The sequence below is a fragment of the Lygodium microphyllum genome, chromosome 5 (genome assembly GCF_053477565.2).
Source record: "Lygodium microphyllum isolate KBCC chromosome 5, Lygodium_microphyllum_v1.1.10, whole genome shotgun sequence".
Taxonomy (NCBI): domain Eukaryota; kingdom Viridiplantae; phylum Streptophyta; class Polypodiopsida; order Schizaeales; family Lygodiaceae; genus Lygodium; species Lygodium microphyllum.
The window spans coordinates 48513332-48801689 of record NC_141139.1 but is presented as its reverse complement, the minus strand read 5'-3'; the positions used below and the strand labels follow the sequence as shown (position 1 = coordinate 48801689).

Genomic DNA, 288358 nt, shown 5'->3' with positions numbered 1-288358 from the left:
CTTAAGATCCAACCCTATCAGTTGATAGCAGGTCGATTGTATAGGCTCAGGCAAGACTGCTTGTTGCGGAGATGTGTATGCGAATACAAGATGCAAGAAGTGCTCTCAGAAGCACACGGTGGAATCGCAGGAGGACACTTTAGCGAAGAAACAACCACCCACAAGATGTTGCAGTCTTAACTTTGGTGGCCACACTATTCTGCGATGCGGTGTGGTTTGTTAAGCACTATGACGAGTGTCAACGGAAAAAGGTCCCAATTTGTAAGGATCAAATGGAGCTAACCCCGATAATTGCACAACAACCCTTAAAATGGAGAATTGACTTCATAGGACCTATTAGTCCTACGGCACGATACTCTCAAGCCAAGTACATCATTGTAGCCACTAGCTATCTAACAAAATTGATAGAAGCATGGGCTACGCGAAAGAATGACACGAGAAAGACTGCCAAGTTCCTATGGGAGCAAGTAATCTCACGATTCGGCTGCCCCATCGAATTGGTTAGCGACCAAGGCACACACTTCGTTAATGAAGTGATCGTGCATCTTCTAGCCACCTTTCTAATTATCCATTAGAAATCCTCGCCATACTACCCTCATGCAAATGGCTAGGTGGAATCCACCAATAAAATTCTAGTAAACGTCCTGACCAAGGTGGTCTCTGCTTCACACAGCGGAGTGGGATAACAAGCTGATGGCAGCCTTGTGGGCTTACCGAACAGCCTACAAAACGGCTATAGGCCAGACACCTTTTAGGTTAACCTATGGAACTCAAGCAATTCTACTTGTAGAGTTCTTCGTTCCTAGCCTGAGGATCACATTTCATGAAAGATGACAAGGGAAGGAAGCATGGATGCAACCTCTAATTGAACTCGAACACCTCTTGGAAACTTGCCTCCTAACTACCCATGTGCTCATATGCGAGAAAGCACGAGGCAAAGGCTAGTTTGACAAGCATGTCAAGCAACGTGACTTAAAACAAGGTGACTTAGTGCTCTTGTACTCCGTTAAGGGGCATAAACAGAAAATGAAGTTTAAAGGTCTAGGTTTGTGTCATCAGTCGAACCGGTAATGTTGAACTCGAGACTTTGGAAGGCGAGGGTGTAGGCTTCTTCAATGGCAGTCGCATTAAGTATTATCCCCACACACACCTCTTGCATGAACCACCTATTTTAGAACCACCGGTCAGAGTATGGGTGGCCACAATCATGGAGATTGACAAGGAAAATGAGGAAATCATAGAACCTGCCTACCTCCGCATCACAATCACTACCAAGTAAACCTGCACTATCAACGCTTTAGTTGATGAGGGAGCACACTTCAATGTCTTAACCCATGATCATTGGACCCATATTGGCAAACCACAACACAGCCCACTACTGCCAAACTAAGCCCATATGGGGGACCCTCATACGCACTCCTAGGGAAATGAATGGTCGTAATTTCTATCGAGTCTGTGAGTGTACCAATGACATTTTATGTATTGCCAAACACTGAAAATGCAGGCACCGAATCTCTATTGGGTCGAACATTTAAAAAGCAAGCTCACTGCAATGTCGATTATGAGTCACAACGTATCCACTTAGCCATTAGCAATGTCCACATAGTGGCAGCTTTCAGCAAGGGTTACGTGACTCCCACCAAACTCGCAATGCCACTGGTAAACACGCATTCAGCCAAGTCCAAGGAGAAGGGTTGTGATTTGTTATACCCTCCCAAGCCTCTATGCCAGCAACTGACTGAAACCAAGGTCAATGCCCATGAACATCACTTAAGGTGGGTGCCTAAACATCAAAATCTACCACCCAAAAGCAATTTCCCATGCCCTTTGCAAGGCTAACAACACAACCTCCAAAGCTAGCAGGCCAAAACAAAGCTACAAACGATGATGGGTGGTCAAGCTACGCTAGGTTCCTAAGACCCTATTGCAAGCACAAAGTTTTTATGAGGGTAATTCCTGGATATGGATCCCTAAGTCTAAAGCAGCCACCAAGAGAACCAATCAAGCGCCACCCCCACAAGTCACTGTACCCCACCATGTAACAAGTCAAGGCCTAACACTGCAAAAGACTTGAGTCACCAAACACGTTGACTCACAACTGATTATGCACATGCAGACCGACCAGGTCTACTGGCCCAAACTTCAGCCTACTCTTCCCAAACTAGTCTCATGCAACTTAATCAAGACTCAGGAGGCCACACCCCCGAGTAGGGACGTCCCAATCGCAGTCTAGTCATCTAAGCCCATCGAGCAAGTGACCCAATCGCAATCTTAGGAACAACCGAGCTTGCAACTATCTGCTACCCAACTCTCTAGTTTTGTCATATCTCATCCACCCATAGGCCTTAGACCCTCCTATGAGTAGAAATCATTCTTGTCATTGGATGCAGATCTAGCCAAAGACATAGGGGATGACCTCATTGCTTGCCTCAGACACTTAGATACCACATTCATGTCACTGGCTCTAATTATGACCGCTTGGACTTGGACCACTTGCAAGAGCCCTTTGTGACAAAAATTCGTACAATGCCTTGTTCATGGGACACACTAGAAGTTGCATTCGTCAAAGCACCCCACTCAGCTACAGAGTTACTCCGCACTGAGATATCTATAGAGCAAGCCATCAAATAGCGGCTCATCATGTCATATGATAAGCAATCCTCTTCTGCTATCACTGCTCGAGAATTAGAGGAGTTAAAAAGGCTTTTTGAGACCGAATCCCCATTCTTACGAAGCTCGTATGCCCTTCAATTGAAATGGGAACTCAAGGGATGCCAAATAATGACCAATGTTGAGCAGTGACGAGCCATCAAGACATCGGATACGACCCAACTTATGTCACTCCAACCTCGTATAGGGTGTTAACCACTATTTGTGACTGACCCCTAAAAGAGCACATCAAAGGACACCCTTACCTTGACCGCCTCTTGACAAAGGAAGAGTTACATATTGCTAGTCGCATTGATTCCAGTGACGTCCTAATAGATGTCCTTACTTACATTACACACGTAGGTACCCAACCCTTCGATCTGGACTGTGATGCTCAGGTAGAGTACAATCCAGACTTCTATACTTAGCTCATGCGAAGGTAAACACTCGACTGTAAGCTAACAGCCCTGGGCCTACTAGCTTTCAACCCTAGGAAGGATTCTCCCCAAATCCGAAAGGGGAGGGGATAAGGTAAGGTGGGTGAGTGTAAGGTGGGTGTGTCAAATTGGAACCAATCAAAATCAAGCAGACGAATAAACACATGAGGAAAAGCCACACCGTTGTGAAAACCTCAATTGACATTTAAATACATGAAGAAAAGAAACATATTAGTTTGCTAGTGAGGAAAAATGTCACAAAAAAGTTGAATTAAAGGGTGGAAAAGTTTGAACGAAAAGTTTATGTTGGAGCTTAAATGTTTTCAATCAACAAACATGAATCCTTTCTTATCAGCAAATAACTCTTTCACAAGCACTAATGGGAATGATGGTTCATGACAAGAACGAAAGATGTCGCAGCAAGATCACGCTCACCGACTCCCTTTCACGGAGGAGGAGAGAACGCAGTATGGCATCAGCCAGGAAAATCGGGCTTATAGTCAAACAGCTGAAAATCTGCAAATTCACAACCTTGAGAAGGTGGTAGCCAAGGAGCGGGCCGCAAGGAGAATAGTGGAACAGTGTAACCTCTACAAGTACCTAAAGAAGTTTGCACAGGCACCTGACCACATGAAGTGTATAGAATTTTTGAGAACATACAAACCCGACCAAGAATGCAGAATGGTGACTATGGGAAGAGGGGAACATGCTTGACAAGTGCAGGTGCCACTAAACCAGGCCTTGGTGAAGAAGGAACTAGGGCTAGAACCTAGGGTAGAGAAAAAATGTAAGAGAGACATGTATGCTATGCTAAAGATGAAGAGGGAAGATGTTTTGACAAACGACGGCATCAGCATACAGGATATCCCCGATGGTGAGATCCGCATGCAGGCAAAGTTGGTGCACTCGCTTTTTTCCAGCCAACGCTATAATTCCCTCATGCACCGAATCAGTGTACATGTGCTCGATAATGTCGCAGCTTGCACCCTAGATGAGGTGGGCTGGAGTGGCTACGTGTGCAAGACAATGGACCAAGCAGCCAAAGCAGTAGCCCTGGGCAACAGACAAGTAGGCGGAGAATCCCCAGCCTCTAAAAATATGGAGAGGAAGAAACCCTCCTCGAAAGCCTCCTTCATCAAGTATGGAAGTGTATTGACGACCATCATCCAGGAGGCTGTAAAAGAAGCCCAACAAGGAAACGAAGGAGCGGATGAGACCCCAGATAGGTCGCTAACCCATCAAGAGGACAAGTAATCGAGCGACAAGACACAAATCAAGACAGAGAAGGAGGAGCAGGAGGCTCAACCCGGAAGAAGAAAAAAAACAAAGAAGTCCACTAGGAAGGCAACTCAGGAGAAGAAACTGAAGGGGGGCAAGAAAAGGGAAAAAGAAGATCTGGAGAGTGCCAAAAGGAAATCCCTAAGAGAGGCGGTGGAGAGGAAAAAGAAGGAGAAGGAAGAAGCCAAAAAGCTGGCATAGGAATCAAGGAAAATAGAAGAAGAGAGAGAAAGAAGAGCTATGGAAGAGGAGGCGGAGTTGAGGAGATAGGAGGAGGAAGACATGGCCGAAGCAACTCACCGGTCCATAGAACAACAGAGTCGACTCGATGGCCTAGGGGCTTTAAGTCCGCCTAGGGAAGATAGACCCGGCTCAAGAGCTCAAGTACTTGAACCAAGCCACCCATGGTCATCGAAGGCAAGGGTAAGTCTCCCCTCCATCCCATCTTGCCCCTCTTGGTGCCCGCCAGCGAAGCAACCACTATCACCCAAAGCATTCCGGCCAGCACTGATGTGAACAGTTTTGTGGCATGGATGCACTACTTTATCAATAAGGAACTAGCACAAGGAAAGAGTGGGGAGACCACAGCCACTAGGTAGAAAAGGCCAACTACAGATGCCGAGTATAGGCAAGATCCAAAATGCCAAAAGATGAAAGCTTCAACCACCCCAATTCCTACCACTATGATGCCACCCACAAACCATGATGAATATGTTGATGAATTGCTCTCTCAGTTAGAGAGGGCAAGGGAGGAAAGAAGGATAGCGGTGGCCAAGTTGGAAGCGAAAAAGGAGGCGGTAGCAGCCTTCCAGCTCAAAAAGACGAGGCAAATGGTTACGCAACAAAAGGAAGACCTCAACCTAAAACGGGAACTAAAAACCAAAGAAGAAAAGGAGCAAAGCTGGCGGCGACAGCTCATAGATGAAAATCAAGAGCTTGAGAAAATGCATGGAGAGTATAAGCTCCTAATCATGAAATACGAGGATCTAGCAACAAAAATAGGTCACATCAAATAGGGCATGAAAGAGTTTACTGCAAGGGAAGAAGGAAGAAAGCGAGAAGAGGAGCAACACATCGAGAAATGGAAACCATGACTGAAAAGCTAAGCCTTGAAAGAGAGGAGCAGGAGAGGATGAGCAGGGAATTGAAAGACCAGGAGTGGAAGCTCATGGCCCTGGTGGAAAGATAGGGAGAAGGTATGGAGGAAATGAAAAAGAGAGCCGAAGAGTGGACAGGCCAAAATGAACGAAGAATGAAGACCTTGGTGCGTCGCCTGGCTCTTATGGAAAAAGAGAAAGTTCTAACAGAAGGCAGAGCAGAGGCAGCCCAAGTGGCTTTCAATACTCAACAATGAATCTTCTTGAATACCCTGATGGATGCCACTCATGCGGAGGAAGGGGAGTCCTTGGAGGCAGTGAAGAAGCTGAGCATAGTGCACAGAGTTCTACGAGCAGGGCTACACATGCCCTCCCAACCCATTGTAGTTGGGCTAAGCCCGAATGAACAACGTAAGTACCTGCTATCGGCTAGTCTAACCCCCCAGGAGATTGATGCTCTGGGGTTTGTAGAAGAGGTACAATAGCAAGAGCGCCCAGGGAGTGAGGCTGAACTGCAAATCAACCTAGGAAAATTTTAAGAAGAAGTGGTCCCACAATCCCCTTCACCCCATTTTGAAGGGCAGGGCAGCCAGCAAACGCATCCTCGAAAAGAAAAGCCACCCTGAGGGAGAAGAGGAGGAAATTGGTGGAAGAAGACAGACAAAGATTGAGGGTTAACCCTATGGCACAGCCGTCTGTACCCCTCCCACCATGCCCAAATGACCTGCCGGTCAATTTCCATGTGGAGCTCATAATCTAGGAGAGACAAGAAAAAGAGAAGCAGCCCTTCAATTTCAGCTTCCTCATCCCCAATGCCCTGCACAGAGTCCTTTCCCCTAAAATAGTGGATGAGGTGATCAACGTCAAAAGCCAGCTAAGCCAACAATGGGGCTGAAAGAAAGAGAGAAGAATCCCACCCTCTGGGGAACCGAGGATGCGGAATACTGGCAAAATAAAGTTTTTGAAGTGCCTCAATCTGTGCCCGGATACAAGTGCCAACCACTATGGCGGAGATACATCTGCAACGACGACAATGTGTTCGCATGGATGGCCTTTTGTAACACACTCCCTTTTCGGAGAAGAACAACCCTACCTACATGAAGTACCCTCGTAGAGTAGGAGTAGACTTTGATGCAAACACCCATGGCTATTACAACTTCCCTGTCATATATAACCCGTGTACTACCACCTTAGCCTATGCTCTCAACTTCACCTCCAACAAGTTAGATGCCACCATGACATGCTTTATTGTTGATTTCTCCTCCTACCACCCGAATTCCGCCTTCATTACCACTTGCAACTATCTTAGGCTATTAAAAATCCTACTTAGGCAAGACTCCACCCCAGCAGAATGTGGCCTCCCCCCACTCTTTTTTTATCCTAATGCCATTGATAGCTGCACGATGACCCACCTAATGATGCAAGCCAACCTCCTCCCTTCCTTCTACCTCATTGTTCTTACAAATATGAGTGGCAACTAGTTCACCCGCTGCAGCCATCCATTCCTCTCCACCACTCCCTCCAAGTCCGCTTGAACCTTAAGGATTTCATGTAGAGCTGGAAATTTTTGAGTCACTCCATTAAGTCTCCTTCACTGTCAGACATAATAACCTTCGGCCAGGCAAGTAGCCCAAGACGGCCATTAATTAGTGTGTCCCGAACAAGGGCAAGAAGTGCCAAGGTCTGAAGCTCGGAGGATACCCTTAGATTTCTTACTAAATTGGGCAAAACTTGTCTATTTGGAAACACCAATCGGGTGCACCATGAAAACAAGCCCTAGAGACCCGATTAGAAGGTGGGAAGAGGGTATATTTGGTTGGGAGGTGAGTAAGACATATAGGAAATCTTCTTCTCTTTCTCACATTCACCACCACCTTCTAAGGACGAGGACTAACAATTACCTACTACCGAACCCTGTAACAAAAAAAAACCGCACATAAGTCGCGGCACATAGCTCACAGCCACTACACCTAGGGGTCCTCAAGTTAAGCAAGTCCGGTGACCTCGATCAGCCAATCCCGTTCCTAGCCCCTTAGACCTTTTTGCCTCCCCACTTCACGCTTAGGGCACCCCAAGGGCAGGACACACCTAAGGAAATAACACTCGCCTATGGTTAGACTTGTTGCCCTAAGCTACACACACCGCACCTCCCCTTACATGAACAAGGTTTTCAAGTGTGGGACATTACCTCAGGTTACCTAGGGTTAGACCCAACTCCCGGTTCCACCAGCATAAGCACCAAGCACTGCACGGCGAGGTAGACACTCCCCTTAGGTCGAGCACTTTCTCTTTCCAGGTACAACAAGATGCTACAAACCACCAACTTCGGAGGCCCCTCATCATCCACTTGACACACCTTAATTCTCCACCCAAATCATTCTCAAAGCCTCCCAATCGCATGAGTCCCCCAGCCATAACCTAGAATCCACCCTTCCACAAGTGAGACCTCGAAGTGTCATGGGACTGTGGCACCCATCTCGAAGGGGGGTAATATTAACCTCAGTTCAAGATGACAGAAAAATGAAGAATAATAGAAAAAGAGCAAAGGCGCAAAGACGGCCCTTAAAAGAATAAGTTAAGGCAAAAGCATAATTTTAAATAGAAGGCACCTCAAAAAACTCTAAAAACTCTTGTAAAAGAGCATCAAGCTCCCTCTTGTGCCATTTGTAAAAGTATAGACGGGTGTAGGCTTAAGGCATAAGGCAAAAAAAGGGAAATAGAAAAAAGGACCTTGCCACAAAGGCCGGTCATGTAAAAAGGGATGGGTGCCTATGGGATTTTAGGGCTTGTATATAAAGTTTAAAAAGTGAATGGAAGCTCATTCTTTGGTGTGGGCTAACAAGAGACCTCTCTTCTTCCCTTCTTCCCTTCTCTTTGGTTGTGTGTGTGCTCTTGAGAGAGGGATTGTGGGAGTGTGTGGGAGTGAGGGATCAAGAGGGTGAAGCTCTTCACCATCTCCACTTCTCTTATTCTCCTCTCTTCTCTTTGCTCGCACGTGCACGGCTATGGTAGATGGAGCTTGATGGAGAAGGTTTGAGGGTGCTTGAGCTAGCATCAAGGATCGTGGAGCTACAGGTGTGTGCAAAGGAGGAGGCAACTCATTTCGGCATTGAGGTAAGCTCATCACATTCGTAGGTTTGAAGGTGCATCAGCTATGTGAGAGGTAGCCATTAGAGCTCGCTTGGAACACTTGAAGCAATAAGCAATCCATGGGTCTTGGCAGTTGAGTGAGAGCTCCCACAGTTTCGCATATATCTTTAATAATCCTAGTAAATGGCATCTTCACAATTACAAGCTCATGGTGGTGGTTCATGATCCTCCTTAGCTCTTTAAGGATTGAGGCATGTTGTTGGTACCACTTACAACAAGCTTTGGTCTGCAAGGGATCATCCTCGTCTCGGAATTGGATCCCTGCTGTGAGCTTGGACCAGGGGTGGGCTAATGCATCATCATGTACATTCTAACTAGAGAATACTCTCTAATGTGCAATGTGCAGGTCTCTGGATGGTACTACCCTTGCGGTTTGCTTTGTTCTAGCCATGCCTATGAAAGAGTACAAACATAGTATTAAAACTCCTAATGAGAAAACGATAAAAAACTAGGGAAATGGGATAAAAGAGACTAAATCCACATAATGTGAAGGAGGGGGTCCCAAAATTAGGAGCCCCCTCCCTCGCATTGTGTAGGGTGAGGGAAAATATAGAACGTAAGGGACATCAGTGACGTCAGGGGAGGAGGGGGCGCCTTGCATTGTGCAGTCCCAAGGACTGCAAAATGCAAGGGGTAGTCCCAAAATCAAGACCCCCCCTCTCATTGTATAGGGCTAGAGGGGAGACCACACAATGCGAGGGCAAGGGGCCACTCCATTAGGAGGCTCCTTCCCTCATTGTGCAACTCTCGACCACCACCAATGGGAACTGCACAACACAAGGGCAGGGTCACAACATAGGAAGCCTCCCCTTGCATTGTTGTGCAACTCCCAACACAGTAGGGGATGACCGCACAATGCAAGGGTGAGGGGCTGCAAGATTGGGAGGGCCCCTCCTTGCATTGTGCAGCTCCCACCAGGGGAGGATGGCACAATGCAAGGGGGCAGGTTGAGTTTTTTTCACACCCTCCCCTCATGTTGTCCAAGACCTGGGCCAACACAACGTGAGGGGAGAGTGCTCTTTCATCTCATTACAGCATATCACATTGTGTGGGCTTCACAAGGGGAGAGACTCACCACCGTAGATGATGTTCAGATGGCAAGCTCAACACGTGCGGACATTGATGATGGACCGCCTGGCTAGATGAGACCGCACGTCTACACTTAGCACGTTGGTGGTCATTATGATACTCACATGGCCACTGACTTATCACTTATTATATTTAGTTTGTTACACCTACCTATAGCTGGCAAAGATATAACGCCAGTTGATTAGTCTAGTCGGTTATGCACTGTTTGACTAAGAAGGCCACTTTCCTTTATGATGTATCTTATCTATACTTTGTGTATATTGTATAGTGTGTGGAAAAAGAAGAAGAAATCATCAAGAAAATGTTTTGGCCTCCATCTCTCTTGTGTTCTTGAGTGAGCTTCCTCTTATGTATATAGTGTGTGTTTGGTGCAGTAGCTCAAGCAAGTCCCCCTACCACACAATTCTTGACAAATGAGGGTCGAGAGCTATGGAGGTTCGAGAGGCTTGCAACGTGCAAAGTGAAAAATCAATCAACTATCAAATTTTGTGCTATATATGACGGTTACATGTGCTGATGTTACTCGATGCCACACTAGAAGAACATGCACCCACACATGTGAGAATTAAAAGTGCACACCAAAAATCCACCATCATAGTCCCTTTGCATGTGAAGAAACGAGTTAGGTACCATGTGTCCACTGGCGAGGCTCCTCGCACGTGCCATAGTAAATGTGCATGTAGTCACCATGTGTGCAATACCCGAGGCTATAAAGAGCCAAACCAAGAGCAGATTTTCCCCCTATTATTTTGCTCACTCGCTTCCTCTCTATTTCTCTAATCTCTCTCTCTCTCTCTCCCACCCCCAGCTCGTGTTGCTTGATCGAAGGTCCGTTCTTGCTCTCTATCCTAAGGTGTGGCCCTCGTTGCACTCTCCTTTGGACTTCTATTGTTTTGGTATAGTAGCTTGTGCCCTCTCCCTTGGGCATTGGAATCACACAATGCGAGGAGGGGGGTTTCCAAATTTTGAGGACCCCCCCTAGCATTGTGCAGTCCCCCCTCCCAAAACAACCACCAAGGACCAACACAACGTGAGAGGAAAGCCTCAAGATTTTGAACCCCCTCTTGCATTATGTTGTCCCCCCATCCCAAAACAAGGACCAGCACAACAACAAAGGAGAGCCTCGAGATTTGGACCCCCCTTTGTTGTGCAGTCCCCCTATCCCATCCCAAAACAACCACGAAGGACCATCACAATGCTAGGGGAGGCCTTGAGATTTAAACCTCGCCTTGCATTTTGATGTTTTTCCCCATCCCTACCCCAAACTAGCAAGGACCCACACAATGCGAGGGGGAGCCTCAAGATTTTGAAAACCCCCCCTCCTTGCCTTGTGCTGGTTCACCCCACCCCAAACCTCCAAGGACCTGTACAATGCAAGGGGGGGCCTCAAGATTTTGGACCCCACCCCCCTCATGTTGTGTGGATCCACCCTACCCCAAACCACTAAGGACCCCCCCAACACGAGGGGGGGGCTCAAGGTTTTGACTCCCCCCCTTGTGTTTCCTAAGTCCCCCTTTGCCAATTGGTATTTCTCATATAGTTGTATTTGCAGATATGGATGCTACACAAGTGCAACATATGGAGAGGACTCTTGAGCCTGTGACGAGGAGAGAAGCCAATCCTAATACTCCATCACAAGAGCCTACTAGTATTGAAGGCACTCCTAGCACTCCAGCACAAGAACCTAGGAGGAATGGATGCAATCTGGAGGGGATACTTGTAGATTTCCTTGGTTGAGTGGGACAAGAGCATCTACCACCACAAGTATCCCATGTTTTTGCTATCATTGTCTCTACGGAGGAATGGATCAAGGCCTTGCGAGTCTACTTCAAGGAACATGAGGCCTCTTTTTTGGAGTAGACGTCTACTGAAGAGGTTCCATCAAGGGTATGTAATATGTTCACATGAATGATACCTTTGTTGATAAGCCCCAAAGGAAAAGGTTCTATAGGGCAGTGCTAAGGGTTCCTAAGGACATGAAGAAGGCAAATCTATAGTGCCCTACACATAATTAAAAAGTGTCATCTCATTGAGTACTTTCATAGGTGTGTATGCTTTTTTACATGTGTTGCTAGATGATGAAGGGAAAGATCATGTTTAAGACCTAGAAACTACACAATAACCCTGTGAAGTGGAGATGTAGGGAGTGCAAAAGGTTTCATAGCCAGTAGATGTGGCCAATGAGAGGGAGCAAAGTGCTCAACTAGATATTGAAGCTTTGAGAAGGGAGAACATAGAGGTGGTGGGTTCTATGGTTGAGTAAGAGGTTGAGAAGGATGTTGATGAGGTTCCCACAACTCTCCTCCCCTCCTCCCCTATTGGTGAAAGGTTGTATGTTCTCATGTCCGATATCCAAGCCCTTTTTAACATCAAGGAGGACTATTGCCTAGCCACTACATTATTGCATAGAATCTAAAAATAGCTTCTAATCTTATTGTATCATATTAGAATAAGTATCTGTTTGTGGATTCAAATATCAAGGAAATGGAATACCTATCCATAGCAAAGACTTTGATTCTGATATACAAGGATGCACTCCAATATGAGTCATCCATTCCTTTAGAGAAAGAGTTCGAGACAACACTAAAAAAAATTTGAATGTTTCTCACTTGGGCAGATCAAACAAGAACTTGGCTCCCAAGTCTTTGCAATTCATCCAATCATCCATTCAAATATGGAGTGAGAAGTTACTCGTTTCAGATGTAAATCAGAAGGTTTATTTCACAAACTATGTTCATTTGGATACCATGTTGATTTCTATAAAAACTTTCCTAAGACTCACTAGGTATATTTGCTATTTTTCAGCTTATAATGTACGAAGATCCTTTCATTGGCCGTGTAGGTGGCAAACTGAAGGAAGGTTTAGGTAAGGACTTTGCCTTGGGCTACTACATCAAAGGCCCCATCTTTCCAAAGTTCATTGTGTTCCACCACAAGTTCTCAAGGGACAATGCAGAGTTCCCTCTTTTTGCAATGAAGGCTGAGTCAAGATATCTTGGAGGGTACCCTATTAGATGGAAAGCAAACAAGATGTTGTTTTTAGAGAAATAAGAATCTATGAGAATTTTTTATCAAGGCCCTAGTTTCCAAAAACTACATGCCAAATACCACTTAGTATATGCATCATTTGAGCTTATGAGTGGGATCAAGGATCCCAATATGCTTGCAGAATATGGAAAAAGGTTCTTGCTTTAGAGCAACAATTACAAGAAGAAGCTGGGCCATCTTCAAAGAGGCCAAGAGTAGAGGAGTGAGCTTCATTATTGTATACTCAAGAATAGTGGTTTTTTGAAAAAAGTGAGGTATATATTTGTTATGTAAAATGTTTCTTCCAAATATAGATACTTGATAAGTGCTCCTCCTGTGTCAAAATTTCTAAAACATCTCAAGTATTTACAAGGAATTGTTAGTTATGGGTATCCAAGTTTTTCCTTGCCTTTGTCTACTTTGTTGCCACACAGTATGCTTGATTAATGCATCAAAATTCTCCCACAATTCTTTTCTTCTTTGTCTCACCAAATGTTGCATTGCCTTATTGATTTTAGATGTTCCTAGTGATTTTTTTCTATTAGCTCTATGGATAATCTTTCTATATTTGTGTAATTCTTCTAAATCGTTGGCTTTCCTTCTCCACCATGTCTTGTATGGCTGAAAAAGCCAGTATATGCTTGATAATGGGTCTTCTCCATACCTTGAGTTGACCACATTGATAAACTGCCATATTCCTTGGCAAACCAAGGGGTATGGCTATATATAATGTGCTATCAAATCATAAGAAAGGATGCCACATTAGTACTTCATGCAACTGCGATTAAGCAATTATACGTTATCACATATTATGAAGATAACATACAATGTAGTGGGTAATGTATCGATCTGTCCGTGCACTAACCATTAACTTTTTAAATTCATCCAATACTGTTTCAAAGGCCTAATAGTCATCTAAGTTTCATGTATACATGTCACAAAACTTAAAGATTGTATATAAAGACTTCCAAATGTTGGCCTTGCGTGATCATGCTTCACCACTGTCAGCATGGTTCACAGTTGCATTATGGATGCACTTCCACCTATTGAATTGAATTCTTTAAGTGGAATGTTTTACTTGGCTAGGATTATCGATGGGTGGTGGAGATAAAAATCAATGTGCTTTCACCCGCCCCAACAGAGAGTTTCTTTGGCATCTCTCAACCATCCTTTGACCTTTTCTCGTCCCTTTTAATCTTCATATTTCCCCCATGCAAACCAATGTCTGATAATGCCTTCTCAAGTGTTGCCATTGCCTTGACATGTGTAGAACTAGGTCACATTGTCCAAGCAAAACATATATATAAGAAAATCAATTTCCCAATGATCCTACACAAACTATGCATTGTGTAGATATGGACTTGAGACAAGGGAATATCTAAAACGGCTCTCAAACTTGGATCTTTGAAGTGCCTATTGGGTGCCTTTTTCCAATTCCTTTTGTCAAGTTTCTTTGCAATATGCATGCAATATATGCATGGACTCTTTGATTTGGCCCCTTTTGAGACATCATACATGCACTTTAGGGTCTTCAAATCACCTGCTAGATGCCACTCTACTTTGAATCTTCCAAATCCTTCCACGTTCAAGATTCTCTCGTTCCTTTGCTCACTAATGATTTGGGGTATATTTGTCTTGTGGAAAATCTAATGCAAGATTTCAAAATTCTTGGACATAACTTGGAATACACCTATTATAAGCATGCAACACAACAACAATATTAGCGTAAGTAAACTTCCAATTTAAAATATATTGCTTACCTCAAAGGAACCCAGAGAGAATATATTATTCTTAGACTAGATAGTAAACCATTTTGGATTATGCTTTGAAATTGTTGGATCGAGTGCCCTATTCATCGGGGTGATGGTGACCCGTTCTAGCTTTTTATCCTTCACAACCTACCACTCGTGTAGCTTGAGTACAAATTTAAAGAAACCATCACATTCATCAAGACTCGCCTCAAATAATTGAACAAAAATGATTGTAGGACCTCCAAGTTATAAAATATTTTTTTGTATTTGTTGTAAACCATCACCTCCCCTAGTGCCAAATGATACGTATCTTTGATATAAAATGGAGCTTCCTGGAGTTTTAGAACTTTATCATTCACTTGTTTTTGCATTCTATTAAGTGATGTTGGGTTTTGCAATATCGATCCTTACAACTTAGCTTCCTTCATATTCCTATAAAGAGATTTCTAAATAGCTATGTATTCCATGCTAGATATACCTGTCTCATCCAACAAAGCTTGCATATCACTTGAGCTAAGTTGGCTCCCTCTCAAGAAAATATCAATCTCATGTTTTGCAAGACTTCAACTACAGGGTGAATTCAATGAAGGAGGAAACACAAGACGAAATCATGGAATATAGGGTAGAAACACATAGTGGAGCCAAGAGAGTGCGGAGTGCGGAGTGTAAGACAGGTGAGAAAGCCGAAGAAAGCTTCAAAGGAGACAAAAACTTGGAGATGAATGCTCTCTGAATATGTTTGTTATTACTTGCATTGGTTGTATCCATTGTTGAAGAATGATACAATGGGGAGTATTTATAGGCTTGAATTAAGGTTACAAGGCTTTCCGCGTAAGGAGATAAGAAGGTATCTCAATAGTGTGGGCTGATGTTAGCAAGTTGATGCCTTTCGGCAGGAATACTCAAAAGATATTATACAATCAAAAAGGGATATTGTACAAAGCTTCATCTTTTGAGGTGTCAAGGTGGCTTTCAAGATAAGAGGTTTGCAATACTATTCTGGATGTCAAGCACATGTTCAAAAGTGATATCTAAGGCATCAAAGAAAAGTGACTGTCTTAAAAGTCTTTTATTCCCAATTTCATTCGGAGCTTTCTTAGTCAAGTATCTCAGAACATGCTTCAAAGCTGTATGGATTGTGAAGGGAACAAATTCTATGAAGAATCTAAAGGCTTTGATTGCTTTAATCATAGCCAAGATCTCCTGCCAGTAGGAGGGATAGTTATGTTGTGTGCTGGAGAATATGCCTGAGGCATATCTGCAAGGATGTAATATTGAAGATTCTTCTTCACATAAGCATGCTCCCCACCCTGAGTCGGAGGCATCACTATACACAATCAGTGGAAGGCCAGTTGGCAAGCATAAAGGAGGAAAGATGCTTATTTATATTTTTAATATTTTCTATTGCTAGTCTATGGATGGATTGACAATGGAAATTGTCTTTGTGGAGGAGAGGATATAAATCCTTGGAGTAATTGGCAATATTAGGAGTTGAAGAATTAATCCAATTTAAGCAACCTAGAAACTGTTGAAGTTGCTTTACACTAGTCAAAATGTCTGGCATATCAAGGATTTTTGTAAGCACATGATCCTACAATTTAATTTGTCCTTGATTAATTTCTATTCCTAAAGACTCCACTCTAGTTTGGAACATGATAGATTTTGTGGGGGACAAAACCATTACTGCATCTTCAATGGCCTTCGCAAATTGGAAGAGATGTTCCAAATGATCCTAAACTGTTTCAAAAAACACTAGAATATCATCAATATATGTCAAGTAGAAAGGAAACTTGCCAAATATGCAATGTGTCCATTCCTAAAACTTAGTGAGGGCTATTTTGATCCCAAAGGATAAGATAGTCCATTGGTAGTGCCCTTGTGGCACGCAGAAGGTTGTTTTGTATTAGTCTTCGACTTTAATGGGGAGTTGCCAAAAACCAAGCTTCAAGTCAAACTAACTAAAAACATTTGTCTTCTTCAATCTTTTCAATAGCAAGTCCTTGAGAGGGATTGGGTGGCCATGCCCAATCAGAAACTTGTTTAATGGTTTATATTTAATAACCATTCTATTTTTACCTCTCTTCTGCTCTGAGTGCTTGTTGACCAAACGCTTGACAAGCCTATGGAGAGGTTGTCGGCTCAATCAAACCTTTCTCTAAAAGAGTTTTTATCTCTTCTCTACACAGTTCCAAATCTTCATCTTTCATTCGGGGGTGTACAACCTTGGTAGCATTTGGCTGAATTGGAAGGGAAATAGCATATATGTCCCTCTTTTCCCTATATACTAGGGGATCCTCATGCATGAATGTCTTGAATTTCTTGTTCAATCCATTGAGTTCTAGTAGCTTCCTTTGATGGAGTGGTTCTTTCATAGATGGAGAAGATAGTCCTACCAATCTTAGGCAGCAGGGGCATATCCGCCTTCTTCCCTTTATAGGCTGAAGTGATCGAACGAACATGTATATGGCACTAGGTGCTGTAGGATGTCTATATCGATGAGAAGATCATGTTAGCTATTGACTTGACACTACATTTACCCTTAGAATGGTGTATTACCTTAGTTATTACTATTTCCTATGTGAAGCAGCCTTTATATGTCTTATGAAGTTCACCGCCTCATGAAGTGCAGTTTTGGGGCAGTTGCAAAAACGTGACCTGATGAGGCATTTTGTGTGTTCTTCTTGTCTGTCTGATCACTTATGATGATTACGCCTGATGTATGATGTTTCTACCTAATTATGAAGAGGATCTGGCAGTTGGCGCCATCATGGTTGGAGTCTTGATCTTGTTTGTAGCATATCTTGTGTGATCTGTTCTCTGTTTTCTGACTAGTAGTGTTGAATATAATGTATCTATGCCTCCATCTGGTTAGTTCTGAGTTTCTATGGTTTCTGGGTATGAGATTAGGTATTTACTTCATGAAGTATTTCTCTGTTCTTTTATGTATTCTGCATAGAAAGGGCAGCAACACTTTGGCAATCCTGCCATTGCCTTCTTGGAACCTCTGTGTCAAAACATTATTCAAAATGATGAAGGTTAAGCCCAGATGTTCGAAGTTGCTACATGAAGCAACAGTTTTCTGTGTGAAGCAGAAGTTTTCTGCATGAAGAAGAAGAACCAGAATCAAGACAATTCAACTCTTTTTATGTGGTTTTCTATTTCTGGATACTGAACCATAGTCGAAATAGTTTTCTTTGATGATATATATATGAAAATCTAGTTGCTTCTTGGGGCAGTGGTATATTGCTTCAAGCAGCATGATGCAAATTAAAGGTTTAACTCTACATTTCTGCATATATGTCAGCAAATTACCCATACCGATCAAATTTTATTCTAACCCGAAGCAAATCCAAAGAATTACAGGAGTTATTGGCAGGACAACAGCGGGAGTTATTACAGAATGACAGCCGAGAAGCAGGAGGAATTGACACCCTGGATGAGGAGGAGTTTCCATCTTTTGGAGAGGAGTTCCAGGATGTTGCTACCTCTGCTAGTACCGCTACTGTGTATCATTCCCCTGCGTCGTCCACCGAATCTCCCTCAAGCTCTCCTGGTGAAGCAAAGGAGTACCTAACTTGCAAGATCTTTCAACTCCTCCGAATCATGCAGCACAGCGATTACAGCATTTGGTGTTAGGAAGTGTAGTCCTGTTGAGGAGACCAGTGGGTACTGCTAGGAAGTCTTTAACTTTTGATCCCTTGCCCCCATTAAAGAAGAAGAAGTTTCAAACTATGAATCCCAACCCACCACTTAACCCTAAGGTTAGGGCATCTAAATTCTCAGGGAAGAAGAAAGAAGACTCGGATTGTCATGTCGCTCAGTTTGAGACAAGGTGGGTGGCCAGTGGCTTCAACAATATGTTTGGGGATCAAGTCAAATTATAGCAGTTTGCGGCAACTTTCAAGGGTAAGGCTATGGATTGGTATAGTACTTATGATGCTGGATACTTTACCACATATGGTGACCTTAAAACCGCTTTCTTAAGTAGGTTTAGAAAGCATAAGACAGCTACTGATGTGTTGAAAAGGTTGAAGCCAATCAAGCAGAAGACAATGTTAGTGCAGATGCACAGAAATTTAAAAATCTATTAAACAAGTTGAATTAAGAAGATAGACCTTCTATGGAGTTACAATACTCTTATTTTGTTAAGGGTTTGGACAAAGCTATTGCAGCAGCAATTGCTAATGCAGAAATTGGAAACAATAATAGTATAGATCGGCTGGTTGAAGCAACCCAACAGGTGGAAAAGAGACTTGGTAAGAGTAGATCCAAGAAGAAGAATAAACATGACTCTTCAAACTCTGATTCTGATGGTTCTGATTCAAAGGATAGTAGTGAGGAGGAAGATACTTCATCAGGCTCTGAGTCGGAAACCGAATCAAGTGACTCAGATGATGATCGAAGTAAGCGTAGATAGAAGAGATACAAAAAGAAATCCAGGAAAGATAAAACCTCTTCTAAGGATAGCAAGAAGGGGAAAGAGAGAGAGGAAAAAACAGTCTTGGAAAAAAGGTTGGAAAAGAAAATTAAGAAGCAACTGTTAGAGATGGGAGTATTGACAACTTCCAGAAGTGTAAAGTCATGTACTATTTGTCAAAAAGTGGGCCATGAGGCTAGAGAATGCTGGTATAATCCAGTTGTACGGAATGCAAGGCAGCAAACAACATCTCCAGCGGCACCAGTTAACCAAATTGCACCTAAATTGTCACAGCAAAGAGGATTTCGAGGCTTTGGTAGGAAGGGTCAGCCACCTAAGCAATGGGGTAAGGACCAGCCACCAAGGAAGTGGAATAATGTTCAACAGAGGCAGCGAGGACCTTGCTACTACTGCGGCAGGTAGGGACACATGTATGGACCTAACTGTGAGTTATGGGTACGCCATAGGACTGAAAGGGGAATGCAGACCGGGGAGTAGCAAGAAATGCAACCGGCAGGACTACCCCATGGATAGCAACCACCGGCACCCGCAGCAGTAGTCCTAGTAGAGTTACCTGCAGAAGTCATGGAGAGCGAGACAGTAAGTCATCAAAAGAACCAGCAAGTTCATGAAGCTTTACAGAAAGAAGTGCTATGTAAGGGTGTGTTAAATGTTACTAAGCATGGTTTAGAGCCGCAGGTGGGCTGTGATTGTTCAAATTGCATAGTTGTGGAAGATTTTCCGGATGAGACAGCAGTTTTGGCCATTACCAGAGCAAAATCTAAGCAAAAGATTAATTGGGAAGATCAAGAAAAGGCTAGGGAAGTGGCTTCCAATGAAGTTATGAAGTTGCAGAAAAAACAGTCTTCAAAACAGCTTAAAGTTGCAGAATTGCCTTATGAAGTTCAAGACAGTCAGCTGCTTCATGAGAAAAATCAGAAGGATATGCTTGTGTCAGGAATGCAGTTCAATGAACAGTCACAAAGTTTGAAGCCTTATGAGGCATTGCATGGTTCTCATGAGTTGTTTGCTGCACTAACCAAATCTTCATACATTTGACTTTGGAACAAATCCTTGATTTAATTCCAAGGTTTAAAGAAAAGCTTTTAGCTAAGATTATGTCGAATCAGGATGAAGTGTTTAAGCATTATGCTATGGATCGAGAACAGACCTCAAATTGTCAAGCGATGATTCCCACACAAATGGAGGTGGTAGACTATAAGGTTCCAACTATTCAAGTTGACTATTTGGGTAGCAAGTTTGATGATGTTCTTCTAGATGGAGGTTCTGGAGTTAATATTTTTCCTGAAGAGATGTATTTGGCACATAAGTTGCAAGGACTTGTGGCAGCACCATTTCAGGTTAAAATGGCAGATCAAAGAAGAATTCAACCATTGGGAATATTAAAGAATCAGCTTATTCGGATAGCCGGGCTGAAGTTCAAGGTTATTTTTGTTGTTCTTCGTATGGAAGGTTTAGGGGATTCATATAATATGCTATTGGGAAGACTGTGGATTAGACTAGCCAAGTTGAAGCAGGATTGGGGCTCAGATACAGCGACTATTCCTCATGGAAGTAAGGAGGTCAAGTTGTCCACAAGTAATCAGGTAATTTTGGAACCTAAGTACCGTCCGTTAGTTGCTCAGATAATTAATGTTGCACCTGAGATTGAGGATGATGAGGAGGAACTTTTTATGCAAGCTAACCCCACAGTTGTGCCAGTTTTTGAAGTGGATGTTCAGAAAATTTTGGCTCAATATAGGGTATTTCCAGAGGTATTATCATCAGAAGTGGTTTTATCTTCAGAGCAGAACGGTTACCCCATGCATCAGCAGAGTAATTTGATGCAGCAAACTGTTTGCCCCATGAAGCAAGACAGTGACTTCATGGAGCAGAGTAGTGATTTCATGCAGCAGAATAGTAATTTGGTGGTGGAAAGTAATGTTACTTCTGAGGGAAGTAAAAACACTGATTTGGGAACACTTAAAGACCAAAAGAAGCCTTCTTTGGATGCAGAGGAGGATTTAGACAAAGCGAGTCAGCAAGCTATTATAGATGCAGAGCTGAAATATGAGCATACCATGCACAAGTCAGCTAGAGTCTTTGAGGATGATGTCCAAGAAGTGTATTTGGAAGCTGAAATAGGCTCTAAGCCGATAAAGGTGAGTATTTTCGTTGAGGAAGACTTCAAACAGCAATTAATTAAGTTGTGTAAGGACTTTCAGGATATTTTTGCTTGGGAATATACAGATATGAAGGGCTTTGATCCAAAGGTGTGTCAGCATAGAATTAATTTAAAGGCAGATGCAAAGCCGGTTATGCAGAAACGGTATCGTATGAATCCTAATTATGCTAAACATGTGAAGGAAGAGATTGACAAACTTCTTCGAGTGGGTTTTATCCACCCTGTTAATGAAGTGACTTGGTTGTCACCAATTGTGGTGGTGCCTAAAAAGAATGGCAAAATACGGGTTTGTGTAGATTATAGAAAGTTGAATGCAGCAAATATTACTGACCCATTCCCTCTTCCATTCACAGATTCTTTATTGGATGATGTGGCGGGCCATGAGATTTATAGTTTTTTGGATGGTTTCTCTGGCTACAATCAGATTCGCATGCATCCGAAAGATATGGATAAGACAGCTTTCATAACCGAATGGGGTGTCTTTGTGAGCACTGTCATGGATTTTGGTTTGAAGAATGGACCCCCAGAATTTCAGGGTGCAACTCATAAAACCTTTGATCCTTATCTTACATCTTTTATGAGGGTCTTCATAGATGATTTTTGTGTATTTGGTAAGAAAGTGGATCATTTGCAACATCTTCGACTTTGTTTTGAAAGATGCTGTCAATTTGGCATGTCACTTAACCCTTTCAATTCTGTTTTTGCTGCTAAAAGAGTTCTATTGGGGCATATCATTTCAGAAGAGGGTATGGATATTGATTTAAGGAAGATTCAAACAGTTAAGAAGGTTGTAGTACCTACAACAGCTCAAGAAGTGATGCGCTTTGTGGGGCAGGTCAAATGGCACAGCAGGTATTTGAGGTATCTAGCTCATATTTGTGCTCCACTAACATTGCTAACCAAGAAAGGGGTTCAGTTTGTGTGGAGGCATGTCCAGGATAAAGATTTTGCTATATTGAAAAAGATGCTGGTTGTAGTACCAATTTTGCAACCGCCACAATGGGATCCGTTTCATGTATTTGTGGATGCATCTGATATTGCAGTAGGTGCAGTCTTGATGCAGGAAAGGGTTGTCGGTTGGTTCAGACCAGTCTATTATGCAAGCAGATGGCTTACAACAACTGAGAAGAATTATATTGTTACTGAACGGGAAGCTTTGGGGATGATCTTTGCATTGCAAAAATTTAGACATTACTTGTTGGGGAACCAAGTTATTTTTCATGTGGATCATCAGGCTTTGTTGTATCTTATTAACAAGCCGCAGCTTACAGGAAGATTGGCAAGGTGGATGTTATTATTGCAAGAGTTTGATTACAAAATAATACATACACTAGGTAAGGAGCATGCAGGCTGATTTTCTGAGTAGAATTGAGTCAGTGGACCCTGTATTGGGGGTGAATGATCAGTTGCCTGATGGAGAATAATTCAATGTTCAAGCAAGTCAATTCAATTCCTTCTATGATCAAATGTTACAGTTTTTCCTTCATGGAGTGATACTTGCAAATTTGTCTAGAGACCATCGTAGAAGATTGGCATTACAAAGCAGGAGTTATCAAGTTATTTTGGGAGTTCTTTACAGGAGAGGCATTGACAATGTGCTAAGAAGGTGTGTAACTGTTCAAGAGCAGCCTGCAGTTCTCCATGAAGCACATGCAGGAATAACTAGAGGGCATTTCTCTGGTCAGATTACAGCTTGAAAGGTTCTTCAAGCGGGATTGTGATGGCCAACTGTACTCAAAGATGCTCATCAATATGCTAAAGAATGCATTACTTGTATAAAGGAGGGTCAACCTCAATCTCGAGATCGAATGCAAGATCATCCAGTTTTACCTTTGGAACCATTTCAAAAGTGGGGTATTGATTTTGTGGGCCCCATCAAGCCAGCTGTTTGTCAGAGTAAGAATCAGTATATTCTAGTTTGTACCGATTATTGTACTAAGTGGGTTGAAGCCAAAGCATTACGGGATAATAAAGCGGCAAGTATAGCTCAGTTTTTGTACTCTAATATCATGACCCGTTTTGGATGCCCCATAGAGTTGGTAAGTGATCAGGGTAAACATTTTCTGAATGAAGTAATCAAAGAGCTTATTACTAAGCATATGATCCTTCATAAGAAGTCTACACCTTATCACCCTCAGGCAAATGGACAAGCTGAAAGTTCAAATAAGATTTTACTTCGAATCCTTAAGAAAATTGTGGCTAATAACCGTAAGGATTGGGATACAAAGTTAGATTCGATATTATGGTCCTTTCGTACAGCATATAAGGTGTCAACATGCTTGACTCCTTTTAAGTTGGTTTATGGACTTGAGGCAATTGTCCCCATGGAGTTCTTGGTGCCTAGTTTGAGGATAGCGGTTGCTTATAGGTTGTGTCCGGAAGACTCACTTCATGATAGGCTACAGAAGTTGTTCTAGTTAGAGGAAGATCGGATTATAGCTCACTACCTTCAAGGGGTGGTGCAGTCAAGAAGACAGGCATGGGTTAATAGGCATATTAAAAAGAAAATCAAAGAAGGGGATTTGGTTATGGTGTATAATTCGCAGCTTGGGAAGCATCCAGGGAAGTTAAAGTTAAGGTACACCGGTCCCTATGAAGTTTTGAAATATGTTGGTCAAGGCACTTTTGTGTTGACTACTTTACAGGGTGAAATTATTAAGCCTGCAGTGAATGGATTTAGATTAAGAAGGTTAGTTCAACCGGATTATGATAAGGTACTCTATGAAGTTGAACAGGAACCTACAGTTGCACTAAATTTGGTTCAAATTCCAGCACTATTGCCTCATGGAGTAACCTGTGGCATTTTACCTCACGGAGCACTTTATGATTCTATGACTCTCATTATTGTTTTTAGGGTTTCCTGGCTTGATTTTTGGCAAAAAGAACCACTCTTTTATTGTGAGCTATTAGCAGATAATTTTATCTTGTATATCACTTGTGGTGTACATGAAGAAGTTATGCAAACTTCAGTAGTGCTCTATGAAGTGCAAGCTATTTGGCAATTGTTCTATCTCATTTTAAAGGTTCAATGGTGCTACATGAAGTGGTGGCAATATATGACATTCAAAGTTGGCTCTTGGAATTTATTTGTGAGGATTATCTTTTTAAAGTTTTTTGTCCTGCAATCATGATTGGGCAAAGTGGTATCATGGCCATGGAAGATTGTGCTTTGAAAAGATATTTACCTTTCAACTTGGGATGTTTATGTGATGGTTTAGAAGATCAAGTGTCTTTAACTCTAGTTCTGTTGGTATTTTCATTGTGTGAACTTATAAAGTTTCAGTTGCATGAGGTGGGTTTGAAGTGACAAGATTCTCATGTTCAACTTACAGGGAGTACAAGTGGCAATCAGTATGTTACCATATCTCTTTTTTTCAAGGAGTTTAACTCATAGTCAGGTAAGGCAAGTGGAAAAAGGGCAAACTATGGCTAAGAAGAGTCATGTGATGTCGCCTGCGCCAATTCAGCAGCGTCTCCGTACGATTTCACGTCATCAATCTTCATCATTTTCTCCATCTCTCTTCATTCCTAATCCGCAGTAGGTCGTCAATGATGCAGCTATGGTGAAGACAAGGCAAAGGAAGAATTCGAAACTCCCTGTCATGAGGGCACGATAGCAGCCAAGAGCAGTCCAAGAGCATGATGAACACTCTAATGATAGTCCACCTGACGCAACGCCATCGAAAGTCAATGACTCCACACCAAAAACATCTTTTATTATGTCAGGGGAAGATGAGGGTGAGTTGGCTACTCCTATGCTTGATTGCTCTATACCCGTGGATACCAAAGAACCCAATACCAGGGGCTGGTTAAGGCAAATTGGGTTGCTTGATTTTGCGGAGCTACCATGGGATGCTTGGGGAAATAATACACATGCTCAGTAGCAGTTACTTATGATTAGAGAAAGTGGCAAAGTTGGTGGAAAATTGGAGCTTACTCCTGCTCTACTAGTACATGTTTTTTTCTCTTGAGCTTAATGATCGGCCAAAGCATTGGCAGTGCATAGATGAAGCTATGCAGCAAGAGTTTGGGCTTCCTACAAGTGTTAGAAATCAGTATGTGTTAAGGCATGCAGATGCAAAGAGAAGGTTTTTCATCAAATGGTTCATGCAATGGTTCTTATTGTTCATAAAGGCTGATGTAATAACAAAGGACACCTTTGGTATTTTATGGTATGCAGAAAATATTGGGATTCCAAATTGGTCAGGAACTTTATATGATTAAATTGATGCACGAAGTTCATGTGCCAACAATTCGCAAGCAGCAGCAGAAAAGTAGACTTGGACCTATGTTGGGTAGTTTATATGCTCATTTGCAGGTTGTATGTCCAACATTGTATCCGTCTCTTTGGGAATCTCTGAGTACAAGGTAACTGCATTTAAAAGGCAGAAATTAGTGGATGGGATAATGGTTGACTGTTATGATAAAGATTTGTCTCATGATCATGCATTGGGTGATCTTCAGAATGTCAAGTCAAAGGAGTTTGTGGATCCTTTGTTTATGACTTTTTCATCTCATGAAGCTTCACATGCTAGTACTTTAGGATGTACTGTGCCTTTAGATATATCAGCATGGTTAAATGATGATGTTAAGAATGACAATGTTCATGAAGATGTGCTCATTGCAGGGGTTAAGAAGAAGGTTAGATTCTCCAAGTTGAAGATGGAGACTATGCCTATACCAAAGCACAGTAATGCTATGCGGCAGCATGTGGGTTAGGGAACTGGTTCATAATGGATATGTTCCTCAAAGTCTTGGTGAGGCTTGTTCTTTGGTTGCAGGGTTACATCGGTCATGAAGGATATGCATGCTAATGGTGCCGTTAAGTTAAATGTGGTGCAATCTTTGCAGGAGCAGTTAGAGTCCATGAAAACTAAAAGAGATTCTATGCAAGTTGAAATGGAAAAAATAAAGGAATTACAAGAGAATGAGGTTGCTACTTTGAAAAGGCAAATTGATGAGTATGCCGATATGTTGCTTAAATGTAAATTGTCTTCTGTTGCATTTAAGGAATGGACAGCTAATATGCAGGATAAGTTTGGTGGTGAATTGGATTTGTTGGCTAAAGAAAATGCTAAGTTGAAGACTGAAAGAGTATTATTAGATGCCCATTTACAACCTCTTCTTAAAGTGGAATAGCAAATCTTGAGAGATATGGAGGTTGATCTTGATGGCTCTATTTTTATGCAGCAAGATTTGACATCAATGAGAGCTACATTGACTTCCTTTATGCATGATCAGTGGGTTAGTATAGCTACTAGAATGTCTCAGGTTATTTCTCGGCCATATGCAGTTTTGCAGCAGACATTTGTGTCTGAAAACATGGAGACATTGATTCATGAGAAAGATATGTTAAAGGAAAAATTGGATGGTATGCAGGTTGACTATCATAGGATGATGGATATAGTGTCTGGATTGCAGAATGTTAAGCAAATTCAGGGTTCTGAAAATCTGTCTGTGGATGCAGTAGATATGGTCAAAGTTGATATTAATAATGTTTTGCAGGATATAAATCAGCAGGTTAAGATTCAAGATCATATGGCCGATACAGTTCATGATATTGCATCTTTTGGATTTCAGGAGCATCATGTCTAGGAGCAATCTGTTTACGGATTGCAATGATGCTCATGAGCCTCATAGTTCATAAGTTCTTTTGGTGTAGAACTGTCAGATCCGATTCTCTTTTTGTTCATCATACTTACATCATACTTGATATGTATGCCTCTAGGATTATGCCTATATGTTTTGTTTTGACTCTCTCTTGAGGGGCTTATGCAACTGCAATAGAGGGCTATAAGTATCCTACTGGAGAAGCTCTACTTATGGTTACTCTCTGTGGCTTACTTCACGGTGAAAGGCTATGGGTAAGGCATAATCTTTTTCACTAGATGTGTCGGGTTTTGGATAAGGTATTTTGACTTTATGGATCATTCAAGGGTTCAAGTCATGGCTGTGCCAGGTGTTAGCCGTTGGCTTGACACTACATTTACCCTTAGAATGGTGTATTACCTTAGTTATTATTATTTCCTATGTGAAGCAGCCTTTATATGTCTTATGAAGTTCACTGCCTCATGAAGTGCAATTTTGGGGCAGTTGTAAAAACGTGACCTGATGAGGCATTTTGTGTGTTCTTCTTGTCTATCTGATCACTTATGATGATTACGCCTAATGTATGATGTTTCTACCTAATTATGAAGAGGATCTGGCAGTTGGCGCCATCATGGCTGGAGTCTTGATCTCGTTTGTAGCATGTCTTGTGTGATCTATTCTCTGTTTTCTGATTAGTAGTGTTGAATATAGTGTATTTATGCCTCCATCTAGTTAGTTCTTGAGTTTCTATGGTTTCTGGGTATGAGATTAGGTATTTACTTCATGAAGTATTTCTCTGTTCTTTTATGTATTCTACATAGAAAGGGTAGCAACAGATCATATCTCATCTGTCGCATCAACTGTATTTCTATGAGAACCTTTATTGCACCAAGTTGGAGATATGCATGTGTGACATGAATGAGTGTATGCCGATTTTCTTAAAAAATCATTTTTGGAGTTGAAATAAGAAGTAGAAGTAGAAGCAAAAGCCATAAATTTATCTGTTTTTCCTGGGAAGTGTACCTCATGATCATTGACTGGTTGGAAATTGGAGGGATGAATGATATCATCATCTAGATATTCTATAATATCTGATGATGTATCATCATTCGAAGATTCACTGGAAGTTGTCTCTACAGTGTGTAAAATATTACACGGTGCAACGAACAAAATCTGAGAAAGAGATAGAGAGTACACAACATATAAGAGGGGAATCAGTAAATTCTTTAACTCCAAACAACTGATACAAAGATGGCTCTATCCACCCATGCGCTTCCACTGTGTGAAGCTTAGATGGCGATCTAGACAGAAGATAGGTGAAGAGCTTAAGGCTATCTGGAACAATAACTCTGACTGGGTGAAAGATGAGTGATCGATGGCTGTGAAGGGGTTTAGCTTTTATAGCCTGCAAAGGCCGTGAGGTTGGCCTGACCGACCTACCATATAAGGCTCCACTAGTCGGCCAAGGAATATTCCATCCCTTTACCATCGGGCCACAATGGTCGCCTTTTTGCCATCCAGTCACATAGACCTCATCTGATTTAAAGTCAGGACTCAACCAATGTCCGGGCTCACATTTGGCTTCTCCTCATAATGGGGGCCTTACAACTTTGAGCACCATGGATCATTGGTAGCACCTAATGAGGGTGGGGCATTGATCATATCTAACACAGTGTACCATGAAGTGTTACTGGTGGTGGATGAGGTAGATCCTTCTTCATTATTAAAAGCATTTCACTGTCATAGCTATTATATGAATAACAGCTTTCAGTGTCGGAAGAATAATCTTCAGAATAATCGGAGCCATACTGGTGCATGTTTACTTTGGCAGAGTTGGCTTGGTCTTTGCCCTTCTTGGGACACTTGTTAGCCAAGTATGATGAGATACCACAAATAAAGCATTTCAAATCTTTCTTTTTTGAGTTTTTGTCATACTCTTTAATCTTATTAGATTTATGATATGACTTTCCTTTTCTGTATTTATGTGATTTTCTTGAGTGTTGAGAAGACCTGTGTCCATAGTCTTGCCTGTTAAAGAAAGACTTGGAGTTTGAATAGTTTCTGGACGTGAACAGTGCCGATGACGTAAGTAGTGTCACAACTACATTTTTCACAACCAAAATCAGCATCAAACTTAGCAGCAGTCTTGCAAACAGATTGGGGGAACTTTTGGCTGAGTTGTGTCACCTTCTGATGATGACATACCTCTTCAATAGTTTGCTCTATGGTCTGTATTATTTGACCTACACTATCTGTGAAGTCCCTATTCTCATTCTTCATTTTCTACTTATAATAGAATGGAATTGGCTCAGGAAAAGAACATACAAGGTGTTCTTCCATGGAGTTGTCATGCGCACCAAGTCCTTCATATAGCAGGTCTCTCATGTAAATTAAGTACTTTTTATACATCCTTAGATCACACAACTTTGACTTGAAGAAAGCCTCTCTTGCCTCTAGTATATCATCAAGCTTATTACCTACTAATTCTCCTAGTAAATCTCAAATAATATTTGTATAGGGTCAGCATGCTGAACTATTGCCATTTTTACTTGTGGGTGTATTGAGACCCACCACTGCTTCAAGCCACCTACAAAGCCATGGGTCATGGCATTCAGAATGTTGATTCTATTGGTTTGTGCATTTTCTACCATCTTCTAACCGGACGTAGGCATACATTATGTAAATCAGGAGCTTAATCTCCTCATGTGACTTTCCATCAATTGACCATATTGGAAAGGAGCCTACTTTTTATGGAGCTTCTATCTTCTTGTAAAAGTTGTTGTAAGAGGGCTTAGATGTGGAGGCAAAGGATTTAGCATTTACTTGAACAGACATATTAACACGAGCTATTTTAGAAGACTTTTTACTTTTAGAATGTGCATTCATTTGGGAATGAAGCACTAATGTAGGGGAAGTCTGTAGTCTATGTGGATTGATGGGGACAAAATCCTCTTCAATTACAATATCTTCATCCTCATCTGATGAAGAGAGGGTATATGTTGCATTTCTTTGGAAGAAATTTTGGTCATAGTATTACCATGCCGGTAGTTTTGTGCGAGGAACATGTGGAGGATGTTGTTCTATACTTTCTCCATATCTGCACCCTCAAGATAATACTTCTTGGACAGTAGAAATTCAAGCAATGAATTGGACTCATCTTTCTTTGATAGGATTAATAGAAAAGATGGAATCACTTCAGCAAATATCAGATCAATTGCTTGTGTTATGTCAACAAATGTAAAAATCTACAACAACAAGGTCAACTCCAATATTGTCTGCTAAAGCCACTTCTTCGCTTGTGCTTGCATCCAACACTGTAATAGATTGGTTAAGCTTTTCAAACAAGAGATTATAGATGGGATGGACTTCCCATTTCTCTTCCCCTTCTTTAGGTACATTAAATGTACATAAGATTTCTTCCTCTTCAAAGGGTAAAGAAAAGATGATAATACCCATAGGAGCAGGAACCTCGAGATCTATCAATACTCCTCTAGTTACTCCACCAATACCACATAAAGATCTTTACTGCCACGAAGATCTCGACTTAATTGAAGAAGAGTATACAGATGATCTACTTCAAGAAATACAGCACATATATTGTCCTATGATAGTGAATGTACAAGAACAACCTATTGGTTCTTGATTATATCAGAAGACACTCCAACTTGGCCATACCACCACTAAATTAGCTAAATACCTGGAATTCATGTTCCTGGATTGGTCAAACAAAGACTACCAAATTGCCTTTGATGAAATTGATGACCATGATCTTGGTCGCATCCAACACCAAAGGGAAGCAAACAAGGTACTAGATCAAATGCCCCTTTGTGTAGATCCACAGAACAAACATAAAGATGAGTCCACCAGGCATGTAGAAGGAAGATTGGATTGAAGGTTTATATTGATTACTCTCATACTCAAACTCTTGAATTACAGTAAGCACAGAAGATGATGAAGAAGGCTTTTTCAATTAGTTTTCTACAGTGTTGACATACACCATGAACAATCTCATCATGTGAGCATGGGTGAGTATGGAATTTGAGAGTTTTGGACTTCTACAAAGGAGAAATCCTTAGTTGGGGTTGCACTGAGGGTCTTTGAAGAGCATGTTCTAGAGCAGGAGTGTCAGATATCTGTTTTTGGGGAAGTAGCAATGTCTTTCCCTTTATATTCTGCACCTTAATTACTTTTGGAGGTAACGATTCCTTCTTTCTTATAAAGAGGAAATATCTGACTACCATTCATGGGGCAGTTCAATCTCTGACCAATTCACACAATTCGGTAAAAACTTCTGTGTGATTTCATCTGACTTTATGATCATAGTTTGACCTTTGTCTTGGGAGGAGTTTACTCCTTCCACTACCCTTGGTATGGCTAAAGACATACAACGGAACACCATTCTATATTGTATGGCAAGATGGGTGGAGGACGCCTTCAGTTGTAAACCCATAGTCCTAATGTGAAGCATTAGTAACTCTTGCATGTATGGGTCATCCATAGCAACAACATAATTGGGGCGCAATTCGATGAAAATTGGGCCATTAGATAAAGGTGAAACTGTTGCACCTACTATCATATCAGGTAGATTAAGATGTCGAAGAAACATGTGGAGGATGATGTTCTATACTTTCTCCCATAAACCTTCAATCCAATCTTCCTTCTACATGCCTGGTGAACTCATCTTTATGTTTGTTCTCTGGATCTATGCAAAGGGGCATTTGATCTAGTACCTTGTTTGCTTCCCTTTAGTGTTGGATGTGACCAAGATCATGGTCATCAATTTCATCAAAGGCAATTCAGTAGTCTTCGTCTGACCAATTCGGGAACATGAATTGCAAGTATTCAACTAATTTAGTGGCGGTATGGCCAGGTTGGAGTGTCTTCTGATATAACCAAGAACTGGTAGGTTGTTCTTGTACATCCACTATCATAGGACAATATATGTGTTGTATTTCTTGAAACAGATCATCTGTATACTCTTCTTTAATTAAGTCAAGATCTTCGTAGCAGTAAAGATCTTTATGTGGTATTGGGGGAGTAACTAGAGGAGTATTGAAAAATCTCGAGGTTCGTGCTCCTATGGTTATTATCATCTTTTATTTACCCTTTGAAGAGGAAGAAATCTTATGTACATTTAATGTACCTAAAGAAAGGGAAGAGAAATGGGAAGTCCATCCCATCTGTAATCTCTTGTTTGAAAAGCTTAACCAATCTATTATAGTGTTGGATGGAGGCACAAGTGAAGAAGTGGCATTAGCAAACAATATTGGAGTTGACCTTGTTGTTGTAGATTTTTACATTTGTTGACATAACACAAGCAATTGATCTGATATTTGCTGAAGTGATTCCATCTTTTCTATTAATCGTTTCAAAGCAAGATGAGTCCAATTCATTGCTTGAATTTCTACTGTCCAAGAAGTATTATCTTGAGGGCGCAGATATGGAGCAGCCTTGTATTGGTTACTCTCATACTAAAACTCTTGAACTACACTAAGCATAGAAGATGATGAAGAAGATGCTTTTTCAATCATCTTTCTATAGTGTTGACATACACCATGAACAATCTCATCATGTGAGTACGAGTGAGTATGGAATTTGAGAGTGTTGGCCTTCTACGAAGGAGAAATCCTTAGCTGGGGTTGCACTGAGGGTCTTTGAAGAGCCTGTTCTAGAGCAGGAGTGTTAGATATCTGTTTTGGGGAAGTAGCAATGTCTTTCCCTTTATATTCTGCACCTTAATTACTTTTGGAGGTAACGATTCCTTCTTTCTTATAAAGAGGAAATATCTAACTACCATTCATGGGGCAGTTCAATCTCTGACCAATTCACACAATTCGGTAAAAACTTCTGTGTGATTTCATCAGACTTTATGATCATAGTTTGACCTTTGTCTTGGGAGGAGTTTACTCCTTCCACTACCCTTGGTATGGCTAAAGACATACAACGGAACACCATTCTATATTGTATGGCAAGATGGGCGGAGGACGCCTTCAGTTGTAAACCCATAGTCCTAATGTGAAGCATTAGTAACTCTTGCATGTATGGGTCATCCATAGCAACAACATAATTGGGGCGCAATTCGATGAAAATTGGGCCATTAGATAAAGGTGAAACTGTTGCACCTACTATCATATCAGGTAGATTAAGATGTCGGAGAGACATGTGGAGGATGATGTTCTATACTTTCTCCCGTAAACCTTCAATCCAATCTTCCTTCTACATGCCTGGTGAACTCATCTTTATGTTTGTTCTCTGGATCTACGCAAAGGGGCATTTGATCTAGTACCTTGTTTGCTTCCCTTTGGCATTAAATGCGACCAAGATCATGGTCATCAATTTCATCAAAGGCAATTCAGTAGTCTTTGTTTGACCAGTCCAGGAACATGAATTCCAAGTATTGAGCTAATTTAATGGCGGTATGGCCAAGTTGGAGTGTCTTCTGATATAACCAAGAACTAGTAGGTTGTTCTTGTACATCCACTATCATAGGACAATATATGTGATGTATTTCTTGAAGAAAATCATATGTATACTCTTCTTAAATTAAGTCAAGATCTTCATAGCAGTAAAGATCTTTATGTGGTATTTGGGGAGTAACTAGAGGAGTATTGATAGATCTCATAGTCCTAATGTGAAGCATTAGTAACTCTAGCAGGTATGGGTCATCTATAACAACAACATAATTGGGGCACAATTCAAAGTAAATTGGGCCATTAGATAAAGGTGAAAGTGCTAGACCTACTATCATATCATGTAGATTAAGATGACAGGTATCTAATACTGTAGCCATGCATGAAGCATTCAAGCCTCGGCGAAACAAGGGTATAATCCCAATAGCTATGTAGCCTAAGTGAATATAGGGATAATCTTTTTTGTTTTGGTGTTTTTGAAATTTAGGATACACGAGTGATACCAAATTAGCATGCTGATCCTCAGAGAGTGAATCTCCTACTGTCAGAATTCCCTGATCCTCGATATACATAGTTGAAGTTTTTCTGTTCACCATAAATGTGAGATGCACCTATCTCTGGGAAAATCCACTTAGAGCTTGTCCATAATGATTGTCGAATTTCCCAATGACTTGTATCGTTCAGACAATGTCTTGAAGGCGGAGGAGAACACATTTCCAACTTGCTTGGAAGAAGCCATGAGGGATTACTCAACTGTAAAGGATTTAAATGCTTAAAAAGGGCAAACATGGCACACACAAAGTCTCACTGCCTAAACATGAGATAAACCTCTTAGCATCACTGACGACCTTTGCTTCTCTCAAATTGGTAAGTGTATTGGCTATGATACCAAACACAGGTGCACACAGCGGAAAGAGGAAACACAAGACAGGGTAGAAACATAGAGTGGAGCCAAGAGAATGCAGAGTGTGGAGTGTAAGACATGTGAGAAAGCTGAAGAAAGCTTCAAAGAAGACAAGAACTTGGAGATGAATGCTCTCTGAATATGTTTGGTATTACTTGCATTGCTTGTATCCGTTGTTGAAGAATGATACAATGGGGAGTATTTATAGGTCTAAGTTGAGGTTACAAGGCTTTCCACGTAAAGAGGTAAGAAGGTATCTCCGTAGTGTGGGCTGATGTTAGCAAATTTATGCCTTTTGGTGGAAACAATCAAAAGATATTATACAATCAAAAAGGAATATTGTACAAAGCTTTATGTTTTGAGGTGTCAAGGTGGCTTTCGGGACAAGAGGTTTGCAACAATATTCTAGATGCCATGCACATCTTCAAAAGTGACATCTAAGGCATGAAAGAAAAGTGACCATCTTAAAAGTCTTTTATTCCCAATTTCATTCGGAGCTTTCTTAGTCAAGTATCTCGAAACATGCTTCAAATTTGTAAGGATTGTGAAGGGAACAAATTCTTTGAAGAATCTAAAAAGCTTTGATTGCTTTAATCATAGCCAAGATCTCCCAGTGGTAGGAGGGATAGTTATGTTGTGTGCTAGAGAATATGCATGAGGCATATCTACAAGGATGTAATATTGAAGGTTCTTCTTCGCGTGAGCATGCTACCACCCTGAGTCGGAGGCATTAGTCTACAAAATTAGTGGAAGGCCAGTTGGCAAGCATAAAGGAGGAAGATGCTTAGTTATATTTTTAATATTTTGTATTGCCAGTGTATGGATGGATTGCCAATGGAAATTGTCTTTGTAGAGGAGAGGATATAAATCCTTGGAGTAATTGGCAATATTAGGAGTTGAAGAATTAATTCAATTTAAGCAACTTAGAAATTGTTGAAGTTGCTTTACACTACTCAAAATGTCTAGCATATCAAAGATTTTTGTAAGCACATGATCCTACAATTTAATTTGTCCTTGATTAATTTCTATTCCTAAAAACTCCAATGTAGTTTGGAACATGATAGATTTTGTCAGGAACAAAACCATTCCTTCATCTTCAATGGCCTTTGCAAAGTGGGAGACATGTTCCGAATGATCCTGAACTATTTTGGAAAACACTAGGATATCATCAATATATGTCAAGTAGAAAGGAAACTTACCAAATATGGAATGTGTCCATTCCTGAAACTTAGTGGGAGCTATTTTGATCCCAAAGGATAAGATAGTCCATTGGTAGTGCCCTTGTCACACACAAAAGGTTGTTTTGTATCGGTCTTTGGCTTTAATGGAGAGTTGCCAAAAACCAAACTTCAAGTCAAACATACTAAAAACATTTGCCTTCTTCAATCTTTTCAACAACAAGTCCTTGAGAGGGGTTGGGTGACCATGCCCAATTAGAAACTTGTTTAATGGTTTATATTTAATAACCATTCTCTTTTTACCTCTCTTCTGATGTGACTGCTAGTTGACGTAAAATGCCTGACAAGACCATGGAGAGTTTGTCGGCCCAATCAGCCCTTTCTCCAGAAGAGTCTTTATCTCTTCTCTACACAGTTCCAAATCTTCATCTTTCATTCCCGAGTGTACTGCCGTGGTCGGGATAACATTTGGTTGAATCGGAAGGGAAATAGCATATATATCCCTCTTTTCCCTATATATTAGGGGGTCATCATGCATGAATGTCTTGAGATGCTTTTGTATCTTTTGAATCTCCTCATCATATTTTTGCATTTCTTGTTTAATCCATTGAGTTCTAGCAACTTCCTTTGATGGAGTGGTTGTTTCAAAGATGGAGTAGATAGTCCTACCAATCTTAGGCAACAGGGGCATGTCCGCCTTCTTCCCTTTATAGGAAATACTGAAGTGGTTGGACCAAAATGTATAAGGCACCAAGTGCTGTAGGATGTCTTACCGATGAGAAGATCATATCTCATCTATTGCATCAACTATATTTCTATAGGAACCTTTACTGCAGTAGTGGAAGGAGTAAACTCCTCCCAAGACAAAGGTCACACTATCATCATGAAGTCTTATGAAATCACACAGAGCTTTTTACCAGATTGTGTGAATTGGTTAGAGATTGAATTGCCCCATGAATGGCATTTAGATATTTCCTCTATAAAAAAGAAAGAATTGTTATCTCCAAAAGTAATTAAGGTGCAGAATATAAAGGGAAAGACATTGCTACTTCCCCAAAAACATATATTTGTCACTCCTGCTCTAGAGCAGGCTCTTCAAAGACCCTTAGTGCGACCCCAGCTAAGGATTTCTCCTTCGTAAAAGGCCAACACTCTCAAATTCCATACTCACCCGTGCTCACATGATGAGATTGTTCATGGTGCATGTCAACACTGTAGAAAGCTGATTGAAAAAGCATCTTCTTCATTATCTTTTGTGCCTAGTGTAGTTCAAGAGTTTGAGTGTGAGAGTAACCAATACAAGGCTGCTTCATATCTGCGCCCTCACTTCAGCAAATATCAGATCAATTGCTTGTGTTATGTCAACAAATGTAAAAATCTACAACGACAAGGTCAACTCCAATATTGTTTGCTAATGCCACTTCTTCACTTGTGCCTCCATCCAACACTATAATAGATTGGTTAAGCTTTTCAAACAAGAGATTATAGATGGGATGGACTTCCCATTTCGCTTCCCTTTCTTTAGGTACATTAAATGTACATAAGATTTCTTCCTCTTCAAAGGGTAAAGAAAAGATGATAATAACCACAGGAGCATGAACCTCGAGATCTCTCAATACTCCTCTAGTTACTCCCCCAATACCACATAAAGATCTTTACTGCTACGAAGATCTTGACTTAACTGAAGAAGAGTATACAAATGATCTTCTTAAAGAAATAAAGCACATATATTGTCCTATGATAGCGGATGTACAAGAACAACCTACTCGTTCTTGGTTATATCAGAAGACACTCCAACTTGGCCATACCACCACTAAATTAGTTGAATGCCTGGAATTCATGTTCTCGGACTAGTCAAACAAAGACTACCAAATTGCCTTTGATGAAATTGATGACCATGACCTTGGCCGCATCCAATGCTAAAGGGCAGCAAACAAGGTACTAGATCAAATGCCCCTTTGTGTAGATTAAGAGAACAAACATAAAGATGAGTTCACGAAGCATGTAGAAGGAAGATTGGACTCAAGGTTTATGGGAGAAAGTATAGAATAGCATCCTCCACACGTTTCTCCCACAGAACTCCTGGCATGGTACTACCATGACTAAGATTTCTTTCAAAGAAATGTAGCATATACCCTCTCTTCATCAAATGAGGATGGAGATAGTGTGTTGAAGAGGCTTTTGTCCCCATCAATCCACACAGACTACAAACTTCCCCTACATCAATGCTTCATGCCCAAATGAATGCACATTCTGTAAGTAAAAAATCTTCTAAAATAGCTCATGTTAATATGTCTATTCCAATAAATGCTACATCCTCTACCTCCACGTCTAAGCCCTCTTACAACAGCTTTTGCAAGAAGATAGGAGTTCCAAAAAAAGTAGGCTCCTTTCCAATATGGTCAGTGGATGGAAAGTCACCTATGGATATTAAGCTCCTGATTTACATGATGTATGCCTATGTCCGATCAGAAGATGGTAGAAAAGCCACAAACCAGTAGAATTGATATTCTCAATGCCATGACCCATGGCTTTGTAGATGGCTTGAAGCAATGGTGGGTCTCAATACACCCACATGTAAAAATGGCAATAGTTCAACATGCCAACCATGTATAAATATTCTTTGACCTCCTACTAGGAGAATTAGTAGGTAATAAGCTTGATGATGTACTAGAAGCAAGAGAGGCTTTCTTCAAGTCAAAGTTGTGTGATCTAAGGATGTACAAAGAGTACTTAATTTACATGAGAGACCTGTTATATGAAGGATTTGGCACGCATGACAACTCCATGAAAGAACACCTGCTATGTTCTTTTCCTGAGCCAGTTCCATTCTACTGTAAGCAGAAAATGAAGAATGAGAATAGGGACTTCACAGATAGTGTAGGTCAAATAATACAAACCATAAAGCAAATTATCAAAGAGGTATGGCATCATCATATGATGACACAACTCAACCAAAAGTTCCCCCAAGCTATTTGCAAGATTGCTTATAAGTTTGATGTTGATTTCAGCTGTGAAAAATGTAGTTGTGACACTACTTACAGAGGCGGTCATAATAGCCATCGGCATCAGCACTCTTCACGTCATCACATCAAACTCCAGGTCTTACTTTAACAGGAAAAACTATGGACACAGGTCTTACCGACACTCAAGAAACTCACACAGATACAGAAAAGGAAAGTCTTATCATAAATCTAATAAGAATAAAGAGTATGACAAAAACTCAAAAAAGAAAGATTTGAAACGCTTTATTTGTGGTAGCTTATCACACTTGGCTAACAAGTGTCCCAAGAAGGGCAAAGACCAAGCCAACTCTGCCAAAGTAAACATGCACCACTATGGTTCCGATTCTTCTTAATATTATTCTTTTGACACTGAAAGTTGTTATTCATCTAACAGTTTTGATAGTGAAAATGCTTCTAATAGTGAAGAAGGATATACCTCATCCACCACCAGTAACACTTCATGGTACATTGCAGAGACAACTTCCAGTGAATCTTCGAATGGTGATATAGCATCAAATATTACAGAAGATTCAGATGATGATATCATTCATCCCTCCGGTTTCCAACCAGTCAATGCTCATTAGGTACACTTCCTAAGAAAAAGAGATAAATTTATGGCTTCTACTTCTACTTCTTATTTCAACTCCAAAATTTATTTTTCAAGAAAATCGAAAGGAAAACAACTAAAGGAGAGTTCATCAGAATCATCTGATTTTGACACTTCAACAACTTCTTGAAAGACAAAAAATCATAAAAACAAAATTAGGCAAGAATTCTTCTCCAACCCTTATGATTTACCAAAGCTTGGCATTCTTGGACCAAAGACGAAAGGTGAAGTGAATATGTTTGTGCCCCACAAACTAGAAAACCTTCATCTTTCATTCTCGAGTGTATTGCCTTGGTTGGGATAGCATTTGGTTGAATTGGAAGGGAAATAGCATATATGTCCCTCTTTTCCCTATATACTAGAGGATCATCATGCATGAATGTCTTGAGATGCTCTTGTATGTTTTGGATCTACAGTAATTTGTGCTTACATTGCTTTAATGTTTGCCTCAAAGAGGCATTCTCCTTCTCTAACAAACCTCTTTCTAACTTGTGTACATTGCTAATGGCATCCAAATGTTAAGTGTATCCTAAGAGGCCATTTATAACCATTTCCAATGAAGCTTACTAAGGATGTAATATCCATGAACAGAGGCATGGAGTTATGCAAATGAACTTTTGGATACAATTTCCAATCTGTTTATAGATCTATATTTCTCTTTCCTCACAACCTACAAAGTTCTTTGGATGTAGAAGACATGAGACAAGGTTTGTTTTTCTTACTTAATGACTCATACTCGCTATCAACCTTGGAATGGAGATGATATGCTTCTCTCATTTATCTCTTTGATGATGATTCGAACACTGTCGTCTCCCTTTGTGATGTTGATTCCACCCAAGCAATCTCCATCCCTGTTGATTCCACCCTAGCAATCTCTGTTTGTGATGTTGATTCACCTTCATCCATCCTTGTTCGCAATGTTTGTGAAGTTGCTTTCAAAAAAATGAGGGAGAATACATTGAAATCTTCGAAATGTACAAGGCTTCATGTAGTCTTTTGGCTCATCTTTTGATAACAAGAGACTGTGTCATTAATTCCAATCGATTCAGATATGAACTGGCAAGTTTTGAGCACTAGGCACTTAATTCCAAGAAATGACCTCTAAACTCTTAATCAAGGCTAATTGACAACTTAAAGGCTACAAGCTAATTTTTGTATTTTGGAAAAAATAAAGAAATCTTGATATTTTTTACTTTTTAGCCATTTTTATTGATTTTTGAATTACCTCTCTCTATGCTGACCCGAAATTTCTTACAAGGCCCAAACTTGAGTCCAAATCTCCCCTAATATGTAATGGATGCAGCAAAAGGTCATGATTGGGATGACCTTGTATCAGTGGTGGCCCTTAAACAAGATATTTGGCTTTAGCTATGTCCATTGGATTTTGGATATACCTTCAACTTAGCACAACGTAGTGATATAGGAGTCATCTAGATCGTATGCATGATTATGCTTTTTTGCTGGCGAAGTGGGAAATGAAAGTTTCATAGGAATATGTTCTATTGGATCACTTTCCCTTGTAGTCTCAAAAGGCCCATTAGTATCTTTGGCCATTTTGGGGCAAGCTCCCCTTGCACCTTAATTCCTCCTTTTTGAGCCATGAGGTCTTCAATGGTTACATGATATAACAACTTAATCAAATTTTACTTGATTTTCCATGTACAAGGACTGCATCCTTTATTCAATTGATTGGAAACGTGCAATGGGTTGCTAGGCCATATGGAATTCATCATGTCTTGCTTTATAGGCAACTCGTGCATGTTATCTTTGGAGATATCAAAGTTGGTTCATTCCCTATTTCTTAATTCCCCACATCATGCATTTTTGGTATCCTTCTCTTCATGCTTGGTTGATATCATTAAGCACTTTCAACTCTGCTCTTATCAAATCAGGCCAAGCTTAAGGCTTTGACAAAAGGCTTGCAGGGATACCTCATGCCTATCACAAATTTTATCTTCTCACTGCATGCATCCTTTGCATAGGAGAATATGGTGCGGTTGTAGACTATCAATAATTAGATGGTTAGAAATCCTAAGGCTAGTGTGCATTTGTATGGGCAATATTTATGAATCTTCTTGATTCATGAAAGCCACATTTTGATCAAATTACCCATTCTCATTCAGTGTTTTATGGGTTATTTCTCTTGTGGAGTTTGATATTCATGAAGAGGATGAGACCATGGATGTTACATTGCATGTAATCACTGATAAATGACCTGGTTGGGATAGTCTCACAAATGCTACTTACTTGGATAAGCCCTTGATAGCTATGTGACATGAGGTCTGGGCCACTAGAATTATGCCTACATCTTGAAAGGAGGGCATCATTAAGTTGATCACCAAGGTTCCTTCACCATTTATGCTCAAACATTAGAGATTAATCTTATTGATGGGCATCATCTATAATATCTCCTCCAAGGTGTTGGCTAATTGCCTTCATGAGTACTCCCTACCATTGTGCATTCAAATTAGAATATGGCTACATCAAGGGTAGGAATATCTTGCATAACAATTTGGATGCACAAATGGGAATCGACTATGCATAGCACTCAAAATCAAGAGGTTGCTCTTTTATAGTTAAACTTCAAAAATGCCTTTAACTATTTGGAATGGTCCATTCTATATGAGCTCGTGTAGACTATGGGCGTTAGGCCTCGCATATCTCACTCGATAAACATTATCAATAGGGATGCCTCTTCTTGAGTCATGCTTAATGGTGGATTTATTGAGCCCTTTACTTTAGCGTGATTAGTAAAACATGCTTAATGGTGGACCGATTGAGCCCTTTGCTTCAATGCGATTAGCAAAACATGACTCCCTCTAAGTTCCTTGTTTTTTACTCTCATTACCAATCCTATTCTAATAATACTATCACATTTAGGTAATAACCGATAGCTAGTTGGTTTACCACTTTTGTCGAATCATCATTTTGTTGGGTACGCATTAGCTAATGATACCTTTATGATATGGAAAGTTGATCGCGATAATCTTCATAAGGCATTGTATATGTGTGACTTTCTTGAGATTTTTTTGGTTAAGCTTTGGGATTGCACATTAACAATCTTAAGTTATCTCTCATCAAACTACACTAAATCTTATCTACATGCCTTAGGGTGGCAACAAAAAGTGTTTCAAAAAGGACATATTGTAAGACATCAGTGTTATTATTTGAGTGCCAATGTTATGCCTAACTAATCATTGTGACAAGGTAGAATCCAAATTCCTTTATTGGAAATCTCAAGCATGGCCTTACCATGTGTGCCTCAAAGTGGTGCAAACAATCATGCTCCCCATGCTTACTTATTATATACCTCTCTTGACTTGGTCCAAGAGTAGTTTGCATTGGATTACCCAGGCTATTTGCTTTATGCTTTGGAAAAATGATTCATTGCATACTAGTATTTCTTGGGTTTCTTGGAGAGATGTTTACACTCCTAAGAACATGGGTAATGATGTTGTTTTAGATGTGGAGACTCACATCATTGACCTTTATTGATTGTTATTTCAAGCCATGTGTGTTGGTCATCAGCCTTGGGTCTCTCTTGTCCACTTTTCTCAAGGACAAGGACTAGGGTGTTGTGCATGGGAACACTAAAATCTAGGGCTCCTAGTGGCATGTGCTTAATATTGATCAACCAGTTATTGGCATCTTCTCTTCTATTAACTCCTTTGGTGTGCTCATGGAAGGTTGTGCTTTAAAAGGTAGTTTGGCTTCCAATGGAAGATCAATTGCATGCCAACTCTTTGCACATTGAATTGTTGGTTTTTCTAGGTTGGTCTCCTAGAAAGGAAAACAATATGATCACCCCAAATTTCATCAACTAGGATGGTTGGAATTGGTTTCTATTATTGATGGAACACTATTAGCATGTGGTGTCTTGATGTCCTTTCACACCATCTGATGGGATTTTTGGATCCCTCACAGACACCTCGTTTGTGGGACCTGGTTTCCTTGCATTTGTAGGATCGATAGCCTTTCCTTAGACTTGTTCGAGAGCATCTTGATAGGATTGGAGACTTGTGGACTAACTAGGTTTGGGGGGTGCTTTTGTTAATCAAATCTATCACCTACTTCTTAAGGATAGTCTCATCGATTTTTGGCAACTAAATCCAATTCTGTTTGGGGCCTTCGTAAAAGTAGGTAATGGTGGAAATTGACTATTATAGAAGGGGGATTAATAAAGCCCCATTCAAATGCAAGATGTCTCTTTGAAGAATGATGATTGGTGGCTTGCCCCTTGCTTTGGCCCTCTCTAGAAGGCATGTTTCTAATGACACTTATTTATTTTGCACTACTGGTGGAGAGTCTTTCTTTGGCCCTCTCTAGAAGGCATGTTTCTAATGACACTTATTTCTTTTGCACTACTGGTGGAGAGCCTTCCTAGTAGTTGTTTATTTCCTATCCACTAGCCAAGAATATATAGTCTCACTTCTCTGAGATTTGGTGAAAAGTGGTGGGATTTCTTATGTATCCCTCTAGTGAGTGTTCAAAAGACAAATTTTTTTGCTATTGCACAATTAAACATGAAGATAATGTTTCATTTCTTAGATTCTAGGGTTGTTGGCATAATTAGGCCACCCAAAATACCTTTAGCTTTTTATTCAAGTTTTGTTGTTCAAAGTTATGTCACCAAATTGAAAAGTCTTCTCCATTAGTAGTTGGTATAGTCTTTCAGCATATGGCAATTTCCTCAACTATTTTGCTATCTCTTTTATGACTCTTATGCATTTGTACTTTTGCAATAATAAATATGAAAAGAGAGAGAGAGAGCACACTTTACTTTTTTTTGTTAATGTCGAGGCTCAAAATTAAAACAATACTTGTGAGATTTGGGGAAAATCTAAGAGGTTTGGGAGAAGCTATGGTGGTTCAAACATTAACAAAGCTGCAACAAAAACAATATATAGTACACATAACTACTTAGATATTGGTTCTAGAAGTATTTTTTGTTGTGCTATATAAGGATCTATTTCATATTACACTAAAGTATCATTTTCTCATTATTTTTGAATATTTATTTAGTTTTTTCAAATTCTTAATTAGGGTTCTATATCCTTTCTAAAAGTCAAGACTAATAATTGTTTGAGAAGGGGTTTGTAATATGTGGAAAGATTGTAAATTGAATAGCAAAGTATCAAAGATTCCAAATGTCTAGACATCTAGCCATCATTAAAGCATGATATCAAGTCATAAGAGGAGTTTATTTGATGTAGTACAACTACCCTTGTCAATTCTATGATATCTAGTGAAGGCATCTAACAATCTAACATCTAGTAGATTAGAGCTAGTTCCTTCGGTTCTTATGTTCTTAGATTCCTGAATAATTCGAAGCACTAAAATCTTGAGGATATGAAAGATTTTTGCTAACTTACCATAAAGAAGGCTATCTTTTCCAAGGATGAAATCAACAAATATAACTTGGTCAAATCATGCTAGTCTTAGCCTAGTAACACATCATTCTACAAATATGCTTGCTAAACAACCGTTCCCAAACACACTTCCCATCTCCACAATCTTTATTTCAGGGTGTGCTATAAGAAATCATACATATCAGATGTGTTCACACTATATTAGAAAATCCCCTTTACTTGCTTAATATAAGGCAATATAATGAGTCCTTTTCCTCAAGAGACTTATAGGCTTTTTTTTTCCAAATTGTAATAAAAAAGACATCTTTATGATGTCCTTATGAAATTTTCAAAAAATTATGGCAAATAAAAAACCCTCCTATTCATCACACATGGTACATTTACTCTCTTTTTTTAAGTGTGCCCTTGGGAATCTTTATCATTTAAACTCTTTTGTGACAAAAGCAAAAATTAAGGCTCTCCCAAGCAAATAGTTTATGCTCAAAAGGAAATCACAAACTCCAAGATAGTACCATTGATTGAAGATTGAACCATCAATAGCAACCTCCCACTTAAAGGCAAATGTGCATTTAAGGGAGACAAGAGAATGAGAGAATTTATGAGGTATAATATATGTGAGTTACCCTCACCCAATGCCCATCAACTCTCTACAATGTGCAAACTTTTTGGAGGGTAGACTGTAGGGTTATCATTAGTTTGCACTTTAATAAGCCCTCCTTGCTTATCCTCAAGCACCTGACTAATGAAGTGATACCTCACTTCTATGTGTTTGGTTTTCATAGGAAATACACGATTCTTTATCAGCATAATCGCACTCTAACTGTCAGTATGCAACAATGGCCTGTCTTCACCAAAGCCCAAGTCTCCCACTAGATGAGTAAGCCAAATGGCTTCTTTGCATGCTTTTGTGACTACAATATTGTCAACTTCAATAGTAGATAATGTCACACATTTCTACAAGCAAAACATCCATGAGATCGCACCATCATACAAGGTAAAAACACATTGTCAATATTCCCTGCATAGTCTGCATATCTATGTATCCAAGTACACCACTACTACTTCTCCCAAAGCATATGCATATATCTTTTGCACCACTTGGGTACTTCAAGATGCATCTCACTATTTCCCAATGCTTCTTACTAGGATTTGATATGTACCTCCTCACTACTCACTATTCCCATTACAAATGCAATATCTAAGTGAGTGGCAATCACAGTATACATAAGACTATCCACACATGATAAATATAGGACCTTGGCTATTTCACCCTTCTAGTCATCAAATTTGGGACAATCATCAACACTAAGTTTCTCATATGGAGGCAATGGAGTACATATTGTCTTTCCCCACTCCATATTGAAATGTTGCAACACTGTATTAATGTAATATTTTTAGGACAGTCATAGCAATCTCTTTGTTCTATCCCTAATTATGTGCATGCCAAGAATGTGATTTCATTTTCCAAATCCTTCATTTCAAAGGTTTCATTAATATTTTCTTCAGAGTGTCAATCTCATATTTATTTTTCCTAGCTATTAATATGTCATCCACATAAAGGATCAACACTACCAAGCTACCATTTTTATCCTTTCTAGTGTATGTCTCACTTCTCTTATAGCCATGAGATTACATAAAGGCATCAAATTTATTATATCATTCCCATGGTCCCTACTTTGATCCATAGAGACTCTTTTTTAGCTTACAAATAAGCTTTTCTTTGCCATGTTCCAAAAAACCCTCTGGTTTGTTGCATGTACACCAATGCAAGCACAATGTGAATAGTCGTCAATTTCATCACATGCAAAAAGATCTCATGAAAGTCTACATATTTTTCTTTCTTAAGACCTTTGGCTACTAACCTTGCCTTGTACTTTGGTCTAACATCACCTACAACCTTTAACTTATAAATCCACTTATATGGCAAAGTATTTTTACCCTTGGGAAAAGAAACCAACTCCCAAATCTCATTCTTCATAATGGAATCCATTTCGGACTATATAGCTAGCTCCCACTTAAGCTTATTATCACAAGCCATGGCCTCTTTATAACACAATGGCTCCCCACAATTTGTCAACATCATATAGTTGACCATAGGTCGAAATCTCTCAGGGGGATGAGGGATACGAGTAGATCTGCATAGAACAATGGGCTGACTTGGAGTGGAAATTTCAGCCTCTACTCTTTCTTCATAAGGCACTATAGGGCTCTCAATGTGTTGCTCACTAAATCTCCCTACTTCTTACTCACTAGTTGAAACATCACATGACATTGTATCTTGGAAAGTAAACCTTCTTGTTTCCACTTCCTTAAGAAGTTGCTTATGCACTTTCTTCTCATTGAAGATCACATGGTTACTATAGACAACCTTTCTAACTTTTAGATCCCAAAGGTGATAATCCATCTTGCCACTTTTTCCATAGCACAAAAACATACACTTAATGGATTGTGGTTATTATTTACTGTGCTTTTCCTTTGGCACATGCACATAAGCTTCACAGCCAAACAATCTTAAGCGATCATAAGAGGGCTTCTTGCCCAATCATGCCTCTTCAGGAATGCCACCATCCAAAGTAGTATTAGGTGATCTATTTATCAAACGTACAATATTTGTCATAGCCTCAATTCAATATCCTTGAGTAAGACCAACATTAGACAGCATATTCAACTTCCTTTCATTTATCATTCTATGCATATGCTCTACAATAACATTTTGGATGAGATTTTTGGATGTAATGAGTTCTCTTTTCATCCCATGTACTTCACAAAATTTTATGAACTTATGAGACACATATTATCCACCATTATTAGTTTTGAGACACTCAAGTTTCTTGCTAGACTAAAATTCTACAAGTGCTAGAAATCTTTGAAAACAAGACAAAGCCTCATCTTTCCTATCCATTGTGAAAGCCCATCCATGTTTGGTCAAGTGTGAAGCTAGTTTCTCTATATCATGCTTGTGCCCTAGGTAAGACTAGTGTTGATAGATAATCCTATAGTGCTCATGTAGAGAGTGATGTATGGAATTTGCTTAGTTGTAAAAGAGAAATTGAACTAGAACTTGATTGCAAGATAACTCGATTATAAGAAAACTTAATTACAAGAGAATGCTTGCAAGAGCATGGATTGATTACAAGACAAGACTCAATACAAGCTATTGTCAATGAATGTGATAAAATAGGATGCTCCTCTTATAGACTTTGTAGGCATAGGGTCATATATATATTGCTATGCATTAAGTCAAGTAGCTCACTTCTTTTCCTATTTAAGTTTTTCTTATGGGTTGAATATGCATGCTTTTCATATGTACGATGCTCACCGATAGAAAGATTTAAAAAATCAAGAGAAGGAAAGTAACCCAAACGAGATAGCATTTTCATTCCTTTCCTAGATATATGTCCCAATCAACGATGCCATAAAGATACATTTGGCTACTCAATTACAGTCATTACCTGATGTTTTATAAAAGCTGCATGAAGGGGATACAAAGTACCATATTTGGATCCTTTAGCAACCTTATTCTCCTTCTTCTTATCATTCTACACTTGCTTCCATTTGTAATGGTCCTTCTTGAAATGAACTATCTTACCCCAATGGAAGCTTTTTACATCTTTCTTAGACTGAGATTTGCTGCATGAATGCTATCCACAATCCTAGTTCTTACCTTTATACTGTTTTATGCCTCCTTCTTCTTGAGTTGCCAAGGCTAGACCATTTCTACCTTGGTCCATGGATTTCCTATATATCTCCTCAACCAATAAACTATCCTTCACATCATTAAACTTCAACTCACCATTTAGAGTTGAATTATTAATTATTGTTCTAAAAGTATCCCATGATGCAAGCAAGGAGCACAACAAAAATATTTTATTAGCCTTGTCTTTGAACTTCAACTTTTGAGCCTACTTCTAACTAAATATAATGTTGCATTCATTAAACTAGGAAGCAATAGTTGAGCTCTTCTTCATCTACAACTCAAACAACCTTTTCATGAGATACATCTTGCTCGAAGGAGTTTCTTTCTCATAAGTGTCACGTGACTTCTTCCATAGGTCATGCGTAGGAGTCTCATTCACAATTGCAAAAAACACAAACTCTAACAAGTGTAGCCTAATAGTGGATTTAGTCAATGCATCAAGCTCTGACAAGTCATCTTTAGACATATCTACTAGTTTTCTATGTATGCCTCTTATGGGTCTTAATTGCTTATTCTGCATAAGGATGTCTTGGATCTGTTCCTTACACAATTTGAAGTTGGTACCATCAAACTTCTTAATGTTATACACTTTCGTGTCCATTGCAAATGACAAAGCCATTTGTATAAAACAATAGCTAGAAAATTAACAAATTGTATAGTAAAATTAGCAAACTTTCTTCAACATCTACTCAGTATAACCAAAATTGAGTGAAGATAGAAAATTCATCATTACTCAATAATGATGTATATATCATTGTCCAAATGTTGTGAAATCGTTGCATTTAGTTAAGGCATGTTATTGCAATATCAATCCATCCTCACAAATATTGTAGCATAACAACATTCTATTGTTCAGAAGTGCATCAAAAGAATGATCTCCCAAAAACTATTGCGATACATCAAAATAATGGTGCTCTTGCTCATTCATGAGCAAATATGCATGGACAGTACAATAACCTACATAGCTCAAGGATTTCTAAGGCATATACATCGTTGTTTCTACTCCCATAACACTTGATGTATATATCAATAACAATAATTGTCAACAACAATATTCAAAACTATGAAATCTGCAATTTGCAACTTGTGTAAACTATTCACAATCTGGAATTGCTCGTTTCTAGTAGTCTACCTTAGTGGTTATTACCAATGCTTGATAACTTACAACATCTCTACAATTGATATTGCAACCCTTGACTTGCTTTCCAGTTTCTAAACTGGTGCACAGATCGGACGCCGTATGCACGCGTAGTGAGCGTAAGAAAGGTCCCCAAGAACAAAAGAACTCTACTTTTTACACAAAAACCAATGAAGAAAGCTTTCATGACATGAACAAGAGACCAATTGGGTGCAATCTCCCCCCATGCCTTGTGTGAGCACTCCACAAAGCATGTATTTAATATATTATTCATCTTCAAGCTCAAGAAATAGCCCAATTTACAAAATAGCACGCTTTAGCTTTTGTGTTTGCTTTTGTGCCACTAAAGAATTAAAGCTATTGCGCACCCAAGAAGTCAGGCGGTATCCAAATACAATGTCCAATACAAATATTTAAATCGTGCGCCCATGCGCATACAAAAATAATAAATAAATGTCAAGTGCTTTAATAAATAAGCGTGATAAAATATAGGCGCCATGCCTAAGATATGCGCCCATAAAAAATTGATGATAATTTGAATACACGCTATCCTCCAATGCTTCCCAATGCCACCGTTGCTCGCTTTACACATCAACTGAAGCATTCACAATTGTTAGAAAAATAATACAATTAAACCGATAAAAGTGAATACCTAGCAGTCTTCAGCTACACATTCACAATTGTTAGAAAAATAATACAATTAAACCGACAAAAGTGAATACCTAGCAGTCTTCAGCTACAAAAATAAATGGTTAGAAATCAATCCTAACCTTAATTTATTATGAGTGCGCACTCTAAACTCATAAAAATTTATTAATTTAAATATGTATTTTACGAAATCACCCACTTACACATTAAATTAACAAAACCCCCGAAAAGGATAGGCATCCTCATCGACTTTTCGCACAAAGAATCCACTTTGTGTATGAGCCTTGGTAATAATAAAATTTTACGGAATCCACCGTGGAATATGCCTCCTGACATCATACCCCCGGGGTGGGAAAGCAATTGTCCTCAATTGCTATTAGCTCAATGTGGAGCTAACAGAGTGGGGAAAGCATTTAGGTCTCTAGCGTGCATCCATTGGGCCTCTTCAACAGGATGATTTTTAAACTTGACCAAATATCTAGAATATCTACGGCCAGTTCTAGTGGTCATAAAGTCAGTATCTATAATAGTTTCAAGCTCAAGGATTTCAATTTCATCATCTAACAAAGGAGGGTTTTCATAGACAGGGTGTACAGGTAATTGGCCTCTAAAATGTCGTAATAAACTGATATGGAAAGTGTTGTGGATTTTTCAATGTTGTGGTAATTCTAGTTTAAATGCATTATCATTGATTTTGTGTATGATCTTGAATGGTCCATAAAATCTAGGTGCTAATTTGACAACGGGGTGCTTATCTACACTTTGTAATCTGCGTTTTTCAATTCGTAACCAAACATAATCATCAACTTTAAAACTCATAGCCTGTCTTTTCTTGTTTACTTGTTTTGTGTATGATTGCTGGGCCTTGGCAATCATATCTTTAACTTCATCAAAAATAGTAGCATGCATGTTAGTAATATCATCAGCAGTTTGAATTTTGTTTGATAATGATGCAACAGGTATAGGCAATTGATATCCATAAATAACTTCAAATTGTGCTTTCTTTGTAGCTATATGTGGTGTGTTATTATATGCAAACTGAAGTAAATGTAGATATGTATCCCATGTATGTGATTTTGAAATGGTGTAAGCATGCAAAAGATCTAAAATAGTATTGTTGGTAGCTTCTGTTTGACCATTTGTTTCAGGATGAAATGCTGATGAAAAATCAATCTTTATTCCTAAGTTAGCAAACAAAGTAATCTAAAAATTATTGCAGAATCTAGAATCACGATCAGAAATAATGACTTTTGGTAAACCATGATTAGTGAAAACAGTTTTCAACAACAATTGAGCAGCTTGCGATGCAGTTAAAGTTTTCTTACATGAAATAAAATATGCTTATTTGCTAAACCTGTCTACAACTGTCCAAATCATATCATGGTTAGCTTTATTGTTAGGTAGACTAGTGATAAAATCCATTGAAATCTGTTTCCATGGTCGTGATGGAATGGATAATGGCATTAGTAAACCATATTGTTTACCATGGTGTCTTTTAACTCGTTGACAAATTAGGCATTCAGATACAAAGTTAGATACATCAGTGTCCATGTGTGGCCAATAAAAATCTTCAGTCAATATACGCAAAGTAGATATAATTCCTCTATGACCTTGATATGGAGGACAATGAATTTCATGCAAAACAAATGATCGAAATGGAACAGTCACACATAATCTTTTTTCATAAAATATAAATCCATTAGTATAAGACAGTGAATCAATAGGAATCCAATTATTTGCAACTAGTTTATTCCAATCAGCTTAAAAAGTAGGATCTTGGTGATAAGTATCTTTCATAGGAATAAGGGAATGATATCACAGAAATATTTTGAATTGTCGGTCTTCTACTCAAAGCATCAGCAACAATATTTTCTTTTCCATGTTGATATTGTATAAGGGGATAAAAACTTTGAATAAAAGCGGCCCATTTAATGTGTCGGCGGTCAGATATTTGTGGTTGACTAAGAAGATGTCTAATGCTTTGTTGGTCAGTTTTGATCATAAATTCATATCCCATTAAATAATGTTTCCATTGATGTAAGGCTTGTACTACAGCTAACAATTCCTTGTCATAGGTAGAATATTTAAGTTCAGATGGTTTGAGTTTGCAACTAGAGTAGGCTATGGGATGAGAATCTTGCATAAGGACTGCTCCTATTCCAGATCCACTAGCATCAGTAACTACTAAGAAGAATGTTCTATTGAAGTCAGGTAGTTGTGATACAGGAGCATGAGTTAAAGCATGTTTCAACAAATCAAAGGACTTTTGTTGATTGTCAGACCAGTTATACACAATACCCTTCTTTAAGAGTTTTGTCAAAGGTAATGCAAGTAATGAGAAATTCCTCACAAACTTTATGTAAAAGCTAGCAAGACCTAGAAAAGAACGTAATTCATGCACATTTTTTTGTATGGGCCAATTTAAAATTGCTTCTATCTTTTTACGGTCGACTTTAATACCTTCTGATGAAATAATATGTCCTAGATATTCAATTTCTGTTTGGAAGAATTCACTCTTTTCGGGATTAGCATATAATTGATTGTCTTTTAACAACTTAAAAACTAAAGACAAATGTTCATAATGCTCATTCTCATTTTTACTGAAAACTAATATCTCATCAAAGAAAACAATGACACAATGTTGATGTTTCAGAAATATGCGATTCATCATATGACTGAATGTGGCTCGTACATTAGTTAAACCAAAAGGCATAACTAAAATTTCATAATGTCCAAATTGTGTTCTAAATGCAGTTTTGAATATATCAGATTTGTCCAATCTTACTTGATGATATCCAGCTTTAAGATCTATCTTACTGAATATGGCAGATCCTTGTAGCTTATCCATAAGATCATCTACCCTAGGAATCGGGTATCTATTCTTAACAGTAATTTTATTTAGGGCACGATAATCAATGCACATGTGATAAGTATTATTTTTCTTTTTTACTAATAAGACAGGTGCACCAAATGGAGAACTACTAGGTCGAATTAATCCTCTGTTAAGCAATTCTTCTATTTAATTTTGAATTTCTTTCTGTTCAATTTGGTTATGTCTATATGGTGCTTTACATGGTGGTTGTGTTCTAAGAATTAAATCTATCTTATGATCTTCAAGACATGAAGGTGGTAATCTAAGTGGTAAATTAGCAGCAAAACAATCTTGAAATTGGGCAAGAAATTGTGTATGCCTAGGATGCATCTGTTTTTCTTTAGCTTGAAGTTCATTCACCCATATTAAATAAGATTTGCTACTTTTATGTAATGCACGTTTAGCCTGAGTATGAGTAAGCAATGGAAATTTATTGGAAGCAATTTGATTTGTTTTCCTTGAAAATAAAATTTAATTGAATGTGTAGAATAATCTATATCAGGATTGTATTGATGACGTCGAGGCATTCCTAAGATAATGTCACTAGACTGCAAAGGTACAACTAAAAAATTTCTTCGTTCAGTATAATCACCAATTTTAATTTCTAAATTATGCACCTCTTGTGTTCCATTATATCTCATACCTAAGAATGCAGCCTTGATGCGATAATATGTAGAAACAGTTTGTAAATTCAATTCTTTGACTAATTTAGCGAAAATAAAGTCATGTGTGTTCCCATCATCATGTAAAATAGTCTTTTCTTTACCATGCACAAAACATTTCATTGTTAACAAAGAATAGGGAGTTGGCATACCTGACAAAGTATCCGAAGTAGTACCAATGTCGTCATCATCTTCCGTAAAGTCCGGCATTTCCTCACGTTCTTCATCTTCTATTGCTCCCAGATAATTGATATGGACGGATGGCTTTTTGGATTGACAATTGGCTGCTAGATGTTCAGGTTGATGGCATTTGTAACAAACTATGGGTTTTGCTTTAGATACATTATTGGTAATGGCAGGAAGTTTAGGAATGTTGGGATTTGATTGTGGGGATGGCTTAGGGTTTGGATTGGTGTTTGATGGCAAGGTAGGTGGTCATGTCCAAGATTTACGGAATTAAGATGGAAAAAAACGACTTTGATTGAATCTTCGAAAATTTGAATTGAATTGTTTGGAACCAAAGTTACCATTAGTTGGAAATTGTTGTGGTCGCTTGTATCATCTGTGAATTTTGTCTTCAGTGTCATGGCCAAGGAAATTGCATCTTCAAGTGTTGTTGGCTTGAACATATTGACTTTCGCATAGAAATGTCCAAGTAGGCCAGACATAAACTTGCGTTTATGAGTTGCTTCAAGTATATCTTCGAGCATACGTAGTTGCAATAGGGCATTCCAGAAACGTTCAGTATATTGGGAAATAGGCTCGCGATCCCTTTGTTGTAGAAGATCCCATTGCTTGATGGCTTTTTCATGGAATTGAGGAGGAATGACATTTTGCAAAAATTTCTTTTGGAAAGTCTCCCATGTAGTGGGACAATCAACGCTCTTGTGGACCACAGTCCACCATAAAGAAGCTCGGTCAACTAAATGGTTAGTGACACATTTAATTTTGTCTTTCTCAGCATATGTTTCTTCATGGAAGTAATCATCAAATTGACTGATAAAAGCAAGTACAGTCTTTCCATCACGTGATCCATTGAAAGTACAAAATTTGAAGTTTCTTTTACTTATCTTTGTTTCTTTGTGACTGGATTGGGCTTCAAGTGTTGCATCGATGGTACGTTGTATAAGATCTTCGGGTTGCGATCCATCTTGGTCGATGGTAGATCGTTGCAGATTGGCCAATTGAACTTGCAAAGCTTGTCAGGCTCTTCGTTCCTCTTATAGCTGCATCATTTTCAAATCCAACTTTTGCTCCATTGTTGGTTCGGGTAGGTCACCTTCAACCATAAGATCGTCCATGTTTTGTTCAGTCATCCTGCAAAATTCCAAAAGACCTCACACACTCAAAATCTTGTTAACGGGATGAGCGTAGCTCAAAGGCGGGTTTACAAGGCTTGTATATTTTGGTTTGACTTTTATAGTATCTCTCCTTTACGATTGCGAAATTCGATGTCACAACCATCTTCCAAGAAAATAGTGTTGCGTATAGACTGCGTATAAACTGCGTATAGTCTGCGTATGAACTTCTGCTTTTGCTGAAACTGGTTCAGCAAGACTGCAAGTGTGAACAGGGACTTCCAGGGAGTAGTAGACTGATGATGCCAGGAGGCATATTACACGGTGGATTCCGTGCCACGGTGGATTCCATGAGGTTTTTACGATGGATTCCGTAAACTTTTATTATCGGGGCTCATACACAAAGTGGATTCTTTGTGCGAGAAGTTGGTGGGGACGCCTATCCTTTTCGGGCGTTTCGTTAATTTAATGTGTACATGGGTGATTCCATAGCAGGTGATTCCACAAAAACTTCTACAGCAAAGAGAACGTGAACCTATTTCCCAATACACTGAACGTTTTTGGAATGCTCTACTGCAACTACGCATGCTCGAAGACGTACCTGAAACGGCTCACAAACGCAAGTTTATGTCTAGCTTATTTGGACATTACTATGCTGAAGTTAATATGTTCAAGCCAACAACTCTTGAAGATGCAATTTCTTTGGCTCATGACACTGAAGACAAGATTCGAGGAAGAGACAAGCGTCCACAACAATTTCAAACAAATGGTAACTATGGTTCCAAGCAATTCAATTCAAATTTTAGAAGATTCAATCAAAGTCGTTTTCTTGCATCTTCATTTCGTAAGTCTTGGACACAACCACCTGCTTTGTCATCAAATACCAATCCAAACCCTAAGCCATCCGCATAGCCAAATCCCAATATTCCTAGACTTCCTACCATTGCCAACAATGTATCTAAAGCCAAACCTATAGTTTGTTACAAATGCCATCAACCTAGACATCTAGCAGTCAATTGCCAATCGAAGAAACCACCTGTCCATATCAATTATCTTGGAGCAATGGATGAAGAAGAACGTGAGGAAATGCCTGACTTTATGGAAGATGATGATGACATTGGTACTACTTCAGATACTTTGCCAGGTATGCCAACTCCACATTCTTTGTTGACAATGAAATGTTTAGTGCATGGAAAAGAAAAGATTATTTTGCATGATGATGGTAGTACACATGATTTTATTTTTGCAAAGTTAGTGAAAGAATTGAATTTACAAACTGTTTCTACACATTATCGCATTAAAGCAGCATTCCTAGGCACAAGATATAATGGAACACAAGAGGTGCATAACTTAGAAATTAAAATTGGTGAATATACTGAACGAAGGAATTTCCTAATTGTACCTTTACAGTCTAGTGATATTATCCTAGGTATGCCTTGGCGTCATCAGTATGATCCTGTCATAGATTATTCCACGCATTCAATTAAAATTCATTTTCAAAGAAAGCAAATTACATTGCATGGTATGCACACATCTAATAATTTTCCACTGCTTACTCATACTCAAGCTAAACGTGCATTACGTAAAAGTAGTAAATCTTATTTAATTTGGGTGAATGAACTTCAAGCTAAAGAAAAACATATGCATCCTATGCATAAACAATTTCTTGCTCAATTTAAAGATTATTTTGTTGATGATTTACCACATGGACTACCACCTTCACGTCCTGAAGATCACAAAATAGATTTAATTCCTGGTACACAACCACCATGTAAAGCACTGTATAGGCATAATCAAATTGAACAGAAAGAAATTCAAAATCAAGTAGAAGAATTGTTAAAATAGATGTTTAATTAGACCTAGTAGTTCTCCATTTGGCGCACCTATTTTATTGGTAAAGAAGAATAATAATACTTATCGCATGTGCATTGATTATCGTGCCCTGAATAAATTTATTGTTAAGAATAGATATCCAATTCCTAGGGTAGATGATCTTATGGATAAACTACAAGGTTCTGCCATATTCAGTAAGATAGATCTTAAATCTGGTTATCATCAAGTGAGATTAGATAAATATGATATATTCAAAACTGCATTTAGAACACAATTTGGACATTATGAATTTCTAGTGATGCATTTTGGATTGACTAATACACCTGCTACATTTAGTCGAATGATAAATCGCATATTCTTGAAATACCAGCATTGTGTTATAGTATTCTTTGATGATATATTGGTATTTAGTAAAAATGAGAAAGAGCATTATGAGCATTTGTCATTAGTTTTCAAGTTGTTGAAAGATAATCAATTGTATGCTAATCCAGAAAAGAGTGAATTCTTTCAAACAAAAATTGAATATCTAGGTCATATTGTGTCATCAGAAGGTATTAAGGTTGACCCTAAAAAGATAGAAGCAATATTGAATTGGCCCATACCCAAAAATGTACATGAGTTACGTTCTTTTCTAGGTCTTACTAGTTTTTATAGAAAGTTTGTGTGAAATTTTTCATTACTTGCCTTGCCTTTGACTAAACTTTTAAAGAAAGGTATAATTTATAACTGGACTGATAATCAACAAAAATCTTTTGATTTATTGAAACATGCATTAACCCATGCTCCTGAATTACAACTGCCTGATTTCAATAGACCATTTTTTTTAGTAGTTACTGATGCTAGCGGATCTGGAATAGGAGCCGTACTTATGCAAGATGATCATCCCATAGCCTACTCTAGCTGTAAATTGAAACCATCCGAACTTAAATATTCTACTTATGATAAAGAATTGTTAGCTGTAGTACAAGCTTTACGTCAATGGAAACATAACTTAATGGGTTCTGAGTTTATGATTAAGACTGACCAACAAAGCATTAGACATCTTCTTAGTCAACCCCAAATATCTAACCGACATATCAAATGGGCAGCTTTCATTTAAAGTTTTCATCCCCTTATACAATATCAACCAGGAAAAGAGAATGTTGTTACTGATGCTTTGAGTAGAAGACCGACAATTCATAATAATTCTGTGATATCATTTGATTCCCTTATCCCTATGAAAGATACTTATCATCAAGATATTACTTTTCAAGCTGATTGGAATAAATTAGTTGTAAATAACTGAATTCCTATTGATTCACTATCTTACAATAATGGATTCATGTTTTATGAAAAGAGATTATGTGTTACAGTTCCATTTAGATCTTTTGTTTTGAATGAGATTCATTGTCCTCCATATCAAGGTCATAGAGGTATTATATCTACTTTACGTACATTGAGACTAAAGATTTTTATTGGCCACATACGGACACTGATGTATCTAACTTTGTTTCTGAATGTTTAGTTTGTCAAAGAGTTAAAAGACATCATGGTAAACAGTATGGTTTACTTATGCCTTTATCTATTCCATCACGACCATGAGAACAGATTTCTATGGATTTTATTATTGGTTTACCTAACACTAAAGCTAACCATGATATGATTTGGACTATTGTAGACAGGTTTAGCAAACAAGCATATTTCATTCCATGTAAGAAAACTTTAACAGCATCTCAAGCAGCTCAGTTGTTTTTGAAAACTGTTTTTACTAATCATGGTTTACCAAAAGTTATTATTTCTGATCGTGATTCTAGATTTTGTAATAATTTTTGGATTACTTTGTTTGCTAACTTAGGAACAAAGATTAACTTTTCATCTGCATTTCATACTGAAACTAATGGTCAAACAGAAGCTACTAACTGTACTATTTTAGATCTTTTACGTGCTTACACTATTTCAAAACCACATACATGGGATATACATCTACATTTACTTCAGTTTGCATATAACAATACTCCACACAGAGCTACAAAGAAAGCACCATTTGAAGTTTTTTATGGTTATAGATTGTCTACACCTGTTGCATCTTTATCAAATAAAATTCAGAGTGCTAATGATATTGCTAACATGCACGCTACTATTTTTGATGAAGTTAAAGACATGATTGCCAAAGCCCAACAATCATATACAAAACAAGCCAATAAGAAAAGACAGGCCATGAATTTCAAAGTCGATGACTATGTTTGGTTAAGAATAGAAAAACGTCGATTACAAAGTGTAGATAAACACCCAGTTGTGAAATTAGCACCCAGATTCTATGGACCATTCAAGATCATTCACAAAATCAATGACAATGCATTTAAACTAGAACTTACCACCACATTGAAAAATTCACAACACCTTTCATATTAGTTTATTATTACCCTTTAGAGGCCAATTACCTGTACACTCTGTCTATGAAAACCCACCTTTGTTAGATGAAGAGACTGAAATCCTTGAACCTAAAGCTATTATAGATATTGACTTTATGACCACTAGAACTGGCCGTAGATATTCTAGATATTTGGTCAAGTTTAAAAACCATCCTGTTGAAGAGGCCCAATGGGTGCATGCTATCCTGTTGAAGAGGCCCAATGGGTGCATGCTAGAGACTTAAATGCTTTTCCCACTCTCTTAACTCCACATTGAGCTAATAGCAATTGAGGACAATTGCTATCCCACCCAGGGGGTATGATGCCAGAGGCATATTACACGGTGGATTCCGTGCCATGGTGGATTTCGTGAGGTTTTTACGGTGGATTCCGTAAACTTTTATTATCGGGGCTCATACACAAAGTGGATTCTTTGTGCGAGAAGTTGATGGGGACGCCTATCCTTTTCGAGCGTTTCGTTAATTTAGTGTGTACATGGGTGATTCCATAGCGGGTGATTCCACAAAATACATATTAAATTAATAAACGTTTATGAGTTTAGAGTGCGCACTCGTGATAAATTAAGGTTAGGATTGATTTCTAACCAATTTATTTATTTATGTAGCTGAAGACTGCTAGGTATTCACTTTTGTCGGTTTAATTGTATTATTTTCCTAACGATTGTGAATGCTTCAGTTGATGTGTAGAGATAGCAGCAAGTGGCGGTGGAAAGCATTGGAGGATAGCGTGTATTCAATTTATCGTCAATATTTTGATGGGCGCATACCTTAGGCATGGCGCCTATATTTTGTCGCGCCTATTTATCAAGGCGTTTGATATTTGTTTATTATTTTTGTATGCGCATGGGCGCACGATTTAGATATTTGTATTTGGACATTGTATTTGGGTATGCCTGACTTCTTGGGCGCCCATTAGCTTTATTTCTATTTGGCACAAAAGCAAACTCAAAAGCTAAAGCGTGTTGTTTTGTAATTTGGGCTATTATTTGAGCTTGAAGATGATTAATACATAAAAAGACATGCTTTGTGGAGCGCTCACACAAGGCATGGGGGGAGATTGCACCCAATTTGTCTCTTGTTCATGTCATGCAAGTCTTCTACATTGAGTTTTGTGCAAAAAGTAGAGTTCTTTTGTTCTTGGGGACCTTCTGACACTCACTACGTGCGCTTACGGCATCCGATCTGTGCACCAGATTCGTGTGCTTCTAAGTACGAACTGCCGCTATGGTGATCGTTGAAGATGACTTTAATGACCTTTGTGACTTGGATTGCTTAGAGAACTTGGAGAACTTTAGTGTTAAAAAAAACTAATCATGCTTTTGAGGACCTCAAGAGCTTTTCGTCAGATTTGACGACGACGAGTTCATGCTGCAGCCACGGACGCAGAAATTCGATTAATGAAGCTTTTTTTTAATAAGCTTCTTGTCTTGTAAAGCTTAATAAGCTTTTTATGCAAACTTGAAGAACTATGAATGGAACTTCTTATCTGTACTCAATGACTTGATGAAGGAACTATTCGTGTGGTCCTCCACCTGCAGAGGCCGGTCCCTTGCAATTTGAGTGTACAGCAGGGGGTTCTTGACTGCCAGGAACACGCTGGTATTAACCGTTCGCCACAAGACTGACTGTAGAGCTCGATCGTTCCAGGAGCTTCGCCTTCGCGCGAGATGATAAGTGATTGGAAGCTCTCGATCTCAGCTTCACTTGATGCCATTGGTGCACAAATCGGACGTCGTATGCGCGCGTAGTGAGCGTCAGAAGGTCCCCAAGAACAAAAGAACTCTACTTTTTACAAAAAAACCAATGAAGAAAGCTTGCATGACATGAGCAAGAGACCAATTGGGTGCAATCTCCCCCCATGCATTGTGTGGGCGCTCCACAAAGCATGTATTTAATATAATATTCATCTTTAAGCTCAAGAAATAGCCCAATTTACAAAATAGCACGCTTTAGCTTTTGTGTTTGCTTTTATGCCACTAAAGAATTAAAGCTATTGGGTACCCAAGAAGTCAGGCGGTACCCAAATACAATGTCCAATACAAATATTTAAATCGTGTACCCATGCGCATACAAAAATAATAAATAAATGTCAAGTGCTTTAATAAATAAGCGCGACAAAATATAGGCGCCATGCCTAAGATATGCGCCCATAAAAAATTGATGATAATTTGAATACACGCTATCCTCCAATGCTTCCCAATGCCATCGCTGCTCGCTCTACACATCAACTGAAGCATTCACAATTGTTAGAAAAATAATACAATTAAACCGACAAAAGTGAATACCTAGCAGTCTTCAGCTACAAAAATAATCTGGTTAGAAATCAATCCTAACCTTAATTTATTACGAGTGCGCACTCTAAACTCATAAATGTTTATTAATTTAAATATGTATTTTACGAAATCACCCGCTATGGAATCACCCACTTACACATTAAATTAACAAAATGCCCGAAAAGGATAGGCGTCCCCATCGAATTTTTGCACAAAGAATCCAATTTGTGTGTGAGCCCCGGTAATAATAAAATTTTACGGAATCCATCGCAAAACCTCACAGAATCCACCGTGGAATATGCCTCTTGGCATCATAAACAACTTGTGTAGAATTGCACAAAAATATAAAATGGCTCGTGTAGCAATTAATTTCTAAAACCATCTTAGAGATTGTTGTTGGATCTATCTCATGTTAAAAAATGGAGCACACTGAGTCCTTATCCACCATCTTAGAGAATATCAACTGTTCGCACATGTTGAATCTTGCAAAAAACAAAGATTGTGAGGATTTTCATTAGTGGTACTAGTTGGAGACTCCCTCCCACTATGATACTAGTTCTTGGAGTTGCAATGAGAATAGAGATTGTAGGTGCACATGTATGCACACACATACGCACACTCACACATGTGCACATACACAATTTTGTGGTGTCTCCGATAGCTCTATTGTGAGCTACATCTTATTGTCTTCTCACTCTTATAATAAAGAATGAGTGTGTACACATATAGTTTAGGTTAGTGAGTAAGATGGGCGATTGGCCATATTGGCCTTTGTCCCAACATTGGCTTCTCCCTATCTAATGAAGAGGCTAGTTCAATATTTGGGGGTTTATCCCAAAAGAGAAGGGATGTTTAATTTTCCTTGATGTTTTTCAAATGATGAACTCTTTGATAAGTTGATTTGATGTAACTAAATTTCATGCATGCTTGCTACTATTTTTTAGCATCTCTAATTTCTTAAAAGTAAATTTCTTATAATCCTCATCAACCATTGATTACCTTGGATCATGCCTTTTCAAACCAAAGAACACAATTTTGTGATCAATATTTTTATATTGGAGGACTAAACACCTTGTTGAAAGAACATTCCCTTGCAAAGTACCTTTGCACATGGGTGAGTTCCATTTGCAACATTGCATTAGAGTAGCCTATGGATTGCCCAATTCAATAGTTATAGAGTCATCATATACATATCTTCTCCATTTTGTCATGAAATTCTAAAAATGGTGGTTTGCTTGCTCCACATGTGCATGACTTATGGCCTAACTTTGTTAATAAACAATCATTGTCAAGTATCAATATTTGGTCGGTGCTAAAATTGATCATATCAAAACAAGTTCATTACGATCATTTACATGTGCATAATATATTTCCAACAAGTGCTGGAGATTAGCTATGGTCGTGCCACCTCTAGAGAAAGGGAAATGAAGGTTAAGATTGTCATGTGAACAAAAGCTAAGATCTTGTGTGCTTGAAAAAGAAGCTACAATTCTTTAAAAAGGTGGAGGTGAGAGATAATATGTGGAACTCAAGTAAAGAAAAGGGAAATTGGAAAAATGCATTGCACAAAAAAGAGTTTAATAAGAAGGAAAAAGGCAATGTGTAAGAGCACTAATTACAAGCATCCTTTTAATTAAGATAATGTAAGAGCCATGATTGGATTAACTAGCTAGCAAAATAAAAGAAATAAATATCTTATTTAATAAGAAATATCATCTTAGCCTAAAAGGAAAGGTTAGAGAGTCTAAATATTACTAGATTCTATTTTAAATTGATATGCAATGATACATAATTATTGAATTCTTAATAATGGTTTATATTGATTACTTTGTCTCATTTATAGCCTTGTTGCATGACATAAAATGTGCTAAGTTCATGCCTTTAACACATAGTTGCATATGAGTTTAGTGGGGTTATTGGGCTTATCTTCACCTTGAGCTCACCTTGCAAATCCTTGAGAAAAGTGTGCTAAAATATTGAAGTTTTAACAAATGGTTGCTTGATCATTACTAGCGTTTTGTGAGCGCACACGGAACGCTAGGCTACTTCACGACAACTTCATTGCCTCAAAGCATCGAGCAAAGTTGCTGTGTTGCACGGCAACCTCGCTCAACAATCCATTTGTCATCTTTTTCTCTCCTCTTTTCCCTCTCTGTTTCTGATTTTTTAATTTACTCTCTCTCCCCTCAAATTCCCTATGTCTAATTTTCTCTCTCCCTCTCTCTCTTTCTTTGCCTTCTATTTTAGTTTATTTTTTCTCCTCTCTTGGTTCTCTCTCTCTCCTTTTTTTCTCTCCCCGCTTTTGTTCTCTCTCTCTCGCTCTCTCCTCTCTTTTCCTTCTCTTTCTCCTCTATTTTTTATTCTCTCTCTTTTTAATTTTTATCTTTCCTCTCTTTATAATTCTCTCTACATGTTCTCTCTCTCACACAATCTCTCTTTTTCTTCTTCTTCTTTCACTTTCTTCCCCCTCTTCCCAGTCTCTCTTAAAGTATGTAAATTTTAGTTTTTCCCTATATATAATTCTCTCTTTATGTTTATATTTTCTTTCTTCTTCTCCTCTCTCTCTCCTTTTATTCTCTGTCTCTCTCTTCCCCCCTCTCTCCTCTCTCCCTTCCTCTCTCTCTCAACAAATATTTAAATTAAAAAAAGACTTTTCTCTTTTCTCTTTGCCCCTTCTCTCTTTCTCTTTTCCTCTTTTTTCTTCTTATTCTTCTTCTCTCTCTTTCTCTCTCTCTCTCTCTCTCTCTCTCTCTCCTCTTCTCTTTTTTCTTTCTCTCATCTTTTTCCTTTTTTCCTTCTCTCTTTAATTTTTTCATTCTCTTTCTTTTCAATTTTATATTCTCTCTCTCTCTCTCTCTATAATTCTATCTCTGTGCTCAAATTCTCTCTCTTCTTCTTCTTTTTATTTTCTCTCTCTGGCTCTCTCCCCTCTCTCTCCTCTCTTTTCCTTTTTTCTTTTCCCCCTTCTCTCTCACTCAAATTTTATAATATCTCTCTCTATAATTCTCTTTCTCTCTGTTCCCCCTAACCCTCCCTCTCCTCGTCTTTCTTTTTTGCTCTTTGTATATTTCTCTATCTCTATCTCTCTATCTCTCTCTCTCTCTCTCTCTCTCCTTATTTTAATTAAAAAGAAAGTTTAAATTAAAAAGTTTAATCTAACACACACACACACACACACAGAACCTAGGGGGGGGGGGGTTAGGGGGCGCTTTAATGAAAAAAGGGAGGGGGAAGAGAAAAATGGGAGATCAAACGTGAGAAAGAGGGAAAGCGAGTGGGTTGAAAGAGGGGAGGGGAAGGGGTTTTGATTGAAGAATAGAGGTTTGGAAAAGGGGGTAGGTTCGGGAAGCCCTCTGGAGATTAGCTTTCCAAACCTATGGCAAAAATAATATAGTAGTAAGATAAATGCTCATGAGCCATAAATATTGTTTTTCACATTCTACAAAAGTTTCCTACTCTAATGGATGTGATGGGGCTCTTAACTATACCACTTGAAAACCCTTTGTACTAGCAAAGGGCTAATGAGGTTAACAAATGAGTAGCTTAGATGCGTTTTTCTTTTCTATTTATTATCGTGGTGAGTCACGTGTTGAGGGCTATTGATCACTACTTAGAAAGCATTCGTTGCAAAACCTTAATAAGACCACATGATGGACACAACACTAAATCTGTAGGGGGTTTTGGGGAGGGTGTGGTTACATAAAACTCTCTCTCCCTTTGCTATAGTCCTTGAAAACCCTTTGTGCTAGGAAAGGGCTAACAAGGTTCATAAATGAATAGCCTAGATGTGTTTGTTTTTTATCATTATTACTACTTGAGGCATGCCCTGAGGCTTATGATAAGGTGCATTTATTCGCAAACTGTAGTGCATCCACATGATGGACACAATGCAAAATCTATTAAAGCCTTGTACAATGTATACCTTCGCCTTTGAGTGGTCTTAGAAGCACAAGGTGCCTAACCAAAAAGGCATGACCAAAAATACAAAATTTATTAAAGCCTCGTACAATGTATACCTTAGAGATACAAGGTGCCTAACCAAAAAGGCATGACCAAAAATACAAAATTTAGTAAAGCCTCGTACAATGTATACCTTAGAGATACAAGGTGCCTAACCAAAAAGGCATGACCAAAATAATGTAAAAAAAAAAAATTAAAGCCTCGAAACTTAAAAATTTTTCAAGTTAAGCAAATTATACGGACAATTTCTTAAAAGGAAGCTTAAAGGATTTTGTATTTGCTACCAAAAATATTTTTGGTGAACCAAGGTCTTATCCACGATGGATAGAACCGTTTTATTGCAGCTTTTCAATCCTACCATACAAAATGATTATTACTACTCTTTTTCATTTAATCATCACGTAACCAGCATCAGCGCGCGCTGCAGGTAGTAATGGCTACTGCCATGTCCTTGCACTCCTGAGCCGAGCCATTTTCGCCTCCGATTCACAGACCCAAGCGGGGATTGTCGCGGGCTTCACTGCATTTTGCCGGGACCTGCTGACCAGGCCGATGGGACCTTCATAGAGACTCCATGATGCTGCCTCACATCTGTAAGTTGTCTGTATTGGTCGAGGTTGCTGTTTGAGGTCCATCCAGTGGCTCCATTTCTTCAGTCAAACCACATAGTTGCGAATATGGCGATGGCACTCGAAAGATTGGTCCGAATGATCTCTACATTAGTTCCATGCATTATTCTCCAGGAGATAGCAAAATGTTTATATTTCTGGGATCTGGAAGAACCCAAATTAGGGGCTCGTTATGAAAGATTGTTTGACGATGCATTGCTGTGTGTGTCCAAGGCTGGTTAGTGTTTTGAAGCTGCCTTGTATCCGTAAGTTGTGCGGTTTTGTCAATCTGTTTGTGTTTCATTCAATGGCTCCATTCTTTTCTTTTTAGACTTAAGCTGCAAACTACAAAGATGATACATTGCTGTAATTTCCTCTGTCCATGTATTAATATGATACATTACGTACCATATATATAATTATATGTAATTTCATGGCTGTTCATGTATTTACATGATGAACTGTGTACAATAAAGGTAACGCACGAAGCATTTACATTTTTGCCATTCTCCAATAGTTTAGGCGTTCCGATTGCAATACACACACCCTTCAAACAAGTGCTGTCTGATTGCCTTCTGTTTGTAATTGGTGCAGATCTCTCTCAGTTCAAGGAGTTGACAGGAGTTCTGCTCAGTTGATCTTGGGGAAACGTGGGTGGTGCAAATACAGCTTGCATGTTAGTCAAACAAGACGTGATGGCTGTATCACCACAAGCTCCTTCTCGTCCAATTAGTCAATTGGGAATGCTTGCTATAGGAAGCAACTCTATATATGAGATGGTTCGCTTACTACAGTACCCACAGGTACGTCTTGACAGTTGTTTCTCTCTTTGTTGTTTAGATCTCCTTAACAACTTTGTGAGTGTGAGGCGGTGCCAAGTAGAAAAACCTTTAAAATAGGTCCTAGTGATAAGAAGTTTACGTTGTTTGATAGAAATGGGGCTTTGGCTGCAAAAGAAGTACTCAAGGCATTCTCAAAGCAATTTGAATCGCTTTATATGATGGACGTGCTTTATAGTAAAACTTATCTCTGCATTTCTACCTTTTCTTTGGCTAGCCTCCAGCCTGGTAATCTTTAAAACGTAACTATCTAAAGTAAAGAGTCAGGCAAGTGGCATACTTATATTGTCTGCAGGATTCTCATTGAGGCTAAGTGCACATTTCAAAATAAATATTGTCTGTGTCGACTCTGACAGAGGCATCCTTATTTCTGTTAGTGGCCATGCTCATCTTATGTCTGTGATCCCTACATTGAGTCAGTGAGGGACATTTTGAGCTCTATCTGTTTGGTCCAATTTTGCTTATGATCATGGTCACATTCATATTTGGCCCTTGGACAGTAGTCAAGCTCACTAAGTTGTGTGCACCTTTATTTAGGGCAGTCTATCAGTTGGCCAACACACTGTTGCATGTTTGTCTTCCATCCACTAAGTCTTCTTCACACTGCTGCTCCTAGGGATGCATGCAGATGGACAGGCTACTGATGAAGGTGACCAACTAGTGATGATGACAGCTGCTGCAGTTAAGACACCTCCAGATGATGGAGAGCATTGGCAATAGCACCTCCAGATGATGATGATGGCAGTAACAAGATGTCACCTCTTGATGATGGCAATTATCTAATGGAGATCTAGTGAAGAAGAGTGATGAAAGTGGGGATGAATGTGGCAATAACTAAGATGCCCTCTTATGGAACTTTTTGAGCCAATTCTCGTATCCAAAGTTCTAGAACTCGTGTTACTTAATCATTTGAGAAATTTATTTTGAGGCTACAAGAGAGCCAAAGAGATTTAGCTTGAAAAATGAGATTGTGATATAGTCTAAATTTGAGTAGCTTAACACCTCCCTTTAGGTCCAAAATGGGTTCTTAAGGGAGAGGAAAAGTAGACTTTGCACCGTGACCCAAAAGGTCCCACCCCAATGAGAACAAGGCATTGGGCCACAATGTGCTACATGACAGCTTTCCAAGTTCACAACGGTGGTGGACATTTTCCTTTGAGTCACACAAGAGGTACACTACAACAAAACCAAGATGTTGACCAACGGTGCTTCGAAGGATTGTATTGCCCAAGTGCTTTTGATGATCACAAAGGCAAGGGAACATGTAAAGAAATACTCTACCACAAAAAACACAACACAATCGTACATCAAACGCATAGACTGATAAAGAAACACAATTAGAGTTAGGGTAACTTAGTGACAATAAACACAATGAATCAGAATGAATTCTGGGCAGAGATAATGAGTTGGAGAGTGTGTTGTACACTAATAGATCTCGAAATGGAGTAGGTGGTATTCAGATATGTTTGGCTATAACAAACACAATTGTAGACACGGGCAGTAGACTGACTAAAAATTGCAAACGGAGTACTATTGATGGGTAGTAGATTGACAAAAAATTGCAAACGCAGCAATGTGATGATGACACGGAGCTGATGCTGACCCTGAACAGCAAAACACAGGTCTAGGAGGTGGTATCCAGGCTGGGTGGCAGCAGAATGATGAAAACGCATTTGTATAGAAGGTGGCCAGCTGTAGGCGACAGTTGGATAGGGAAAAACGCAATCTTCTAGGTGATGTGCAGCAATGAATGCTTCCTCAGGGTCTGGTAGACAGCAGGCAACAGCAGTTTGGATATAGATAGCAGTCAGCTTGCCGATCAGTAGTGGAAAGATGGTTGGAAATATTTGAAATCTGCAGTAAAAGGCTGGAAAGCAGGCGCTTGATGGTAGACATCAGTGGTGGACAGCTCTAGTTGAGATATCCTCCGCAAATGGGATGGGGTGTGGATGGCAAAGCTCTAGCACTTGCAAACTACAAAAATGAGATCGTGGTTGGATGGAGGGCAACATATCCATTTATAGAAAGTTTGGGTCTTCCCAACATGGTTTGTGCTCATGGGACACAAACACTCTCTAGGAAGGCATTTCTTTTTAATAAGAATGTTTAATGTCAAGCCTAAAACTAAAACTAGAAAAGGATTGGATTAGCCCAAGCCCAAATTTTGTTTTGCTTTTATCCAAGGCATTCCACCCCAAAGCAGCTAGGGCATTGGGCAAAGGGTGCATGTTGGTTGCCCAGTGACCTACTAAGACTACAAAGGTGATGGTAATCTTACCATGGGAGCCAAAGTGATCACCCGCGAGAGGCCAAGGGATCGAACAAAGGGTGCTTGTTGGATACTGAGTGGCCTACCAAGACTTGCAAAGGTGGATGGTGTTAGAGTGTAGCGAATGTGGGCCGGCGCTTTTTGCTTTCCTTGTCAAGTGGACATGCAAATCTGGCTTGTGCGCTGCTTGAGCCCTCTCGTCTGTCTTGCATAGGGTCCGTTTCTGCCTTGCGCGAGCCCTGCCCCAGCACATCTGCAATCAATCGTCGGTGAATAGTCTTGCTCTGCGATGTGATGTTCGCGTGGCACCTTGATCTACACCTGAGAAAGAGACGATAAATAGGAAGAAGAGATAGCTTTGCCTTGCCTCTGCATGGATAGCTCTCACGCACCTAGTCAGAAACAGACATGGTGTGCGGGCAGACTTCAATGCACCCCTTGTGCGCCCTTATGCCGGCAGGTAATGGCAGCGACAGAATCAGATAGAAAGGATAGATTTGTGGCGGGGCTGAAGATTACTGACAAGCAGAGCCTGCGGATTGGATAGACTTGCCCCTGTCTCTCTCTCTCTCTCTCTCTCTCTCTCTCTCTCTCTAATGTTCAGCGGCATATTGCGAAGCTTAAGGGCCTCTTGTAGGCAGTTAGATCTTCTCCAGCATTCTGACTTGCTCTCTAGGGAAGACTTACGTCCCTGGCATATGGCAATTTCCTCCGCGTCTTTGCCATGACTTTGTAACTTGTAGTACTTGGAACCTCTTCACATGATGGTTTAGATTGTCGTCATGTATCTTGTAATCAAGTAATCTTGTATTTTTTTCGTAATTAATACAATTACCTTTTACGAAAAAAAAAAGACATGGGCAGCCCTATAGAGGCCTGGTTATGGAAAAACTGCAGGAGTCAAATGGTATTGATATGGCTTTTCTTGACTAGCATATCGAGAATGGGGATGATAATGATTCGGTCGAATTAGATGGTGACTTGTCAGCAGAAGAATCTGGACAGTTGATGGATGGGGATGAGACGGGGTAAGCGTCGTAAAATGTCGGTTGATGAACCGGACTTGTGTGTTTAAGATTTACCTCAGCCAAATGTTCATGCTTCATGCTCTCAGCTTGAGGGGCCTTTATAGTTTATGCTGGCTATTGCTAATAAACTAATGTCAGATTACGCCCAAGCCAATGAGGGTAAAGCGAGTTCTTTACTGGCAAGGGAACATGTGGTAGCTGCCATGGGCACAGATTTGGTTTTATAGTAGATTGTTGCTTTCCATGAGAGGGCAGCCATCTTCTACTTCACGGGAAAGACTCCTTTGATTACTAGAATTCGTACATGGTTGTAGTCTATGCTTGTTAGTGCTGAGGTGGGTCAAGATGATGCTTTAGCACAAGTGCAGGGCCCACTTGTTGAAGAAATTTATGATGGGCTGAAGGGGTTCTTTGAAGTCCTTTTTCACTCCCCTAAAGTTCGTGCTTTTATTATGCGACGTATCCCTTTGTTTATGGATGGTCAATTAGTACATATGGTCCCTTGGAGACCTATGGCGGAATTTAAGGAAGTATTTAGGCTGGCATGTCCTATTTGGGTTGAGGTGGTTGATTTTCCTGCGCATCTTTGGAGACTTCTACCTTTGGTGTTGAGAACTCTTGGTGAAGTATTGGTGGAGCCTCGATTGGCCTCCCACAATAGGAATAGGGCCTGCATGCCTTGGGATACAGGGAAACCTCACCCGATTAAAGTCCGGTTCAAGGTTTTGGGATTGCAAATGTTGGTTTACAAGCTGAAATGGGGAACATTTGCTGGTCACTGTTTCAGATGTGGCCAATTGGGCCATTTCATTTCTGAATGTGATAGAAGCCTGGATGTTTTGCAAAGTTCAATGGTTCCTGACACGGATATGCATGAGCATCATCCCCAGCAAGTGGTACAGCAGCCAGAAGCAGACCATGAACCGCTTGCCGAACATGGACATGATGATGGAAAGAAGAATGTGTCTCAAACTGGTATAGAGCGTGCATCGCTTTCCGTTGGTCGGAATTTGCCTCTGCAGGATAATTCTCGGGTCATTGTGGTTAGACACAATGCCAGACAGGAGCCGTGTTTGTCTCCCGCCCACCCATCTCTGTTGCCTATCACTCTAAACTTTTCAACGTAGAGGTAGGGGTTTCTACATGAAACCTCAACCCTCGCGTTCTCTTGTAGTGGCTGTGGAGGATAAAAGGGTTTCTAATTTGGCTTTGCGCTTTGATCCGCGAGGGAGGCTTGTGCCTCCTCGTGATGTTTCCTGTTCTTAGCAATAGCAGTTTCCTTTCCGTGATTCAATTGCTAGTTTGCAGAGAGTAGATTTGGTAGATGTGATCTGAAGTGAAATGGAAAAATTTTAGGCAGCTAAAGCTGTCGATGTGAAAGAGAAAGGAAAAGGAGTGGTTCAATAGTTTTCTTTCTTTGTGTTATCATGAAAATTGCTTTATGGAATGTGAAAGGTGTTTCTTCGTCGGTTGTGGAAAAGAGTGTTAACTGGAAATTGGGACGTTTTATGTGCTGTGGAGCATAAACACCATGCTTTGGCAGGATCTACCTATGTATATAAGGATTATTCAGTTTTTTTTAGTGGACGCGTTTCTCTTAAATCTGGAGTTGTGTTGGCAGTCAAATCATCCCTGCAATCATCTTTGGTCTCAGGACCCTTGCGATAGATTTATGATTCTAGAAATCCTATATGAGGGAGAGGTTTTGTGACTAGTGACTGCCTTTTAACGTCGTCACCTCTGGGATGATTTGCATTGCTTGGCCATGGCTCATCCAAGCTTTGTTATGGGTGACTTCAATGCATGTGTATCTATGGATCAGGCAACTTCACAGCACTTGGTCATGGATGGTCCTGAACGACAGGCGTGGGATGCTCTGGCAGTTGTATCCTTGAAATAGGACATGTGGTCTTGGTTGCATCCTTCTCAGGCTGGATATACTTATCGCTCTCTTTAGCATTCAAATACTTGGGCTCGATTGGATCAGATCTATATTTTCCAGAGTGATACTTTTCTTCCTAAAGTTATTGATATGTGGGTGGAGAGAGAGTGAGTTTTGTCAGATCACTATCCTTTGGTCTTGGAGCTGAATCATAGACATGTCCATGCCTTTAAGGCCCTCCTTGCCCACTTGCCTCTTCATCTCAATCAGTCATTTCTGCTACAAAATCAGTTTTTGGAATATATTCAGCAACTGATTACTTCTTTTAGCTCCAGGGTCCTCATTGAAGGGATGCAAGCTTGGGCTGTATTTAGGGATAATGCTTGATCGTTATCCTGACAGTATGGTATTCAGCATGCTTCCTCTTTACACACTGAATTGTAGCATGTGCAAGCATTGTTGACCCACTTGTTGTCTTTGTGTCAGTTGGGGGACTCCAATGATGACTTGCTTACATGCATTGAATGGTTGAAAGGCAGAGTTCAATCTTTATAGGAAGTGGAATATGCTAAATACAAATTGCTGGCCAGAGCAGAAGCTGTACATGACAATAACTCTCAATCCCATGAATTTTTTGCTGAATTGCATTAGAAATATGCTCGTGAAAATATTGTGCGCTTGATGGATGAGCAAGGTGTTATGGTCAGATGTGCGTTGACTTTTATAAATCACTGTTGGGCACATAGGAGACTCTTTTAGATGCGGTTCTTTCTGCTCGTAGATATATTTGCAATTTGGTTGTTAACCAGGTTAAGCCAAAATGGGTTGATTTGATGGAGGCATATATTTCAGAGGAGGAAGTGGAAGAGGTGCTGTCTCATTTGCCTCGAAGGAAAAGCCCTGGCTAGGATGGGCTTCCTAATGAACCGTTTTTGGCCCATGTGGAGCAACTTAAGGATCCATTATCACGTCTATGTCAGCAAGTGTGGAATTTTGGTGAGATGCCTTCAGACTAGAAGATTGCTATCATTCGGTTATTGCCCAAGGTTCCCTCTCCATCCTCCTTGAAACAATGGAGACCCATCTCTGTTATGGGTTCTTTATATGAAATCTTTTCTAAAATCATTGCCAATAGGTTGCAGAAAGTATTTCTGCAGTTGATTCATCCATGCCAATACGGTTTCATTAAGGGCCGGAATATAATGCACAATATTTTGAATGTTCAACTGGGAATCGACTATGCGAAAGGTTCAGCCTAGTAGGTGGTTATGCTTTAGCTTGATATCGAAAAGGCATTTCAGGACTTCATATTAACACTTAGAAATCTACACTGCTTTCTTGCACGGAGAATGATTTGCAGGCCTTGGGCTGGCATGGTATTGTGATTTCTAGGGGAAACATAACCAAACATTTGGGCCATCCTATTGGTGTGGATGTAGCTCCTCGTACATTGCTAGATTGGATGCCATCTCGTATTCATGATTGGTTCATGTACTGGGAGTCTCAAGGCTAGCCTCTTCATTTGCGACTTACGGTTGCTCAATGCATCATGATCAGCATGATCTTGTATTTCCTGCCTCGTCTTCCTTGGACCAAGAAGTCTCTTTTGGATTTGGTTCAACCTATCCGATTCATGTTGTGGAAAAAGAAAGGGAATCTCTTGGGCTAGGTGTGGATTTCGTGGCAACATATTACTACTCCTAAAAGGATGGGGGGAGCAGCTTCGTTGGATGCTAACTTGCATATGGCAGCCTTGAGGCTAGCACTTTTGCAAGCATTATATACAGAGAGTCATCCCTGGTCAGATAACGCAAAATTTTTCATAGAAAAGATTGGAATCTCTCATGGCAGTACAGTTATTCATGCTTCTTGGTGGCATATGCTTAATTCCACAAGTCCTATAAAGGTCTCTCAGTCTTTTCTCCTTTCTCATTTGATTGTGGCACCCTCTTGATTCTCGTAAGGTGGAGAATTCGTTACAAGGGCAAGTGCTGGCTACTTCCAGGTTGTTGGATTGGCCTCATAAAGATTTGCACAAAGATAAGTTTAATCGGATGGCCTGCTTGGGGTTGCAGATAGTCCTTGATGGTGTCATTCTTAGACAGGCTCGTCTTTATTCTTTTCGGCGTATCCGTTAGCACTTCCGCTTACCCCGTGGTTATCATGACATTTGGTCATCTATACAAGACAGGATTTTGAGGTTCTCCCCTTTGCCAGTATTATAACAGTCCTCTTCATGGCGTGATTGAAGTTTGTGATTCCTGATGAATTTGAGAAAAGGTCAGCTAACTAGATTTATCATCAAATGGTGGAGGCCAAGAGATGGGTCACGGAAAAGGCTAATAAAGTATGGCATACTCGGGATAGCAAAAAGAAGTGGTAGAAAAGATTCATCCAGCTTCGGAAGTCTAAGGTTCCGTATTAGGGTAAAGTGTTCATGTGGAGGCTACTAATTGGGGGTCTTTCAACGGGCGATGTGCTGCGAGCCCGCAAGATCTCTGCTGGTCGTTGTGTGTTTTGTACTACATGCGATGAAATAGTGCTTCATCTTTTTGTCTCTTGTCTTGTTGCTAGACAAATTTGGAGTTTTGTTTCGCGTGTGTGATCCTCGGCAACTCAGCACTGGATATCAGTTCTTTTGCGGATTATGGGAAAGATGATTTCCTCGCCTTCTTTGCATTTAGATTATTCCTGCCTGTTCCATTTTCTTAGATGGACAGCCTTGTGGCATATTTGGCATACTCGGAATGCATTCATTTTTGATTCAGTATCGGGTATCCATGGTCATGTAGCCCGTGTTCATGGTTTAGTAGTATGGCATATCTCCTCTATGGTCTCAGCTGATCTGGTTCTTCCTGAAATTGCTACTCCTTGGTTGGATATTGTTCGCTCCACTCCAATTGTCCTTTTTGAGTGACATTTTTGAGTTAGAGTTGTGATAGACTTTTAGTTGTATTTGTGTTTTTTCTTTGCTGACTAGATGGTCTGATGTAAAAAATGTGAGACTTGTATCCTTTCTGTTTGGTTGGCCTGAAGGCCAAATGTAAATATTCCAATATTAATTTACACTCATTCACGAAAAAAAAGAGTAGCGAATGTGGAAGTGTATGGACAAAATTGAAAGACAATGAACATAAGAGAAGAGGGAGAGAGAAAGGAGACAGAAGAAAGGGGAAATTTGTTGTCAATGATAATTGAAATGAAGAAGGCAAATATACAAACGTGCTGCCAAAGTATCTCCTCGAATAGCTCTCTCCACGACTTGAATGACAAGTGAAGTGGGCAGGCAGATTGCCAGCTATAAATAGATGAAAATATGGCAATAAAATAATTAGGGTGGCCAACAATACTAGCCGATTTGTAGCAAAAACTGGTGACTGTACACAAATTGGCCAAGTGCATCAGCAACCTACGTCTGTACTGCCATGTGGCACCGTGCTTGCATAAAACTTGTCCAACCTGCCCAGTAAAAGATGGCTAAACCTAGTAACTGTTAAAAATGCCCAAAACTGATAGGATATGCGTAATTGTGTTGGAGAGAATTGATCATACCAATTGTAGCCTAAGAATGCTAGTCTAGGGGATGACTAAATCTCTATCAGATGGAATCACAGTGGACTTACTTTTTGATTGTTGTGAATAGATCTAGCTTTAAGTGAGAGTTTTTAATCAGTTTTCGTCCTATTGAGTAATCTATGCCCATTAGGGGAGAATAAAGGGATAGTCAAACCCAAGACCTTCATAGAACAAACAAGCTAACCCAACCACCACTAGGTGTTGGTGACGAAGAAAAGCTATGGAGGGTATCAAGAGAAGCAAAAAAGATAGGTGGAAGCAAGCTAGGCAAGCTGAGCAAGCAAGGGAGAGTATTCTAGGAGACTGCCATGTGAGCTGCCATGAATATGGTAGATCTTGAGTTGACCACTTCAAAAGGCTGAAAATGAATATGTGTGCACAAATCATGTTTACAAGAACAAAATACCAATGCATGGGTTATGCAAGGGGCAATGCAAATCATCATACTTATGTTAAATGTTATCCAACGGTACCACTTGGACAATTCTCTCATAGGGGAATTATTCCCTTGCCCAAGCACCCTTTTATAATCATGGTCACCTAGAGGATGTGGCTAATAATACAATGTACAAAATAGTAAGTGTCTCTAAAGCAATAATGAACCAAAATCCTATCACCCTCAAGAGAAGAAGGTTGTACCCCCTCCCCCCCCCAAATGTGGAAGGCAAAGCTAGAGGGAATCATCATCTCTTCGTCAGCCTAAAGTTATAGTAGGGGAGGGTTCACCCATACTAATCCTAGGTAGCAAGTACTGGAGAATTGGTCAGTTGATTGCCTTGGTCAAAATGCGTGCAAAGTTATTCAATGGAGGCACAAACTCCAAGCATATGGTGCCTAGCTCAACCCAAGTCCCACTCTAGTGAAATAAAAGTGGACTCCATCATGCCGCGTCCATGGTGTGATGATTGGGTTACCAGTAAGTGCTATGGCACTTTGGTTGTTATAGTAGATGATAGTTGGAGAGGTGCATGAGAAATGAAGAACCGATAGTCCCCTCAAGTAGATAGCCTTTGTATTGCCATCAAAGAGAGCTCGATACTCTATCATAGTTGTGGAAGCAGCCAACGTCTTTTGCTTATGGCTTGACCATGAAATGGGACCTGTGCCCAAACAAAAGATGTAGCCTTCGTGAGACCACCGAGTTTTGGGATCTCCAGTCTAGTTCGAATTAGTATACCCTTGCAAAAGCAAACCATGACCATATGCCAAACCATTAGAAGAAGTACACTGAACAGATCTCAACATATGCATACAAGCAATCTAGTTTTTGGTGCATTCAAATATTCACTAAGTAAAGAAACAGAACATGCAAGATTTGACCCTAGTATGGATCGACCAAAGAAAATTTCTCACAATAGATCTATAGGTATGCTCATCAAAGGGTTGACCTAGGGAATCCTTAGATAAGTGGATGGTAGGATCAAGTGGCATGGCCACAAGACACTTGTGGTTGATATATTACTAGTCCACTAACTGAAGGGTGTACTTTTGCTCTAAAATAAAAATATTATCCCTAGATCAAACTTCCTTCATCCCCAAGAAATAGGACAACTCATCTCAAAAGTGGTACTTTTGCTCTAATATAAAAATAGATCAAACTTCCTTTATCCCCAAGAAATAGGACAACTCATCTCAAAAGTGGAACAAAGCTGGGCCTTAATATGTGCTATGGTAGTAGAATTCAAGCCAGTGATAAGTAAATCATCAACATACAAGAGATTGTAGTTGATCCCCTTTGAAGTGGTTTTTGATGTATAAGTTCGGGTCATAAGGGGTAGAATGAAATACATGAGTTCTAAGGAACTCATTCATCCTATGGAACCAGAAACGTGGTGCTTGTTTTAGCCCATAAAGAGCTTTCCACAAACGAAAGACCTTATCTTTACAATCCGTAGAAGGAAACCTGGGAGGTTACTCCACATAGACTTTCTTCTCTAAATAACTGTTTAGGAAAGCACTTATGACATCCATCTGATAGTTTGTCGGCCAACTGTGAAAAGTGGCTAGTGCAACTAACAAATAGAATGATGTCAACTGCACAATGGATACAAAGGTCTCTTCATAAGTCAATGCCTTGCTTTTGTCGATACCTTTGCACTATAAGATGAGTCTTATATTTATCCAAAGTTTCACTAGCTTTCAATTTGGTCCTAAAGATCCACCTGGTCTCAATGACTTTCTTGTGGCTCGGATGATCCACCAAGGTTCAAGTCTCATTTTGGTTAATGTGTGCAAGCTCCTTTTTCATGGCCTTTCACCATGGAGGATGCTTTAGAGTCTATTGCCAACTCTAGCTTAGAATGCACTATATAATCCGTTGTAAAGAACGACACAAATGAAACACTAGGTGCAAGCTGGTAGATCTTCTAGAGTCCTCTAGAGTGGAATCCGGTGGAAGGATCCTTGAATCCTGCATGGTTTGCTAGTACGAGTGAGGTAATGGGTCTTGGGAGGAGGTTTGAGTGCTAAAGTCTCTGCTGGTGGATTAGGAGCGGGTAGTAGGCTTGGCTTACATGACACTATCTCTGATGTGGAAGTAGGAGGAATCGGCTCAAAGGCTAGTGCAATGCTATATACAATATTCCCCTCGTAAAAAATGATGTTACTTTAGACAATCATCTCGTTTGTTCGAGGATTGTAGGCTTTTGCCTTGGAAGAGCAGCCTACAAAAATTAGGAGATCAACTCGCGAAGTGAGCTTTCTTATCATTAGGAGTGTGCCAAAAAATGCACGACATTTGAAGACTCTGAAATGGGAAATAATAGGTTGAGTGCCAAAAAATGCCTTGAAGGGAGTTCTCTAAGAAATCGCGGTAGTTGGGCATTGGTTGAGGATGTACACTAAAGCATTAACAACCTTGATTCAAAAGTAGATAGCTAGAAAAAGTCAGAGAGGGACCCATAGGTACCTATGGAGGAGTTGTGGGACTTTGAAACTTTGCGTAGTTGTTGGCCGAGGCACAATAGCATAACTTGAAGGCCCACTAGGAATTGCAATGGAGGCAAATTGTGGTATCAACTGGTCAACACCTAGGTAAGGAGGTAGGGGCCCCATGTTGATAGCAGCCCAAAGGCGCATGAGCCCCACCTGAAACTAAAGGTGTAGAGGTCCTAACGATAGTGTCTATGTTTTGAAGAACCCCTTTGCGTGGTGTGTGCAATGACAGGTGGTGTTTGAAATGAAAAAATGAACGGTGTAAATGGTAAAGGTGATGCAAGGGAAGAAGGGTGGGATGGGCAGGTTTTGAAAATGTGGGGATGATGCATAAAATTGACTTTGATAAAAGACAAAAATTGAAATGATGATGATGATGTAGAGTGCATAGAAGGAGGAACACCATACTCATTCTGACTTTGAGAAGCAAAATTCAAAGAAGGAAAGGAAGAAGAAGAATTACCAATCTTTTTTGTATAATCATGTCTTCTTGTATTAACATACATGAGTGGAGCTTCAATGGGAGTTTTTCCATGCTCAACATATGGCACTCTACTTTTATCTTGATTGTTCCCAAAATGTTGCAAATGCAGTGAAGTAAAAGAAGTAGAAGGAAAAAAGTAGAAACTTGTGTTGTAGTATACCTTGCACCGGAGTAGTAGGAAAAGTTTAAAAGTAAGAGATATACTCTGCATCTCTTTCTCCGAGAGGGAGGCGCATCCCTAGTGGAGGACTTGATGGCCTTGCAACATCATCAACTTTATGGGTAAGATCTCATGAGAAAGAATCAAGTGTACCTTGTTCGAGTCACTTTTGTTGAAATGCTATTCTTTGAAGCCCGTTAGACTTCTTGGCTCTGTGAGCCATGATCAGCTATTTCAACTTCTTGTTTGTGATAGGATAATGGCGTATGCCTCCTACGTACTTAGAAGAATCTTGTGGAGTTGGTAGTGGATGCCACTCTTGCTCAGTTCTTGGCATAGGCTCTTTTGAGGGCCGAGTGGGTGTGGAAGTGTTTGATGTCATCTTCACTTTGTAGTTCTTGTTTTAGAAGTCGGAGTTTTTTGATCAAGGGCCTAGGTTTCTCTAGTGAGTACCTAGCTTTGATACCATGTAAAGAAATGCTCTACAATAAAAAACACAACACAATCGTATGACAAACACACATATTGATAAAGAAACATAGATAGGGTTAGGGTAACATAGAGACAATGAATGTAGTGATTGATAAAGAATGAATACTGAATAGAATACAATGTTCAATGCAGCAAATACACTATGTAGTGAAGAATATTAAACCTCAAACTCCCATGTCTTAAGGACCAAGGTAGAGATAAAGAGCTAGAGCGTGCAGCAGTGGCAAGATGACTGGAAATAGTTGAAATCTGTGGTGGCAGAAGGTTGGAAAGCAAGTGGTTGATGGTAGACAGCAATGGTGGACAGCTCTGGCTGAGATATCCTCTTCAAATGGGGCATTGACAGCAAAGCTCTAGCACTTGAAAGTTGCAAAAGCGAGATTGTTGTTGGATGGAGGGCGGCATATCTATTTATAGAAAGTTTGGGTCCTTCCAACAGGGTTTGTGCTTATGGAACATATACACTCTATAGGAATTCATTTCTTTTTAATAAAAAAACTTTAATTAATTAAATAATCATGTTTTGGGACTGCTTTAATGAACCTAATGTATTTGTAGCTCAACAGAATACTCCTATAGGTGGGCATCCACATGAATTCCTAGGAGTAAAAGGCATGTGTGGAGTAAAAGCCACTAATTGAATTTTAATAATATTAAATTACCACTAAATTGTCATTATGTTCCACCTCCCTTCAATATTGATATTAGATATCCTTGAGTTGCCAAAACATTCAAATGGTAAGCCCAAACATTAATAACTTTGGGCCAAACTTAAAACGAATGGTCATGTTTGATTTCTCCATGATAGTAATGCCACGTCATCAGCACTGTGCCATGTTTATCATCAGTGGTATGCCATCATATTTTTGAAACATGGTCATGTTTACAATTAAATGAAATGCCTCGGAAACTCCTTCAAACCATGCAATTTTTATACTAGTTTCAGTTATGTTATCCATACTATCCATTCTAACCTCTTAAGAAAATCTTCATGGTCCTAGTTATGGTGAGACCATGGAGAATCATTATCATGTGATCATGAATAGGCACATGCCATTCATATTTCCCGATTTTAACCTTTTATATTATTTATGATGACATGATCATTATGTCATCCATAATGTCTACTTCAGCCAATTAGAATTTAAAAGGCTCTATTTAAGACAAGCTTCATGATCATAGTCATCGTCGAATTCATGGACAATCATTATCGTGTGATCATGAAGAGAAACGTGTCTATGTGGATAGAAATGATTAATGTGGACATCCAATGATTAATTAATCTAATCTTCTTGAGATTAGGAATACAACAACACGGGATGGTTTACAGGTGAGCGTGTGACTAGAGGGATATGAGGAGTGTTCTTGGCTGCACAATGTTGTTTCGAGGCTGTTTTTGATTGCTTGAGAGTTTGTACTAGATTGGGCAGCAAGGTTTTCTTTGAGGATTTCAAGCATGTGAAAGAGGGCAAGGTAGCATTTTGGTTGGATCACGACGTGGATTTACTTTTGGAAACTTTTACCCTTGAATGTGTCCATATTACTGCTGTAGTATATGATATGAGTATCATTTCCACCTTTCGGTTTTCTTCACCTACACAGAGGCATCATATGAAGATCTCACCTTGCAGCTAGAGGCAACACATGTGGAGGTGATGGTGCTTTGCTAAGAACACACTTGAACTTGCTCTTTTTGTGTAAAGTGACTTCTTTGGAATTGATGGTCTCGTAGCTTTGAGAGTTTGTTAACTTGGGAAGGCACAAGACAAAAAGTGGACTGTCTTGGGGCACTTAGTGATTCCCAATTTAGTGAACCATAACTTCAATGTTGTAGGCACTCATCTTAACCCCCTTGAGAGTGATGTAGTGAACAAGAGTTTGCACTCATGTATAGAAAAGTGCCAAGTTCAATGGACTAGATCAATCCACAAGGAGGAGTAAGCCCAAAGCTTTGCGGAATGCTTCGAACTTCTCACGAGGCAAAGCCTTATAAGAAGATCTTTAAGGTTGTTATGTATTAGCACATATGCCAAGTTGATCTCTCTTTAGAGAGTTTGTCTCTAATATAATGATAATGCACCCTCAATGTGCTTAGTATGCGTATGGAACATTGGATTCCATGTAATTGCCAATGTGCTTTGGCTGTTAGTGAAGATGGTGGTGGTAGATGATTGCCCAACACTCAAAATTGGCCAAAAGATGTTTGAGCCAAACATACTCTTTTCTTCTCATCCTTATTAGTCTTCTTTGTTTGAACAACATTTGTAGATTTCTGCTGATCAGTAGAAAGACAACTTTGTCTTTACCTTTTTGACTAGCCACAAAATCTTGAATTGCACATGCATAATGGACTTGTTTTGTCGAGATTGTTCTTCTTGGAGCAAAACAAAAACTGACTCATCAAATGACAAAGCATTCCGATTGCCTTTTATCATCAAAGGAAGAGTATATGCAAAACTTTGATGAGAATTAGCAAGATAATTGAGAATAGTTTGCACAAGTGAATTGTCTAGTTAAATCTCATTAGTAGCAATCAATTGCTCCTTAAGGTCTTTGATCTTTACCAAAAAATTGTCTATGGAATCACCTTCATCCATATGTTTAGTCTCTAATTGCTTACATTGATAAGTAACAAGCCCATGGGCCTCATTTATTCCTTGATACAAATATGTAAGTACAACCCAAGCATCCTTACCTGTCTTGCATGAGTGACTATGTGGAATCATGGTACGTTTAATAGACATTGCAATCAAAGCATGGGCCTTTGCATCTCTGCCATCCCAATGAATTTGCTCATGGGTAGATGGTGGTGATACTCTAGCATTAACTAGAGTAGAACTAGAATCTACAACATCCTCAACAACACTCGTTTCTATTGTTTATGCCACACTTGCAACTTCCAAAACACCATTAGGGGTCTTTCAATTCCATGGACAATGTTCCAAAGCCCCTTTGCAACCAATACATGACGCATCATATAAGTCCACAACTGATAGTTGATTCCATTTGACTTGTTCTCAATAGCCAATATACGGAATACATCATTGTTGCCAGCCATGGCCATTGACTGTAGTTGATGCAAGAGTTGCATGTATGGACGAAAATATACACAAAACTAACGTGTGCTATGTAAGGCAATATAAAGGTGACTGTAAGGGCTCTTACTTGTAGAATTGACTGTTGATGAAAATTCTACATAGAAGGATGAAATAGCTATGTAGTATTGACAGTAGTATGTGTTAAGCTAAAATATGCATTACATGCTGAATTAGCCTCTTGAAGAGCCCAAAAAATGCTTAATTAATGAAAACCCTAAAATGGGGAGTGGTTTGAGAGAGTTTAAAACATAGAGAGATTTGAGGTCTTGAAAACTTTCTATAAATAGGTAGGCTGCCCTCCATTCAGTCTAATCTCGTTTTTGTAGGTCTCAGGCCTTCTAGCTTCATGTTCCACACCCTGTTCACGGAGGACATCTTAGTCGAAGTTGCTCGACCTTGTCTACACCCATGTGGGTGTGTTTCCAGCCTTCATTGCGCAGTCCACACCTTCTATAGCTGCTGTCCAGCCCTGATTGTTCCTGCTGTCCATACATTTGCTGTCGCCAGTTGCCACGTGGCACATCTACTGCTATGTTTGTACTTGCTGGCTGCTACCCTGCCCCAAACGATTGTAGGAAGCTTGCAGTTGCTATTGCAGGCTGCGGTACAGGCTGCCACATCATCATCGTGATCTGCATTTTTTTGCAGGCTGCTACATCATCAGTTGACTGCTATGTTGCCTGTTTTTCTCTCTTCTCTATGTGTCTGACACTGATCCACCACATCATCTCCTGCATTTGTTTGATACCTTGGAGGCTGCCTTGCTGCATTTCGGGATCTGTCAGGAGTACGACACACTCTCCAATTTATTACCTTTGCCTTGGTCCTCGAGATATGAAAGTTCAGGGTTCCTTGCACGGTTTGTTTGTTGCATGAGAATTGTATATCTAGTATTCATTCACTCATTTAGATTTTCATTGTGTCCATTGTCTTTGAGTTACCCTAACCCTAACTATGTTCTGTCGAGTTTATGCTTTGTCATATGCTCACATTTATGTTTTTGTGTTAGGGTATTTCTTCACATGGTATCGGAACAAGTTTCTCTTCCACGAAGCCTTGGACTTTGATTTGAAAGCCCTTCGCAAGAAGCAATAACAATAGAAGGGCAATTTGACTCAAACACATCTTCACCACATCATCATGATGCCCTCGAGCCTAGCACATCAAGATACGAGATGGAGTGGACCTCACAGGTTGCTCTTTTCGCTTCCGACATGACCGGAGAGTCTTCGGACTACCATGGAGTCCATTGACCATACAAGATCTCAAGAGCTGAATACTATCTTATCCTCATGTATCGAGATCAATAGTAGATTGAAGGTAACTTTGATTGAGCTAAAATACTCTATTCAGCTGATTAGCATCCTTAAACAGTCCCAAAACACACTTAATGAATGAAAAACCCTAAAAAGAGGAGCGGTCCGAGAGAGTTTCAATGGTCCCCCAAAAACCCTAAATCTTTGGGGCACCTTTGAACATCTATAAATAGACAGGTTGCCCCCATTAAGCCTTATTTTTCCGTCTGTGCAAGTTTCACACCCTTAAGTGCAGATTTTAGCCATTAGTCTACCTCTACGTGGTTGTCCAGCCTTCGAGATTGCTGCCACCTCTCCATCAGCCCTTGCAGTGCCTTGGTGCCTTCCTCCAGGCTGTTGCCCGTTGTTTGGTGCCTTGCTCTAGGCTGCGTTTGGCATATTCCAGCTATCACTAGCATCTTCATAAACTCCAATTGCTTGCGTTTGGTGTCTCTTCCTCTAGGCGATAGGTGCTGGTGCTCCTGCTCATCTAGGCGATATCCACAGTTTGTATTTACACTCATTTGGGGGCCGCCTTTCATCTCCACAGCTTCTCCTACTTGCGTCTGGTGCTCTAGGCTCTTCTGGCATCATTGTTTTGCAAACTCCACACTTAGACTGGTGGTCATAGACTTGGGATCCGTTTTTGGTGGTGGATGCCACTCTTCGACACACTGCTCTGCCCTTGAGTATCTGTACACTCTTACATTCATTCGTAGTATTCATTCACTTTAGAGTTGTATTCTTCTCTCTCTTCTTCTGTTTGTGTTTGAGTTTTGAGTTTTTGCCTTTAGGGTTTGAGTTTTGAGTTTTGTGTTAGGGTTTGAGCTCTGCTTTCTGTGTGTGTGTTTGTCTCTTTGTGTTTGTGTTGTGGTCGTACACTTTGTGAATCCTTAGTGTAAACCCTAGCAGTTTTCTTCACATGGTATCAGAGTCTGTGCTGTTGTAAAGAGTATCTCGCAGATATTGCTGAGAGCTAGACTTTGTGTGTCATGAGGATATGAAAATTTGATGCTTTGCTTATGTTTAATTGACATTTGATTAAAGGATTAATCAAATGTGCAATTAAAAGATGCACATGTGTTGCTCATGTGAGATGCAAGCTACTTTTTCACAGTTGAAGGCCGAAGGACCTTGTGAAAAAGATGGGTGTCAAAGGCAAAAGTTGTAACAAGTTGCACTTGTTAGATTCTAGGTGAATTTTGGTGTCAGTTTGCCCCTAGGACCATTAATTGGCCATTAAGTGTCAGTGGTGACACTAGGGACTAGGCATTAATTAATGGATTAATGCTTGTCCAAGGGTTAATTAATGCATGGGACCACTTTGGGTTGCAAATGGCCTAGCCAATTAATTTTTGGATGAGCAAGGTCAATTTTCTAGGCATGGATTAAGGGCTGAATGAAAATTAATTAAATGGCTGGAAATTGCTGAAAATGGATTAAGAAAGCTGCCACTTGGCAAAACTTTCCCATGCAAGTGGGGAAAATGCTAAATAGGGCTGAAGGGAGAGGGAAATCTCGTTTTTTCATTTTTGAATCTGTTGGAAAGAGGTGTTGGACTGTTGCTGCTAGCTTTTGGGATCAATTCCCAGCCATTGGAGACCATTTTGGTGATGGAGATTGCATATTCTTGACCTTGGGAAGCTAGCAATTGCTGATGATGCACTTTCTCTTGAAGATCACAGTCTTTGATGCTCCTATTGTTGTTGGTGTATCCGTTTGGGGCTAGTACAGTAGAGCAGCAACTAATTTTGATCAGTTCTTCGCGACAAATATTAGAATTCTCTCTCTACAGCATTCTCTCATCTCCTTCAGTCTATGCTCAGCCATTCTCAGCAAGTCTTGGCCATTCGAAGGAGATCTCAGCCATTTTTGGCAGGCTGATCTGTAATTTCTGCAGTAAACCCTAATTTACAGTAGAAATTAGAGTTTAGCAGCCACCTTGGGATCCGTGCCAGAGATTGAAGGCTCAAGGGACTGAAATCAGCAGCTGATAATTGAAGATTATCAAGGGATTTCAGGAGCCAGCCCATCCCGAAGTGATTTGGGGCAGCATTTGGCCAGCCAAGGGTCGAATTGGAGAAGAAGTCCTGGGTGAATCAAGGGGCAAATGACCCAAAAGGCTTGCTGGTCATTTATGACAGCAAGAGCAATTGGTTAGCAGGAGGAGATTGAAAAATCTCAAGTTGTGCTCCTTCTAATTGAATGAAAGCTAAAGAAATACTGCAAGGGGCGCCAGTTTTGGGGCCAACAGGGAGTCTACTGTCCAAGAATGTTATGGTAAAGTGTGTATTTCATTTTATGTGCATTTATTTATTGCTGTAATTAACTCTTAAATCAGGTTATCACCACCCATTCCAAGAAGGAAGGCTGGTTTCATTGTACGAGGCACACAATATGACTTGTAATTGAATCACAATGTCCTAGACACCTTTTTCTCTAGTTTCTATGATGTCCTATCAGGCTTTTCCATCACTGGGGGCCCTGAGCGGCATTATGGACTTGGTCAAGAGGACGACACTCCACTTTCACCTTCACCTTCTTTTGCTACTTCTATTCCAGATTTCACTAACATGACAGAGGAGGACTTTGAGGAGTACTATTGCAACAAGCACGATGATGTTTATACCCCTCCTACCAGTTTTACTACCACCTTTGGATCGGTTGGTGAGGTTGGCCATCTCTTCGATCATGGAGGATATACGGCATTCAGAACGTCTGGCGATCCATCTTCATCATCTCAGTCAAGTCCAATGTCAGGTTTGGACAATCCTTTTGAGTTGCATGAATCAAAACCCTCACCTGTTTTTTCTTTTGAGGTATAGGATCCGGATGGCTTTGCGTATGTGAACTTCAATAGAGGGGGCTCACGAAGCAGACAGAATTCAGGTACACATACAACTTCTGTTTCATTTGAGCATGTAACACACACTTCTCATTTCCCTCTTATCCGACCCTCTTCTATCTCCACCCTTGATTATCTCTCTTCATCCTTTCAAAATCTCGGATTACACTCCACATCTGCTTCACACACTAGGGGTTGGATCTTTCATCTCTGCTCCTAGCACCTTCTTCTTCTCTATCCCATTCTCTACCTCTTTGCATCATGGTACTTCGTTAGGGGGAATGCTATCCTTTAACACAGTGCCTCTCACCTTTCTGCAAATGAGTACACCCATAGCACTTGGGATGGCTGTGATGGGCATCCCCCTCACTACCCCCAGATGTACCTCTAACGTGACAACTCAGATGTAGGGGTTTCCATCCTCAGCTTATGGTGCATCTTCACACTCTCCTTGGGTTACGCCTATGCGTGGATTCCCATCTTCTGCTCCACGTGTTTCCATCCCACCTCCTTGGGTTACTCATATGGCTACCATGCCCATGCATAGTCAGCCCAGTCCTACCTATGGATCCACCTTGTACACTACCCGCATGCTTGGTGGGCACTCTGGGGCCCATTTCCAAGTACACTCCACTCCCCCATCTTACCTTCATTACTTTTTTTCACACTACCCATCTCCGAGCACTACCACTTCTGTTGCAACGGCCAAGAATGCCTTCACGGATAAGACTCATTTTAATGGATCGAATTTCACCACTTAGTCGAAGTTCATGCAACAAGTGCTTGAGTCTTAGGGTCTTTGGGACCTCGTCATTGGTCTAGAGCCTATGTTGGACCCTTGACTAGCTCACCCTAACCCCATCCATCAATGGAGAGCCCGCAATGCCACAACCAATGTTGAGTTGATGTAGGGATTGCTTCCTGAGTTTCACTCTCAGTTACAGCACTTCCCACTCACGTCAGAGCATTGGAGTCACCTTCTTGACCGCTATGTGGCCCAAGATCGTACTCGGCGCATAAATCTTGACTTTGAGCTTCAAGAGTTCTCTATTAAGGAAGGGGATGATCTGAAAGTCAAGCTGGCTGAATATAGGCGGTTACTCGCTGAGTTCGCTACTATTGGCTCTCCAAAGTTAGACGATGATCAGGTTATGTTCTTCTTGAATAAGTTGCTCGAAAAATATTTCCATTTCATTCAGCACATCATCTCATAGCCTCGATTGCCAACCTTCTACGAGTTTGAGTGCTAGATCTTGCGTTGCGTGAGGCTGCATGATCAAGTTCACAAGAAATCCTCATCACATCCTTATTCAGAGCAAAGGGGGTTGGCTGTCTCTTCTTTGGGAGGGAAAACCAATAGTGGCAAAAACTTGCAAGATGTGAAGGCAAGCCAATCAAAGGGTAACTTCTCTTTCTCAGATGGAACCAAAGAACCTAGACCTATCTAGCAACAACTCCCTAACAAAAATCGGTTTTGCACACATTGCCAGAGAGCAGGCCCTGTGGACGAGGAGTGTTGCTCCAAGGCCCAAGGTCTTCCACCTAAAAAGCCTCAGTAGACCGTTGCAATTGCACAGTTTAGTGGGGCTACACCTTCCGCTCTTGCTTCATCTGCTCCTTCAGCACCCGTTATTGCTGCTGGCCATATGGCCCGAGCACAGCCTCAGCAGATAGTCTCTTTCACCACCCGGCTTGTAGGTTTCGATCACGTTGCATTTCATGCATCCATCTCACCTTCCTCTCCACCTCGTTAGGCGTTTCCTTGGTAGAGCCGTGCTACTAGACGTACGTGGTGGTGGACACTCTCTTAGACTAGCATGTCTCTAGGTCCTTTAGGATACCCTAGGTTAGTCTAGCATCCATTTTTCACACTTTTATAGTTGGGCCCATAGGATTCATTGCCCTTAGCTTTTCCATTATTATGTCTTCCGTTGCATTTACTCAGACACATACACATTCATGGCATTGTCTTTTCAGTTAGATTTTCTCTTTGTTATGTTTTGCTTTGGAGCATCTCACCATTGACCTTTGTGTTTGCAGATTCTCATCTCTTTTGTAGGGTTTTGTCTTTCAGTGTAGGGCTAACTTGTAGATTGCTTTAGGCTATAGACCTGGGGATGTGCACTGTTCCTTTCATGGTTTCATTATCCTAGGAGTGCTTATTCTTCTTCTAGCATGGAGGTTTTCCCTCCTGAGGCGGATCGTGTATCATCTCTCTTGATGCTATCATGGCAGTGACTTCTACCTTGCTCTTCCAACGGGGTGCTTCATCCACTTCATCTTCATCATCTTCTTCCATTCCTTATGGTTCTTGGCACCACACAAAGACTGACATCATACTGCCCTTCCTTCTTCGGCATCTACATCTAGGTTGAGAGGGGGTTCCTACCCTTCTTAGTATTCTATATGCTTCAGCACTTTGTCTTCGACATCGGCTTCTTCCCCCGGTTGCACCTTCCCCTTTGCATTGCATAATTTCATCATTTTTGTACTAGGGCCCTTGGACAAGTGAATAGTTTTTCCATGAGGGACACTGTCCAAGTGGCACCTACTACATGAGCATTCTTTAGTATGTCTCATACTTTGCATCTCATTGTGCAGAGCACCACTTGAGCGGATCCTAAGCTGTTTCCATACGGCAGCTGTTGTCACCACACCACCATACTCCATCACATGGATACCTCATTACGTATTTTTTCCTCGTACTTGACACCCTTAAGTGGATGGGTAAGCTTGTACTGTTTTGTGATGTGTTGGGTGTACCCTCCCTACTCTCGTCTTTTGGGTCATTGTTACTCAATTGGCCGCATCCCATAAATTTTAACTCTCCCTTGGAAAAAAAAAACAAGTTCAATGTGGTTCCATCCATCTTTGTAGGGCTTGGTAGGCAGCCGACATGCACCCTTTGTTCGATGCCCTGTCCTCTTTGGGGTGATCACTTGGACTCCCTTGGTAAGATAAACATCGCCTTTGTAGTCGTGGTAGGCCATTGGGTAGCTGATGTGCACCCTTTGTCCGATGCCCTGGCTAATTTGCGGTGGGACGCCTTGAGATAAGTACAAATCAAAGTGGTTGGCCTAATCTTTCGGTTCAGGTTTGGGCCTAGGGGAGGGTGTTGAGGTTAAATATGCTTTACAGTTGATTGGAATTCTTAAATAGCCCCAAAACACACTTAGTTAATGAAAAACCCTAAAAAGAGGAGCGGTTCGAGAGAGTTTGAGTGGTTTTCCAAAAACCCTAATTCTTTGGGACACCTTTAACATCTATAAATAGACAGGCTGCCCCCATTCAACCTTATTTTTTCGTTTGTGCAGGTTTCACACCCTTGAGTGCAAATTTCAGCCATCAGTCTATCTCTACGTGGCTGTCCAACCTTTGAGACTGTTGCCACCTCTTTATCAGCCCTTGCAGTGCCCTGGCGCCTTCCTCCAGACTGTCGCCCACTGTTTGGTGCCTTGCTCTAGGCTGCGTTTGGCATCTTCCAGCCATCACTAGCATCTTCATCAACTCTAGCTGCTTGCGCTTGGTGTCTCTTCCTCCAAGTGACAGGTGCTGATGGTCCTCCTCATCCAGGCAACATCCATAGTTTGTGTTCACACTCATGTGGGGACTGCCTTCCATCTCCATAGCTTCTCCTACTTGTGTTTGGTACTCCAGGCTCTTGTGGCATTATCATTTTGTAGACTACATACTCGGACTGGTGGTCATAGACTTGGGATCTGTCGTCGGTGGACGTCACTCTCCGACACACTGCTCTGCCCTTGAGTATCTATACACTCATACATTCATTTTCAGTATTCATTCACTTTAGAGTTGTGTTCTTCTCTCCCTTCTTATGTTTGTGTTTGAGTTTTGAGTTTTTGTGTTTGAGTTTTGAGTTTTGCGTTTAGGGTTTGAGTTTTGCTTTCTGTGTCTGTGTCTATCTCTTTGTGTTTCTGTCATGGTCGTACACTCTGTGTTTCCTCAGTGAAAACCCTAACAGTTTTCTTCATAACTTTGAGTTTTCCCCTTTTAGATTCGGTGCACTAGTCTAATGATTTTGCTGGAAGGACGGAAGCTCCATGAAGGATTGGCCATCTTGACGTGGATACTAACATGGAGTACAAACCATTTTCCTCTCTACCACCATTATCTCCATCTCTAACCCTTTCATCTTTTTTATATACATCTTGACCTTCATTCACTCTTATGTGAGGTACACAAATCAATACTTCTCAATCTTTTGAATTTATTTTTCCCTCTGCAAGATATTGGTGATGCTTAGAATGAATTCACTCTTCATATCAAGTATTGGTTCATAAGCCCTGAAGAGGATAGACATTTTCATTTGAACTTAAGAAAAGGTAAGCAAAAATTGCAAGTTTCATTAGTGAGTGCTCCTTGTTTCCTTCAACATTTAATGGATAAAAGGAACCTAACTCATTTTTCATTACTACACAAATGACAAATCCATTTAATCTCCCACCCCATCCCCTCGAGTTCGGTTGCACCTTCCTTTTAGCCTCCATTAAGTGCACTTTTTATGTTTTCACATATCACAAAGGAGGGTCCTTCACCCTTAGGCATGCCCTGTAGGACCTCGTCTTTCCTCTGTTGTGCGGTGTCTCCATGATGGAGGTTCATCCTCTTGCACACACACTTTCGGGTTTTTCATGACCTGGGACATTATGTCCAACATTTGGATGCATTCGTTGCTGTCCAAAAGGCATTGGATTGACATTTCCAAGATTTCCATACATCTATTGTCCTTGTCCCAATGCTAACATTTGCGTTTGTTCATTGATAGCATTTGGTGTATTGTGAGGTGGAGCTATTGTCACAAAGATGTGAAATTTTGATGCTTTTCTTAACATTTGATTAAGTACTAATCAAATTTGCAAATGCGATGTGCACATGATGTGCAAGTTAGTTATTTTACAATGACGAGCCAAGGACCTTGAGAAGTCAATGGGTGTCAAAGGCAAAAGTTGTAATAAGTTATACTTGATGGATACTAGGTGGTATTTGGTGATAGATTTTGGCCTAGATCATTTTATTAACCATTAATGTTAGTGGTGACATTAGGAACTAGGCATTTATTAATTAAGATTAGTGGTCAAATTGGCCTAGCTAATTTAATTGTTGGGTGGCACATTTATTTTTTGAAGAAGAATCAATAATTAAATTAATTTTTAGAATTAATGTTTTGCACATTAATTTAATTGGGCTGAAAATTGCTGAAAAATGTATTTAGAAGGCTATTGCTTGGCAAAACTTGCCCATGCAACTGAGGGAAAGGCTATTAGAGGCTGGCAGAGCTTCATTCTAGCATTGTGGAGGTTGGGAGAGGAGGAGAAAAAGCTACTGCTGCAATTTTCCAGCCATTGGAGGCTATCAAAGAGCAACCCCTAGTTGATGAGGAAGCCATTGGAGGTAGGTGACAACCCTTGTAGGTGATAGCAATTTTGGGCCCCACAAGGATAGGTGATTGCATGTGGGGCTTTTGTTGATGGTGGGCTTTTGACAATCAACCATTCCTAAAAATTTAGCCAATTTTGGCGATGAAACTCTGAAATTTCTCTCTCTAGCTTGCTCTTTATTTTGTTAGTCAATTCACAACTTCCCCCAGGAGATCTCAGCCAAATTCACTCCCAAGAGGGTGCGATTGAAGAATTTTTATTGCTAAGCTAAACCCTATATTACAGTAGAAATTAGGGTTTACTAGCCACCTTGGAAAGAGTGCTCAAAATTCAAGGCTTAGTACTTATTTAGCAGCTTAAATTTGAGGATTTCAGAGAATTTCAAGAGGCCAGCCAGCCAACATTAAGTTTGGGGTAGAATTTCTCTTCAAAGGAGAAAATTGAAGGCCAAACCCCAAGCAAACCAAGGTGTAAATTGGTTTGAAGGCTTGCTGTTTGCTATGGACAGCAAGCTAAAAAATGTATTGAAAATTGAAGGAGATTAGGTTGGATCTCAGTGTATTTCAACCTCTAGTAATACAAGTTAAAGAAATACCACGAAGGGGTACTAGTTTTCAGGTCAATCTTATGTCCAATGTCCAAGATTAAGTGGTAACATTTGTATTTATTTAGTTTATGTGAATTTTATTGCTTGCTGTGATTAGTGCTTAATTAGGTTGTTCACCACCCTGTCCAAGAATGAAGGCTGGTTTCAGCTGCATCAATCCTTGGTAACTTATGCTCCTTTGAAGCCTTAGAAGACTACTTCTTTTTGCCCTTGCTGTCTTTTTTGGACGACTGCATAAAACCAGCAAACCAAGGATCCTTAGTAAGCTGAAACAAAATACCAATTGCTGCCATCAATTGTGCATCGGAATCCTCCTCTTCTTGCTGGTTTTCAGCATTAAGGGGCCATGAAGGACCCGCCTCATGATCAAAACCCATATTTTCAGTATGCTGCCCATGATGAGTGCCCATTCCTAGATTGGGTATTGCACTTTCTTCATTGCCTTGTGACTCTTCAAACATCAATGCATCATCGAAGTGTGACTCTCGACTGCTAGATGAAGACATGCTTGCTGATTTTCACATATCTGAGAATGGATTCACTGAACGGCTTGCAATTAGGTGCCTTGGGCCCACCTACTCAAGAGAGCCAATGTAACTTGGCAGTGAAACCATGAAACCAGCAAGGTGGTAAATGACTTGACTAGCGAATAGTTACAACAAGCAATAAATTCAGAGAAAATGAAATAAACACTTTACTAATTAATAGTGGAAAATTGACACACGATTGGCCCCAAAACTAGTGCCCCTTGTAGTATTTCTTTAGATGCTTTAGAGGAACCTCGTAGTATAGTGAGATAGGACTCCGATCCCAAGAAGAGTTAAGCCTTGCCTTGGATTTGAAAGGATACTAGAACAAAGGGCTCTCACAAGTGACTAGCAATACAAATCTCCAAATTTCCCCTTGATTTTATGCACATATTGGTGGTTACTGTCGGGGTTCACCATGTCAAAAGATGGAATGGTATGCTTCGGTGTCGTGTTGGGAAACAATAGGATTTGTAGGGAGAAAGATAGTGTATGACAAACATTGTGACAAAGAAAACTCAAAAACATAGAAGAATGATGAATAATAAATTGAATCATAGTGAATGTTGATACAATGAAGCTGAACCTTAGATTGGCCATGTCTCTAGGACTGGTATTGAGGTGGGCAAGGGTTAGAGGTGACTACATTGTCTTGATTGATCAAGTGGTAGCACTTGTGGATGAAGATGCTTTGCAGAGCGAGTGAAATATAATCCTCTAGCTAGTGGGATGTTGAAGTAGACATAGGAAGGCGATAGTAGTAGAGGAGACAAAGTGTAATCTTTAGGGGTTGTTGATGAAGAAGGATATGCTGAAATCTCTCTGTAATGATGATTGCGATCAAGTTGACTGCTAGGCAGCCGTACTGGAGGAGAAAACACAAAGTATGTTGGTGAAGATCTCTCTATGCAACTGGCTATGGATAGATGACTGTTGGCAGCTCTTCAGGAGAGTAGAAAACACAAAAACATAGGTATCTAATCTTAAAATGAGGAAGAGGGTGTAACCTACTATAGTTGGCCTAAGTCTGCTCTGCAAATATAACCTTTAGAAGGTGACAAATTCTTTGGTATTGTTGCCTAGGTGGTGGGTTGGCAGTAAGAGCTAGAAGCACGGAAAGAAGATGAAGACGATCTACTATACTAGACCAAGGAGGAGTGAAACCAACAAACACAGTAGTGGAGAATAATGAAGAATAGGTTGTTAGGCTATGTGGACTCAAGATGTAGTAAACTGGAGTGTCTAGAGCTGATGGCATTGTGAAGACCTCCAAAATGAAGTTGCCTCTGAGTATGGTGTCAAGATCATCTAGGAAACCTCAGGAACTGAGATATTTGCAAGGGGTAGAGGCTCAAATTGTGAAGAGGGAATGATGAAGAATGAAGGTATATGAGGGTTTGTGTGACAACGCCCATGCCTATTTATAGGCCACAAATGGGCATTTTTCCCACCGTGCACTATAAATGCCAAATGAATACAAATAAGCCTTTTTTGGGGCTATACATGAACACCAAATTTAGGAATTATTGTGGTACAATCATTTGTTAATGCATTTAATGAATTTGGTTGCTCAACACACTAGACTGTTGTTGCCTACTCCAAATTGACCCTCCTCTGTTGTTGCAAACCCTAAACTAGTAGTTGCCTACATACACTACACTCTATTTTGAGTTTTCACTAGTGATGACCAAGGACCCCCACAAGTTTCTTAGTCTTGTATGGCGTGATCTCTCCCCTCCTACCACATGGGAAATGCATAACTCAACCTTTAGAAATGAATTTTTGGGTATAATTTATTGTGGAAATTTGGTAATTGCTTGGCCCTCCCACAAGTTGGCCATTTCCATCCACAATTTAAAATGCGAAGTCCATGAGCTTAAAAGCGTTCAAACTTTCATTAGCCTTAGTCATTGGCATTAAATGGTTCCTTTTTCCCAAGCCCCATGATACCACAAGCCATTTCCAAGGGAAAATTTAATGCCTAGAACCACGACTTGTCACTAGGCACCAGTTGGCACTTGTCCAACATAATGATCACAACTTTTGCCAATTTACTTTGTAGAATATATTGGCTATAGAAGGTAGAGAATGAGATTAGTAGCATGCAAGGATTGGAAGTTGTGTATTGACTTAGACCTAGTTTGTTGCACTTCAAAGAGATAGAGATTTTGGGCATATTAAAGGATACCTTTACAAAGACAAGATTGAATTCATCCTCCAAGAAAGTAGATTTGGAGAGACCCCGGTCTAGGATAGGTCTCTAAGCATTCACTTTTCCTAGTACAAGACTAGCTTTGGGGAGGATGATGTAGAAGTGGACTTAGGACTCATGAGTGAGCGAGTTGACTTGATAGAGTATATTGGCTGTGGAAGGTACAAGATGAGAGTTGTAGCACATAGCAATCAGAAGTCGTACATTGACTTGGACCTAGTTTCTCGCACTTCGGAGAGGTATATATCTTGAGTGTATTAAAGGAGACTTTTACAAAGACTAGGGTGGAATGGAAGAAGGTGGTTTTTGGAGAGACCCCTTCTAGAAAAGGGTCCTAAGCACTTAGTGTTCCCTTTTCTAGTAGAAGACCAAGTTAGCGAGGAGGACCAAACGTAAGATTGGGATGTGGTTTCTATAGAGGAGACTTAGAGGCATTGCTTTGGGATTGCCCCTAGGCTTACATTTGGAGGGATGCCCTTAATTGGGTATTTCACAGCACTCACATTGAGTTATTGTGACTTAGGAAGTGGTTGTGTAGGTCATTGACGAAGGATATGCTTGTGGGTATTAGGATTTCTAGGGGAGCATAGCCTATGAGATAGTTCACCATGAAGTAGAGAGTCATTTCCACTCCAAACTATTCTAAGTTGGAGACTGTCACATAGAAGTGAAAGGGGTATTCTAGGGTATTCTCATGTTAAATCAACATGTAAAACACACTATTCAAAGCAAGTGTGCTTCTATATGTGAACATGCTTTAAGGGGAACCATATAGAGCATAAATGTGGTCGGCTTTAAGGCCCATGCTGATTGATATGGTTAAATAGGCTAGGAGGTTGGATCAATATTGATGTTGAAAGTTCTATTTTTGTATTCATTCCTATAGAATAATGTTCCTTTTCAGCTTAACTAAATATTAGTCCAATTGCAAGAAGGAAACCTCTCTCTCTCTTTCTCTCTCTCCAACACCTTGTTTTAGAAACTTTGGTATACACTTTATAGTTCTCTTTGGTGCTTTGATTTCCAACTTAACACTTTGAGGGTCCAGTATTGTCACTAGGCTCCTTTTTGTGAAGAAATACTCTAAACGCAGAAAACATAGAACCAATCATATGACAAAGCAGGAAGAATTGATAAACATAGAGTACAGTTAGGGTTAGGGTAACTGAGAGCCAATGAATAATGAAGTGAATGACTATTGAATATACAGTGCTCATGCAGCAAACACACTATGCATTGAATACTGAACCCTGAACTCTCGCATCTCTGGGATCGAGGCAGAGATTATGGGGTGAAGTGTGTATCGTACTTCAAAATAGATTCCAAAATGTAGCAAGGCAACCTTTGTGTGTTGAACACCGGTAAATGTAGCCACAGAGGTTGGGTATGATGCAATATGCGCAATGAGGAGAGAGAAAAACCAAAAACGTAGGTACTTGAGGAGCGAGAAAAACTAGTCGACAACTGGAAGTAGTAGACAATTGTGCAGGAAGTATAGGCGATAGTTGGAGGAGAGAGAAACTCAACCAACACAGATTTTGGATGATGGTGATAGATCCAACTAATGGCGTTAGCAACAAACACAAGCATAAGATGATAGGCGCCATCTCCAGGGTACCAGATGATAGCTCCTAGATGCAGGTGACAGCTTTGGGCTACAGTCGACAACTCATAGGTGGAGACAAAGGCTAGAATTAGGCACTAGATGGTGGTAGACAACAATGGAAAGCTCTGATTGCAATGTCCTTTGCGAATGGGGTGTGGGCAGTAGAGATATGACTCTTGAAATATGCAAAAACGAGACTAAGGGAGAGTGGAGGCTTGCATGCCTATTTATAGAAAGTTTGGAACAATCAAATCAAGGTTTTATATATGGGACACAATAACTCTCTAGGATTGCATTTTTTTAAAAATAAAAAGGTTTTTTCATTAATTAAGTATGTTTTGAGGCTGTTTAAGTCAAACTAATGCATTTTTAGCTCAACACCCTCTCTTGGACCCAAAATTGAGCCGTAAGAAATAAGCCCTTTTTGTTTATTTTCTTTTACCCCAAGGCATCTCATCCCAAAGCAGCCAAGGTATCGGGCAAAGGGTGCACGTCGGTTGCCCAGTGACCTACCAAGACTACAAAGGCGATAATTATCTTACCAAGGGAGCCCAAGTGATCACCCCAAAAAGGCCAAGGACTGATCAGTCCCTGCACGCAGCTTGAAGTGTCAGTGAGGGCACCAGATTAGGCTGGAAACAAGGGCAGAACCGATGCCGGAGTGGGAGAGGAGAGAGACTGCGCTGAACCTGAAACACAATGTGTATGGCTGATGAGGGGGGGCTACTATATATAGCCCCCCAGCCATAAATCTGGCCGACTGGCCAAAAAAACTGGCCGACTTGGCCAGAAAACTAGCCGACTTGGCCAAACTGGCCGACTGCACCAACAAGCAGCCTCTAAAGGTTGACTGCCACAAAAAAAACAGCTATACCTAATCTGACAGAGCTCCTTTGTCTCCTGCCAGACTCTGACAGGAGCTCACAACTAGGAGATGACAGACTGACACTGAACTAGAGCAGGCTAACAAAAGAAACCACCTCCTCTCAAACTGGAAGGAGAAGTAAGGGGGAAGCACCCTCTCTTCCTCAATTTGAAGAAGTAGAGGAGAGTGTACCTAAGCTGATCCGTGGTAGAAGATATTGCAGAATCGGCCTGTTAACCGCCTTGGTCGAAATATTTGTAAAATTGTCACTGGAAGGCACAAACTCTAGGTGAATAGTGTCTAGCTCAACCTACTCTCTGGTGGAGTGGAAATGAACCATCACATACCATGTCCAAGGGGTGGTGATCGGATTGCCCACAAGGGCAATGACACTCTTATTGTCACAGTAGACAATTGTAAGTGCCTCACAAGGAAACTGAAGTGTGGTCACCAAGTTCCTTAGATAGATGGCCTTTGTGGTATCATCGAAAAGAGCCCAATAGTTTGTCTTGCTTGTGGAAGCCGCCACTGTCTCTTGCTTATGGCAGTTAGTCCAAGAGATGGGTGCCGTGCCCAAGGTGTAGAGGTAGTTGCTACTATGGGAACACCGGTTATTAGGATCTCCCACCCAGTCAGAATCAGTATAGCCTTGCTAGCATAAACCATGACCATAAGTTAGTCCATAATTATAGTGCACCTTAAATACCTTAACACATGAAGACAAGCAATCCAATTTTGGACATTCTAGGTGTATTAAAATACTCACTAAGCAAACTAATTGAGTATGCAAGATCTAGCCTAGTATGAATCAACCAAAGTAATTTTTCTAGAATAGAACGATAGGTGTGAGTATCAAAAGATTGACCTGAGGTATCCTTATGTAGATGGACAGTGGGATCAAGAGGTGTGGCCAATGGCCATGTCTCATCAGTGCAATACTGTTTCACTAGTGGTAGGGCGCACTTTTGCTATGACAAAAATATACTTTCCTCGGATCACAATCTTCATCCCCAAGAAATAAGACAACAAACCTAAGTTGGTAATCTCGAATGTAGCGCAAAGCTTTGCCTTGATTTCTGCTACGGTCGTAGAATGTGAGCCAGTGAGGAGTATATCATCAATGTACAATAGGATATAGCTAACCCCCACGCTAGTGGTGCACACATATAGATTTGGATCATAGGGGGTAGAATGGTACCCAAGAGTTTGTAAGAACTCGTCTATTCTATGGTACCAAGACCTCGGCACTTGCTCCAGTCCATAAAGTGCTTTCTGCAAGTGAAATACCTTGTCATTTTGATCAGCGGGCGGTAGAAAAGCCAGAAGACTGCTTCACATAGACTTCCTCCTGCAAATAATCGTTCAGAAAGGCACTTTTGACATCTATCTGATAGATTGACCGATTGTGGTGAGCGGCGAGCGCAACCAACAGATGAAATGAAGTCAATTGAGCAGCAGGTGTGAGGGTTTCTTCATAGTCAATGCAGTGCTTTTGTGTGAAACCTTGTACTATTTTTGTTTGCAAGCGCATTGTACACAGTAGTGCAGAAACTATTTTGTATGCCCTGCCACAAAAATGTTTTTATCCCTGGTACCGTCGCTATTAGCGTCACAAATTTTACTGCTCGCGTCGCTATTAGCATCGTTATGCACGTCGCAAACCATCGCTATCAACGTCGGTATTGGCGCCAATACCGACGCGAATAGCGACGCCAATACCGACGCTGATAGCGACGCCAATACCGACTGTTCTATGGCGCCGCCAATAATGACGCTTTTTGTGACGACGGGGGCAAATTTTGTTGTTTGCATTTTCATCGCTTTAAACGTCGGTATAAGGCCTATATCTTGTAGCGAATTTTCGCAGTTAAATATGCTTAGCTTGAGAAGAGAGGAAATTCCACAAACGAGAATTAGTGGCAATTCACACGTCAACATCCTATCTAAATCCTTTTTTTCCCACTCTTCCACTATAGGGCGAGTTTTGTATTTGTCTAAAGTGCCATCATCCTTTAGCTTGGTCCTGTAAATCTACTCAGTCCTGATGATCGGCTTGTGATGAGGATGATCCACCAAAGTTGAAGTCCCATTTCGATTGATACTATCTAGTTCCTTCTTCATGGCCTCATGCCATAGAGAGTCTTGAAGAGCCTTCTGTCAATTGTCTGGCTCAGAATGAGCAATGTAATCAGTTGTAAACAATGATGCAAATGAAGCCTAAGGGGCGAGCCAAGTAGACCTTCTAGGGCGCTTCGGAATGGAATTTGGTGGAAGGATCCTTGAATTCGGCATGGTCTGCTGGTACCAGTGAGGTAATGAGTCTTGCAGAGGGGGTGTGCGAGTTGAAGTATCTGCAGGAAGGTCAGGAGTGGACAGTAGACCTAGCTCAAAAGGCACGATCTCAAATGATGTGAGCGGCAGTGAGGATGCAAGGTCTGGTGCAGAAGACTACACTATGTCCCTCTCATCAAATACAACATCCGTCCTAACGATCACCTTGTTTGTCTGAGGATTGAACAAATGGTAGGCTTTTGCTTTGGAAGAATAGCCCACAAAGATCAAGAGATTTGCTTGAGAGGTGAGCTTTTCTATCTTGTTATTCGGAGTGTGCGTATAAGTGCAACTACTGAAGACTCTAAAGTAGGAAACAATAGGCCGAGAACCGAAAATTGCCTCATATGGAGTCTTTTTAAGGACCGTTGTAGTTGAACATTGGTTAATGATGTACATTGAAGTGTTAACAACCTTGACCCAAACACGCTTAGGGACCGTTGTAGTTGAATATCGGTTAATGATGTATATTGAAGTGTTAACAACCTTCACCCAAACACGCCTAGGGAGCTCTGCTGCGAATTGCATACAACGTGCCATATTCATGACCGTTCAATTTCTACACTCTACGACTCCATATGGTGCAAGGGAGTTGGTAGAGATGAGCTTGCGAGCAATGCCATGCTCCTATAGAAACTCAGAGAACTCTTTGGAGGTAAACTCGTTACCAAAATCACTCTTCATAGTACCCATACAAGGACTAGTTTGGTTATGAACTAGCAACACCCAAGCTTGAGGAAGTACACCCACATGTGCCTAGAGGAATCATCTACCATAAAAAAGTACAACGTGCCATTCAAGGCAGCAACAGCAGATATGTGGTCCCAGCCTAAGGGGTTCCTCAATACATGTGGTAGACTATTGAGGGAAGGGTATACAATGCTACTCACCTAGGTGGTATGCTTTACAAACCTCTCGAGATAGTTCTAGGCATGGAAGGCCCTCAACCATTCCTTGATACGACAGCTCATAAGGAGAGTCATAGCCAAGATGTCCTAAGTGAAAATGCCAAAGATGCTTAGAGTTTGTGGGCTCTCGTCTGGTGGCCAAGGCTTGGAAGCGATTGAACTTCGAATCATTGGTAGTTGGCTAGGTAAGAAAATGGGTCATGTGGTAAAGGCCATTAGGTTGTGTCTTGCCTCGAGCAATGGGTTTCCTAGTGGCAGTGTGGGTCTGGCCTTGCCATTGCCCTTGTTGGGGATTGCCACTACTTTGCTTCCCCTATTGGGGATTGCCTAATTGGGGTGTGAGGGTCCGATTCTTTGATTTTGGATGTGTGCCTCTTGCTCTAGATCGACACTTCTTGTAGTAATGGCCAGCCTTTTGACAATGTTGACTCTTAGGTACATTCTGCCATCTAGGTTTGAGAGTAGATTGTGTGGTTCCTTGGGATTCACTAGCCTTGTTTTGATTTTGATTTTGATTTGAATTTTGTTTGGCCTTGCCTTGCTACGCCTTTTGAGAGGATGCAATGAGAGCCCCCTCTATGGAGGATGTATTATAAAATTGATTGAACAACTATACATAACACAACAATTGACGCTCAAACTCATAAAATGTGGGTCTTTGAGGTTGTGAAATCACTTGTTGCACAAAATGGTAATATTTTCTTGACAGCTTGTTAAGGAATAGAGTAACCTGATCGTCAGAGGACTTAGGAACCCCAATGGTTGAGAACTCAGTGAGAGGAGACATTGATACTTAGCCAACTTGATGTTCAAGTCATCCTTGTCGGTGATTTTAACATTTTGGAGCTCATGATTCAAATTGATGCAATAGGTCCTATCCCGAGCCGCATAGTGGTTAGTCAAGTGTGCCCAACGCTCGAATGCTAAGTCAAAATGCTGGAAACGTTGAAGCTAAGAGTGAAACTCAGACAATAAGCCCTGTATAAGCTTGATAATAGCGGAGGTGTCATAAGCCTTTCATGAGTGGATGACCTCATTTGGAAGAAGTGTGGGATTGGGTTGGGGTTTCAACCCGTGCACTAAATCCTATAGGTTTTGAGATTCTAAGATGTGCCTCATCAAACTTGATTATGTGGTATAGTTTGAGGTGTTGAAATTAGTCTTATCATTAAAAGCATGCTTGGCAGATGAGGAGCTAGAACCATGAGGTGTCTATGAAGGTGGATAGGTGGGATAGGATGGAGGATAAGATGGTGGTGGTGGTGGTGGTGGATAAGAAGGATGAAGGGGTAATGGTGGATAGGCAGAAATAGGTTGTTGATGTCCAATGAGTACCGATTGATGCGGAGGTATTGAAATAGGCATAGGTCCATATGATACTATAGGTGGAGGCATTGGGACACGATAGCCTTGTCCAAATGTCAGTTGGGGCACAACATAATGATCGGATGGTCCACTAGGTAATGCCATAGAAGCAAATTGTGGTACCAGATGATCCACACTCGAGTATGTCTGGGTTGTACTTCCAAAGGGATAACTTCAAAGTGTGTATGTGCGAGGTCGAGTCTTCATCATAGGTACACCATCCATAAATAGGTATGTTCCTAAAGATTGTGCCTAAATGTTTAGAATCCCTCGGTGTGGTGTGTGGTGCAAAATGTACTGCACTTAATGGAAGTGGAAAGGAAGGTGTAGCGGAAGATGAGGGAGGGATGTGTGGGAGCCCCAATGGAATAGTGATAGATGTTGTTGTGGGAAATATGGTTGGTTCCTTTTCTCCATTAAATGCATTAGATGAAGATGCACCTACTCCAAATCGACCATGAGAAATAAAATCATTTGAAGGAAAAGGAAGGAAAGGAATATTTACAAGTTCTTCTTTCAGCTTTTTACCTAGTTTTGAGTTCATAAAGAAATACTTGTCTTCCTCATTACTCAGAAACCAAAGGTTATTTTGAAGAGTCCCTTCTTAATGAGCATCCCCCGATCCAACATAAAATACAGAATCAGTTGGTATATGATGAAGGAAAAGGAAGGGAATGAATGCTTACAAGTTCTTTTGTCAGCTTCTTACCTAGTTTCGAGCTCATAAAGAAATAATTATCTTCCTTATTACTTAGAAACCAAAGGTTATTTTGAAGAGTCCCTTCTTGATGAGCATCCCCCAATCCAATAGAAAATACAAAATTAGTTGGCATAGAATTTGACATAATAATACTTGACATTGGAGAAAAGAAGTGTTGTGGAAGTGGAGTGTAATCTGAGCCAAGTTCCACTTGCAGATGGCCAGCTCGTAGTGGAGATTCCAAAGGTCTTGCAAGATTAGTAGTTTTGTGCACTGAATCTAAAGGAGGGAACTCAGGCTTACCTTGAACCTCTTGCTGAGCCCTATGCATAAGGATGAGATCATACCCAACGGTGGAAATTTGATATGGTCTATGGACTCCATGGTAGTCCGATGGTTCTCTACCCATGTTAGATCAAAGGCCCACTCCTGATCGTTTCTGTCCATGTTTGGCCATGGAGACTAGAGCGATGATGTGAATTCGCTCGAAGTCATATGACCTTTATGTTGCTCCCACTTCTGCGGATGAGCTCTCCAATCAAATGCCAAGGTTTCATAGAGAGTACCTAGCTTTGATACCATGTGAAGAAATTCTCTAAATGTAGGAACACAAAACCAATCGTATGATAAAGCACAAAACTGATAAACATAGAACATAGTTAGGGATGGGGTAACTCAGAGATAGTGAACACAATGAAGAATGAAGTGAATGACTATTGAATATACAATGCTCATGCAGCAAACACACTGTAGTGAGTACTGAACCTCGAACTCTTGTATCTCTACGAGATCAAGGTAGAGGTTATGAGCTGAAGGGTGCGTTGTACTCCGAAATGGATCCCGAAATGCAGCAAAGAAATCTCTGTGTTTCGAACACTAGCAAGCGTAGCCAAAGAGGTTGGATTTGATGCAGACAGGCAATGAGGAGGGAGAAAAACCAAAACATAGATACTTGAGGAGAGAGAAAAAAACGTAGGTACTTGAGGAGAGAGAAACGTTGGGTAACAGTCGGAAACTGTAGACAACTGTGCAGGAAGTGTAGGCCATAGCTGAAGAAGAGAGAAACTCAGTAAACATAGATTCCGGATGATAGTGACAGTGTTTGACTGGTGGCAATAGGTCTCGCTGATGACATCAACAACAAATGCTAGCATCGGACGGTGGGCTACAGCTCCAGGATACTAGGCGACAACTCCTAGATATAGATGACAGCTGTGGGCTGCAAGCAACGGCTCATAGGTTGAGGTGAAGGCTAGAATTAGGGGCTAGATGGTAGCAAACGACAATGGGAAGCTTTGACTGCGATGTCTTCCATGAATGGGGTGTAGGCAACAGAGATATGACTCTTGAAACTTACAAAAACGAGATTAAGGAGAGTGGCGGGATGCATGCCTATTTGTAGAAAGTTTTGAGTACCCAAATTAGGGTTTTGCATGTGGGACATGGTAACTCTCTAGGTTCGTGTTTCTTTTTTAAGCAAGAAGGTTTCTGTAATTAAGTATGTTTTGGGGTTGTTTAGGTAAGACTAATGTATTTTTAGCTCAATACTTACGATCTCCTCTATATTGGTCAATGACATTAAAATGGCCATTTTCATGGTGAAGGAAGAGAGGGCCCTTTTTGGGGTTGGGAGTGGGAGGGGGAGGGAGAGAAGGGATAGGAGGGCCGGACAAGGGAGAGAAAAGGAAAAGGGGGGGGGTGTTGAGAAACCCTTCACCCTTCACCCACAATTTGCGTTTTTGCGTTTTGCGTTTAGGGTTTGCAGCCCCAAAAAGGGGTGCCATCCTAGATTGACTGTGCCTATTTATAGGCCACTCTCTCATTCATTCCTCATGGCTGATTTATTCAGTCCGTCACCTCTTTTCTCCAGTCTCTCCACTACCCTCATACCCCTTAAGGAGGACATTGGGTTTTGTGGTTCATGGCTGTCTTCATCATCTTCCTTGTGCTACGGCGCCCTTGTTCTCTCGTATCACATTCACTCCATGATTGAGAACTTCATCACTCCATTCATTAGAGTTTCTTCTCTCTTCTCTTTTCTTCTCCATGTTTTCCAAGTTCTCTCTGTGTTCCTCCCGTAAAACCCTACTGTCTTGCTGGTACGTCACCTTTTGACATGGTATCAGAGCTGGATCTGCTCAAATAACAGCAAAGATCCTCAACTCCAGTGACGGCAAAGACCGGTGTGGCGGGTTCGGGATCCACTTCTCTTCTTCTTCTGCTGCATCAAAATCTCGTTTTTGCAGGTTTCAGGTGTTTTCAGCTTGCTGCCCACACCCCTTTCGCGGAGGACATCGCAGTCTTAGTTGTCCCTTGCTGTCATCTAGAGTCTGGTGCATGTTTCCAGCCTTCCACCCGCAGTTTACAGCTGTTTACAGTAGAGCGACTGTTGCTGATCACTCTCCATTCAAAAAATAATCTCGTTTTTGTAGATTTTAGTTATTTCAGCTTATGCCCACAACCCGGACGCGGAGGACATTGAGATCCAAGCTGGCCATTGCTGTCTACAACAGTCTGGTGCCTGTTTCCAGCCTACCACACACTGTTTGGAGTTGATTTTAACATACTGATTGCTACTGTTGGTTTTTCCTGTGTTTTTAGTCTTTCTCTCTCCTGACCTGCGTTTTCCTACTGGTTGCAGCCTCTTATTGTTGGTCACATCCTCCTCCCACTGGCAGCTCACTTCTAGCCCTTCCACTGCTCTCCCACCCCTTGCGGCGGACATTGCGGTTCATGCTTCACACTACCCTTCCACACCCCTTGAGACAGACATTGTGGTTCGTGGTTCATAGCTCGTGGCTCGTGGCTCGTGGCTGACCTCTTTCACCTCTTCCTTTTTCAGCAAGGCACATTGGTACCCGTAGCTTCTTTACCAACAGATGACTAGACTATTGGGTGCTCCTACTATGGCATCACCAGACACACTACCGATGCTTGCCGACTTCGACCTTTGCTCTCCACCCCCCCAGAGTATATGCGTCTTCCACCAGGTACTCCTTGTGCTACCTCTCCCTTTTGGGCTAGAGAGTTCCTTTTGCATCGGCTATCAGAGTACTATGCTCAAGGCAATAAGACGCATCCGATGTGCACTAAGTCCTTTCGAGCACATGGAGGATCGATTGATGCTACGACCTCCTGGAGATCGTCGCAATGCCAACGTCAGTCTTCTTTCACTCATTTTTGGGTACAATGGCTACCACGGCCTGTGGTTCTGTAGTCTGCTCCATCGAGAGAGAGCGATTGTTTGATACTGTCTCCTCGTCAGTCCGTTCCTTTGAAAGATAGTGGCAGCTCGATTCCTTCCTCTTCTTCAGCTTCTCGGTCCGCTCCATTAAGAAGCAACGGCTGTTGCCCACTCATTGCTCAGTTTGAGCCCCACCCTTCACCCTTGCCTACTTAGGTTCGAGAGGCCACCTCTGGGAGTTCTTCACCACCCCAGATACCTTCTTCGGCACGATTGATGGCATTTCCTTCATCCTCAGACATTTCGGAGTCTGTGATCCATGAGTTTTTGGATTCCCTATCTACCTCAGAGGGGGATTTAGAGAGGGATGATTTTTATTTGCTCTCCGAGGGGGCATCTACATCTACTGCGACTTCAGAGGGGGCTCCTATTCCTCCAGTTGCACAGGGGGTCCCCACCCACCGCTCAATCCTTCGCACACCTTGGTGGAGGCCTTTTACCTTCTTCTTCTACCCTTGGATGGGATGGCTTCCTTCCAGCAGTCATCTCACCTATTGATACCCAGGATCTCAAGAATCTACCTAGATCAAGGCCTTGGAGGTTCAGCTGCGACTTGGTGACGAGGCTTTCATATTCCTTCTTGCATGGATGCACGGAGCTAGTGGCTTCTCTCCCGAGGTTGAGTTTCAGGTTCTCCTGTTCACTTTGTCTACTGTTTTTTATTGCAGGTTACCTTTTAGGTGGAAATCTTGGATCTTAGGGATCCTCTACATCTTCTTCCTCCTCTTCTTCTTGCCTTGGTCACTTGGTCAGCATGGAGCCAACTCTCGAGATTGAGTATGGGCATATCCTTATGGTTCTCGGCACCACACAAAGCTCGACATTCCTCCTATGCATTGCATGATTTCATTATCTTTGTACTAGGGCGCTTGGGCAAGTGAACAATTTTCCCATGAGCGACACTGTCCAAGTGGCACCTGCTGCATGACCATTCTTCAGCATGTAGCATTCCATTTCCACCTCACTCTTCTCTTCTTCCCCTTTTTGGGCCTGAGAGGGGGTGTTGAGAAACCCTTCACCCTTCACCCGCAATTTGTGTTTAGGGTTTGCAGCCCCAAAAAGGGGTGCCATCCTAGATTGACTGTGCCTATTTATAGGCCACTCTCTCATTCATTCCTCTGGCTGATTCATTCTGTCCGTCACCTCTTCTCTCCAGCCTCTCCACTATCCTCACACCCCTTCAGGAGGACATTGCGGTTCGTTGTTCGTGGCTGTCTTCATCATCTTCCTTGTGCTACGGCATCCTTGTTCCCTTGTATCACATTCACTCCATGATTCAGAACTTTATCATTCCATTCATTAGAGTTTCTTCTCTCTTCTCTTCTCTTCTCCATGTTTGCGAGTTCACTTTGTGTTCCTCCCCGCAAACCCTATTGTCTCGCTGGTATGTCATCTTTTGACTTGGGGGGGGGGGGAGCAAGCTTGGCAAGTCATAATGATGTGGTTACATCAAACTGTCTTTGATAGCTGAAAAGGTAATTTGCAAACACAAAATTACAGCAGAACCAGTAAATGCAACAATTAAATACTTACAAACAGAGCTAAAATGCTCTTGCTCAAGATAGTGGCACCTATTGGCCCCATGCTTAGAGCCCCTTTTGGTATTACTTTAGATCTCAAAGAGATTGTCCAAATTAACAATACAATTTGCAGAAATTCAGAGGTTTCTCACGATTGAAGTAACCTATGAATGCTCAAGAACCTTGGCACCATCATGGTTGGACTCAGACCAACTCTGGATCCACTGTAGGCCCATTTGAGGCCTCAGCCGGCTAAGCCCTAAAAATGACAAACGACAATTTGAACGCAATTTCTAGCAGCAATTGCATCCACAGGCATCCATCTTTGTCCCCTTGAATCTCCACAGTCTTGCTCACAAAAGGGGGGTTCCTTGTGACAAAACTATCCTGATTTCACTTTCTTCATGACAGAACTGTTCAGAATGCTGAGATCTTGAATAAGAGAAAACTAGGATTGGAGGAGATTGTGGGGCACCCAATCCGATTACTTCTTGCAATAGTAGCTAGCTGCGATCTGTTCCTTGGGCATTCAATTCAATGGCTACTAGGATCTCATTGAAGGGCATAGACTCCATGGTGTGTTGGAAAGGATCTGGGAATATTGTTGTTTGTCCAAGGCTCCCAACTCGCACTAAGTTTATCTACTGCACAAGTCAGTTTGGGTGGTCCGAAAGGATCTTGAGTGTAGGTGGTCCGGATTGAGGTAGGACAACAAGTTTGACAGGGAAGAAAAATGACAGGAGATTGTGCTGCAAATGAAGCTCTACAGCTGCCAGGCTGATCCCCTATGCACAGGTGACTGAACCAGCTGCTGCCATGCCTCATAATTGAGCTGCACCTTCAATCTCCATGGCTAAATCTCCAAAAACCAGCAGCAAAACTGAGCTAGAAGCAACTAAAACAGGGCTTGGCTGTTCCCAAGAGTGAGAGTGGCAAATGGCATAAAACTCCTAAAAGCGTTTAAGCCCCATGCCAAGGTTGCCCTTCTACTAAATCATAAGTGGCTGCCCAAACTTTGGCCGAACTTTCAAATTAAGGTTTATAAACCACTCTATTTACAAGTTTCACATTTAACTTTGGAAACTCATCGTTTCAAAGGTTATGAGCCAATTCTTTGGTCTTGTTCTTGTACAACAAGGCCTTGACTCCGCCCATTGCATCTCGAGTGCCCATGTCCTTCACTACTAGTGCAATGGGGACCGATTCCCAGAGCAAGGGAACTGAAAATTATAAATTGAAATCTTTGGTGAAGATTAATGAAAATGTTTAAGAATTCTTTCACATTTCACACTCTAGTGACATTATAACGGGGATTTGGGGCAATTTGTAGCCCATAAGTATGTATAAAAGCCAACTAGGTTGGTATGCTTGCATTTGATTAGGGATTTGCAGAAGCTTGTGTACTATTATGCAATGCAACCACCTCATTTGGCTAAGTTTTTCATGTCATAAATGATCATGCACACAATTGTGAATACAATCTCTATTTTGTACTACTACAAGAGCCCTTGAGGAAATGTCTTTACTTAAAACTTGGCTATTGATCCACAAAAGTGGTGTTTGAAGCTAGGAGTGTGTGCCTATAATAGTTCTTTAAAGTTGAAAACTCTTTTGAAACTTTTCAAGTAAAAGGACTAGGTGGTTTATGAGCATGAGTGTTTTTATTTTGAATAGATTTTATGTTAATAAATTTTTCTCGCTCATCTCATTGTTTGATATGCTTGTAGGATATTATTAAGGATCTTCATTATTCTGTGGATGCTAGAGAGTTTAAACGATACAAAGACAATTGGTCTTTCAAGAAGGGTTCAAGGTACTCTTCTTTATTGATGAGAAGAACCATGGTTGCTATTGTTGTATCACTGCTTTTAGATTCTAAATAAAGAAACAACTTTGTGTATCTAACTTGATTTAAGTAAAACACCAAATTGAAGAATTTGGCGTTATAGACATATTTCAGTCTCATAACCTCTCCTTTGCTAGAGGGCCAAGTTCGTTGTGTAATATGAAACAATAGCAGGATTTGATAAACACAGGTCCTAGATTGCACTCTTTCATTTATGCATGCCTTATGCTCTGATGCCCTTCCTTTTGAAGCAATGGCCGCTAATAAGCTCAAAGGTAGATGGCCTCAGTGATGCCATCAAATAGAGCCCTATACTTAGCCTCAGTTGTGGAAGCCACCACTATCTCTTGCTCACAGCTATCCCAAGAAATGGGAGTTGTGTCCAAGGTAAAGATGTAGGTGCCATGGGAATGCTGGGTATTAGGATCTCTTGCTGAATCAAAACGAATGTACCCGTGCAAACATAAACTAGAACCATAAATCAGCCCATAAAAATAAGTACTCCTTAAATATCTCAAAACACGAAGACATGCAATCCAATGTGACGCCCTAGATTCTTTGAAATACTGACTGAGAAAACTAATTGAGTATGCTCAATCTAGCCTAGTATGAATTAACCATAGGTGTTTCCCTGCTATAGATCTATAGGTGTGCTGATTGAGGGGTTGACCTATGGTATCTTTAGATAGTGGACAGTGGGATTGAGAGGTGTGGCCATAGGCCATGTCTGATCTTAGTAATACTAATCTACCAATTGAAGACCATACTTGTGCTGTGATACAAAAATACATCCCTTAGATCGAACTATCTTAATTCCCAAAAAATAAGACAAACACCAAGGTTTATTATCTTAAATGTAGCACAAAGCTTAGCCTTAATTTCTGCTATGGCAGTAGAATCTTAGCCAGTGATGGATAAATTGTTTATTTATGGTAGGATAGGACATACAAGTTCGGATCATAAGGGGTGGAATGGTATCCCTGAGTTTGAAGAAACTCATCCATCCTCTAGAATCAAGACCATGGTGTTTGCTTGAGCTCATAAAGAGCTTTCTGCAAGCGAAAGATCTTATCTTTCTGGTTAGCAAAAGAAAATCTGGGTGGTTGTTCCACATAGACTTCTTCCTCCAAGCACTTTTGAGATCCATTTGGGAAATTTGCTAACCATGGTGAGCGGCTAGCGCAACCAACAAACAGAATGATGTCAACTGCGCAATAGGGGTAATGGTCTACCTTCTCTTTATAATCAATACCTTGCTTCTGTCAAAACCCTTGTACCACAAGGCGAGCCTTGTTCTCATCTAAAGTCTGATCAGTCTTTAGCTTAGTCCTAAATATCCACTTTGTCTTGATAACTTTCTTGTGTCTCAATGATCCACCAACGTCAAACTCTCATTTTGGTTAATAATCTCAAGCTCCTTCTCCATGGCTTCTTACCATTGAGGGTGTTGCAAAGTCTTATACCAACCATTCGACTCAGAGTATACTATGTAGTCAGTTGTAAACAACAATGCAAATGAGGCTGGAGGCGCAAGATGGGTAGATCATATGAGATGGGGATCATATGATGAGTAGCTACACTATCCACCAAGTACTTGTCTGTGATGAATGGGTCTCTACAGCACATCGGAAGGCAACTCGTAGATATGGACGAGACTTGCATCCTCAAATGTCTCTAAGGAGATGATATGGATCTCTATAGACCAGTCAGACATGCTCTCTGATGTTGAGAATATTGTTGATTGCTATGATTGATCGATGGTAGTGTGGGTTTAGCCTCGCCATTGCCTTTGCTAGGGGTTACCACCACCTTGTCTTCCTTGTTGGGGGTTGCTTGATTGAGGGGTAGGGGTTTGAGTCTTAGCTTTTGGTGTTATGTCTCTTGCGTTTAAACGACACTCGTTGTCAAAGTGGTTAGTCTTCTAACAATGCTGATAATACCTATTTTTCTTAAATACATTTTGCCACTCGGGTTTAAGAAAGGACTGGGAAGCCCCTTGGATCTCACTAACTTGGTTTTAATTTTGATTTGAGTTTTGATTTTACTTGCCCTTCCCTTGTTGCCCCTTTTGAGAAAAAGCAACGAGAGCCCCATCTATGGAGGTCACACTATGAAATAGATCGAATAGTTGAGCATAATGTAGTAGTTGAGGCTCAAATTTATAGAATGTGGCTATAATAGGATGTGGATTACTTGTGTACAAAATATTTTCATAGTAGCTATTTAAGGAACAATGTGACCTGATCATCAGATGACTTCACAGCCCCCGTGATAGAGAACTCGATGAGAAGTCGTCGATACTCAGTCAACTTGACTTTCAAGTCATCTTGGTTAGAGATTTTATTGTTTTGGAGATTATGGTCAAGATTTATGCGATAGGTCCTATCCCAAGTTGCATATTGGTTTGCCAAGTGTACCTAATGCTAAAGCTGAGAATGAAACTCAGGCAATAAACCTTGCATGAGCTCGACAATAGTGGAGGTATTCCTAGCCTTCCATGAGCGGAAAACCTCCTATGGAACAAGTATGAGATTAGGTTGGGGTTCCAACCCTTGCACAATATGCTATAGGTTTTGTGAGCCAATGACATATCTTATCAGATTGAACCAAGTAGTGTAGCTAGATTTGTTAAAATGAGTCTTGTCAGTGAAGGTATGTTTGGTTGATGAGGAAGAAGAACCATGAGGTGTCGGATAGGTAGCATAGGAAGGATAGTGTTGATAAGAAGGAGGTGGTGGAGGGGGATGAGGAGGAGGAGGTGGATAGGTAGAAATGGGTTGTAAGTATCCGATGGGTGTTGATTGATACAGAGACTCTAGAATATGAATGTTTTCATAAGATACAGGTGGAGGTGGAGACAAATTTGCCCTGACTAAGATGGAGGCAAATTGTGGTACCAATTGATCCACACTCAATAATGGATAGGTGGAAATCCCAAGCCTTGATAAGTCTGAAAGTGTATGGATGGGGATGTTAGGTTAGGGTTCAGGAGTATGTGCACACTTAGAGACACTTATAGTGAACAAGTGAGTAGCAAGAGAAGAGACTATTGGAAGGTCATATCCACTATGTGAGAATGGTGTGAAAGTACAATCCCTTAGGTACTAAGTACCACACCCATTGTGATGGATGTTCACACAGAGAAAAAACCCTTCTCCAACTAGAAGGTTAAAAGTGCCTATGGATAAGGGAGTGTTCACACTAGAACTTAGGAGAAACACAATAAGTGTAACAAACCCCTCTTGAGTGAATGATGTGAACATATACAGGGAATAGACAGATCAATCCCTAGATGGTATCAAGCCTAGAGCCTTGTGAAAGGCTTCGAACTCCTCTCTGGAGAGAGCTTTCATAAATACATCTACCAAGTTGTCTTGTGTAGGGATATAAACCAAGTCAATCTCCCTTTCATGGAGCCTTTCTCAGGCATAATGATAATGCATTTCAATGTGCTTAGTGTGAGCATGAAAACCTAGATTCCTCATAACAACCATGGTACTTTGACTGTTAGTATATATAGGAGTGGGTAATTGTTGTCCCACACTAAGATCGACTAAAAGGTGCCCGAGCCATATGTATTTCAATGTAGCTGTAAACACTACCTTGTATTCAGCTTCACAGCTAGATGTGGCCATTGTAGAGTGCTTATCGCTCAGCCAAGAAATGCACGAATCACCAAGCATGAAACAATTACCATTAGTGGATAACCTTGGGTACTCAGATTGTTGCAAAATAATGCCCCACGGGCCACCCCCCCCAAACTAGGAAGTGGAAGGATCATTTGCTGTCTTGTAATGCATCTAACAGCCACCTAGGGACTACTTTAGCTTCCTTAATAGTAGTCCTCTCATCGGCCACTTCATAATCAACAATGCCTTGATCAATGTGTTGAAAAGCAGGCTGCTGTTTAGTATGTGTTTGCTACTAATTTTGTTGCTGTAAACCTCGAATAGGTTGCTAAAATTGACCAAAATCACGTGCACTTTGCTGAAATAAAGGCAATACAAACAGTCAAACATGTCCATAGTCAAATAGTCAAACGTGCATTCCATGAAGGCCTGGCTAGCATGTTTAGCGAATGCATCTCTACTAACAAAAATCTTGTTGGTGAAGGGTTGGCACAAGGAGTACCCTTTACTTTTTGCACTACAAGCAATGAAAATGCATTCGAAAACATTTTCTTGCAGTTTATGTCTTCGTGACTGTGGCACCAAAGCATATGCCAAACAACCAAAGATATGAATATGTGACCCCACTGCTTTTTGGCCATTCCAAGCCTCATAAGGCATACGTTCAGCCAATGCTTTAGTTGGTTCAACGCATACACTGCATAGATGATAGTATCAATGAAACCAACTTTTCTTACGTGGATGGGTAGTAAATCCTTGATTACAACTTAATTACAGCAGCAAACAATAAATGCAAATCTGAAAATACAAATTTACCTACTGATCTTGGACAATGCACACCCCGATTGGCCCCAAAATTGGCGCCCCTTTTGGTATTTCTTTAGCTTTATTAAAGAAGAAGTTGATTTACAATGGGATTTTCCCGATCCCCTTTCGCAATCCAAACTCCCCTTGCTGTCCAAAGTGACAAGCAAGTCTTCAATCTGATTTGCCCCTTGATTCGGGCACTTAATTGGCCTTCACCCTCTTCATAGACGATGGAAATGCCCCAAATTCAACGGTTGGCTAGTCCTCCATCTGAATTTAGCTGAAATTCACATTCAGCCCAGAAAAATCCAAGTTTTGGAGCTTCCAATTTCTGGCATGCTTCTCGAGGCTGCTGCTAAAACCTAATTTCTGCTGTAAATTAGGGTTTACAGCAGAGAAATTTGAAATTTCTCAGCCTTGAAGGGTCCAAATGCTGAGATCTTCTGAGCAAGGCTGTGAAATGGTTGGGAGATGAGAGAGAAAGGTGTAGAGAGAGAAAATTCAGAGTTTTGTCGTAAGAAGAATGATTGAAAATTAGTCAAATGCAGCTGGTGCCCTACCCCAACAGCATTAAATGCTGTCGCCTACAGTTGAGACATCCAAATCAGTTGTCACCTTGTACCTGGATGCAATCGCCTAGTTGTGGAGGGTCCGAATCTACAATCGCCTCCTCAAAACTCACTTGTGACTGGCTATAATGGCTGAAAATAGGTTGGCTATGGCTGCTCACAGCTCTCCCACATTTGCTACAACAAGAATGATCTCTTTTTTCCTCCTCTTCAGGCTTTTACCAGCCTGTATGGGCAAGTTTGCCAAATGGCAGCCTTCCCAAATGGTTTTTTCAACATTATCCATAATTAAATATTAATTTTCAGCCTTTAATTACCGAAAATTAATCTATTATTTATTTTGGTGCTCGGAAAAATAATCTGACTGGACAATAATCTTCCGTTCTCGAGTCTCTCTAAGCCATCTTTGACCATTAGATCGGCGTTAGGCAAGGTGGGTTCAGTACGTACGTACGGATCGTTACCGTACGGTACGTACTGATCGTACGTTTTGTATACGTATGGAACATAAAAAACGTGATCATTTTTTTCATTTAAAATTTGGGGCTCAAAATGTGATGTGCCTAACGATTTCTGTATCGCTTGGTTATTTGTTGATTTTCCTGGGCAAATTGAGACAAAAGCCCCAAATGTGTTCACTATTTCAGTGTTTGCAAGTTACGTGAGCTACAAGAGGCGCCAGTGTGCACAGACTAGGTACGTCTCGTCTCTCTCTCTCTTTGCACTCTCTCTCTCTCTCGCTGTGGGCTCACATTCATGCATGCTGGAGCCTCTCTCTCTCTCGCAATGGACTCTCTTCTCTCTCTCTCTCTCTCTCTCTCTCTCTCTCTCTCTCTCGCACGCGTACGCGCACGCTCGCTCGCGTTGATTCTTGTGTACGCGCGCGCACATATTTATTGATGTTTTTCTCTCTTATCTTGTTCCAAGAGCCATCATGCCGAAACCAGTCAATCCCTATTGGAAGGAGTATACCAATATACTCCATATCATCAACACTCCCAGGCAAGCTGGTTCAGGTAGTCGTAGGTGGTCATGCAAATTCTACAATTTCACATTGACTAGTACAATTACGTGTGTGGTGAAGCATTTGACGGGCATCAATTGCACAAACAACTGTAGTGCGTGCAAGGTGCCAAAAGCTGTCCGAGAGAAGTTGATTGTTGAGATCTTCCCAGCAATGGGGGCAGCAGCAAAAGGCCAAGGATCCCAGAAAACACAAGACGCCTTGCACGATGCTCTTATTGGGGAGTTTGGTGATCCTCCTACACAGGTAGAGGAGAGTTTTGTGTCTTAGAGCAGCGATCTGCTAGTAGGAAGAGGGCTCGTGTCATGCAGGAGGAGGAGGAGGAGGAAGGTTCTAATGATGTGCATGTGCCTAGGCAAACCACCTTGCCTTCACGTGTGCATTCTCAGTCTTGGGTGAGAGAGCGTCAGAAGGTGGCTGAGATGGAGATTGCTCGCACTCTCATTGAGTGCAACACCAGTTTCAATGTCTTAAGGACTGAGCAGTGGAAGAGGATGGTTAGGGGCCATTGCCCAAGTGGGTGCTAGTGCTACAGATTCATGGTGTGGGCTGGATTACAAAAAAATGCACATCATTGCACTTGACGAGCAAAAGGCCTTAATAAATAAGGCATTGGTCCCAGTGAAAGCTGGCTGGGAGTAGTTTGGATGCACCATCATCTCTGATGGATGGAGTGATATATGCAGGCGGCACATCATAAATATACTTGTCTCCTCTTGTCTTGGTACTTCCTTCTTGTGCGCTGTAGATGCAGGGAAGGCAGGAGAGAAGATCACAGGTGAGTTTATCTATGGGCATATTTGTACAGTTATCATGGAGATTGGTAAAGAGAATGTGGTCCAAGTTGTTACAGATAATGCATCCAACTGCAAGGCAATGGGAAAAATGGTGAAGGCGGAGTTCCCACACATTGTGTGGACTCCATGTGCAGCCCATTGTCTAGACTTGCTTATGGAGGACATAGGCAAACTACCTTGGGTGCAGCCCACAGTTTTAGATGCTACTAGGATGACCACATTCTTTCGAAAGAAGCATCAGGCTTTAGCTATCTTTCGTAGCTACAATAATCTAGATATGGTGCGGCTCTCCCAGTCCAGATTTGCATACATGTTTTTGGTGTTGCAAAGGCTCTTCAAGCTTAGGGATCCACTTTTGCAGACAGTTGTGGACCCAAAGTGGAGAGACATGTCTCATGCACAAAAAGAGGCGACCAAAGCCATTCAACTCATCTTCCATAATCCGGTGTCATCATTATCCACTTGGCCTAAGAATCTGGCCTACTCTCCTTATGTTTGACAGCTCCGACACTGTGGGATTTGTGTTTTGCTACCCATGTCACTCCTTGGCATCAAAGGATTGCAGTTTGCTCCCTTAGCAGCTCGTGATCATCTTCCACATCGCTGATACCATCAAAGGACTGCAGTTCACTCCCTCGACAACTGTTCTTCACCTTCCAATGATTACTTCGATAGCCCACTACCCAAAGGACTATGTTTCACTCCCTTCATTGTGCAAATTTTCCACAAGTGTTGCCACCTAATTCACACAAGACATTGCAATTATCTTCTAAGCTTCAACTCCATTGTATTAGCTTTTCTTCTCATAGCATCATTCAATGCATCATCACCATGTTTTTCTTGTGTTTCTAGTTTCTCTTCTCTCTCAGTGTTTGCCATATACACTCTCTCTTACACCCTGCAAACCCTATTGTCTCCTTGTACTGCTGCTTATTTTAACATGGTATTAGAGCATATCTTTTATTTTTGACAGTTACCAATATCCTTTAGTAGGTAGAGAGTTGGTGGAAGTTTATGAGTCGTCCCATTCATGGGATGGTTGCTTTACTCCATCGTTTCTACAAGACCCCAGGCTTGTTCCATGAGCAGTATCTCATGCAACTGAAAGACAAGTTCATCGCACGTATCTTTGACGAGGAGGAGCAGCTTCAAATAGATGCAGAGATGTGCAGCTTCATGAATAACTTGGGACCATCACTTTCACGGGCGATGGCATTGCGTTCGGAGGCTACTAGTCTTCCTTTCACATGGTGGCAGAGTTATGGTCGGCAAGGTCTTCCACGTTTGACTTATTTGGCTCTATGTATCCTGTCACAGGTAACTCACTCTCTGTGCTCTCTCTCTCTCTCTTTCACTCTCTCAAGTGTAGCAATGGCAATTATCAGGCCAATGACACCTACAAATGCAGGATTGCTCAGCGGGTGCTTGTGAGCGCAATTGGAGTGCTTATTCTTTGATTCATACAAAGATCCGGAATCGCCTTAGCACTTCTCAATTGGAGAAGTTAGTGTATTGCAGGGCCCTATGTTGCCATCTTGAACAGGTTGATCCCTCACATATAAAGCTGGTGGCTGATCTGAATCATCCGATCACAGATGAGGACCAACATATTAGGGACGAGCAAGAGGAGATTTTGTGTATGCTTCATAGAGAGATGGAGGAGGTGGATAGGCGTGTGACGAGGTCACGCGCACGTGCTACCCATTCAGACTCCTCGGTGACGTGCGAATAAGGCAGTTTGTCTCATTCACACTGAGGAGGAGGAGGATCTAGGTGATACAGTCCAGGCTACAGGCCCTGTGATGGTAGAGCCAGAGTTTGACGACGATGGCAATGTCGTGGCAGATGGAGATATGCTCTCTTCAGCCTCATCATTGTCCTCTTCTGATCATGAGTTTTGCTAGAGCCTAGGCAGTGGACTGTGGGCACTAGTGACTACAGTCAGATCTAAAAATTTTGAATTTTCATATATTTCAGTTGGGTGTTTTTATTTATGACATATGTATGCTCTATTAGGAGCCATCTTGACTTGACATTTGTCACCTTGGTGGATTGTTCCTAACTTCCTTGTTAGCAATTTTACGTTGTTTGATGCAGTGTACTATGTTATATTTTGGCTCTTTATCATGTAGACTTCCTCAATGTTAGTTTGATAGTCTCAAATTTCAGTTTTCACTATTCAGTGTTATGCACATGTTAAATGTTTAATGCTTAAAGGTTTCAATTGTGATGTGACATGGTCATAAGTATTAAGTAGGGAATGTATATATCTTTATGCTTAATGTATAGTGGAAAACACCCTAAAATATCCTCTTGTTTATTATTTTTTTACAAAGATATGTATTTTTACGTACATAAAAAATTTATCCATACAGAATGACGTATAGTACGTATCTATACGTGCCGTACATTACGTATGGAACCACCTTGGCGTTAGGTAGTACCATTAAACGTCACATCTCTAGTGTCACCAACTGACACTTATGGCCAAATGAATGACATAAGTCAACAATTGACACCAGATACCACAAAGTACCTGTGAAACATAACTTATAGCAACTTTTGCCTTTGACATTCCTTGATTTTCTCAAGTCTTGGGCTCGTAAACTTACTCTAACCCTAGTTGCACCTCACATGTGCAACATTTACTTAATCATGTGATTACAGATTAATCCACATGCTAAGTGAGGTTTCAAAAATACATGTCCTCATGACAATCAAGCCGAAATGTTGGGGGCAGCTTATTGTGTGACAATATACGATGTAGCCATTTCTACCAAAGTGGATTTTTTCTTTCAGCCACACCTTTTTATTAAGGTGTGTAAGGCATAGTACACTGATGGATAATGTGCCTTTTAGTTGAAAAGGAGTTGAACTCTTGTGATATATATTCCCCCCCTCGATTGGTATGTAGTGTAATTAGCTTGCATCCACTGCCATTTTCAACCAAGTCCAAGAAGGTTTTAAAGCATGCAAACACTTCTAATTTGTGCCTCAAAGCATATGCCTAAGAATGGCGAGTTATGTCATCAACGAAGGTAAGAAAATACAAGTATACTTTGATTGATTTGACACACATGGGTCCATAAATATCACTATGCATAAGTTGTAATTTCTAATCAACACTCATAGATCCACCTTTGGAAAATGAAGCACGATGCATTTTGCGAAGTGCACAACTTTCATATACATTGTGAGTAGATATTTTTAACGGAGAGAGATTAAGCATCATATTTTGACTTTTTAGGTGAAGCAAACTGCCATAATTAAGATGACCAAACCAAGCATTCCATAACTCAGTATTATCCACAATGGTGGCATGAACGCGTAATGCATCCTCTAATGCTCTCCTCTTATATAAATCAACTTGATGTTCTCTTTGTTTCGATAACTGGCTATAAATGCTTGATTGTCCGTACTTACATTAGAGCGATTCGGCCTTGATTTCTCTTCTTGCAACAATTGTGATATCAATGCATCAAATGTGTATGCATTAGCATCTCCTTTTGCAAGTAAACAAAGCGTAGTGGCAAAACTCTGATAAGGATTAGATAGACCAACCAAGGCTGTAGATACAAGAGAGGCATTGAAAATTATTTCCTCAATATTAGCAAGTTGCTCTATCTCCAATTGACACATGCAATGTATGCATCCATAGAATCACCCTCTGTCATGTGCTCCATCTCCAATTGCTTATGCAAATAGGCTACATGAGCCTCACTGCACAGCTTATATACGAAGCAAGCTTATCCCAAGCATCCTTGGTCACTGTGCATGACCGAATATGTGGGATAACCGTCTCTTGCACGAAAGTGCAATCAAAGCATGAGCTTGGGGATCACGCCCATCCCATCTTTACTAATCTACTGTGGGAGATGTAGGAGTTGGAGTGGAAGATACATTGTTGATAGTCAATGAGCTAGAAAAACTTGTAGCATTTTGTGTAATCTAGCTTGAAGCCCCTACCTCTGAACCACATATATACTCCCAAAGCTGCTTGGTAGCAAGAGCATGCTTCATCATGTATTCCATATGGATAATTAGTACCATTCAATTTGTTCAAGTCCCCAAACATGTTGAACAAATCATTTTTCCATACCATTTCTTGCTGAAATTTTTGGTTTTTTGTGACCACCTACTGTCCAAAGCATAAATGCAAGTGTAGTGCAAAAAAAACAAAGAAAAGACAAAAAAAATCTCAAATTTTTGGAAAATTGATGGCATTGATGAAGAAACTACAGCTAAAAGGGCTCTTTGGTTTATCTATTCTTCCCAACTAGTGATGTTTAGTTCTAGTTCGTGATCTATGTTAGCCTTCTTTCGCAAGTGTTTCCTGAAGTTTTATTTTGGTCTTCCAATACTCCTACTTGAGGAGTTCTTCATTTGATATCTGGTTTTTTCAAGTTTGATTTTGTTTTCAATTCAAGAATGTTAGATTGTCTCTTTTTAATGTGAGAATCCTTGTTAACTTATTCAAAAAATTCTCCTTAACCCAACTTATGCAATTGGTGTAAGTGTCTTGTGCGCAAACATGCTTTCACTTTTCACAAACAATGTGTTGCAATGCTAACTTTGTGGATTACATGCAAGTCATGCTCAATTAGGCTTTTCACTTTCCAATCAAATGTGGCACAAATAAACTTTTTTCACACAATGCACTATGGCTTTTTCTTTTTGGTTTTAGGCACAATGCTGCCTCAATTTGATTATGATACCTTTGGTCCTTGTGTTACAAATGCAAAATTTCCTTGGTCTAATGCTTAGAATGATGGTCCTAATTGTAGAATTTTATGCTAGTTAATGATGTCCTAGCTAGAGTTTATGTACCAATGAATCCTAAAGTGTGGGGCGCTTGGATTATCCGAACTCCAATTTTGCAACTAGTTTGAGTGATAAACATGATTAAGTACATCATGAGAGTTGTTGGAGTAGACTAGGGTTTCATGGTTTCTAAGAAATTCCTAAGCCACTATATGCAGTGGTTTTGTGGTCCTAGTATGCAACTATATGCAAAGTGGATGGACAACGATCAAATGATCCTAACTACAATTGGCACTATGGTTCCAAGTGTGGCTCTTTTAGCAAAGTTTTAGATAAGTGTGGACATGCGACCAAGGTTTTTGTGCACGAATATTGATGTAGGTGTAATTGGTCTTAATGTCAATGAATTTGCAAAAATTTGATAAAAGCCCAAATTTACTTGGTAAAATTTGAGCTTGAATGTGAGAAGCCTCAAATTTTTGCACAGAATTGAGCAAAATCTGAGCTTGAATTGCAATCCCCAAAATTTTGGTGAGATTTTGATTTTTTTGGCAAAAGTTCCAAAATTCTTGAAGAAAATTGTGGAATTAAGATTTGATATTAAATCCCTAAAATTAGTGCTTAATAGTGGCACTGCACGTGAATAGGAGTAATTTTAAGTAGCTTAATGTAATTAAGGCTTGGGGGGCAATATGGAAATGTTCAAAGGTGAAACCATGGCTTCCTTCTCCTTGGATAGGGTGGTAAATAATGTGATTAAGTACTAACTATAACAAGCGTAAAATTCATATAAATTGAAAATACACACTTTATCACTTAAATTTTGGACATTGGACATCCCATTTGCCACAAAATTGGCACCCCTTATGGTTTTCTTTATCTTATGTTGCAAATGGAAGGAGTAGAATTGAGATTGTTTGATCTCCTTCGCTAACCCAAGTGCCTCGGTATCAAAATTGATCGGTAAGCCTCCAAACCAATTTGCCCCTTGGTTTGCTTGGGGATTGGCTTTCATCTTGCTCCTTGAAAGACAAAATTCAGCCCTAAATCTTATATTGGTTGACCAACCTCTTGAATTTCCTTGAAATTCCTTAAAGCTGTTGGAAATCAAGCCCTAGGCTCTTAATTTTGAACACACATCCCCAGGTGGCTGTCAAATCCCAAATTTTGCCTGTAAATTAGGGTTTACAATAGAGATTGACTGAAATCTCTTTCTTTGATGGCTCAAACGGTTGGAAAATGCCGAGATAACTTCAGAATTGGTTGGGAAATGAGAGAGAATGCTGTAGAGAGAGAAATTTCAGAGTTTTCGTTGTGAGAAACATTGAAAAACTGTTGTTGCCTTGCTCAAACAGCCATGGAAGTTGTCACCTATAGCTTAGGACCACCAAAAAAACTACTGTTACATGCTATAGGGCTGTTCTCTGGTGGTTGCAAATCACATTAACAATCTCTCTTTGCTCTTTAACACCCTCCTTTCTCACAATGGTTGGAATAGACTACCACTAGCCCCTAAAAATGTTTTTTTCACTTGTGTAGGCAAGTTTTGCCAAGTGGCAACCTTTTAATCCCGCTTTTAGGATTATCCAACTTGTTAAAATAATTTTTAAAATATTAATTTTAAAAATTAATTTAATAAATATTATAAAAATTGCTTTGGCACCTACTGCATCCTCAGGGTCCTTGGCCTGGTACCATAAAATAATTGCCATATGTATCACATGTGCTGACAACCTTGCACATTTAATTAATATGTTAATCAAATGTTATTGGCAAGATTAGAGGATCTCAAAATTTTGCGTTCCTGTGATAGACCTTCTCCCTTGAAATCCTGTCCTCGTTTGAATTGCATTGCATTGTGTCAAAAGAAAAGCATACTACATTGAAAGTTCCATAAGGCATCATAGTCATAATATTAACCACTATTGTCCAACTATGCCACATGCCCCAAACCTTTTTGAAAATTTCGAGGCAGCATAAATATAAAATAATATTGAGATACAGTCCAAAACTATTTCTTAATTGTTTTGACTTCAGAACTATAGTAAAGCATATTCTCAGCATAAACCATGGCTGAATTTATCAATGGCATTTACTAACATACTACTGTCTACAGAACTGGCCATAAATCATTGAAAACTAAGCATAATTTGATCACTTTTTGATCTAAGAACTGATTACAAACTGCTGCAAATGTGACCCCAAACTGATCACAAACTCATTGCAAAAATTGACCAACAATCAATGCAAAGATTGATACAAAATAGATCCCAAAAGTGACCATAAGTGGTTCTCAAATTGATAAAAAATTGAGCTGAAACTGATCAGAATTTTTATCTCAAAAGTGAGGCAAAGTTCATGCCAAACTCCTCATAAGTTGATGCAAAAGTATAGTTCCAGTGTGCAGGTGGAACGCATACTCATCTGCATACATCTCACAGTGACTAGTGTACTAAGCATAGAGAGAGAGTCAACACTTGTCTTAGAATCTAGAGAGAGAGATCATATCAAGCATAATTCATGAAATTAGACTCTAGAGACATAATAATCAAGTTTCAACAATAATAAAGATTCAAAACATTGTAACCAGCAATGGATTGTCGCATCCATAATTCAACATTCTAATCAACAATGTTGCATAAGTCCAACTGGCAACAAGTGTTCATTGCAAAAACACAAAATATGCACTAAACTTTAAAGCCTAAATAGTAAAGATCCAAGTTACAAGAGCTCCAATTTCCAAGTCAATACTCTTAAGTTCCAAAAGGCTAGCTACTAAGTGCTCTGATTCATGGAAGATGGCTCCACTGTGCCGGAATGCTCATCCTGCTGAATAACATCCTGCCCATCATTATCACCATCATCATCATCGTCATCTTTTCCCCAATATATAAAAGAATCAGCCTTTGGAACTGATGTACAAGCTAGCAAGCGAAGATTGGAGCTCACATAAACTAGGTCATTCGTCTTCATTGTACCAAGACGATTTCTCTTCTTTGTGTGAATGTGATTGAATGAGCTCCATAGTTGCTCTAAACAAGAAGAGCTAATTGTTTGGCTAAGAATACGAATAGCCAAACTCTGCAACTCGGGAGCTTTTGCCCCATAGTCCTCCCACCATAAAGCAGCCCCAATATTTGTCCTGTCCTCTAGTGCATCCTCTGTATCAAACATCCCTAATGTTTGCCGATATACAGAGAGCTGATTTTTAATTTTGCGTTGCATTTCACGGCTGGGGTAAAGCCTTGCAAGCAATGTGTTCCAAGCCTTGACCACCTCAAGGTCTCTTTCTTGCATCTTTCCTTGAAACTCAGGATCAAGCACATATGCTGCAGCATGCATAGGAGAGTCATACTCATTCCATCTGCTGATGCATAACTCCTTGATCTGCTCATACCTATCTGCATTTGGTTCCAAACTCTCCAACCTCTCAATCATGCGATCCATACCTTCATAGATCTTCCCAATGCATGGATCCATGCCGTCTGCAAGCCTCAACATGTGGATAATAGGATCAACCATTTGGTTGGTGCGATTAACCTCATCCCAAAAATCTCTATCAGAAACATATGCATTACATAACACAGCAGTAGCAGTGGCAGCCCCAGTCCAATTTTCATACTCATCACTAGCAAATAGCTCCCGAATTGCACCTTTGCAATAGTGCAATCGACCAAGCATAAGAAAGTTATATGCAAGTCGTGTATCCGAGTATTTCAGAAGTTCTTTGTCACTTCTCTTGCGAAACTCAGCATGCAAGTACTGATGATTACATATAAATGTGATAATCTTGTTGCCTTTCGCAACAAGAGATGCAATCCATGGCAAGTCCCCAATATCCTTCAACAAGTTATTCAAGCAATGCGCCATGCATGGACTAAAGGTGATATATGGATACATTGCCATTAAAATGTTTCCTGCTGCCCTGTTTGTAGGTTCACCATCTGCCACAAACTGCACTACATTTTTTGCCCCAACAGCCTGCAGTGCCTCGCACCACTCGGATGCCAATACATCTGTACTCTTTCTAGTCTCTGAAGCATCATGACTACCAATGAAGTATACATCTCCACGAGAATATGCAACAACACCATGTATGGACCTATGGCGTGTGTCACTCCATCCATCTACTATCAATGTCACTCCATTTCTTGCCCATTGATTGCGAATATTTGCTATTGCAATCTCTATGGCTACTTTCTCCTTTTGAAGCAATGTAGTCCTGATAGTTTCTGATGAAGGGGGCTTATATGTGGGTCCATACTCTGCAATCTTTGTCACCATATTTAAAAAATAAGGTGACCTGGCTGATTTGAATGCAATATGGTCATGGTAAAATCTTTTTTCTTTGGTCCCCATGAAGTGTGCAATGAACTCTGTTTAACACCACGACCTGTTGCCATTGATGGCCCACGAGAAGGCTGCGTAGCCACTAATCCTGGTGGTCTTCTGCATGAAGCACCATGCCCTGCTGGCCTTGGAGTCCATGTTGTTGGATCCACTGCTATATTTGGTGTCTTCCTGGCATGTGTTCCCCATAGAAGTGGCTATGCGGTCAAGTAACTCCTGCCTTTTCTCAATTGATACATTGGTGCAAAAACGCACCTCTTTCCCCTCCTCATGTAGAAGATGGGCTCTCACTTTATCAGCCCCACTAGTGCGAGCATAAGGGCAAAGTTTGCATTTCCAAGGGCGAGCCCCTCCACCTCTCAATGGCACCCCTGCATCTACCTCATCCCACCATGACCAAGTAGTGCTTCGACTTTGTCCAGTTGTTGACGAAGTACCTGCTGAGGATGATGAAGATCCCATAGATGTCAATGCTGCCATCTATATAGAAGTGACAAATAATCAGTAAACTGTAAACTTCAATGAAATTAGTAATTACAGAAATTTGCAGCCAACATTTCAACATCCATGTGTCAAAGTTCAATGAAATTGCAAAAATTTCAACCAAAGTGTACCGTGTGCCGCACGCGACATAGGCGGGAGACTCAGAGGCAGGTGGGAGAGTCAGATGGGCAGAAGTAGGCACGCCCACGGCCTTGGCGAGGTAGGTGTGGCACGCCGAGCAGCCTGCAGGTGAGTGAAGCAGGAGCAGGCGGAGGAGCAGGAGCAGGCGGGGCAGGTGCAGGAGCGGGAGCGGGAGCGGGAGCAGGAGGGGTAGGAGCAGGCGGGCGCGTGGAACGGCAGGCGACAGGCGGGCGTAGCGGCAGGCCGCAGGCGACAGGAGACAGGCGGGGGTGCGTGGAGCGACAGGCCGCAGGCGACAGGCGGGGGCGCGTGGAGCGACAAGCCGCAGGCGACAGGCGAGCGTGTGGCGGCAGGTGACAGGCGACAGGCGGGCCACTAGGGGGAGCGGGCAATAGGCCAAATGTCGAGACAGGAGACCTTTTTTTTAAAATTAAAAAATTACATGGCTGGAACGGCCGTTCCAAACAGGGAACGGCCAGGGAACGGGATGGAACGGGCCAGGGAATGGGCTGGAACGGGCCAGGGAACGGGCTGGAACGTTTCGCCAGTGTTTCCTGGGCTCGTACCTCCCGGAATGCGTTAATCCGTTCCTATGCGCCGGAACGGGCGTTCCCTGTTTCTATGTTCTGAAGTGTTATGTTGTCGTTTCAAACTACAATTTTTGTAAACAAGTCACCAACTTTATTTGACTTGGCCTCACATCAGCAATCCTCAAAGCAAACCACGAGTATCCCAATGTCCTTCATCCCATGGTTAACAGTGAAGACAAGGAATTACCTGCTTTTTCCATCAACCCTCTACTTGGCATAAATGTCATATCAATTCCAATCTTCTTCTGGAAAGAAATTACCTGAAAGAACATTGACAGAGATCTTTCTTATAACCAAAATTTGAAGAAGTATCCTATCATAAGGTTAACTTACACAAATCCGAATCTCATATGCACAACTTCCCAAACTACCCAAACAATTATTAGTTTCCACAGACACGTAAAAATACTGTGTATGAATTGCCAATCAGACACAACTAGTGTTAACTTAAAACTTCATCTACGATGCATACTTAATAATCAAAACAAGGATGCCTTTGAAATGCAATAAATCACATGAAGGCTTTCCAGAAAACTTCACTTCTGTGAGAGTCTATTCAACATACAACAAATTGCAAAATGATAATGATGAGTTTCAATCAAAATAAAAGCAGGCACCTCATGTCGTAAATTCTGAAATTTGTCCCAGTACCCATCAGGCTTCCGTGATTTATATACTAGTGAAAGTTTCATCCTCGCAGCAACAGTTTGAAATCCACCCATATCTGTTATAGCCTTTTCAAGATCAATACGCCCACATTCCCGCAAAAAACTTCTTGTTGGCATGAATCCTTCCTTCCCATTGGAAGCTATAAAGTTCTTGATCTCACATTCCAACACTCCAAAGTTATCCATTAATCCTTTTATGGGTGGATGTCTGCTCCTCCTTTTCTTCTTTGAGAGCTCAGAGTAGTTCTTCCCAATGATTGGAAATCTTCTTGTTGGCACAACTCGTTCCTTCCCATGGAAACCCACTGAACTCTTTAACACAAGTTCTGGTCCTCCAAACTCTTCTCTTATAGGTGCCTGTCTGCCTCTCCTTTTCTTCTTGAGAAGCTCATGAGTTTCCTCATCAATAATCGAATCTGATTTGTTTTCCCCTGATGATGTATCAACTAAACATTCTAGAGCAATTAGGCTTCCCTCCAGACTTGCTGTGTCCTTAACCTCACCTTTAAGGCCATTTTCTTCTGGATTCATGCCTGATTCTAAGCTCCTTGCAAGGCTCTCAACTCTATCACGAAATGCACACAAATTTGATGGAAGATCCTCGTAAATGACCTGTTTATCAAATACCAAGAAGCACACTGGATTAAACAGCACACAAATACGGTGCAATATCAGGAAACAAGTAATTTGGAACATTATCTTTAATATGACATAATCAGCCAGCCAACAATATGATGCCATACAATAAATTTGTTTATCAAACTATTTTGATGCACTCAAATTGAAAACCAAGTGCAGATTAGACAAGTGTATCTGCACCAAACTGTAAGTCCTTGATGATAGGAGAAAACTTTATTTGGGTAACAGCTCAAAGTAGACTATGTGTATCAAGATCATTGACCTGAAGTATTGGTTGGACGACACCCTACATTCACGTGGTGCATTTGAGGCTGGTTTCTTGGCCACTCAAACACTTGACTGCTACTCCTCTTTGGAAGAGTCACAAAGGATGAAACGCCCAAACAGATTGAGTTGCAAGGTATCCTATTTGCACATCCAAACAATGCCAGCAAATGCTTGCTGCTCTCTTGCACCAATACTTGGAGGTGTTAAGCTACCAAAAATTTAGCCTAAATCAATCTCATAACACTTGGGTAATTTCTTCAGCTCCCATGTAGCCCCAGAACACAAATATAGAAAATTAACTCAAAAAGATGAGATTCTAGAACTTTGCTAAGACAGATGGCTCAAAAACTTCTATAAAATAGGGCACCGAGCACATGTCCGTTCCATCCTTGATCTTTATCATCCAAGAAACCTTATTCTTAATCGAATTCCTACTGCCGAGGATTTTACACAAGGACCAATATGACTTTGTACATAGCAAGCATATATATGAAGTCATCCTTAACCTAGTTCCCTTTGTGGACTTACCCCCTTGAAACATTGGTGATTTATTGCTTATCAACATGGATATGGAAAAGGTTTATTATCGAGTGACATGGAACTTTGTGTTAACCGCCCTAAAGGCTATGGGCTTCAAAGCTTCTTTTTGTAGGTTGCTGGAGGGCTTATTCACTAATGTGATTGTTGATGTATGTATTAATGGTAGTACTTATAGCTTCCAATTAAGGATATCAATGAGACACGATAGCCCATCAGCCTCACTTCTTTTCTCTATCGTCATTGACACACATTACTAAGAATGATTCATCTTAGGATGCAATAAGAAGCCCTCAATGGACTACCTTTCCCTTATGGGTCCTCCTTTTTGCACAAATGTTCAAGGGTGATAACAAAAGAAAATTTTGACCAATTGCTATATATCTATGAGACGTCCCACATGTTTCAAGCTCAATCATTAGCATTAGAAGACAGAAGTGCTACAACTTGCCCTTAACAATGAAAAGTTATGGATCATATAATACATGTTCAAGATGATGAAGCATGGCCAAGATTTTGAATATCTTGTATTCCCTATGGGGTATCTTCCTAACACCAAACAAAGATTACAATGGGTGGTGGAAAAGGTAGAACTCAAGCTAAAGAAGTATAGGGAGCTACTAGCAAGTCCCGTGATCCATTAGAGTAGGAAATACTCTTCTTCTCGTACTCTCTGCCCCAGTCCTAGAGACATGGGAGTTTTTACCTTGCATATTGCGTTTGCTGCATTGAGGAATGTATCTATTCATTCATTATTCAAATTTCATATTGGCTGCTTATTGTCTTTGCATTAACCCTAACCCTAGCTATGTTTCATAATCAATCTGTGTTTGTTGTACGGTTGTGTTTGTATTCTATCGATGAGCATTTCTTTACACCATCATCAAATTCTTGAAATTTCCCTCTTCTCTCACTATTGTCTTACAAAATTTATTACAGCACGTCCTTTTTGAGCTCAAGACCCAAAGGAAACTATATCAATGTGCCGCCAATCAATGGAGACAGGTAAATTTTTTCTCTTTCTACTCTCATCTTGTAAAGAAATCGGTTATTTTGATTGCAAAGTGAGTTCATGCATGTGAAAATGTTCACTCTTTTCATGAGGACTTAGGTTGAGAAGAAATAAATTCGTTTTGTGGTTTTGTCCAAGACGTGGGGGGGGTGGGTGCAGGGGGCGCGCTGTATTGGGTCTTCAACCCTCAAATTGCTTCAAGTATTCTTTCTTTCTATTTTCTCAAATTTGTTAAGTTTAAAAAATAAGTAACTATTATAAATGTGAGCATATGGGGCATTCGCATAGCAATAGCAATGATGGACTCTAGGGCAAAAAAACAGCTGTCTAGTGAGGAAGAAGGTGACCATACAGACTGCTCTCCTATGTTTGACAGGAACATCATAAGTGACAGCCCAAATGCAGTAGTGTGAGGTGTTGTGGAGTGGCAGGGACTGTCATGGATGGCCGGGCAGGTCCAATAGCAAAGGATTGCCAATGTAGCGCACTACAACACCTATCTCTTAATGAGGTTGTGGAGAGATGATGCAGTCATGGGTAGCAATAGGATGGCTGAAGGTTGAGGAATCATGGTCTACTCCTCCAAGAGACAATAGCTGTTTGACTCCTTCAGCTCCGCAATCTGCTCCACTGAGACACAACGACTATTGTCTACCCCCGGCTCCATAGGACTATTTCGTCACCCTCCTTGTCTTGCTCCACCAACACCAACTCCAATGTGGGCATCGAGGAGATTCTGTGTGATACCCCTCCCTCCACTCCCTCTACTACTTAGGTTCAAGAGGCCACCTCTAGGAGCTACCTAGCCTCTGTTCTATTCGAGCCCTAGATACCTTCTTCCACATCGCCTATGGCATTTTCTTCATCTTTAGATGTTTCGAAGGTCATGATCCATGAGTTTCTTGATTCCCTCTCTCTCCCTCAAAGGGGAATTCAGCGGGGAATTCATAGGGGGGCTCATCTTTCTTCTTTAGAGGGGGATCCCATTCCTTCAACTTTAGAGAGGATCCTCTCTCATCCCACAACTCTTCACACACCTTGGCAACAACCCTTCGCCTTCTTGGGGTGGTTAAAATCTCTATGCCACATCACCCATTTTCTCATCTATTTCCTCACCCTCTTTTTACCATTGACACTGAAGTTCTACAGGTTCTTCCTTTCTAGGTAGCTCCCGAGAGAGGCGGGGCAACACCTGAGAGATTTAATGGGCGCCACTCAAGACAGTCTGTGCCTATAAATACAGCTCTGACTTCACCCATTATTCATCCTGCATTCATTCCTTCCGACATGCTGTCACTCTCTTCCACATTCTTTCATCCTCTCCACTGTCGTTCACACCCCACAAGGACACTACAATTCATGGACACTTCCATCTTCCATCTCCACTTGGAAACCTTCATGATCATCATTTTGAGTCTTCATTAGGGCTGTGTTTTTAGTCCACGAAGCTTCTCCTCATCAAGTGAGAACCCTCCATACCTAGCATCACTATCTGCCTTGCATTTGGATCATCTTTCCATGAGGCCACAGGCATACTCCTAGTGACATCATCTAGCTGAGTTTGGCAATCTAGTGGCCCATTCCCTATCTAACGATCTTCACCCTCATTAGCCATCAAACATTTGGCTGTGTTTTATTGTCCATATGTCTTCCCGACATCGTTTTTGGCTCTAGCAAGTAGCTGCTATCAGAGGAGGCTGCATTTTGCAGTTCTTGCTCCATCTCGAGTCAATTTCCTCCAGAGTATGTGTCATTAGCCAGTGATCCTCTTCTTCAACTCCAACGGCACCAAAGGACTGTGTTTCGCTCCCTCAACAATTGTCCTTAGAGGATTGTGTTTCACTCCATCTATCCTTACATCCTAACTACCGTTGAACAAAATAAAAACCTCTATTCAATTAGCTCAAATAATGAAGGCAATCAGCCCACTCAATAAAGTGGCTCATTTACGTGGTTCGAATCTGTCATTGCCCAAAATCCAACGTTGCCTTAGTTTCTATTGATTTCAAATAAAATGATCAATTACCATGCTTAACCTTTTCGGTCAAAAGGACATTGCTTTGTGCTACATATTTTGCCCAGACAGTTGTAGCATCATACACATGATTGTAACTCATGGTCTCATAGGTCATTTTGGCCTTTTGTAGACGTTAATATATCATTTCGTTTTTCACTCCCTTAACAAAGCAGATTCCCTACAGATGTTCTTGCCTAACCAAGCAAGACAGTGCAATGATCTTGAGAGCTTCTCGGCTTCACTCTATCAGCCTAATTCACTTAGCATGATTCAATGATTCATAGTTCTTCTTCTTCTTCTTCTTCTTCTTCTTCTTCTTCTATGTTTTCTCTGAGTTTCTTCTTCTCTTAGTGTTTTCCGTACACTATGTTCTACCAGCAAACCCTATTGTCTCTCATTCTAGCACATGGCCAACCATGACCTCCAATAGTCATAAGAAGCGTGGGATCTCTAGCTTGATTGATATTATAGTATTAGCTGACAAATTCAAAAGGAAGCCTTCACATGGGCCCTTGTGGAAAAGGTTGGTTAGAAGGGCCGCTAGTGTTAGAGATGTAGTCATCCCTTGGACTAGCATTGTCATGCTACAGTTGTACAGTTACTTCTCTCGGGCACAATTACGCATTGTCTATCAATTTTTGCGCATCTTTAGCAGTCACCACAAGTAAGCACCTTTTCCCGGGCAGGTCAGCAAATAATTCACAGGCAGGCAGCAATGCCGCGTGACACAACAAATCAGATCGCTAATTTTTTGGCATTATTTTACGTGCATTCAACTAGTTTGGCTAGTTGGCCAATTTTGGCAGCTAGTCGGCCAGATTTAGCTCGTCATTGGGACTCAAAGTCCACATCTAAACCTCTAGAGACACTTCCGTTGGAGTGCAAGAGAGAGAGAAAAGAGCGGATGCTGGCATTGAGTTTATCCCAATGAGCTTGTACCTTTAGCAACTTAGCTTTATCATCTGTAGAAAGCTTGGAGGCATCACAGGCTATAGGATGGTCTATAGCCTCCATCACAAGCTCCACCGAATCATATGACTCTAGGATGGCAAGCATCATTACTCACTAGATATAGTAATTCTTCCCATCAAGCTTTTGATTTGAAAGAAGAGCCGGTAACACAAGGACCCTATGGTCCATAATAGCGTGAAACTCCACGTTGATCTTGGAAGACATTGTCATGTGAATTATCTACACAAAAACAAGGGCAGCCCCCCTTTGACTCCACACACGGTGCCTGCTAGGGCTTCCTTTGCTAGTCCCCAATGAGTTTCAACCGCTTGACGTAATGAAAACTCAAAATCTTCTCCAAAAGGCTGTAAACACAGCCTTTTCTCCTTGATCGACAGTCCGAAGAAATGTCATGTTCAGGTCTGCCCACAATCAAAATCAGCCCTTCCACCTTGCTCTGATACCATGCTAGAGTGCAGCGAATGTGGAAGTGTATGGACAAGACTGAAAGAGAATGAGCATGAGAGAAAAGGGAGAGAGAAAAGAGGCGGTAGAACACAGAAATCTGCAGTCAGTGAATCTGAAATGAAGAGGGCAGATATGCGAATGGGCTGTCGAAGTATCTACTCGAGCTGGTCTCTCTCAACACCAAAAACAACAAGGGAGTGTGGGCTGGCAGATTGTTGAATATAAGTAGCAGTAGAATAGTCATCCATCATGTCAATAAGCTTCAACAATTGCAAATGTACATCTAGAGCACATGGAAGGTAATTACCTCGAAGGACATGGTAATAACTCTTCTTGCATAGTTAGCACCCCAATTCAATGCATTCTATTCCACCTTGATTGCTTCAAGGCGGACTGAGACCCTTAAGTAGGAGGAATTGGTTTTGATGGTCTTGTACCAAGAGAAACAACCCAAAGGTTAGAACGCTCCCAAGTCAAAGGCTTTACCCTGTCAATCTTTCCAACAAGGATGAGAAGTCCAAGTAAGATAAAAGCCAAGGTATCTACTTTGCATCGGTAGCAAGGCAAATCATTGGAAGAAGGATCTCCCAAACAAGGGCAAGAAGGACACCAAGAAGGAGAAGACTACAAAATACTTAGGAGCAGTGGTTGGTCCTTTATTGGCCCCCTTTCTCCATTTGGAGGTGATTGAGGATGTTCCTCCGATGGCCCATTGATGCAATGATGTTGGCCTCACAATCTTGTAAGTGGATAGTAGATAGTGACGCTTCTTGCCACATGACACCTTCTTTAGATGGTATTGCCCATATGCATCTGATGCATGGACAAATTCTTATAGGTGACAACTCTTCAATCTTGATCAAAGGAAGAGGTGATATGTAGCTAATTCTAGATGGGCAAGGTGGTGCCTACACATCAGAGGTACTCTATGTGTCGGTTTAGGGTATCATCTTCTTTCACTGAGCAAGATTTGTGCTATTGGTTTGAAAATCAAGTTTTACGAGGACTCTTCTCACGTTCTTAATGGGGTATCTCCAGAAGTTCTTTGTACAGGTCCTCAAGAGAATGGAGTCCACAAGATGTGGACTTCATTTGCTTTTTCTTCTCTTCTTCTTTCTTCTCAAACAAGATGGCTCTAGACCATTGTGCAAAGACTCTCTTTCACATAAGGTTAAATAATGAAAAGAGCATAAAAAGTCACCGCAGACAAGTATGCTCTCTCTCTCTCTTTCTCTCTCTCACACACACACACACATCAAATCTCTCAATTTCTCCCTTCTATCACTTATTTTTCAGGATAATAGACCTGTAAATTGATTTTTAGCCCCTCTTTTGAGGGACTTCTACCGTCCAATTACATAGACCTCATGTGACATACAAGTCAAGACTCAACCAATGTTCTAGGATTACACATGGCTTCTCCTCACAATGGGATCCTTACAACTTAGAGTCCCATGGATCATTGGTGGCACTTTACGAGGGCGTAGCATTGAACATATCTAACAAGAAATGCATTTTTCTTGGCTATGGAAAGACAGATGAAATTAGCTATTCCTCATGGGATCCTAAATCTCGAAGGATAAAATGTAGCTAGGATGTAATACTTAATGAGGATATGATGAATAAGAAACCTATCAAAATAGTTAAAATCTACAAAAAGTGGTATTTTAAGAGAATGGGCAGCCAGCACATGAGCAGATTGTATGACCTATTCCACATGATGCTCGCTATGGACAGCTTGCTAATGTTGAGGTGAGAGGATAGTGAACAACCTCATGTCTTATAGGATAGATAGGTCGGATAGCCAGAGGCCCGTATTGAGCGAGGTTTACACTCCATCTCTAGACTATACCATGGTCATAGATTATGGCAAGACTTCTTTGTTATATTGATTCTATGACTAGGGATGAAAATCATAAGTGGTAGAAGGCTATATAGTCTCAAGGATAGATTCTTTGAAAAAGTATGCTACATGAGAGTTAGTTCCTTTGCCTTAGCCTAAAATATGCATTGCTATGTAAAGTGGATCTACAAGGTATCTCCATCTAATACATTTACCTAAGTACAAGGCAATTTTGGTGGCCAAAGGATTTAAGAAAGAGAAGGGGATTGACTTTGATGAGATCTTCTCAGCAATGGTCAAGATGACCACTCTTCGTACAATCCTTGCTTTGCTTGCTAAAGAGAATATGGAGTTCCCTTAGGTGGATGTGAAGATTGCTTTTTGCATGAGGATATTTAGATACAATAGTCAAAGGGATTTGTTATGGAAGGCAAGGATCAATCGGTGTGTAAGTTGCATAAGAGCTTACATGATTCGAAACAAGCTCCAGAGAATGATATCATAAGTTTAATGCCTTTATGTGGTCTCATAGGTACACTGTAAGTGAGACCAACTATTACTACTTACATCCTAGAAAGGCTACATATTGGCACATCATATAGTCTGTAAGCATATCCATGTAAATCACCAAGTCTAGTAAATCATATAGTCTGTAAGCATATCCTAGATGTTCATTGCTTGTAGTGCAAAAAGTAAAGGGTACTCCTTGTGCCAACCCTTCACCAACAAGATTTTTGTTAGTAGAGATGCATTTGCTAAGCATGCTAGTCAGGCCTTCATGGAATGCACGTTTGACTATTTGACTATGGACAAGGATATGGACATGTTTGATTGTTTGTATTGCCTTTATTTCAGCAAAGTGCACGTGATTTTGGTCAATTTTAGCAACCTATTCAAGGTTTACAGCAACAAAATCAGTAGCAAACACATACTAAACAGCAGCCTGGTTTTCAACATATTGATCAAGGCATTGTTGATTATGAAGTGGCCAATGAGAGGGACTACTATTAAGGAAGCTAAAGCAGTCCCTAGGTGGCTGTTAGATGCATTACAAGACAGCAAATGATCCTTCCACTTCCTGGTAGAACTAGACCAGCCACTTGCTATGCACAAGGTAACTTGGTTGCATAGGCACTCGTACCTACTACATGCAATGAGGATCTTGTCTCTTTACATGATGCTTTATAGAATGAACATTGGATGGCAGCTATGTAATCAGAGATATACTCTATTCATAAAAATGGCAAATCGGTGTTTGATGTGATAGTTCTTGGCCACTTGCACTACTATCTTGGCATACAATTTACTTGGTAAAATTTGAGCTTGAATGTGAGAAGCCTCAAATTTTTGCACAGAATTGAGCAAAATCTGAGCTTGAATTGCAATCCCCAAAATTTTGGTGAGATTTTGATTTTTTGGCAAAAGTTCCAAAATTCTTGAAGAAAATTGTGGAATTAAGATTTGATATTAAATCCCTAAAATTAGTGCTTGACAGTGGCACTGCATGTGAATAGGAGTAATTTTAAGTAGCTTAATGTAATTAAGGCTTGGGGGGCAATATGGAAATGTTCAAAGGTGAAACCATGGCTTCCTTCTCCTTGGATAGGGTGGTAAATAATGTGATTAAGTACTAACTATAACAAGCATAAAATTCATATAAACTGAAAATACACACTTTACCACTTTAATTTTGGACATTGGACATCCCATTTGCCCCAAAATTGGCACCCCTTATGGTTTTCTTTATCTTATGTTGCAAATGGAAGGAGTAGAATTGAGATTGTTTGATCTCCTTCACTAACCCAAGTGCCTCGGTATCAAAATTGATCGGTAAGCCTCCAAACCAATTTGCCCCTTGGTTTGCTTGGGGATTGGCTTTTATCTTGCTCCTTGAAAGACAAAATTTAGCCCTAAATCTTATATTGGTTGACCAACCTCTTGAATTTCCTTGAAATTCCTTTAAGCTGTTGGAAATCAAGCCCTAGGCTCTTAATTTTGAGCACACATCCCCAGGTGGTTGTCAAACCCCAATTTTTACTTGTAAATTAGGGTTTACAATAGAGATTGACTGAAATCTCTTTCTTTGATGGCTCAAACGGTTGGAAAATGCTGAGATAACTTCAGAATTGGCTGGGAAATGAGAGAGAATGCTGTAGAGAGAGAAATTTCAGAGTTTCGTTGTGAGAAACATTGAAAAACTGTTGTTGCCTTGCTCAAACAGCCATGGAAGTTGTCACCTATAGCTTAGGACCACCAAAAAAACTACTGTTACATGTTATAGGGCTGTTCTCTGGTGGTTGCAAATCACATTAACAATCTCTCTTTGCTCTTTAACACCCTCCTTTCTCACAATGGTTGGAATAGACTACCACTAGCCCCTAAAAACGTTTTTTTCACTTGTGTAGGCAAGTTTTGCCAAGTGACAACCTTTTAATCCCGCTTTTAGGATTATCCAACTTGTTAAAATAATTTTTAAAATATTAATTTTAAAAATTAATTTAATAATTATTATAAAAATTGCTTTGGCACCTACTGCATCCTCAGGGTCCTTGGCCTAGTACCATAAAATAATTGCCATATGTATCACATGTGCTGACAACCTTGCACATTTAATTAATATGTTAATCAAATGTTATTGGCAAGATTAGAGGATCTCAAAATTTTGCGTTCCTGTGATAGACCTTCTCCCTTGAAATCCTGTCCTCGTTTGAATTGCATTGCATTGTGTCAAAAGAAAAGCATACTGCATTGAAAGTTCCATGAGGCATCATAGTCACAATATTAACCACTATTGTCCAACTATGCCACATGCCCCAAACCTTTTTGAAAATTTTGAGGCAGCATAAATATAAAATAATACTGAGATACAGTCCAAAACTATTTCTTAATTGTTTTGACTTCAGAACTATAGTAAAGCATATTCTCAGCATAAGCCATGGCTGAATTTATCAATGGCATTCACTAACATACTACTGTCTATAGAACTGGCCATAAATCATTGAAAACTAAGCATAATTTGATCACTTTTTGATCTAAGAACTGATCACAAACCGCTGCAAATGTGACCCCAAACTGATCACAAACTCATTGCAAAAATTGACCAACAATCAATGCAAAGATTGATACAAAATAGATCCCAAAAGTGACCATAAGTGGTTCTCAAATTGATAAAAAATTGAGCTGAAATTGATCAGAATTTTTGTCTCAAAAGTGAGGCAAAGTTCATGCCAAACTCCTCATAAGTTGATGCAAAAGTATAGTTCCAGTGTGCAGGTGAAACGCATACTCATCTGCATACATCTCACAGTGACTAGTGTACTAAGTAGTGACCCCATAGTAGACATACTGTTAGCATAGTACCTTGGATGCATGCTTAATACATCCAAGAATCCACTATATATGAGAGCTGTCCACAATTGGCAGTGGAAGTGCTACCCCCCCCCTCCGGATCGTGCTCTGTTGAAGTTGATTGAGCCCGAACTGAAGTTGGCTCTAATTGAAAGGCATCTAGGTAAAGTCGCAACAAGCGAGGATGGTCTGCCAAGTCATCCTCTTCCATCCACTTTGCATCTATTGGTGAAACAATGCTGAAGCTTCACCAAGAAGTACATGAAAACTTTACCTCTTATTTTACTTCCCTCGAAACCTCCACTAGGTTGTAGGCCTTTCTTTCCCTTAAGCATTGCGATGCTTTCTACTTCCACACTGTGCAATTCCAACTTAACTAATATGCAACATTGCATCCAGTTGACCAGCTCCTTATCTGTACTTGACATGCTAGGAGCACCAAATGCATTAGGAAACATTCTTATTTGAATACTTTGGACCATTGCAATGTGATTCTATATGGGAATTTGCATATTACCAACCATACCAAAATACATTTTCCTATATATTGCATGGATTACCAACTACATTTTTCCTCGTGAACAACACTGTGTGATGCATTTGCATTACCAACATTAATACCATGAGTCCCAAATAGAGTGGTTTGCATATATGCATTGCTAAACTTGTCACTTTATGCCCTAGCATCATGCCAATAGTGCTATACATGGGGTTATGCATATTACTAGCCATTCCTAGGTACACTGAGCCATTATTTGCTTATGCTCTCTACCCACATTTGAAACATCATGCTGTTGCATTGGCTCTTTCTTCGGTGCATGTTGTTGTATCGAAGCTCTCGAAGATGTTTTCCTCTTATTGTCTTTGCTGCCCTTCTTTAAGGGTTCAAAAAGTGCATAAATTGAGGATCATTTGTCAATTCCATAAACAATTCAATTGCTGTCCTCAAGTGATCTTTGCACTAGTCATTACATTCCTCTTCCTCTTGTTGATCATTAGCTTCAAGAGACCTAGAAGGACCCACATCTTATCCAATTCCCTCATTCTTAGCTTGCTGTCCATGCTTCATGCCTCGTCGAAGATCAAGCATTGCATTTTTTTCAACACTTTGTGAACTTCAAGATTGAGAGGCATCATCCTTGCTTGATCCCATCTCACTATTTGAAGAAATTCTTGCTGTAATGCTCAATTGAATATAATTTCAGCACTAGAGCAAAGCTTCTTGTTGTAATGCTCAGCTGAATACAATTTCAGCACTAGAGCAAAGCTTCTGGCTTTCAATTAGGTGTCTTAGACCCATCAATTCGAGGGAATTGATGGTATCCCGGCGATGGAACCATGAAATCATGGCTTCCTCCTTGGATATGGTGGTAAATAATCTGATTAAGTACTAATTACAACAAGCATAAAAATCACATAAACTGAAAATGCACACTTTACTACTTTAATCTCAAACATTGGACACCCTATTGGTCCCAAAATTGATGCCCTTTGCGGTATTTCTTTATCTTGTATTGCAAATGGAAGGAGTAGAACTGAGATACTCTAATGTCCTCCACTAATCCAAGTGCCTGTTGCTGTCAAAATTAACCAACAAGCCTCCAAACCAATTTGCCCTTTGGTTTGCTCAGGGATTGGCCTTTACCTTGCTTCTTGAAAGACAAATTCAACCCCAAATCTGACATTGGTTGGTTGGCCTCTTGAATCCCCGTGAAATTCCTCAAATTTCAGTTGCTGAGATCAAGCCCTAAGCCCTTAATTTTGAGCACACATCCCGAAGTGGCTATCAAACCTTACTTTCTGCTGTAAATTTGGGTTTATAGTAGAGATTGACCAAAATCTCTTTCTATAATGGCTCAAAATTGAAAAATGTTGACATAACTTGAAAAATGGTTGGGGAATGAGAGAGAATGCTGTAGAGAGAGAAATTTCAGAGTTTCATTGTGAGAACACTGAAAAATTGCTGTTGCCTTGCTCAAACAGTCATGGAAGCTGTCATCTATAGCTTAAGACCACCAGAAAGGCTGTTGCTTTTTCCTATATGCTGTCACCTACACTAGAAGGACCTTGAGCTGTTGTCACTTACTTTGAAGGGCTCCAAACTGTTGTCATATGCCGTAGGACTGATCTCTGGTGGTTGCAAATCACATCAACAGCCTGTCCTTGCTCTCTAACAGCCTCGTTTCTCACAATGGCTGAAATAGACTTCCACCAGCACCTAAAAACGTTTTGCCCACTTGCATGGGCAAGTTTTTGCTAAGCGGCAGCCTTCTAATCCCATTTTCCAGCATTATCTAGCTTATTAAATTAATTTTTAAAATATTAATTTTAAAAATTAATAATTATTCTATTGCTCAAAAAGTTAATTTCACTAGCCAATAATTAAATTGGCTAGACCAATTTGTCTTTCAAGTATCTCTAAGCAGTTATTGACTCTTAGATCTGTATTAATTAATTAATTAATGCCTAGTCTCTAATGTCACTATTGACATCAGTGGCCAATAAATTGGTCTAAATCGAAATCTCACATCGGTATCATCTCATACCTACCAAACATAACTTATTATAACTTTTTCCTTTGGCATGCATTTCATCCTTATGGTCCTTGGCGTGTTAGCATGAAATAACTGCCATGTGCATCACATGTGCTAACAAACTTGCACATTTGATTAATATCTTAATCAAATATTATCAGAAAGATTAGAGCATCTCAAAATTTCAAGTCCCCGTGACAAAAGGTGTCATTAAATGCACTAGTTGTGACGTGGTATAGACTCTCAAGCTTGATGGGAGCAAACAAGCGTGGCTAAGTTATCTAGTCTACGTGGTTTTAAGTGGCACACAGATGGGGCAAATGAGATTGTTAACAGGCTGTCATGGAGCTAGCATGAAGGTGAACATGTTGGGGCAAGGAGCACTTGACATTGTTGGCACATATTGTTAGGATAGGTAGCATGCAATATGGGACAGATGAGTACATGTTTACAGTTTAAGGAATGCAGCAGGTAGCTTAGCTCGAATTGAAGGTGGCACGTAGACCGAGAAGAAGGAGAGCAGTTGAGCTCAAGGCTCAATGGTGGCTATGGTAGCGCATGAGCTAAAGTGGCGGCTAAGAAGAAGTATTGCTTTGATGCTATTCTTGGGTTAGAGTTCAGCAGTATGCACACACTCACATACTTACAGTGAACAAGTGAATAGCAAGAGAAGAGATTGTTGGAAGGTCACATCCACTATGTGAGAATGATATGCAAAGTATAATCCCTAAGGTACTAAGTACCACACTCACTAACGCGTGTTCACATGGGGAGAAAACCCTTCTCCAGGTAGAAGGTAAAATATGCTCATGGATAAGAGAGCATTCACAATAGAACTTAGGAGGAATACGATAAGTGTAATAGGCGAGAGGTTCAGCCTCCATCGTGGGTACCCTACCTGACTAACGAAAAATCAAGGTGTTAAAGGCGATGCCTAAGGGTGAAGGACTTCTAGTGTCGTGTGAGAAGGCATGTGAGATACACTTAATGGATATGCAAAGGAATGTGTAGTAGAAGAAGAGAGAGGGATGGGTGGGAGTTTAAATGGATTGGTAGATGCATAGTGGGAAATATTTTTGGTTCCTTTTGGTCATTAAATGTATTGAACTGAAATGAAGAAAAAGACGATTCACCTACTTTAAAATGACCTTGAGATGAAGAAATTGAAGGAAAAGAAGGGGAAAAACTTACAGGTGGTTGAATTAATCTTTTGTACTCTTCACGTTTCTTTACGTTCATAAACAAAAGTCTATATTCTTCAAGACTAATGAACTAATATCTTGATTGTATGGTTGCTTCTTCATGAGAATCACCAAAATTTTATAGAAAAGAAAAAGTAGAATTAGAAGATTGGAAAGTATGAAATTGCATACTTGGCGTAGGAGTAAATTAGGGTGGAGATGTGAATGGCATAGATGAAAGAGGTAGAGAAGTAAATGGTGTGGATGCAGATAAGAGAGATAGAGAGATGAATGGTTGTACTCCATGTTTGTTTCCATGACAAGATGGCTAATCCCTTGTGGAGCTTCCGTCCTTCTTGCAAAATCATTAAACCGGTATACCAAATTTGAAGGGGAAAAACCTTCAAGTTGTTGTTGAGTCCGATACATATGAATGAGGTCGTACTTGGCTCTTGAAATCTCATGGACTTTTTGGACTCCATGGTAGTTCGGTATCTCTCTAAGCGGAGCAAGTTGTGAGACCCAGTCTTACTCATTTCTCGGTGGATTTGGCTCAGGAGAATGAAGTGATGATGTAGTGTTTGAAGTCATCTTGCCCTCCTGTTGTTCTTGCTTCTACGGAGAGCTTTCTGATCAAAGGTCTAGGTTTCTTTAGAGAGATCCTGGCTCTGATACCATGTAAAGAAATGCCCTAACGTAGAAAACACAAATACAATCGTACAACAAAGCACAAAACCGAGGCAGAGGTAATGAGTTGGAGAGTGTGTTGTACTGTGATGGATCCTGAAACGTAGCAAGCAATCTTTGAAGATGTTTTGCAGCAACAGACTCAATAGTGTAGATGTTAGGGTCGGTGTCAGATAGGTAGAGGAGAGAAAAATCTGCAATTGTAGCCTTTGAGGATGGGTGACGGCCTAGGCGGCAAAATAGATGGGTCAAAACAGAGCCAACAGGTGATGAAGAAGGGTCCGGTAGCAATAGAGAAGGCCCAAACGCAGCAGGGGCTGATTGCCTAGGTTCTATAGCTGCAAATGCAGCCTTGAAATAGGCCGCCCGGCTGAAACACAGCTGCTAGAAGTGGTGACATGAGCTGGCAGCAGTAGTAGGGGGTGTAGACTACATGGGGAAGGTTGGAAACAAACATGAGATAGGTATGGACAATGTTAGAAAGCTTTGGCTGAGATGTCCTCCATAAATGGGGTGTGAGCAGCGAAGCTGTAGCACTTGAAACCTACAAAAACGAGATTGGATTGAGTGGGAGGGAAGATTGTCTATTTATAGAAAGTTTGGGGCTTGCCAAATTAGGGTTTACATGTGGGACACGAACTCTCTCGAACCATGTTCATTTAAAAGAAATGGTTTAAAATTCATTAATTAACTTGATTTTTGGGGCTTTTTAATGAAAGCTAATGATAATTTAGCTTAAGAATATGTACCCATTGTGGATCATGAATGCTGATTTCTGAGTGAGTATAATCTAGAATCTAGATGAAATGAATATTTATATTCCAGGCTTTGAACTTTTAATTCTAGAGTCTAGGATTTGGGACTTGTGTACCAATATTTTTACATAATTATTAATAATTTGATTTATTATAAGTAATATTTTTCGAAACCTTGAAACCTCAAGGTGGCCAATGAAAAGAAATGTGAAATGAAAGGCCGAAACAAGAAATAGGACACAACGTTTCTGGTGAGTATGGTGCTGCATTTACTGTTGTCATCTCATGACTGCCTGCATTTACAGTAGATTATCACCTGCCAGCCTGCCAGGACTGCTCTAGAGGCTGCGTTTACTGCTGTTGCCATTGGATCAGTCTGCATTTTGCAGCTGCCACCTGTCAACCAGCTACTGTCATCTTCTACTGCTGCATTTGTAGGTTTCTGGCTTGTTCCAGCATTAGACACAGATCTAGCGACTCTGTGGACTGCATTTGCTGTTGCAGGACATATTCTAAGACTGTTTGCTGTGGTTTGGGATTTGTTAGAGCATGATACACTCTCTAGCTTATACTCTTTGCCCCATCCTAGAGACACAGGAGTTTGGGGTTTGTATTTCACCTTTTCACAACGTATTTGCTGCATTGAGCATTATAGATATATTCAGCACTCATTATTCATTCATTATCTTCTTCAGTGTTCAATGTCTTTGAGTTACCCTAACCCTAATTGTATTCTTTATTAGTTTATGCTTTGTCATTTGATTGTGTTGTTATCTGTAGATGAGTATTTCTTTACAGCCGCATCACGTGATCTTCATGCAAGGCCCCAATAGGACCCCCGAGAATATGTCCTTGTAGTAGACCATTACAAGAGGCAAGATGGCCTTATTTTCAACATACAAATTGGCCCAAATATAATTTTCTAGAGGTTGCAAGATCAACCTTTCACATCTTCTTGCTTCAAAAATTAGTTAGCACAAGAGCTCTATGGTTGCCATGAATAGAGAATTCAAATCGAGGAAAAACAATGTCTAGAACCATTCAAGCTTGTAAAACTCCTCATCTCTGGAGGGAAAATCAGGCCATCAACTATAAGGTTTTGAGAAAGTAGATAACTTCAATTTGAGCATGATTCATCTGTCAAAGTCTCTCATTGGTTGGTTGTTGCTGCAGTTTGCATCTTTGATAGTGCTTCAGCTTTCTTTCTTGTACTCAACAAACTCATCCCACTATCAAATGATCAAAGGTAACTCTTATGGTTTAAGAGAATAGAAGGGAAAAAGATAGCTTGTATGACCATATAGTTAACTGCAAATGGAGGGGAATGAAGGATGATAGCTGCCCATGCTTCATTTAGGCATTATGAAAGAGGAAGAAGAGGAGGAAATGCCAATGGCCAGATTTGCAATAGTGTGGCGGCTGGCCTCTTTCCTCGTATAGTCGTCTCTTCCCTCCTCTCTTCACGATCTCCCCACTATTTATGGTGCTCTCTAGAGTACTCAGTGTCCCAGCCTTGCAAGCTATGTATGCTGCTCATATATGCTGCACGCCCTTCCAAGAAGCTCCATGTGTTCTCAGTTCAATTTCCAGTTCATAACCCCACATGTCATGCTCTCACTCCAACTCCACACCAAATCATGAAACATACCAATGCCATCTGCTGAGATCAAGGACAATCAGAGTACTCAGTGTCCCAGCCTTGCAAGCTATGTATGCTGCTCATATATGCTGCACGCCCTTCCCAGAAGCTCCATGTGTTCTCAGTTCAATTTCTAGCTCATAACCCTACAAGTCATGCTCTCACTCCAACTCCACACCAAATCGTGAAACATACCAATGCCATCTGCTGAGATCAAGCACAATCAGGGCTCGTGTTACGTGGAGAATCAGACAACTCATTTTCCATGTATTAGCTTTATAGGGCTTTTAACCTTTTCATTTTTATCTCCACATAGCCCCTTTTCCCATGTGTGTGAATACTTGAGCCTTTTCAAGGCTCAGAAAGACAAGTTCTTATGATTCAAAAGTCTCCCTGACTTATGCACATTAGGAGGTTATTCCATCATAGGCATGTACCACTGCTATACTAATGCTCATCTGTGCAAGGCCACATAATCCAACACTCATGGATGTCAAAAGCTTTTGTTAGAAGCTACCATGTACTAGTAAGAGGCAAGATCAAGGATGAGCATATCATCATGTCCTTGTCATTGGGGTTCTCCCCATAATCAACACATCTCAAAAGCATTGCATGGTTTTGCACAATATCTTGTCTATGTGCCTAGCTACCCTAGTGCAACTACATGCTATATAGATACAAGATGCTCAATGCATGGTAAAACACCTATAGGGAGTGCACAATTGTTAGTACTAGTGCATACAAAAGTACAAAGAGATCATCATTTTACATATATTCAGGATTAGGATGGGGTTGCTGTAAAAGCCTCATCAACAGCTTGGATATCTTCCCCCTAACTCAGCCTTGAGAACTTTCAATAGGGTGTGCGTCCAACTCCATATCAGGGCACAAACTAACTAGGGTTTTTGTCCCAGAGTTTTTACTTGCTCCTAGATGGTCCATTGGCATTTGCACAGGTTGACCAGTTTTTCCACTTTTTCTTGTTTATAGGCTTGCTTTATGCACCATTTGCAAATAAATACTCCAGCATAGAAGATAACACAAAGTGTACGACAAAACACAATTATAGAACAATACAACACAAAGGTGAAAGTAACTCAAAAGAAAGAAGAATGAATGAATGCTAAATGCTATAAATACATGATGCAAGAGTGAATAGAAAACCTTAAACTTGGATGTCTCAAAATGGAACGGGGCAGAGATGGCAGAGATGAACTTGAAGGTATGTCATACTCTAAACGGATCTTGAGACGAAACACAAACTCCAACAAATTGACTAGCTGCTGTAAATGGCTGTAAATAGCAATGCACATTGCCCTATTCCAAACTTATAGAACTACCCTTGTATATTTTGTATCATGTCTCTACCCCGGACTCATTGGTTGTACCTTATGCCTAGAAGCCACTTCCACCCTCCCTTTGTTGTACATTGGGATAAGTGGCTCCAGCTCACTTGAAGGTTTGTCACCAAAGGTTGTAGTTTGGTCGTGTAAGGATGGACATAACACATAGATTTGCATTACCCAACATCAAATTTGAGGTGTTTGATGACCATTCCAATGCACTCCCATTAATGGTTGATTAGTCACCATTACAAGGATTGCCACTAGAGTTTGGATGATAAAGAAGAGCTTGATGATTCCTAGTCTTAGATGGGAGCATATCATGGATGTGAAGCTCTAGGTTGATGAGCTTGTGGTCATGGATGCCACCAGTCGTGCATTGCTCCATTAGTTGCACCTCCCAAGCATGCCTTCATTCATGCCATTGTAGTATGTACTATTGAGTAACCCAAAATCCTCACATCCATTAATAATTAATTGTAGTGCATTAATACTTAATAGATTTCATAACACAAGGGAAAAGAGAAAAAAAGAATAGAAGAACATTGCAAATGGAGAACTTAGAGATATGCTTAGGAAATGGAATCCATATACCAAACATGAGATAATCGCGTCCAATAGTAAGCCATTGGCTCATGTGGGCAATGGCATTGGTTCCCTCTCTCCAACATGTTGGGAATAAAGGGTCATTATGCCTTTTATATGTGCATGGGTGCGAATACACTCTAGCACTTGTACTTTCATATATCTATCTTAAAAAACCTAAAAGAGGTACATTGTATTGCACCCATAGATTGCGCATCTCCCTCACTCTACTACTCTAGACTACTACTCACGTTTTTCTATCTATCTACCATCGCCATCGTTGACCATTGCACCTAGCTGCATATCACTCACTTCAAAATGGTATCAGAGCGCTAATTGTCACGAGCCTGCTTCCCAGAGTGAGTTGTGTCAGCTCATCCCACGAGAAACAAATAGTAGGTCATCTTTAGTTTTGTTTATAGATAGTCACGTAGATTAGGTCGTAGGTTATGCAGGTCACTAGAAGCAGTCCGTAGGTCACGTAGACCAGGCGTAGGTCGCAGGTCATGGCTCGTAGTTAGTTGCAGGTCTTAGGTCAGCGTAGGTCACGGCGGCAGTTAGGCAACTCAAGCGACAGCTTCTAGGTTAGCGCAAGATAGGCGATAGGTTGTTCTAGGTCACGCGACAGATCACACTTTTTTTTCTTTGGTAAAAATCAACTCTTTTTTTCAAAGGTTCATCCTTTTGGAAAATTTTGTAGGTTGTCATGCGGGGCTAAGCATAGATTGAAGAATCTCAGAGATTGTGTATGCATTTACTCCGAGAATTTGGGGCTTTTGATGTATGCTCGACGATTTTACTTGGCTACGTAAAATTTGTGAAATTTACACACATTTAGGTCTTAGAAATTGGGGCTTTTCATGTATTTGTGGAAATTGCATAATGACAAGTAGAAGTTTTTGAAATTTTGACACATCAGACCCCATGCGATTTCGGGCTTTTGCAAAATTGCAAAATTTGTGTCAAATTTGATCTTGACATCTACTTGCAGTACAATTTCTATGCAATTTGAGCACATTGAACCTCAAGCAAGTTTTGGGCTTTTGCAAAATTTGTGAAATTTTGGCAAAATTGAATTGTGGAATCTACTTGGGAGTTACGTATGATGCAAATTGAGCAGCTTTGAGCGGAGAAAATTTGGGGCTTTTGACTGTTTGGGTCAAATTTGTGCATGTGGAGTAGAAATTGTAGCAAAAATTTGGGGCTTTCTCATGCGATTTGATGTATTAGCCCATGGCACAGCTGCAATTACTTGTGGTGTGTTGTAGCACACATTTTGTGACTCTGAAAATTGATTTGCAAATCTGAAATTTCTTGTTTTCTCATTGCTAGTTGATACTTATTTTGTACCTTGGTCATTTGTGTGACAATTGGGATTACATTTTGTTGACTTTTGAGTCATTTTTGGGCTGTGAATCATAGCTGGCAGTATTGATAGCAGCAATCTTTTGCACATTAGGAAGCTTGGGGCTGCAACCCTACTTTGCTATATCGCAGAAGCAATGCTATAATGTCTTGGTGTAGAAGAAACAAGTGAATCTCATAAAGTCAAAAGGGGAAAAACCAACAATCATGGATCAAGATGAGTGGGATGAGTTAGATGAGCTTGCGTGCTCTACCGTAGAGCTTTCAGTGTCAGACACTGCTATTTAATATAGAGAAATTGAATTCTACTTATGATATTGACAAAGACTTGAGGAGTTATATGCTTAGAAAAGTACATCAAGCAAGGTTTATTGGTTGAAGAAATTGAGGGACCTTCGTATAAAGGAAGGTACAACTATGTTTATACATTTGAATGAATTTAACCCTATTTTCAGCCAGCTGATTGCTTTGGAGTTCAACATTGATGAAGAGTTCAAGGAAATTTTTTTGGTATGCACTTTGCTTGAAAATTGAAACACTTGTAGGACAGCAATGAGTAACTCCATTGCCATGCTGTTATATTTAGATGTGGAGAGCTCTTTACTCATGGAAGAGCTAAATAGACAAAATAACTCAAGCAAGTCATCTAATACAGTGCATACTAGACGCAGATCCTAGTAGAAGGGCAAGTTTGAAAAAAAAGCACACAGTAAGTCTCGTGGAAAAAATATAGAGTGCCATCATTGTGGCAAGAAAGGGCACTTCAAGCGGGGTTGCTTTAAGTGAAAGAAAGAAAAGGGTAAGGGCAAAGGCAGAGATGATATCAAAGATGAGAAAAGGGACAACGAACATGCAAAGAAGAGTAGTGTGAAGATAGAGGAAGTTAATGAAGTCAAACACGAAAGTGATAGTGGCAATGATGTACTCTTTGCTTCTGTCTAGGATATGGTGACGAGGGTGAAATGGGGTATAAATTATGGGATCCCGAGAAAATGAAAATTATATGCAACAATGATGTTATTTTTCGAGAAGATTGCATGCATAAACAACCCAAAAAGGCTGAGGAAGTTAGAAGGGTTGTGTTCCAAGAAGAGATACATGTAGAACAACAAAGGGTGTCCGTTGTACAGTAGCAAATACTTATTGCAAATGACCCTATAAATGCAGGGAATGATGCTAAAATTGATCAATAGAAGTTGCCCATGATATACCACAGTTTTAGTAAGAAAATATGCCATTAGAATAGTTAGAATAGGTAGGATAGCATGTTGAACCATTTGAATAGCAAGCTGTGAATGCAGATTTGTAGGTTGAACAGCCAGCAAACGTTGATCATTTGCCATGTTTTAAGGGAGCAATGGACCGAGAGGACAGTAAGGAATGGCTTAAAGCTATGCTATTAGATATTAGAAAGACAATGACTTGTGGATGTTGAAATTGCATGCATGGTGATTGAGTGCAATCTTGCATTCAATGTCCTAAAGCAAGAGCAATGGAAGAAGAAGGTAAAAGCCATTGCCAATGTGGGTCCATGTGAAGGATGGACCGGTATCACATATAGTGGCATGAGGATGAAAAAGATTAATGAAAAGGAGAGGATTAATAGAGCCCTTGATCCCATTTGGGCCACATGGACAAAGTGTGGTTGCTTCATTCTCATCGATGGACGGAGTGATCATATGAAACAAGGTATCATCAATATACATGTCTCATGGACAAAATGTGGTTGCTTCATTCTCACCGACGGATGGAGTGATCATATGAAACAAGGTATCATCAATATACTGTCTCATGTTCACTCGGCACTTATTTTTTGTGGGCTGTAGACACCGGTACGAGGGGGAGGAAAATGATGGGCGTATTGATGAATCATGTGTTGCTACATTCGGCAAGCTATCATTGAGGTATACATTGTCTTTTAAATTTTTTTTACTTTCTTTCATAATTCATAATGATCTGTTTTTTTATTCTCTCTAAGATCTATCTCGATTTTCTCATTCCTCCAAGCCTCTATCTCTCTTGATTCTTGAAAGTCGAATCTTTCAAGGCTCAACTTTCTCTTTCTCTCTGTAACTTCTAATATTGTAATTTGTGGTTGTAGATGGGGTCCCTCGAATGCGGTGTAAGTTGTTACTGACAATGAATTGAATTGTCGACACATGGGCAGTTAGCTTGAGGCTGTTTGGACTTGCTCATGGAGGACATCGGGAAGCTCAAGTGGATGAAGAGGATGGTTTGCAAAGGTACATCAGTTGTCACCTTATTTATGGTAAAGGTAAAGGTGCTTGCGATGTATCATGAGTATAGCACACTTGAGTTGAAGAAGCCTTTCAACTTAGTTTTCTTACATGTGGTTGTTGCTTAAGCGCCTTTATAAGGTGCAGTCTGCTAGACACTGGTCTTCACTCTATGGAATGAGTGGGGTGAGTATAAGATAGAAGAGGCCAAATCCATGCAACGCTTGTGCCTCAATGAGAAAATTTGGCAAAAAGTCCGTGCCATTGTTAGTGTCATGGCTCCCCTTTATAGGTTGTTACGTATGAGTGATTGCGAGGGGTCCACCATGGGCCTTTTGTTCACTTCTTTAGAGAGATATTGGTGGAGACATGTGCTTGCACGATGACCACAGAGACTCAATGTACACATGTTCTAGAGATAGCAGAGAGGAGTTGGGTATGGATGCATAAACCCATCCATGGTTTTGTAGCATTGGTACATTTAGTCTACAAGTCGTTGCTTGTCATGGTGGACAATAGAGAGCTCTGTTCAAACCAGCTTGCATATTTGACTCGTGTAGTCATCTTGAATGACCACAATGCAGTGTTGGAGAAGCTAGGATGCTATGTAGATCAAAGAGGACATGTGGCTTTAAGTTCTTCCACTTGTTGGAGGAGAGAGTCACCTGTGAAGCCTCTATTTTTGTGGCAAAACGTTAGATACGCATTGGAGACCCTTCAGCCCTTAGCCATGAGAGTCCTTGCTCAAGATTGCTCTTCAGGTGCATATGAGAGAAACTAGAGTACCGATTCTCTCATTCATATGTAAGATTTGCAATCGGCTTAGCATACTACAGTTAGAGCAGCTAGTCTATTGCCATACTAACTTACGCATGATTAGGGCTATGATGAGCATGGGCAATCCAAAGTAGGTAAACACTTAACCATATAATTTAAAATTTGTTGTTTTAAACTTTAAAGTTTATACTTTACAATTTAGACTTTAGCATTTACAATCTTATGTGCATTGCATAGGTGAATGTTGATACATTCAAGTTGATGGGTGATACTCTTTTGAGTGTACATCATGAGGTGGATGAGGAGGAGATGATCTTTGCGGAGCTCTATAGAGAGCTTATAGTAGTAGATACTTATAACACTCATAGTCAATGTGCTCGTGGGCGAGGAGCTCAAGTAGGTGGCAGCAGGGGCATGGTCAATGGTGGTGTCCAACATCGAGAAGGGGTGGTTCAAGTGGCTTGTAGACACATGTAAGGTGGGGCTCTAGTAGCTCCCATCCCGTGCCTCATGATGACATCCCTCCCTTGCCTACACAATCGGCTCCTAGGGAGCCATCATTTGATGAATCATGATGATGGTAATCTCATCAGTGAGGATGAGTATGAGTGTCTCATCATCCGATGCTGAGAAGTCATCTTCAGACTCTCTTGATGAGCACTAAGATGGTTTTGATGATGATGATGATAGTGATGCCTTATCATAGATTTATAGGTCTCTCTTTTTTTAAAATCTACTATCATTGTATCCAGACTCCACTATAATCCATCGCCCATGTATGTGCTAGACTCTACTTGTATCGCAAGTTGCACATTGTGCATGCGACCTCAAGGGCCACCCTCATGTATTCATCTTATTTTGTAATGAAATGGCTATTTTCACTTTAAACATGTGTTCTATTATTTAATGATTTATAGTTTTAAACATGTGTTCTACCATTTAGTACCATATTTTATCGTACTGTACTGTATAGTACTTGACAACTATGCAGCCAACAAAGGGTGGAAAATCAGTTGCCCAGTCTGCAGCCTGCAGGGATGAACAGATTTGAAAATGCAGATGATGGACAGCAGATGCAGACACCAGGAGCATTAAATGCAACAGACGATGAATACAATAATGCAGAAAATGCAAATGCAGATGGCTGAGAACAAAACACAGCCTGCAAAGGAAGAGAAAGAGGCTGTTTTGCTCCAGACTCAGGTTACCTGGACAGCAACTAGCAGCAGAAGGCTGATCGGCACCAGGATAGTGTGAGGGCAGATTGGCCACAGCAGAAAACAGCACCTAGAGCTTGAACATGGATGTCTTATACCATGTTAGAAGTGGGCGTAGCAATGGAAGCATAGAAGATTGCTGTAATAGACTTCACAACACAAGAGAAAAGAGAAAAGAGAAAAGAAAACACAGAAGAAAAATGCAAAGGGAGAACTCAGAGACATGATCGAAAAATGGAATCCATAGACCAAACATGAGATAGTCGTGAATCAGGTCCGTCAGCATAAAATGACCAAAACCTTGTAAATAAGGCACTAGAAAAATGCAAATAATAAGATGCTATGCCTAGCCGAGTAAAGCACACCTAGACTCACTCATGAGCTGACTAATCTGCTAACACTTTTACTGTGAATGTGTTTAGGATAGTTTAGGGTTTTGGCTGCTAGGTCCAATAACTAGGATGCTAGGCTCACTTTTGCAACACTTTTTCATGTAATGGCTCTTGGACTCTAGATGCTAGGTGGCTCCATCCACACATTGAGATGGTGTGGGCTGATGGTATGGGACATCAGCCATTGGATTGGGAGCTCGGCTTGATGGGTTGCTGGATCCTAGGCTTGGGGGTTAGCCTGTTTGGACATTTTACTGGGATGTGAGCTTGATGCCCATCTGATATTTTTTTTCGTGCTTGTATGGCCAGTGTTGTGTTGTGTGTAGGTTGGAGATCCATGTGGGAATGCACGTGTCAAAGAGGGAATGTTTTGTATTTTTTGTAGCAAATTGAATTGGCAAATGGATTGTCGGTCTTTGTGATAGTCATCTTGATGGTCATATTGATGGCTGTTGGAGGAGTTCATTGAGCACTCTACAGCCCCAAGGGTGGTGATGAAGAGGATGATGCCTTGTATAAAACCAAGGGCGGTGTGTCAAGGATAGTCATTGCACAACTTTTGGGTAGGTGTTGTCATGTTGACCAACCTGTTAGTTTTTGATTTGGGTGGCTGTAGGCATTGGCAGTACTCTTCCTTTTCCGGTAACTCTTGAGATTGGTGGTGACTTTGGCCATAATTGGACAAGCCATGACTGAAGGCAGTGACCATTGGGGGTTCCAAGAGTGGATCATGCCAATTTCCCAAGGCAATGTGGTGTAACAATGTCCCAATGGGCAAGTGAGTGCTCCACTTTCCACATCACCCTCATTTCAAAGGGTTTTTAAATAGAGGGAAAGTGTTGCACAATCAACCCTCGAGTCCTATTTATAGGACATGGCAGTCAAAACCCTAAAGTACCCCAAACATGTTCACACTATAAGACCCTTTAGCTAACTCTCAAGTGTCTTGATTGCATTCAGACCTAGTGACACCTAGCTATCAATGTTGTAGATGCCATCCATGATGTTCAAGGATGTAACAGACCACCCTCTTCTACGTCCTTGATAGGGCCTGCGTAGTCCTGCATGAGATACTTACTGTTTGGACAAGATGTCCATGCTCTCTTAGTTAGCAGACTTTTCAGGGGTTGACATTCCAACATTTTTGGAAGTTTCTCATGCTTCATATTGGAGGATTTACCATTGTCCCTACTTTACATGGTGGTGCTTTCCTAGCTTTAGAGTTTGTTGTCCATTCCCAGATTTCACAAGCATAAAATCAAGCATATTGGTTATCCTATAGTTTTATGAAACGAGAAGAATAATGTCATTTCTAATTGTAGAACTTCATGTGTGTCCTTCAAAGGATTGCATCATTGCATTTGCTCTTTTTTTTTTCAGGCTTTAAACCACCATCCTGAGTTATGTAGTTAGTTTGGTACCCAAGCTCTTATTTCCATTAGTATTTGTTGAGGTCCCTATCACTCTTAATGCTTTGACAAGGAGTGCAGAAGATGGACCAAAGTTCAAATCTTTAGCTGTCCCTGTGGTAGTTGCAAATCAATCCTCCTTGCCGAGTTCTGATGTTTCCATTTTATGTGCTGATTGTAGAGAGGCTTTGAAAACCAGCACTGGTTGCACAAGTGTAGGCAAAATTATGAATAAACAAATGGAGCCATCAGTGAATGGTCTTTTAGTTGGAAGTGAAGCTGCTGCAACCAATACAGAAGAGAAGCAGATTCAAGTCTCACAGGCAGAACCTTGGCTCTGGAGTAAATCTGAAAAGGTTTGTCAACCAGATCATCGATGTGTGGTTGATGAAATCCATTTCAGGCGTGGAGATGACCTACATGTGAGGGCCAAATTACATTTGCACAGTCTTATCATTATGTTTTTGGTTGTCTTTGTTTTTAAATTAAGTACAAGATGCTTTGTATGTTGAGATTAGTGCAGGAAAATGATGGTATCCATCGACAAGTTATTGCAACGATCACTGTGAAGGCACCTTCAAAGGATGTTTGGGCTGTGCTGACTTCATACGAACATCTGCCAGAGTAATATTTTTAGCCCATTTTTGTTAAGTCCAGCTGTTTGCATTGGAGGTGTACATTGTAAGTGCAGAGCTCTGTTGTAACTGCATATCCAAAAAGCCCTGCTCATCTTTTTGAAAGGTGCTGTCTCTTTGGCACATGGTCACTAGCAATATCTATTCCAAGCTGCTCTAAGAATTGGTAAGTCAGCCTCCATGTAGGTGCTTTCACATTTTAGGTTACATATCTGCTTTAGCAGGTTCACTTTCCTTTCAATGGGCTGCTTACGATATTCTTACACATTTCATGAGTTGATACTGTTGATCATTTGGCTCTAAAGTGGCTTCTAACTGAGTCCGCCATAAATTTTGTGATACTACTTCCAAGCATAACAGTTAAGGATGAAATGCAAGGGAGCTGACGGAATCTAGCCATGGGGCATAGTTATGCCAGAGATTGCATATAAAAATGGGCATTCACTTGCAAGGGTCTTTTGACCTTTTCATGTATTGAGTTCCTTTAGGTGGATCTTTGAAGCTTGTCCTTGTTTGGTATTTAGCTGATAGCTATGATCAATCTGGTAGGCCTACAGCGTTTCTATACCTTTCAGCTTCATCCGATTACACTGCTTTGGGTAAATGTACTTTTGTGATGCCATATTGGGATGCACACTCCACCATCAAGTTGTCCACTCCAAGCAACATTTCTCTTCATCCCTATAGTTATCTGCATTTGTTGGTTTCACATTTCATCATTAGCAAATTGATCTGATTGTACCTTAACATCTATTGCATTACCACTTATTTATTTTCTGTATGATATCATACTGTTTTGGCTGCTGTTGCTATGTGGGTATATTTTATCTGGTATCATTTTTGTTTGGTCTTCTACCTTGGATTTCCCAGGAGTTTGAAGCATTTGTACGATTCATATCAAATGCTCTATTGCCAGGTTCATTCCCAACTTAGCAAACAGCACAGTACTTTTTCGTGAGGAAGGGAGGGTGCGACTTCTTCAGGTCCTGTTTCTTCCCGCTTTTTAACATGCAGAAAAATATAAGGCAGATTCTGGGCATGGCTAGCAGAACGAGAAGGGCCGATTAATGCACCACACTTACCAGCATTGTTGGATTGATGTGTTTTTGTCAGGAAGGCTGCAGGAGCCTTTTGTACATGGTTCTTCACTCTCGGGTTGTTCTTGACTTGTGGGAACACCCAGAGCAGGAGATTACTTTTAAACAAGTTGAAGGGGATTGTGACTCTTTCCAAGGAAATTGGGTGCTGACACAAGCAGGCAGCCATCGCACGTTGCTGAAATATACCATTGACACAAAAATCAGGAAAGATTGTTTTTTGGCAGAGCCCATTGTCGAGAAGGTATGCAGAACCTGGAGTGTGTGTATCTCTAGCGATAACATCATGCATTATCACTGCTAGAAGCAGATATATCTTCCATAGATATGAGTATTTATCATCAAACCAGGAGAATCAACACACAAACAGTTACCATGCAAAATTGGCATGATTTGTGTCCAGTAAAAGAATGTTTCTTAAAAAAAGTTCAACCAGTGTATTGAAGAGGATCCTAAATCCATTTGTGAGGTTTATTCAGCACTAGCATTACAAGTATAGTTTTGTGAAAATGATGGAACTGTGTTCTTTAGAGGTTGGCAGTTGAGTCATATAGGGCATAAATCATTCTCTGGAGCTTGTTTCACAAAACTCAAGCTTGTTTCACAATCAACCATATAGGGCATAAATCATCATGCTCACATGATTGTGATAATAAGAGGCAATTGTCATTGTAATGGCTTGAATATGATTTGCATACTTTAAATCTTGCTAAACTTTGTTGTTAAAGAGAAAAATGGAGATTAAGAGAGAGAGAGAATGTGTGTCGTAGCAACATCACTGGATGGAAGCATGTAATATGCTATGCTTTTGTGTTTGTTAAAAGTGTTATTTAAAAGGATACAACATGCTACATTTTTGAGTTTGTTAAAAGTATTTTCTAAAAGAATGGGCATGCAGTAGAATTTTTCAATATCAAACCATAATCTTTCAGATATTATGTGCCAAGAATCTTTGTTTCAGGAGCTTCCCTATGATATATGTTATCATAAGAAATTTTACATTTGTGGGTCATTGTGGATCTAGCTAGCACATCCATAAATTGTTCTAATGAGCACTCTCCATGGATGTTCTACTTTGTGACAAGTTATCATGCTTCTATCCCAGAGTAGCATACTCAATGTGTTAGCTAACAAGTGGTTAGCAATATTTGCAAGAGAGAGAGAGTAGGAAAAATGGAAAGTAACATATTGGGATATGCATATAATAGGAGTTAGCACCATTGTGGTCTTGACAACAAGCAAGACAACAACTAGAAGTGCCATGTCAAGAAAAAGAGTGCATGTGAAATAGAGACTACATTGTGCCACAGTTCCTTAAAACGAGGTAGAAAAGTGTAAGACTACTTTGGGATATTGACAGTCTCACACATGATTTCTTTTCTTCAGTGAAACAAATGCTTTGATTAAGTTGATTTGTAAGGGCGATGTTGCAAGGGAGCTCAACAGTACAGAAGTCGTGTCATAAACATTGGGAAAATAGGTAAAAATATGGAGCCATCGACATCACCAAGTGAAATACAGGGAGGCTGAGAAGACGATCCTTAGGGTCCAAATTGTGGTCTTTACAAAGAACCAAGAGTTTTGACTGTTGGGAAGGGTGTAAGCGCTCTGTATAATGTAGTATGCTTAACAATTAAATATAGTTGACTATTTCGGGAAAATGAAAAGATTAAACACTTGAGGCTGAACATCACAATTGTTCAGGAATAGATTAGAACCATAGACAGAAAAAGAGATCAAGATTAAAAGAACACATAAAGAATTGTATTTGTACTCAACCCAAGAGGTCTGACTGTAGTTACAACCAACCTGAGAGTGTATATTTTCCCCGACTACATTTGGGATATTTTAGGTGGAATTAAAATATTTCAATATTGTTTCTTATCAAAGGGATGATCCCAATCCGGAATAAGCCCTATATTTATGTTCACTATTGTGTATTTGGCTTTGCCATAGTTGTTATTGTTCTATTTTTAATTTATTTAATTAGGGAGAGAAGTATTTTTGTCTCTCACAATATCATGCAAAAGATGTACACATGCACACATGCATCGTATACACATATTTATTATGTGCCAAACTATTTTACAAATTGGAGAGTAGGAGAGAGGGAAAAAACCAGCCTTTCTTCATGGTTGTTGACTTATATATTGGCATGATTGACTTTTCAAACCCATAGTACTGGAAAAAGAGAAGCAAGAACGTTTAAAAATTTCAACTTTAGAAAAATTTTAGTTATAAAAAAGGCAAATACATATAATTTGACTCAAAAATCTCTCCAAAATTGAGTTAAAGGTTTTTGTATATGTTACCAAAAATGTTTTTCATGAAGAGTTGTCATAGGTAGGCTAAGAGAGCCGTGATAGTGTTGGGTAGTGTTTAAATTGGAAGCCCAAAATGGGCGTCACGGCCATTTTGTTGCACCAATACAAATTACTAGACTTGGTGATTTACATGGATATGCTTACAGACTATATGAGGTGCCAATATGTAGCCTGTCTAGGATGTAAGTAGTAATAGTTGGTCTCACTTACAGTGTACCTATGAGACCACATAAAGGCATTAAACTTATGATATCATTCTCTGGAGCTTGTTTCGAATCATGTAAGCTCTTATGCAACTTACACACCGATTGATCCTTGCCTTCCATAACAAATCCCTTAGACTATTGTATCTAAATATCCTCATGCAAAAAGCAATCTTCACATCCACCTAAGGGAACTCCATATTCTCTTTAGCAAGCAAAGCAAGGATTGTACGAAGAGTGGTCATCTTGACCATTGCTGAGAAGATCTCATCAAAGTCAATCCACTTCTCTTTCTTAAATCCTTTGGCCACCAAAATTGCCTTGTACTTAGGTAAATGTATTAGATGGAGATACCTTGTAGATCCACTTTACATAGCAATGCATATTTTAGGCTAAGGCAAAGGAACTAACTCTCATGTAGCATACTTTTTCAAAGAATCTGTCCTTGAGACTATATAGTCTTCTACCACTTATGATTTTCATCCCTAGTCATAGAATCAATATAACAAAGAAGTCTTGCCATAATCTATGACCATGGTATAGTCTAGAGATGGAGTGTATCTATCAAGTTGTTTAGAAACTCTCCTAGACCTACGTAAAGCTCGCTCAATAGAGGCCTCTGGCTATCCGACCTATCTATCCTATAAGACATGAGGTTGTTCACTATCCTCTCACCTCAACATTAGCAAGCTGTCCATAGCGAGCATCATGTGGAATAGGTCATACAATCTGCTCATGTGCTGGCTGCCCATTCTCTTAAAATACCACTTTTTGTAGATTTTAGCTATTTTGATAGGTTTCTTATTCATCATATCCTCATTAAGTATTACATCCTAGCTACATTTTATCCTTCGAGATTTAGGATCCCATGAGGAATAGCTAATTTCATCCATCTTTCCATAGCCAAGAAAATTGCATTTCTTGTTAGATATGTTCAATGCTACGCCCGCCCTCGTAAAGTGCCACCAATGATCCATGGGACTCTAAGTTGTAAGGATCCCATTGTGAGGAGAAGCCATGTGTGATCCTAGGACATTGGTTGAGTCTTGACTTGTATGTCACATGAGGTCTATGTAATTGGATGGTAGAAGTCCCTCAAAAGAGGGGCTGAAAATCAATTTACAGGTCTATTGTCCTGAAAAATAAGTGATAGAAGGGAGAAATTGAGAGATTTGATGAGAGAGAGAGAGAGAGACTGAAAAATAAGTGATAGAAGGGAGAAATTGAGAGATTTGATGTGAGAGAGAGAGAGAGAGAGAGAGAGAGAGAGAGAGAGAGAGAGAGAGAGAGAGAGAGAGAGAGAGAGAGAGAGAGATTTACGAAAGAGAGAGAGAGAGAGAGAGAGAGAGAGAGAGAGAGAGAGAGAGAATGGCGAGCGTGAAGATCGACGATGGTGTCCTGTCCTTGCGCCGTCAAAGGATGCCCTAAATCGCCTGCGCCGTTGTTTTCTGCCTGCGACCGTCATCCTGCACGCGGGCGCCTACTTGTGGAGGCTCAAAATTCGTCGTCGACGTCCGTGCGTGCCAGGTCTGCGTCGTCCCTCTTTTCTTTGCTGTCGTCGCGTCGTCTGCCGTGGCCATCAGGTCGCGACCTGGTCTCCCTCTGCGGTGTGACTCAGCCCTACTGCGCGGAGTCTTGCGTGACGTCTCCCCTCGGACGCTGCACAGTCGCCTGGATCTGTGCCCTCAGCTACTCGCCTGCGTTCACACGCCCTGTTGGTCAGGGGTTCACTTGCTCGCGTCCGGTCGAGCACAGGAGCCTCGTTGTAGTCCTATTGCTGCAGTCGGGTGGTCTCCTGATTTTGCAGGCCTGCGGGACCTGCAGAGCGAGCGAGAGAGAGAGACAGAGAGAGAGAGAGACGCCTGAACGAGTGTACGCCTGTTGGCCCGTGGTCCCCTGCTTTACGTCGGCGTGCAGAGCTAAGGCAGCCGAGAGCGAGAGAGAGAGGATCGCCTAGACCTGCGCGCCGCCTGGAGACCCATCTGATGACTGCCGCCTGACGACTTCTTCAGAGAGAAGACAACAGTATGGCTGGCCTGGATATGGATTTTCTAGACCGGACGGTGGCAGCCCTTGGCCCTGATTGCGATACAGAGGAGCCGGAGGATATGGTGTGTTGCACGGAGGAGATGCCTCCGGGTTCTGAACTGCCGCCTGCGGGCAAACGCTCCAAGCATACTTCTAACGAGCCAATGGGTCCTCAGGAACGTTCCTATGCGCAGGTTGCCTCTGATCCTGTGGATTCGCAGGAGATTGACTGGGAGCATTTGCTGGACTTTGCCAATACTCTGCTTGGCGATTATGTCCAGCATAATAATGAAACTTTTTCTGATGCGGGAACTGATGATGTGTTGGAAGCCACGGTGGACCCGAAATCAGTCTTGCGGTCCTTCTCGGTGTTTTATGACCGTGCCGTTATACTTTTCTTCACTAGCAGGATCCCAGTGCTTTCACATATTCGCCAGTGGATGCACCATTTATTGCAAGGGGAGTGTGTTGAGGAGATCTTCCTTGGACCTCGCGGCTTTTATGAGGTGCTGTTGAAATCGGAAACACATCGAGCTGAGCTCCTGTCCAAGTTGCCATTATTCTTTGATCGCCGCTTGGTCCATGTTGTACCATGGCGCCCTATGGGCGACTTCCAGCGTCTGCTTCAACGAGAATGCCCGGTGTGGGTGGAAGTGGAAAATTGTCCGGCAGTCTATTGGCCATTGTTGAAGGATGCGATGGCAGTTGTGGGAACAGTGCTGGTTCCCCCAAGCCTCAGGGCTATGAATCGAAACCATTTATGCATGTTATGGGACACGGCCAGGAAAAGGCCTGCGTGGCTTTGCCTCAATTGTTCCGGTATGTATCCTTTGCATTTTCGCTTGAAATGGGGCAACTTTGCAGGACACTGCTTTTCATGTGGTAAATTGGGGCATTTTATGGCCGAATGCCCTGAAAGGCAACCGTCTTCCGAGGATGCGCAGGTTGTGCTACCTAAGGATGACATGGTGCTTGATGCCCCGGCACAAGAGGCCCTTCAGCCACCTAATGTCGTGGATAAAGGCAAACAACAGGTCCTGGGTTTGGATTCCCGTAGCACTGATTGGATTGAGGCACGTCAAAAAAAAGGTAAAAAGTTGGATGCAGGCTGGCGGATCCTGGGCCTAATGCTTCACAGGATTCTGTGTGCACGTATATGCGCAGGAAAGAAATGTTCACTTCACAGCAGGCTGCGCGTACTATGGCCCCGTCTGCCCCCCGTAATCAGTCTACAAGGAAAGTCTATACAGACGGTCCCAAGGGCCCACCTGCTAAGCTGGCGTTTGATACAAAAGGTAATGTGATTACACCCTGGGATCGGCGTTATCCCCGCCCCACTCCCAAGGCAATGGATTTTCCTTCTACCTCTAAAGCAGGTCGCCAGAATTCGTTTGCAGTATTGGCTGATTTTCTGGATGAGGGTGTCCTGGATGCTCTCGCGGAAAAGGTGAAATCGAGGCAACAGGCGCCTCGTTCTTGACTTCCTTTTTTTGAAGATATATGAAGATAGCCACGTGGAATGTGCGAGGCATTTGCTCTCGCCATAAGCAACATGCCATGTGGACTGTCTTGCATGAGAACCAGTGGGATGTATTGTGTGCAGTTGAGCACAAAAGTCACGGTGAAGTAGGAAAAGTTGTGGATTGTCATGGATTCCGTCTGTTTTATGCACGGACACATGCTACGCACTATTCGGGCGTGCTGATGATTGTCCATGAGAAATACCAGCCTGTTCTTGTTAAAAATGATATACAGGGCCGCTTTTTGGTAATCGAAGTCTTATTTGAAGGAGAGATTTTATGGTTGCTGGGCCTCTATGCTCCGAATGATCCCGCATCCCGACGGGATCTTTGGTTGACTTTGCAGGGCTCCATGTCACTTGGCCGAAGGGGGTTTTTGATGGGAGATTTCAATATGTGTGTTGACTCTTCTCAGTCCACTTCAGGGCATTCGGTAATGGATACGCCGGAAAGCCGGGTGTGGAATTCCTTTGCTTTGCGCGTACTTAAGCAAGATCTTTGGTCTTGGCTTCACCCTTCTTTTTCAGGGTTTACTTTTCATTCCGCACAATATGCAACTACTTGGTCGCGGTTGGACCGAATGTATATCATGCAGGGGGATGATTTTCTTCCCGAGATGCTGGAAATGAAGGTCTTGCAGCAATATGTGTTGTCGGACCATTTCCCCCTCCAGCTTGAGATGCGGGCACAACCTATTGCACCTTTTATGCAGTTGCTGGATAGGCTCCCTTTACGTTTCAACTCCTGTTATTTGAAGCATCCAATTTTTCAGGGCTATATGCAGCAATTGATTGAGAGGTTCTTACTGGACTTCGCCTTTGAGGGCTTGGCTTCATTTGCACGGCTGCTCTCTAATGTGCAGCGGGTTGCTCGGCAGTAAGGGAGTCATCATGCCTCTCTTTGTCGGTGACGTCGACATGCAGCAGAGGACTTATTGGCTTTGGTCCGTTCCTTGCTCGTGGATTCCCCAGATGATGATTTTCTGCTGTCACTGGAGAGGCGTTTGGCCCATCTTATTCAAGTGTTTCAGTTGAAATCTTATCAGCAGGCCAAGCTGCATAACTTGACTGACACATTGCAAGATAGTGCCTGCCAGTCTCATAAGTTCTTTCGCGCCTTGCATGCTTCTTCGGCTCGTGAAAATATGACTAGACTCCAAGATTCAGAAGGTCGCATGGTCACTGATCCGCAGACCATTGTCAATATGTGTAGAAATTATTTTATGGAACTTCTTGGTTCTTCTCCCTCGCCTTCTAGCCAGGTTACGCATGCCCGCTCGGTCTTCTATCATCTGGTTTGCCAGCAGGTTCCACTTGATATGCAAGCCACTTTGGAGGAGGATATTTGCGAGGAGGAGGTTATGGATGTTTTGTTGCACCTGCCTAAGGATAAAAGTCCTGGTTGGGATGGTCTCACTAATGAATTCTTTGAGAACTTGGCCACGCAGTTGGTGAAGCCATTGGCGGTCATGTTTCAGCAGGTTTGGGAAACAGGGGTCATGCCTTCCTCATGGAAAGAAGGCCTTATCAAACTGATTCCAAAGGTCCCTTCGCCGTCAATGCTGCAACACTGGAGACCAATTTCTTTGATGGGCTCGATGTATAAAATCTTCTCCAAAGTGCTGGCGAATCGGCTTCACAAGCACCTTCCAGCTATTGTGCATCCTCTCCAATATGGTTTCATTAAGGGCCGCAACATTCTGCATAATATCTTAAATGTGCAAATGGCTATTGACTATGCGCGGCACTCCAGTCAGGAAGTGGTATTGATTCAATTGGACTTGGAAAAGGCGTTTGACTATGTGGACTGGTCTTTCATTGCAGATCTCATGTCTGCTATGGGCTTTGGTACTCGGATGTCCCGAGTGATCTACACCATTAGTGCTGCGGCTTCTTCAAGAGTTATGCTCAATGGTGGGGTTACAGAGCCATTTGTCCTTGCACGCTCGGTCAGCAGGGTTGCCCTTTGAGTCCTCTTTTCTTTGCCCTGGCGACTCACCCTGTCCTTTGAATGTTATCCTCAATGGTGGCTTTTGCTCAGCTGGCAGGATTGTCTCTTCCTTTGGGGCAGCACTTCATTAGCCAATCTTTGGCTGATGACACCTTTATGATTTTGCGGGCGGACAAGGACAACATTCGAACGGCATTAGATGTTTGGACGCTCTTTGGTCAGGCCTCTGGTCTTCGCATCAATGCCTTTAAGTCAGCCATTCTCAGTTGTACGGAGCCTGATTTACAGTCATTAGGCTGGCAGGGCCAGGTGGTTTCCCGTGGCTCCATTGTCAGGCATCTTGGATACCCATTGGGGGTGGATGTACGGCCAAAGGACCTACTGGAGTGGATTTCACAAAAACTGGCGGCGAAGTTTATTTATTGGAAGTCGCAAGCGTGGCCATTCCATGTCTGTCTCAAAGTGGCTCAGACAATTATGCTACCAATGCTAACGTATTTCCTGCCATTGCTGCCGTGGACGCCTACTACTTTGAAGGCTCTTACTCATCCCATTCGTTTCATGCTATGGAAGAAGGATTCACTGCAGGCAGGCATTTCGTGGATTTCATGGTCACATACATGTACCCCTAAATGCATGGGTGGTGGAGCTATTTTGGATGCAGAAACTCATATGCTGGCTCTTCGTTGGTCTCTTTTTCGTGCCATGTGTGTGGATCATCACCCGTGGACCATCATAGCCCGTTATTTTCTTGAGGACAGCGGGCTACGCCATGGTAACACACGACTTCGGGCCTCCTGGTGGCATGTCCTTAATGCTGACTCTTGATTTTCCAGTCCCTCTTCCTCTTTGTTACTGCACTTGGTCGGCTCTTGGAAAGTGGTGCTCCAAAAGGCCCGCTGGCATCCAGTGGGGGACCGCTTGCAGACTAACTCCTTTCAGCTAGAATTGTTGGCAGTATCGAGATTACTTTCATGGGAAGACAAACATCAACTCAGATCGAGATTTAACCGCATGGCCCGTTTAGGTGTGACTTCGATTGCGGATGCTAGCCTTGCCACTCGCAATGTCCTCGCATTGTTTCGGACTGCTAGGAGACTTTTTAGGATCCCGCGCGGATACCGTGGTTTATGGGGAAAGCTTTTGTCGGAGCTTCAGGGTAGGCAACTCTTTCCTGCCCTCGTCCTTGGTAGGACTGGGACCTTGCAAGCCGGTTGAGTCTGGAAAAGGCCTCTACTAATCAGGTGTATCATCTTCTCATTCAAGATCACCAATGGCTGGGTGTGAAAGCTAATACTGTTTGGGGACTGCGGAAATCGCTGTCATGGTGGCAGGCAACGCTGATGGAGGGCTGGCTAAATAAGGCACCTTTCAAATGCAAGGTCTTTCTTTGGCAGGTAATGATTGGTGGTCTTCCTCTTGCCTCGGCCCTTTCCAAGCGTCGAATCTCCAATGGCAATTGTTTCTTCTGTACCACTACTGCGGAATCGGCCCGACATCGTTTTCTTTCTTGCCCGCTCGCCAAGAATATCTGGTCACTCTTGTCGCAAATCTGGCGCGCAGTGGTGGGGTCCTCACTAACTCCTTTCGATTGGGTTTTTGTGCACCCAACGTACCCCACACTGCCACAGTTACATATGAAGATCTTATTTCACTTTTTCAGATACTGGGGATGCTGGCACATTTGGACCACGCGCAATGCTTTTCTCTTTGATTCGGCCTCTTATGTACCGAGACATATTGCCAGGCTTAAAGGGCTCTTGCATTGGCAGCTAGATCTCATCCGGCACTCCGACTTGCTCCCTCGGGGGGATTTGCATCCTTGGCATATGGCAATTGCCTCTAGGTCGTTGCCATGATTGGTGTAACCTTTTTAGTGCATTAGTACGGGGATTTCCCACACGTTGGCCTAGGGCCCTCGTGTCTCTTGTAATCATGTAATCACGTAATCTTGTACCTTTTTTCCGTAATTAATACAATTACCTTTTACGAAAAAAGAGAGAGAGAGAGAGAGAGCATACTTGTCTGCGGTGACTTTTTATGCTCTTTTCATTATTTAACCTTATGTGAAAGAGAGTCTTTGCACAATGGTCTAGAGCCATCTTGTTTGAGAAGAAAGAAGAAGAGAAGAAAAAGCAAATGAAGTCCACATCTTGTGGACTCCATTCTCTTGAGGACCTGTACAAAGAACTTTTGGAGATACCCCATTAAGAACTTGAGAAGAGTCCTCGTAAAACTTGATTTTCAAACCAATAGCACAAATCTTGCTCAGTGAAAGAAGATGATACCCTAAACCGACACATAGAGTACCTCTGATGTGTAGGCACCACCTTGCCCATCTAGAATTAGCTACATATCACCTCTTCCTTTGATCAGGATTGAAGAGTTGTCACCTATGAGAATTTGTCCATGCATCGGATGCATATGGGCAATACCATCTAAAGAAGGTGTCATGTGGCAAGAAACGTCACTATCTACTATCCACTTACAAGATTGTGAGGCCAACATCATTGCATCAATGGGCCATCGGAGGAACATCCTCAATCACCTCCAAATGGAGAAAGGGGGCCAATAAAGGAGCAACCACTACTCCTAAGTATTTTGTAGTCTTCTCCTTCTTGGTGTCCTTCTTGCCCTTGTTTGGGAGATCCTTCTTCCAATGATTTGCCTTGCTACGGATGCAAAGTAGATTCCTTGGCTTTTATCTTACTTATCCTTGTTGGAAAGATTGACAGGGTAAAGCCTTTGACTTGGGAGCGTTCTAACCTTTGGGTTGTTTCTCTTGGTACAAGACCATCAAAACCAATTCCTCCTACTTAAGGGTCTCAGTCCGCCTTGAAGCAATCAAGGTGGAATAGAATGCATTGAATTGGGGTGCTAACTATGCAAGAAGAGTTATTACCATGTCCTTCGAGGTAATTACCTTCCATGTGCTCTAGATGTACATTTGCAATTGTTGAAGCTTATTGACATGCACTCGCATAGAAAAAGACTTGTTGGGACTCAAAGTCCACATCTAAACCTCTAGAGACACTTCCGTTGGAGTGCAAGAGAGAGAGAAAAGAGCGGATGCTGGCATTGAGTTTATCCCAATGTGCTTGTACCTTTAGCAACTTAGCTTTATCATCTGTAGAAAGCTTGGAGGCATCACAGGCTATAGGATGGTCTATAGCCTCCATCACAAGCTCCACCGAATCGTATGACTCTAGGATGGCAAGCATCATTACTCACTAGATATAGTAATTCTTCCCATCAAGCTTTTGATTTGAAAGAAGAGCCGGTAACACAAGGACCCTATGGTCCATAATAGCGTGAAACTCCACGTTGATCTTGGAAGACATTGTCATGTGAATTATCTACACAAAAACAAGGGCAGCCCCCTTTGACTCCACACACGGTGCCTGCTAGGGCTTCCTTTGCTAGTCCCCAATGAGTTTCAACCGCTTGACGTAATGAAAACTCAAAATCTTCTCCAAAAGGCTGTAAACACAGCCTTTTCTCCTTGATCGACAGTCTGAAGAAATGTCATGTTCAGGTCTGCCCACAATCAAAATCAGCCCTTCCACCTTGCTCTGATACCATGCTAGAGTGCAGCGAATGTGGAAGTGTATGGACAAGACTGAAAGAGAATGAGCGTGAGAGAAAAGGGAGAGAGAAAAGAGGCGGTAGAACACAGAAATCTGCAGTCAGTGAATCTGAAATGAAGAGGGCAGATATGCGATTGGGCTGTCGAAGTATCTACTCGAGCTGGTCTCTCTCAATACCAAAAACAACAAGGGAGTGTGGGCTGGCAGACTGTTGAATATAAGTAGCAGTAGAATAGTCATCCAAATGCCCGGGTTGACGAGCTAAATCTGGCCGACTAGCTGCCAAAATTGGCCGACTAGCCAAACTAGTTGAATGCACGTAAAATAATGCCAAAAATTTAGCGATCTGATTTGTTGTGTCATGCGGCATTGCTGCCTGCCTGTGAATTATTTGCTGACCTGCCCGGGAAAAGGTGCTTACTTGTGGTGACTGCTAAAGATGCGCAAAAACTGATAGACAATGCGTAATTGTGCCCGAGAGAAGTAACTGTACAACTGTAGCATGACAATGCTAGTCCAAGGGATGACTACATCTCTAACAATAGCGGCCCTTCTAACCAACCTTTTCCACAAGGGCCCATGTGAAGGCTTCCTTTTGAATTTGTCAGCTAATACTATAATATCAATCAAGCTAGAGATCCCACGGTTCTTATGACTATTGGAGGTCACGGTTGGCCATGTGCTAGAATGAGAGACAATAGGGTTTGCTGGTAGAACATAGTGTACGGCAAACACTAAGAGAAGAAGAAACTCAGAGAAAACATAGAAGAAGAAGAAGAAGAAGAAGAAGAACTATGAATCATTGAATCATGCTAAGTGAATTAGGCTGATAGAGTGAAGCCGAGAAGCTCTCAAGATCATTGCACTGTCTTGCTTGGTTAGGCAAGAACATCTGTAGGGAATCTGCTTTGTTAAGGGAGTGAAAAACGAAATGATATATTAACGTCTACAAAAGGCCAAAATGACCTATGAGACCATGAGTTACAATCATGTGTATGATGCTACAACTGTCTGGGCAAAATATGTAGCACAAAGCAATGTCCTTTTGACGGAAAAGGTTAAGCATGGTAATTGATCATTTTATTTGAAATCAATAGAAACTAAGGCGTCGTTGGATTTTGGGCAATGACAGATTCGAACCACGTAAATGAGCCACTTTATTGAGTGGGCTGATTGCCTTCATTATTTGAGCTAATTGAATAGAGGTTTTTATTTTGTTCAACGGTAGTTAGGATGTAAGGATAGATGGAGTGAAACACAATCCTCTAAGGACAATTGTTGAGGGAGCGAAACACAGTCCTTTGGTGCCATTGGAGTTGAAGAAGAGGATCACTGGCTAATGACACATACTCTGGAGGAAATTGACTCGAGATGGAGCAAGAACTGCAAAATGCAGCCTCCTCTGATAGCAGCTACTTGCTAGAGCCAAAGCCGATGTCGGGAAGACATATGGACAATAAAACACAGCCAAATGTTTGATGGCTAATGAGGGTGAAGATCGTTAGATAGGGAATGGGCCACTAGATTGCCAAACTCAGCTAGATGATGTCACTAGGAGTATGCCTGTGGCCTCATGGAAAGATGATCCAAATGCAAGGCAGATAGTGATGCTAGGTATGGAGGGTTCTCACTTGATGAGGAGAAGCTTCGTGGACTAAAAACACAGCCCTAATGAAGACTCAAAATGATGATCATGAAGGTTTCCAAGTGGAGATGGAAGATGGAAGTGTCCATGAATTGTAGTGTCCTTGTGGGGTGTGAACGACAGTGGAGAGGATGAAAGAATGTGGAAGAGAGTGACAGCATGTCGGAAGGAATGAATGCAGGATGAATAATGGGTGAAGTCAGAGCTGTATTTATAGGCATAGACTGTCTTGAGTGGCGCCCATTAAATCCCGCCTCTCTCGGGAGCTACCTAGAAAGCCTTTTGGGGCTGTAAATGGAAAACAAAAGTAGGAATAGAGGAGGGAGAATGTACTAAATGACTTGGTTTCTCAGCACCCCAAAAAGGAGAGAAAAAGAGGAGTGGAGAGAGAAGATCAACATGGGGATCCTAGTGTTCCACTTGTAAGGTAACATGTAGTGAAGAATAGTAGATAGGATGAGGTGATGGAACTTGAAACTCAATCTTAGGAGAGAAGCCACAAGGTCCGTTACTCCATGCTAGAAGGTATACGCAAGCCTAGCTACCAAGCCATGGCTGAAACATCCAAAGCCTTGAATAAGGAAGAACCTGTAGAACTTCAGTGTCAATGGTGAAAAGAGGGTGAGGAAATAGATGAAAAAATGGGTGATGTGGCATAGAGATTTTAACCACCCCAAGAAGGCGAAGGGTTGTTGCCAAGGTGTGTGAAGAATTGTGGGATGAGAGAGGATCCTCTCTAAAGTTGAAGGAATGGGATCCCCCTCTAAAGATGAAAGATGAGCCCCCCTGTGAATTCCCCGCTGAATTCCCCTTTGAGGGAGAGAGAGGGAATCAAGAAACTCATGGATCATGACCTTCGAAACATCTAAAGATGAAGAAAATGCCATAGGCGATGTGGAAGAAGGTATCTAGGGCTCGAATAGAACAGAGGCTAGGTAGCTCCTAGAGGTGGCCTCTTGAACCTAAGTAGTAGAGGGAGTGGAGGGAGGGGTATCACACAGAATCTCCTCGATGCCCACATTGGAGTTGGTGTTTGTGGAGCAAGACAAGGAGGGTGACGAAATAGTCCTATGGAGCCGGGGGTAGACAATAGTCGTTGTGTCTCAGTGGAGCAGATTGCGGAGCTGAAGGAGTCAAACAGCTATTGTCTCTTGGAGGAGTAGACCATGATTCCTCAACCTTCAGCCATCCTATTGCTACCCATGACTGCATCATCTCTCCACAACCTCATTAAGAGATAGGTGTTGTAGTGCGCTACATTGGCAATCCTTTGCTATTGGACCTGCCCGGCCATCCATGACAGTCCCTGCCACTCCACAACACCTCACACTACTGCATTTGGGCTGTCACTTATGATGTTCCTGTCAAACATAGGAGAGCAGTCTGTATGGTCACCTTCTTCCTCACTAGACAGCTGTTTTTTTGCCCTAGAGTCCATCATTGCTATTGCTATGCGAATGCCCCATATGCTCACATTTATAATAGTTACTTATTTTTTAAACTTAACAAATTTGAGAAAATAGAAAGAAAGAATACTTGAAGCAATTTGAGGGTTGAAGACCCAATACAGCGCGCCCCCTGCACCCACCCCCCCCACGTCTTGGACAAAACCACAAAACGAATTTATTTCTTCTCAACCTAAGTCCTCATGAAAAGAGTGAACATTTTCACATGCATGAACTCACTTTGCAATCAAAATAACCGATTTCTTTACAAGATGAGAGTAGAAAGAGAAAACATTTACCTGTCTCCATTGATTGGCGGCACATTGATATAGTTTCCTTTGGGTCTTGAGCTCAAAAAGGACGTGCTGTAATAAATTTTGTAAGACAATAGTGAGAGAAGAGGGAAATTTCAAGAATTTGATGATGGTGTAAAGAAATGCTCATCGATAGAATACAAACACAACCGTACAACAAACACAGATTGATTATGAAACATAGCTAGGGTTAGGGTTAATGCAAAGCCAATAAGCAGCCAATATGAAATTTGAATAATGAATGAATAGATACATTCCTCAATGCAGCAAACGCAATATGCAAGGTAAAAACTCCCATGTCTCTAGGACTGGGGCAGAGAGTACGAGAAGAAGAGTATTTCCTACTCTAATGGATCACGGGACTTGCTAGTAGCTCCCTATACTTCTTTAGCTTGAGTTCTACCTTTTCCACCACCCATTGTAATCTTTGTTTGGTGTTAGGAAGATACCCCATAGGGAATACAAGATATTCAAAATCTTGGCCATGCTTCATCATCTTGAACATGTATTATATGATCCATAACTTTTCATTGTTAAGGGCAAGTTGTAGCACTTCTGTCTTCTAATGCTAATGATTGAGCTTGAAACATGTGGGACGTCTCATAGATATATAGCAGTTGGTCAAAATTTTCTTTTGTTATCACCCTTGAACATTTGTGCAAAAAGGAGGACCCATAAGGGAAAGGTAGTCCATTGAGGGCTTCTTATTGCATCCTAAGATGAATCATTCTTAGTAATGTGTGTCAATGACGATAGAGAAAAGAAGTGAGGCTGATGGGCTATCGTGTCTCATTGATATCCTTAATTGGAAGCTATAAGTACTACCATTAATACATACATCAACAATCACATTAGTGAATAAGCCCTCCAGCAACCTACAAAAAGAAGCTTTGAAGCCCATAGCCTTTAGGGCGGTTGACACAAAGTTCCATGTCACTCGATAATAAACCTTTTCCATATCCATGTTGATAAGCAATAAATCACCAATGTTTCAAGGGGGTAAGTCCACAAAGGGAACTAGGTTAAGGATGACTTCATATATATGCTTGCTATGTACAAAGTCATATTGGTCCTTGTGTAAAATCCTCGGCAGTAGGAATTCGATTAAGAATAAGGTTTCTTGGATGATAAAGATCAAGGATGGAATGGACATGTGCTCGGTGCCCTATTTTATAGAAGTTTTTGAGCCATCTGTCTTAGCAAAGTTCTAGAATCTCATCTTTTTGAGTTAATTTTCTATATTTGCGTTCTGGGGCTACATGGGAGCTGAAGAAATTACCCAAGTGTTATGAGATTGATTTAGGCTAAATTTTTGGTAGCTTAACACCTCCAAGTATTGGTGCAAGAGAGCAGCAAGCATTTGCTGGCATTGTTTGGATGTGCAAATAGGATACCTTGCAACTCAATCTGTTTGGGCGTTTCATCCTTTGTGACTCTTCCAAAGAGGAGTAGCAGTCAAGTGTTTGAGTGGCCAAGAAACCAGCCTCAAATGCACCACGTGAATGTAGGGTGTCGTCCAACCAATACTTCAGGTCAATGATCTTGATACACATAGTCTACTTTGAGCTGTTACCCAAATAAAGTTTTCTCCTATCATCAAGGACTTACAGTTTGGTGCAGATACACTTGTCTAATCTGCACTTGGTTTTCAATTTGAGTGCATCAAAATAGTTTGATAAACAAATTTATTGTATGGCATCATATTGTTGGCTGGCTGATTATGTCATATTAAAGATAATGTTCCAAATTACTTGTTTCCTGATATTGCACCGTATTTGTGTGCTGTTTAATCCAGTGTGCTTCTTGGTATTTGATAAACAGGTCATTTACGAGGATCTTCCATCAAATTTGTGTGCATTTCGTGATAGAGTTGAGAGCCTTGCAAGGAGCTTAGAATCAGGCATGAATCCAGAAGAAAATGGCCTTAAAGGTGAGGTTAAGGACACAGCAAGTCTGGAGGGAAGCCTAATTGCTCTAGAATGTTTAGTTGATACATCATCAGGGGAAAACAAATCAGATTCGATTATTGATGAGGAAACTCATGAGCTTCTCAAGAAGAAAAGGAGAGGCAGACAGGCACCTATAAGAGAAGAGTTTGGAGGACCAGAACTTGTGTTAAAGAGTTCAGTGGGTTTCCATGGGAAGGAACGAGTTGTGCCAACAAGAAGATTTCCAATCATTGGGAAGAACTACTCTGAGCTCTCAAAGAAGAAAAGGAGGAGCAGACATCCACCCATAAAAGGATTAATGGATAACTTTGGAGTGTTGGAATGTGAGATCAAGAACTTTATAGCTTCCAATGGGAAGGAAGGATTCATGCCAACAAGAAGTTTTTTGCGGGAATGTGGGCGTATTGATCTTGAAAAGGCTATAACAGCTATGGGTGGATTTCAAACTGTTGCTGCGAGGATGAAACTTTCACTAGTATATAAATCACGGAAGCCTGATGGGTACTGGGACAAATTTCAGAATTTACGACATGAGGTGCCTGCTTTTATTTTGATTGAAACTCATCATTATCATTTTGCAATTTGTTGTATGTTGAATAGACTCTCACAGAAGTGAAGTTTTCTGGAAAGCCTTCATGTGATTTATTGCATTTCAAAGGCATCCTTGTTTTGATTATTAAGTATGCATCGTAGATGAAGTTTTAAGTTAACACTAGTTGTGTCTGATTGGCAATTCATACACAGTATTTTTACGTGTCTGTGGAAACTAATAATTGTTTGGGTAGTTTGGGAAGTTGTGCATATGAGATTCGGATTTGTGTAAGTTAACCTTATGATAGGATACTTCTTCAAATTTTGGTTATAAGAAAGATCTCTGTCAATGTTCTTTCAGGTAATTTCTTTCCAGAAGAAGATTGGAATTGATATGACATTTATGCCAAGTAGAGGGTTGATGGAAAAAGCAGGTAATTCCTTGTCTTCACTGTTAACCATGGGATGCAGGACATTGGGATACTCGTGGTTTGCTTTGAGGATTGCTGATGTGAGGCCAAGTCAAATAAAGTTGGTGACTTGTTTACAAAAATTGTAGTTTGAAATGACAACATAACACTTCAGATTCCAGAATCATAGAGTAGGGTGTAAGGACTAGGAGTTTCTGTTTGCTGCTACACATTGTTGTGAGTCTTTTCCTTTTCCTTTTTTGGTTTTAGTTTTCTGAATCAGTAGGACAGCTACACATTGTTGTGATTAATGGCAGCTGACATGAGGATGAGAGTGGCCATTTATTGCTCCTATATGACATGCGATTAGCTTTAAATTAGCACATGTTTTAAATAAGAAGCTATCAATAACTTACCCTGTCCGATTGTTCAAAAAGGCTCAATGGGTGATCCCAAATGGAGTGCTTTGGGAAATACTTCTGAGCTGGGGTTAAATTCTAACTTACAGATGTGACAACTGCTGTAAAATCAACTTAGCAGTGACCAGTCTGGACTTTGAGCAGTACTGTCATATACCTTTTGCCCCCAAGTTGGATGCTATCTATGAATTAGTGCTTAATCTAACATAGACATATTTGCCCCAAATAATACCCTTTTATACTATTATATTTCCTGAGAGTGGAGTCTGATCAGTTTTGTAACATATCTTTTGCCCTAGAGCTGAATGCTAGCTACGAAATAGTGCTTAACCTGATGTCGACACATTTTGCCCCAAAGAATACTGGTACGGTGTTGTTAGACTTGGTAGTTTTTGCTATCTCAGCTTACTTCTGACTCGAATAAGGGAAATGTGTCTCTTGTAAGTGAAAGTTACTTGAAAAACTTGGGTCTTTGTGAGTGTTCACACAACCTGTGCACAGCCTGTGCTCTCCTGCAGATGCCAATCCCTGCACAGGCAGTGTGCTTGTGTGAGCATGCTCCTGCCTTGGACGTGGTCTACATGGAGACACAGCCCTCCAGGCTGCTGCGCCATCTTCCAGCCTTCAGAAAGCGTTCGCTGCCCTGTCAAAGTCTGTGCACCTGCTGCATCAGGGAGATGGACTGCCTGCATTCCGCCCCTCCTGTGCATAAACTGTCCGCACTGTAGACAGGTGTGTATTGAGCACACAACCAGTCTGCTCTACCCTGCCACCTGATACAATTGTGCTACCCGTGCTGTGAGTGGACCTACAGAAGATGTCTGCTTCTGTTCCTTCATGGCAGACCTGAATTCAATTGATACGGACCGGGATGTTGCAGGCTTGGCTGCAGATATGGATGTGGAAGAACATGCTGTGGAACAAGACATGGTGCCCTGCACTGATGAGATGGCCTTGCTCCCTTCAGATGCTCAGGTGGCTTCTACACTTCAGAGGATTTGCCAGAACCAAATTGGGAATAGTTACTTGAGTTTAAAAACTCTCTCTGGGAGGAGTATGTTGAGCACAATTGTTTAACGATTCCTGCCTGAACGGAGGAACAGATATTGGATGCACAGGTCAATACCTGGGAGGTTCTTCGTTCCTTTTTTGCTTTTCATGTGCGAGTGACATTCTCTTTTTCACCGGCTGGATTTCCCTGCTGACCCGGATCCGTCAGTGGTGGCTGATGTCTCTTCTTCAGACTGATTGTGTCGAGGAGATATTTGCTAATCCGTGTGGTTTCTATGATGTTGTGCTCCTTTCTACCTTGGTACGAGATTCTCTTCTCAATCAGCAACCCCTTTTCTTTGAAAAATAGTTGGTGTATATTGTCCCCTGGCATCCAATGGCACATTTCCAATACTTGCTTAAGTGGGCATGTCTAGTATGGGTGGAAGTGGAGAGTTGCCTGGTTGTTTACTGGGCCTTGCTCAAGGATGCAATGGCTGGAGTGGGTCATGTGTTGGTGCCCCCAAGCCTGAAGGTAGCAAATTGCAATTGACTGTGTATGCTATGGGATACACTAGAAAGAGACCCGACTGGTTGTGCCTTCATTGCAGTGATATGTGGCCTCTTTGGTTTTGGCTCAAGTGAAGTACTTTTGCTGGTCATTGTTTTTCTTGTGGTCAATTGGGTCACTTCATGGCCAAATGTCTAGATAGACAGAGTACCTTGGTGGACTAGCCCATACACAAGGAGCACACCACATTAAGGGCCCCCATATTACTTGGTGTTGACCTTGATGGGTCTCCACCAGGAAAAAGAGGTTTCTATCTAGGCCAAAGAGCTCTCACATCTCTTGGTTTTGATATAATGTTCACTTGAATGTAGCATGGGGAACCACCAAGTGAGGGAGGCTTCTACCTAGACTAAAGAGCTCCCACATCACTTGCTTTTGACGTCACTTGAACACAATATGGGTCACCACCAAGTGAGGGTGGCTTCTTCCTAGGGTCAAGGGCCCCCATATCACTTGTTATTGACCCTCATGGTCACTACACGGCAAGGGTGGCTTCTATCTAGGCCAAAGAGCTCCCACATCACTTGGTTTTGACATAATGTTCCCTTGAATGCAGCACGGGACACCAACAAGTGAGAGAGGCTTCTACCTAGACTAAAGAGCTCCTACATTACTTGGTTTTGATGTTGCGTCCACTTGAACATAGTATGGGTCACCACCAAGCAAGGGAGGCTTCTTCCTAGGATCAAGGGCCCCTGTATATCACTTAGTGTTGGCCCTCATGGGTCCACCATGCAAGGGAGGCTTCTATCTAGATCAAAGAGCTCCCGCATTACTTGGTTTTGACGTAGTGCTCACTTGAACATAGCATGGAACACCACCAAGCAAGGGAGGCCATTGCCACTAACTCTACATGGGATCTTATGGATCTACCACCTAGCAAGAATGCCATTGGTACTAAGTGGCTTTTCAAACTCAAACATAAAGCTGATGGTACAATTGATAGGTACAAGGCATGGTTGGTAGCAAAAGGCTATGCACAAAAGAAAGGCATAGATTATGAGAAAACTCTCCTACATCCCATATGAGTATGGTGAGATGTGTGATTGCAATGGCTGCACATTATGGCTAGAAAGTACATCGGTAACATTAAGATAGAATTCTTAAATGGGGATTTGCATGAGGATGCTTATCACTCACAACCTCCGGGGTTTGTGGTTAAAGGGAAAGAGCTCGTGCATGATACTCTAAAATTTATGCTTATTTGGCCAACAATGGGTTAAAAAATAGTCCAATTGCTCCCACTCTATACATTAAGAATGAAGGGAGAGACTTGCTGATTATCGTTCTTTATGTAGATGACATGTTGCTCGTTGGACCATTAGAGGGAAAATTTGCAGATTTTAAGGCTGAATTAAAACATGCATTTGCTACGTTAGATATGGGCTGTCCACTATTATTTGGGGATTCAATTCATTCAAAATTAGCATGGCATCATCATGTCACAGTCAAAGTATGTGGATAAGTTGTTACATAGGTTTAATATGCAAGATTGCAAACCCATGTGCACTCCTATGGAGCTAGCAGGCTTAAAGCCATTTATGCATGATGGTGAAGAGATGCATGATGGTGCAATTTATAGCTAGGCCATTGGCTGCCTTATTTATCTTTGCAACACAAGTCCTGACATTCAGTATGAAGTCTAACTCCTCATGCATGGCCTGCATCCAATGTACATCTTGTTGAGCTTCGTCCAAGGAAGTAGGCTCATCATCATCCAATAGTGAGCTCATAAATACATGCTCATTACAATCATATACTTGTGTTATATTAGCCAAATGCGTCCCCCATGCATCATGTGCTATATGCCTGGCAGCCCTTCTGGTGTACTAAGGTAATGGGGTACCCATTTTACTATCCTGGAGAGTTTGTACAAGCCATCTTGGGACTGTTTTTGCTGCATTTACAGCAGCCCTTTCATGTTGAATTGCATCTTCCATTGCATGTGGCAAACCATCATCAATATGCTGCTGTTCGGGAGCATGGTGCAACAACAACTTCTTGTATTAAGTCTGTCCTGCCATTTACAGCAGGCATGGACCCCAAAGAAAGTGGTAAAAGGCCTTTGAAAACATTGCCAATGTCATGTGTGGCTAGCATTTGAAATTGGTTATGAAAAAATGCTGCATTTTCAACAAATAGGACATCTCTATTGACAAATAGCTTCTTCATGTGTGTGGATCATGCATACGATAGCCTTCGCATTTCCAAACTGTAGCCATTGAAAATGCATTTTACAACCTTACCGTCAAGCTTTCCACAAAGCTCTTTTGGAAAATTTGCATAGACTATGGAACCAAACATGCGAAAGTAGTCAACTTTGGGTTTCTTGCCATGCCAAGCCTTGAATGGTGTGATTGTCTTCAAAGCCTTTGTAGGTGCTCAATTTAATTCACGATTGGCACACTGAAGTCCTTCCAACCAAAATTTATTAGGCAGCCCCTTGCTTTTCAACATAAAAGGAGTTATTTCCATGAGAGTGCGATTCTTTCTTTTAGCAACTCCATTTTGGTGAGGAGTCATTCTAACTCTGGCTTGATGCGTAATGCTATGATCCAATAAATATGTCTCAAATGCACAAGACATGTACTCCTCCCCTCTATCTGTGCCAAGTGTCTGCACTTTTAAATCAATTTCAGCCTCAAGCTTTGCCCAAGATGTTTAAAATGCATGAATACATTAGATTTAACTTTCAGCCCATACATCCATGTATACCTTGAGTAGTGAAAGACTAGTAATTGCAAGAGCATCATAAGATTGTTGGTTATAAGTGTCTAACAAGAATAAATCCTTGTACAGGGTGTTGCACAACTTGAGTACATAGTCCATCTCTTTATCTTTGACAATATATTTGCCATCCTCAAAGATGATGTGAAAGCCATGCTTATTGAAGGTAGAAATAGACAATTTTTTTGTAATGCCAGGCATAAACAATACATCTAGAAGCATGAAATTTGAACCATTTGTAGTAGTAATAGCGATTGTCCCAATGCCACAAACATCATAATTGCTGTTGTTCACACACGGGACACGCTTCCTAGTAGGGGCTGAATGCAATGGAGTAAACAACACTTCCTAGAAGTGATGTACTTTGAAACACCACTGTCAAAATACCATGTTTGCCGTGTTTCAACAACATTAGATGTTGAATCAACCATAGAAGAGTCATAATTGCATGTGAGAAATGTATAATTATCCTCTGTCAAGTTGTTTGAAGCATCACCATCTGCTGATTTACTGGTTGATGTCTCTTGAGTAGGCAAACTGAAGTCTTTCTTCTTCTCCTTGACCAATCTCTTTTGGCATCCATCAATATAGTGATTGGGCTTCCTTCTTCTCCTTGACTGGGCTTCTTGACCTCCTGGATGCATGGTATCTGTTTTCCTTAGGTTGTGACCAACGATGAGCGTGAGAGGATGTCCTAAGCTGTAGGTTAGTCGTTGGGTCCTAAGGGGAAAGTGTAGTGAGGAATGGTACATCCTGGAACGTAAAATATTGGTATCTTGAGAGGAGTTTGTGCTCGTTGGTGCTATATGTTTAGCAACGCATCAAAGGGCCAATCCCTGCGATGTAGGAGAGCTGCAGTGGGGCTCTGACTATTAGTCGGTGGAGTGCCTCCTATGTGTGTGTGACGAGGCGTTATGTCTACGTACTTTGGGTTCTCTCTTTGAGGAGTTTTAGGGAAACGTTGGACTATGAACTATAAACGCATGAATTAAGCTTTAGGCAGTTTGTCCTTTAGCACTTGATAGACGCTCCTGGTCCGCAAGGCCGTGAGAGTGTTTGTGTCATGAGCATGAGGTCTGGCTAGTGCCATAGCCAGTGCCGGCCTATTTTAGGTCCCATCACACCGCAGTCTGAAAAATTATAAAAAATCAACAAGTGTCGCTCGGGCGTCTTTTAAGTACTTGACGCTTAAAATCGTCCTAGTTAGAGATGTCGCTTTCGACGTTGAATATTTTTTTCTTGATATTCGTAATTTTTGGCTATTTTTAAGCACTTCTCAGCATCAAAACTCCGCTCTTATTGGCGACTACGGGATAGGGCGACTCAGCCCGTCGAATCTCACAACAGATCTGCACAAAACAACTAAAGGAAGCATCAAGCTGATACAAAATAGATACATACTAAGCACAGCACAATGCGCACCCTACCCCCTAACAAAACCAAGGCATGACATCCACAAGGAGTAGGACTAGTATAATCTAATAGAAGATACAAAGCTAGTCACTAACCAACTGCTCCAACACGGCTAAACTAAAAAGAACTATCAAAGAGGTTGCGCTAAGTGGTGGTCTGAACTACCTACCTAATTAAGGACAACACAACCAAGAGCTCCTACTAGGCGAGGACTCCTATAGCCTGATTAATAAGTATTTTCTTTCAGCACATTTCTTCTTTTAGGGTTTTTATGTTTCCATACTCGGGCATGTAAAAAGGAGGGAGCTGAGCGTAGTGACCCAAGGAGAACAGGGCATCGGCCTTAGGTCCTGTCTCGGTATCCAAGAACCTACCAAGCCCTCGCAAGGCGACACTTAATCCTTTTCTGACGCTCACTTTTATTTTTGCTCCAACCTTGCTTAATTTCTTCTTTTCTAGCAAGATGCCACCCCTAGGAAGACAAGGTATCGACCCTGGGTCGGACTCGTCCCCAGGAACCTACCAGGCCTTCGCTAGGCGATGATCAACTGCTTATAAAGTTTCATTTCTTTTCTTTTTTGTTCTTATAGGGGTTTAGAACCCCTTTTTACACACCTCTGTATATATTGATTTTCTTTCAAGATATTCAGCGTTTTATTTGCATCATCATTATTTTCTTCTTCAGTAGGTTGCTCTAACTGCCTCACAACTAACAAGAACTCCTAGAACGGCTGCCTAGCAGGCTAGCAGCACAGGGTCACTAGAACTCCCTTCTAAAAAAGGTCTTTTGATGCTTAACAATGTCTTTACAGGAGGCAACGACAACTCAGATCTCCCTCAGCCATACCTAACCTAAACCTTGGACTTCATGCCTTGGACGCCGGTCCCCAACAAGAAAAGAAAATCCCCTACAAGTACATAAACACATATAGCATAAAAACCACAGTACTCATAAAGAAGAGATATCACCTGGATAGGGCCACGAGAAGCTTCCCCGCAACAAAGGCTCCTTCCAAGCTCTTCTTCCGAATCTATCTAGCGCAAAACTAAAACAAGAAACCATTAACCGCACCTGCACTCAACAGACAACTGGCCTCTTGGCCTAATGAAATAAAGCACTTCACCACAAAACTTAATCGGCCCTCTTGGCCTAACGAAATAAAACATTCAAAAACTTGCAAAACGGGCCCTCTTGGCCTAATGAAATAAAACAGAATAGCATTTACGCATCCCTCCCTGAAAGAATCCAGATATACAATAATAGGCTCCTTCCCAAGGAGGAAAACATAGGGCTCATAGCCCTAAACTAAATGCATAAGGTTATGACCCATCCCTCCTGCATATATAGCAAGAGGCGTACGTATAATATGTTGTCTAATCAATCTATGGGTCCAGGATAATAATGGTAGATTGGTCTCGGCTACTCTTTGCATCACCCATATTAACCATCGTCTGCTATATATTGCATGCTCTGATAACATATCCCATAAGCGACCGGGTCCTGTTTCATCATTGATCACAATATCCAAACTAGGACCACAATTGAAGAAGAGGTCTTCCTCATAAGCAAGATTTGCCAAAGAATTCGCAAACTGATTCCAGTAACGTGGAATCGGTTGAAAAGACACTCTCTCAAACTCCTCAAGTAGGGTCATCGCAGTTCGATGATACATACAGATTCCGCACTGTGTATGTCCCATCTAGCTGATTCAGGATCAACTAGGAATCCCCTTTTACTAACAACTGACGAATACCACCTTGTTTGGCAATATGCAGTCCCATAATCAAGGCTTTATACTCCACCATATTGTTAGTGAATCCTACCCCGAGATAAGCAGCTAACTTCATCGTAACTCTACGTCGGGGATCGCGGATTACTACTCCAACATTTCCTTTTTTATCAGGGCCCCTGGACGCTCCGTTAAAATATAATGTGTACGTCCATAGTGGGTTTACACAGCCGGCCATCATGAACTCCTCTATTCGTAATTATGGTAATCAAAGTTTAGCATGTTGAGAGGATGAACTGACGGCTCCATCCCACCTTCTTCATTGAACTCAATAGGATACTCGTCAACAGTCGTAAACAATGATGATAGAAGACTTTGATCTCCCACACAAAGGTTCCGTCTTCTTGCTCAATCACTTTATATCCTTTGCTCCACCAAATGAGTTTCCCCTGATAGTATCTCTGCTCCAGATATGGGTGCTCCAAATAAGGAACTAACCGTCCCATCAACTGGCTTTAAGCTCTTTTGCAGGTCTTAAATCATCTCCAGCATGGACCTGCAATGCATTTTCCTGTATTAGCATACTTAGAAATAATAAGGTTTAATCTTATTAAGATTAACCTTATTTTTAAACTCTACTCCCTGTAGATAAGCTAATAGAGCCGTAGACCTATTTTTCCCTAACCTGACAATCTTGTACGGGCCATCCCATTTAGGTTCCAGCTTCCCTGGAAATAGCTCCCTACGCGCATCATAATATAGGACTAATTGCCTTTTTTTAAAGGTGTACTTCTTCGCTCTAAGGTCATGCAACTGCTTCATCCGACGTTTAGCTACCTCTTGGTGTAATAAGCTTTGCAACTTCAGCTCATCCAGGTGGGCTATGGTCGTGAAACGTTCAAAAAGGGAATCCTTATCTCCCAAAGAATGGTTAATTGCAAACCGTATGATTGGCAACTCGATTTCAAGGGGTAATACACACTCTTCCCCATAAACCAATTTAAATGGAGTATGGCCGGTAGCTCGCTTGAACGTGGTATTATACGCCCATACTGCCACATACAACTTCTTGTCCCAGTCTCGCTTATTCTCGGAGACTATTTTAGACAAGATCCCCACAAGCTGCTTATTAGTACTTTCAACTTGCCCGTTTGCTTGCGGATTATAGGGGGTTGTTTTATTATGTTTGATTTGTCAAGCTTCAGTCAAGCTCTTGATCACTTTATTCAAAAAATAAGTGCCACGGTCCGACACTAATTCCCTCGGTGGACCAAAGCGGCAGATAATCTGCTCTAAAAGGAAACTTGCAGTCTCTTTTGCATTGTCCTGCCTCGTCGCCCGCGCTTCTGACCATTTTGTAAAATAATCAGTGGCTACTATAATGTATCTCTTCTGGGTAATAGACGACGAAGTAATCAGACCCACAAAGTCAATGCTCCACTTCTCAAATGGAAGGATAGCCATGATGGGCGTAAGTGGACGTTTCCTATTCTCTCTACTATCATGCCTTTGACAGATATCACATCTCTTAACATACTCAAAGGAATCTTGGAAGATGGACGGCCACTAATACCCAGCTCTTAAAGCTTTCTGCGCCGTCAACCGTCCCGCGAAGTGCCCTCCACATGCAGAGTCATGACACTCCTTCAAGATGAAAGGAACCTCGTCAGGCATCACACATCGGCGATAGATATCATCAATACCTTGCAGATATAGTGTCCTTGCGATCAAGGAAAACTTCAAAGCTTGCTGTTTGATTTTTCTCTTTTTAGACTTTGATAAACCAGCTTCCGTCTCTCCTGTTGATAGATAATGCGTGATAGCAGCATACCAAGATGGGATAGAAGTTGTATCAATTTTAAACATTTCTTCAATATCACTTCCTTTAGCCAAAATCTCTTTCGGCTCCCCGAAATCCACAAGGCATTCCACAATACCCTGCAGCCTCGGTGGCTTACTCTTAATCTCATAATCGAAATCCTGCAAAGTGATTAATCACTTTGCCAAACGATCAGGCGGTTGCACTTTGTTCATAAGCAATCTAAGCCCCTTCGCCTTTGTATAGAACACTACATTTTCATAGAGAATGTAGTGTTTGAATTTCTTAGTCTCAAAGACCATCGCAAGACACAACTTCTCCATGTAGGTATAGTTGATCTCTGAAATGCCCAATTTCCGACTAGCAAAAGCTATCGGATGATACTACTTTTCCTCCCAAATTTGGGCTAAACAGCAGATATTATGCATGGTGGCTGCTGAAAATATGTAGAACATCTCGCCTCTTTTAGGTGCTTTTACTAGCTCCTGTTTCACATCCTCAAAAGCTACCTTACAAGGGTCGCTCCATTCAAATAGACAGTTTAAGGATAATAAGTTCGTTAATGGCAATGTTCTTTCTGCCAAGGCATTTATAAACCTCCGATAGTACCCTATTGACGACAGAAAGCTATGCATCTCTTTCGGAGTGCGTGGTGGACTCATAGTGACTATAACCTTGATCTTTTCAGGGTCAGTTGCTATCCCTACTGAACTGACCACATGGCCCAGCAATAGCCCATAAGGCACTCCAAAGACACACTTCCTTGGATTAAGAGCGATACAAAATTGTCTGCAACGCTCAAAGCATTTTCTTAAGATAACCAATATCCTGTCCCTTACAGTGGCTGCCTCCAGGTCATCGATAAACACTTTCAGCTCGTCTCGGGAGATGTCACCAAAGGTCTTGTTTGCTGTTCGTTGCCATGATCCAGGTGCATTGCACAAACCAAAGGCCATCACATGGTACGCAAAAGTACCAAAGACCGTAATAAAAGTTGTTTTCAACTTGTTCTCTTCTGCAATTGCCATCTGGTTGTATCCTGCAAAGCAATCCATGAACGAATTTATTTCCCTATCCGCTAATTGATCCAAAATCTGGTCAATAAACGGCAACGGGTAGTAATCTTTAACCGTCTGCTTATTCAGCTCTCTAAAATCCACATATAATCGGATTTGGTTGTTTTTATTCTTCCTGATAACAACTGGTGAACACCATTCTGTGTGTTGTACAGGAAAGATTAAACCAGCTTTCCTTAACTTCTGTAACTCCTCAAACAGCCCGTCCCTCAATTCGAAAGGTATACGCCTTACTTTCTGACGCACAGAACGATTGCCTTCTTTTACAGGAATAGTATGAACAGCCAGGCTGGGAGGAATACCTCTCAGCTCATCATAGCTCCAAGCAAAGATGTCGCGGAATTCCTGAATCAAGGACACATAGTCCTCCCTTTCTGGTGAACTAAGCATGGAACCTAATTTAATTGGCCGGGAATCATTAAGCGTGCCAAGGTCCAACTCAATCACATCCGCGTCTCTTATCCTATCTTGAGGCTCTATCGGCTCATTTAGAGTTATCTGATAGATATCCTCTGTAGTGGACCCCTCTTTAGCCCCTTAACTTCTGTAACTCCTCAAACAGCCCGTCCCTCAATTCGAAAGGCATACGCCTTACTTTCTGACGCACAGGACGATTGCCTTCTTTTACAGGAATAGTATGAACAACCAGGCTGGGAGGAATACCTCTCAGCTCATCATAGCTCCAAGCAAAGATGTCGCGGAATTCCTGAATCAAGGACACATAGTCCTCCCTTTATGGTGAACTAAGCATGGAACCTAATTTAATTGGCCGGGAATCATTCAGCGTGCCAAGGTCCAACTCAATCACATCCGCGTCTCTTATCCTATCTTGAGGCTCTATCGGCTCATTTAGAGTTATCTGATAGATATCCTCTGTAGTGGACCCCTCTTTAGCCCCTTAACTTCTGTAACTCCTCAAACAGCCCGTCCCTCAATTCGAAAGGCATACGCCTTACTTTCTGACGCATAGGACGATTGCCTTCTTTTACAGGAATAGTATGAACAGCCAGGCTGGGAGGAATACCTCTCAGCTCATCATAGCTCCAAGCAAAGATGTCGCGGAATTCCTGAATCAAGGACACATAGTTCTCCCTTTATGGTGAACTAAGCATGGAACCTAATTTAATTGGCCGGGAATCATTCAGCGTGCCAAGGTCCAACTCAATCACATCCGCGTCTCTTATCCTATCTTGAGGCTCTATCGGCTCATTTAGAGTTATCTGATAGATATCCTCTGTAGTGGACCCCTCTTTAGATTCATCACTAGATGATGTCTCACTACCAGATGGATCATCTGCTGTCTCTAATTCAGTAGAAGATAAAGGAGCTCTCTCACTCTGAGGAGACTCAAGATGAGCATAGACTATTACTCGATTAGCACCTCTATCTAGAACCACTCGACCAGCGGGTATATCAACTTGACAGTCTGTTCGTAAGATCCAAGGCCTACGTAGCAAAATTCGATAGCTAGGATGTTCTGCAAATCTTATCACCCTAAAGTCCAAGAAGCATTCTACACTTGCAACTGTAACATGGACCTTAGTAACGCAACCTTCTGGTTGTCTCAAACTATCATCAGCCATTCTAAGAAGGGTGGAGCTATCTTTTTGGATAACTAGACCCAGCCTCTCTATCAACTCTGAACTTATGATATTGACAGAGGATCCAGTGTCTACAATGGCATGTTCCACTAACATTCCATCCACATAAGCTGGAACCCTAGGGCAGTTCTTTTCAGCATGGTCAAACCAATCTTCCCCTACTCGTGCTATGTCCAAGGATTCTAGAATATACCCAATACGCAGGATCTTCTTAAATTCCTTGCGTACTCCTGGAGATAATTTGATCAACTGTAGAAGGTTTACGTCTGGTTTAACTTCCCAAAGAGAACTTGCCAAATCAAAGTCTTGACAAGTAGCTAAAGCTCTCTTTTCTCGCCAAACCATTCTCTCTTTTTGTCTTTGGACCGGTTTTGGTGCTTCTTTCTTAGCTCGTCTTCTTTCTTGGCACTTCCTCATCCTTCTTAGGGTCGCCTTTTCTGTCAACCGGCCTTAGCGGTCCCTGTTCTATGCTAGGATTCTGGACTTGCGTCCCCTTATCCCCTTGTTTAGGGTTTTCCTCAACCGGTTTGGTATTATCTTTGTCAACCTCTTTAGCCTTTTGGCCGCTTGTCACAGCTCTTAAGCTAGAGGTTTCAGTATCATTGACTCGCACAGCCTCAATAAGGCTGACTCCGTTGCCTTGTGGCAACTCTTCTATAGTTGTTTCTCCCCTCTGCAATATTTGTCTTGGTGCATCATTTTGGTGCAAGTTATTTCCTTGCGCTCTATGATTCATTGGGTCCGGCTGTTTACTCTCTTGTTGGAGAGAACTAGTCTTACTCCAACAGGTAGCAGCTAAATGGCTCGACTTCCCACAAATGTCACATTTCACATTTGGACAGTTTCTGGGGAAGTGCTGTCCACCGCACCACTTACAACTGAATCTAGAGGGTCCACCCTCTTTAGGGCGTCGACTCCCTATCAGATTCTGTTGCTTCTTCAAGAAATTAACGTCGACAGCTATTTGTCGATATTGTTCAGAAATCATATCGGTATAATGCTTCATTATATCCTTAACTTCGCCAAGGACATTAGATGCACTCGACTCATAGCCTCGATCGTCGATCCGTCATTCCATTGGCCTAACAATCTGATTTGGCATTGGCTGTGGACCCACAGGAACAACATTAGAATTCGAAACTTGGCCTCCAACGTTTGATGGAGCGAACTGACTTGCCATAGGCATAGTCACACTGGGAGGAGCTAGCAGTAAAGGTACATTCTGAACCACGCTCCCTCTCCCATTAGGGTTAGTCATAGGCATCCCTTGACTTCCATTCGTCAATGATGGACTGCCGCCAGGTACTAAACCCCCATTAACATTCATTCGAGAGGAGTAGGCTGTTTGTAATCGTGTCTCTGCTCCCTCTGCCCACGTAATAGCGGTGTCTATATCTGCCAAGGTCACACTGCTCAATTGTACTTGAATATTAAAATCCAACCCATGCAAAAAGTATTGCAATTGGGCAGCCGACGGAATAGGAATGTAAGTTTGTAACTTACGGAATACTTCCTTCAGCTTCTTGGTATAAGATTTCACATTCTCATGAGGATCTTGGCGTGTTACATTCAAGACCCGCAACCAATATTGGCCACCTCTTTCAGGGGCATATTCTCCTTGGAAAGCTGTATAGAATTGATCAATTGTGGTTATGGTCCCAGACTCTATGCTGTGATACCATATCGGAGCCATTCCTTTTAACGTCATATTGAAGAACGTCATGAGATGTCCCTCATCTTGGATGCGATAATTAAACATCAATCTTTGGAACTCACAAATGTGAAATTCTGCTTCCTCTTCCGCTAACCCATTAAAAATCGGCAAGGGAACTCCTAAGGCTGGTAAATCCGGCATCCCTGCAGGAATTGCAATGGGTTGTGCCATGGTGACAATCGGATTAGCAATAGGAGCTTGAACGGGTGAATTCATCCCCCTCCCCCCCCCCCACTTGAAGTGGGTAGACTTGATGGAGGAGAGGAAGAACTTATGCTTCCTCCTGTATCTAACGGACTATGTGGAGCAGTTGGGTGACTAAGACCACTGCCTCTTATACGTATCGGGCTACTCCTTTGAGGAGAATAACGACTTACAATCTCTAACCACCGTCTAGCCCTCTCAGCACGTTTTGCTTTTTGGATTTCGGCTTGACGGTCCTTGTCAGAGGACATAAATGAAGTTTCTTTTGGTCCCTAGAAACCCTAGATTCGAAAACCACCACTTATAAGCGGCTCCCGACAAACGCACCATTGATGGGACCTGAAATGGGCCGGCACTGGCTATGGCTCTAGCCAAACCTCATGCTCATGACACACAAACACCCTTACGGCCTTGCGGACCAGGAGCGTCAATCTAAGGCTGAGGGACAAACTGCCCTAAAGCTTAATTCCTGCGTTTATAGTTTATAGTCCAATGTTTCCCTAAAACTCCTCAAAGGGAGAACCCAAAGTACGTAGATACAACGCCTCGTCACACACATAGGAGGCAATCCACCGACTAACAGTCGGAGCCCCACTGCAGCTCTCCTACATCGCAGGGATTGGCCCTTTGATGCACTGCTAAACATATAACACATACGAGCACAAACTCCTCTCAAAGTACCAATATTTTACGTTCCAGGATGTACCATTCCTCACTACAATTTTCCCCTTAGGATCCAACAACTAACCTACAGCTTAGGACATCCTCTCACGCTCATCGCTGGTCACAACCTAAGGAAAACAGGTGCCATGCATCCAGGAGGTTTTTCTGATATCTTTTAATTATTATGCTTAATGTAAATCGTATATGGCTATGTGCTCAGACAAAAGAAAGATCAGTATCGTGCATGGTACATAAAGCATTCCTTCCATGAATTTTACTAGTGCGTGCTGCGTTGAAAGGAGGCACCGAGCCATATGCTCATGCTACGATTCTCTTTATTTAAACCGTTTCCTAAATGCCAAGTGCAATGCATAAATCAAATCTTTTCTTTATCTTTCAGTATTTCAGTCCCTTTTCATCCAACTCTTAGCATTTTTTATCATTGATCAGTTAGATAGGATTTCTATGTATTTTTTCCTTTTAAAAGAACAATAAATACGCACAAAACATAGAAACGGGGATAAACCAAGGCCAATCTTGTGCTTTGCCATCGTTATAAATTGCACAAACATAGATATAATTTTTCCTAATTTTCCTTAGCTCATTTTTTATTTTTTTCTAAATTTTAACCAAATTTTTCCATTCTTTGGCATTTTTTTCCTATTTTTCTTTAATAAATAATGATTGAAAATGAAAGTTGATTGTGGGCTGTGGCCCTTAGGTTCATTGACAAGCAAAAACTCAAATTTAGTTGGTGTGACATATCATATTTTTCATTTATATAGCAAAAATTCCAATTTTACCCTTAAAACGCGTGTTTTTATGTATTTTAACACTAATTCCGGCCATGTAGCCTTATATTTTCTGATTTTCAATTTTCAAACAGTTGAAACTCATGGCAAACAATATTATAATGAACTTTCATCCCATATAAACAAGGTTTCATAAAGCAAATAGCATAAAAAGGTCATTTTCCTTTGTAAAAATAGCATTACCGCTTATTTTCAGGTCTTGGTTTCTTGGTCTTGATTATGGGACTGATTTCCAGCATGCATTTAATGCTCAACATCTTCAAGAACAACACTCTTCATGTTTTCATCCATTCGGAAGCAATCCGGTCTTATCCGGATACGCTTTCCTCCACCATTCTTCATTGTCTTCTTCCACACAAGAACAGCCCCTTAAGGGAGAGAGAGGGAGGAGAGAGAAATACTAAAATTAGAGATCTTCATCTAGGCCATCATTGCGCGAGCGAAGAGCGGCGATAGCATCAGCATATAGGAGGGAATCAAGCCCCATGATGAATTGGGGGAGTTGCTCACAGGCAGGAGGATGAATCATCATGAAGGGGGCGCATTTTTCGGCGTATTCTTGGTGCCCTCCATCTCCGCGTTTTGTTAATCTCTCTCTCTCCACAAATTGTGTGTGGCATTTCATGTGGCATAAGTTGTCTTGGGCTCCCAAAGGTCATCACTCATTTGGCCAAAAAACCCTTTCGCATCTTGCTCATTTGTTGGCCATTTCTCCGTCCGGTGTTCAAATCGAGTGCTGTAAATTTCTGCGCGTTCGGCTTGACATCCCGCATTGGCCGGCAACTCCTGACAACCCGCACGGCAGTCTGAAAAATGATAAAAAATCAACAAGTATTGCTTGGGCGCCTTTTAAGGACTTGACGCTTAAAATCGTCCTAGTTGGAGCCGCTGCCTTCGACGTTGAATATTTTTTCCTTGATATTCGTAATTTTTGGCTATTTTTAAGCACTTCTCAGTATCAAAACTCCGCTCTCAATACCGCACATTAATATGTTTGGTATGTGCATGAAACATGGCATTCTTAGCTAGGCAGTTGGTGGGCAGCCCAAAATCCTTGACCAAACAATAAAGCCAAACAACTTTTTCCGAAGCTTCAATGGTTGAAATGTATTCAGCCTCAGTAGTAGAAAGTGCTACTATCTTTTGTATCTAGAGGACGAAGAAACTACCCCTCTAGTCAAGGTAAATATGTACCTGCTGGTAGACTTGCGAGTATAGAAGTCACCTGAGGCTCTCGTGTGGATTGTGGCTTTAATTGTATTGAAGTCTTTTGAGTCTTCTTTGCAAAGAAGTCTGTGAGCTGCCTTTGTGAAGGCCCTCAGTGTCTTGGAGTAGCTGTACTCTTGAGGCGCATGCCAGGAAGCCGTCGTATCTCGAGAAGAAAGAGACCAAGGCATCGTTGATCGATAAAATCCATGACTTTGGATAGTGGTCCAAATCCGTCTCTAAAGAGACAGTGGAAACGACCATGGACCTCATAATATGCTGGGCAATGGCAGACATAATACTCCTCTGTCTCTAGCTCTAATTGGTATATCTGGCAAACATGCTCCTCTGGTGGGATGGATCTATATCTGCCAGTCTCAATTTCTAGCTGATGTGAGGAGGTGCGCATTTGGCCAATAGTACATCTGATCCCATGGGAAAGGTGGGTGTCCATGTATCTCAAGCGAACAATAAATCCATCATCTGTGGTATGAAGGAAATGCTCGCAGTAGAAAGCCATCTTTGTCTCTAGCTCCTGCTCTGGCGTCAACCATGTTCGCCTGATATCCAATTGGGTAAGATTCATTCTGATGACCTTGTGAATCTCTAACTTGCTTAGATCAAGAGATGGTGCATCAAGGGAGTACTGGAAGGGGGGTAACTTGTCCATGCTAAAACCATGCAGCTTAAACCAGGCCGACATCTGTGCATACCAGCATGAAGTATCACCCTCTCTGGCAAGCTACCTGGAGGACTCAAGGGCCAACCGTGCATATTTGTGTCAGTGAGGACAATGAATCCTATGGGCCCGACTCTAAGAGTGCGAAAAATGGATGCTAGACTGACCTAGGGTATCTGAAAGGACCTAGAGATATACTAGTCTAAGAAGGTGACCACCGTCGCATATGTCCAGTAGCAGGGCTTTGCCAAGGGAAGGCATGACAAGGTGGAAAGGAAGGTGAGATAAATGCATAAAGTGCAACGGGATCGGAACGTGTAGACCAATCAACTAGTCCCTCAGGGGTAGTGAAAGAGATGGGATGTTGAGGTTGTACTCGAGCCACATGTCTAGCAGCAACGATGAGTATTGAAGGAGTAGATGAAACAGGAGCAGAAGGCGCAGCCCCATTGGTATGTGCGGTCGCAGTGGTTGGCTGAGACTTTTTAGGTGGAAAACCTTGGGCCTTGGAGCGACACTCCTTGTCCACATGGCTTGCTCTCTGGTAGTGTGTGGAAAACAGGTTTTCCTTAGGGAGTTGCTGCGAGATAGGTCTAGATTCTTTGGTTCTATCTGAGAAAGAAGAGTCACCCTTTGATTGGCTTGCCTTCGCATCTTGCAAGGTCTTGCCACTGGTGGTTTTTCCTCTCAAAGAAGAGGCAACCAACCCTCTCTGATGTAAATAAGACTGTGATGAGAATTTCTTGTGGACTTGATCATGCAACCTTGTGTAACGCAAGAACCGGTACTCAAACTCATAGAAGGTTGACAATCAAGGTTGGGAGATGATGTGTTGAATGAAATTGAAGTACTTTTTGGGTAACTTATTCAAGAAGAATGTAACCGCCTATATTCAGCTAGCTTGACTTTCAGATCATCCCCTTCCTTAATAGAGAACTCTTGAAGCTCAAAGTCGAGATTGATGCGCCGAGTATGATCACGAGCCGCATAGCGGTCGAGAAGGTGACTCCAACTCTTTGATGCGAGCGGGAAGTACTACAAATTAGAGTGAAACTCAGGAAGTAATCCTTGTATCAGCTTAACATTGGCTGTGGCATTGCAGGCTCTCCATTGACGAATGTAATCAGGGTGAGCTAGTCGAGGGTCCGGCATAGGCTCTAGACCAATGACGAGGCCCCAAAGACCCTGAGACTCAAGCACTTGTTGCATGAAATTAGACCAAGTGGTGAAATTTGACCCGTTAAAATGTGTCTTATCCATGAAGACATTCTTGGCTGTTGCAACAGGAGTGGTAGTGCTCGGAGATGGATAGTGTGAAAAAGGGTAGTGTTGGTAGGATGGGGGAGTGGAGTATACTTGGGAATGGACCCCAGAGTGCCCACCAGTCATGTGGGTAGTGTGCAAGGTGGATCCATAGGTAGGGATGGGCTGACTAGGCATGGGCATGGTAGCGACATGAGAAACCCAAGGAGGTGGGATGGGAACACGGGATGGAGAAGACCGGAATCCCTCCGTAGGTGTAACCCAAGGAGAGTTTGAAGATGCACCATACGTTGAGGATGGAGACCCCTATGTATGAGTAGTGATGGGAGATGTGAAGCTGGGGATAGTGAGGGGGATAGGTGAACTGCTAGGGCATATGTAACCTTGGTCTAGTAGTTGTTTGAGTTGTTCCTTTGACTCAATGGCCTCAGGAATGGACATCTTGTATGGCCTTTTCACAACTGGAGTAACTCTTGGGAGTAGTTTAATCTCATGATCTACTTCCCTAGGTGGTGGTAATTCAGTCAGTTCCTCTGGGAACACATCCACATATTCTTTTAGCCATGATGGCTCTACATTAGTGTCTTCTGCCTAATTGGGTTTGTTTAGCTTGATCAGGTAGACGTGTGACATACGTGGGATCTAGAGTATGGCAGATGCGGAAGCTATGGAGGTTGAAAGAGGAAAAAGAAACTCATGAAGACATTGACCTTGACTAGGACAAATTGTTACACAAGTGAATTAGGTTCCAAGATTGAGACTTGGACTCATAAACACAATCTTGTCCATCACAGTCAACCTAGGAGTTATGGGTGTGCTCATTTGCAGAAAAGTGAGAGACATTGTGTTAAAGGGTGGCATTCCCCCTAACGAAGTACCATGGTGCAAAGAGGTAGAGAATGGGGTGGAGAAGGAAAAGGTGCTAGGAGTGGAGATGGAAGATCCAATCCCTAGGGTGTGTGATGCAGATGTGGAGTGTAATCCAACGATTTGGAAAGATGATGAGAGGTGATCAAGGTGTGATATAGAAGAGGGTGGGATGGGAGGGAAGTGAGAAGTGTGTGTGATATGCTCAAATGAAACAGAAGCTGTAGATGTACTTGAGTTCCGTCTGCTTTCGTGAGCCCCCTCTATTGAAGTTCACATACGCAAAGCCATCCGGCTTGTGTACCTCAAAAGAAGAGACAGATGAGGGTTTTGATTCATGCAACACAAAATAATTGTAGAAACCTGACATTGGACCTGGCTGAGATGATGAAGATGGATCGCCAGACATTTTGAATGCCGTATGTCCTCCATGATTGGAGAGGCGGCCAACCTCACCAACCGGTCCGAATGTGGTAGCAAAATTGGTAGGAGGGGTGTGAACATCACTGTACTTTTTGCGATAGTACTCCTCAAAGTCCTCCTTTGTCATGTTAGTGAAATCTGGTGAAGGTGGAGTGTTGTCCTCCTCATCGAGTCCATAATGCCGTCTCAAGGCCTCCAATGATGGAGAAGCGTGATATAACATCATAGGAATTGGAGAAGAAGGTGCTTGGAAATTGTGATTCGGTTACGAGTCTTATTGTGTGCCTTGCACAAAGACTAGCTCTCCACAATATCCACAGGATACTCTTTACAAGAGCATCGGCTCTGATACCATGTGGAGAAAGCTGCTAGGGTTTGCATTGAGGACACGCAGAGTGTACGACCACGACAGAAATACAAAGAGACAGACACAGACACAAAGGGCAAAACTCAAACCCTAAACGCAAAACGCAAAACTCAAACACAAACAAAAGAAGGGAGAGAGATAACACAACTTTGAAGTGAATGAATGCTGTAAATGAATGTAAGAGTGTACAATGTGCTCAAGGGCAGAGCAATGTCAGAGTGTGACGTCCACCGGAGACAGATCCCAAGTCTGTGACCACCAGTCGAAGTGTAGGAGTGCTAAATAGTGAATGGCAGCAGGCTGGTCACCAAAACGCAGCAGTTTGGAGGCTGGAAACTGGTAATCGCAGCAGTGTACCGCCGATCCGAAGCTGGAAACCGCGCACATTCTGCTGTTAACAGCAGGCTGAAACAGTTTGTGATGTGGCTAGTGATGATTGGATGATCAGATCGCAGCAGATGATGATGTCGCCAGCAGTTGACGTCAGGATGGATGAAGGCGCCAGCAGCAAGAGCAAACACGGATGGAGTGGCAGTAGTCTCGAGGGCTGGACAGCCACGTGGGAGGAGGCTGATGGCTGAAATCTGCACGTGGAGTGAGAAACCTGCACAGACGGAATAAGGTTGAATGGGGGCAGCTTGTCTATTTATAGATGTGGAAGGGTACCCCAAAAATTAGGGTTTCCATTGAACTCTCTCGAACCGCTCCTCATTTTAGGGTTTTCACTGAACTCTCTTGAACCGCTCCTCGTTTTAGGATTTTACTCTAAAAGAGCATTTTTTAGTGTGTTTTGGTGTTGTTTAAGAGGCTAGCTAATCAGCAAGTAATGCATGTTTTAGCTCAACAAAGGCTATAATCAAAAGGTGCAAGGCGGTCAATATCCAAACCATGTATGCTCATCCAAATAGCCATCTATGAAAACCAACAGTTCTTCTCGTCTCCTGCTGCTAGTTGTCTAGATGAAGTTAGTGCCAATTTGGAGTATCTATGCTGTGGAAGCTCACATAATCTGTGCCAAAAGGTCACTTCCTTGAAGAGTGCCTCCATAACTATAGGTGTTGTCCCTAGCTCTACTATGACAATGGGATTTGGGGTGGAGGGCTTACTTCTAATCATATGTGCTATCATCATGATCAATGGCCTTTCCATGCTATCCCAGCCATCATAATAATCCCTCTCTACTCTAGTTTGATCAATGAGTGGGCTAAGATACTTGTGGTACAAGTTGCAACCCCATATCTTTGCTCCATATACTAGTGTAGGTGTGACTAGGGTATCAAACAATCGTAGTTTGGTGTGGAGCTCATGGAATTGTATGTGAGCACATCGACTCTCGAGTGCCCCTAGTGCTGCATATCCTTGTGCTAGATGTGCCTTTGATGCCCCTCTTAACGAAAAATGTGGGCCAGAGAAGATGATTCCTAGGTAGACATATTCCCTCACATGCTCCACACTGTCTCCCCTAATGTAAACTGGTACATAGAGTCACCTATGCTACTGAAGTATTGAAAATCATGGTTTTGGTCTTCCCAAGGTTCACTTTGAGGGCTCTATCTATACAAAGATGTGCAAAGCATCTAGGTGGCACTACAATCCCTCGAGTGAATTTGAAATGAGAACAATATGATGCGCATACAATAATATTGGTATCAACACCCCTGCTAGGTTGGATTTGGCTCCTCCTCCTCAATCAATGTAATCAGACACTTCATCTATGTGTTGCGTGTAAAGGCCCTTTACGCGCTCTCCCGTGTATATATTACTTCACACATGTGAACCCACCCTAACGGGTGTAAGTGTACCGTATCCTAAGTATAAATACATTTTTTTATTCTTTGTGTGAACTACATTGGTACACGCCTATCCGACGACTCACTCTCACACTATCACTGTCAAGCACTCTTCATCTCTGTGTCATTGAACTCCTCGATCATCGTGTCTGCTCTCAGCTCACAACTCTCTTTCTCTATCTGCTTCGGCTTCGCCTCTGCAAATTGGTATCAGAGCCAATGGCTCATGCAAGCCATTGAGGAGTAGATGAGCAGGCATTATTGATTGGTCAGGTGACTGGTTGAGTGACTGGTGGGGCATAATGGGCCAGGTGATTGGTCCGGTGCCGTCGACGACAAACTGACGACAGGTGAGACGGACTGCATGACTGGTGATAGGCAACCATAGTATAGCTTAGACAACTCGCAGGTTTCGGGACTAGCATGCAATCAGGACCAACATGACGAGATCTGCATGCGGCCAGATGGATGGGACCTGAACGTGACGTCAGATGGGCAATGCGTGACGGGCCGACGGGGCCAAGCGGCAAATGGGATGGGCAGGTCAATGTTAAAAAAAAAAAAAACTGATTTTTAAAAAAAAGTTTCCTTTTCCCTCTCTACTTGGTGTTCACACATACAAACATAGAGTGCAAATTTGTGCAAATCTGTATCTTAAAATTTGGGGCTTTTCCCAAATTTGGTGTCTCACACATATTTTAGTGACCTTTGGGCCATAAATTGCAGACATTGAGTGCACAGCCCTTAGAAAATTTTTAGGGATTCTCAAATGCAAGTGAAATTTTTGCTTGGTTGAGTCAATTTCTTTGAAATTGTGCACTCTTGGACCCTGAAATTTGGGGGCTTTTGAAGAAATTGTGAAATTTCTGCAACATTAGCCCGTACTTGATGCTTGGGAAGATGCATTTATGCAATTGAAGCAGATTCACTTCAGAAATTTTGGGGCTTTCCACATTGGTGATGTACTTTTGAGTGGTTTTGAGACTGGATAGTGAAATTTGCAGCAGATTCACTGCTGAGTGGGAGTCTTTAGAGTTTTGAATGCTTCAAATGTTGAAAAAGGGCAGCCTCTCTTGGTGCATGCATTGCTGAATACTCATTATGCAGTGAAACAGTGGTAAATACAACATTTGGGTCATTACATTTGGGAATTTTGGTGATGTATTACTGAAGTGGGAGTTATCCTTAATGCAAATGTATCAGATTTGATTCGTGCATATGCTGTAATCAGTACTTGAGATTGAAATTTGCAGCTAAACATCTGCTTCTTGGACACTTTGGAAGTACAAGAGTGTGTACTTGTTACAATTCAGAAACCCTGCTATTGGTTGAAAGCATTCAGCCCTTTATTGCAGTTGTGTATTGCTGAAGATGGCTAGCAGTGCATCTATAGCTGACACAAAGAATCTCTTTGAGATTTGTAAACTTGACAGAAATGGTTTAGATCTTTCGAAAGATTGTATGCAGGGTATACTCTTTCTAAAGGATTGTGATGATGCCATAGAAGAACTTAAGCTTGTTGCTTTGTCAGATGAGGATTGGGCTAAAATGATAAAAAGGCCATTAATAATGGCCATCATAGATGATATCTTGGTTGTTATAAAGGGGCTTGATATTGCCTATGTAGTTTGGGAGAAACTCAAGGCTACTTATGAGAATATAACTCATGTCAATCAGGTATATCTCATGCGGAAGTTGGCCAACTTGAAGCTTGATGAGTCCAAGTCTGCCTCAGAACATTTGAATGCTTTCACTAGTATTTTGAGTCAGTTACATGATGTAGGTTTGCTAGCTTTTGATCCTAAATTGAGGGCTATCTTCTTGCTCATGACCTTGCGCGATTCATGGGAAGCATTGGTTGTGCCATTGAGTAATAACCCCAACTTGACATTTGATGGTGTGCGTGGTTCTATTCTAAATGAAGAGATTAGATGCAAGGCAAGTGGAGAAAACAGTGGATAAGCCTACAATGTAAGAGGAAGACTTGAAAAAATGTATAATGCTGCAAATAAAAACAAAAATCGCAGCAAAAGCAAGGAAAAATAGCAAGATGTAACTTGTTATCAATGTGGTCGCAAAGGGCATAAAAAGCCCGATTGCAGGTACTTTAAAAAGGAACAAGAACGTAAGAAGCATGCTTATGCAAAAGGCAAAGAGAATGACAAGGATTGCAGCTCTACCCCTAAAGAGATAGAAAAAACAAATGTGGTATCTAGTGTTGTTATTAAGGAAATAAAAGATGATAAAGATGCTGATTTGCTGGTTGCATTTTCAGATCCGCTTGCTATGGGAGTGGAGGACATGTATATTACTAAAACAAATGTAATAGATGCCTTGTTGTTAGCTCATGATGGTTTATCACAATCGTGGATTGTTGACAGCGGTGCTTCTTTTCATGTAACTTCATCTCTGGAATGTTTTTCTACTTATGCAGAAGGTAATCTTGGAAAAGTCTATCTTGACAACAATCATGCATGTGATATTGAAGGAATGGGCACCATACACCTGGCTATAGAAAATGGTCAGGAATTGATTCTTCATGATGTTAGGTATGTTCCTGGCATCAAGAAGAGCTTGCTTTCTGTTGGACAGTTAGACAACAAAGGTTACTTCACTTCTTTTGGTGGTGGTATGTGGAAAATACAGAAAGAATCTATGCTAGTCACTAGAGGTGGTAAAAAGTGGACTCTGTATTATCTCTGCTGCAAGGCACTTCTTGGAAAGTCACACATGGAGTTGTGGACAAGCCTCTTGGACATATGAGCCAAAAGGGTTTGTAGGCACTCTCTTCACTTGGAAGAGTTGATGTGAAAAGCTCAAAGCTTGACTTTCGTGATGATTGCATTTTTGGTAAACATGTAAAGAGTCCCTACTCTCATGGAGCCTCTAGGAAGGCATGTATCTTGGATTTAGTCCATTTTGATGTTTGCACCATGCCAATAAAAACTCATAGTGGTTTCCGTTGTATTGTGTCTTTTATTGACGACCATTCTAGGAAGCTATGGGTCTACTTGCTCCAGAAAAAAAGTGAGGCATTGGATGCTTTTAAAAGGTTTTACGCATTGGGTTAATACTCAAAAAGGCCTAAAGTTAAAATGCATAATAACAGATAACGGGGGAAAATGCATAATAACAGATAACGGGGGAGAGTATGTATCTAAAGAATTCAATAAGCTTTGTGATGATTCTGATATTTGCACCATGCCAATAAAAACTCATAGTGGTTTTCGTTGTTTTGTGTCTTATATTGACGACCATTCTAGGAAGCTATGGGTCTATTTGCTTAAGCAGAAAAGTGAGGCATTGGATGCTTTTAAAAGGTTTTACGCTAGATGAAAATAGGCAACAAGGGGAGGCTGAATATTAGCTTAAGCACCAAAATCAGCATGCTGAAAATGAGTTACAATAGCTTGAAATTGTATTGTAGCAACCTGAATATGCAGTTCAGTAGCCAAACAATGAGGTCATTGACATTTCCTTGGATGTGGATCAATTATGTGATAACACAGATCATTGGGTAAGAAGGTCTACACATATCAGAAGATCTATAGAAAGATTTGATCCTTCTTTGGATTGCATTTTGCTCATAGATGAAGGTGAGCCTCTTAACGTATAAAGAGACCTTATCATGTGAGTTAAAGAAAAAGTGCGAGCTAGCTATACATGAAGAAATGAAGTCATTGTATCAGAATGATACTTGGGATTTGGTTGCATTGCCCAAGGATAGAAGATCCATTCCTAACAAATGGATCCATATAATCAAATGTGTGGATGGTAAACCCAAATACAAAGCTAGACTTGTGGCTAAGGGCTATACACAAAAGGAGGGCATTGATTTTCATGAATTGTTTTCTCCTGTTGTCGAAATGACCACTCTTGAAGTATTATTTGCCATTGTAGCATCTATGGATCTTGAACTTGATTAGATGGATGTTAGAACCGCATTTCTGCATGGTGATCTAGAAGAACAGCTGTACATGAAACAACACGAAGGTTTTGTTATAGATGGTAAGGAGCATTTGGTATGTAAGCTTAAGAGAAGCTTGTATGGTTTGAAACAGGCTCCTAGACAATGGTATAAAAATTTTGATGCCTTCATGCTCTCACATGGTTTTAAAAGGAGTAGTGCAGATCACTGCTTATATATTAAGAAGGTTGATGATGGAAGCCTTATTATACTTGTGCTTTTATGTGGATGATATGCTTATTGTTGGTAAGCATTAAAGCCAGATTAATACATTGAAAAGGCAGTTGAATTCAGCCTTTTCTATGAAGGATTTGGGTGCAGCTAATCATATTTTGGGCATGCGTGTCACATGAGATAGAGAGCAACAACTCTTATTTCTATCGCAGTAAAAGTACATAAGCAAAGTACTTGATTGTTTTTCTATGGCTAATGCTAAGCCTCTTGGTGTACCTTTTCCACTCTATCTTAAGCTTAGCAAAGTAGATTGCCCAAAAGATGATAAGGCAAACAACACTATGAAGGGTGTTCCTTATGCTTCAGCTTGTGGTTCACTCATGTATGCTATGGTTGCCACTAGACCTGACATTGCTTATGCAGTGGGAGTTGTAAGTAGGTTCATGTCAAATCCTGGCACAGCACATTGGGAAGCAGTAATGTATCTTAGAGTACTTTAAGGGCACACAAAGAAAATGTATTTGCTATGGCAAGGGTACGTTGGATCTGCAGGGGTATCGTGATGCAGACATGGTAGGTGACTTGGATATCTGCAAGTCTACTAGCAGGTATATCTTTACCTTGATGCGTGGGGCGGTTTCTTGGTGCTCTAGATTGCAAAAAATAGTAGCACTCTCTACCATTGAGGCTGAATATATTTCAGCCACTCAAGCTTCAAAAGAAGCAGTTTGGCTTGGTGGTTGGTCAAGAATTTTGTGCTACCCACCAAAACACCTGTACTTAGATGTGATAGCCAGAGCGCTTTATGCCTGGCTAAGAATGCCATGTTTCATGCACGTATCAAACATATTGATGTTCGGTATCATTTTATTAGACAGGTTTTGGATAATGGTCTAGTCACCCTGATTAGGATCAAATCATAAGGTAACCCTACTGATGTTCTTACTAAAATTCTTGCAAAGGCTCAACATGAGCATTGCATAAGACTTGTGGGAGTTGGTTAAAAGTTTGCTTAGGACTTGTGGGAGTTGGTTAAAGGTTCACTTAGGACCTTTAAGTGGGAGGTTGTTGGGTGTAAAGGCCCTTTACGTGCTCTCCCGTGTATATATTACTTCATACATGTAAACTTACCTTGATGAGTGTAAGTGTACCGTACCCTAAGTATATATACATTCTTTTATTCTTTGTGTGTACCACATTGGTACACACCTATCCGACGACTCACTCTCACACTATTATTGTCAAACACTCTTCAGCTCTGTGTCATTGAACTCCTCGATCGCTATGTCTACTCTCAGCTCACAACTCTCATTCTCTATTTGCTTCCGCTTCGCCTCTGCACTATGTATAGACCAAACAATGTGGGTGAAAGCAGACATCCTTGTTTCACTTCTATGGTACTGTCAATCCTCTCTGATAGCCCCCTAGGTGCCCGTACATGACATGTCATTGTCTCATATAATGCACACAGAGAGAAAGAAGAAGAAACAAAGATATATTAACGTCTACATAAGGCCAATGTGGCCTATGAGACAAAATCTAGAGTACGTCCATGTCTAATGTCATCTCGTGAGTAAGGTAAAGATAACATTACAAATAAGTGGGTGGCCTATGAAACAACATTGAAAATAACTATACAATGGGACTATACTAGGGTTGAACCATGTGTAGTGTTGTTCCATCGATAGAAAAGAAAAAGAAAAGGAAAGGAGAACCAGATCTAATAGAACCATGTACAAAAGTGTGGTGGAGACTATGGGCTGTAGCTGATCTCAAGATTTGCACATGATCTCAGCTATGATGCAGTCTCTAGCTGCTTTGCTAATATGCCTAGTGGTGAGTCTTCGGTGTCTCGTGATAATGACTCTAATCCAATTGTGGTATGGCCTCCTCAAACGTGGTCTTGGTAGACGGGGTCGTCGTGCTCGATGAAGGGAAATGGCTCTATCCAATGTGACTCCACGGTGTGGCCTATAAGGTGTCTGGCGGGGTGGCTTTGTCTCTACTAGGCTGGTAGTGTCAGTAGGGTCGGCTCTGGAGAAGAAGTTTGCCACTGCTCTCTGTGTATCCCTCTCTAGGTGAGCTGGCCTCGTGTCTCGCAATAGTGCAGTTGGGCGCCTCTTGAGCTCTAGGAGGAAAAGACCTAGACATCTCTGGTCCTCGTACTCCATGACACGACAAAGGGGTGTGAATCCATCATGGAAGAGATAGTGGTACCATCCTTGTATGTCATAGTATACTGTGCATTTGCATATATAATGCTCCTCCATCTTAGGCTCTCGACCACAAAGATGGCAAGTCCTATCCTCTGCTAGGGTATTTGTCCATCTACCTGTCTCCATTTGAAGCCTATGTGAGGAGGTGCGAATCTGTCCAATAGCAACCCTTATGCTATGGGAGAGATGAGTGTCCATATATGCTGGCCAAATAGTGAAACCATCATCAGAGAGACAAGAAATGGCTCCTGTAGAACTCCATCCTCAATCCTCAAGATCAATCCTCAAGATATCAGCTCTGATCACCCGGTTCAACTTTGATTAGTTGAGAGAAAGTGTAGGGCAGTCAAGGCTATAATCCAAAGGTGGAAGACGGTCAATATCCAAACCATGTAGGCTCATCCAAATAGCCATCTATGAAAACCAACAGTTTTTCTTGCCTCCTGTTGCTAGTTGTCTAGATGAGGTTAGTGCCAATCTAGAGTATCTATGGCATGGAAGTTCCCATAGTATGTGCCAAAAGGTCACTGCCCTGAAGAGTGCCTCTGTAACTATAGGTGTTGCCCCTAGCTCTACTTTGACAATGGGATGCGGGGTGGAGGGCTTACTCCTAATCATACTTGCTATCATCATGATCAATGGCCTTTTCATGCTATCCCAACCATCATAATAATCTCTCTCTACTCCAATCTGATCAGTGAGTGGGCTAAGACGCTTGTGGTACAAGCTGCAACCCCATACCTTTGCTACATATAGTAATGTAGGTGTGACTAAGGTGTCAAACAACCAAAGTTTGGTGCGGGGCTCCTGGAACTGTATGTGAGCACATTGACTTTGGAGTGCCCCTAGTGTTGTGTATCCACGTGCCAGTCGTGTCCTGATGCCCCTCTCAACGAAAAACGTGGGCTAGAGAAGGTGACTCCCAAATAGACATATTTTTCCACATGCTCCAGTATGTCTCCCCCAAATGTGAACTGGTACATAGATCTAGTTACCCATGTTGTTGAAGTATTGAAAACCATGGTTTTGGTCTTCCCAAGGTTCAATGTGAGGTCTTTAGCTCTACAGAAGATGTGCAAAGTATCTAGATGGCATTGCAATCACTCCAATGAATCTGAAATGAGAACAATATCATCTGCATATAGTAATATTGGTATCAGCACCCTTGCTAGGCTGGCTCCAGCTCCTCCTCCTCAGTCTATGTAATCAGACACTTCATCTATGTATAGACCAAACAATGTGGGTGAAAGTGGACATCCTTGTTTCACTCCTATGGTACCGTCAATCCTCTCTGATAGCCCCCCAAGTGCTCGTACATGACCTGCCATTGCCTCATATAATGCAGACACCCCATTGTATACCCTCTAGTACTCCAATGCCCTGTAATCTCTGCATGATGCGTGTACGAGGCACTGTATCAAAAGCTTTGTGAAAGTCTACAAAGCAACAATAGATCCTCTTGTCTCGGGCTCGAACCTCCTCAATGATGGCTCCAAGTGTGAGAATATGGTCTAGCGTGGTATATCCTCGTCTGAAACCTGTCTATCCTTGTGCTCTCTTGCCTTGCATTTCAGCCCACTCACTGATTTCATGCTCCAAAATAGATCCATATATCTTAGCCAAAGTATGACCGATCATGATAGTCCTGTAGTTGCTAGGAATCAGGGGATCACCACTTTTAAATAGCAGAATTATAGTATTGTCTGACCAACTCATAGGGAAACCTTCACATATTTCTCTATTGAACATATGTGCTAATATGGGTGCTAATATGTCACAAGCATGTGAGAAATGTTCTACCATTAGTCCATCCTCATTCTGTGCTCTCCCATTTTGTAATCTATAAATTACATCCCTAACCGTTTTCCATGTGAAGAAAGACCATTGTGTTGGCCTACAGGCTTGTGGGAGCAACATAGGTGGTTGTCCTCGCAGGTCATACAGGTGTCTCCCATAGTCAAGCCAAGCATCTGGTGATGTAATCTGTATGGGGGGTTATCTTTTATGAAACATCTTCCATGCACTCTTACTATCCTACCCCAAAAATAGTTGATATATCTTTGTTTCTGCTTTCGCTAAGTAGTCTCGTTTCTTCTTCCACACAAGGCCTTTGAAGAACGTGTTTGCTTGACGATGTGTTCGAGTGTCTAGCTCCACTTCTCTCTGTAAGCGATCTCGGGTGACTCTACAATCATCATCATTTCAGCTATTTTAGGGAGTAGTAGATCGTGTGGGTCTACATTGGGGTAGGGTGTGTGGGAATGCATACATGGCTGATCCATGTATGGCCTTTGCTAAATCCCTTGTACATTCTTCCAACGATCTACTCAAGTCCAATGTATGTAAACTGGCCTGCAGAGAACCACTGTAGATGTGTGAGGTGTCTTCTGTAAAGTAGTATTTGGGATGTTTAGGGAGGCATGGTGTTTCATGTTTCATATGTACACAAGAGAGCATGAATGTCAAAATAGCATGATCTGCTGCTATGCCAATTGGTCTCTTAGATATCTTGAAGTTTTGGATGTTTGGTATCAATGCTAGTGAGCCTATCAAGTAGTCCACAGTACTTGCCCCTCCTTTATGATTCCAACATGTCAAATTGTTAGATCCTGGCCATTGTGGCAGACCATTAAAGATGGCTAGTCTATGTGCACTTCCCAAAGTCAATAGGTGTGTTCCATAGGTACTCACTTCTTTATCCTGGGCTCTCCTGCATAGGCCTATTTCATCTATGTCAATCTCTTTGAACATGGCATTATCATGCATATAAAAGTCACTCTGTCTATCTCCAATGCGTGCATTGAAATCTCCTACTAATAATATGTTCCCAATGCTAGCATATCTCATGATATCCTCATAAAGTACATCAAAGGGAGATCCATCTCGTGTGGCATAGGTAGAATTTGCAGGAGGAAAGTAGCATATTGCGATGAATATATCCCGTGGTCTTCGTGCATATATCCTAATCCATAAATATCGTGCATCGTCATCCCTTTTCATTACTTGCACTGTTCCTTTGAGGTCTTCCCAGAATAGTGTGGCCACTTCTCCAAAACCCCTAGTGCTTCTTAGTTTTGTGGCTGCTGGACGAAATGCACTTTTCCACTTGTATCCCCACACGCCTAGTAGTCGGCTACCTTTACATTGGTGTGTTTCTGTATGGGAGCTCTACGCTTCCATTACAATTCCATATTGACATCCAAGCGTAGAGCTCCATTACAATTCCATATTGACATCCGAAGTGTCTCATAGGCCTCGTACCATCATGAAGTCCTTTTGTTAGTGATGATGACTCGTCCATTCCTATAAACAGCCCACTTTCCCTCTTTGCGAATCTCCAATACCTTGGGCATGTGTTCTCTGCGATGCGCTATTTGTGCTGGGGTAAGGTCTTCATTCAAATAAATCTTCTCACCCTTGAGGGCTCTCCTCTTGGAGAGGAAGGCCTTTTTTTTCTGTCTCCAAAGTGAAGAATTAGAGCCTTGGACTTAGAGTCCTCTTTCCCACTCTCCAAACACTAACGATAGGTACGTCTAAAGCCCCAATTTTTTCAGCAAGTGTCTTAGCATCTTCCTGTGGGCTGCTCTTCTCCTCCCATCCTACTACCCGTACATGTAAAACCCTATCCCGTCTCCTAGCCTCTTCTTCCAAGGTAGCATTCATTACTTCAGTCTTGTTCACTGATGTTCCCCTATTCTTTTTTACCACCTCAATCTGGCTTCTTCTATTTGCTTCTGTGTTTTCTTTGCCACTTTTGCCCATGAGTGAATCTCCCTTTCACATGCCCTCAAAGCCTCTTTCTCTTTTTGTAATTCTTCTTGCATGCTCATTTCTTTTTTCTTAAATGTATTCAATTCTTCCGCAAGTTTTAAATTTCAGATTTGTAGGCATCTACCACTTTCAGCATTTTAGTTTTTAGCATGTGCATTTCTGACAACATTTGTGTCTCTAAGTCATTCTTAATCTTTATTTGCATGTCTTGCATTTCTGCCCTTTGATTTACTATCAGTTCGGCTTTGACCTACTCTCGTAATTTCTTTCTCCAATTCTTGTCTCATAATTCGTAGTTCAGAGCGAATCATGAGATGATTTTCTTCGTATTTCTTTTCATTCATGGTGTGTGAGGTCTTTCCATGCCTGTCAAATGCTGGGGAGACGGTCCAGACCCTATGGCCATACGTCTTGTACTGTGTTCTCTTAGAAGGGGTGTTGAACATTGCTTCCATGGATGGTTGTGTTAGTTCTTGATCAGATTCGTTTCCCAGATATTCATTTTCCATGGTCTGATGCTTGCATTTGTCTACATTATCCATCTCTCACACACTGTGTGCAAAGCCTCTCAGCTTGTACTTTGTATTGTCAAACCAGAGCAATTTTTGTGATTCCTGCAAATTTCCAGGGTTTCCCTAACCCCTCACTAAATTTTTGCAAGCCCAGTAATCTTTTACGGGCCCAAATGACTTCACACTATTTACAGTCATTGCAGAAATACAAATTGCAGCCCCAGTCATCAGTGCATTACTGCATACTCCATGACATGATCAAAATCAAAGTCAATGCATCATTGCCTAGTGCACAAGCCAGTGCATCAATACGTTCACCCAGGTCTGCATTCATGTCATTCTGAGTACATTCGTGTCATATCAATCTGATTACGTCTGCAATCTCGGCTCATTGGCATCAGGGTTTTTCTTAGTACATTGTTGTGTCAGTACATTATTGCATATAGTACGCGTGGGTCAATGCATGCTGTCCCATCAGGCTTTTTTCTTTATCTTCTCGGACTCTTGGGCGACCTTGTTTGATTGCTGTCCCAAATCATCCTTTTGTCCATTTTTCACAAATTGCTTTCCTTTGCCCTTGCCCTTATATTTAGTGACCATGGCAACATCCCCTGACCTCATAGCAATATTTCTCTGAGTTAGTTCCCTTTGTAAGTAGCAGATTCTCGCTTCATTACGATCTACAAACATGCGTTCCAATACTTGAGGATACACAAGATCCGTTTGATGCTTTTCCTTATTAGCAGGCTCTTAGCTATGTATTGTATTTGTGTAACACCAAAGCACCAAAAGGATTAATAGTGATCTTTATTCAAGGAAACACAAAAGGAATTTTAGACTCCTGCCTGTCGCACTGCTCCCTTGCCATTGTGCCAGCTTTTCCCCCTGCTCCCCCGCCATGCTCCACCCGTGGTGCGCTGTCCAGGCCTTGTTCCCTGGTGGTGCGCCCCCGCACCCCCCCTCTCCAGGCAAGTCTCTTGCGATATTCTCCCGCCTTGTTTTCCCCTCCCATGTTGCCCCTGCCTTCTTCGCCTTGTGGCCCGTCCGGTAGACCCCCCACCTTTGCTGTGCGCATCGTGAGCTAGCCATCCGTGGTATCTAGCGCCTCCCCCACCGTCAGAAAATACCTGCCCTGCAATAGTTGCTCCCTCCGTCTGCAGCAGCATCCCCCCCCTCCGGTGTAGCACAGCAGCGTGATTGGTAGGTTCTCAGCAGGGAGGCGCAATGGAAACCTCTGGTTAGGACACCGGTGGGTTTTGCGACCCCAGTCAAACACCTTGCACATCGTCCTTGTTGAGGAACAGCTCTTAGCCATCTGTGCCAGAGAGCTGGAGTTGAAAGAAACAACGATCTTTGGTTAGGTCGTAGGACACTCTCATCTAGGGTCTAGCTTTGGGATTTGCTCCACTCCACGCTGTGCATTGGCACAACGCAGATCGCGGAGGCGGTTCTCATGGGTCAAGGGATCTTCATGGTTCGGCTCACCTCTGCGAACGTAGCTTGTGAGCTAATGGATAGCTTACCCTATGTCTCCATGAAGGGGGTCATTTACATTGTTCCCTGGTACAGTGGCTTAACAGAAAAGGAATTCGCGCTCCATAACAGGTTTCTTAGACATCTGGTCACCTTACTCTTCCCTAGACTGGCGGTAGAGTATTGCTAGTTAGTGGACTTTGGACGGCTCTTTGCCACAGTTTTTCCTGCCTCCTTCGCAGATGCAGTGACAGCCGTAGGAGTCCTAAAGGTACGGGTGGCTGTGAAAGATACACAGAACATATCAAAGTTTCTGGAGATTGAGACAAGTAGACACTCCTTTAGGCAACAGGTTATTGTGATTGGGCAGCCAGGGCAGTGTTTGCGATGCCATGACTTTGGGCATTAGACAGCAGATTGCACGCGCTTCGGAGCGAAGGTGGCTTCGCGGCAAGCTTGTAGGAGGATGTTGATGGCTTTATAGGGGTCCAGAGACAATAGAGAGGGAGACGGCAGGAGGGGCATTAGTCAGCCCCTCAGATACAGCCATGGTTGAGAGCAAGAGGGCGAGCGAGAGACCCTGGCAGAGCACCTCGCAGCACCCCCCAACTCGTCTCGCCCAGCAGGATCATAGACCTCCACATCCACCACCCATGGAGGAGTCACAGACTACCTCACTCGAGATCCCACATCCCCCACACCCACCCCTCCCCCCTCCCCATGGATCTCCCCCCGACCCTAGCCCACAGCCCTCCCCCTTCGAGGGCCACTTACCCCTCCCCTCCCCACACCCGCCTCGTACCTCTGACCACCCCACCATCCCTCGATCTTCCTCCTTCCGAACTTCTCCCTTGCCAAGCAGTCCCCCTGATCCCTGCCCAGTACAGGTGACACCCCTCCCTGTCCCATCCGTGCCCTTCACACATCCACTAGCCCATCTATCCCTGCCGCCCGTCACACTTTCCCGAGACAAGCACAGTTGCTACTACAAGAGTTTTTCCGCAGTGGTCCATGGTCCTACTTGAGAGTTGCGGAGCGCGGAGAGTTTCATTTACTAGCACCATTGGAAGGACCAAACTATGTCTTCTTCCTTTAGGCCTCTTATTCAGGAGACCAGACGATGACACAGATAGAGGAGGAGGTGAAGGGCTAGGTGGCAGACCACATCTCCCAGTGGATGGGAGAAGGACTAGCACTCTTTTCCCAGTAGTGGCCTAGTTGCATGGTGGACATTAACTGGTGGGAGCCGAGGTCCCACATCTGAGCATTATCTTTCGAGCCCCTCCATAGTGGAGAGCATCAATGGATGTGATTGAGTGGCCCTTGGCATAGGTTGCCCGTTTCTACCAGTGTACAGAGTCACGCCTCTCAGCCGGGCTGATAGATGCCATGGTGGTACTGCTTGGAGCATCTATTACCCTCATGGTCTGTTGCTCGGGGGCCACCATAGGGGAATGGAGTTTACGTTCCAGGCCTGTGGCAAAGCGCATTCGCATGCCCCATAGCTCTTCTTCTTCATCAGCAGCTTCTTTATCTAGCATCTTGGAATGTGAATAGCCTCCACTACAATGGGGCACGTGGTTGCAGGAAGTTGATTGTTCGGTAGGAGATGCAGCTTGCCCTTGCCGGGTGGATCGGCATCTTACTTTTGCTGGAGCACAAGCTTACTCCCGCCCAGGCCCATCGGGTAGGGAAGGTACTCCCAGGCAGTTCACACACCTACTGGGAGTACTCCATCGGTGCCCATGATAGGAGTAGAGACGTATACACCTCTATTGGCCTGAGCCTCACCGCTTGTGTACGTGACCACATGATGATTGTGGCAGAGAGGGTCCTATAGATCAGATTGGATATTGGGGACTTGTGCCTTGGAGTCCTCAATGTTTATGCCCCTACTGAGGTCAAGTCACGCAACAGTTTCTGGGTGGAGATCGCAGCAGGACTCCCAGAGGTGGACTCTTGGATTATTGGAGGAGACTTCAACAACTTGGAGGCCTTAGAGGACCAATAGGGCAGAGGCAAAGATTACTAGGGTATGGCAAGGGAGGACCAAGAGGCATGGGAAGTCTTCCTTCTTGCAGTAGCACCTAATGCTTGGTGGGACCTAGCTTTCCACAAGAGGGAGAGGTTGCTGGACTTCTCTTGGGGATATAGGCGACTGGGCAGAGTTTTGCTGGAGCGGCTGGACAGATTCTTTGTGGGAGAGTGGGGGTGCTCTCGCGGAGGCTAGGTAGGGAAGTTGGCTGGCACCACTTTGTCTGATCATTGCCCGGTTCTCCTGACACTTGGTGCTCCAGTTTCAGCCTTGGACACGCGATCCTGTTGGATCCTTGAATCGATCTATAGGAGGGAGGAGGTGAGGAGGCAGATTGAGTAGCTTTGGACTAGAGAGTGGGACAAGAGGACCGGATGCAGAGGAGGTTGTAGAGGTCCTAGCTGAGTCGGGTAGGATCTGCCAGAAGGCAGCCCTAGAGGCTAGGCAACAGAGTTGGGAGGAGGAGAGAGCACTCAGGTGAGGCCTAGCATCCATGCAGAGACTACTCCAGGAGGCACCAAGGGATCCCACTCTCCACGCATAGGAGGTGCGCACATGGGCAGCCCTCGCCGGTCTCGAGGACAGACGCTTGGAGTTCTCCTTTTGTACCTCCGCAACCTTATGGGCGCGGAAGGGGGACACGATGTGTAGGGAGTTTTTCGAGGTGCATCAGCCTCGCACCTCAGGAGATGAGATTCGCAGTCTCCAATATTAGTATGGGAAGATTCACTCTAGCCCAGATGAGGTGATGGAGATTGCCACTGACTACTACAGACACCTTTTCCAGCAGGAGGTAGTCTCAGCCAGAGGACAACACTGTAGACAGCAGATCTGGGACCACATCGTGTCCCTCCTCAGAGAGATGGGACGCTCCCTCCTAGAATCCTTCATAGAGAAGGAATTAGAGGAGGCTTTCCATGCACATGATGGACATAAATGCTTAGGATAGGATGGTCTTTCTAAGGCCTTGTTCACTACCTACTGGGAGGTGGTGAAGGACCCCCTATTGCATTCCTTTCAGGAGATCTTCAGCTCAGGATGGATGCCAGGGAGTCTATCGGCACGTCTTATTGGTCTCCTCCCCGAAGAGGGAGACCGGTTGGAGCTATCCCAGTGGAAACCGATCATCGTGTTGTCAGTGGCATATAAGGCACTGGCCAACATGATCGGTAGGCGACTCCGCCTCGTGCTTGTAGGCATCATTCATGACACATAGACAAGTTTTGTCCAGGATAGAAGCATCCTAGACAATGTCTTCACCTTCTGCGAGGCGACTGAGTAGACCCAGCACAGTGGTCAGGGATTGGCTGTACTTTTCCTGAACTTTGAGAAAGCCTATGACAAGGTTGACTGAGACTTTTTAGAGGGCACCATGGTGAGGTTGGTTTTTCCCTAGGCATGGATCCACGGGGTCTTTGCACTTTATAGATCAGCTACTACCAGCAAGGTTCTCATAGGTGGTAGGAGGGGGGAGGAGTTTCGGCTGGAGAGATCGGTCCGGTAGGGCTGTCCTCTAGCGCCGTATCTATTCCTACTCTTTGCAGAGGCGATGTCTTACTTCCTCCGGTCACGTGTGAGCGGGCTACGTGGCCTTGGACTTTCGGTGAGGGAGGAGACAGAGCTGTTAGATTTAGAGTATGCAGATGATACCGCTCTTTTTATAGAGGATGATGAGCTGATGTTGGAGAGAGTGAGACTAGATCTAGAGGTGTTTTGCACTGCAGCGGGAGCGAAAATCAACTGGCGAAAGTCGGTTGGTTTTCTTACAGACCCAGACTCTAGTACGGAGTGTGGCGTCCACTTGGGATTCAAATGGGTGTGCAGAGGATAGAGACCATCCAATAGCTAGGGTTCTAGGTGGGACTCGATATCACTCCTGCCTAGCAATTTCTTCCAATTCTCAACTCTATCAGGCGGAAGCTGACCTACTAGAGTACTGCTGGCCTTTCTTCAGTGGGCCGAACCCTGGTGGTCAACCAAGTCCTCCTAGCGATGGCCTGGTATATCGCCTTGTGTTGGTGCTTTTCCTCGGCTTGTGTAGTTCAGCTTCACTGCCTAGTGCGGAATTTTCTCTGGGTCGGCTCAGACCGTTCTAGGGATTCTCGGGCCAAGGTGGCGTGGGCGGCCATCATCCAGTATTGGTCTAAGGGAGGGCTTGGGATCGTAGACCCGGTGTTTCAGAGCTTGGCCCTTTTGGGCAAGCTAGTAGTCCGCGGGCTCAGACCAAGAGGGCAGAAATGGAAGGTCCTACTAGAGAAGGGTCTCTAGGAGTGCAAACCGAGGCTTGGTGGTGATTGGAGGCCATCCTTGAGATGGATCTTCACAATGGCCCAGGTCACGCCACCCAGATCCTCCTTCCTCTACAGCCTACTTTGTGTGTGGCAGGGCCTCTGTAAGGCCCTAATTCAGAGCCCCCCAGGATGCCAGGAGGAGATAGATCACCAGTCAGTGGTCTGGAATCCCCATGTCAGAGATTGGGACAGGATATAGATTGGTGAGCGCCTCCACATCCAGTGGGCTGGTTGGGAGGCTGGCCCTACTCGTACTATCAAGGCGTAGTGGAAGGTGTACAGGATGGTGGATTAGGATGTGTTGTAGTAGGCATTAGGTTGTCAGTGAGATGAGCTGAGCTAAGGAGAACGGAGATTGACACAGCGATACCTTAGTGGCTTGACCCCTTGATTTGAGAGGCGGTGTATCTTGACAAGGTATGGGCCGTTAGATTCTCACCGGTAGGTACCCCCCTACAGGTGATAGGTAGAGTGGGTGGCGCTCCCTATAGGATTTTCTTCATCATGTAGGAGAGGGGGCGTTTGGTCCTTGACAGAGGGCAACAAGATAAGGAGATCATTGTCCTTCCTTTGAGGAGGATTTGTGTGGTTTGTCTTCAGGGGAAGACGTGGTGTCTGGATGCTTATGTGTTCTGGGAGGAATTCCGCGAGTGGTGCCTCTGAATATGGGAGAGTAGGCCACTTGATGAGCTGGAGTGGGATCTTGGAGAGTGGCCATGGCCGGCCGTTGCTGTTGCCAAGAAGCACTAAGGTTCTTGGAGTACACAGCCAGGATTGGCAGACATGTACTGATGCAAGAGGACATGGACTAGGCGCCTTTGCATAGCAGATACTAGGCGGAGCACAACATCACGGATGCCTTATGTCGGACTTTCTGGCTCCGCCTATGGGACAGCTGGAGGCTGAGGAGGGTATCATACTTCCTATGGCTTTTGGCACATGGAGGTTTGGCGGTAGGGAGTTGGCTAGCCCTGATGCAATACGATGGAGGGTGTAGATGTCGCCCACAATAGCTTTTGGAAACTCCAAAGCACTGCCTTTGGTCTTGCGAGGCAGCACAGCTTGTGTGGAGAGGAGAATGTCGCATTCTCCGCCATCTAGCACCCCAGCCTTGGATGTATCTCATGGGGAGCTTTCTGTTGGCAGGCAATTAGCCAGGGCCGTCACCTTTTGTATGAGGCTAGGATGCAGGACACGATTTTCATCATTGAGGCTGGGTCTTGTGTAGTGGTCGGCTTGGAGGCTTTGCCCGGCCGCCAAGTACTGGAGCTCACAGCAGACCGTTTTGAGGTATGGGAGATTGTAGGGAGTCTTAGAGGATGGCACATCTGGAAGGCATGCTGTCAGGAGGTTTTTGGCAGGGAGTGCCTTCTTTATCATCCACTCCCTTCGCGGCCGGTGGAACCAGGTGCAGCACAAGTCTCAAGCTCGTTGGGAGCTCCATTTTCACTTTTTGCGCACTTGGGGCGGCCATGACCTGTTCTTCATGATGTAGGTAGGCAGCCCCAGATGGCGATACACCCCCTTTCCATGGCTTCTTGCCCCCATCCCCCTCAGACCACCTTGGGAGGCTTGTATGCATGATGTATTTGTGACCTTGTATCAGCTCCAGCTAGTCTGTTGAGCATGAGCACACCGTTGTAATCAGCTTTTTGAGTAATATAATTAGCCACACTTGCAAAAAAAAAAAACAAACAAACATGTATTCCAAGATATTCCAAGTTGCTTTAGAGATCCTGCATGACTCTATATGAGGTACAATGACTCTCTTAATTGACAAGGCAATCAATGACAAAGCTTGTGCATCGTTTGAGTTCCATCTCTTTTGATTTGTTGTTGTAGGAGTAGGGATAGCAATTGGAGCAACTGTAGGAGCGGCTAGCTGTCCTCTAGCACCATGCTAAGGTGTCTAAGGAGCAAGTTCACTGGGTCTTGGTAATTCGCCTGTAACATAATCCTAGAGATCCTTTGCAACGGGAAGATTGCACACTATAAAACTACATAGGATAATCGGTGTCATGTAGCTTGTTCTCTTGTGTGAGGACCCCCAAAATGTTGCTTTGATCTTAGATTTCATGATTTGACATTGCTGCAATTTATGCATAAACTTAGTAGCCAAACACTTTCAAGCTGAAGTATGAAGTGTACTCAATTGAGTACCAAAATCCCAACATGGGATACTAAAGCAAGCGTAAAGTTGTCAAAATCGTCTGTCTTATTGAGAAACATGCCCAAATTGCATAAACAGAACCCAAACTGCAATTTATAGTAATTCAATGCTATACAATTGCATAAGCCTTGGTATGCGTGCCCAACATTAAATGCAGCAACTTAATGCTGAAAATCTCGAAATTTTCACTATAATTTATTTGTCGAGTGTCACATATATTGCAAAATAATTTTGTTGGCTGAGGGGACTTTGCATGGGTGGCACTAACTTAGCAGTGGAGAGACCAAATCCACATGTCTAGCTTTGATACCAATTGTGGAGAGAGAGAGAGAGAGAGACACAAGACAGTGAGCAAGAGTGGGCAGTAGTTCTACACTCAAAGATGCAAGTGCTAAAATGATAGAATGAAAGTGCAATAGGTCTTAAGTAAGTTAGATCTATCCCTAACTCAATTGAAGTTAGCTAACTCTACAACTAACTCTAGAAGTGGTGACAACTTATTAACGTAGTTGAGTTTACACAAAAAACCAAATTATAGAGGTCATAGATTCTAACAGATTTATTCTCTCTTGATTAGAGATTATCATTGTTTGGTGACCAAGGTTAATGGTGTCTGGGGACTCCATAAAAATAGGGCTTGGTGTAAATATGGAAGGGTGAATCAATGAGGCTTCATTCAAATGCAAAGTCTTTCTTTGGAGAATGCTGATTAGTGGTTTGCCCCTTGCCTCCACCCTTTCTAGGTGCCATATTTCTAATGGCAAGTGTTTCTTTGTACTACCAATGTGGAATCTTCTCACTACAAATTTAGGGAGATTTGGCCCCTCCTATCTGATATCTGGAGAGTGGTGGTGGGACCTTTGCTGCATCCCTTTGATTGAGTCTTTGGCAAGGCAAAATATCCTACTCCTGTGCAGCCACATATGAATATATTCTTTCATTTTCTTAGATTCCAAGGCTCTTGGCACAATTCCATCACTTGGAATGCCTTCATCTTTGATTCTGCCTCTAGAGTTTAAGTCACATCGCTAGGTAGAAGGGTCTTCTCCATTGGTAGTTGGATCTTGTTCAACGCGCTAGCCTTCTCCCTTAGGAGGATTTAGTTTCTTAGCATGCGGAAATTTCTTCTGCGCAGCTATGAGTCTTGTACTTCTCATGTGATTAATATAATTGTCCATGGAGAGAGAGAGAGAGAGAGAGAGAGAGAGAGAGAGAGAGAGAGAGAGAGAGAGAGAGAGAGAGTAGAGAGAGAGAGAGAGAGAGAGAGAGAGAGAGAGAGAGAGAGAGAGAGAGAGAGAGAGAGAGAGAGAGAGAGAGAGAGAGAGAGAGAGAGAGAGAGAGAGAGAGAGAGAGAGAGAGAGAGAGAGAGAGAACGCGATGTCGGAGAGCGCATCGCCTGTCGCGCCGCCATAGCCAGGTTCATCGTCATCTGCGCACGTCATCGCCTGCAGCTGCGTGCCGCCCGTGGCCTGCAGCTGCCCGTCGCCCGTCGCCTGTTGCCTACAGCTGCCCGTCGCCTGCAGGCCCGTCACCTGTTGCCCGCCCCTGAAGCCCCGTTGGCCGCGGCTGCCCCTGGCGTCCTGTTCCGTCGGGCGCGTTTGGGTCCCTCGCCCCGCTGCTGGTCGGCCCATCGCCAGCGGCCCCCGCCCTGTTGTCGCCCGCCTGAGTGGTAGGCTCTGTACCAGCGTTTTGTTCGTTTGCCCTCTGTGTTTAGGGTTTCTGCTGGCGAGGCCCCTGCCCTGCGTCCTCGACTATCCCGTGCTGTTGTCGACTGCCAGACCTGTGTCCCACCCTCAGGCCCTTGCACTGTTAGGGTTGCGCCCTGCCACACGCGTTTGTGGGACAGGCCACGACTCAGGCTGACAGGTAAATTTCTGGTTTCATTGGCTGTGTTTGTGGAATTCGTCCTTGGCCAGCGCCGCGGTACAGGAAAGAAAGAGAGAGAGAGCGAGAGAGAGAGCGCGAATGAGAAGACAGCAGTATGGCTGGCCTGGATATGTATTTTCTCGACCAGACGGTGGCAGCTCTTGGCCCTGATTCCGATGCAGAGGAGACAGAGGATATGGTGCCATGCACGGAGGAGCTGCCCCCGGGTTTTGAACTGCCGCTGGCAAACGCACCAAGCATACTTCTGAGGACCCAATGGGTTCTCAGGAACGCTCCTATGCGCAAGTGGCCACTGATCCTGTGGATTCGCAGGAAATTGACTGGGAACATTTGCTAGACTTTGCCAATACTTTGTTGGCGACTATGTCCAGCATAATACTGAATCTTTTTCTGAAGCGGCAACGGATGATGTGCTCGAAGCTACGGTGGACCCTAAATCAGTCTTGAGATCCTTCTCGGTCTTTTATGATCGTGCAGTTATCCTTTTCTTCACTGGCAGGATCCCAGTGCTGTCGCATATTCGCCAGTGGATGCACCATTTGTTGCAAGCGGAGTGTGTTGAGGAGATCTTCCTTGGACCTCGCGGCTTTTATGAGGTGCTCTTGAAATCGGAAATGCATCGAGCTGAGCTCCTGTCCAAGTTGCCACTATTCTTTAATCGTCGCCTGGTCCATGTTGTACCATGGCGCCCCATGGCCGACTTCCAGCGTCTGCTTCAACGAGAATGCCCGGTGTGGGTGGAAGTGGAAAATTGTCCGGCGGTCTATTGGCCAATGTTGAAGGATGCAATGGCGGCTGTGGGCACGGTGCTGGTTCCCCCAAGCCTCAGGGCAATGAACCGGAACCGTTTATGCATGTTATGGGACACGGCCAGGAAAAGGCCCGCCTGGCTTCGCCTCAGTTGTTCAGGCATGCATCCTCTGCATTTTCGCTTGAAATGGGGCAACTTTGCGGAGCACTGCTTTTCATGTGGGAAATTGGGGCATTTCATGGCTGAATGCCCTGAAAGGCAACCGTCTTTGGAGGATGCGCAGGTTGTGCTGCCCAAGGACGACATGGTGCTTGATGCTCCGCCCTAGGAAGTCATGGATAAAGGCAAACAACCGGTCCTGGGTTTGGATTCCCGTCGCATGGACTGGATTGAGGCACGTCCAAAAAAAGGTAAAAAGTTGGATGCAGGCCTGGTAGATCCTAGGCCTCCTGTTTCCCAGGATTCCATGCGCACGTATACGCGCAGAAAAGAAATGGTCACTTCACAGCAGGCTCCGCGTACTGTGGCACCGTCTGCCCCCCGTAATCAGGCTCCAAGGAAAGTCTATACTGATGGTCCCAAAGGCCCTCCTGCTAAGCTGGCGTTTGATACCAAAGGTAATGTGATTACTCCCTGGGATCGGCGTTATCCCCGCCCCACTCCCAAGGCAGCGGATTTACCCTCTACCTCTAAAGCAGGTCGCCAGAATTCTTTTGCAGTATTGGCTGATTTTCTGGATGAGGGCGTCCTGGATGCTCTCGCGGAAAAGGTGAAATCGAGGCAACAGGTGCCTCGTTCCTGACTTTCTTTTTTGAAGAGATATGAAGCTAGCCACATGGAATGTGCGAGGCATTTGCTCTCGCCATAAGCAACATGCCATGTGGACCGTGTTGCATGAAAATCAGTGGGATGTATTGTGTGCAGTTGAGCACAAAAGTCACGGTAAAGCAGGGAAAGTTGTGGATTGTCATGGATTCCGTCTGTTTTATGCAGGCACCCATGCTACGCACTATTCGGGCGTACTGATGATTGTCCATGATAAATATCAACCTGTCCTTATTAAAAATGATGTGCAGGGCCGCTTTCTGGTTATCGAAGTCTTATTTGAAGGAGAGATTTTATGGTTATTGGGGCTCTATGCGCCGAATGATCCTGCATCCATACGGGATCTTTGGTCCACTTTGCAGGGCTCCATGCCACGTGGCCGAAGGGGGCTCTTGATGGGAGATTTCAATATGTGTATTCACTCTTCTCAGTCCACTTCAGCGCATTCGGTAATGGATGCGCCGGAAAGCCGGGTGTGGAATTCCTTTGCTTTGCATGTTCTTAAGCAGGATCTTTGGTCCTGGCTTCACCCTTCTTTTTCGGGGTTTACTTTTCATTCTGCACAATATGCCACTACTTGGTCGTGGCTGGACAGAATGTATATCATGCAGGGGGATGATTTTCTTCTCGAGATGCTGGAAATGAAGGTCTTGCAGCAATATGCGTTGTCGGATCATTTCCCCCTTCAGCTGGAGATGCGGGCACAATCTCTTGCACCTTTTATGCAGTTGCTGGATAGGCTCCCGTTACGTTTCAACTCCTCTTATTTGAAGCATTCAATTTTTCAGGGCTATTTGCAGCAACTGATCGAGAGGTTCTTATTGGACTTCGCCTCTGAGGGCTTGCCTTCATTTGCACGGTTGCTCTCTAATGTACGGCGTGTTGCTCGGCAGTATGGAATCCATCATGCATCCCTTTGTCGCCGTCGCCGATCTGCAGCAGAGAAGCTACTGGCTTTGGTCCGCTCCTTGATCCTGGATTCCCCAGATGATGATTTTTTGCTGTCATTGGAGAGGTGTGTGGCCCATCTTCTTCAAGTATTTCAGTTGAAATCTTATCAGCAGGCCAAGCTGCATACCTTGACTGACACTTTGCAAGATAGTGCCTGCTAGTCTCATAAGTTCTTTCGCGCCTTGCATGCGTCTCCGGCTCGCGACAATATGACCAGACTCCATGATCCGGAGGGTCGCATGGTCACTGATCCGCAGACCATTGTCAATTTGTGCAGAAATTATTTTATGGAACTCCTTGGTTCTTCCCCCTTGCCTTCCAGCCAAGTTACGCATGCCCGCTCGGTCTTCTATCATCTGGTCCACCAGCAGGTTCCATTGGATATGCAAGCCACTTTGGAGGCGGATATTTGCGAGGAGGAGGTCATGGACGTTTTGTTGCACCTACCGACGGATAAAAGTCCTGGCTGGGATGGTCTCACTAATGAATTCTTTCAGAGCTCAGCCACGCAGTTGGTGAAGCCATTGGTGGTATTGTTTCAACAGGTTTGGGAAACGGGGGTCATGCCCTCCTCATGGAAAGAAGGCCTTATCAAACTGATTCCAAAGGTCCCTTCGCCGTCAAAGCTGCAACACTGGAGACCAATCTCTTTGATGGGCTCCATGTATAAAATCTACTCCAAAGTGCTGGCCAATCGGCTTCACAAGCACCTTCCCGCTATTGTGCATCCTCTCCAATATGGTTTCATTAAGGGCCACAACATTCTGCATAATATCTTAAATGTGCAAATGGCTATTGACTATGCACGACACTCCGGTCAGGAAGTGGTCTTGATTCAATTGGACTTGGAAAAGGCGTTTGATTATGTGGACTGGTCTTTCATTGCAGATCTCATGTCTGCTATGGGCTTTGGTACCCGCATGTCCCGATTGATCTACACCATTAGTGTTGCGGCTTCATCCAGAGTTATGCTCAATGGTGGGGTTACTGAGCCCTTTGTCCTTGCACGCTCAGTCAGACAGGGTTGTCCTTTGAGTCCGCTCTTCTTTGCCCTGGCGACTCACCCGGTCCTTTCAATGTTATCTTCCATGGCAGATTCAGCTCAGCTGGCAGGGCTGTCTCTTCCTTTGGGCCAACACTTCATTAGCCAATCGTTGGCTGATGACACCTTCATGATTTTGCAGGCGGACAGGGACAACATTCGCAAGGCATTAGAGGTTTGGACGCTTTTTGGTCAAGCCTCTGGGCTTCGCATCAATGCCTTTAAGTCCGCCATTCTCAGTTGCACGGAGCCTGATTTACAGTCATTAGGCTGGCAAGGCCAGGTGGTTTCCCGTGGCTCTATTGTCAGGCATCTTGGATACCCAGTGGGGGTGGATGTACGGCCAAAGGACCTGTTGGACTGGATTTCACAAAAACTGGCGGCAAAGTTTATGTATTGGAAGTCGCAAGCGTGGCCCTTCCATGTCTGCCTCAACGTGGCTCAGTCAATTATGCTCCCAATGCTATCGTATTTCCTGCCCTTGTTGCCATGGACGCCTACTACTTTGAAGCCTCTCACTCATCCCATCCGTTTCATGCTATGGAAGAAGGATTCTCTGCAGGCAGGCATTTCTTGGATTTCATGGTCACATACATGTACCCCTAAGCGCATGGGTGGTGGAGCTCTTTTGGATCCAGAACATCATATGCTCGCTCTCCGTTGGTCCCTTTTTCGGGCCATGTGTGTGGATCATCACCCGTGGACCATCATAGCCCGTTATTTTCTTGAGGACAGCGGGCTCCGCCATGGCAATACCTGGCTTCGGGCCTCCTGGTGGCATGTCCTTAATGCTGACTCCCGTTTTTCCAGCTCCTCTTCCCCTTAGTTACTGCACTTGGTCGACTCTTGGAAAGTGGTGCTCAAAAAGGCCCGTTGGCACCCGGTAGGGGACCGCTTTGCAGACTAACTCCTTTCAGCTGGAATTGTTGACAGTATCGAGACTTCTTTCATGGGAAGATAAACATCAGCTCAGACTGCGATTTAACTGCATGGCCCGTTTAGGTGTGACGTCGGTTGCGGATGCTACCCTTGCCACGCGCAACGTCCTCGTATCCTTTCGGACTGCTAGGCGACTTTTCAAGATCCCGCGCGTATACCGTGATTTATGGGAAAAGCTTTCGGCGGAGCTTCAGGGCAGGCAACCCTTTCCTGCCCTGGCGGTGGATCGCCCTTGGCAGGACTGGGACCTTGCAAGCCGGTTGAGTCTGGAAAAGGCCTCTACTAATCAGGTCTATCATCTTCTTATTCAGGATCGCCAATGGCTGGGTGACAAAGCTAATACTGTTTGGGGACTGCGGAAATCGTTGACATGGTGGCAGACAATGCTGATGGAGGGCTGGCTGAATAAGGCACCTTTCAAATGCAAGGTCTTTCTTTGGAGGGTAATGATTGGTGGTCTTCCTCTTGCCTCGGCCCTTGCCAAGCATCGCATCTCCAATGGCAATTGCTTCTTCTGTACCACTACGGCGGAGTCGGCTCGACATCGTTTTCTTTCTTGCCCGCTCGCCAAGAATATCTGGTTACTCTTGTCGCACATTTGGCGCACTGTGGTGGGCTCCTCGCTAACTCCTTTCGACTGGGTCTTTGTGCGCCCGAAGTACCCCACACCGCCACAGTTGCACATGAAGATATTATTTCACTTTTTCAGATACTGGGGATGCTGGCACATTTGGACCACGCGCAATGCTTTTCTCTTTGATTCGGCCTCTAATGTACCGCGCCATGTTGCCAGGCTTAAAGGCCTCTTGCACTGGCAGTTAGATCTCATCCGACACGCCGACTTACTCCCTCGGGAGGATTTGCTTCCTTGGCATATGGCAATTGCCTCTGGGTCGTTGCCATGATTCGTGTAACTTTGTAGTGCATTACTACTGGGATTTTCCCCACATTGGCCTATGGCCCTCGTGCCTCTTCTAATCAGAAAGAGAGAGAGCGAGCGAGAGAACTTTTTCTCCTGATGGCTTAGTGTCATCAACTATTTTGTAATCAAGTAATCTTGTATTTTTCGTAATTAATACAATTACCTTCTACGAAAAAAAAAAAAGAGAGAGAGTGTGTGTGTGTGTGATCAACATAAAGCAAAATGGAGACCAATGTACATGCTATATCCAGTCCATCTCCTCCTTGTGTGATGTGGTCCTCAATCTCATCAATGCAGAGTCCAAAGAGTGTGGGAGGGGGGACATGGTTGCTTCACTCTTATGGTACTAGAGACCACGTGTGATAGTCCTCCTGGGCATCTCACTCAACCAGTCACCCTCTCATATACTGCATAGATACCCTAGGTCATGTCTGATGGGATCTCCAGTGTTTGCAGCCTTTGTATTTATCTATCCCTTGGAACTGTCAAAAGCTTTACGGAAATGCACAAAGCAGTAGTAGATCTTGTTCTTCTTCATTTTTGTCTGCTCAACCATGGTCCTCAAGGTGAAGATATAGTCTAAGTGTAGAAAAGCCTCATCTGAATTTTGGTCTGTCTTGCTGCTCTCAAATTCCCTCTCTCTGTATATGCGCGAATCTCCACCTCCAGCATTGCTCCATAGATCTTGGTTAGTGTGTGGCCTACCGTGATGGTTGTGTAGTTATCCAGACCTAGGGAATCTCCAGATTTGTGGAAAGGTACAATAGTGTGCATGGTCTACTCATCCGGAAGGCCTTCCGCCAGGGCCCTATTAAACATAAAGGAAAGGAAATGAAATGTTCACCCTGTATTCCTATGTGATCCATCGATCATCCATGCTGTAGACACTTATCGCTCTCCTAACCATATCCCGTGTGAATAAGGTGTATGTTGTAGGGTGGGGCCCCAGTGGATGAGGAATCAGTGGCTGGTGTGGTACACCATGCAGCCTCTTGACATATCATCATACGAGTGCCTTATCTCTGGGTTGCTAACAGGTTTTGTTTCAGGCTATGTATTTGTCCTTTCAAGCTTCTAAATTGATCTCAGGTTTGTCTGTAATTATCGTTATCACTTTCTTTACTGAGATTTCTGCAGGTTGGGCTTCAGGTGGTGATCAGCTTTGTTTCTGTCTTTCAATCTTGATACTGCAGGCGTAGTACTGCAGACTTGACAAGAATATCTTGGCTTGTCTGTAACCCTACATGCAGATGTACAGACTGTAGCAGCAGTCACACAGGTAGTGGCTGCACAACAGACATGACCTCAGGCCTCCAAGTTGTTAGGCAGGCATGCTATCCTTGTGTTGCAGCAATCATGATGTCAGGCAGGGCAGGTCGTGACAGGCAGAGGTGGAGTCCAGAGGTGCAGTCCAGGGCGAGTGGGACCAGGGTGGTGCAGGTAGGGAGCAGGTCATGGCTTGAAGCAGGATGGCCTGCAATGTGACTTCTGAAGGCAGCAACCTCCAGCAGGGAGAGGACGATCTGCAGACCTGGGGTGTGACCAGTGGGGCAGCAACCTGCACAGAGAGAGAGAGAGAGAGAGAGAGAGAGAGAGAGAGAGAGAGAGAGAGAGAGAGAAGGCTCTGCTGGGTCAGCCTTCACGCACCCAGGCAGTAACTGACCTGCTGTCCGCGCAGTTAGCTGCACATTCTCTGAGCGCCCTTATCCAGAGCCTGCGGACCAGACATTATTACACGTGCAATCTGCCCCTGTGCACTGATAAAGAGAGCAGACCTGCTCCTGTACAGAGAAACAGTGTGCGAGAGAGAGAGAGTGAGAGAGGGAGAAAGAATTTTGGGTTCCGAATCTGGTTCTGCTATGGCAAATCTGCAGGAATCTAATGGCATCGATATGGCCTTTCTGGATCAGTAGATTGGGCAAGGGAACGACAAAGACTTCACTAATCCGGATGATGATTCCTCAGCTGATGAACTCGGGCCGTTCAAGGATAGTGAAGAGATGCAAAAACGTCGCAGGATGACAGTCGAAGAACCGGTCTTGGCCCCGAATTTGTCTCAGCCAGAGGTTCACGTTTCCTGTTCACAGCCCGATGGATCTTTATCAGTTCATGCTGGCCACTGCCAATCATCTTATGTCAGATTATGTCCATTGTAATGAGGGAAAAGCTAACGCAATACTGGATGGGGATCAAGTAGTTGTAGTCATGGGAACCGACCTGGTTTTACAACAGATAGCTGCTTTCCATGAGAGGGAAGCCATATTTTATTTTATTGGAAGGACTCCTTTGATCACCAGAATTTGTGCTTGGCTGTAGTCTATGTTTGTCAGTTTTGAATAGTGCTCCTAAGATGTTTTAGGGCGGCGTATGCAGGTTCCCCTGGTGGAAGAGATTTATGATGGCCCGAAGGGGTTCTTTGAGGTTCTTTTTCGCTCTGCGGCGTATGCAGGTTCCCCTGGTGGAAGAGATTTATGATGGCCCGTTCTTTTTCGCTCTGCAGAAGCACAGGCTCTTATTATGCAACACATTCCCTTGTTTATGGATGGGCAACTAGTTCATGTGGTCCCTTGGAGGGCCATGTCGGAGTTTCCGGAGGTCTTGAGACAAGCATGCCCAATTTGGGTAGAGGTGGTGGATTTTCTTGCGCATCTTTGGCGTCTCCTCCCTTTGGTTTTGAGAACCATTGGGGAGGTTTTGGTGGAACCCCGGCTGGCTTCACGTAATCGGAATAGGGCATGTATGCTTTGGGATACAAGGAAACCTTGCCCAATGAAGATTCATTTCGAGGTTCCAGGGTTACAAACGTTGGTCTATCAGTTGAAATGGGGTACTTTTGTTGGCCATTGTTTCAGATGTGGCTAGTTGGGCCATTTCATTTCGGAATGCGACAAAAATATGGAGGTAGGGAATTGCTCTATGAACCCAGATATGGAAATGCAAGACCACCTCCCTCAGCAGACGATTTAGAAGCCCGTGGCGGATCTTGAGCAGTTTTCACAACATGGTCGCAATGAAGGCAAGAAGGACGTTTCTCATGGTGATGGGGAACGTGCTTCGCTTGCGGGTGGGCGAAATTTACCTCTTTAGGAGGATTTCTAGGTCATTGTGGTTTGTCGTAATTGCGGGTGGGCGGAATTTACCTCTTTAGGAGGATTTTTGGGTCACTGTGGTTTGTTGTAATGCAAGACTGGATTCTCGCTCCACTCATGTCCATCCTTCGCTGCCCCCAATTACTCAAATCTTTCAACGTAGAGGAAGGGGGTTTTATATGAAACCCCAATCTTCCCGTGCTCCGGCAATAGAAGATAAAAGACCTTTTGATTCTGCTTTGTGCTTCAATGCGCATGGGAGGCTCGTGTCTCCTCGGGATGTTTTCCGTTCCCTGCAACAGCACTTCCCTTCCCATGCTTCCATTGCCGGCTTGCAGAGGGCAGATCTTGTTGATGTTATTCGAGGTGAAATGGAGAGATTCCAGGCTGCCAAGGCTATTGATGTAAAAGGGAAAGGGAAAGCGGCGGTTCAGTAGTTCTTCTCATTTGTGAATCCTCATGAAAATTGCTCTGTGTAATGTGAAAGGTATTTCTTCGGGCAGAAAGTAGTATCCGTTGTGGAAAGTGGTGCTAGCTGGAAAATGGGATGTTTTTTGTGCTGTGGAGCATAAACAGCACGCTTTGGCCGGATCTTCATATGTATATAAGGATTATGTAGTTTTCTTTAGTGGTCGTCCCCTGACAGATCGGGAGTTATGTTGGCTGTCAAATCCTCCCTACAACAAGCATCGTTGGTCTCTCAGGACCCTCGTGGCCAATTTTTGATTCTTGAAATCATTTATGAGGGTGAGGTTTTGTGGATAGTAGGTGTATATGCTCCTTCTAATGCAAGGGAACGTCATCAGCTTTGGGAAGATATACAATGCCTTGCCATGGCTCGTCAAGGTTTTGTTATGGGCGATTTTAAAGCCTGTGTTTCTGCAGATCAGGCGATCTCTCCGCATTCAGTCATGGATGGTCCTGAGAGACAGGCTTGGGACGCTCTTGCAACATGCGGTCCTGGATGTATCCTTCACAAGTTGGATACACTTACCGTTCTTTTCAGCATCTAAATACTTGAGCTAGACTGGATAGAATATACATTTGTCAAGGTGACTCTTTTCTTTCTGCAATCAATGATATGTGCGTGGAACAACATGTTTTGTCAGATCATTACCCTGTCTTGGAAATGAGTCACAGACCTGTTCATGCATTTAAGGCTCTCCTAGCCCGCTTGTGACCTCGGTTTAATCAATCTTTTTTGCTGCAAAATCAATTTTTGGAAGGCGTTCAGCAATTGATAGTCTCTTTTAGCTTGAGGGTTCTATCTACAGGGATGGAATCATGGGCGTTCTTTAGGGATAATGTGCGAGCGTTATCCCAACAATATGGTATTCAACATGCTTCCTCGTTTCGAGCTGAAATGCAGTATGCTCAATCTTTAGTAGCTCATTCCTTGTCTCTGTGTCGAACTAGGGATTCCAATGATGACTTGCTCATATGCATTGAATGGCTCAAAGGCAGGGTTCAATCTCTTCAGGAAGAGGAATATGCAAAATACAAACCGTCGGCCAGAGCTGAAGCTTTATATGATAACAACTATCAAACTCATCAATTTTTTACTCGTTTGCATCAGAAATATACCCTGGAAAATATTGTGTGCTTAAAGGATGGGCAAGGTGATATGGTGACCGATTCTGCCTCTATTATTCGGATGACTATTGACTTTTATAGGGCCTTGTTGGGTCCGCAAGAGATTCTTTCTGATGCTGTTCTCTCTGCTCGAACATATATTTGTGACCTAGTTAGTAATTAGGTGAAACCAAAATAGGTGAATTTAATGGAGGTTGATATTTTTGAAGGTGAAATGGAAGAACTGTTGTCTCACTTGCCTCGAAGGAAAAGTCCGGGCTGGGATGGGCTTCCTAATGAGTTGTTTTCAGCCCATGTGCAACTGCTTAAGGGCCCATTAACTCGCTTGTGTTAGCAGGTGTGGAACTCTGGTATAATGCCTTTGGATTGAAAGATTGTCATCAGGTTGTTGCCCAAGATTTCTTCTCCGACCTTTTTGAAAAAATGGAGACCCATTTCTGTTATGGGATTGTTATATAAAATCTTGTCCAAAATTATTGCCAACAGATTGCAGAAAGTTTTTCCGCACCTCATTCATCCATGTCATAATGGTTTTATTAAAGGACGGAATATAATGCACAACATTTTGAATGTTCAGCTTGGAATTGACTATGCCAAAGCTTCTAGCCAGCAGGTTGTTATGCTTTAGTTGGATATTGAGAAAGCATTTGATCATGTCAGCTGGTCTTTCTTGCGGCAATTGATGTCTACAATGGGTTTTGGGCCCTGTATGATTTCTCTAGTTGATACCATCAGTCAGGGTGTTGTGGCCCGTATTGCTCTTAATGGAGGGATTACGGAGGAAATTGCCTTGTCCCAATCGTTTCGACAAGGTGGTCCTCTCAAGCCTTTGTTGTTTACTTTGGTAACTCACCCCATGCTCTCATTATTGGATAAGTTAGCAGCTCAAGGTGAGTTAGTTGGCTTATCTCTTCCTAGCGGTGACCCGCTTGTGGGTCAATCTTTGGCTGATGATTCTTTTATGTTCCTTAAGGCAGATCATATTAATGTTAATCGGACAATGGTGGCCTGGAATCTTTTTTGCTTTGGCATCGAGTCTTCATATCAATACTCAGAAATCCACCCTTCTCTCTTGTACGGAGAATGAACTGCAGGCCTTGGGATGGAATGGAATTGTGATCACAAGGGGTAATATAACCAGACACTTGGAAGATCCTATTGGTGTGGAGGTTGCTCCTCCTACCTTGCTGGATTGGATGGCCTCCCAAATTCATGACAAGTTCATGTATTGGAAATCTCAGAGTTGGCCACTACATGTTAGACTAAAAGTGGCTTAATGCATTATGATCAGTATGATCTCATTCTTTTTGCCATTGCTTCCTTGGACTAAGAAGTCCATTTTGGATTTGGTTTGGCCTATCATATTTATGCTCTGGAAAAAGAAAGGCAATTGTTTGGGGCATGTATGGATCTCATGGCAGCATGTGACCACTCCGAAAGGATGGGGGGTGCAGCTTTGCTAGATGTTAATTTGCATATGGCCGCTTTGAGGCTATCCCTGTTGCAAAGTCTATGTATTCAGTGTCATCCTTGGTCAGATATTACCAGATTCTTCATAGAAAAGACTCGCATCTCTCATGGTAGCACGGTTATTCATACTTCCTGGTGGCACCCGCTTAATTCTACGAAGCCTTTGAAGGTCTCCCAATCTTCTCTCCTTTCGCACTTGATAGCTTTCTAGCAAGAGATGCTTTGTTTTGTAGTTTGGCGTCCCGCGGATATTTGTTAAGAGGAAAATTCACTACAAGGAGAAATACTGGGTTCCTCAAGGTTGTTGAATTGGCTACAAAAAGATTTGCAGCAAGAAAAGTTCAATCGCATGGCTAGGTTGGGGTTGAAGACAGTCAGTGATGGTGTTATTCCTGGGCAGCTCCGTCTTTATTCCTTTAGGCGTATTCGTCAGTACCTTAGGGTGCTTCATGGATATAGGAACATTTGGTTGTCCGTATGGGACAGTCTTCAGAGGTTCTTTCCTTTGTCTGTGTTACAGCCATTGGATCCTTGGCATGATTAGATGTTTGTGCTTCGTGATGATTTTGAGAAAAGGTCGTCTAATCAGATATATCATCAGATGGTGGAAGCCAAGAGATGGGTTATGGGGAAAGTGGATAGGTTATGGCATCGTAGGGGTAGTAAAAAGAAGTGGCGGGAAAGGTTTATCTAGCTTTGGAAGTGTAAGGTCCCATATCAAGGAAAAGTGTTCTGTGGTGCTTGCTCATTGGGAGCCTTCCAACGGGAGAAGTGCTTCGTGCCCGAAAGATCTCTGCTGGGCGTTGTGTTTTCTACACTATGTGTGATGAGACATTGCTTCACCTCTTTGTCTCGTGCCCTGTTGCACGACAGATCTGGAATTTCATTTCCCATGTGTGGTCCTCAGTGACTCAGCACTGCCTCTCAGTTCGTTCATGTATTATGGGAAGCATGTCCTCCATGTGCTCTTTGAGTTCAGATTGTTCCTGTCTATTTCATTTCCTTAGATGGACAGCCCTGTGGCATATATGGCGTACTCACAATGCCTTTATTTTTGATTCAGCAGCAGGCATCCATGGCCATGTGGCCTGTGTACATGAACTAGCATTATGGCAAATCTCCTCTGTGATGTCAGCAGACGTGGTTCTTTTGGAGATTGCTGCTCCCTGGCTGGCGATTGTTCCCTCTACTCCAGTTGTTCCTTCTGTGTGATCTATTAGTACTGTTCATGTAATAGGTTGTTTTGGTTGTTCTGTGAACCTGCAGGCCTCATGTAAATATTAGTTATAGAGAGAGTGAGAGAGACAGCGTATGCTGACCTGATGGTCTGATGTAATAGAATGTAAGAGATACAGAGAGAATGTTGACCTGATGGTCTGATGTAAATTTTTTTACTGCTTAATGCAATTATCTTCATGAAAAAAAAAGAGAAAAGGGGGGGTGGGGGCGGGGGGGGAGGGAGGGAGTGCGTGAGCACGTGTGTGAATTAGATTCGTCAGGCTTTTTGGGCTTTTTGGTGCCTTCTTGTCCAAATTATACTCCACTACTTTTTCTTTAAATTGGGTTTGCTTTTGGGCTTCATGGACTATTTGGAAAGTCCATAACTTGGTGTCACATGAGCATATCCTTGTGGAAGGCTATGTGTATGAATTAGATCGATCTTAGTTAGATCTTTTTCATGACCGTTTATTATCCCTGCTGGCTGCACTATGCTATTGTGTTGGCTCTGCGCGAGTGTGTGAGGTAGAATAGACTCGTCCTTGCTGAAATACAATGTGACTAACTGACTAGAGGTTAAAGCTGAAGTAACTTGGCTAAAATACTGACTACATTTCTATAATTGGTGTCAATGGTGGTATGCTCTTGCCCAACAAGTAAAACTGTTCTTTGGCTGCACAATACTGATGAAAAGCAAGCACAAACAGCTAGACATTGCTTAGTGCTGAAACACTAGGAATTGCATATACTGTTGATGCAATGGCATCCTGAAACTACTGCACACACACTATCTCAAGTTCTGTTGAATAATCTACTAAATGGCAGAAGGCTGCAACGATCTGAAAATTTGAAGCTGTGCAGAAACACATGATCACCATGCAAAGATTGGTGATTGCAGTCATGTGAAAGAGGAAAACAGAAACAGGAATGGATAAGGAAATGGCAGTACCTGTAGAAGTGATGGATAACTTGACTGAGAGATTGAATGCATTTTGTGTTTGATGCTGGTGAAGGCATGCTAGTGTTGGGTTGGTCCACACGTGTCAGTCTCTGCTCCACAGGGAGTACAGATGTCCTCAGCTGCACATATTAGAAAAAGGCATGCACAAACAGGTGGGCATTACAAGCTACTAAAACACTATAATCACACGAAATGTTGATGCGTGTAATTTCTTGTGCAGTTTTTTATTGTATTGTTGCAGCACTAGGTGTGGAACTAAGCAACATGAGGTGCTCAAAAAGAGCTTTCTTTTCCCCATCAAAGAAAGCAAACTGTTTCCTCAGATATAGGGCTGGTTGAGCTTTGCTTGCTTTGGGAAGGTGGGAATCCATCTTCTTGTGATGGATGGTTAATTGGCTTGTGCATAGTTGGCTTGGGAAGTTGTCATGGGGATTAGCTTCCTGCAAGTGGATTTCTTCAACGAATGCTTTATGAGGGTCATGAATGCAAGGACAAATGCGTTTATGTTGCCTAATACAAGAAAACTAGTAGTGAGAAAAGGCCACGACAAAGTCCCACAACATTTTTACTTGATTTCTGCTCTTCATCATGCCAGGTGGCGTTGCTAAAACTCTGATCATGTAATGATACCAAGTGCATTTTCTGATTTGGGATTTTTTGACCCTAATTCATTATGTCTGAACATGGCACTCTAGTTACCTGAAGTTTATTGTAGCATATTGGATGAGCATTTTAAGTCCTCCATGAAAAATTGTGTATGTTATGGTCACTTCTGAATGGACTGACATATCAGGTGGTCTAATCTGGATCTCCACAGGGCTCTCAACCTTGGCCTATCTTCTCTGATTAACTGGCATTGAATGACATTCTCTAACAGTATCTCCTATGTAGTTTTGTCTTTAAGTTGATCACGTAAGCTTTATGGGTTTTATATTTGGGTAAACTCGAGTGTGCTGCAGCTTTGTGCATGAAACAAGACTTATAAATCCTTAGTGCCTCTTTAAATGTTTTGATTGTGTTTCGATTTAGATTCTTATTTTTCTTTGGCATAGAATGTACAACAGAATTCCTCTCTAATCAGCAATTTTCATTGAGAAAGCCTGCACTCTTTGAATGCTGAGTTGACTGTTTTTTGAACTAGGCCGCTATGACTTGGCACGTGCATTGGAAAAATGGGGAGGGCTAACAGAAGTAGCCAGGATGTTGGGACTTGAGCCTCAAAGAGGGAGAAAACGAACTTGCAAATCAAAAGTCAAGGCAACATTGGCAAAACCACAAGGGAGTGAATTGAATGCAAAATCTTTGATGGGTATCAACATACATTCAGAAACTGGTAGGAATGTGACTGATATCCATGAACTACATGCACGAGGCATAGCTACAGTAACTGCCCTGAATCAAGCACTGGAATTGTCAGAAGGCAGCTCCCAAAGCTCAAATGATGCAGAAGAGGACCATTCCTCTTCTTCAAACAATCTGGCATCTCTTCCAAGTAACCAAACAAAGCAGAAAAAGATGCCATACAAGACAGTTGTTCCACAGGAATCATCAAAGTGGCTACCTTTATAGATGATTGATTCCATGAGTGGGAATTTTCTTGTGGCCTGATTAGGTCAATGAATGAAGGGAATTCTTATCCTATTTGGGGTTGCATACTCCTTGTATAATGTGAGCTTGTACATACAGGCCATACTGTGCTCTGTGAGCATCTTTGTAATATGTGTTGAACAATGGCATGCAGCACAAATGCTGCTACACTGCAAATCTCTTTCTCCATGCCCTTTCAAGTCAAAAGATGTGTATTGATCTGAGATCAGATTTGAAGGGTGTCTTTCAAGCCATTAGTATTCTCTGTTCACACTTCAGGAGTTTGCTTCCTTATTCTAAGGTTGCAATGTAGCTTTATGGACAGACCTTTATTCATAGGTAGGTAGCATCTCAACCCTATGGCTGAACTTCAAAATTTTCTCATACTGTATTTGTATGATTAGTAATATCTTGTAAATATTGAAGGATCTTATTGATGTTGACTGGGATTTTGAGTGATATATTCAACTCTCTTACTGTGGTAAGAAACTGTGTCGTTGCAAATGGGTCCTCTGGAGTTCTGGCAGACCTCTTGTAGTGGTGTGTTGTGTTTCCTCTCCTTTTACATAGATATCTATGAAGATCTAGACTACATTGATATCTCTATCACCATGTGATAACGCAGCCAAGCTGTATTTTGTGAACAGTTCCCTTTTCTCTTCAATTTTGGCAATCCTGAATCCTGAGCTATGCACAATGCCTAAAAGCAAGAGATAATAAGATAAAAAAGGATCTTAGGTATGCTGTAATCTGTCATGACATGTGGCCAACATTGTGACATGCAAGGGGTCATGATGCAGATGTAACGACATGCATTGGTTGGCTTTAGTGAAACAACTGAAAGCAAGATGTATCTATAATTGACTGTAGGAAGCCTTGTATTTAGGCCTTAATGCTTTCTATACAAGATTTAGTCTCTATACTGAAAGCAAGATGCATCTACAATTGACTATGGAAAACCTTGTATTTAGGCCTTAATGCTTTCTATACAAGATTTAGTTCTTCAGGCAGATTATAGCATATTTGTTAGTGCACGCAAATGCTGCCTGCTATGGGGCGGAGGGATCTTCTTGTTGAGAGTATACAATGAAGTATAGGTGCCCAATGCTCTAGCATATTTACAAGGTCTCTCAAAATGCTTTCGGTGGGATGGTACAAAGAAGCCATGGTGGGGGAGAGAGTAACAGAAGGATTTGTTGTCTTGTGAGTGGGAAAGCAGACTATGTCAATCCCAAGTGTGAAGGAATTTTGCTGACGCTCTCGTTGATGTCAAGAATCCCCTCGAGGCTGATGAGAATATTAAAAATGATATTGGGTATGTTTTAATTTGCCATGAGATATGGTCAACCATTGTTGGTGCTTGAGACATGCAAGGGATTGTGATGCGTATGTAATGGAATGCATTGGTGGGCTTTAAAATAGTGAAACAAACGAAAGCACGATGCATCTACAGTTGACCATAGCAAACCTTGTATTTTGGCCTTCATGCTTTCTATTCGAGATTTTGATTTTGCAGATTATAGTATATTTGTTAGTGCATGTGGAGGTTGCTTGCTAAGGGGCAGTCTTCTTGTTGAGATTTCTTTTCAAAAAATGTTGAGGTGGATTATATTACTTGGTGCAGAATACAATGAAGTACAAGTGCTCAATGCTCTAGCTAGAGCTGAATCTAAGTCAAATCACATTTACAAGGCCTCTCGGGTTGCGCTTGGTGGGATGGGACAAAGAATCCTTGGCGATGGAGAGCAACACATGGGTTTGCCATCTCGTAGGTTGAAAAATAGACTATGGCAACCCCAAGTGAAGGAACTATTATCGAAGCTCTCCTCGATGTCGAGAGCCCCCTCGAGTTGCTTCAGCTCCAACGAAGTGAATGATGGATGACTAAGCTTCATTGAGGTGAAATTGAAAGGATCTCACCGTTGAAGATCAACTAGACCTTCCAAATGTGCCATTGCATAGAACTACCAATAATCTTCCACACCTTGAATATGACACATAGGCTTGAGTGCTTAGCGACCAAGCAGAGCTTGTATGCTTGAAGCAAGTCTTGATGATAAAGATTGTGTTGTGCATCTTCTACTTGTAGAGTGTGACACCTTGATTGACTGCCCACAATAGAAAACACAAGTGACACTTAAGAATAGGCTCTATTGAAGTAGTAGCTTGCAACCTCCACTCCAAACTCATTGCACAACCTAACAGGATCATAGATAGGTGTCCGATTCTTCAAGCATCGTTGAGGGCAATGGTGGGTAGACCTTTGCTTGTTGCATTTGTACCAATCGATTGCTAATTGTTACCTCCATGTGCCATTAGCTAGAGGAAATATTAGATCCTTGGTCACTAGTTATCCCATAGGTGTTCCTAGAATGTTTGAAAAGGTTTTTGATTTCATACTTTTCTAAAATATCTACTATATGATAGGCTCCTGTCCACTTTGTTAGTCCGTGATGTGTAGGTGAAGAGACTTATGGTCTTTTGCGAAAGAGGTAAGGTGGGCTAGCTCCACTCTCCTAGATCCCCATTCAAGTCATCCAAGGTTCGGCCCTCCTTATCCATAATTATCACTCATGGATATCTAACTAAGCAATGCATGGATCAAGTTGCGATGATTTTCCTTGGAGTTTTATGACTCAGATCCCCCTTGAAGTGAGGGCGGGGAAAGCTAAGCCTTGATGTCCTCTTATCTAGTGCTAAATGGTTTTTTTTTTTTGTCTTTACCTTGCATTCCCTCCATTTTTTTTGCTCCTTAATGTAACATTTATCTCCCTTTGAGAAAGACTTGTATCTTTTATTGGGGGGTAAAGGTGCTTCTTGTGCCTAGCATTGACAGTACTTGCACACATGTACATTGTAGGTGGCAGGTGTCCATAAGTATCACTTCATTCTTTATTCTTTCAGTAACATTTGAATAAGGGAAGGCTAGTCACACATCATGACTATTGGAATTTCCACATCTAGTGTCTTGCTCTTGCTTTCTTGCTCCTTCCACTATTGCTCTTACTTTCTCTTGCGTGCTTCCACTCAAGGCTTCACCCTTCAATTGGTATCAAAGCCCTTGCACTCGGGAGCTCCCTCATTCTCAGCTCGTGATGAATACCTACGACACTCATACACTCATCGGAAGCCGTTGCTCCAACTTCAAGTGGCAACCATTGTTGCTTACTCTCTACTTGACTTGACAAAGCTTCTTATAAGCATCATTTAGGATCTATTGAGAATTGGTTTATGCTCCATTGATCTCAGCATTGCTCCCCCACCATTTTTAGCAGCAACATGAGTTGCACAAGTTGTGCTTGTTTTCCAAATAGCTCCATCCCAGTGATTTGGCAACTCATTTGCATTCTTGGACACTTGGGCAACCTTTGGCACACTCCCTAGCCTTGGCCACCTAAGTTTTGGAGCTCCTAAACTCTATTATTGCTGGATATGCACAACAAACTTGCTGTAATAGACTTGGAACAGTGCTTTCTCAGAGATTGTGGCTTCATATTGCTCTACTGATGCTTGTATAGGCTATGCTTGGTGTTGAATCATTCGCATATGTATTGCCATGCTTCTAGGATCGATTCGAGCTCTCATTGACTTGATTTTAATAGTTATCTTACTGCTTTATACTATGGATAGCATGTTGTAATAGTGGCAAGATAGACATTCCGTTTACTATTTGAGCTTTTGATGCTCATTTGCACTGCCCATAGGACATGTATTTGATGCTCGAAACTGGGTGGATGTTATGACATTGATCTGACATGCTGTGCGGCTAGTCTTGAGCTTGCATTAGCTCATCTTTTTGACAGTTTTACTATTGTAAATAGTTTATAGAGCAAGTATTTACTTTGAAGCACTTTATGCCTAGTGCAAGTTCATACTCCTTGGGCACTTTAGTAGTTATCTTGATGTATGCCATTGATTCCATAGGTCTTGATATGGTGATCGGATACTATTGACCTGTGTTTTGACCTTGGTTACATGTATTGGAGCATTGATTCTATAGGTCTTGATATGTCGATTGGATACTATTGACTTGTGTTTTGACCTTGCTTACATGTATTGGAGCATTGATTCTATAGGTCTTGATATACTAATTGGATACTATTGACATGTGTTTTGACCTTGGTTACATGTATTGGAGCATTGGACTTATACTTTGGTTGTTTCCATGCTCTTATATATGGGCTTGAGGATTATTAAGGTCTTATGCTCCAAGATATATGTCACGTGTCTTGGATGTTTGGATGCTATACACTTGATGTATTGAGCTAGCATTGCTCATTTGGCATTCGCTTTTGTTCTAGCGAGAGCCTCTTTCATGACATTTTGAATGTTACATAGAGCCTTAGGACATTTGCAATTGAGCTTAAGCTTAGTTTCACTGAGACCATGGTACACTTACTCCATGTACATGCTCTCTTGATACATATTGGATACAGTTACCCTATAGTGGGTTAATTTGATCCTTTATTGCTCATTTGGTATTCGCTTTTGTTCTAATGAGAACCTCTTTCATGATACTTTGGATGTTACATAGAGCCTTAGGACGTTCGCAATTGAGCTTGAGCTTAGTTTCATTGAGACCATGGTACACTTACTCCATGTACATACTCTCTTGATACATATTGGATACAGTTACCCTACAATGGGTTGATTTAATCACTTACATTGTACCTAGCACTTATGTCTATGAGTGTGTTGTCGGTGATATTTATATGCTTCTGCGTTATGTATTGAGCTTTACTCAGTGGGTTATGCATTTGGGAGTTATCTTCCTTTCCCCCAAGATCTCCTATGTGTATGATGTTTATGCTTACAACATGTATGGTTACTAACACACTGCAGTTATAATAGCCTTTAGTACAGGTTGTTCTTGATTTTCTTTCTTAGTTGCTCACAATTGGTTGTTGGCATAGTAGCATATCATTTCAATTTTATGCATTCTTTCTGAGAGCAATCACTTGGATTTGACATTTATTTGATTTTAGTTTGTGGATAGCTCACCATTTTGGTGATTTCTCTTGCTTAGGCCTTGATTTGGTTGTGATTTTGAAGATGTTTTGTTGTCATTTACAATAGGTTGTTTTTCTTAGACTAATCTTTTATTTCTCGCATTATAGTTGGTGGGTTGAATGGTAGTGCTATCTTCAACAATGATAAGTTGAATGGCACCAACTATAGCTATTGGAAGGCACAAATCCGATAGGTTCTAGTGCAAAAATTGTAGATTAAGCCATTGAGACATGATCATGGCCATCTCGAACACTTAAAGAGGATTTAGTTGAACCAGATAAGTTATATAAATCTATAATTATTTTGTCACTCTCTAAGCATATCCACTATAATGTTGTCTCTGATGAGCAGATTGCTTGGCAGTTATAGGATAAGATTTGTAATATCTATGATAGGTAGAGCCCACAGCCTCTCAAATATAATAGTTGAAGCAACTCATGGACCTTCGTATAAAAGAGAAAACTTCCATGACTGCCCACTTGAATGAGTTTCATTCTATTTTCAGTCACTTATTTTCACAAAGAATTGAATTTAAAAATAATCTACACTACTTGACTCATGGGACACACTCTATACTGCTATGTGTGCAAATATGCCAGCTAATGGGCTAAAATTGCAAGATATAGAGGATGCACTCTTGAATGAAGAAGTTAGTAAAAAGAATGTAGATGCTTTCGACACCTCTCATGCTTTGACAGTCAAAGGCAATAATGATAGTAGCGGTAATGACTGCCGTGGAAGAGATATTCAAAAGTCTCATTCTCAATCATGAGGATAGTCTCGCAATAATTCTCATGGTTGTAAGTCTACATTGGCTTGTGACTATGGTAGAAAGCAGGGTCATATTCAACCATTATGCTATAAAATGTGTAATAGCAAGTGCAAGGAAAAGAGAAAGGATAAGGTGCAAGAAGAGAATGATGATCACAACATTGTCCTCCCTAGGAATTCCAATGTCAAAATTGAAGAGATTAATGACATGCATATTGATTTTGATGATGACTATACACTTGTAGCTTTTTCTCTTGATGTTTCACAGTTGATTGATACCTCATCTACCTATGCTCAATGTTGGGTGATTGATTCAAGGGCTTCATTTCATGTCATCTCTCATCGAGAGTAGTTCCACTCCTATCACAATATGACAGGATCTATCGGATCGGATAATGACTTGGCATTGGATATTATTGGTATTGGAGATGTCCAATTGTAGTTTTCTTTAGGCAATATGTTTACTTTGCATGATATACACCATGTTTTAGCTTTGAATAAAAGTCTACTTTCGACTAGATATTTGGATGATGCCGGTTATGTTGCCTCTTTTAGTAATGTCTCATGGAAGCTTACGTTGCAAATTTTGTCCTAGCACAAGGTGTTAAGGCTAGCACTGTGTATCCTTACCTGTATCTAGGTCTATTGACTGTGTTTTGGTAGTGGTTGCAGTACCACATGTATCATTATGGTATCCCCGCCTTATGCACATGTCATTAAAGGGACTGAAAATGCTTATATGCTTGTAGTATCTTCTTTCCCTTGACTATAAGTATTTTGATTCTTGTGATCATTGTCTTTATGGCAGGTAAACATGTAGTTTGCAGTAGAAGTCTGGCATCATACACATGGGTGAGACTCTGGCTCTTATTCATTTTGATGTTTGTGGAATTTTGCCCTATAAGTCTTTAGGTGGCATGAAGTATTTCATTACTTTTATTGATTAAAGCAGAAATTGGAAGTCTTGGCTACATTTCAGCATTGGCTTGTATTCGTTGAAAACTAGGCTAGGTATAGGATGAAATACCTAGAATTTGACAATGGGGGAGAGTATGTATCTAAAGCCTTTGAGCACTTTTGTGACGAGAGGGGTACTAAGTGTCAGTTGACTAACCCGTACACTCCACTCCAAATGGTATGGCGGCAGAGTGCATGAATAGCATGATTTAGGAGTGAGTTCGTAGTATACTTAGCCAGGCAAGCTTATCACAATACTTTTGGACTGAGGAAGTTACTGCTACCATACATTTGATTAATCGATCCCCATGCATTGCTCTTGACTATTAGGTTGTAGAGGAGGTATGGTTTGTAAAACCTTCATCATATGTTCATTTGCATGTCTTTGGTTATGAGTCTTTCCACCATATTTCTAAGGACAAGCGTAATAAGTTGGATTCTAATTCTGTGAAGTGCATCTTTCTTGGTTATGAGAATACAGGTGAGATGGGCTATTGGCTATGGGATCTGCAAGCTTGAAAGGTCATCTGCAACCATGATATCATTTTTTATGAGGAGAAATTGTATAAGCAACCTGAGTAGGTTGTCGAGGTATGCAATGTGATCTCTAAAGAGAGGCCTCTTGTTACTCTACAGCCAACTAGATAGCCTATAGTAGTTGATGCTCTAGTAGCCTAAGATCATAATGTTCGATAGGAGGTACATGCCTCATAGTGTCTTTTATGGCAGTCTACTAGAGATAGATGTTAGCTTGATTGGTTTGTATCCTTGTTACAGACATGTTATGGACCATGCAGCCCAAAAAGAAGCAAAGGAAGACCAAGAAAGCCCAAGTCAAAAAGTGAATAGAGAAGCTCATTCTTCCCAGGTAAGAAAAGTGGAGGAGATGGTGAGCTTAAAAAAAAACGTGGGAGAGTACTGAATATTCTAGCAAGGTGCTGAGAAAAGAACGTGGGAAAGTACTGAATATTCTAGCTAGGTGCTATGAACGTCCTAGCAAGGAAAGCATAGAGCACAATGTAATTCATTTTATAAGAGCACCAAACTCCCTCCTATGCAAATTCTAAAGTCTAAACAGAAATAGGTGAAGGAATAAGGCAACTAGAAGGGAATAGGGAAAGAGGACATTGGCAAGATGCTTAGTCATGTAAAAAAGGGGATGGGTGCCCAGGGATTTAGGGCTTGTATATATAAACTCGAAAAGTGAATGACAAGATCATTCTTTGGTGTGTCGCAAAAGTGGTCTCATATTTTTATCTTCTTCTCTCCTTCTTGCTTGCTTGTGTGTGGTTGAGAGAGGTAGTGTGAGAGTGTGAGGATGAGGGATCTTGCGCTATGGAGGATGAAGCTTGGAGGTGGAGGCTTGAGGTTTCTTGAGCTTGCATCTTGAATAGTGGAGCTACTAGCTTGCTTGAGGGAGGGGGCTACTCATTCGGGTATTAAGGTAAGCTCACTACACCCCTATTGGATCGAAGGTGTATCAGCTAGGTGAGAGATAGCCATTTGTGCTTGCTTGAAACACTTGAAGCAATAAGCGGTCTGTGGGTCTTGGTAGATGAATGTGAGCTCCCACTACATTTTGGTTCCGTTGCCGAAACTAATGGATTGAAGCTTGAGCATTTGCGTATCTCAAATCGAGCGTCGAAGTACGGTTTCATTTACGAACCGGTGCTTGATATAGGTAGGAGATTTGTGGTTTTTAATCTTCAGAATAAGTAAGTATTTTGGGTTTTTGATGAGTAGACAAGTAGGAGAAATCATTTTAGTATTTGGGTTTTGATTTTTGTTGCATTTAGAGTAGAATAGGATTGAGAGATCGAAGCGAAAAGCTTTAGTGTTTCTATTGTAGAAGAGGCCCAAACAAGGGAAAAGTGGGGAAAAATAGCACTTAAATGTGTTAATACCACAAGGGGAGCGATCAGAGAGGTCAAGGCTGAGCAGAACAAGGGTTTACGACCCCAGAGAGCAAGAGGGAAGCTCATTGTTATCTTCAGCTGTAGTGAGAGAGAGAGAGAGACTTTGAGATTTGAGCAAATCGATGTGGCTTCCACAAGAGTTTTTTGCACATACCACATATATAGAAACCTTCTTGGGTGTCCATCCTTGTATTCTGGAGCTTCTTGTGTGTTTGTGTGATTAGAATCATTGCCACGATTCGATTTTTCGACATCATTGTTTGTGTGCCGCCAGAATCAGACATGGCTCGCAGGGTCCAATTCCCAGAATTGGATGTCCCCAGTTCCGGGCAATTGGACGCTCAGACTACCTCAACCTATTCGAGATCAGACACTACCCATCCAATTCCGAAAACCAGACCAACTAGGATCGGCAGACCAACTAGGATAACTAGGATCGTATTTCAAAAATTAGACCACATACGATCGGACGGCCTACAATTATGGACATCTCCAAAATTGGATTCGGACACTCGGCCATCGACCATTCGGATAAATGATGATCAAACTAGTCCAAATCGGATACATCACAGTCGGATGCCAGATTCGGACAAGCCTAAATCAAATGCACTGAAATAATGAGACAATTGAGGATTCGACGTCGGATCCTAGGGATTGGACATTGTAGAATTGAACACTGCAGAATCAGACACTACAAAATCAGACATTGTAGAATCGGAAAAAAAATCTAACAAGAGAAATTGAAAATTTTAGCACATCTCGGATAAAGAAAAACTCATTTTGCAATAAGGAAGGCTCTGAAAGTCTTACAAGCAGAATTTACCTTAGAAATTGCAACAACTCGATGGCTAAACACAACCACTAATAGTCACATCAGTTTTTAGCCCCTTTTAGAGCCATAGACTAACCTGCACACTCCAATTGACCCTAATCGAGCTGAATAATGTAGCATAGACCCTAGGAGACAAGTGAGAGTGGCTAGTGATGGAGCCTAAATCCCTATTCAACCGAGAACATAGATCGGAGTGCGGAAGCTGCATTCATTATCTCGTGTTCATACCCACAATGTTTTCAACACTTGAAGTGCACTTAAAAAAATTAAAAGCTTGATTTTGTATAGTGCACGAAAAAAAGCACCACACGCGTAACTTGAGGATTTTCTGTAAATAAGAAGGAACACACTCAAACTTAATAAACAAAATGAACCCACCGATAGGAGACGACCCTCAAATCTAGATGAGTGATCAAGAATCCCAATTGATAGGACCAAGTGAGAGATACAACACAGAAAGGCAGACACATAGGAGTGACACCATTGAGAGCACGACACTACTTGACTTGATTAACCTCATTGACAACTTGGTGGAGCAAGAGATTGCAGATATGGTAGAACCCAGTATAAATCGTGAAAACGAAGAGCTTGACCTTTGGGATTTCCAAGTCAAAATCTAGCAGATGGTGAATGAATACGACGCACAAACTAGGTTGAACCACCATGGCAGACCATATAAAGACATCATAGTGAACACGAGGAGGAAAGAAAGCTGGTGGGAAAAGCTTTATAGAGCATAGTGGCATACAACCAGCAACAGTAGACTCGGCGATTGTGGCAGGACATAGAAATGCAAGAAGCTGAGCACGTGTAAATAGAAATCAAACATGATCGAATGCAGAGAGAAAAGATCGCTAGAGGTAGATTTAACATGCTAAGTGAGCTTCTCACGAAGCAACTAATTGACAACACGTCGGGAGAACAAAGGGCAGTAGCACTAACAATGTCATTGCTTGCAAGATTAGGAGTTACCCAAGGCTCCAAGAGCCAATCGAAAATCCCCAAGTTGTGAAACAGCTAGACAAGTACCAGCTGAGCAATGACCCGTATAGTTTCGTAGAGTAGTTTGAGTAGGTTTGCGAGGCTAACGGCCTCAACGATCTCACTCAATACTCGCCTATGCTTAGGTGATAAGGGTAGGATGTGGTACACAAGCTTAGACGCTATAGAGCGCAACAATTTCAATATCCTCAAGAGTCTTTTCATTTGTCAGAGGTTGGGTACTCATATAATCTTATAGTGTGATTGATGAATGTCAAGCAGAGGGACAAAGAGGGCATTAGGGACTACATTACTCACGTACAGAGTCTCTATAAGAGAATCCCAACTAATGAACCACCCGCTGAAAGAGCAATGTCTACCATATTTATCAATGGAATACAGAGTGAGGAACTCTACAAGGCCTTGGTAGGCAACTCAAGCTTGCAGAGAGATGCACTAGCTAGGGTCTTTGAAGATACAAGTGGATGACTATCTCAAGGAGAGAAGCTCTAGGAGTTTGAATCGAGATGAAGCCAGCTTTAGAACCTCAAAAAGGGCAACAACATCTAGCGAACTATGAGGCTAAGTGTCAGGACCCTAGGTCCCGACCTTGCGCCACAATTACGGTAGGTTCGGCCACAATGCCATGCAGTGCAGACTGCCGAGGAGACTCCTATACTAACAGCCTTACCTAGGGAGGAATATGCCTCAACTTCTTTGGGAGAGGAGTCCTATTGGCCCTTCTAGCACCTAATGATGCAAAGCCAGTCATCCTTAGGATGGAAATCAATCCCACAGGTATACCTAGGCTACTTGGACCTTACGTAACCCATCCATTGAGCAACGCTCCAGTCCACTACATGGAGGAGCCAAATGATGAGGAGCCTTGTGTGAATCCTTATGTCTCGTACGACGAAGAGGGAAATCAAGTTCTCATGGACTATGGACCAGTGTTGGTGATGGTGTTAGGAAGAGGTAGAGGTAGAGGTGTGAAATCACCCACCTCTTTGTTGATTCCCCTAGGTAGAAACCATCCTCTAGTTCGGCAATTGTACCATCAATTCCATTGGGAATGTTTAGTGTTGAGACACTCGACGGGGAGGCCATGTCCATCCTATTACATGTTATGATTTGTGCGTAGACGAAGTAGGCTGGCATATCATTGCCAAGGCCTAGTAACTTGGACACAACCTCAATCGAAGAGAAAAGCCATAGGTGAAGAAAGAAGAAAAGTGAAGCAAAGGTCACGCCTAAAAATTGAGAGCGCAACGACACTACCTGTTGAAAGTCACGGATGCTGAGGTAGAGACATCCACTCCAAAGACTACTGAGAAAGGGAGTCTTAAGGTAGAGGAGTACCCCAATCCGAAGCACCAACTCGAAGCCATAGAAAAGGTAAAACAATGGGTGAAAGGAGCCCAAGAACACCTAAAGGACACAGAGCCCATATTGGAAGATGAGATCGATGATCTCTCTAGTGTAAGTATGCTAGTCTCACCCATACGATTGAGGGACACATCTACACCATACGTTGTGTTGCCTAGATTGAGCTTGAACACTACGAGCCAGCAAACCAGTCGATGCCATTGGCCAAAAGAGCAGAACTAGGAGAGAAGTAAGCACCTAGCAATCTTCTCACAATGCTACTAACCACCCCTCTAACTCTGAGCATAGGAGACCTACTTAGACAACATCCGACACTATGACAGGAGCTAAAGAAATGGGTGGAAGGATCGATAGAGCAAGCCATCATTAACTTCTTGTGAGACCACCACATAGTAATGCAAATACCAAGCCTAACTCTACACTCAGTGCTTGAGTCCTTGCATGTTAATGCTTTCTGGGAAGGCACAAAGATGCACATGGTCTTGCCGGTCGTAGCTCTAGATGATACCACGAGGAAAGATATTATAGACATGGGGGCATGAGTCAATGTGCTTAACCACACAGTACTCTAGGCTTGGGGTAACCCACCTATCGTCAAGGATGATAGGTTCAATGTCACACTGACTAATGAAACAAAAGTAAATCCATCCGAAGTGTTGAAAATTTGGCCATTGAATATTACAAAAGTTCGATTCTCTATGGACTTCATAATCATGAAAGGAGTGGACCATGATATCTTCTTAGGGCAACCCTGGATGCGCAACGCACGAGCCATAGAAGATTGGGAGAATGGTCTTATCTTCTTGGGCAATCTGATGGAAGCAGTAAGTGTGGAGAAGGATACTTGGAAGACTACATCAATCAACCTAGACACCATCTCAACTATGCTAAAGGGCGACACAGATTGGAAAATCTTACGGGCTGCTAACCAACTATATCCCTTGCCTTGAGGATGAGCAAGATTGGATGCATGTGCTAGCCACAATCGATCTGCTATTCTCGGATAATGAGGAATATGAGCAAGGTGCTAAGACAGTCGGTGAGCCCAAAGATATGCCCTCAGTACCAGCCTGCATGGTGGCTAAAAGCTCGCATGGGCGACCCGCCTCTGTCACATTCCACATCCTGAACAACAAACGAGACCTCCACGAGATCTTAGAGAAGCTGACGGACAAATTAGCTAGTAACCCAGCTGCAAATCTTAAACCACTCAAGGATCTCTTGGATGAACTCAAGTGGTGATGAACCAAGGTGCATGACCTAAACTTGATGTACAATTGGGCCTTAGTCTCACTGATGACAAGGAAACACACTTAGGAGATGACCATTAGTTAGACGAGGACGGTTCAAAAAGATGATGAGTACGAAGATTGTTGTTCCTCCAGTGGCAAGAGCAAAGAAGAGATCAACACGATAGACTACGACACTGAGGGGCATGTGATTGAACGAATACGGACAAACTCCAAACCGTAGAAGAAGAGCATCCTCAGAATTGAGAAAGGAGTCATGCGAGTGGGTTGCAATTGCACGAGGTTGGAGCACATACGAGTGATTGATTATGAACGAGTGGGTCTTACCCAACCAAGTGCCACACTAATGCTCAAAATAGAATCACCATCAGAGCTACGACCTCTAGGAGAGACTCTCTCTTCTAGCAAAGACATAGAGTTCTATTCTGAGTTGGAGTAAGCTAGGACATTGATCCTGAGATATCCCAACCACCTAACACCAAACGCACCAAAGGAGACCTATCAATCCACTTAAGGTGTTGAAGGTTGAAGGAGGAAAAAAGGAAATAGCCTAGGGATCCACAAAGTTGAGAAGTAGACAAAGCCACAAGATCTATCGAAATGATTCACGAGATTTAAGAAAGGGAAAAGGGTAGGGGTCTTGCTAGGATCCAAAAGACAAGGGGTAGTGAGTGAGCCTATAAAAGGATCCACCAAAGTCAAGGAGGTCGATTTAGCTAAGGAAGGGGAGACACCTCGACCTATTTTCATGGCCGACGACTTGACCGAGGAAGAAGAGCCAACTCTTGTTGCTCTCTTGTGAGAGTACATAGGTGTATTTGCTTGGTCCCTTGATGAGTTGAAGGGTGTAGATCCGAGTGTAGTGACTCATAACATCTCGATGACACCCGATGCAATGCCAGTCAAGAAACGACCATATCTGATGAATCCCAAACATGCTCACATTGTCAAGAATGAAATCCATAAGCTATTAAGAGAAGGATTCATTTATAAAGTTGAGCACATGGATTGGGTGTCACCGATAATGATTGTAATGAAGAAGAATGGAAAGATTAGAGTGTGTATCAATTAGAAGAAAGTCAACGCTGCCACGAAGAGAGATAATTATCCACTACCATACACTGAGTATATGCTAGAGAGGGTGGCTAGTAAAGAGGCCTACAGTTTTCTGAATGGCTTCTTAGGATACAATCAAGTGCAAGTACATCCTGGCTGTCAAGATTGTGGGAGAGAAGGAAGGAGTCTCGCTTGAAGCTTTCTTGCTTGCACAATGGGGGAAGACACACAAGGGTGGAGGCTGAAAACAGTTTTCCTCTTCTTAGTTGTGTAAGCCAAAAGAACTCTAGTACAAAGAAATAGAAGAACCCTCTATATGGGTCTCAAACCAAACTCAACTAACTAAGGTGGCATACTAAGTGAGCCACAAACTAGAGTAGATAAGGATAGCTATCATGTAGCTATTATTCATGGGCGGTGTACCAACCGCGTCTGCAACTGACAAGTCGGTGACATAAATACACAACGGTCACCCTGGCGTATCACGAGTGGAGCTCGATATCTCAACACTCCCCCTCGAGCTCAATCCCAATTCCTGCACACCAAGCAGGTCTCTGAACTTGTGCAGCTTCTCTGCGCCCAATGCCTTCGTGAATATGTCAGCTACCTGATCCTCTGTGCTGACATAAACTAGATCAATAAGACCTAGTAAAACCCTCTCTCGCACATAGTGATAATGCACCTCAATGTGCTTTGTTCTAGCATGATAGACTGGGTTATTTGCCAAGTGTATACTACTCATGTTGTCACAATAAATGACAACTGGCCCATCTGTAGACTGATGCATATCATAAAGTAGCTTATGCAACCAAGCTACTTCACATGCAGCCATTGCTGCACCCCTGTACTCAGCCTCTGTGCTCGACAAGGCAACTGTAGGCTGTTTCTTGCTGCTCCAAGTGACTGCAGCACTCCCAAAAGAGAATACATATCCACTGGTAGATCGTCTATCAGAAATACTACCAGCCCAATTAGCATCAGTGTATCCATGCAACTGTATCTGAACCCCAGTCTCATAAAATAGTCCATACTGCAATGTGGACTTCACATACCTGAGTATGCGTCTAGCCGCATCCAAATGCGGTTTCCTTGGAGCCTGCATAAACTGACTTACCAATCCAACAGCATAGCTCAAATCTGGCCTGGTAATAGTCATATAAATCAAGCTTCCTACTATGCGTCTGTACATAGTAGGGTCTTCCAGAAGCTCACCTGCATCTGTGCTCAGCTTCACATTCTGCTCCAAAGGAACTGAAATAGGCTTACAGCCTGTCATCCCATATTTGGACAGCATGTCCAATCCATACTGCCTCTGCAAGAGCTGTATCCCACTTGGTGATCTAATCACCTCAATGCCCAAGAAATAACGCAGCTCTCCCAAATCCTTCATCTCAAACTTCTGCTTCAATAGTATTTTCACATGAAGGATATCTTCATCACTGTCACCTGTCATAATCAAATCATCAACATAAATGACAAGTAGCATAATACCTTTCTCTGTTTTTCTCACATAAAGTGAGAAATCTGCCTTGGAAATCTGAAAGCCAATAGTGACAAGATACTGTCCTATCTTGTCAGACCATGCTCTAGGTGCTTGCTTCAAGCCATACAAGGCTTTCTTCAACCTGCAAACAAACTCAGGATGAACAGCATGCATATAACCTGGTGGCTGCTCCATATAGACCTCTTCTTGCAAATCACCATGCAAGAAGGCATTCTTTACATCCATTTGATGTAAAGACCATCCCTTTGATGCAGCCATAGCAATGACTGCTCTTACGGTTGCCATCCTTGCAACCGGACTGAATGTTTCTTCATAGTCAATGCCATATGTCTGTGCATACCCCTTGACTACTAATCTTGCCTTGTATCTGTTCACAGAACCATCTGCATTGTGCTTCACCTTATAAACCCACTTACAGCCAATTGCATTCTTACCTTTAGGCAAAGGTACCAATTCCCATGTAGCATTTGCTTCCAAGGCATCCATTTCTTCATCCATGGCTTTCTCCCATTTTTCTTTTCCCATGGCTTGCTCAAAAGAAGTGGGTTCTGGTTCCTGTATCACTTTGACCATATATGCATAGTGAATGGCTGTAAATCCATCATATTTCAGCCTATCCACAGGATACCTAGCTCTCGTAGACCTGCGCAAAGTAGGTTCACTCCCAGGTGCTCTCAAAACATCCCTGGTCTTCCTTACTCCAGGTGTAACAATAGAAGGAATACCCAACTCATCATCAATGCTCTGTTCTGAGCCACTGGATTCACCATCCACATAAGAGTGACCTGCATTCACATCAAACATGGGCTGATCTACCTTCTCTTTTCCTTTTCGTGATACCTGCATACCACTATTTGCGCTGCCTTCAGAAGATTCTCCTGATCTCAATCTGCCTGTCCATGGCGAAGAATGTGAACCACTGCTAGAGGACGCTCCAGGTCCACTAATATTTTGTGACTGCTGCTGTGAATTCTGTGCAGCATTACCATTTTGTGCATCTACATCATCAATCACATTTACTGGTTTATACCAGCTACTCATCTCATCAAAAACATCTCTGCTCACTGTAAACTTACGAGTAGAAGGGTTATAGCATCTATACCCTTTTTGCTGCAGAGAGTAACCAATAAAGATGCACTTCTCAGCTTTTGGATCCAACTTGGATCTCAGCTCATCTGGCACATGTACATAGGCAATGCAACCAAAAATTTTCAAATGAGAAATATCTGGTTTCCTACCAGTATACCTCTCCTCTAGAGTCATTCCATGTATTGCTGCAGTGGGAGTCCTGTTCATTATGTAGACTACTGTAGCAACTGCTTCAGCCCAATAAAAATCTGGCAAGTCTTTTTCATTGAGCATGGCACGAGATACCTCTCCAATATGCCTGTTTTTCCTTTCTGCAATTCCATTTTGTTGTGGGGTATAACTGCATGAATATTGCTGCTTTATGCCATGCTCCTGCAGGAACCTTGCAAACTCATTTGAGAGGTACTCTCCCCCTCCATCTGACCTTAGGCATTTTATCTGCAGGCCTGTTTCTTTTTCAACCATCGCTTTAAGAGTTTTGAAATGCCCAAAAACTTCACTTTTCTTTTTCATAAAATACACCCAAACTTTTCTGCTATAGTCATCAATAAAAGTGACAAAATAATGACAGCCTCCAAGAGATGCAGCTTTAGTAGTCCACACATCAAAGTGGATTAGTTCCAATGGCTTCTCACTCTCTTGAACATGTCTAGGAAATGGTTTCCTTGCCTGTTTTCCAAACTGACAGGCTTCACATACCTTATGCATTTCTGCAACCTTGAATTTCGGCAAACGTGCAACAATATTTCGGGCCTGCATTGATTTAAGTCGTTGTACATTAACATGACCAATGCGTTTATGCCAGATATCAATATCTGCAACTACACCGGTCCCATGTGCAAACATTGCTGCACTTAATTCAGACATGTCTGCATCCAATGTAAACATTCTGCCCTTCTTTCCTTTTGCTATCAAGCGACCTTTATTTTTCATATCCTCAACAAAGCATCCATGAGGATTAAATCTGACCTGCAAGCCCTGCTCAACCATTTGACCAACAGAAACCAGATTCTTGGTGATATTCGGGACATGAAATACATCGGACAGGTATTTCTTTTTCCCATCCTGCATAGACAAAGGAAATTTTCCAATCTGCACAATAGGATGTGCAGTATCATCACCAGTCTCCACAAATCCTGGTTTTTCCATTTTCCTTCCATCCTCCATCCATTCTGCATGACCTGTCATATGGTTTGATGCACCTGAGTCAACATACCATACATCGTTGCTTTCTTCTGCACTTGTCACAGAATTGTTCATGTGCTGCACCATAAACAGATGCTCATTTCTGTCATCACCCTGTCTACTAGAGGATGCATAATTTCCTTGTTGCAGTTTTCCATTCATGATGTCATTCTGCTTTTTATAGCAGTCTTTAGCCATATGACCCATTTTACCACAATAGTAGCATTCAACATTACTGTTTGCATTTTGGCCTCTTTGCCATCCACCACGACCTCTTTGGCTCCCCCTGCCTCTAGAGTTACCACGTCCTCCTCCATAGGACTGGTTTTCTTGAGTTTGCTGCATATTCTGATTTCTACCACGGCCTCCATATCGGCCTCCTCTACCTCTGCCTCTACCTCTTTCAGCATTTGAGTAGAAGACAGCTTCTTTTGAAGTTCCTCCTGAAGAAGATGCACCACCATTTCTCTGCTCCTCAGAAATTAGAAGAGCAATCAACTCCTCAAAATCAGGAAATCTTTCACGAACTGAAATGGATGTTCAAAACTGTGCATAATCCTTTCCTAGACCATTCAAGGTCACGGAAACTAAATCATCATCTTCCACTGGCGACCCAATGGAAGCAAGTGCATCTGCAATCTTCTTCACCTTCATGTGGTAGTCGTTGATGCTCATATTTTCTCTTTGCACATTGTGCAACTCTTGCTTGAGCTGCATTTTCCTGGCTTGCGTATTTGTGCTATACATTTTTGACAAAGTATCCCATGCCTCCTTTGGCGTACTTGCATCCTGAATATGCACAATCATAGAGTCTGAAATGCTGATAGACAGCCAATACATAACTTTTCTGGCTCTCTCATGCCATGTTTTAAATGCCTGCATTTGCTGTTGATTGGGAACATCAGGAAGAACTGGTTCTTCTTCATTTCCTGCAACAAATTCCCAATATCCTTTTCCCATAAGGAAATTCGTCATTCTAAACTTCCATGCCTGGAAGTTGTTCTTGTCAAGCTTTTCAGTGACAATCTATGAAAGAGAATTAGACGCCATTACAGAATACTGCAAGAAATTCTGTCACTGCAAAAAACACAGCTTCACCCTCACAAGGGCAAATCTGCAAAACTGGCGAAAGTGGTATTTGACCACACAGTCACTTCCTAGTGACGATTTTGCATAAACAGGAACCAAGGATGATTCTGAAACTCCCAATGTCTCTGCGCACAAGCATACGATGCAATTTCCTGAGTACGTGCAGAAAACTTCCGTCTGCAAAACAGGCCCCGAAATGGCCTCAAATCAAAAAAACAAGGTCGCCATGGGCTAAAGCCCTCTCCCACAGCATATACTGCCCTCTTGCTTCACCGCGAAGGGCGTCTCAACCTGAGACAATGCACTCCTGCAATTTCCGGCTGTGCTACCTGCAGAGATCTGCTCCCAAAACAGAAAATGAAAGCAACACTGCTCCTCTTACCAGACCACCGCGAGCTTGGCTTGCTTTCTTGAGCTCCTTACCACGAATAAGGCTCTGATACCATGTCAAGATTGTGGGAGAGAAGGAAGGAGTCTCGCTTGAAGCTTTCTTGCTTGCACAATGGGGGAAGACACACAAGGGTGGAGGCTGAAAACAGTTTTCCTCTTCTTAGTTGTGTAAGCCAAAAGAACTCTAGTACAAAGAAATAGAAGAACCCTCTATATGGGTCTCAAACCAAACTCAACTAACTAAGGTGGCATACTAACTGAGCCACAAACTAGAGTAGATAAGGATAGCTATCATGTAGCTATTATTCATGGGCGGTGTACCAACCGCATCTGCAACTGACAAGTCGGTGACATAAATACACAACGGTCACCCTGGCGTATCACGAGTGGAGCTCGATATCTCAACACTGGCTGACTCCAAACTAACTCAACCTAGCACTGTTAGTGCCACCTAAAGCCTTGCAAATATCTAGCAACACAACATTAGAATCTCAAACCACGCTTAGTGTACGAGAGGCTAAACTGCACACTCAAGAGTAGCTACAATCGCAGATGTCAGCCACTAAGCTGTCGAGTCTAGTCAAACCCTAGTCTCCAGCAGGTCTTAAACCCTCTTACAAACGATGATCGATTCTTATCTTGGTCGCAGACTTAGTTGAAAATACCGAGGATGACTTGGTTGGTTGTCTTTAGCGTTTGGATGCCATGTTTACCAAACTTGCTAAAAGCTATGACCGTTTAGACTTAGGTATTTTAGAAGAACCTTTAGCAACGGAGGTACGTATGTTGCCTTGATCATGGGAAGAATCGAAATTTATATTCATTAAAGCTTCCCAGGTAACTAAGGAACTAATTTCCATTGAGATTTCCTACAAAAGCAATGCCTCATTATGTCTTACAAAAAGGGCACGATCATCGCCAGTAAACTAAGAAATTGAGGAGTTGAAATAGCTGGCTGCCAACGACTCCTCTTTCTTGCAACAATGGTATGGTGTTAGAATTGAATGGGAGAAATAGGGATACCAAATCACGACCAACATTGAGCAGAGACGTGTAATCAAGTCCTTAGAATACGACCCAACTTACGTAGCCCCAACCTCCTATAGGGTGTTGACCACCATTCACAACCGGCCCCTCGAAGAGCACATCATGACTCACCCCTACCTAGATTACATGTTGATCGAGGAGGAGCTACACCTGGCCAATCAAATAGACTCCAATGAATTCCTCACGGATGTCCTCTTTTACCTCATCCACATGTAAGCATCCGACCTATTGACATGGACCATTATGCTCAAATGGAGTAGAATCTGAACTTGTACAGTGGCTCATGTAAAGGTGAAACACCGTGAGCATACACTGAATGACCTCCACCCTTCAACCTCTAATCCTAGGAAGGATTCTTCTCATCTCTAAGGGGGTAGGGTGTGGAACATAATGGAACATAAAATGTGTGGAACATAAAAACAAACCCTAAAACCTCAATCAATGTACAAGAATGCATAAAAATCAACTCATGATTGAAGGAAAGTGTTAGAAATTTTTGTGGAATGCATGGATTGTTTAAAGAAAATTTATCTTTTGATATTTAAGCATTTTAGTTTCCATAAGTAGTTCTTCCATTTCCAAAACAAACTAAAGATAATTGATGGTGAGTTATGGCTTCATGATAGGCACCTACAATAGCAAGACACGAGAAAACCAGCAAGCTATCGTTCTCGAAAGAAGAGCAGACAAATTGTGGCCTCTGAGTGGAGAGGAGGGCCTACAATCAATTCAAGTTTAGGCACATCCTGAATTTGGAAGACATAGTCATGGAGAGTGGGCCATCATACAAATTGTGAAGCAGTGCAAGCTATAGAAGTATGCGGAGAAGGCTGGCTAGGCCATGGACTACGAAAAGTGTTCGGAGTTCCTCCATACCTTCAACACGAACTATGGCACAGTGGCTGTGCGACAAGGAGAGGCCGCCCACCAAGTAGAGGTCAAGTTGACCCCAGAGTTGGTGGAGAGGGTATTGGGCCTGGCCAACAAGGTTGAAAGATGGCTAAAAAGGGATGTGTACATCATGCTAGGAATGGACAAAGTATGGTCCACACCAATGATGGCATTAGCTTACCTGATATCCTTGACCCCGAAGTCCAACTACAAGCCAAAATGGTGCATGCCTTGTTCTCCAACCAAAGCTTCAACGCATTGATGAACAGAATCAATGTGCCAATGATGCTAGAAAGCATCGTTGCCAAGTCCTTCGATGAGGTGAACTTGAATGGTTTCATATAGAAGACCATCGAAACTTCAAACGAGACATTAGCTATGGGCGGAAGACCTGCAGGTGGAGAATCCCTAGTCTCCAAGGCAAGGAAGAAGTCGTCGTCAAAGACCTCGACCATTGGGTTTGGAGGAGTCTTGAAAACCATCATAAGAGAGGCATTGGGGAAAGAACAAGAAGATGAGGGACTTGGTGAAACACCAGTCAAGTCCCCTCTGCACTAAGAACAAGAACAATCTAGTGAGCAGATGGAGAGTGACGAACAAGAGAGCAGAAAGAAAGAGAGAAGAGACCTACAAAGAGCCCAAAGAGAGTCCAAAAATACCAAAGACAAATTAAGGAAAAAAGAAAAGATGGAGTCAAAAAGGATAAAAGAGGAATCCAAGACAACTGAAGAGGAGGAGAGGCAAAGGAAGGCAGATGAAGAAGTCGAGGAGCTCAAGAGGAAAGAAGAAGAAGACATAGTCCTGGCCATTCGCCTATCAGTGGAGTAGTCCTCTAGAGAGGAGGAGGTGACTGCCACGAGCCCTCATGAAGAAGATTTCCCAAGATAAGCTCCCAAGCACCCAAAATCATGCCACCCCCAGTAGTAAAGGGCAAGGAAAAGGGTCTAATTAACCCCATCTCACTTGTCAATGCCCACCACCCTAGTCTCAACACCCACCCAAGACACTTCTACCACGGTGGATGCTAGTAACCTTGTGGCCTAAGTGTAGTTTCTGGTCAATAAAGACATAATTCAAGGTGGAAGTGGAGGGACCCCAGTGACTGGAGCAAAAATATTGGAAACTATGTATGTAGAGTCTAGACAGGACCCCAAAAGGCAGAAGATAGAAGCATTCACAATGACTACTCCTATAGTGCTACTCTCGCCTACAAACTATGATGACTATATTAAGGAACTTTTATCATAGCTTGAGAGAGCAAAAAAAGAAAATGAAATATCTATTGTTGCTAAGTTAGAGGTTGAAAAGGAGACTATGGCAACCTTTCACTTAGTAGAAAAAACTTGCCAAGTGGCCGTGTGTCAAAGAGAAATAAATGAGCTAAAGGAGGAGCTCAAGGCTAAGGGAGAAGAAGAAGAAAGGTGGCAAGGAAAGCTCGCTGTAGAGACACAAAACATCATGAGCCTACAACACCATTATAATGAGCTAGTAGTATTGTATAAAGACATGCAAAAGGAGAATGAAAAGATCTAGGACACCGTGGAATAGCTAGCAGTAGCAAAAGAAGAGAGGGGACGAATGCACCAAAAGCACATAGAAGATTTTGAGAAGAGAGTAGCCTTAGAGCTAGAAGAGTAGAAACGATTAGAAAGAGAAATTGAGGAATAGGAGAGGAGACTAACAGCATTAGCCCAAAGGCACGATGAGAGCTTGCAAGAAATGAAGAGAAGAGCAGATGAATGGGTTGATAGGAAGGGTGAGAAACTTGATGAGCCAGCTAGCCCTTGTAGAAGGCAACAAGGTGTTAACAAAAAGTAGGGAAGAGGAGGCCGCACAAATAAGTTAGGAAACCCAACAACGCACCTTCCTCAACACTCTCTTAGATGCCACACAATCTTAAGAGGAGAAGACCATTGAATCATTAAGGGAAAAACTGGAAACCGCCTACAGGGCCCTGAGACATAGATTGCATATCCAAGCATAGGCAGCAGGGTGGCCTGAGGAAGTAGGGCCATAAGAGCACAGAAGAGAGGAGATGCAAAGTCCAGCTATAGAGAGATAGGGCCAAGCCTCAAAATTGGACAACAAGAGGAGAAGCTAGTCCCACAATCTCCTTCCCCACAACCCGAAGAGCAACAACAGGTGGATACCCCTATTGCCAGGAAAGCTAAGCTCAAAAAGAAGAGAAAGCAAATGCTAGAACAAGCACGAAGAAGGCTAAATGCTCAACCAACAGTGATGCCAACAATGCCCATTGCGCCAAGAGAAGACTGCTTTCCAAGTAAACTATAACACTGAACTCATAGTCTAGGAACGGAGATAGAATAATCATGAGCTGTTCGACTTTGATTTTCAATTCCTCGCAGCATTGAGTAGGGTATTATCAACCAAGGTGGTGGAAGAGGTGATCAATGTCGCAAGGAGGTTGGGAGATAGGTAGACCTCTCAGAGAGAGAGAAATCCCACCCAATGGGCAATAGAGGCTCCAAAATACTGGGAGAATAAACTTTATGAAGTGCCTAAAACAATGAAGGGCTATGAGTGCCAATCGAAGTGGAGGAGGTGCATCTAGGAAGGCAACATGGATGCCTAGATATCATATTGTAACACCATACCCTTCGAAAGAAATAACCCTACTTTCATGCCATATCCAAGAAGGATAGGAGTGGATTACAATCTAGACATCCATGGTCGATATGACTTCCCTAGAATATACAATGTTAATGCCAGCAAGCTTGAGAAAGCCCTCACTTTCACATTGCAAGATCTATACGACTCTATAGCCCACTTTCTTAACAAATTCACTTCATGTCTAGACCAGCCTTCCTTACTATGTGTAATTATCTTAGATTACTTAGGGTGCTTTTAAAGCAAGAGCCTACATCACAAGAGTACTGCCTACCGCCACTCTTTTTTGATCCAAATGGCATAGACAACTGCACTATGACTAGGTTAATGATGTGGGCTACCCTCCTTCCCTCTTTTTGCTTAGCTCTCTTAGAAGATGTGAATGATAGCTATTTCACTCTTTGTAATCATCCATTTCTTTCCACTACTCCTCTCCAGGTACAAATGAACCTCAAAGGATACATGCAAAGCTAGAGATTCCTTAACAAATCTCTTAAGCCCCCAACTTCTCCCTCTCATGAATTTGATGACAAAGACTAGATTTTCATCTATTCAAAAAAAAAAAGAGAAATAAAGAAAAAAGGAAAAAAAAAAGAAAAGAAGAGAAAAGAGAAAGAATAAGAGATCATGAGAAGAAAATCATAGGAGAAAGCAAATGAATCATCTCACTACATGTAGGCCACAGTCACTGCACCCAGGGGTCCTCAAGTTAGATGCATCCGATGGCTTCGATCAGTCGGCTGCATCAATAACCCCCTATCCCATCTTGACCCTCTATGTTATGCTTAGGGAACATCAAGGGTAGGACATACCTAGGGAGGTCACCCTTACCTTTGGTTAGACCTGTCTCCCTAAGCCACACTCACTACACCAGACTTATGCACGAACTAGGTCCTCAAGTGTGGGACAACACCCATGGACCGAGCTCCTAGTTCCACTAGCACGAGCATAATGCACCAAACGGTAAGGTAGACATACCCCTAGGTAGCACACCTTCTTTTCTTTTCAAGAAAATACAAATGTTGCAAACCACCAACTTTGAAGGCCCTATCATCCACTCAATCCACTCTCGTCCTCCCCCACCTTAATCATGTGATTAACTTCTTTCCAAGACCAATCCCCATGATACCCCATCGACTCACACGGCCACCCTTCAAATCACCGAACCCTTGTGAGCTCTCAGACCCGCAAGTGCCATGGGACTACTGGCACTCGTCTACTAGGAGGGGGGTAATGTTATAGACCATGTAGCCCAAAAAAAAGCCAGAGGAAGACCAAGGAAGCCCAAGTCAAAAAGTTAATAGAGAATCTCATTTTGCCTAGGTAGGAAAAGTAGAGGAGAATGCAAGCTAAAAAAAAACATGGGAAAGTAGCGAATATTCTAGCAAGGTGCTCAGAAAAAACATGGAAAAGCATTGAATATTCTAGCAAGGTGCTGTGAACATCCTAGCAAGGAAATCATAGGGCACATTGTAATTCATTTTATAAGAGCGCCAGGCTCCCTCTAGTGCAAGTTGTAAAGTCTAAATGGACATAGGTGAAGGGATAAGGAAACTAGAAGGGTATAGGGAAAGAGGACCTTAGCAAGATGCCCTGTCATGTAAAAAAGGGGATGGGTGCCCAAGGGATTTAGGGCTTATATATAAACTCAAAAAGTGAATGAGAAGCTCATTCTTTGGTGTGTGGAAAAAGTGGTCTTCTCTTCTTCTCTTCTTCTCTCCTTCTTGCTTGCTTGTGTGTGCTTGAGAGAGGGAGTGTGAGAGTGTGAGGGGGGCAAGGGATCTTGGAGAAGAAGCTCTCTATCATTTCCTCTCTTCTTCTTCTCTTCTCTTCTCTTATCTTGTCTCGCACACCGCTATGGAGTATGGAGCTTGGGGGTGGAGGCTTGAGGTTACTTGAGCTTGCATCTTGAATCATAGAGCTATTGGCTTGATTGAGGGAGGAGACTACTCATTTGGGTATCAAGGTAAGCTCACTACACCCTCATAGGATCAAAGGTCCATCGGCTAGGTAAGAGATAGCCATTTGTGCTCACTTGAAACGCTTGAAGCAATAAGCAATCCGTGGGTCTTGGTGGATGAGCGTGAGCTTCCACTACAATCCTCTATGGATTATGTTATGGCGATAGATGTGGGGGTGAGCCTCTTATCTATGATGAGGCTATGTGTAGAGGTGATAGTTACTCTTGGGAGAGGGCCATACAGTCTGAGTATGACTCATTGCAAAAAAATCATACTTGAGATTTGGTTTCTTTTTCTAATGGAAAGTGTCCTTTGTCATGCAAGTGGATGTACAAGTTAATGAGTATCCTTGGATACCCCAAGCCAGCCTACAAGGCTAGATTAGTTGCTAAGGGTTTTAAGCAAGAGCATGGTATTGACTTTGATGAAGTTTTCTCTCATGTTGTCAAGATGACTACCCTATGCTTGGTTTTGGCTTTAGTTGTGCAGCTATATCTGGACCTCTATTATATTAATGTTAGGATGACTTTCTTACATGGAGACTTGCATGATGAGATTTATATATAGTAACCTAAGAGCTTTGAGAATAAAGACAGGGAACACCTAGTGTACTAGTTGAGAAAGAGCCTCTATGGCCTTAAACAAGTACATAGGGAATGGTACCACAAGTTTGATGCTTTCATGCATTCACGAGGATATACCTATAGTGATATGGATCCATGCTTATATAGGAAAAATATCTATAATGGTAGTCTTATGATTTTGGTACTCTATGTGGATGATATGTTGATTATTGGGAGTGCTCATGATGAGTTGGACGCCTTGAGAGGTCAGCTCAAGAAGAGTTTTGAGATGAAGGACCTAGAATAGACCTCACATATTTATGGGATGCGCATCACATATGATCACTCTAAGAGGTTTGTTTATTTTTTGCAAAAGAGTATCTCTAGAAGGTCCTTGAGTGATTTCATATGGAGGACATAAAGCCTATTAGTTGTTCTTTATCTTCTCATGTGAAGGTTAATCAGGACGATTATATGAAATCTCATGAGCAGAAGGCTGAGATGGTTAAGATCCCTTATGCATTTGTAATGGGCAGTTTGATGTGTGCCATGATAGCCACTCATCGTAACATAGCATTTACAATGGGATTTGTGGTATACTATATAGCTATACATGGCAGGCATCATTGGGATGAGGTGAAGGGTATAATGAAGTACCTTAAGGGTAATATAGATATGTGCATATATTATGGTGATCAGGCTACAAGAGTCATGGGGTACATTGACTCTGATTATGTAAAACATGTAAATAATAGGAAGTCCACCTTTGGCTATATCTTCACCTTTGCTAGAGGTGTTGTTTCTTAGATGTCCACAATGTAGAAATGCGTCTTGCAAGGAAACTTTTTAATTAGTCCATCTGATCACAAGACCTTGATATTATTGATGTAGTCCCTATCTTGCACTTGTATTCTATGAGTGATATTCAGTTAGCTAAGACTCCTTGATCTTCCATGATGCAAAGATAAAGCACATTGAGGTGCATTACCACTTCATCTGAGAGACTGTTGAGGACAAGTCCATTGAGCTTGTCAAGATCTCAATTGACCAAAATCTTGTAGGTTTGCTCACTAGAAGTCTCTCAGTGGAGTATTTTTCCTTCCTTAAGAGGCTGATGGGCATTAGCTAGGATGATGTCTTTTCTCATCTTGTTGTACTTTATGTACATTTACACTTTGTTACTTTTTTCTTATTCTCACCTCACCAGGGACACTTTTTCCTTTAAGTGGGAGGTTATTAGAATAAAGGCATTATACATACAGTATCAACACATGTATACACTACAGGTGTGTTAGGCACCCCTCATTGTTAGTTTATTATTTATTCTTTCAATAATATTTGAATAAGGGAAGGCCAGTCACACATCGTGACTGTTGGAGTTTCCACATCATGTGTCTCTTACTCTTGCTCTCTTTCTCCTTTTACCATAGCTCTTGCTTCCACTTGTGTGTTTCACTCAAGGCTTTCCCCTTTATCTTTTTCATGTGTGATATCTTCAAATCTAGGACCTTCATTTGTCTTTTTCTTTCTACATGATGGCATATTCAAAATATTATATATATTTTTATTTGAATGATGAATTGGCTTAAGAATATTAAAAAGCCTATATCTAAGCCTTTTAAGAATGATCATATCATTGCTCATGAGAGTTAATATATGTGCATGAGTAGCACAAATGCAATATCATTTCCCATGAGAGTTAATATATGTGCATGAGTAGCACAAATGTAATATCATTTCCCATGAGAGTCAATATATGTGCATGAGTAGCACAAATATACACGTCTTGAAAAACTCAATGAAAAAATCATCTATAGCCTCATGGATATAGTCAAGAGTTGTTCTTCTCTATCTAAAACTATTGAGACAATGCTTATCATAGATCCTGCAAAGTCTTTGAAACGGGATCTTTGGAATTACATTGTTAAGGGCCCTCATTGCCTTTCAAATCTCCCACATGCATTTTATACATTGTGAAAACTTCCTCTTTCTTTTGCTTGCCTTGATATTTTGATTAGCTTTGTAGCTTTCTTAATCTTTTTTAAAGCCAGTTGTCTAAGATCAAACTTGTTCTTCCTTGCAATTTTCTTTTTCCTTTTCATATTGATAATAATATTAGCTCTACAACCATCAACATTTACATTTACAAACCTCATATAAGGAAAAAACAAAACCTCCAAAGCCACCAAAATTAATTATCTCAAGTTTTGTGCATATAATCTTATGAAACAAGAAAACATAAGGTCTAGGATGCATATAAAAGAAAATATCACCTTCATGAGACCATAAGTAGATAAAGTATTCAAATGCATAAATGAATTCAATGATTGTCCATTGTAATGGACTCTCAAGCAATGTAATGGATGCTCAAGCAAGAACATCCCTTGGTTCATATGCAAGCTAGTCTATGCTTCATAAAGTTTCTAGAAGTTTGCAGAATGTTCTAGAACATTCTAGAAGACTTGAGATAGTACTAGAAAATTCTAAGAAGATTCTAGATACTTTTTTGGAAAGTTCTAGAAGAGGCTTGAAGCAATGCTTATGTAATGACTTATGTCATCAATGATATCATCATCTACCATGGTGGAAGCTATTGTTGCTTCTTTTTGCAAAGCATCCACCAACAATTCCAAGAGCTTCAAGAAAGTAATGCAAAGGTATCAACTTAGTTGTGCAAGACCTACAATGAAAACTTCAAGAAATTCAAGAGATAAGACTACATCAAGCTAGAGATCCATTAACTACTTGCAACCTTCATGGGTCAACATAGGAAAGAAGCAGTCTTCTAGAGAAATTTGATGGCACAAGGTTAAAATTCAGAGGTTTCCTTTAGCATGTACGATTGTTTATATGTATGCAACTAGATTGATATCGAAATGATGCTTCTTGGATCGCCCTTGTTCGAACTCTCCTATCAAGTACAACTCTCTCTTGGTTTTCCCTCTTGCTTGAGAAGGAATCCCCATAACAATTTTAAGGCCTTTGTACAAGAGGTCTCTACCATGTTTGAAGAAGTAGATAGAGAAATAGTAGTTGAAGTAAAGATTAGAAATCTACACCAAGAGTCCTCTATGCATTAGAATTTCGACAACTCATAAGCGATTTAACATGGCATGATTATTATTTTATTAGTCAATTCAGTTGGGGATTGAAAGATGATGCTAAATATATTTTTTTCACCATGCCAAAGGTTCATATACTTATTTAGTGAATTTATATCCCAAGCAATTGAATGTGACAACCGCCTCCTTGAGAGAAGACAAAAAAGACATCTAGGAGCCACTTTAAATTCAAGGATGATGAAGACTTTTGAAGACCTAATTTTCCAAGAAGACCAAGTGTTTGAGGCAAAGCCTATGCAAATTGATATGACTTGGTTCAAGCCATTGATAACTCAAGAAAAACAAAGGTGGTGTATGAATTGATAGAAATGCGGATATACTATAAGAACACCGACCTTAGGATTGTGCAATAGATTTATAAGAAGGAGCTCAACCTCCTCTCAGCCCCATCTATAAGCTATTCTAAGAAGAATTAGCATAGCTTAGGAAATATTTTAACGGGAATCTTGCCAAGGGATTCATACATCATTCAAAATCTCTAGCGGATGCTCTAGTTCTATTCATCAACAAAAAAGATGGATCCCTCCATATGTGTGTGGATTATAGAGGGCTCAATAAGATAACTATCAAGAATCTCTATCCTTTTCCCTTGATTGGAGAACTCCTTAAATGACTTGGGAAAGCTAAAGTCTTCACCAATATAGATTTTCATGGTGCTTAGAATCTTGTCAGGATAAAGGAAGGTGATGAATGGAAGACGGCATTTTGAACAAGGTATGGGCATTTTGAATATGTTGTCATGCCATTTGGCCTCATGAATGTTCCAACAATTTTTCAACATATGATGATATCTTTCGAGAATACTTGGATGACTTTATTGTGATATATTTATATGGAATTTTGAATTTTCCAAGAACCAAGAGGAGCATGAGCATCACATCAAAATAGCCTTAAATAAATTATGAGAAGTACACTAATATATAAAGTTGGAAAAGTGTTTATTCTATCAGACTAAAGTTGAGTTTTTGGGATATGTTATTTCTAAGAATGAAATTTCTATAGACCCTAAGAAGGTACAAACTATTCTAGAATGGAAGACTCCATTTATATGAGATGTTCAAGGCTTTTTGGGATTTGCGAATTTGATCAAATCTTTATCAAGGATTAGTTCTTGGCATGTTGCAACTCTCCATTCTCTATTGTTAACCTAGTTATTTCCATCATGAGCTGGTCTTGACTCCTATTTGCTTTCTCCAATTTTTCTTCTAGTTATAATACTCTCTTGTTTCGCTAGCTCCATATCTCTTATCATATCCTCTAGTTATTGGGCTTGCTTATTCAACTCATCCTCCAAGTGAGTTTTGCCTTTAGGAAAATCAAGTATTATGCTTCAAATTGTATCTTGTCTTATTTTTCTATTTTGTATTGCTCCTTTATTTCCTCATACCTTTTATCATCACTCTCCTTCTTCTTTTGGGCACCTACCTCCTTCTTAAGGGCATGCATTTTCTTGATAATCTGCTTTTGATAAGCCACAAAAGCCTCTTTCTCCTTTTCCATGCTAGTACTGGCCTTTCTTTCTTGATCCTTTTGGTATCTTTCTTTCTCCAATTCCTTTGGCAATCTTCAAAAACTTGAATGGGTCTTTGGGTGAGTAATGATATGGAAATTGAAGATCCTTTGATCCTCATGATTTTTTCTACTCATTCTTTTGGTTCATCTTTGGTGGGTGCTATCTCTTTTATGCATGTAGCTACCAACTCCCTTGATCTTCCTTGTGATATATCTCAAGTTTCTTCTTCTAATGATTTATTCTAGCTTCCAACTTATTTCTACTCTTGTCTTCCACCAAGAGTGATTGAATTGGGGGTGGGATGATGGTTAGGGCTTACTCCCTTGATTGATTGAGATAGAGGGATGGTAGAGCCTTAAAATGAGTGCCTTCCCCTTGCTCTCTAATGTGAGGGATTCCCTACTACTGGTGCTCTTGTCTTTCTTTGAACTCTTCTTGGATTTGACTTGTACTAAGGCATGGTGTCTAGTTTCTCTACTCTGCTAGGCTATTTCACCAACTTTCAAATAGGTAGCTTTAATTCTTTCTCTTCTTTCTTTTTGAGTCCTTCCTCACAAGGGATTCACTAGTAGTAATAAGGAGATGTCACCTACGTGTAAGAAATATATGAAAATACCCTTATCTACCCCCTATTTATGGGACATTACCTTATAAAATGTACATTCCTTCCCTTAAATAACCCCCCTCCCTTACACTCACGTGGTACCATATGGTAAACCCTAGTGGACCCCCTGGGTCCTTCCTCTTATTCATGGAGTCTAGGCTGCCATTCTTATTCTGCTTTCTTGGATTCATCTTTCCTCTTTTTATTACATCCTTCTCTATTGAAGCTATCTTCTTTGCCTCTTATCATTCTTAGAGGATTCATTTTTCCTATACATGGTAGTTGTCTTAGTCTTCCCTTTTCCTCATTTCTTTGTTTGTGGGTTTTTTGTTTGATTTAACCTTATTAGCATTCTACTTTTGAATGGCTTCTAACTTAATCCTTTGGGTCTCCTTAGGTCTCTTCTTTTATTCTTCTTCTGTCCTTTTCTATCTTTGAGTTTGCAAGGTTCTATTTTTAGGCTTCATGGTTGATTGAGTTCACTTCCTACTCGTTGTCTCTATTTAGTGGCTAGGCTAGATGTTTCTTGTTGGCTTCCTTATATGTTGCAAGATTTCTTTTGGATTCCTCCCATTTCTTTGTTGCTGCTTCCATCACCTTCTAAAGCTACAATTCCTCACCATTAGTGGATGCAGGGTTTGATGCCTCTTCTGTGGTTACTACCCCTTTGATTGTTGAGGTCATTTCTAGCAATGATGAGGTTGTTGCTCTTCCATGGTTACTACTTCTTTGATTTTGTTGAGGTCATTTCTAGCATTGATGAGGTGGTTTATCTTTCTTCTCTTTAGAGGATTGGTTCCCTCAATTTTTGGGGGTCATTAATGGCTTTCTCTAGTATGGCATTAGAGTGTCTCCAAATCCCACTATAGTAGCCTTTCCACTCCCTCTTTTCCTTGACTCTTTCTTGCTCACCATTGAAATGTCCTTTGAATCTTTAGTTTCTCAAGCCTCCAAGCTTAGGGTCTTTACTGCTACATGGATGGTGTCCCATGTATAGGCATTAAAGTCTTGCTTTCTAATAATTCTAGTTACCAAGTCCTTGAGATGCATCTTTAGAGTGGGTTTAGGAATGGCTTCAATCTTCACCCCATCATTGGTGTTTACTTCCTATTTTGATAGTCCTAACTTTGTGAATATATCCACCTTTTATGGAGTTGCCTTTTCCATTGCTCTTTGACACCACATTTGCTCCTAGAGGTACTTCTACTTGGTGCACTCTTCTTCCATCTTCATTGTTATTCTTCTTGTTTGCTTAATGTGGTTATTGCTAATCAATAACATGATGCACTTAGAGTGATCTACTACCCCTTGAAGTCTTTCTGGCATGTACTTCTATAGGATACATTACTTCACTAGTTCCTTTGCCTTTGGTTCCCTAGTCGTAACCTTGTTGAGGTTTTGAATTTGTCAATAGCACAAGTTGTGCTTCCAAATCTCGATATTTAGGCTATACCTCAAATGCTCCTCCTTAGACCACAAGGAAGCTCATGTTTACTAAGTTATATGCACAATTGTGATGAGAGTTTTCAAAGTTTTGAAAGCTGAATTCATTTGATATTTTGGAACATTATATCCATAGTGTGAGTGCCACTATGCTAATGCGTGCTTGAAATTTTAATTTATTTCCACATTTAGAGTGCATGAATGCTAATTTTTATTTTAAAAGTCTTTGCTTTTTGGTCTTCTCTATTGTCTTGAAAGATTGCAGTACTTCTTAGCATTACATGGGCGACTACTTATTGAGCAATGGAACATTCCATGGTGCTTATTTTCATCATATATTCAAATAACAATGTATTACATCATTAAAAGAAATATTATTTACGCACAAAGAGAGTGTAGGTTTACTTATTTACAACTACCTATTTTTGCAATGACCAATCATAATGACCACTGATATGCTAAGTGTAGACATGTGAACCCATCTAACCAAGAGATCTAGCATCAATGTCCACACATGTTAAGCTAGCCATCTCAACACTCCCTCTCAAGCTCAATTGTGTCTCTACAGCTCCAAGTAAGCTTTGAAAATTTTGAAGCTTCTGTGCACCTAATGCCTTTGTAAAAATGTCAGCTATTTAATCTTTTGTGTTGACATATACCAAGTAAATCTGTCTTGCAAGTACCTTCTCTCTTACAAAGTGCTAATGCACCTCAATATGTTTTGTCCTAGCATGGAGGAACACTAGGTTCCTAGCTAATTGTATGCTGCTCATGTCGTCACAGTGAATGAAAACTAGACCATCTCCCTACACATCCAAATCATCCAATAAAATTTGTAGCTATACCACCTCACATGCTGCCATAGTAGCACCTCTATACTCAGCCTCTATACTTGATAAAGCAATTGTAGGTTGTTTTTTACTGCTCCATATAATTATTGTACTACCAAGGAAAAATATAAATTCATTGGTAGATCTTTTGTCAGTCATGTTAATAGGGCAATCTACATCTATGTATCCAAACACATACATCCTTACCTGAGATTTCACATACCTCAATATATGACTAATTGCATCCAAATGAGGCTTTGTAGGAATCTGCATAAATTTATCGACAAGGCCAACAACATAACTCAAGGCTGGCCTTGTGATAGTCATGTAAACTAGACTCCCTACTATCCTCCTGAACATAGTAGGGTCTCCTATCTCATACCCCATAAAATTCCATCTAGTTTTTGTAACAAAAATGGATCTAGATTCCATGGGATTCCATGAATGATATTACCTAGACCCTCAGTGACTAGATCAAATACATAAAGGAAAATCTATTGCAAAGTGGTAAGATTAAAGAATAAGGAGATATTAGGATGTTTGCTACCTAAGTAAGTGTTTACTCACCCTATTGTAATGAAAAGAGACGTAACTGTCCTAACTAAGGGGAAGGAGAGAGAGAAGGACTGCAAAAGAAGAGGGAGAGGAGAGAGAAAGGCAAGAGGAAGAGAGAGAAAGAGGGAGAAAGGAAGAAGAAGAAGAAGAAGCCATGGAAGCTTGAGAAGGTGAAAAGAGAGTTTCTTGATAATTTCTGTGTTCCTCAAAAATACCCTCTTACACCTTATATATTGTCAGTGTGACTGGTATGTTCCCATGCCACGTTCCCATGATCCCCGATCGTTACAAACCATCCCGTCTCATAAAGTTTTTGTCCTAAAAAACAAGGGATGTAGTCATGAACTGTAAGGGTGTACTGTAGGAAATCAGCCATAACTTTGTGTGGGAAACTCCGAATGGGACAGTTGAGGTGTCGTTACGGAGCCCATGAGATGTACTTTCAGCCCATGTGGGTGGGGCAGGGCTGCAATTAGGTCATGACCAAAACTATTACAAAATAGAGGGCTGTCCAGGAATTACTAGTGTGCTGTCCCAGATGGTATGGCTAGAGAAAAACAACCATAACTTCCAATAGGGAACTCCGATCGGGGCAAGTAAGGTGTTGTCATGGAGCCCTCGAGGTGTACTTTCAGCCCATGTATGGAGGATGGGGCTGAAAATGGACTAGGACCAAAACTAGTACAAAATAGGTGGCTTTCCAAATGCAGACTACAGCCCAAAACAGGTGCCATGTTTAAGTTCTAGCCAATACGGCTTCCTTGAGGTGTGAAAATTCATCCAAAATAAATGCTGGGCGTGAAGAGGCTTCGTCTATTGGTAGGACTTGCCATTTGATCATGTATTCATGTATGGAACGGGTGCGGAGTTGCTTTTCACATTGCCCAATGACCACTTCAGGAATGTATTGAATAAGGCCCTCCTCATCTATGGGTTGTAGCTCCTCTACATGATCTTTGGGAGTGCCAATGAAAGGTTTCAATTGGCTCACATGGAAGACATCATGGATCTTAGTAGTGGGAGGGAATTGGAGATGGTAAGCCAAGTCCCCGACCTTCTTAATGATTTTGTAGGGCCCATAGTAACAGTGTGCCAACTTGTTGCAATGAAAGGTTTCAATTGGCTCACATGGAAGACATCATGGATCTTAGTAGTGGGAGGGAGTTGGAGATGGTAAGCCAAGTCCTCGACCTTCTTAATGATTTTGTAGGGCCCATAGTAACGGTGTGCCAACTTGTTGCAAGAACCGTCCTTTAGTGTGGCATAACGGGACTTGGGGACCTTGAGGAGTACCAATTCACCCTCTTGAAAGTCAAGGGGTCTTCTTTTTGCATCAGCATGGAGCTTCATGTGCTCTTGAGCCTTTTTGAGGTTTACCTTGCATTGTGAAGTAAAGCTTGCATGTGGTCCAACTCTTCTTTTCCAAGGGGGTTGAGCTTTTCATTGAAGATCATGGTAGGAAGAGGTACCCGATAACCATACAATGCTTCGAAGGGAGAGACTCCAATGCTCGAATGAGTGGAGTTATTGTAAGAAAATTCAACCAAGTGCAGCCATACGTCCCAAGAATTCTGCACATCATGACAAAAATGTCACAAATAAGTTTCAAGCCACTTATTGACTCTCTCGGTCTGCCCATCCGTTTGGGGATGATAGGCTATGGACGGAGCCAATTTGGTCCCCATGGAGCTGAAAGTGGGGTCTCGGTCATGTACTATGAATTGGGGTAAGCCATGCAACTTAAAAACATGCTCCATAAACTGAGTGGAAACTTGAGATGCTGTAAACTGGGATTTTGTAGGGATGAAATGGACTGCTTTAGTGAGTCGGTCAACTACCATGTATATGCTATCCCAACCCTTCTTGGTTGTAGGTAAACCAATGATGAAATCCATGGTAATGTGGGTCCATTTTCCTTCGGGGATAGGTAAACGCTGCAACAATCCACCCGGTTTAAGAGTGCTATCTTTATTTTGTTGACAAGGCACACATCTAGACACAAAGTCTTTAACATCCCGCCATAGGCCTTTCCAATGGAAGCTTTTTGAAACTCGGTCATATGTTTTGAAGACCCCTAAGTGGCCAACAATCGATGAAGAATGCATCTCTTCAAGGATCCTTTGGGTAAAGGGAGAAGCATGGGGAATCACAATACGGCCATGGATCCAAATGAGGCCATTGTGGAGCTGATATTGGGAATTGTTATCCATGACACCTTGCTGTAATTTCTAGAAAAGAGGGCTGAATTCAGCATAAAGCAAGTATGCCTCTTGGAGCTCTTCAATCCAATCATGGTGGAGTTCAGTGATGGATGAAACCTTGCATGCCCACATGCGAGAGAGTGCATCAGCCACTACATTGTCCTTGCCACGGGTGTGGGTAATCTCAAAGTCATAGTTTTGTAGGGTAGCCACCCATCTACGTTATTTGGGAGCGAGGTTGGTTTGAGTCAAGAAGTATTTGAGCACATGATGGTCACTTTTCACCTTAAATCTGCTTCCATACAAGTAGTGATGCCACTTTTTGATAGCATGAATGACTACCAACATCTCTTGATCATAGACATGCAACTCTCTCTCTTTATCATCCAATTTTCGGCTCTCAAATACTATTACCCTGTGTTCTTGCAGCAAGAATGCACCAATACCCCATCCACTAGTATCAAACTGGATGGTAAAATCCTTTGAAAAGTCAGGGCATACGAGGATGGGGGCTGAAATGAGCAAGTCTTTCAGCTGCTGAAAACTGTGGTCAGCCAATTCATCCCATAGGAAAGCCTTTTTTTTAAGCCTATCTGTTATTAACGGGGCTGCAGTTGTGGCATAATGGCAAATAAATCTCCGATAAAAAGAGGAGAGGCCAAGAAAACCACGCAAAGAGGTAGTGGTAGCGCAAATAGCCGGTGCTCTCTCAGTACATCAAAGATTTGCCTGACATGCTTCAGATGCTTATGCAATGACTTGCTGTAAATGAGTATATCATCAAAGAATACCAACACAAACTGGAAAAGCCATGGCTACAATATTTTGTTCATTAAGCTCTGAAATGTGGCGGGTGCATTGGTGAGCCCAAATGGCATGACAATGAAATTGTACAAGCCACGGTCAGTCCAAAAGGCTGTTTTGACTTTATCACCCACCCTCATTCTGATTTGGTGGTAACCGGATCGCAAATCAATTTTGGTGAAGTGTCAGGCTCCCTTGAGTTCATCAAGCAAGTCATCAATTCGAGGGATGGGGTAGTTATTTTTGACGGTGATCTTATTGAGATCACGGTAGTCAATGCACAACCGAAAAGATCCGTCCTTTTTCTTAACCAATAGAACCGGGGAGGCATAAGGGGAAGAGCTAGGCTCTATGAATCCCATCTCAGTGAGCTCCTTGACTTGCTTTGCTACTTCCTCTCTCTCACATTTAGAGAGTCAATATGGGGGTTTATTGATGGGCTTGGCATGGGGCTCCAAGTCAATCGGGTGATCCACTGATCTCTGAGGGGGAAGGATAGTGGGGGGCTGAAATAGGTCCTCATATTTAGCCAAAAGCGCTTTTAGTGCTGCATCTTGCTTCCCCAAGGTGTGTTGGTCATCATTATCCTTATGCAAATGCAAGACAAAGATTTGGGGACGTTTCTTGAATTCTTTTTTGAGTTGTCTTGTTGTTATAAGCTGAAAATATGTATTTTCTTTGATTCCCTCCAAGTGTACAAGCTGCCCATGCATTACAAACTCCATATATAGCTGAGAGAAGTCCATAGAGATTTTTCCCAATTGCTGAAGCCAATCACATCCCAAAACAACATCCACGGGGCCCATATCAAGGGTAATTAAGTCCACCTTTGCAGTGTAATTTTCAGCTAGCATAAGAGACACTTGTGGGCATACATGGGAGCTCACTTTCTCATTTCCATTGGCCACTTGAACCCGAAGAGGTTGCTGTAATTCAGTGGGAACACATGTCAAACGGCCAAGAGTCAATTTATTCACAAAACTGTGCATGCTGCCACTATCTATAAGGATGTATACACTCTTGCCATCAATGTTACCATGCACTCGTGGGGTGTTCGGGCTCCTAGAGCCGATCCATGTATCCATGGAGATCGAGCAAGCTGATATAGTGGTGAATGAGGGGTGCCAAGGGTTATTCCCAAGCACATCATCAATGGGGCAGCCATCGGGGTCAAAAGGGAACCCGTTCGATGAGTCATAAAACTGATCGGTATCAAGATCCTCCTCATATTCAACATTTTCAGCAAGTGTCATCATTGGAGAGTTGTCATGCAAGTCCTCTTCTAACTTGTCACTATCTTCTAGCACATACATGCTATTAAACTTGACAATGGCATTCTTAAAGGGGCATTTGGATGCATGATCAGTCGTGTACTTATCCCCGCATTTAAAGCACAAGCCTTTGGCTTTTCTATCCTTGACAACTTCAGGAGGAATGAATTTTTGACCATTAGGACTGAAGCCATTCCTTGTCTTATTTTCAGCATACTTTGGGTCACTTTTGGAGGGTGGTGTTGTCCCAAAACTGCCATATTTCCTTTCAGCATTAAAAGTGGGGTAAGTAGGGATTTTGGGGCTGCCATTCCCTACATTGTTGCTACGATAATTATTAGCATATGGGGATTGCCAGATAGGGTATCTTTGCTGTCCTACAATGGGCTGCATGCCCTCATTGCGATGGTATTTCTGACCATAGTGTTCAGCCAATTCTATGGCTGCAAACAGGGTGGCTGACTTTTGAGCCATTACATCAGCTGAGAGATGCGCATCTAGCCCATAAATGTATTTATGCAATTTGGCCTCATTAGTGAGACTGCCTCAACATACATGGATAGGTTCATAAATTGGTTGGTGTACTCCCTCACAGTGAGATTTTGTTGATCAAACTGATACCATTGCCTAGCCAAGCGTTTTTTTTCCACCCGGGAGACAAAAACTTGGATCATATGCATCTTGAACTCTTCCCAATCACGAAACCGCTGATTTTCTCTTTGAATGAATCTCCACCATGTATGGGCAAAACCTTCTAAATGAAGGGAGGAAAAAATGATATTTGCCTCATCGGTACAGGGGTAGATGAGAAAATAGGCTTCCAATTTAGAGGTCCATTCCTCTAGTTCAGCTGGGGATGAGGACTGCCCATTGAATTTAGTGAACACAATCTTGTCACGCAGCTCATTTGGGCCTTGCTGCCCATGAATGCCATGTGCTACATGCTGCCCATACATGCCTTGCTGTCCAATCCCCGGCTATTCAAAATTTCCATGGGGGCCATGCTGCCCGTGCATTACATGAGGACCAAATTGCCCATTAGGACCTTGCTGTCCAAAATGTCCATGCTGCCCATTACCATATGCATGCTGCCCATTGCCATATGCATGCTGCCCATGCACTCCATGCATTCCATGCTGCCCAAGATTTGCATTGGAGCCATTCCCTTGAGTATGCAAGTAGCTTCCGTTTACGGGGGAGTTGGGGTGCCAAGGATGGACTTGAAGGATTCGTAACAGAGGAGGGAAGGAGGGGCTTATCATGTCAAGTGGAGGGCTCACCCGACTCATAAGTGCTATGGGGAATGCCATGAGTACCACCGAGACCTTGTGGGCTACGCCCGGTCTCCAAGGGGGGAGGGCAGTTAGCCTCACAGGGAGGGACATACTCCTTGGGTCGATCCGCAGGGGGGTAATGGCGGGGATGAGGGCGCCCATGCGCTCTATGAGTAAGTCCATCTTGGCCATCATCTCGGAATGACGGTGATCTTGGCGGGTTTCCATCTCCTTGTGGCATTGCTCCATCTCTCGATGTCGTTCAGCATGATGGGTCTCATGTTTGCATAAGGTTTGGTTGAGCAGAGAAGCGGTCTATCTCGGGGGCACCCTCTTCAAACATGTCTTCACGATCCTCTTGGGCTGAGCTAGGATCGTTTATTGAGGCACCGGAGTCCCTTATTTCATGCTGAAATTCCTCCTGGGCCTTTGCTTTACCCTTGTGGCCTGCCATCCCAAGTGTAGTCCACCAGACCCCCTTGTTACAGAAATGACAATATCTTGAGCTAGGGAACTCTGATTGCCAAACTTTTGATTCAAATGAAAGCCCTCAATCCCCTCTACGAGGCTATATAAAAATATCTCTGACAGTAAATGATCAGGGCTTTTCTGTAAAATCACCTTTTGTGGGCTGACTGTGTAGGACTGCTGCCTGTCCCACAATACCTCTGGGCACAAAACTGACTGTATCTCCCAAACCGTAGGGCAGAATGGGGAGATTTTTAGTTCAGATTGAAGGGGAGAATGACCTCTTAGAATCAAGCTATAGAGCCTGTGCTCAATCACACAAGAAGGCTTTGCTGTAATCAACTTTTGCGGGCTGACTGTGTAGGACTGTTGCCTGTCCCACAGTACCTCTAAGCACAAAATTGAGTGTATCTCCCAAACTATAAGGCGGAATGGGGAGCTTTTTTATTCAAATCAAAGGGGAAGATGCCCTCTTCAAATCAAGCTATAGAGCCCACACTTAGTCACACAAGAAGGCTTTTCTGTAATCAACTTTTGCAGGGTGACTGTGTAGGACTGACTGTCTGCAATACCCTGCAAGGACTCCCTCAAGGAGCATACCTTATCCCAATGGTGAGGGTCTTATCCCACACATCTAGGGCCTCAATAGTGGCTCTCAATGCCACATAAATCCATACATCCTTTGCATCCATGGTTCATTGTTGAGACCATTTCCATAACTGCATACCCTGCCCTTCTTGCATTGCATCCATCATACATTACCAAGTGGTTCGTGACATTACCAATGCATGTAGGGACTTGTAGACTCAAATGATCAGGGTTCGGGCTATTCCATCAGTTGTACCTACACTTACAATAATTCTTTAGGCTCCGGATCACCGGGAGGTGGGCAAAGTTTCCCCCGGGCTGGGTTGTGCACCCCTTCAGGGTCTTTGATGGCAAGGGGGGTCACCTCTCTTTTGTCTTGCCACCTCGCCTAGCATCGGGCTTTTCCTCACCCGAAATATACATGGCAGATATTTATTAATTAAACACCCAGCATGAGATGCATTTTGGGAATCAAAATTTTGGGCTTTTCATGAAGTGTATGGAATTGGAATGGGGAATAAGGATAGAGAGCTCACCGGCAGTGACTCACTGCCTACTCACCCTTATACAATGGATTTTTTAATCAATTCTTGGCTTAGCCAATTCACAAGAAGCCAAACGGGCTATGGGTAAGCAAGAATATAATCTCAATGAAACTTCAACATGAGTAAAATCCATTTCAGTGCCATGAGATCAAAGGGAAATGACTGGGATTAATATTCAGCATGCATTTAATGTCTGGGACTCCTATTATCTACTTGGACTCATACATTCTCTCAAACAAGTGGATAGGATTCAACAAGAGGCTTAAACGGAGAGAATGAGAGCCAATAATCAGTTATCTTGAGTCTTTTGGAGAAGAAGGCAGCCATTAATGCCACTTCAGTCCTTCATGAGAACTCCACTTTGATCCCGCATGCTCCATAGCTCCAAAATGGTTGTGCTCCGTCAAGAAAGGGTGAAGTCAAGCTTGGGGAAGGATGGCTCAGGACCTTCCCATGAAGAGCTCTTGCTGAAATTGAAGCTCTACTCCATAGCCATGGTTGCCCACAAGTGCACATCTTCAAATCTTGCCTTTAATCTTCTTCCCGTGCTTCTTGATGGCTAAAATCTTGAGCTAGGCTTGAAGAGGGACTCCTAGGGACCAAGAAAGACCAAAATCGTCAAGATTTCTGAGCTTGATGCCAAGGTTCCATGACTGCCATGGACTGCACCAAACCAAGGTTTCTTGAAGTGAAAAGGGGAGTCCAAGAGCTGAGGAGGAAGCCTTCAATGCTACCCAAGAAGCTTGCCAAGAGCCAAGAGTGAGATTAGGGAGGAGACGAGGGCTGGGGGGCTGTCCAGCAGGCCAGGAAGCAGCTCGTTTTTTGTGCCGCAAATTTTGGGGCTGCTCCTAGACACTACAGACAAGGTAGACCAAGCTTGTTGTTGCTCTAGATGTTGCTCCAGCTGAGGGGAAAGCATTAGGACCAACCATTCTTTGCTGAGGAAGAGGGGGAAGCAAGATTTTTGAGGTTCCATGGCAGCTTGGGGAAAGGAGGAGAGAGAAGGTCTTCTTGAAAAGTAACTGAGTTTTTGGCCTTCTCTAACTATGCTACCCTCCTTTTTGCCCAAAACCCTAAAAAAAACTTGCATGAAAATTAGTGACAACCTATCAAATTTGTCTACCCGCCTCCAGATGTATCCATGGTTCTTGGGAAAGCTCCAAGAAAGGTTGCCATAGTCTTCAAGAGGGCTGACAGCCTGCCTGAGTACTCCTGTATACTTGTGAAAGAGATATAACTGGAGTTTTCTAATTGTGGGAAACTGTGAGAGTCCTAAATCTATGGGAAAAGAGAAGGATCAAGGACAAAGCTCTGATACCACTTGTAATGAAAGAGACCTAATTGTCCTAACTAAGGGGAAGGAGAGAGAGAATGACTGCAGAAGAAGAGGGAGAGGAGAGAGAAAGGCAAGAAGAAGAGAGAGAAAGAGAGAGAAAGGAAGAAGAAGAGGAAGAAGAAGAAGAAGCTATGGAAGCTTGAGAAGGTGAAAAGAGAGTTTCTTGATAATTTCTATGTTCCTCAAAAATACCCTCTTACACCTTATATATTGTCAGTGTGGCTGGTATGTTTCCATGCCACGTTCCCGTGATCCCTGTTTGTTACACCTATAAGGATGCACCCATATTTCTTGATCTAGAAAATGGTGATCCTTGCTCAACAAGAAGTGTCCCCTTGCCTCCAAATCAATCAACTATTGAGATTCTCACATGTGCACCTAAGGGAAATGACAGAATATGAGAGAGGACACAAAAGGATTGAGTAATGAGAAAATAAATTCTAGCCTAGAAGTGGATATCACAACCCAAGGAGAATTGAAAAATCTAGTCAAATAATAGTTATATGAATTCCCATGAAAATATCATCCAAGGAAGGAGACATTAAGGGAGTTTTGAGGTCTTGAAAATGCCTTTTAGGATGTAGAGAGAGAGTACTCTAGATCAATGAGAGCAAAACCTCGTAACAACATTTTTATTTTTAAAAAAGTAAAAATTTATTTTATAACTAAGTATGGATATAATATTACTACACATTTTTATTATGATATCTATTTTTATTATCTTGTAATTGCAATTATGACATCCCTTACATTAATGACGTGGAATCTCCAAGGTCACTTTGTATTAATGACATATCTAGGATTGTATGATAATGACAATTGAAACTAAATTCAAATGATTAAAAAGCTTAGTGTTTCTTGTCTCTTTCCTTCCTTGTCGCGGTAGCTTGTTTCTCTCTCTCCCCTCTCTTTGACTCATAAATTCAATCTTCTCAACAAAGCACTCAAGATCTAAAATCACATCCATATCTATGTCTAATTCATCCCAACAAATAGAAAGAAGATGGAGTCCTACCATTATTAGGTCAAAGGTAGCTAGACTACCATGCAACACACAAAATGTAGGAAAAGATAGAGATGTAGGAGCTCCTTCATTTTTGCTTGGTAGGATCAAAGATTTTAGACTTGGAGCAAATAAGAAAATTATAAAAGAGGTTTTAGTACAACATGTATTTATGTATAGACAATTTCATTCAAAACTTGGAGCTTCAAATCTTTCATTCCATAGACTAAATTACAAGTATTTTATCCCTAATACTTTTCTTTTATTGAACTTGGTATTAAGTTTTATTGTGACAAATTTTATTTTTATTTGTAAATGTCTATCATTCTAATATTGAGGCATAGTAGCTTGTCGAGTCTATTATTGATATTATGCATGTACTATAAGATATGTGTCATACACCGATGTTTAAAGTGATATAATTTCTTTTCCAAAAGATGACTTTTGTCATCACTAAGATCATCGATATACAAATGTCTATAAAATCATCACTATATGCCTCGCTATTTGTGATGCAAATAGTGATACATATAGCAATATGTGCATGTATATTTGTGATGCTAGTAACAACACTTATAGAGAAAAAAAAGGATGATAGGGCATATAGGCTTGCCACCCTTCGAGCCACATGTACTGAATAATATTCCATAAATCATTTATAAATTATGTATATAGTTGTTATCAAAACACATGCATTGCAAGATGCTAGAAAGAAAGGGTTTTTAAATTTTATTTTCAAATAAATATAGTATCGACATTGGCATCCCATAAAATAATATTGATTGATAGGGAGGGGCATCCAAATAGATAAATATATCAATAAATATCACAAAATATGAGTCCATACAAAGGATGAGAAATATATTTAAGGAAGCCTGCAATAGAAAGAGCCCTCATGGACTGTAGGGCAAAAGGAAGGCATGCGTACTCCACAAATGCAAGCGATTACTTCAACTCCTCACCATATCTGAGAGTTCATCTTGATGCAATAGAGCGTCAAATGGACTCTGTATTATAAAATAACCAAAGATTAATCCACCTTAGATAAAGTATCACAAAAAAACTGAAAACGAAAAACAAGAAAGAGGCATGACTTATTAGACCACCAATCTATTAATGAGAGAAGTGAGATTGTACCTCTATGCATACTCAGTCTCCAAACCTGTGGGATCACAGTTTGTGATTGAGTGCTAAAAGAAAAACAAAGTAACATTGTTCAAAATAAGATTATTAGTACAAGTAGTATACCAAATAAAAAAGTGAACATAACTTTAAAAAACTTACGAGATTCTCCAAATAAGTTCTATGCTTGCTACTCCCAAGTTGATGCAAGACCCCTACCTCTAGCTATGCCCTTGTCACTTCTTGTTGTTGTTGTTGCCATCATCTTGGAGAATTTGCAAAGTCCTCTATGAGTCTCTGTTAACCCTTTGTGTCCAACCACTAAGGCTTTGGAGTGCAACTTTTGACTGACTTGCATGCATTTAATTGTCTAGTATGTGATATATATGCATACATACAATCCATCATCCATCTAGTGAAAAATTAGTCAATTACTATAGGTATGGAGAACTCCTCATGTAAGGCTGCAACCGCATAGTCCTTGCTTATCCCTGGTATGTCTTTTCAATGGTCCAAAATGTTGTGCCTAAATAGTTGTTAGCACAACTCCCTTATGTTGATCGTCACCCTCCTTCCCTTAGTATTCATGAGCATAGCATTGATTTCTCATCCCCCATATCCTAGTGGGGCATGTCTAAGATGTGTCCTCTCTCACCTGTAACCACACTCTTGGGTATAACATGCAGGGGTGGTATCTCTTGGAATAGCACCTATAGAGATACCACCTCTTGTGGACAGTTGAGAAAAACTTGGAGTCAGGGGAGTGGACATTCCTATAGGTGGAGCAAATCTTAGAGGTGATAAGTGTCCACTTGATCAATGAGATGCAGACACTACATCGTTGTCTCCATAGTAGGTACTTAAGCCACCCTCTCTAGAATTGGTATAAGAGCAAGGAGTAGCAATTGATCGTAGGGTTACATCATCTGTATCTCCATAATACCCCTCAAAACCACCCCTAGAATGAGAAGAAGAGGAAGTCTATAGCTCTCTGAGGTATCCACCATAACCACCCCCTCCACCACTTGAGCAATATGTCATTGAGTCCCTCTCTATAGCTAGCCTAGAGAGCATTGACTTCATTTGCTGGAGATTAATGTGTTAGAGAATGCCAAGGTAAAATATGTTGAATACCCATATGGCGATCGACACAACTCCTGGTCTACCATATCTCTAAAGTGCATCATGTAATCTCTAGAGACATACGTGTGAAGATCTTCTATAGCTCCACATCTATCATCCCTCGGCTCATCTTGCTCTCAAGATTTCCTATAGTGACTTGCACAGCCAAAAAATGATGTAAGCACAATCAATATAAGGGTGAATATAAAGTATGATAATATGTATTTGTAAATAAGGATGTTAGTTAAAATTCCATGGACTTGTATTATCCTCAAAAGAGCACACACTCATTGACACATGCATGAATGTTGTTGTAATTCATGCCAAGCTTTCGTAACAGTTGTCACACATAGTTACAAGACTCGGGCATTGTGTTTCGAGATGGTAGTAGTGATATTCTAGTAGCATGAAAAAAATCCAAACATCTTTGAAAAAATAAAAAAATATTTTGATTTATACATCAAAACAAAGGAGTGTAGTATATACCTCACTAACTTTGTCACACTTGCATTGCTCCATCCGTACTTTGTGTACATACTTAAGAGCAAAAGGAGTGTCTTTAATCAATATACTTGACACCCATTGTATAACCGTATTGACAACTACTCTCTTAATAGATCAGATGATCCGGTATCCATGGGGAGTAATGCATCGATCATAGCCTTCATCTTAAGATCCAATATTTGAGGAAGCTCCAATGTCTTGTAATGTTGAGGGTGCAATTAGCAAAGGGTCCTTTAATGGGTTTATTAGCTCGGATGCTCCTTCCATTGTACAACCATGAACTCTTCTTACAACATTAGGAGAAATGTAGACTCTTTTTTTTGCCCCTTAAGGGGTTTCTCTCACCTCTCTCTCTCTAAAAAGATATACCAAAATAATATTATAATAAGAGATCATCTACAATCAAGCAAATCTCGTATTTGTATTTTCAATAGATTTCACCTATTATTTTATTCTCAAACTATAGGATAAGGCTACTTTTTCTCAAAATCCTCATAACTTAAAAAATACAATTCTATTTTCTCTAAAAATGGAGGCAATCATTAATATATGACTCTTTAATGCCCTCATAACTTTTCAACATGAAAATATATTAGAATCATTCTCATTCTTGCTTTTAAAAGGGCAAAAGTTAAAAAACAATATATAAAAAACATTCTTGCTTTTAAAAGGGCAAATTTTTTTACCCAGAGATACCTTTTTGACTCGAGAATTTCCTTGTAAATTTTTATCATTTTTGGACAAGTATATGCCTATTTCTAGACATTTCTTCATTCCCTCTCAAAGCTCTAGTTTTGTTTGAAATTTTGTGTACTCTTCTCCTTCCCTCTAGAATATGGTTTCTTGCATACAAATTCTTTTGAATCAACACTCAATACTATCTACAACATTCTATGCCCTGCTACAAGCAATCTCAGGACTAGTTTTGATAGCATTTGCTAAAATCAAATAATCTCTATCTACAACATTCTCTACCCTGTTACAAGAAATCTCCCTCTTCAGTACTATGCTATAAGATATCTTCCTCTTCAACACTTTATACTACAAGAAATCAAATGATAATGGAGGTATCTTTATTTTTTAAATCTCTGTGATGCTATTATTTTTCATAGTTGTTGTTTAATCCTTAAGTGTTATATATATATATATATATATATATATATATATATATATATATATATATATATATATATATATATATATATATATATATATATATATATATATCTAGAGAGAGAGAGAGAGAGAGAGAGAGAGAGAGAGAGAGAGAGAGAGAGAGAGAGAGAGAGAGAGAGAGGAGATTGGGAGAAGGGGGCAAAGAGAGAGGACTATGTGAGATGAACTAAGAAAATAAGTGATAGAGTGGCAGAGAGTAAATTAGGGTAGAAGATAAGATGATGTTATTGCTCTCCACTAGCCAAGCTTCTATATGAATGTGTTTAAATATCTTTGATCAATTCTTCTTGAGAGAGAGAGAGAGAGAGAGAGAGAGAGAGAGAGAGAGAGAGAGAATATTTTGGATAGAACAAAAGATAAGATTGGATGCTGATTAGAGGTAGATTAAAAGCTAAGATTACAGGCAGATTAGGGGTTGATTAGGGTCTATCATGGCTAAAATCAAGAGAAAGAGACAAGATCCAAATGGGTAAAAAAGAACACATATATAGTGAATCAAAGGGGTATAATTGTGTGATTTAAATGTTCATCCAAGTTAAAATTGGCATATATTTTTCTTTACAGGATGTAGGTGCAGGACGTACCAAGAGAAAGAAAGATATTCACTTTCAATTGGAGGATGAATATGCACCAATGTTCAAAAGAATTGTAGAAAGGTATGATGCAATAAGATATAGAATGCAACAAGAAAGAAATACAGGGGAAAAAAATATGGACATTTGGGTTGATGGATGCATTTATCCACCCGATCCAGTCACTCAAAGGCCACCACAATTTGAAGGGCTTACCTCATTTGTAAAGTTTGTTTGTGAAGGTAGTGAAGGATTGGATGGATACACATGCGGACTTGTCACACAAGGATTAGTAGGGGTTCATCAAGCATTGACAAATATGCAGTCAAGATTACAAGGGAATATGGAGTCATTGATGGAAAATGATAGATTATTGACTGAGAAGGATAGGGAGAACCAAAGCCTACAACAAGCAATGTCTATCATTGAAGATGCTATGCATGCTACATACGTGCAAAATATGGAGTTACAGTCTAAATTTATGGACTTGGAGAAAGAGAATCGAAACATAAAGAGGAAGCTCACAAAATTTTTGAAGATTGGGCCCACTTTAAAAAACAAAGAAGCACATCGGCGCATTCGATTAGTTAAACCAATTCACTAATTAACCAAAGGAAGTGGAGAATATCATAGACAGTATATGATCAATCTGCTATAATGAGAAATATGTTCCCTCATATAGAGAATGATACTATTGCCAAAGTCCTAAGCAAGGACATGGTCAAAAATGCATTGGAAAATCGTAAATTTAGGGACATTGTAGATGGTGTTGCAAGTGAACATCTTAGGGATGTGAGCAACTTGTTTACTGCTACAGATGCTCAGGGAGATTATATGACAAGGTGGGAATGAGTTCTAAGTCATATAGTATGCTCTGTCAACAATTGGATACAAGATTTAAGCAAGTCTTCAAAACTAAGCGAGTAATGCTATGCCAAAACCATTTCATGTGAAGAAGGCTCGAAAACAACAAAATGAGAAATTTTTAGAACTAATTGGTGAGCCAACACATCTAGAAAATACACACATATTGAAGTATGGTTCCAAAGAAGTTGCATTTGTATTGAATGCATCCAACAACTTTGTATTGGATATATGCAGGGTTTAGATTGCTATGGTCAAGTTCTACAATATGTCTATGGAAGAAAGTAGAGGCAAGCTTAAGTTTGTCCTCAAACTTGATGAGAGTGAGATTATTAAGGAGCAAAAACTTGAACGTGTAAGTATAACACTTATGAATTGAGCTTTGGATCCCAATATCGATGAAAACCATCCTTTATACTTTAGTGTTCAATTAGAGAATGAAATATGGTGGCTTGCAGCATTTGAAGTACCAAAGAAGGACCATGAAGTACTTAAAGTTTTTTTAAACCTCACTAATATACCTAGTGTTATTCAATAGCAAAATAATGGAGAAATTTTACACATCAAGGGGTTTGGGGACTACCAAGTTGAATGGCATCTTGCAAGTGATTTAAAAACATTGAAGGGTATGTTTGGTTTATCAAATGGAGCGAATGCAAAATTTTTGTACATATACTGCATGAAAACTAGGAAGAAAGGGAAAGATGGAAAGAAAGAATGGCTTGCCAAGGCAGGACAATAAGGTGCTCCAACACCACGTGATCAAAAAGTCATGAGAAATGAAATGCTAGTTGTAGCAGATCCAAACTGGTGCCCTATTTTGGAAATACCACTAACAAGGGTTCACTTTTGCACATTGCATTGTTTGGTTAGAATAATTGAGAAGCTAGTATATGAATATATATGCTTTGCAGACAAGATGCAGCTTGTGTCAGAAGCTGATGCTAAGTCCTCTCTGAAGTTGGATTGCACGGGGGCCAAGTAGAAATAAAAAAGGACGATAAAAAATCGTGAAAGAGTGGAAATATCCCTTGTAAACCATGCTTTCCCAGACCCAAGGTTAGGAAGTTTATATCTCCACCTCAAGATGAGGAAGACAATATACTTGTAAAACAATCAGAGAAGCATGAAGCATGGAAAAAGTTGCACCTTGCTATTTTGGATTGGAGCAATGGGGGATGAACAAGGATTGCAAAGGCAAAAGTGTCGATACACCTAGATAGATTAGCAAATCTCTTACAAAAGTTGAGGTTTAGGGATGGTGATGCCAATACATTTAAAGAGACAATTGCTAAATTTCATAAGTCCATAGTGGAGGTAGGGACTACAAACAATATAACACACTACATGGTCAGTATTGTCACCATTACAAAAAAATATCATCATTTCGAATTAGTTTATGTTTCTAATCTCTCTTCTTGTTCAACATATACTTGAAGAACATGGTCCACTTTGCAGATCAATGAAGTTTGGCAGTGTGGTCAACCCAAGGCATGGAATGATCTCATTGGCAAGCTCGTTGTGCTTTTCAAAAGGCAACTAATCCATGAGGTGGCATCAGTGATTCCAAATCTATGAGGAAATTATTACAATGGTGGTGTAGGAGATTAGAGATATGATACGAGGAAAAAGAAAAGAAGTCCAAAACCTCTCAAGCAGAATTTATAAGTAGGGCAATATATGAAGTGAGAAAAGCAAGATATGAAAACAACATAGTTAGACAACGCCAGACAGAATGGTTGGCAACCCAAGAGAGAGATGGCAAGAGATGGAGACCTAGATAAAGATAATACTTTTGATGCATTAAGAGTCCACGAGAGAGTGTAGGTACCTAGGATATGACACATCAATACTCCTATCTTTAACATGAGACGTCATGAAAATTTTGCTTAAAATTTCAAAGGTTGTCACTATGTTTTTCAAAGTCGATTTTAAACTATGTTTTTTAATTATGAAAAGTCGATTTTGATATCCTAAGACAAAGATATGGAAATTCCAAACCTTCGAACATTCACTGGCCTAGATAGAGAGGGGCATGAGGGGGGTGGTAGGAGACAGAGAGAGACAAGGATGGGATGGAGAAATGAAATGAAATGATAATTTTAAAGTTCATTTACAGCACAATAAGTTTAAAAGTTTCGTACTTAAGTCAAGTCTCTCCTTTCATTTTTTCCCATTACTCTTCACTCTACCCTCCACCTTTCTATCCTTCATCATCACAACCATGACATGCTCTAAGCTTCCTATCAAGAAGGCACTTGCAAGAGCAAGATCTCAACACTATTCCGAATCTAGTGAGCGTACTATGAGTGAAAAAGGTCCCTTGGTGGTCGACAACGATGGCCCTACTGCATCTAATAATGGTGGCACTACTATGTCCAACAATGGTGGCCCTAGTGTGGTCAATAATGATGGTTCGCCATTGTCTAGAAATGGTGATCCACATGCTCCAGTTGCTCCACCTTGCACTACTACTCCAGTTGGTAATACGCATCCTCCAACATGTAAGAAGCAAAGATGGAGACTAGGCACAACTGCACTACGTGAGATAAGGTAATTCCAAAAGAGTGCCAATTTGATTATTCCTAAGGCACCATTCTCTAGGTTGGTGTGAGAAATACTGCAAGATGTGCAATTAGGGCATCATCACAAGTTCTTTTCAAGGAACCAAGCAAGGAATGTGGGGCGATGGTCAAAAGCCAAGCCTTGCTTGCTCTCCAAGAAGCAGCTGAAAGTTACTTGATTGATCTAATGGGTGATTGCCAAATTTTAGCCATTCATGCTCAACATGTGACTATTAAGCCCATAGATATGGTTCTTGTTCGTAGGATTCGCAAAAAAACAACAAGGATATATTTAATCTTAATGTCAATAATATGCTTTGAGAATCTGTAATTAGATCTATGTTTTTAGCTCAAGTTTGGTTTTAGATTGTAAGGAGCTTAGTTTTGGGTTATCTTTCCAATAGACCTTCAAGTATTTGATAGCAGTGGCCTACAAAATGGAGCTAAATTTAGCCTAGCTCTAGTTATACTTGGTGCAATGCACTATCTACTGTGTATTTCATGGTTTTGTTATGCCAAATTTGATATTTGATATTATATTTTTTCATGATTTGCATTGTGTGTATTTCTATGTTTCTAATTTTGAAAGTAGTTTTGTTGAGGATAAATTCAATGCACAATCACGTACACATTTGTGATCAGTTATACATGGGCCAATGCAGTATATCTTTACTGTATTTAGCAGTTTTGGCAACACTATATCCAATATATGATATTTTATTTTTTGTGATTTCTTAAGTTTTCAATATTTCACGTAGTTTGGTTGACAACACATTTAATATGCAGTTTGGTGTGATGGTGAGTTTTTCTGTTATCAATAAAATATAATCCAGTTAATGCATTTTCAAAAAAAATGATTGAACCGTCAATTTTATAAATTGAAATTTGGTGAAACTTCACTCACATGCCGGGCAACATAAAAACTCATGGATATTTAAAAATTGGCCCTATTAGAAGTCTTTGGGACACCATTGCCCGGAGGCTTGCATCTAGGCCCTGAGATCCCCAGATGCCAGCCTTCGGACAAGTGTCCTAGAGACTTCTGATGAGGCCAATTTTTTTTTGGGTAGTTGATGCATCCTAGAGGAGTCCACATGTAAAATTTCATGTTAATCAGATCAATGGTCATATTTTTCCAAAGCTTAGATACATTGATTCACGTTTAAGGGTTTTTTAAAAGTTTTGCTATAAGTTTAAAGTTTCACCTCATTTTGCACATTTTAATTTTGAGTATTGAGTTTTCCCTCCTAAAAGACATTGCATGCACCAAGCAAGTAGCTGGAGAAACCCCCTAGAAGTCCTATGCACACCTCCCCCAACTTCACCATCACCACCACCACGTTAGTATTGCAAGCGTTGATGGAATCTAGACATAGTGGATCTTCATGAGATCCGCCATTTCCAAAAGACCATGCACCTCCTAATACCAAAGGATCCATTCTAGAAGCTAGTGCGTGAGATTATAGACGGCATACTCATTAAGAACAGTAGGAGGCACTTTCCAGATGGATCATGATTGCAACAACCCAATTGCTGGACTACCCAAGCCCTCCTTGCACTACAAGAACCTGTTGAAGCTTAACTCATCGACTTGTTCGACGACTTGGTTTATGCAGTAATACATGCAAGGAGAGTCATCATCATCGATAGGGATTTGCAGATAGTGAAGTTCTTTCGGTGATGGAAGGGTAGTCCTCGTGGAGATCAACAACGATAGGGGTGTACTACCAAAACATATACGGAATGTAGCTTCCAAAGAGATTTTGTAAAACCCTGTTGTAATGGATCCTATGTAAAATGTTATGAATATGAATACAAGTTTTTTGGTGCATCTTTATTTTTTTTATTCGCTTGTTATTTATCTTATTTATGTTTTTCAATTATTGTTACATGCGTTTGAATGAATACATGTTGCGCACGAACTCGATAAAGTACTACGTATTAAATTTAGGATATGAATCGTGTTGCATATAAATCCGATAAATAAATATAACATTCAAGTAAAAAACAATAACAAACGACGTCTATGACAAACTACATTGCATCCAAATCCAACAAATATCGATTTTCATTACTTGACAAGAAGATTATAAATTACATTACATTGGTGATGAAATATCATTTGGCACTAAGTACATCTACTCTCTCCTAGGCTTCTTCGAGCTACACTCCCCATGGTTAGAGCTATTCTTGATCATAGGAAGCAACACATTTTGCCCTAGTGGTTTCTGCCTAATGACATTGGGGTCTTGAACACCAGCAACCATGCCACGGGCCACCATGGAAAAAAGTGGCCCAGACCTAGTACTAGAGAATAAGTAGAGGAGTTTTGACCATTGAAGCAACACTACTTTCTCCAAGCTAGAGTTCGTTGGGATGGTCTTGAAGGGCCCAACCTTGGTTACTGCCCTCAACTTTAAGAAGTTCTCAGCAAAAGTCGGAGAGCATGTCTTATGGAATAAAATAAAGTCGCTCACAAGCTGGCCGATATACTTCTTCAATGGCAAGTCATGAACCCTTCCTTGGCTACCAGATTGGCCACCTTGTCTAGATGAAAATTCATCTATATAGACAATGTCCTGCATCACATAAGTTCAATGTTAGACTCACTTTGTTAAACTCACTATGCATGGAGTGTGCTAAAGATATATACATCGGATTTGGACAAAAATTTACCAGTAGGGCTTCTAGGGCATCGAGAGTATGGAGATAAAATTTTGCTAAGATTGGGCCCCCAGAGTAGCTAGCGGAAGGCTCACATCTTGGGGTCTGAATCAGTCTTCAGGCCCCAAGATGCAAGCCTTCGGGCAGGCTTCTGTGGGGGCCCGATTTTGGTAAAATTTTATCAGATTTAGGCCCCAGATGCAAGTCTCCGACTAAGGCTGCTATAGGGGCCCGATCCCGAAACTTTTTTATGTCCATGCTCCCAATGCCCTAGAGGCCCTACTATTAAATTTTTGTGTAAATCCGATAATATTAATCCGACAACGTTATCTTCTCTGTATCATCTATCTGCTACTGTAATGGAGTATCCAAGTCTCCTCCTACAACTGTGACTCCCTTGTCTCTCTCTTGGGAAGGTACTGCATAGTCGGATCGAGGTCCAAAAATACTTTCTTGCAACCGCTCGAACTCCTAATCAGAGATCTCATACTGTGGTGCTACATTCTCAATCTGCTCTTGGATGCTCACAATTGCAGATGTATCATCAACACTCACGCCATCATATCGAGCCTCCTCATCAACATGTGCTGGGGCATCTTGTATATCAAAATCTATAAAATCATCAAGTGCATCACGCACCATGATACAATATAGTTCTTATTCTCTTAGCTCCAAAATTTCTAGTACATCTTGCATAAGTAAATATTCCACCCCCTCGATGATGATAGAATGGAGAGAAGCGAGGGGTGGCTCATCGCTTGTTGGTGTCTCATCAGGGCAAGGAGGTGGGTGCACAATGGCTAAGATTTGTGCTGTCTCTACACTCAAATCGAGTGTGATCTCCTCACGCTCCCTCTCAAAATAATCTAGTTGCGTCCGAGAGGGTGTGTAGATGTCTTCGCACTGTCCTCTTGCACCTCCATGCAAAAAACATATATGGCAAATGCTGCATCGCACTCAATGAGATCCATTGTGGCATGGTCCTAGGATGAGGTGGGCATTGCTCTAGCATGGAGATACTACCCCACATGCATGAGGGCTCAATTTATTACCTTTGCATGGCTTGATCCAACATGTAAACTATATAAGAAATCTATGGGGACCCATCTGAGAGCAGAGTCCGGAATAGAGCAGGTGAGAGGGTTTGACGCATCACAAAATGATGCCACTATACTAGAGCTAGGGTCTATGGTAGAAAGTGAGCTCTTTAGACTCAAGGTCGCACAAAACCTACAATATATCTAGATTCCTATGTGTGCATAGCGTATGGAGCTAATCCATGCGGCAAAGACGGGA

At 41.7% G+C, this 288358-nt stretch overlaps 3 protein-coding genes and 1 pseudogene across 9 annotated transcripts; 2 read left to right on the top strand and 2 right to left on the bottom strand.

Annotated features, from left to right (window-relative positions):
* Window positions 1–65323: 65323 nt before the first annotated feature.
* LOC148035796 (uncharacterized) lies at window positions 65324–232887 on the top strand. 7 transcript variants are annotated; one of them, XM_087677805.1, is made up of 11 exons: window positions 65324–65526; window positions 66136–66344; window positions 109455–109540; window positions 129775–129840; window positions 154777–155017; window positions 155119–155219; window positions 156147–156213; window positions 156344–156571; window positions 173165–173827; window positions 174185–174257; window positions 231966–232887. In XM_087677805.1, the coding sequence occupies exons 2-11, from the start codon at window positions 66216–66218 to the stop codon at window positions 232391–232393; spliced, it is 2082 nt and encodes a 693-aa protein (XP_087533931.1). In that variant the 5' UTR covers window positions 65324–65526; window positions 66136–66215; the 3' UTR covers window positions 232394–232887. The 7 variants fall into 7 exon arrangements, with proteins under 7 accessions (XP_087533931.1, XP_087533934.1, XP_087533936.1 ...); XM_087677808.1 differs by lacking the exon at window positions 231966–232887 and adding an exon at window positions 231045–231946; XM_087677810.1 differs by lacking the exon at window positions 231966–232887 and adding an exon at window positions 230689–231035.
* On the bottom strand, window positions 81719–82263 carry LOC148035799 (uncharacterized). The gene is made up of 2 exons (XM_087678795.1): window positions 82103–82263; window positions 81719–82070 (listed from the first exon to the last, which is right to left on the bottom strand). Exons 1-2 carry the CDS (start codon window positions 82261–82263, stop codon window positions 81719–81721), a joined length of 513 nt encoding a protein of 170 aa, XP_087534921.1.
* LOC148035798 (uncharacterized) lies at window positions 115513–116244 on the top strand (annotated as a pseudogene).
* On the bottom strand, window positions 126877–128000 carry LOC148035797 (uncharacterized). The gene is made up of 2 exons (XM_087678794.1): window positions 127342–128000; window positions 126877–126984 (listed from the first exon to the last, which is right to left on the bottom strand). The coding sequence occupies exons 1-2, from the start codon at window positions 127921–127923 to the stop codon at window positions 126877–126879; spliced, it is 690 nt and encodes a 229-aa protein (XP_087534920.1). The 5' UTR covers window positions 127924–128000.
* Window positions 232888–288358: the final 55471 nt, after the last annotated feature.

Excerpts from the sequence above, each read along its gene's own strand:
- LOC148035796 (XM_087677805.1), top strand. The coding sequence starts at position 66,216 with ATGTTAGTCAAACAAGACGTGATGGCTGTATCACCACAAGCTCCTTCT. Across the intron at positions 66,345-109,454 it reads GCTTACTACAGTACCCACAG|GATATTATTAAGGATCTTCA; the intron begins GTACGTCTTGAC and ends ATATGCTTGTAG. Across the intron at positions 155,220-156,146 it reads TCATACGAACATCTGCCAGA|GTTCATTCCCAACTTAGCAA; the intron begins GTAATATTTTTA and ends CTCTATTGCCAG.
- LOC148035799 (XM_087678795.1), bottom strand. The coding sequence starts at position 82,263 with ATGGCTGGCAACAATGATGTATTCCGTATATTGGCTATTGAGAACAAG. Across the intron at positions 82,071-82,102 it reads CCCCTAATGGTGTTTTGGAA|TGTTGTTGAGGATGTTGTAG; the intron begins GTTGCAAGTGTG and ends AATAGAAACGAG.
- LOC148035797 (XM_087678794.1), bottom strand. The coding sequence starts at position 127,923 with ATGAATCCAGAAGAAAATGGCCTTAAAGGTGAGGTTAAGGACACAGCA. Across the intron at positions 126,985-127,341 it reads TTCAGAATTTACGACATGAG|GTAATTTCTTTCCAGAAGAA; the intron begins GTGCCTGCTTTT and ends ATGTTCTTTCAG.